Raw genomic sequence first — 288,358 nt, forward strand, 5'->3', positions numbered from 1 at the left:
TATATGTACATATATAATTGTACAAATATATATATATAGTCATGCAGAGAATAGTGTTCTATCATACGGTATTTGGGGGTACGTATTGTACAATCATTCAATATAAAGGAACACTTAACAGTAATGTCTATCACTGCTATCTTTAAAGGCACTTGGGATTATGCTATGTGAACACCAGAGGGATTAGATTTAATGTCTGTGCAGAAAGTGGTAAAATAAGAGGGAACTAAATTCTATAAATGCAATTTTCAGTTACACAAAAGCTTCTTTAAGATGGGCCTAATTGTATCTACATTTATGTCTGCTTCAATGTCCTTGTATTTTATCTGAGTGATATAAAGGGGCATAATGTGGCTATGTCTGTCTTTGTAGTTAGTATTATTGCACTTACTTATGTTAAAGGTTTTTATTGTTTTGAATTTGGTTTGGAGGGAGATTTTTATATAATTATTTATTACTTGTTTGGTTAACAGTTATAGCATAAATACAATGCATTAAATAACCCTACAGGCTGCTGAAACTAGATATAGCTCAGACCACTTCAGTTTTCAGACCAATTCAGTATTTTTTTAGCATTATTGTATGAATCGTTCTCAGTTATGATTTGTGGTGTTTAAGAATGTTATTCTTATTGACCAAAATTTCTTCAACCACTGCATTTTACTTTTTTTCATAAAAAAATAAAGGACAACGTAGTGGAATGCTTTCTTTTTACAGTCTACATTACTTTTTATTTATTGATTTGATTTCTGCAGCACCAATTTGATTTCTTAGTGTATAAGGATATGTTAATGTCTCTTTAAATCACTTGTGAACCTTTTAATAGCACCCTCTGTGTTTATAGAAGCTGCCAGAAACCAGTCAGAGCAGCGGCATGCCCCTAGCTATATCTTGCATATTTGTGTATTACTTAGTAAGTGCGGTTATTTGGGACTCAATTATACCGCACGGTTTCTTCATACTGTTTTTGTTGTGGAACAGGCAAAAGACATGTATAATGACCCACAGCTCTAAGTACCTTTCAGCATTCAGCATGCTGAAAGCCTGCAAGGTTTCGGTACATACTTCAGTTCATCAGAATTTCCAACTGTGAATGCTCCTATTTACATATTCTCCCACAAAAAATAAAGACACTCTAGGGATCAATGTTATGAAACCCCAGCTACGTTGTTCTCCATATTTCCAGCCGTTCCATCTCTCAGGCCTCATCCTCTTTGAACGCCTGCAAGATAAGAGGGACTATGTAGCATGCCTGGAATGTTTCTAAATCCAGGAACTAGTAGACCAAAGAGGGAATCGGATTCCAGAGCCTAGGGCCTCCCATGGGGAGTACTCTGTTATTCCTGAATTCCCAAATAGTTTGGAAAGCATCAGATTTGGGGCTCTGCTTTTGGGCCACAGCTATCTAACACATATGTAGTGATAACGTACAAAGAAGAAAATAAGGAATATGTAGTTCCTTTGCCTAAATATTGGTTAGCAGCTGTGATTCTGAAGGCTAGAAGATTTTTCTCTTCAAACATAACTACATCTTCATAGAGAATGTATATTTAATATGACAATGTTTTCTGCTTATTAAATACAGCTAATTAAACGCAGTGTTTAGCTATTTAAAGAGGAGAATTCCAAACGAAATAGGAGTCAGTGTAAAAACGTGAAGTGTCCATCTCAGGGAGACTGTGACATTTTCTATTATTCGCCTCAGATTTACTCTTTCTAGAACACGTAATGCAGTGGTAGGAGCCAAGTGTTTGCCCTGTACTTTGGTCCGATACTGCAGATGTGTGCAGAGACTGTGGAAGATACAGGCTTCTTTGTGGACTTGATTGTAGTATCACATTTCTTACACCTGTTCCCCCTTTCCTAAGAGATATAGTTAGAACATAGAATTTCCATTTTTTCATAAAAGTTTTACAAAACAAACAATTATATGGGTTCAGGGCAACTACATGGGTTCAGGGCAAATACACTTTGCATAAAGCAGGAATTGAGAGGAGTATGGTTTCCGACAGTTTTTATTTAGGTCAATTTTAAGAAAGTACACTGAATTTTATTTTTCATCTTTCTATTAGCTGTGCATCCTTCCATATGAAAGACCATGTACCACTACTACCAGTGAGTCAAAGTATTTTTATTTGTAAAACCCTTAGCGGAAGCTAAAAGACCACCTTTCCTAGATTAGATTGCCACCAGATTTTTACCAACAAAACAGCTGAATACTTGGAACTCGTCTGTTTGTGACCGTCAGTGTAAAATAAAGTGGGATAAGTATTACACAATAAGTCCGTTTGTGGACACTCATATTGTGTAAACAGGTTTTTCTGTTTACATTATCTACTTCCAAAGTGAATTAAAGGCAAAAAAGCTCAATTTTGCCTTGGATGCTAAGAAATTTGGAGCTGCCATGGCTACTCAGTCCTTTGACAAATGGTTGTCAAATGAACTGCTAATTTTTATGCCAGGTTAGCTCTCTAGTGCATTGCACTGCTATGTAGACAAATGCCAGCCCAGGTGAAGGGGTGGGACCTATGTGCTAGCATTCCCCCATGCACACACCACTGCTTCTCTTTCCTTGAGTCAGAGAAGTTCCTCTGACACACACCTTTCCACCTGCCAGGGCATGAAGAAAGAGCAGTGGGGGGAAAGAATTGCCAGTGTTGGTAGCAGCTGGCTTTTGAATTTGTTTGGCTGTAATGTCAAACTACATCATCAGTAACCCCATCATGGAATTCATCTGCCATACAACAGAATCACATCAGGTCTTCTGTATCCATGTCCTTTTGGGGATGAGATAGGATATGATTCTCTTAGGTAGCAAGAATAATACAGAGCAATTGTACTGTAAAGCAAGATTTTCAAGTGGTGGTTCGTGGGCCATCTCTAGACTTCAGGGCACATCAACAAGATCTGACTTCAGCAGTTGCCAAACCTTAGGATAGACCTAGGTTGTAGTGTCACCCACCAAGCCTTTCACGTAACCCAGAGTGAAAAGCTTCTAGAAGCTCCCATTTGAATTGGCTCTGCTAAGCATCACGGTATCTGCCACCTGCATTTTCAGCTCTTCCAAGCAAATGGATAGTGCTATCAGCAATATTGTGGAGGACAGAGAAGTCTGCTGAAGCAGGAGACCACAACATCTTTTTCTTCTTCTGTACGGCATATAGACTGAGGAAGAATCACTTGCATTTTGGTGCTATGCTGGGAAACAGCTGTACACTGGGAGATCCAACTCCATTCACTCATTTACACTGTGCACAGTGTTAAGCATTTTGTCTGCATGGACTTCTTTCTCAAGCTGCTGGCACTGTGTCCCTCCAGCTAAAAATGTGTCCCCTTCCAGAAACAGAGAACTGTTCTGTCCCTAGTGCTCTCCCATCCCATCCCCCTCCTGAATCAGATCCCATTTCTGGATGGTTTTACACATGCCTCTTCCTCTTTTTCATGCATTGGATTTTTTCTTCTCTGCTTCTAATTCAGCTGTGTCTCTAACAAGTATTGGTGGAAGGATTCATCTTGCCTACCTGTTACAGATGAGCCCTAATACCTCATTACAGCTGCTAGAAAGAAGTGCCAATTTAAGGGTGAAATTTATCTGACCAAACTCATTCAGTTTGGGATAAGATGGACTGTAACCCTGGAAATGCGTAGTTGTTTCTGTAGTAATGTTAAAGGGACTTCATGTGAGTAGATCATCCATAAACATCTACTTACAGTTCAGTTAATCCCCAATGTATGTGCTGCTCCTCTCCTCCTTCTTCTCCTGCTGTATCATAACAGCCCTCCCATCCAGAAATTACGTGACTCCTCCTCATCACTCCAGAAGCATATGTGGGTGCTTCAGACGCACACACTCTTCAAACTGGACACCCTGAAAATCTAGTAGGGCAGCCTCACAGCAAAGAGAATGGCATTCAGAAGACATTTTTCCTCCAATATAAAATGAATTTGCACTGTATAGCTTTCATGACTAGACTAGGCTTGCTTTTCACACTACATAAATGTTTAGTAAAGAAGATTCTCTCCCTGCCTTCAGAAATAAACAGTTTTATGTTTCTTTGTTTTGTGTTTCAGTATAGATTTTGATATTTTCTTTGCCTGCCACTTTCCAGAATGACACAGTGCTTATTGGATTGTATCATGAACTACTTTGTATTGCCTAAACAGCTTTGAAAGCAATTTATAAACCGGAAAGTAACATCCAGGAGAGCCTTTATAAATACACAAGAGGATCTTTTCATTACATCTGGAAATTAAAAGCGTTTGTATTGAGATCATATGGCAGAAACTAGGGAAGAAATTTTTAACATGCATACTTGGTTAACCTGTTTGTCTATAGAAAAAAATACCAATAAGGAAAGAAAAAATTATGATATAAAAATAAACATCTTGGTTATCTTCTAATAAAAACAGTTTTATTAATAGCAACATTGTGTGTATACACATCTATATGAATTTGAGTTATTGCACATCACATAAAGGAGAATAGTCTGGTCTTTCAAGTCAGTGCTGTCCCACATAACAATAAAATTAGGTAGAGAATGCTGCAGCATCCCAGCAACAGAATCTCCTTGGAGTCATATGATGAGGAGGTGGGATTTTGTGCTGTCGTGCATATCTATGAAGCAAAGCACATGGAAGGACCTTTACCAGCTAAAGGAACATCAGGGTGCCTGTCAAATTGCTTTTCTTACTATTCTTTCTCTAGCAGTACAACTCCTTCCTGAGTCCCACTCCCATTATTCAGGCCGCTCACAGGCCTCCCTGCACAGTGCGGGGTACGTGTGCTCTCGTGACCTACGGAAGAGAACTGCAGAAGTGCCGAATGACCCATAGCGGCAAACTGGGATGCAGAGGGCCATCTTGCTTTGGCTTGCTCTCACTCTTCCCTTATTTATTTCACAGAAAGTGTGTGTGCATCATTTGTGAAATTCTTTGTGTTAGCTGAAGTCAAAAGACACAAATTAATAGATAAGCTGGCAATGTTTTTGAGAATCTCTCTGAGAATTTCCTATCTTCTACCTTCTCACTCAGTCTCTTGTCCAGAAGCAGGGAAGGACATAGGTCCAGAGCCTGTGCATGGGAGCTGCTATGCCCCACATGAAGGAAGTATTTCTGTACACAGGGTAATGCTTTTTAAGTATTTCTGCAGGTGCTTAAGTCATCTTCTTTTTGGAAGTCAGCAGCTTGCCTCAGAATTACCTTGAGGTAGCCCAAGGAGACGTTGCTATTCTTGTTCCCGGTATGTATAACTCTTATAAAACAAAATCACACATTTCCTTTAGGCTTTGAAAATAACTGTTTTCATTTTCACTTTGGTTGGTGCTTGCGTGGATAAATGTCTAAAAAGTTGTGGACGGCCCCTGGGGATGGATATACTTGGATTGCATGGGATAGCTCTCACCTTTGGTAGTAAACCGTGACCAATTTTTTTTTCTGTTGTGCCATGTATTTATCTGTTCATAAGAAAAAAAGAAACTGACTTTTTTTCTGTTGTCCTACACCGGACTAAAATTAGTTCTTTGTTGTATCCATTAAACTTGATTGCAGTCCTCTTACCTAACATGGAAATGAAAAGTTAAGAGGTAAGCATATGAGAACCTGACAAAACTCTTATCTTTATGCATGCAAAAACTTTTCTGTTTTAGCTATTTTTGGACATGCAAAATGTTTACTTTAAAAAACCTAATGCCTATTTTCTGTTGAGCATGAGTAAAGATTTGTAAAGAGAACTCCACTTTAGTGATTAAAATACGAGCATATGTTTTTATAAGAAGAAACTACCCATCTATATGTGGTTTTAAAATCATGCAGTGGTGACTAACCACATGATTCAGTGCACTTAGAAGTCAGTGGACGAACTTCTATTAATTTCAGTGGGTACTGGATGAATTGGTGCTGTGGACCTCCATTTTGGGACTTAGTCTCGTTTAAGCTCGGGTATATTAATGGAAATAGATGTATACCTGTGTTCACAAGTGTAGTACTTCAGCATTTTAAAGAAAATAAAACAATGCAAATGGACATTCTCTCCTGCATTAAATGAAGTTCTGTTAATATTTACTTTGAATGGCTGTTTGCTTAGTGCAGATAATGTGGAGCATAGTCTACTTTGTCTACAGAATGACATTTCCAAGTGCTGAGTACATGGCTAAGGAATTATCAAATTAGTTGTTCGAAATTTAGCCAAAGGGATGATGCCAGTTTCTACAGAACTGTGTGTATATTCCAGGTATTAAGTAGTTTCTGTTTCACTGCTGAAGTGTAACAAACCAGTTGCAAACAGGTTCCCCCCCCCCTATTTTTAAGAGAAGTATTCCATTATGCCTTTTTTCTGTAGCTTTTTTTTGAAGTCATATTGAACAGGAAGCACTAAAAAATACCTTGCTGAGATTGTTTATATTTTTTATACAGTACTTTCCATGCACAAAAATATAATTGTGAATCCAGCAGTGAGCACACAAAGAAAACAACCTGTTAGGGTTTTTTTCTTTTTTTCTCCATGTTTATTTTATAACATACTGCACTTCTATTTATAGGATAATGTTTCACAGCATAAGCCACCCTGTTTTTGTGCAGCTTCCTCACCTATAGAAAGCTGGTTCTCCTGTGCCCACAGTCCTACTACTTTATTAATTTAATTTCTCAGCTTTCTTTTGGATGAGGAATAATTCTAGATATGTGTGACTGATGCAGGCCACTTACTTTCAGGTGATGAAGGTCATTCTTACTGAATGCACTGTACTCAGTACATAAATAATTGCTGTGATTTCAGCTAGATGGTCCTAATGATGCCCTAATGTGGTTGTACATCACATTATCCATCTTCAGAATAATATTTAAATACTAATCTTTAATAATAGCCATGTATCATCAGTTATATATAAAGCATGAGTTTGGGGATGTTGGTATATATTTGGGAGTAGGGCCCATATTTTGTCCATATTATCAGGTTATAGGAAGGTTATGGGAGTATAACCACATAGCACTGGCTTTTAATTATTGGCTGTAGTTTGTGTTTCCATCAATAAATCTGCTTATAAAATAGTTGTTGTATTAAGAAGCAAAATTAATACAACTGAATTGGTTATTGCTATTGCTGTTATCACTGAGCTGCATAATGAGGCTACCTGCTCATGTGGAAGGTAAAAGCTAAGTTCATGTGGATTTTTTTATAATTAGTTGCTGACAAATGTAGCTTGGTGCTTCTTGCGCTCTTCTCCAGGTAGTCTTCCAGTCTGAAATGTATGGCAAAAAAAATCCACCATACATTTTAGCACCTGTTAGCTCTAAATATAGTTTCATGTTTAACATCTACCCTCCTTTTCCCACAGCCATGCTAACTGACATACCTATCTTTGGGGGGGCTGTCATGGTGAAATACTGGGTGGTCTATAACTAGAACAACTCCTGAGCTAACTCAGGAGCAGGGAATAATCTTTTATGGGTGAGCCTGAAAATCCCGAGCCTCAGTGTGCTGCAACTGCATCCAGACAATGGGTGAAATCTTGGCTTCACTACATGCAAGTGGCAAAGATCCCACTGCCTTCTTCAGTATAGCCAGGATTTCACTAATTGAGTATTTGAAGTAGTAATCCCTCTCAAAGGCTGACTATTGTGGAGTGGCATTGGCAGAGCAGCGGCCATCCTACTGCAAGCCTTTTCCTCCCAGCTGATGAATTGGAAGCAGCACCTCCTGTCAGGCTCTGATAAGAGGCACTGATTGAGGAGTGTTGTTTCAGGGTACAAGAAGCGGCAGCACAGCTGGAGTGAAACTAAAAGTGATAGGCCTGGTTTCAACATACAGGCCTGATTAAAAGTACTATACAGTGGGCGTATTTCAATTAAATTTGAATTGAAACAAATACATGTGTCAATAGCACTAATAAGGACAGAGGTGAGAACGACGAGAAAGGAATACAGTGGGCAGGGTTGTGGAAAAAACATGAGGATAAGAACATTTTAGTTAAGGTTTGTATGTATATGGAGTTGCTCTTCGTCTTTGTACTTCTTCATTCTTATTCCCGTTAGTGTAGTCTTACAATAACCTGTCCCCATCTGTATTTTACAAATGGTGAGACTGAAACAAATGACGGTGAGGGTAAGATACATGGGTTCAAAATTAGCCTTGAAATGTGGCTGCCTCAGAGGGAATCCTCACTCCTCCTTGCTGCCTGCATGCTCCCCTGCACCCCTCTGGTGCTTGTGAGGCCACAAAGGAGGATGACTCAAGGTGCTAATCCAGAAGATACGTAAGCCCCCACAAGTGAGTATTTCTGCCAGTTTAGCCCCTGGCTCTGTGAGGCCAGACCTATCCCAAGAAAAGCAAAAAAGCAGCTCGTGGGAGAATCAGGTGGGAGCAGAGCAGCTCTTTTACCAGCAGTTAGCCGGCTGATCAGTTTTGCCATAACATGAAACCTCACTCTTAGCTATTCAGAACTTGGTTTCAGGTATTTATGACTTCATCCAGAGAATATCCCATCTGACTGCAAAGAGAGCTGCAGGTGTCCAGCACTTTTGAAAAGGCAGACTCAGTGTCTAAGGCAAAGCATCTGGAATTAGAAGCTACTTTTGAATATTTGAATCTTTGTGATTCACTGAGTTAAGAAACAAGCCAGTGGCACGGTCTGAAATAGACCTGCTGCCTCCTGCCTCTCAGCCACGCTCCCTGTGCAGTAATGCTCATGCTAGACCCTGCCATCTCCCACATACTTTGTGACTCGTTCTGTCCCTAAAATTATTTGCACCTGGTGTTTTATTAAGAGTGTAATGGTTGAAAATATGGCCTTCAGGAGCGTTTAATTAAACCACAATAATTTTCTTATCATAAAGCCCCAAGCTTTTATCTTTTGTATGTTCCCAAGTACCTGTATTCTTCCATGACATTTTGCCCTTGACTCCATTGAGCAGCAGTTAGGTTCAGATGCACATATATGGGGAGGATGTAACACCCATCTCCCTTACCTCCGGTTCCTACTTGGTATGCCCAGCGTATTCTTCTTTACTGCCATTAAATCCATCTTTCAAATTCCTTCCTTCCATGAAGCTCTCCTCTTGTGCTCCTCAGCAAAGACAGATCATGGGTTTTTTTCATTTCTGTACTGTTCTGTGTTGCTAAGTCAGAGCATAATATCTTTAAAGCTGGCACATTGTCTGTGTGCTTTACTAGAACAACAAAGGCACCTGCAGCCCTCATTAATATTACTACTGCCACTGCTCCCCTGGAATCCTTAAACTCTTACTCCCTTTTACAGCATAATCAATTCGCTGTGTATGGGTTTTGTATACCTTCTGGCATGAAATTAGGCAGAGCTGAGTTTGTGAATGTGACATGCGTATCCCAGAAACTAAGAGATGGAAGTAAGCTGACTAGCTAGCCAGCTAGAAATTTCTCTGATGGACTAGCCATTTAGGATTGCTTTGGTGATAAAGGCATAATACTTACAAAGAAGCATGCCTGCATGGTGAAAATATTGTGAGTATTGTGGGCCTTAAAATGAACACTGTGCTTATATTTGTTTCACTCCTTCCTCTACAAAAGTGTTTGGAGATTGTTGTTGGAGAAGAAGCACAAGGTCAATTCTGACTTTTCCCCCAGGAGAAGGCCTGAGAGCCACTAAGCACTGCAGAATCCTGCCCTTTGCTTGCTATTCTGATGTCCAGTAAATCTTGCTTCTTTGCTTACATTGGCTTCATAGCCTGTATCCTGGGTGTTTGGATTGTCTTCTGTGAAGGGAGACTTGTGGACTTGAACTCACTGTGGCCGAAGAAGGATCTGAACTTGGATTTCCCACTTCAGATAAGTGCTCTAGGCTTTGGGCTGGATAGATAGTTACCTGTGCCACCAGGAACGGGGTCTGAAAAGGATAACAAATGCAATTGCATTTTGTGAAGGATCTCATTCTGTCAGCTTCAGTTAGATGTGCTTGGAGAACATTTACTGAGCAGGACTTACATGTCACTTTCCAAGTTTCTAGGTCTTGTGGTGATTGTGTAGTGCATGCCTGGTCTGGTGGGAGCAGTCACAAATCAGATAGTGCTTATGGGACTTTGAAGCCCGAAGGCTGTGAGCCTAATTTATAAAATGCCCACTGTGTGGATGAAGGGTGGCATCACAGATAGCGACTTAAAACACCTCAAGCATGCCTAAATCTGATTTTGATTGCTCAAATCCATTGCTAAATCTGACATAGGCTGCAAGAGGTAGCAGGCAGAAGAGATGGGAGCAGAATCCAGGGTATTCTCTGGACCAAACTCTTCTGCTCAAAGCCCCACTTCAGCAAAACTCATGTATGTAGGTTTGAGTGCTCAAGTTCTCTCAGTGACTTCAGCAACTTGTTTGGCTAATATAGGGCTTTTCTGCATTATATTAGTCTCAGATTAGATTCATTGTTCTAAGACATCTGCCATTTCTGATTTTCGTTCCCAAGGACATTTACAGAAAAATAAATGCATCAGTAGGTCCAGGCTGTCCTCTGAGCTGATCCAATGAGGCATAAACTCTGGGTACCACCCAAATGGGATACAACTTATTCCCAGTATTTCAACCTTTAGCGCTTCAAAGAGAGGAGTGGAAAGAAATTTTTAGAAGGAAATATTTGCCTTTCCTGCAAATTCTCAGTTATAAAGTATGACATTATATGATTTCATTAAAAATAACTGATTTGTTATCAGCTGGAGTACATGAATAACCAGCCTCAGGTGGAAAGTTTTTGAAGTGACATTTCACATACTGCAGTGCCATACTTTTACTAATATGCTAATAAGCCTTTGTTAGGTGATCTAAAAATAGCTTTGGGGATAAGGATTGGGTTTTAAATGAGGTTTCAGAGACAAAGTATGTATATCTGTGATTAAATTATACATTATAGAATAACAGATTTTTTAAAGTGAAATAAAATTTGGTGCTCTTGTATCTTCTGTAGCTGAGGCCAGTGAATTCAGATCCTTTCTGTCAATCATAAGTGATGGGGGTTTCATTCTGTTCACGAGATGTGGACCAAAACTAGTGTATTCACAGCTGTGGAGCCCTTGACTCCTACCACCAAGAAATAGTTCCTTTCTGTGAAAGTGCCTGATCTAAACCCTGCAGAAGCAGCTGCAAATGGAGATGAAATCAGCTTTGCCGATGACAGCTGAGCTGGCAGCCCATCTTTATTCTAAGAGTTGTAGTTCCCTCCCAGTTTTACTGTGTTTTTGTGTTTTGTTTTATTTTTAGTTTTGTGGAAAATACACCATACACTGTAATGATGAGCAAAGAATGGCAAATGTTGTTCTGGATTCCTAGACAATTACATGAGTCCTGGTAATGGCAAACATCAGAACTTCCAAGGAATGCCAAAACAGGAGAGCCATCACACATTCTTTCCCTTGTATTTCTTGGGCTACTAGCTGTGTGTCCATTTCACTAGGACAAAGGCATTCTTTATTTTATAGGTTTAAAATGAATGATTATAATATGTATTGCGTGATTTTACCGGTCTTGGCGCAATGATTAACATGTGATAAGCTCCCCCGAGAGCAAAAACGTTAAGTTGTTAGCAAGTTGCAAAGTGTGTGCATGTAGAGTTTACAGTAAGATATTGGATGTATGCCATGAAGTGTTTAAGAGTGGCTGAGCAAAATCTTGCCAATTAAAGTCAGTGTAGCTTTGCCACTAACTGCAGTAGATCAGGATTTCATGCATTGGGGAGGGCTACTGGAAAGAATTTTGAGCAAAATTCAGTATTAGCAACCTGTTTTTCTCTCATTCAGGAGCTTAACCTAAAACGCAACTTAGTAATGTCTTCATGCTAAGTGTTTACAAATGTTGTGACAAGACCTAGGGGGGCATTTAAACTTGATGAAAAATCTTGATTAAAAAAGTAGCAAGGTGAGAAGAGTTTATTGCTCATCATCTCCTCTCTGAGGGACGAGACTGGCCATCATCCTGCATTCCAGTCAAGTTACTTGTTTTGGAGAATGTAATTCCTCTGACTTTTCCCCCTGCATGGAAAGTATCTAATAAAAAAAAGACTTCAATAGAAAGCATCTAAGATACTACGTTTTCACTAGCCAACCAGTAGCCAACCAGATGTGTCCAACCAGTATGCTATGGAGTGCATGGGACACAGACGCCAGGCAGCAGAACTGTCTATTTGGCTTTGATTTCCTTAATTTTCAGCCTTCAGAATTATTCTTTATTCTCATTTTAGTCTTAGTGATTTTATATTTTAAATGCCTTTCGGCATTTAAATCCATTTGGGTCAGAGTTTTCTCTAAAATAGCAGTTTTCTGTATCAATAGAAAAAGAAATACCTACAGCAGGAGCTGACAAATGCTCTCCTTTACGTAGCAGCCACTGCCTATGAAATGAAAGAGCTCTTGTCTAGTCCAGTTCCTAATACACTTGTATCTCTGTATCAGAAGCTGCTGTCACTTGTTGAACAGCTATACAGAACGGCTCCTGAGAATGACTGGATGTTGAGACAGGCCAATGTTCTCACCTTTACATACAGCCCCTTCAGTAGCTCATGGTAGACCCCTGTGCTATGAAAATGCTTTTGAAATTGAGAAATAAAGTGCATTCTGAAAGCTGCAGCAGGAGGCTTTGCATTCAGGTTAGCCAGGCCCAGAAAAAATGCCCAAATGATCCTGTCATACAGATGTGTTCTGGTGAAAGGATGGAAATCTTATTTGTGGAAGCACATCTGTTCTCATGGCATGCACGACTCAAAGCTAAATTGTCGGGACTTTCCCCTCTGAATCAGAAAACCTGGGAAAGTGCTGGTAGAACAGTGCAGCTCTAAAGAAATCAGTATTTCTGTAATTTCAATGAATTGTCAGAGAGAAATTCACTTTGATGATCAGATAGTTTTGCAGGTGGCAATTAGAGATCATGCAGTACTTTTCTGTAGGGGCAGATCCTTGATGTTTTACACAGCTTTCTCTGTCCCAGTGAACAGAGGGGATGAGGGGGAATCTTACCAGTGTGCCTACATACCTGATGGGAGGGAATGAAGAAGAGGGAACTGGACTCTTCTCAGTGGGCCCACTGACAGGACAAGAGGCAGTGGGCACAAACTGAAACAAATGAAATTCCATCTGAACACAAGAAAACGCTTTTTACTATCAAACACTGGAACAGGTTGCCCAGAAAGGTTGTGGAGTTTCCATCTGTGAAGACAGTCAAAACCCAACTGGACATGGTCCTGGGCAACCTGCTGTAGCAGACCCTGCTTGAACAGGGGGCATGGATGAGTTGATCTCGAGAGGTCCCTTCCTGCCTTTAAAGATTCTAACAGTGGCAGAGACTCAGGGTAGACTCTTTTCAAGTGCACCATTTCAAAAAAAGCCAAAAGAAATAGCAGGGTTCATTTTATTTTACCAGCACTGGTGAAATAAAATACAAATACTGGCCACTGTAAAATTCAGGATGTTTTCTTTATCCACAATTGAGTTCCATGTTATTGTGAATTCTGTACCTTGCTGCCAATGTTACTCTGGATTCATGGTAACATAGCTTGAGGGGTTTTTTGTTTGGCTGGGTTTTAGTAAGCAAGATCTTAAATTATTTCTCATGTTAACAAAACTAGGAAAATACATCACTTTTCATCCTTTAAGTTGGGTGAATGACCATTACTATGCCACCAAAACAATGCCACTAAAAGCAGGTTATAAGAAATAGGGCAAATTTCTAGAAGGGAATCACATCCTAAAATTAAAATGAAGGAATATTCTTCCTTGAAGAGGGAAATTCCATACAAGTGCAAAATCATATTGAAAAAGCTACACTGAAGACACGTTGTCAAGGCAAGTAACATAGTTGTTTGATGTTTACCGAAAGCGCAGCAGGAAAGAGGGATCTGCTTTCACGCTGCAAATGGCTGTTAGTGAAGAAAATACTGACTAGTGTTTAATACTTAAGAGACACAGGTACATAATACTGAAGTTTTCATGTAAGCAGAAGTATGAAACATCTGGTATAAGCTGACACCATGTAATTCAGAGAGACTTAAGGACAAAATGATAGTCTCCCCCCTTAAGCTAGTATTTTTTCCTTCATTTTTCCTGTACTTTCAGTGGTTTTAGATACCCGTGGAGGCTAGATAGAAATGTTACTATCCTTTTAAGTCTCATGCTAACGTTTACGTTGTGTATCATTTATCTAATAGACACAAATGATTTTAGGGGACATTCCAGTGTATTATTTCAATGAAAAATTCCATATCTGACTAGCCAATCTGATGGTTTAGAAAATGACTACTCTGATAAATGCACTGCAGTGTTTACAAAAACCTGGTTTTTTTTCTCTCTCACACACATTTAATCAGTATATTAGATTGTAATGGTACAAAGTCCAATAAGACTTTAATGGCAAGAATTTGGAGCAAGCATGCTTTGGCATACATTTCTTATGCAGATAATCTAAATTCTTCAGCAGTTAAACCTTCGTGGTACCTGTAAGCATTACTGTTTTGCTTACAGAACTTACTTTATATTTAGTTTTTTCCTCCTCCTCCCTCTCTTGTGTTTTGCTCTTGGAGGTACACTGTTTTCCAGAGAAACAATGTTGCTGTTGCCCTAGAGATTCATCTATGCATTGTAAACCAGTTTTAATGACATTTAAAATGTTCACAGTGGTTTTTGATAAATCAAAGTTTCTGATAATTCTTTTGATGGCATGTGGTCAAAGTATGCTTATTGTCACCAATAACAAACTAATTCCTCCCCATTGTATTAATATAAATTTCTGGTGTCTATATTGCATACCTATCAAGTTTAGATAAATTAGAAAATATAGTCATTGTGTCTGTGCAGCTTTGATGTTAAGGAGATGCTGGTAAATAGTTTGTGGAGTGTTTCTGAGACTGTTTTGCTGCATGAGATGGCCTTTTATTTCTAGTTTACTTTTTAATCCATTGGTGGTTTGTAAAAAAAATGTTCCATGCTAATGTGGCTCTATTCAGCATGCTTGCTTTGCTGTTACAAAGCCAGCCAATCAGTAAATGGAGCACAGGCTAATAAATCAGTATTAATCCCCAAATTATGTTGGAATCATACATGTCTAAGATACCAAAATGAGTAAAGCAGTATCTCTTTATATCATACCCCTTAAAAAGGGTTGTTGCAATATTTGCCGAAACAAAGCTGGCAAACAAATGCAATTTCAATTTTTCTGGTATTACAGTCAAAAAGGAATTAAAAATAAAAACTCTAATAATAAGACTCATGCTGTAATAATAATAAAAAGAAGAAAGGACCTAGGGCTAACAAATGCCAAATGCAATTTCAGCATTCGTGTCAAAGATGGTCCCCTTGCCATCTTTGCTTTTTTAAATCCAAGTTTATTTAGCTAATGGGACAACATATGGCCCAGATTTTGGCTCCGTTACAGCCTTGTCCATTTACACCACCAGTGGCCAGTATAAGAGCAATTCAGAAATATTGCAAGGACAGAGCTACTCTAGGCCGAGTCTTAAACATTTTCTGCTTCAGGGAGTAGTAGAAGCTGAAGTGGAGAAGGCAGAGCAGTCTCAGGAGCCTGGGCCATGAACAACCCATGGGCAGCTGTGCAAGGTGATCATGCAGAGGTTGGTCCCTGGTGTAAGCTACAAAGCTGTGGGGAGCATCTTAGCAGGGTAGTCCGTATGTCTGTCACAACTCACGTGGTGTTGGCCTTTCCTCAGGATGAGCTGAAATCTGTTGTACCTCCTCGGTGTAATACCTGATTTGTCAGGTATTACAGTTCTCTCCTTGGATGCAATGGAAAGATTCTCACTGACTTTGGTGGGCTTTGGGGCAGTCTATGATTAGCTGATGATCATCTTCAAAATTTCACCATGGACATATGTATCTAATTTTCTATTTTAGAACTGTGATCTTCCAGCTGTACTGCCATTACAAAGACCTATCAATTAAAAAACCAAAACCATTTCTTTATACAATAAACAGCAGCTGACACAAACTATCAAGTAGGGGTTTTTAATCACCATATAAATAGAAGTTCTTAGAACACGTAACACATGCCAAACTTCATCAAAGTCATTGGGAGTTTGGGACAGAAGGAATGCTGTCTTGTGACATGCCCTGTCTGATGTGCTTCAGATGCAACTCCCCCACTAGACACTGTTGCAATAACATGTCTGTAAGGAAAAGCAAAAAGGCACTCGCTTGCCTTTCAGGATTACTTTTATAAATTGGCCCTGAAAGGTGTTTCAGAAATTATAGCTGGACGACTCAACTGCATGACTAAAGCCTGTGCAGTTTGGGCCCGTAAGGGCATCGTATAAGACTAGTGACAGTTACAGTGTTAACACATGCTCCAACCACATGCACACATGCTGCATTGTTTAAATGTTAAGGCCATGACAACTTTTGATCTTTGCTGTACTTGTGAGTATGTTCAGGGCAATGGCACAGAACAACCTGAGCTATTAAAAATTGTGCTGCACACTGCCTTCTACTGGTGTGAGTGTGACTAACTACGAAATGGGACAGAAATCACACACAGGCTCACAGCTCAGTACTGTAAGACAGAAAAAAAGAATCTTTTGACGACTTGGGTCCTAGGAGTTTTTTTCATTAAGTCTCAGAGGGTTTTTTTAAGCATCTAAATATTAGGCCTGATCCTGCTGCTTACACCTCTTTGGAGTAAAATCCTGTTCATCCTGTATTTGTGAGTTTCCACACATTCCACCAGTTTCAGTAGCATTACATTTACCTAAATCTGCAGTAAGGAAGATCAGAATCAAAACATATAGAATACAGTAAAGTAGAATAGAATAGAATAGAATATTTCAGTTGGAAGAGACCTACAATGATCACCTAGTCCAACTGCCTGACCAATTCAGGGCTGACCAAGTTAAAGCATGTTATTAAGGGCAGCCTTGTCCAAATGCCTCTTAAACACTGACAGCCTTCGGGCTGCAACCACCTCTCTAGGAAGCCTGTTCCAGTGTTTGACCACCCTCTCGGTAAAAAAATGCTTCCTAAGGTCCAGTCTAAACCTCCCCTGGCTCAGCTTTGAACCATTCCCAAGCTTCCCATCACTGGATACCAGGGAGAAGAGCTCAGCACCTCCCTCTCCACGTCCCCTCCTCAGGAAGCTGTAGAGAGCAATGAGGTCGCCCCTCAGCCTCCTTCTCTCCAAACTAGACAAGCCCAGGGTCCTCAGCCGCTCCTCACAGGACATGCCTTCCAGCCCTTTCACCAGCTTTGTTGCCCTCCTCTGGACGCATTCAGGGACCTTCACATCCTTCTTAAATTGTGGGGCCCAGAACTGCACACAGTACTCAAGGTGAGGCCGCACCAACGCTGAATACAGCGGGAGAATCACCTCTTTTGACCGGCTGGTTATACTGTGTTTGGTGCGCCCCAGGATGCGGTTTGCCCTCTTGGCTGCCAGGGCACACTGCTGACCCATATTGAGCCTGCTGTCGACCAGCACCCCCAGATCCCTTTCTGCAGGGCTGCTCTCCAGCCACTCCTCTCCCAGTTTATGCTTGTGCCCGGCGTTACTCCGTCCCGGGTGCAGCATCTGGCATTTGTTCTTGTTACATGTCGTGCCATTAATCATTGCCCAGTGCTCCAATCTATCTAGATTCTTCTGCAAGTTCTCTCATCCCTCGAGAGAGTCAACAGCACCTCCCAGTTTGGTATCATCAGCAAACTTGCTACTGGTGCATTCAACTCCTGCATCCAGATTGTTGATAAATATATTGAACAGAACTGTCCCTAGAATTGAACCCTGAGGAACACTGCTGGTGACCGGTCGCCAGCCAGGTGTAGCCCCGTTCACTAGAACCCTTTGAGCCCTGCCATCCAGCCGGTTCTTCACCCAGCACACCGTGTACCTGCTCATCTCACAGTTGGACAACACGTCCAGAAGGATGCTGTGAGGGACGGTATCAAAAGCCTTACTAAAATCCAGAAACACTACATCCACCGCCTTCCCTTCATCCACTGGGTGGGTGACCTTATCATAGAAGGATATCAAATTAGTTAAACAGGACTTTCCCTGCTGATTGCATTATTCTTTAAATGTCTTTCAATAGCACCCAGTATAACCTTCTCCATAATTTTTCCAGGAACTGAGGTTAGACTAACAGGTCCGTAGTTTCCTGGGTCTTCACTCACGCCCTTCTTGTAGGTTGGAATAACATTGGCTAGCTTCCAGTCAGCGGGGACCTCCCCAGACTCCCAAGACCTTTGGTAGATGATCGAGAGGGGTCCTGCCATAACATCTGCTAGCTCCTTCAGTACTGTGGGGTGAATCCCATCAGGCCCCATGGACTTGTGAACATTCAGCTGATACATCTGGTCCCTTACGATTTCAGTGTCCACAAAGGGAAAGTCACTGTTCCTGCAATCGTGGTCCTCCAACTCAGAGGACCAGGCAGCCCAAGGTCTACCAGTATTATTAAAGGCTGAGGCAAAAAACACATTGAATGCCTCCACTTTTTCTTCATCACTATTAGTCAGATGACCATCTTCAACAAGCATCAGTCCAATGTTTTCTTTAGACCTCCTCTTGCTATTAACGTACTTAAAAAAGCCCTTCTTGTTGGCTGACGCAACACTGGCCAGTTTCAATTCTAACTTGCGTGTCTTCTCCCCGCGTATATGAATCACAGGTCTGTAATCTTCCTGTGAAGCCTGACCTCACTTCCAGAGATCATACCATTTTTTTCTCCTCTTGAGCTCCATGAGGAGTTCCCTGTTCAGCCAAGCTGGTCTTCTGCCCTGCTTGCTTGACTTATGACACAGTGGAATTGCCTGCTCCTGTGCTTCTAAAAAGTGGTTCTTAAAGACTGACCAGCACTCATGGACTCCTAAGCCCTCAAAAGCAGATTCCCAGGGTACTCTGCTAAATGGCTCCCTGAATAGCTTCAAGTTTGCTCTCCTGAAGTCCAGGGTAGCAACTCTGCTGTCCTTTTTTGTCATTACACTGAAAATTTTAAACTCACCCAATTCATGACCACTGTGGCCAAGACAGCCACCTATTGACACACCTCCCATGAGTCCTTCTCTATTCACAAATACCAGAATATAATTCCAGAATAATTGAAATGGCTCCATGTTGAAATATGTAGGAACAAAGTGTTGTCCTGGTAGATCAACAAAAGGTCCTGAGTTAGTTGCAATAGTATTAATAGTTGTTCTGATCACAAAATCTCATGCTATTGGACTGTACAGACAGCTATGGCTAAGAATAATGGCAGCAAATAGAGATGGGAAAGGTGCATGTGCTGAAGGGAACAGCAAGAAAAATCCCCTTCTAAAAATATCTTCCTTCATTTTATGGAAGAAGAACCACACATACCTACAAAATGCAGCCAAAGTTTAGGAAAATCATAACCAGCAGAGAGGATGGAGGTGAACACAGAAGAACATGGTGGAAGTAGGAACACGGGCTGTGAAGCACCTGTTGCTTTAGCACACCTTCTCTTTGATTTGGAGGCTTCTTATCAGCTGGATCTTCTTTGGAAGGTCACAGCTCACCTCCTGTGCCCTCTGCTTTCTGCGGTAAGGCTCAGGCTCAGTGGTTCCCCAGAAAGGCAGTTCGTGTATTCTCACCAGTGGAACTTTTTCACCTGAGTAGGCATAAACAAGAGCCCTAACATGGGCTCAGTTTAGTGACTGGACCCTCTAGGCACATAGCAAGTCATAGCATAGAAATTTGCTCCACATTGAGACTATGATTCTGCTTCTGGGTGTGTCACTGGGGTCGTGGGTAAGTTGGGACTAGTTATTTCATCTTTTTGTGCCTTCCTTTCCCAGTCTGTCAGAGCCGGGGGGGGGGGGAAAGACAGAGGTGAGCTCCAATGATAAAAAATACCAGGTTAAATGTGAAGCCCTGAAATTATTGTTATTTGAAGTTTTATTATTAATGTTACTCTTATTCAGCAAAATCATTGAATTCTGTCACTACTGATCATGGATTGATTGTATGCACACACATTTCATATAGAAATTTGTTCATAAACATCTAAAAATTACTTTTTGCAATCACCTTTACTTGCAAATTTGAGACTTGTTTCTTATGAACACTCATAGAAAGCACTTCCAAAATATCTAAAAGTATCTACAGTGAATTTGTTTATAAAAACAGAGTGTGTGTGCACATTTTCAAGGTACACACCCAAGTGTGATTGTTACTTCTAATCACTATAATTTGAAAAGGTTATTTCCTGGTTCAGTGCAATGTGCTATTTTCTTTCTTTTCTCCTTTAAATGAAACTTTTATCAACATTGCAATTTCCTATTGGTAAATAGCAGACAAAAACTAACTGCAGATATGCTTCTAATGTATATAAACAGAGATCTGATGTGCAGCATATATGACATCAGAAACAATACCTAATCAGCCAGCCTTTTTTTTTTTTTTTTGTTAAAGAAAACAAGGCAATGCCTTTCTTTGGTTTTCATCTCTACAGCAAACTTGTCATTGGATATTTTTTCCTGTGTGCTTCTGTGGTGCATGTGTGTGTGTGTATATATATATATATTTATGTATATTGATATATATGGTAGGTTAAAACTGACTCCCAAGCATGTCACCTGTTTAGAAATTTTTTTTGCCCATGGATAGTGAGGAATTCCCCTGGAGCATTCCAAAAGGAAATCTGATTTTTCAGCTTGCGAGAAATGGCTGCTAATTCTAAACTACCATTTTCATTTTTCTACAGCAGAAATGCACATTTTCCACAACCATAAAATTTTCTCATAATAGAAATGAGCCAGTCCCCTAGGGTGTGGTTATCAAAAGATAATCTCACCCCAATATGATTAGAGGCATAAGGCTCATGCCTCAAAATGCTCCAGGGTGTGATTATCTTATGATAACCATACCCTGTATCATGTCTTATTGATTAACTAATAAAGCTTCAGCATTATTATTCAGAGGAGGAACTAAGATATCAGCAAGAGATCTGATTCTGGAATGGGAAAGATTCTTTGAAGCTCTCCAAATAACCTCTCTTACTCTAATTACAACATCTCTGAAATTGTGGGGTCACCAGATGCCAGTTTTTGTTTCTTCTTGGTGATTATATCAATGGTATATTAAAACTGAACCATACCCAGATATATACTTATGTAAAGACACATTCACACTAAACTGTTCCCTTTGCATTTATATTGCAGATTTAGGTTACACAGCAGAATAGAATTACATTCTCTGGAGAGGATTTTGTAGTCCAGACGCTCACTGTGCACTTCACTCAGGGCAGCTCTAAGTTTTGTGCATGATTACGGTGCGGAGGGATCTCTGTTCCGCCAGGGGATCGCTCCCTCCATGCCCACACACTGTATACAAAAAGGGACAATGAAGGAGCCCTTAGGCTCCTGAGTCCCCCAGTCCGAGTCATCCAGAGCTACAGGCTTAATACTGCTGTTCATCCCTTAAATCTCCTAAACAGTAGCACAAAGTAGCCTTAAACCAGTGCTGGAGCTTTAACTGCAAAGCCACTTCCCCCCTCCGCAGTGTAGTTTGTTCTGTATAAAAAAACCTACTTAATGATGTGGGACTTGCTTGAACAGGCAATCTGAAGGCTAATGTCACAGCCAGCAGATTCTGATCTCCTCTGCATCAGTGAAAAGCTGGAATTATTTCACTGACTTCAGTGGAGCAAAACCAGGTTAATAGATACATCTAAGAAGAAAATATGGCTGGTGTATGCAAAAAGAACCTCACTAGGAGTTTCCTTGCAGTACAACTTCTACATACCAATGGCAAAGGAGGCAATATGCCCCCTCTGTCAAGAGTTAGATGCTTTTTTTGGAAACAAAAGGCAATATTTACATCTGTATTGTAATCTCATCTTTAGATGAAAATTTAGAACGATGAAACATTTGATCAAACCTCTCATGTAGGGATGTGCAGCTTACACCTAACAAAGGGATCGTTATGCAGCAGTGCAATCCACACCACAGTAATCCACTATAATGAATTCTTTGGTAAATTTGCTGTGTCTGTTGTGTTGCCATCCACTCCGTTAATGGAGAATGTTATTTTCTGTAGCTAGCTGGAGCTAGCTGGAGAATTGTCATCCTGCCCTTTCATGCTGTGTGGCAAAAATAGCTTGCTGTTCCTACTGCCAGCACAGCTCCCTTTTGGCTAGTCCCAGAGGGAATGTGGGTATAGATCAGGCTCTGGAAACCACTGGCATTTTCATTATCGTGTTACCTACAACATCCCGAAGCAGGTTCACATGACTAGTAGTCAAAGATGTTGTTTTCCTTCAGCATTCTCACAGATGCTTCCACCGCTGTGGCAGTGCTGCCATTTTTAATTGGGTTTTGCTAAAATCTCTGAAAGAGACAAGATGTTAAGACTGTAACCTGTCTCTATTCAAAATTTCTTTCAGAAGGTGAGTGATGTTATTGTAGCACATGCACCCATAAGAGGAAGGATAAATCACCCTCTGGAGTGTCTGTCTCTCACCCTTGAGAACAGGGAAAGAGTCAAGATCACTAGTTTGGATGGGATGCCTAGTTTTTATACAGCTAGGTGAGGTGAGGGGATTTCTGCCTTTATTATAACCAAGTCTTAACTGGAAGTTGGGTTATTAGTATACAGTCTTCACTGTGGCACCTCCTTTCCTGATCCCTGTAGTAAATGCTGCTTTGCCAGGCTGCATGCCATGGAGGTCTGTACAGCAGAGCTGCCTATCTTCTGCACTTAAGATTTAATGCCACATGCCAGGCTTGGTCTCAAGTCTCATCTTTCTCTGTACAATGGTTCTCCTGAATAGAAACGTACAGTTCCTGCTAAAGACACATCCCAGTGAGGAAATCTCCCCCTTCAATGGTACCTTTCTGTGCCATTGTTAATTAATATGAATAGAGTTCATCCTGAATCATAATCGATATTCTTCTTGTCTTGAATAGGTTACAGTCCAGGTGACAGAAGGGAAGAGGCAGGGCAGATTTAGAAGCCCAGAAAGCAAAATGCACCCACAAGTGGTCTTTTTTTAAATGTCAAGATAGTTTATCAGTGTCTTTCATCTCCCTATGACAATTGCTGCTTTGTTTTTCTATGGTGTCATAAAGTATTTTTGCAAAAGTGTTTCTGTTTTTGTCCATACTTTTTAGTGGAAAATGTCATGTTGTCTAAGTATAAGCCTATGTACCTAATCTTGTTCCAAGAATTCTTTTTTTTTTTCTTTTTCAGAGAGAAAAAACCCAAATGGTCATCTTTCCATTCCCTGAAACATCCTAGACTGAAAAGCACACCTTCAGGACAGGGCAAATGGGTGACTGCTAAAGCAAAGGACTCCCATGCTCCTCATTGTACCTCACGCTTTCTACTCATCTTAAGCAAAAGCCCACTGGCTGAAGTACATGTAGTGAGCAGTTCTGCTCCCTTCAATAAGATGGGCAAGGAGTTACTTGTACTTGACTTGTACTTGAAGAAGAGCTTTGTAATAGTCCCTGAAGAAGAGCTTTGTAATAGTTCCAAAGCCCTTTTGAAATTTAAGAACTGATCATGTTTTTCCAACATAATTACTTTACATGCAGAAAATTTTTAGTTGAATATAAAATTTCTACTCCTTAAAATCTGAGGCATGTCATTATGAATGAAAAAAGTCTTGGGGCACTCCTTCTTAAATCCAGGCTTACATTCAACAGCTGGGCTGTTTTTTTTTTCCAAGCTGGTCACAGATATACAAGCCAACAGCAGATGCTGTGAGAACGTCCTTTTACCTTCCTTTCTCTGCATATGACTTCTCTCCCCCTGCTCTTGTTGCTTAATTGCCCTGGCCCTCACTGTGGGTTCCTGTGTGGTATCTGCTGCAGTGAGGCCCTCCAGGTGTGAGCAGTGAGGAGTTCAGAAGCCTGCACAGCCTGCGGAGCGTTTCTAGTAGCTACGTAAGATTACTGATCTTCCAGCCCCCTTCGCTGCCAGCACAGATCAGCAACCAAAAATGTCATTTCAATGAGACAAGGATAATACATCTGAACCATGGTGATGCCCTAGAACAAGGCATTCTACATTATCATGAGCCTAAATGTGTGTGTGTACAATCTTCAGAAACTGGCAATACCTCATTTAAAACGTCAAATTTCCCTGACTTCTTGACCCATTTTCCCCAAATCTTAATAATATTTTAAGCGTCTCGGAAGAGCAAGGCATATAAACAGACTTTAATTTTCTGCATAATAATTTTTGAAAATTAAATTCTTAATTAAATCTTTGTATAAAATAGAGACACAAAAGATGTTATTTCTGGAAAATACTAACCCAAGAATTCATATATAGTTTGTTGCCCATTTAAATGTAAGAGCATGCAGTTAATCATGAGGAAGGATTTATTGTTTGTTTGCTAATTTGTTTAGATTTTTTGTTGGCATTATCCTAGGCAATGTATTGGGTTTTGTACATGGCTACAGTTACAGAGGCACTGCTGTAATGAAGAGTTAAATGTTAGTATCCTCACTATTCCCAAATGGTGCGCTATTCCACAGATAGTTTCACTGATTCAATAGGAAATCTTGCACAGTAAAATATTCTTCAATACCAGAAAAGGAATGAGATCCTGGTCCTGTGCCATTTGGGACACAGTTTTGTCCACTGGAAGTTGGAGAGTAGTTTTAAAAAATATGTATGTATTATTTTCATCCCTGCAACAAGAAATGCAGCTACCTAAATCAACACATAAAAAGGCAACCCATGGAGTTAAGTGTGATGCCTAAAAGTAGTAATGCAAGAGAAATGATACTTTAAATGCTGTACAGTGCTATTTTAAGCAGAGGTTTTCAGCAGATATTAATTTTTTGTAAAGACCACAAAAGTGTTGTTATTGTTGGATAAAAATAACAGCTGCAAGGGAGGCTGAAATTCTTTCTGAGATAACAAAGAACAAAGGAAAGACTTTGCATCAGGATTTGTGTCAGCTTTAACAGCTAAATTGTGCTCTCAGCTCAGTGGGCAGGATTGCCACTGAAGGCATTGTGTGACCACATTAGGCCATGCCCAAGGGGAGAACTTGGCCCAAATGGATGACCAAATCCAGGGCTGAGGGCCAGCAGCCAGTGAATGAATTGTCCTTTCATTGAAGCCCTCCAGAAAGTGAAGAGGCTCATCTCTAAGTCTGTGTGCTCTGACAGAAAAGGGAGCAAGAGGGATTTAAGCCATGTCAGTCCTCTACCATGGCTGATAGTGCAGCCCAGCAAACTCTGGTGCTAGCACAAATGAGGAGGGAGTACATTGCAGCACAAGACTGAGTACCTACACTTCTCCTGAAGAAGTGGAATACACCTGAATGCCATTTTTAGAGTGCAGATTATTTTTGCTACTGCTCAGAAAATGAGTAATATCCCTAATTGAAGTATTTTGTTGTCAGGTCTAGGACCAAACAAAACACAATACAGTCCCTAGTCCCCTAAGCCAGAAATGGGCCTTTGTGTATGATGTGTATCAGTCTGGAATGTTTATTCTGTGCAAACCAAAGAACAACAGGATAAAGCAGAGTTTGCTCATTCCTGAATAAGTTAGTACATGTGCCCTGAAGAGGTTCTCATCTTGCAGACTTTGGTCTACTGGCTCTTTGGTCTATGGCTTTGGAAAATTATATGCTTTTCTAAGTCTTTAACACCCCTTTTTAACAGATAGGGCTGGCTCTGCGCATTTTGGCAGTGCAATGTGGAATGAAAAATGCACATGTGAAAGCTCTAAGAATGTATTTTTTTAATTACTGGAATATGTGTTTCATTTCACTGCAAAGACAAAAGGCAGAAGGGACTAGCAATGTAGAAATCCCTCAGACACTGAGGCTAAGATACAATACATCATATACTGCCCTTGAGCCGTGGCCCTGGCTCACACTGCCACAAAGGCAGTGGCCGATCAAGCACCGCCTTTACGGGGTGATAGGCTGAGACAGAAGGATGCAAGTCCCATCAGACATAGTCAGTGCCAGCAGCCACTCACAGGTCACCAAAGTCCTCAATATCAAACTTATTCGGGACCTAGACTAATGCATGGGCCTGTTCATTACAGTTCTCTTGAAAACATGTTTTCTCATTCTAGAAACTGGTAATATAATTTGCTTCCAGTTACTGTGGATGTACAATGGGTTTCCTTGACTTAAAAGCTTTTCTCCAGTAGGGAATGAAGGCCAGAACAGAATAACTTCATGTCGGATCCTTTCCCACTCTGTGGGTGACTTACAAGTTATATTTTAAGCACAACCTCATGTTTTCCTGGCTTTTGCCTTGAACTGGGCAATATGGTCCCCTGCGAGATATAAATCCAAGCATATAAATAAATAAATAAATAAATAAATAAATAAATCACAGATAAATGTTTCTGCTGAGCAATACACACCTAAAGACAGGGTAAAGGGAATGAGGAGATGTTCAAATGTTTGTTTGACTATGAAAGAGATGTTTGTGCCCTTTTTGTTTGCTTCTTACAAATATTTCCATGCTCTCTGATTATTGCAAAGATTGAATATTAAGCTAGACCTGAAGCAAATAAACCCTTGCACTGTCTGTAAAAAGTATATGAGCCCCTCATGAGCCACTAGCACTTCGCTCCCACTCCTCCAGTCTGAGCCACCAATGCCACTAGACCATGGAGGACAGGAGGTGAGCAGGTAGGGCTAATGAGGTAGGGTAATGAGCTACAGTTTCTCCCCACCATGCTGCAAGTATGGGGTAATGGAAAGCAGCAGGCTAGTCCTAACACCTTTCCTCTCCAAACCTAAACTGCCCTGTTTCAGCGATGATCTCCTGCAAGGGAGTCCTCCAGGGTCCATTGCACTCAGCAGTATGGCTTGTTTGAGTTCTGTATAACTTTGGCCCTTGGTCTTAATGTAGCACCTGCCTATGGATCTTCTTGTAAAACTGGAGTCTTTTTTCTTTTCTTTAGAAAGGGGTGGACTGAGCATCCAGTGTGCTGCAGATTGGAAACTGGCAGAGCAAGATCTGAGGCAGCCTAGAAAGAGATGTCCTATTGCTAGCTAAAACGTATGTGAGCAGCCTCTCTATTTCTCTTTCTATGAGGCCCTTCAGTGTCTTTGGTCTATAGCCAAGAAGAGACTTGGACATTATAATGCTGAATGTCATAGTTCCTGAGTTGTAGGCACCCAATGGCATTTCTGACATCCAAATCTGATCCATGGGTATGCTGGAAATTTGGCACCTTGGAGTGGGATTTGTGGAAGGCAGCTGAGTGGGGAGCTGCCAAAGCTGGGCAATAGCACTGCCAAGGAGAGAAGGATATGTTTTAAATTCTGTCCTCTGCTGAGAATTGACAATCTTACTCTGAGCAACAAAAGATGCCATTTTCGAATCACTCTGCTGAACCTTCTGCTTTCTCTGAAGGAGTAGAGAAATTCATGTTTGGCTTTGAGAAAGCCCATGTTGCCCTGGTGCTCTGGAGCCCTCTGCAAGCCTCTGCAGAATGCCAGCTTGTCTCCATCAAACTCTTTTCTTCTATGATGTTTGCAGAGGCCTGAATAAGCCAGGCTGCAGATGTGCAATGTGTACTGCCTGACAAGCTGTCCATTACTGCCATTTTTCTTGTACTCCCCTCTGTGCCTGCCTATTGTGTCTTTTTTATATTAAGACTGTAAGGCATTTAGGGAAGGATATGTCATTTTGCTCTTTGTTTTGCTTCTTGGTCTTTGCATGACATTAGTTCATTGTGGTCCTAGACCAGGGAAGAAATGCAGATCTTACTCTGTGTGTGTTCTTGCATCTGTTCAGGGAATAGATGCAGTGTCACCTGAGGTGTAACCAAGAGAGCAGAAATTAGGACTATTGGTGGTGAGCTTTTTTTTGGTGGTAAGGAATTACTTGTTTACTATCATCACAGATAAGTTACCTGGAAATCTGGAGTGGTGGGTAAGTTCAAAGAGTCTATATACTATGCACTGTATATTTATATGTGGCCAGCCACCTTTACATCTGAGCAATTCTTTGTTGTCTGCTTAAACAGCAGGGAGTGGAAGAGGGAAAGAAACCTTTGAGAGTCTTCCCCTGCGATGTCATGGGCTCTACAAGATATGGGATAGACTTTGATTAAAAGGCTACCGTGGCAGAGGATGAGAATGGTGCATTAGTTGTCTTACGTGGTAACAAAACTGCTGCTAATCAACAGGCAGATCTATAATAGCTGGTTTGACCTGTTTCATTACTAAATAAATATTTGGCTTCAGATAACAGTTAATATTAAAAAAGAAAAAATCAACACTAACTTTGTAGAACAGCTGGGGGATGGTATCCAAAGGAAACTCTCATGCCCATGTTTATTTTTATCTGTATTGCATTGAACTCATCTCACCTAATTTTTGCCATCTGAAGGTGAGACACCCAGTCGTCTAGACTCCCTCTCTAGTCTGTGGAGAGAGTGCTAGATGGGATGAATCACCTGCCAGAGGTGCTGTCTTTAGATATCTGTCTCAGATGGCACGAATGTGTCCCTGGAAGTGCCTGTTTCTCTCCTTTGTCTACGGGTGGAGGCTTATGACTACCCCAGCTAAAAGCCTAACTTTTAAATACACACAGCTGAGTAAGACCAACCCCACCCTTCCATGTGCGCACTCCTCACCTTTCCATCTGCTCTCTTTCACTGGGAATGGAAAAGCTTTTTAAGTCAGGAATTGTCTTCTATGCTGAAGTGATGGGGTAGCACTATACTACCCCTCACTTGCCAGCTCATTGTAATCGCCAAGTCTGGGCAGGGAAGGGAAGTCCTAGGCTGATGAGACACCTCATCTCCCATGAGAATCAGTGGGAAGTGCCAGGACTCCAAGCTGTGCTGGGTGAACCAGCACCTCCTGGCCTCACAGAGCTTGAGGTGGGAGCAGCAGGGGTTCTGCAGCCTCTCCATATATACTGCCAAGTATATATGCATGTGCCACAAGAGCTGAATGAGCTAGAGGAACACGTCAGATTTGCCTAGGGAGTAGGAAATAGATTTCCACGTGTAAATAGTGAGACAGACATGGAATAGACATGTTTTTTCATAGGAAGGAGAGACTGGCAGAACTGCGGCTACATCCCCTCCCGGAGAGCTCCTCCTTTACCCCGAGTAATTCCATCTGCAGCGGACTCCTAACTTGGATCCCTTGTAGGAGGTGTGGAAAGAAATCAGACTGTGGCTGCCTCTTGCTTCTGCCAATAAAGCAAGAGCCATTCAAGTCATTCATTCTTGTGCTCCATGCAATAACAATCAGTTGTGGGCAAGCTGAGATGATTGCTAAATTTCAATTTTCTTAGAAAAAAATGTAATAAAAAGCATTGTGAAGCTCATGTAGAGCTAGCCAGCTTAACCAGCTGCCAAACCCAGCTCAGGAAAGAAAGCAGATAAAAAACAAATACATTATCACTCCACCTTAGCTAGCCCTTACCACAAACTTCGTTCTCTCCACTTGTCTGCCACTCAGACGTTTAGACAGGCTGTCATTATCAGCCACCCACTGCCCCAGCTTTGCCCCAATTTTTTTAAGCCCTACAGCACTGTCATTTGATGTGTCTGGTGAGAGAATTAAAGTAGATGAAGACTGAGGATACCACTCCCTTAGGTAATGATATATTCTGATTCCCTCCAGCTATCTTCCTGACAACCCAGTCCTCCTCATCCTGGCCCTACTCCCCTCTTCTACAGACAGAAGAATAATTAAAACTCCTCTACATAAGGCATGGCTTCATTCAACATTCAGCTTAGACTCTGTTAAAAAATGCTTGTGACAGATGGGGTATATTCTGTGCCATAGCAATAAGTTAGTTGGCATGCAATAGTCAGCAGGAAAAGCAGACAAAAATACCTGGCATGCAAAGGCCAGGAAGGAAAGGAGACAAAAACACTGAATGTACTTTTGAAACACAACCTTAAATAAGGCCTCATCAATTTAAACAACAAATGCTAGACCTTGAAATTATTATGCAGGTACTATCCTGAATGCATTCAGCAGAGATAAAACCACTGAAATATAGCTCTTGATCCATCAGGTATGCAAGAGACCTTAGGATGAGATGGGACGTACGGTTGTTTTGGAAATCCATCACTACTGCAAGTCAGGAGAGCTGCACCGTGGAGGTCAGCATGAGTGGGCCAAATTTGCTTGCTCCAAACTGTATTAGAAAGCAAATGGGAAATCTTTAATCAGGTGAAACACAGTCACTTCAAGTCGCCTAATAAGGGAACTTTGGGAAGAAAGTTTCTAGAATAAGCAGTTTAAATACCGTCAGGCTGTCAAAATGCACATGCTGGGGTGATCCTGGAAATGTTAATTCTTGGAACTTGTTCTTCCTATCAGCAGTAGCACTGCTTGTCTCTGGTGTAATTAGTCACATGTTTAGATGCAGCATTTAGCACTAGGAAGCTTCCTTCCTATCTTAAAAATGCAGGCAAGGGAATCAAAAGCTCTGTCCAAAAGACCCTACATAACTAATTTTTAACTGACACCCAGTCGTTCTGACAAAATGATACTAAAAGATCTCAAAAAAGCAAATCTCTCATGACTTTTGGTATTACCACAGCCTTGGAATGTGTGCATAGCCTTACTTGCCGAGTTACTTGTTTTTTTCTTAATTGTATTAAATAGTTGATGGATCACATGCTATCGTAACAAGAAAAACAGGTTTGATAAAACAAAACAAATATGCCACTGACTAGAATGTGTAGTCATAATTATTTTTTAAGAGATAAAATAGGCAAACATGAGCTGTAGGGCCAGAATAAGACTGAATGTGCCATGGTTTCTTTAATTATGTGGACACAGTTTCATGTTCCTCAAAGGTAGTACAAAGAATACACACTGGCCACCAGATGATTGTTCTCTGAGCAGTTTTTGTCTGCTGCATATTGGGCAAGGCAACACACATGGCTCTAACCCGGGCCGCAAAGGGAGCCCTGGCTGTGGCGAGCCAGGGAACCCTGCAATCTGCATTTATTCCATTCTACAAACTCCCCATCATTTTCAGTGCAACCTGAATTGTCCATTTTATGTCAGGAAAGGGAGACTGTCTGAGCAACAGAGATATTCCTTTAAGGGTACCAGCTGCAGACTACTAACAACTCTTGGTGAGCAAGTTTAAAAGAGGAAGGAGAATGGCAATACCCAGTAAAGGGGAAAAAGTTCTCACCATGACCAGGCTGGAAGAGTGAGCACAAATACGTGGGAACAGAAAGACTTGTACTGCCCAGATGTACTAAGGATCCCAAAAAAGACATTTATTATTTTTTTGCCCAGCTCTTAGCTCTCTTGTTTTTTTACCTATAGGTGAAATGGATGACTGTATGGTAAAAAGTCTGTTTGTGAAGACTGTAAATGCTCTACCTATCACGTAGTCCTCAGAGAGTTAAACCGGGAGCTGGAACAGCTATGTCATTGACTACGTAATCCCCAGAAAGGGCACCTGCACCTGAGGAAGGTCCATGAAGGCCTTCTAAGGAAGGCTTAGACACTCTGTTAGCGCAACTCCAGCTGAGCTGGCTTGAAAGCAAATAAGACCTAAAAGGTGGATCCAATACATCTGTCCTCTGACTACTCACAGAAAGGAACTCAACCAGGGCTGTAACAAGAGTTCCTGTGGGTAAGGGACTGTGGCTGAAGGTGTCAGATGGTCCCAGAGGTAAGCCAGTACAAGTTTTTTGGGTTTTCTTTTTGGTTTCATGGCCTTCATGGATTAAGTTTTCAGGAGGTGTGGTTTAGATATCAGAGGTCATACATCAGCAATTATACACTTGATTAAAGTTTATTTGCATGTAAAATCCTATTGCTGTTTCACCACATAATTTAATGAACTGTCAGACACTGTTTTTTTTCCTGTTTGGTTGGTGCTGGTAGCCATAACTTTGGGCTTAAATGGTGAAGGGACTGGAGGGATCCAGCAGGATGGTGGCTGGGTGGAAGTATTGTTATCACCATGTGTGAGGTATCCACTCTGCACACAGAGTTATATCTGTAACTAGCCAGTTACAGAAGAAAAAAAGAGAATAGACTGCTCCTGGTCAAGAGGTCTTGCTTTAGTGGCTAATTGGAGAGTCCTTCTGCCAAACTCATGAAGAGGAGGACTTATTTACCCTCCTACCTGGGGAAATGGAAGGTGGCTTCAGGAATGGGATCTGCTTAGGACTGGCTAAGGAAGAAGGTCCGAGCTTGTGGATATGCCTCCTAAAGACAGTCGTGCTGAGCTGGCTGGACCAGGAAACTGAATTTCTTTCATGTGTGGACTTTGCTTTGATGTTTCCTGGTCAACGGTTCACCTTCTTGCCTGAGACTCAGAGGAGGTTTTATGGGAACAGCTCTGCTGAAGGTATAGGCTTTAATATGGGAGACTCTGGGTTTCCTTGCTTGTATCTGTAAATAATAAAGGAAGAGGACTCACTTTGCAACCTATGCACTTCACACTCTGTTGCCTATTATTCATGGAGAAACCTGGGATAACAAATGACGCACTGAACAGAGCCAGCCTAACCATTTAGAAGAACATCCACAGCAGGAAAAGCAGGGGGACTGTGGGAGAGCATGGGATGAGAGCAGCCTCACTCCTCAGAACTGCTTTTGTAAAAAACCCTGTTAGACATGGGTGGCCCTCATCCTTTTCTTTTTTCTTAATGGAAATAAGGTACAGCAGAGCATACTGCCTACCAGTGATTGCTAACTATGCCAAGTGATGTGATAAAAGAAACACATTTAAGAGGATATTTTTAAAAAAGAAAAATTTTAAAAGATATCACGTTTCTTATTTTCATGTGAGCGCATCGATCTGAGGTTTGTCCTTTATAACAGGAATACCATATCTAATTAAGTCTGAATGCATTTTTAACACATCTCTAGTTTTCTAAGCAAGTCAAAGATTTAACATGGCACTCTGATGACAACCTGAGAATATGACTTTTCAGTAAGCTGTAGTAGTTTTGCTTAACTTTCCTTAGATGTATTTGAACATATAGCACATGAAGTAAAAGTAATGTTGGGATTGAGAGACTAACTACTAAAAGTCAAAAAATTCTCCAACTTCAGGGTGCAAATATTAATTTGTCAGTGCGCATCTTGTACGTTTTACAGGACTGAGCTGATAACGAACTGCCCTAGGCTTTCATTAGGACTGCGTGTACCATATGGTGAGAATACCTTGGGCGTTCCTAGGTGTATAGTTGGCCGTCTGAACCATTCTGCTTATCGTAGCGAGGGTGTCAGAGCACATTTGAGACCAAAAGGTTTCTAGATCTGCCTGCTTGGTGTTACCTCTCTTTCTGCCCTCCATTGTTCCCCACCCAGCTCCCTGGCTATGGTTTCCCTGCTGGAGTTTTTCTCATTGCTCCTTCCCTGGCCACTCCACCAGCTCCCACAGCTCTTCAGCCTCCCTCCCTCGCCCGCGTACCCTCTCTAGTCACTTTCCCAGTTTCTGTGACAACCTCACAGGTCCTGTGGGCTCCCCCATTCCCACCTTTAAGTTTCATTGCCTAATCCAACAAAAAAAATGTGAGAATTGAGAAATGAAATAAAACGCGAAACTCGGGGCAGAGTTGTGAATGCTTTGATGCTGATCGTGCAAAGGATCTCAGCGTGAGCCCAACTGCGTAAGCTGCCTTCTGCAGTGTGACTGGGAGTGTGTGCATCTGCTAATCCTGAGTCTGCCTGCACCCAAGGCTGTGTTTATTTTCACTACAGAGCTATTATTCCTCCCCTTAGTCTCTTTTTTATCTATCTCTACACAGTGAAGTAGCAGGCGCACTTTAAGCCTCATAACAGAACAGTGTCAAGAGGGTAAGAGAGATTAATGTCGGCTGGAGTGAGAGTGAACTAGTGGCAAGAGAGAACGTTAGAAGTTCACTATTTGTGATATATATTATGGTTTTTTCAATATCTGAGAGGCATTTGGAGAGGTAGAACATTAGGTCTTTATTGATGCAGCTCTAGAGAGATGTAAAACAGTGCACTCAAACAGGTAAAATGCTGTTGAAAATAATTTTGAAAACATTGTAAGGGGAAACATTGAATCTTCATTTAAAGCCTCTTTTCTGTGATATGAACATTGCTGCCATTATCGGTGACACTAAGTTAGTATTGGCCAACATGACTTACAGTGGCATAAACTTTGGGGTTAAAATTAGCTGGAAGTCTTTTTAGAGATGACACCCCAACTGCAGTTATTTTCTGGGAGTGTTACCCACCTTCAGCTGTAGCCCCAAACCTCTTGTTATTGCTACAAAACTCAGCAATGACCAAGTGGCAGTGGAAGAACTGAAGCATTCTGCATAGCTCCAATCTGTCTTCCCCAAACCTCTCTTCCCAACCCTTCTGCTCGTTGCCCAGTAACAGGGGTGATTTGAAGACCATCTTATTTTCAGGTAGGACATCTTTCCATCTCTGCTTAAGAAATTAGTAGTCCTAGTGACTTTTTTTACCTCTGTTGTCACAATTATAAGTGCTAGGAGGTGAAAGCTGTGAATTCAACCTGTGCAGACTGAGATGAATGCATAGGGTGGAAATGGAGAGAGCTGGTGCTTTCAGCCATGGATGTAGTCAGCTGCTTCTTGACTTCTAGTGCTCCCACATAGCCAGCGATGTGGGGACCTCAGCAAACTGATAGTGCCAAATAATTCACTGTCATGCTCTTGGGTCAGTGAGATCCATTCTAAGGTAAGCACAGGGATAAATGCATGTCACGCACGTAATGGAAAACTTTAATCCAGGTGAGGAGTCCTCTCCATTCCCCTTCTGCCTACTCATGCACTGTAATTTGCTTGGGCAATTACCGTGCAAATATAAACCAGTGCTGCAACATGTATGGCACATGATATTTGTATTTATGCAAAGAAACATGACACTAGGAAAAAATATAACTGTTTATTCTAATAGCATGGTATGCAGCTTGCAAGAACCTAAAAAGTGCAACAATACAGCTTAAATTCCTTGTAAGAAACAGGACAAGGACACCTAGTCTTGTTCTCCCCTGACTGATTACAGTGTGTGCTGGGATGCAGCCAGACACTGTGAACCCTGCAAGCCTTGGCAGACCACCAGAGCGGGTGAACTCAGGTCCTTGGTTTGCCACTGCAGATAGGTGCTTTCTGTTTCTCCAGAATGAACCGTTTGTGTACTTGGTCTTTAGGAGAAATCCACGGTCCCCGGACACCTCGCTCTGCATCCTTCTGTGTTTCTGGCAAAGCAGGACTCTAGACGGGTAACATCAAGTGATGGAGTAAGAAACGTAGTATTAAAATATTTCTGTTTGGGGCAATAGAGTACGTACTTGTTTCTCATATACATCAAACAGATCAATCTCACTTGTTAATTTACTGCTGTGATTGCACAGCTAGGTGGATGTCGGTGATCTTCTAAACTTGAAAGAAGGAGCATATAGCTGTTTCTTAAATGCATACACATATAGGCAAGAAAGACAAAAGACACTGAGACACTCTAGCACTGTAAGGTATGGAGCAAGCTACATGGCCTGATATCCATGTTGTTTCAATATCCAAAGGTGAAGTGGGCCTGCAATCTAGCGCAAAACAACCACCACCTGTTTATTAAATAGGAAACCTTTTTAATGACAATGGGTCATAGGAAGGATGCCAAAAGTTTTTCCAACGCTAGCTTGTGCACCAGTTCAACACTAGGTTTATGCACAATCAGCTTTTGCATCTTTTTTAGTTATTTTACTTTATTTTATTTATAAAATTCCAGTTTCCTTACCAACAAATCTGGTGTTCAGCAGAAAAAAAAGGAGAATTATTCTTTGCTCCTGTCAGGAGAAAAAAGAACAGTCAAAAGCCAAACCTTAGAAGTTCTTTGGATCTTCTCGCAGGACTCCCCATGGCCCATCCCAAGTCAAGAAGTTTTCTCTCTCAAAAAACTTCAAGAAGCTTTTCTGCGCATTAGGTATCGTTAAACTGATTGATGGTTCACAAATGGAAATTATTTGGTGATTTAGACCAGATCTTGCTGCTGAAAAGTTGGTAAGCTGATACACTAACACTGAATCTCTGTATGTTAATATGATTCAGACAAGAACACCTGTATTTAAACAATGTATTTATTAAAGGGGTATTTAGGCTGGGTCTCATATTTCAGTGATGCAGAGATGAGCAAACAATTTTTTTTCCTCTTAAAACAGAGTATATTAGCTTTTCTAATTAATTTGCAATGTTGTTAGAAGATGGTGCTTACGACACATAAGACAGGCATACCTGATCCTAAATGGGTGCTACTGCTTGGTAGCATCAGTGACTGCAGTGCAGGCAAAGCAGAAAGTACTGAAATTGGGAAGAATTTAAATTCTGGGATGATTTAACTTGTTTTTGTTGTTTTTAACTACCAAAGAAACACTTTTCTTAACTCTACAGCACTATTTTTATACTATATATATTTTTTTTTTTTTCCTGTGAGGGGTGTTCTTCTGAAAATCTCTAACCAAAAGGAGAAGGAAGATACTTTTATTGCATAAGGATGATTATCTTGCACCAGTTTGCACACCTTCTCATACCTAGAGACCTAAACAAAGGTGAGAAGGCCAGGCTGGGGCACTGGCTACAGCCTGCAGCCCTTACTCAAGCCAAACTCCAATCCACTATATCATTATAGTGTTTTGTGGTATAACGGAATCTGTGGGTCAAAATCAAATTTGAACATCAGACAGCACAAATAAATACCAAAATGCCAGCTCCTATCGTATCCTACAGATGTTCTACATTTATGTCACGGTGTAACAGTGAAAGGAGGATGAGGGGGGAAACCAAAGGGAAAACAATACGAGCAGGTTTTGCAGAGCAGACAGGAGCCTTCTCACCTGCTTAGTTGCTGTCAGCTGGCACAGTTATGTAGTATCTGTTACAACTTCAATCACTGTAGTTATAGGTTCAGTTATGATTTCTTTGCATTAATCACAATGTTCCAAACCCCCAGCTGGCCCTGCCAGAAGATGAATATTTTCAGCAAAATTTTCAGTATATATGTGCAACTTTTTTTGAGCTTTTAGCAAAGTTTGAATGAAGTAAGGCTGAAATTAAACTGTCCTGCACGCTTCTTTTAAAAAATCCTTAGGATGGCTATGATATGCATCAGACTTGCTTGTTCATTTTATTAATGCCTTGATACCAGTGTAGCTCTGGGACTCGCGCTGTGAGTGCTTCAGGTGCATGGGTGGTCGTTTGGTTGGTTGCACAGCACCCGATGTGCCGGGCAAGCATCGGTGCTGAGGGGCGTGTCTAACAGGCGACTGGAGAGGAGCAGTGTCGGTTCCATCTCAATCAGCTGGGGTGTGAGATCCAGACCAGACTGTCTTTGTGTTCACTGGATGGCTTGTGCAAAGTCACACTACCCTAAGTGTTTCTGCTCCTTCTCTTCTTTCCCGGCATGCTTGTTTCTCCTCGGTGCCCACCCTACTGCAGGACCAGGGGCGGGTTACACTGCAGTCGGCCCTTTTCCCCCTACGCTATGTTTAGCCTTTTTATATTGTTGGACAAAGCCCTTGACTAGTGCTTGCACTCTCCCCACTTCTTTCAGCTAAAACTGAACAGATTCTTTAAATACTAATGCTGTGCTTTGGTATTTCCCATGTTCTAAAAGGGACACTAAAATGATGTTAAACTTGCCTTGCTGCTGTTCCTAAATGTACTGGTCTGTCCCATCTCTGTTTGTCTGGCTTGACTAGCGAGAGCAGACCAGTTTCACTTGCAGGTTCTCACTGATGAGCACATCATTATTCTTCTTTCCAGAACAGCAGTATTTTTTTCATAATCACAATTGTTAGATTCACCTCCATCATCCTTCTTTCACCCTTTCTAAAACTAAAAATAACAATAAACCTGAAATGTGTCAATGAAGCACAGTCTGTTCCTCCATTGTTTCATCAGACAACTGGGACGCTGTTTAGTCCATGGTATCAAAAGGAAGGAAATACAGTAATTGATTTGATGCTTTTAATGATCTCCTGGTTTTATTAATTTTTTTTCTGTTTTTCATGTCTAAGTCACAGGTATCTCAGCATCATTTTCCATGCTTTTACATATTTACTGGGTCTTAAGACTATCATTTTATTAATATGACAGATACTGATGAAATAGAAATGTGGAACTTGTGCATGGTATAGAACCAGAAGTGGTACACAAAACTGGCATAGACTTATTGTATATTTATTTAATGAATTTTTGTTTTGATTCTGATAACATCTTGTAAAAATCAGGGCTAATGCAGTTCTCATGAAATTTTCCACAAATTATCTTGAGGCAAGTATGGAGTAATTGGGTGTTGAAAAAATGTACTGTAGAAACAGCTCTAGACAAGTACAGTCTGTATTACTCAGGAAGTTGTAACATGTAAATGCTTAAAGTGCATCTTTGAAATATAATGATACATAAATTCCTAGTCTAAGCATCATCAGCATAAGGACATTTATTGGTGTGGGTGGAAACATTTTGGAGATAGGGAGCTTGTTTCTTTTTCTTTTTGTTTTGTTGAAGTGAAATATAGCACTAAAAATGCAGTGGGGAGCCGGTCTCGGCTTAGAGAATTCCAGAAAGTCCTCAGCCTTGTCCATGGACTGTCAATGTTTTTGTCCTGTTGAGTCTGGCTGGAACACAACAACTTTTGTCTATGAAAAAATTAAAAATGTCTTTTATTTCTATATTGGCACCAGATAATTCCTTTCACATGTTAAAGAGAAAGTGTAAAATTGCACTTCCCAATAAAAGGAGAAAAGAGAAGCGAGATGATCCTGCAATGACTGGTTCTGCAGGAGCGCTGGTATTTCCAGGCACGGGGGGCGAAAGCAGACTGGCCTCGCTGCCCCGTGGGGGCTCTGGTCCCGGGAACCGGCCTGTGAGGACAGCATGGGCAGCCGGAGCTTCTCTCCTGCGGCCCAGCCCAGACGTGAAATATCTCTAGCAGGAAAGCAAGAAGGACAGAGCGTGGCTCTGTGGTCGGGACGTTGGCCGGGGAGGTGGGAAAACCCTTTTGTTCCTGATGAATCTGACCAGCACATGGGCATCCCCTTCTTTCTCGTTTTGCAAAATCCACCCTGGCCCGGGGACACTGTTCACATTTCTGTGTTGTTGTTGCTGTTGTCAAAACTGTGACATTCTTGGGAAACATTCAGTTTGACCAACTGTTATTTTTAGATGGAAAAAAGCTTTCCTCAAAAATGTTTCCACCTGCTGTGCTGAACATGTATCACTCCTGTGCACAACCCAGTCGTTTTGGAAGGACCGTTTGCAGCAGTCGTTATCTGAGAGACCCTCGCCTTGGCCTGGTACCCCGTTATTTTAATTGGGGAAGAGAGTAACACAAAACTGAGGGGGCTGTTATGAATTATTTAAGCCCTTCAAGCTGCCACTCACTTAAAAATCAGACCCTACAAACCCAAAGCTACTATAGCCATCAAGTTTGCCAGCTAATCAAAAAAAGCAGTTGTTAAAAAAAATTTGGCATTTTGTGTTCAAACTTCTCAGAATTACTAATGCTGACGACATGTCTGCCAGATTTACAGGAAGAGGAAACTTCTGACACTTGCCTATGGACATTTTTACAGAGATAAAAAATGTTTATTCGGTTTCTTTTTTTAAAATGAAATAGAAGCATACAACAAATGACTATCATAATTTAAAATATCGCTGGCTTTGTATCAACTTGGAGCAAAGCCTGCCAATACCTTGACTGATCTGACAGAAGCATATCCAGCTAGGAGAGGACTTCAAATGAAGAACAGAGGATAGGAGAGGTGTCCATTTCCATTAGACACAGCTTGTCAGGAATCCTTTCTCCCACCAGAGCAGCACGAGGGCTGAGTGGAGCACCGCCGCGTGCAAGCCAGCCCGAAGCTGGGGGCTTTGCACATGCAGGCTGACCTCCTACCTCCTCTGCCAAGCACAGCACTACTCCAGAAAGGCCCCCCTGGGGGGGGGGGCAAGGAGGGCTGACAGGGTAAGAGAGGCAATTCAGCCTACTTTAAGAGCCTTTTTACAGAATTGCTTGGTAATTACAGAAAATGTGTTCTGATTCAGTATTTACATTGTAATTGGATTTATCCAGGAAAATCTTTTTGGATTTGGTTTGACAAGGTTTGAATTGCAAAACAAGCTTTGCAATGATATTAATCAAGTCAGCTTGCTATGAGAATGACAGCCTGTTTTGCCACAGTGGGACTTTTTTGTTGGTAGACTCAAGTGCCAAAATAAGCAGAAATGATGTGCTTATTCTCTAGGGGCAAGTGTAGGCCAGTGTGTTTTCAATTCACCCTTTGAAGGCCTACCCACAAAATGATATAAGTGTAAGCCCTGTCAGAAGCTCCTTGCAGCTGAAAGGACAGCATGGGAACTCTCTGCGCGCGGGTCCGTGGAGCACATAGCCACTCTCTCCAGCTGCAGCTCACCTGCGTGGGAAAGCTCAGTTTAGACACGGCATCGGTAGGTTGGCAGTGTGGCTCCTTCATTTACTGCCTTTTCAGAGGCTGACCAACGAGCCTGAATTTCCACAACCCTGTAGCCTGCGATCCACGACCACAACTGAACTACGTCTAGTGGGGATGCTTGCTTAGGGCTCACTGGTGCTGCCCAGCCCCACAGAAGACCCCTGACTGCTGCACTCTGTTCCCCTTCCCAGCGCCCCGCGCCAGGGCCAGGGAATCGCTCTGGCAGCCGTTTCACCCCCGTCCTAAGGGCTCCGTGCGTCTTCCTCCACTACATGCTTGGGAGTGCACCCATCCGTGCCCATGATGTGACAGCTCTGTTCCTGTGGTAGGAGGGTATGCAATACTCTCTCTTCTGACCGCATTATAATGGAAAGCTGGGGAGCTGGAGCCTGTGAGTGCCCCAATAGGAGGTAATGGGGCCCACCTCCACTAAAAAAAATCAGATAACACTTTTAACATAATAATAAGCCCTTATGTAAGCACTTTTGATGTGAGTGTTCACGGACAAGAAAAGGTCTCTGCCAAGGTCCCATCCTGAACCCCTTAATTAAAGGAGTAGTCCTGTTAATTTCATAAGATTACTTGCCTAAATACGTACCACTCCTGTGAAGAAAGTGGTGTATTATTTAGCCCTAAACAAATTAGGCTATGCTAAGCAGATTGACAGGTGAGGAGACCATTAAAAGATGAAAAGGGATCACAGACTCTGTTTTGTTTTGAATGTTTGTTTGATTATTCTTTACAAGGGTACAGAGTGGAAGACATTTGCATTTTGTTTTTATCAAAAGTAATCCAACCCTCTCCTAACCTTCATTTTAGGAGACTAAATAAGCCAATTTATGGAAGTGTCTTTGATTTGCCACTACCTGTCTGAGAGCGGCTGCTGTACGTCCCCAGGACACTCTGCCTCTGGACGGCTTGTGTGCCCCAAGCATCCCAGCCTGCTTCGCTTTCCTGAGTTCCTCCTGCGGTGCAGATACATCTGAGATCATCTGGAAAGCTTCTCCCGCTGAACCCGACAGTCTTCTGGGAGACATCTGTGCCGCTTCAGGCTAAGCTGGATAAGCAGCAGCTAGAAAACAAAACCTCTTTCACAGGCATTAGGTGCATTGGTGGCAATGTAAAATAAAAATTGGAGAGGGAGCATGATCATTTCTATTTAAATCACGGTTGCAGTTCCTCATAACTTTCTGCTTAAAGGCACATTTTAAAAAAGTTCAGGCAATATTTTTTTCTGCAGAATCAGCTATAGGGCCTCAATGCTGGGGTAGAAATAGAGAAGTTAGTACTCAGCCCGATAGCAGAGTGACTCCACGTGTCCCTATGAATTTTGGGTGTACTTCAGCTGAATGCTAAGTCTTTGAAAACTGGATTTATGTATGGTCATGGATGATTGTTCATATCAGCATTTGCCAACAACAGCTAAAAGATCTGCACTCTGCTTTTTACCTTGTTTATCCGCACTCAGGTGTTTAGAGCTCTCAAGCCAGACGGGTCCTACATCCAGGTATCTTTACCACAAATCATGCCTTAGAGAAAAAATAGTGGGTTTTTTTTTTCCTCTTCCTGAAATTTTGTCTTTCAGTTCAGTAAAAAGCAGGGATGCTATTAGCTGGTGGTAGTACATTACCTTTCCTTTGCCATCGCTGACTGCTCACAGGTTGTCACCTTCTACCAGAGTCCCATGGTATCATACTTCGAAAGCTGAAGTGTTTTTTGATGAAAGGGGCTTTATAAATATATTTAATAGTTTATTCTAATTCAGTGAGAACCAATGTATCAGATCACTTGTTTCACTAAGGTATGAGCTCAGAACCAACTTAGTCAATGATACAGGATAAGAATATAAGCTTTGGTTTCTAAAGAAGCTGACAAATCAAGTCTAAATTAATGGGAACAAAAGAGATATTTATCTAATTTTCTTTCTGCACAATTACTTTCTGTAATTGCTGGGGCTTTATTTCATGCACTTTCTCTGGTAGTGAATACTGTCAAGGATGCGATGACAGAGAGTGAGGAATTCTTCCACAGCATACACTAGTCGTGCTTTTTTACATATACCAGGCATATCATTTACTGAATGTAGGTTTTTAGATTAAAATATAAATATAGGTATTTAAGGCAATATAAGTAAAAGGCCTTTCAAGGTAACTAAAAAACTCCTTTTTAATTATAGCATTATTATCACAGGTTTATTAAAATAATTCTCAGCAAAATTAATTTCCTTCCAAGGAACAGAACACTGAATTAAAAGAAAAGTAATTCTGAATCATGTGCTAAGATACCCAGTAGTGGTTAAATTTAATCAGTAAGCATTGCATCTAATGAGTCCAGTTGTGGAGCTACCCAATTAATGTATCCTTGTTACGGTGGAGTTAGTCTGAATTAAATGCATACTACCAAGAAGGAACTAGCTATTTAATCAGCTCTGTTAAGACACTAGGTTTTTTAACCTCTTACTACCTAAAGCTGCTACATGATGACGAAAATATATCTGTCAGTAAGGACAGGAACTTGGTATCAAAGACTAAGACATCTGTTTTACTACAAGTATCCAAACAGCAGGTAATTTCCCTTAAACATTTTCTTTGGTATTGGTTTATCCTAATTTTTTTAAAAAGTATGGAACAAACGCTTGAATGAGTGACTCTGACAAACTAACACTGAGGAATTCTTGTTAATTTAACATTGTTGAATGGATCGAGTGGCAAAGCAGCTTGGAAACCAGAGAGAAACAGAAAATTTAAAAATGCTGTAAGCTTTAAATAAAACATAAAAACATTTTGTCTGTATGTGCGTGTGTGGGGAGGACCATTACACATAAGTTGGTGTTTGATATGTGACATATAATTACAGGAAGTTTGTAGAAGGTGCCATGATACCTGTCAATTATCAGCAGGCAGAAAATGCAGATAACATACATAATTCATCAGCATACTGCCCTTTGTTGGTAAGCCGACTCATTTAGCTCCATAACATAACTGCTTATTCAAAACAAGACATTTAAATTCAAATGAAATACTGTTACCTCTTCAAAATGTGTTCAGTTATTATACTGATTCAGATGTATATATATGCATTGCTAAATGTTAGCAAGGAAGACTACAACTACACACATTTATATGTGGACACAAATCTGTTGTATTATGAGGAAGAAAAGAGGTGTTATCAATATCACTCAGCCCTTATCTTCTTGCATGAGAGAATCTGTTAGCCAATTCTGACTTTTAATAGAACATTTAACAATTAAAATTATTTTAATTTTCTTAATATATTTGTTATTTATTCTGCTAGTCCTACACAAATTATTTTAATAATTGCAAATATACTTTAAAATTGATTGAAAAAAAAATAGCGTAGAGGTCAATTCAGCCTGATTTCTCCTGCTATAGTCTTTAGTTGTGCCTACTTGAAGTCAGATGGATCTTAACAAAAAAGCCATCTATCCAGATAAGGGCTAGCAGTAAGTACTGATCAGATACCGTGTGGAGGATTTTCATGCTTTTTTCTGAGTAGGAGTGCCCTCAGTTAAAAAAAGTAAAAACCCAACATCTACCAAGATTAAAAAAGCCTAATAGAAATACGGATGTTCTGGAAATTATTAGTATCCATTGCTTGGGTATGAAGAGACAGAAAACAGTTTGATATTTGGAGGGAGACAGATCTGAGATACAAATAGAAATTTGTGTACCATATAAAAACCTTAAAGAGGAAAGAAACAAACTTTTATTTACTATTTCAGAATATGAGAAGGAGAATACACATTGTGAAATCAAAAGGATATCAAATAGAAAACTCATCAAGGGAAATGCCTTCTACATAAAAGAAAGGCTTTCGCAGTTGGCGTTCACTCCCACAAGGTAAGTGGGAGCAAAAAGCTCTTCTGCCTAAGTAGGATTTCCACAAAGTTTGAAGTTTTATGAGTGATGAGTGCATTCACACCTGTATATAAAGGAAGCTGTGAATGTTCTCATTGTGTATGAAGGTCCATGCTACTGTGCCAAAGCTGCTGCTACCTGACAGATGCATTCCCCTTATGAGGAGGTTGCCTGCGTTTGCCTGTGGTGGGTCTGAATCTGGATAGGTAGATGTACTGTGCACCTACAGTACACTACATCCTGTTATTACTAAATAAGCATAAAAAACTTTCACGAGGCAAATCCTTTTTATTCAGACAATTATTCTTCCTAGGAAGAATAACAAAATCTAGTAAATCGGATGACATGTAGAGATACATGACGTGGAAGTGATCTGAAAAGGAGAAGAAAGGTAGAAAAACGGGCAAGGGATCTGTCCTCTCCTCTTGGGCTGCAGTTAACCAAAGATCCTCAGTGGCAGCTTGGCCTTGGCCTGTGGCCCTTTCCAAGCTTCCATATTTCCATTACTGGCCTGAATGAGGCCTTGAAAAAGAATAAAATCTCTCACAGCTGAAGGGGAAATCCTACCAGTTCAGCTTAGTAAAAAGTTTTGGGTTTTCAAAAGACTATTGGTGGGAATAGGAAAACAAGAAGCAATTGATTACATCCCAGTTTATACAGTTTAAAAAAAGGCAGGACAGGCTGCAAAACTGGCTTTGTGGGAGGAGCTCAGGCCGACTCCCTTCCCCGCCTCTGAAGATTCCCCCGGAGCCCAAGTACTTTCCTCCCCAGCTGCCAAGGTGTTTATCTTTGCTGTGTGGGTTCTGGAGCCAACTGATAACTCAGCGGCTGGGGCATCCTTTGCTAGACCCAGGGAGAGGTTGCAGGTACTGCATCCCATTTTGTATTTTATCATCCAAACTCGTCTGGCATAACATGCTGTCTATTTGTTCTAGCAAATGCAAAATTGAGTACCCATAATTAAGATCAGGTTTTGGATATGGCACTTTGGTTGGCTGCAAGTAAATTAAAATAAATTTGTCAGCATGTAAAACAATACTAAGTGTTGCTATATTTGTCCCCAACACATAACATACACTATTTATCTATGCATAGTAGCATTGCAAAAAGTACGCAGCATATTTTGAAGCACATGCAGAATAAACAGTCATTTCTCATAAGTAGCTAAAGCTGTACTCCAACATATGTGCTGCATAAATAAAATATTTATTGTACTCCCAAACTATCTGTATACCCTAAATGTAAAAATGACTGTACTACTGATTATTTCCCCTGAGTACACATAAAACAGTGCCAAAGGGCAGAACATTACCAGACTAGTTCAACCACACCTCAGGCTTCCTGCAGGCTCACTGAGACGATGATCTCCATATGTTTATTTGTCTTTGGTGCCCTTTCTCTCACCCTTGGTGATGATTTCACACACATGGCCACTACGTGGGAACAAGATGGCAGGAAGATGAGGAATCCAAGAGCTGGAAAGCAGCTGCAGTTTGGGATGGGCAGAGAACGTTGTCCCTCTGTAGTAAGATGGAGTCATCCAAATATGTGGACAGTGGTCAAACAGCAGTGAGGGTAAAGACACTGGGAGGCCGAGAAAAGGAAGGAAAAGAGACGTTTGGGGAGGTCCTTGCTTAAGTTTTGCCACCAACCTATAGACAAGGACACTTTGGTTGTGCTTGATGGTGTTTTATTTACCTAGGGTAAGCTGGGTCATTTTTGTCATGCTTCTGTTAGCACCTCCAAAAGCCTTCTGAAGGGCGAATGTGTTCCTTTCGCATGTACTAGGCTCCGTTAGGTGAGGCAGCTACAGCTATTGTCCAAAGCAACTAATCCAGGATCCCCTTAACAAGTCCCATGACTGACACATACTGCCAAAATATCTCTCCCAATTTGGGATTGTAAACACCTAGTTTCTTTAGATTGGTGGTTCATAACTCATTCTTGTTTACACATTTCTAAGAAAATTTGACAATGGAGGAAAAAGCAAAAATACTTCCCCTGCCCTCCCCCTCAACACCAGCACCATAATTGGAGGGTTTAGGGCTTAGTACTAGGTAGAGATGAAGTATGTAGTAGGGCATTAAACAAAGGGGATGATGCAGAGGAAACACGGAACAACCAGCCCTAGAGATGTAAAAGATGACCTTTGGGTAGCAGAAAAAAAAGTTAATCTCCTAAAATCTGGCATTCTATCATTTATCAATGCTTCTACTCATGCATACCAGGAAAAGTTACTTTTAGGTCTAGATGAATGTAAAGTCTCTGCAAGATGTAGGAACAGTCAGACCAGTGATTTCTGAGGAACAAGCTGGAATAGAAGTTTATTCTTTCTCTTGCTGACCTATTAAGGATGGTTTTGAGCATGGACAGAAACTTCTGTCATTCACTAAAAGTGTCCCCACTGGGTAGCAGTTATGGAGTATGCCTGAGCCAGGACTGAATGTCATTTATTGAAAAGGTGGTGTTTATAGCTATGCCCTGTTGTTACTAAAAGAAACAGCACAATTGTATATAAATTTTAAAGTAATAGGGGAAATTTGATGCTTTATGGCACAAATACTCTAGTCATATAAATTGCATAACATACTCTAGTCATATAAAATGATGATTTGTTCTGTGTGGAGAGTTAAATCAGGAACTGTAAATAAAAAAGACACATTTTCTTCAAACATATAGTGATAGGCACTTTATTTTCAGTATCACATTCTGGAATAGGTCAGAGACCATGTTTTCTATGAAACACTTCAAAAATTCTTACCATATTCTTGATATAAATAGTTGATATCTGTGCAATCTCATATTCTTTACAAGTTCAAATTGATACCGAACATCAAGTAATGTTCATATGGCTTGAAGATGAATACAGAAACCAAAACTAAACACATTGAAGTGACAAACCTAAGTAACCGCTCTAAAATATTGCATACGTATAATATATGTAATGTTCATGGTCAGTATAAAGATACGACTAGCTTCTCGCAGAGCCAAACTCACAGGCTTTTGTCGAGGGAGTGTTGGCTTTCGGGTCTCCCAGCAAAGTTGCTGTCAAGGACTATGGCAGTCTCTGTTCAACTTTCATTTTTCATAAAATACAGGACACAATCCCACTTACTCAGATGCAGGACAAAGGACTTCAGTTCTCCAGTATGCAGTGGTCTGCTGGCAGCTGCGTAACAGGTATTCAGACACACACTAGGCACTTAGCATTTTTCAGATTAGTTAAAGTAGCAGCTGCTTTTTATTACAGAGTTTTCAGAAGCAGAACCTCAGATGGCATAAATTATCAAATCCATTGAAGTCGACTGGAACTATGATAATTTACACCAGATGAGAATCTAAGCTATCATTGGAGATACAGCCTCACGACAGGAATCTTAAATGAGAAATGCTGCCTAGTGGATATAGCAAAAAGTCTGGAAAATCATTTGATCTGATTGTGTCAGTCAGCCCATACATTAAAAGCAAGGTGTGACAGTCTGGAGAATGCCTGCCAGTTTGTGGATATGATTTCACTGTAATTTAAAGTGCAGATTAGACTCACCATTTTGTAGCAGAAACAAGATTATTTCTATGGAGATGAAACAGCCTACAAGAGTACCTCAGCCAGGAATACTTTCAGCCTGGAAGAGCAATTAGATTGCTGTTACAAACAACTGACGGTTATCACAGCACTTTGACATAAGCCTGGTGTCTATCCCAGGAAAATCTCATCAGAAGTCTAAAAGACTTGAGCTCTTTCAGAAGAGAAACCTCCTTCAATGCAAAGACAGAGAGCAAAACTGGGGAAAGGAGGATGGAGAAGAAGGATGGCCTCCTTTCCCACAGCCACAGATCAAAATTTGTTTCTTCAGGTGTCCATGAGAAAGGGGGAAATGATGGTCAAGTGTAGCTGTGCGTAGACCAGCAAATGCTGTGCTGCTTTGCAAGGTCTCTCCTTGTGACTTTGTTGCAACACAAACAACAGCATCTGAGACACAAGACTGCAATAGGAGAAGGCAAAAATCAACTGTGGAGGCGTGAGGTACTAAGCCATCATCTCATGACAGTTGTACTTTGGAGGTTGAAACCTCTGAGTCATACGCCCAAACCTCTTGGTGACGTAAGGCCTACTTAGAAATTTGATGCTTTGCTTACCTCAAGATTTCCAGAGTAGTTTAAGTATAATCAAACAGCTATCTGACGCAAAGATGGATGAGGAAGGAGTGACACATCATGTACTCCTCAACGAGTGGTGACCAGTAAAACTACAAAGAACATGCAAGGCAGTCTGATGAGAACGTAAAAGAGAAAAACTATCCCTAAAAGAGAATAAAGAATCTCCTCTGCAGTAAAATACTGTTTGGGAGCTTAGTGAGAAACTGGCTTCATCTGAATAGAGGCTAAGCCCTGGAGCTACTGATACGAAGAGCAGCAATTAGCGCAGCTCCCTCCTGGTCAGTGCTGCAATGACGTGGTGACCCATGCTACCTACTACTTCCGTGACACTACTGTGGCTCTTCCTTCTCTTGATTTCTTGAGATCATGCAATTTATTAGCTTCTTCAACATGGGACAGGAAAACACAGGGGCCTTTGTGATGCCTTTTTTTTTTTTTAAACACATCCCTTCCTTATCAGTATCAAAGTAATTGAAGAAGTTGGGAGACTTGTATAGGATACCAAGGCCAACTTTGCACCAAAAGGCTGTTAAGAAGGATTGCTATCAGGTATAAGGTTTCAGCTTGGAGGAGGCTTAACAGAAAAACTCAGTTGATCAGTCATAAAGAAAAACGAGTGGCAAACAGAGATAAAAATATCCAATTCTTGTTAGGGACTACTTGGAATGCTGATCTCATTCAAACATGCTCCCCAACTTATTTTAAATTTCTTATGTAATTATATTCTGTTTTCAAGTTCTTGTCACTGCACAGAGGTCCCTTTTGTATAAGTTCATATTCAGGTCGAGTTCAGAGAGGCTTCATAGCCACCAGAGACAAGACATTGTCCTTCTGCCAATGTGCTTTTGCCCCAAGCTGCAAGAAGGCTGAAGTAGCCATTGTAAGGGATATTTGCATTTTTTATTACTTGCAGAAAGGAACTTTTCAGCCAAGGAAAGATATAATTCTAGTTTTCTATGCACAAAGAGGGAATTGGTTTGCTGTAAATAATGGTAAGCTAATGTTGCTAATTACTTCTGCACTTTTTATTTGAAGGACTAAATAACACTTTACAAACAAGAGCCCAAACACAAGTTGCAAGTTTTGGACAAGCTAAAAAAATCAAGTGTCAATATGGACATACCCTTGGTGTGTTTAAAAACATACAGGCATACAAGAGTTAATACATGAGCTAAGACTGTTAATCCAAAACAGTATTCCACCTTCTGTATATGACCGCGAGCTTATATAGTAGCACAGAATCACCAGATACACTGTTAATTCATAAGACTGTTGCTCAGAAACTGGAATAAACAAGAAAAAGGAGTCCTAAAATTCCACGTGTGGCTGCCTATCCTCTGTGTACATCTTTAGAACAGGCTTTTATGCAGCCTGGATCCCTTGCCACACTATACCATTTACAGACGATTATGCCCTTTCTTAAACCGCTGCAGCTGCACTGGAGCTCCAGTACAAATGTTAGCATGCATAGGCAAAAAACTGGATCATGAAGTAAGCCCATAGCAGAGCTGAAGGAAGAACCAAAACCACATTGGTCCCCAACAGAGATAAGGCTAGAACATCCACTGTGTCCATCTGGGCTGATCTGTTTTGTCATAGAAGGCCCTGAGATTTCCTGAACTTCTGCTGAGTTCAGCTAGAATATGTCTTTTAAGAAAGACGTCTTGAGGTTAAAACTACTAGAGATGGAAAACCCATTATAATTTTCATTAAACTGTTCCAACGGTTAACTGCTCATTATTTAGGGAAAATTGTTACACTTGGTTCTAGTCTTATTTCTTCAGCTTCAACATCCAGCAATCAGATCCTGTTATGTCTCTGTCAGCTAGATGGAAAAGCCAGGTATTAAGTTTCTATTTCATTGCAGATACTTTTGGACTACAGTCAATACACTTTTCTGTTTGATAAACCGAACAGAAAAAACTTCCTCGTATCACACCACATGAATCAATGATCTTTCCAGCTCTTCTCTCAACCTTTTCTGTCTACCAACAGTCCTCCTGAATCCTAAACTGGACAAAGCAAATTCCGGCAAAAATTGTTTCAGTGCCAAACATAGAACTAGTATTGTCTTTGTAGTCCCTAGAAATTTCTCTTTGTATAGCCAAGAATTACATGAGGCGTTTTGACTAAAACACCATATTTAAGAGTTCATTCATTGTTACCTTCCTCGACAAATCTCTCTGCACCTCTTCATTCCTCCTCCAAATCCCCAAATAAAAGCTCATTAACAGAAGAAAAATTCCAACCAGCATTTTCAGTTCTTCTTAGGTCCCAGCAAAACACAAATTTCTGAAGATGAAAAGGGCAACAGCAGCATTAACTTTGCCATAATGTGACTGATGATTAGACTATGGGAATTATCTGCAGACATGGTTTTATTCCCTTATTTGTTACAGCTGTACCAATAGACTTGTTCAGAAATGATCTGGAGCAATTTTGTAGAGCTCTAACTCCTGATACTAGTGAAGCTGGGAGAGACAACGAAGAATGAGTACACAGAAAGAATAAGATACACTTTTTGTTGAGCCCCACTAGTTTTTAAGGCTGCCTTGCATAAGTTGGGCCAGTTAGAGAGCTAAAAGATGGTCTGTCTTGGGGATTGTCTTCATAGGGGAAAAACATGGTCTACAAACTTGCTGATGATTAGATGATAGTGTAGTCTTGAATGATAGCAAATATACATACATGCTAAAAGGTAGCAAATATACATACATGTTAAAGGGCTATGCAAAGCAGAGGAAGGGCAGCAGAAGCAGTGACACTTCCATGGTATAAGACATTTTTAAAAAGACTGGCTCAAGGTTCAAAAGTAGAGTACATCTACAGCGTGAAGATATTCTAGCATTACTCTGAGATGCCAAAATAAAGTTCTGTAAGCATGTAACATAATTGAACGCTTTAGAGATGATCAGAGCCATGATATACAAGGAAACCCAGGAAAACAAATTGGAAGCTTAGACTCCCCTAGAACAAAAGGCTGTGTTTGCTAGGGAATTTTATTTTGAGAACACCTTGCTCAACTGACCTTCAATGGCTCCAAATTTGGTTGACTTCTCTATTTTTGAGCTCTGGTACTTGGTGTACATTTGGTGCAGACCAAATGTGCACGTAAAAAGGACAGTCTGCTTTCACTGCTCACAGATGTATTACTTAATAGTTAGCTACAAAACACTTGTCTGCTTGCACCCAACTTATTTAGTAAAGTCATCTGGACTGCATCAATGACTTATCTTTGTTGCTTGTTACATCCCCAATCTTTTGGGTCATCTACGAGTATCGTTACTAATTTTGTACAATCTTTGATGTAATTTAAAACAAACATTAAATAACACATGGCTAAAAGCAATTCCTAAAATAACCCCAATATGAATGTACTTGCTCAGTTAGAATCCTCCATTTACTGTTTTGTTTTTGGCTGTCAGTTAACCAATATTCTATTAATTAACAGGTCATATTGATTAAATTAGCATGACATATAAAAAGTGTCATGCAGTAGGAAGTCAAAATGGTTGGAAGAAGTCTAAGTATTACATAAATACCATTGTTATGTAAACACTGTATTTTTTATCAAGTGCGTTATTTAATAAAACTGTGGTCAGATCTGTTTTTCATATACCCATCTTGACCAACATTAGTTCTATTGATTTCCTTTAATAGCTTACCTATCAGTTATACATTTTTTGCCTACATGGATGCTAGCCAATAATCATCTGGATTGTCCTCTTTACCCTTTTTACTTCCAGTACTTTAAACTTCGTCAAATCCTCTGGATTGTCTTTCCCAGTTTCAAATTTATTGAAGAAAAACAGTAGCAATACAGATAGCTGATTGGTCAGTTTGAATATAAACTGAATTAAATTTATCTGAACATGTTACTTTAAACCTATCTTTGATGGCTAACATGGTCCTGAGTTACTGCTGAAATAGGATGTGTTCTCTCACCTTGTGAAGTGATAGAAGTTTGGAGTTCACCTGTATGCTTCAAACATAGAAAAAATATTTAATTATACAGTCTTTTGTGTTTTACTAGCAACATTTCCATCATTTCTATAGATCCGTATCATTCTTAGGACTAACATAACCCTCCCTAAATATACCACTTCTAGCCATGAGGGCAGCAAGGGATGTGAATGATGCTGTGTTCTTTGCAGACGTAATTGCCATTTACAGCACTGACTCACAGGAAGTAGTAACTCTACATAAAATATTCCATCCGACTGGCTGATGTGTTATCCCAAGATGGTGTGTTGAGGCATTAAAGAGCCAACTTTCAAAAGTTGGTTCTGTATTTTCCTACACATCTCCTAAATGACTTGTGAAGCTTACTTACAGAAACATGTCTTTCCTGCTATATGTGACAGATGCACACAAAAGAAGAAACTGACTTAAACAAAAACAGTGAAGCTAACCACAGATAAAAGTGCAAGCAGAGTAACCGGGGAATTATTTTTACTCAGCATTACTTGCAACAGCTGGTATGACTCAATGAGAAAGGTGTAGTTACGTTGACTCTGCTGCTTTCAGAAAGAAGTGACCTGTGGAGAGACATGAAGCAGCAAGCTATTATTCAATCCACCTTCATTCTGTCAGACCATAACTTCTCATATAAAAGATTTCTGCTGAACATCACAACATGCAACAACAAAAAATGTTTATTAGACTTAAGTTTATCAACAGTTTATACCTGGGACAGCAGAGGACTAACTCTGATCTAGAATTTCCTTTTATATTCCCCTCCTTATTCCCATTCACCCCACACCTTTTTTCTTTATATGCAGACAGTAGAACCTTCATCTTGTCTAGGAATTTTCATTCTTTATTTTTTTCCCAAGTAAACTTGGAAAAAAGATTTTAACTATCTTTGTACTACAGTTGAGCACAAAAGCCTAGTAGTATTTGTATTTTTTAAGTGTCCTTCACACAGAATTATGGTTCTTATGGGGCTAGTCAGAATCACCACTGCCTACATAATTTATACCATTATGCTTTCACTCATCAAGGTAAGATCTATACAAATGATACCACAAATACTCTTGCTGAGATCAGCGTAAGCCAAAGTAGTAAATGTTGCATAATGTTCGCTCTGCAGATGCTGAAGTGTATTCTCATCCGGACTGTAGTCTGAAACATGATTTTTCAGTTCTCAGGCTACTTTCAAACAGTTGTCTTCTGCATGCCAATTTCAGTCTCGTGTTGGCAGATCCACACAGAGCATGTCATGAATGTCGCCATGGTTATACCCTCCATTTAGTAAACAGTATGAAATAAACTCACACTCCATGGCACTAGTGCAACTTAGACCAATCCCCAGCTACTCTTAAAGTGGTTCCTCTTCATTTACACTTCTTAAAATCTGAGTAAGCAGAGATCGCAGTTTCATTTCCAAGTTGCCGGTACAGGGGACGCAATCCATTCTAAGAAGTGCTCAAACTTAGCAAGCGATTTTTCACTCCTAGGACCACCACTGCAGGCAAGGCAAGAGATTCTGAGCAAAGGGAAAAAGTTGCCTTCTTCCCCTTAGCAGATGTGGTGACTGCGACTCATGAGTACCAGACGGAGGTTGTCACCACAGCACCAATTATTGGGAGAGGAAACTGCAACTTCTGCAAGGCCCAGAGCTATTTTAGGAGGATTTTCCCGATGCTCGAATCAGTCCAGGGTGATCCAATTTCCCTGGCAGTAAATGCCATTTAGAGGGTGGAGCTGGCAAGGGACTGGGTTTATACATTCATCCTTCAAATCTTACTCGCATTAGTTCTGCCCTTCTCTTCCTCAGTTCTTCCACTCCTAACTCACATCCTAGTGATTTCTTATTTTCTTTTTAAAGAAAAGATCTGTAGCTTTCCTAGTGAACTTCAAAAGCAGCCATTCAACTAGAGCCAGTAAACTTTTGTTTTAAAAAACAAAAATCAAAGCCTTTACGTTTGCAGAGGTGAATTGGAAGGTCAGAGTAGAGTGCAAACCAACTCAGCACTGGTTGTCCAAGTGTGCATATGGAGAGCTTTGGTGCCTGCGCTGCTGCCCTGAGCGCAGTGAAAACAGTGCTCAGGCTTTGCTGCTGCTGCTGCTCAGAACCACTGAAACCACAAGGTGAAGAACAAGGTGATTTTTGTGCTGTGTCTAACAAAGCTCTGAGAAGCACATATTAAAAGTACTAACTGGGAAGCAGTTCTGAGTTTAGGGTCCTGGAGAGATTCTTCCATCTGCTCAGATTGGGGGAGCAATAACATAGTGTTGGACCTTCACTAAAGCTGGACGAATTCAGAAGCTCCGTAGAGACCTCTCCCTGCCCAGAGGCTCCATTTTTTGGAACCGCTAAAAAATGTATTTTACATGAACACACCAGGACAGTTTTCCACCCCTCCTGCTCATGGATCACAACATCCGCAGGATGACTGATGTTGACATCTGCCTAAGCTCGCAGTCACAGCATCTGACACAGTATCTCCTGGAGCATTTGAACCACACCACACACAGTGCCTGTATCTATTCCTTCTGAAGGACCCCAGTACAGCCCAGCAGAGGACAGTGTCTAGCAATAAGACAGCTGTCCCATGAGTCCTGCCTAATTTATTGAAGCAAAGAAGCATGGATATGTATTAAGTATCAAGGGGTCCCTTCCTTTTCAGTAGTAAAACTGCCAAATCCTTGCAACTCCTAATACCCCCCGGAAGAGGCTCAAAGCACTAACTTTCCGGAAATATAAGAGTACATTGTGCCACTATTATTCCAAGTGGCGAAGTGCAGCAGAGGCATATCTCTCAGCTCATCTTAATCCCTGGAGCACAAAAGAGGAAAAAGAAGAGTGCTCTCCCTTTCTCTGCAGAGCAATTTCAAAAGTTAGATGTTGTTTAGTGACAGACCAGTAGGAAAAAAAAAAATTAAACCCCGGCTCCAAGAAAGGGATTCCAGTGAAACCTTTGAAGCTACTGAAGTAGAAGGAAGTACTGTTTTCTCTGACAAAATTTTACTGCAGAGCTCTAACCATAGCTTATCTCTATCTTCTGAATTTGATTACAAGGCTTAGCTTGAGATATTAGCTCTGGTACAATTTCCAAGACTGCAGGACAGGAAGAACAGGAAGAAGAAAGGTAAGCGGACGGAAAGTTTATGGGGCATTAGTCGGGACAGAGCAGCACAGGGTACAATGAACTGGCAGCACCAAAGTATGGTCAAAGGAAGATGGGAAAGAGAAAGAAGAGATAGAAACAGGCAAATAGACAATGAAAATACTTACAATTGGGGTATAAAATAAAGGTGAAAGTATATCAACATCACCCAAGATATACGTCGGTAAGCTGTGTTTAACTTTGAAAGTTGACTGCTCCAAAGGGATGCAGTATTCCACAGCTCAGTCACTCAGCGTTGCAGGGATAACTTGGTAAAACAAGTACACATCAGTCTAATGAGCACTTGGGCTACAAAATTTCAAATACTTTCTAAAGCTCTGGGACAAATGCCCAAGTTTTACTTAGTTAAACCCAACCCGCAAAAGTACTTAAATGGCACTTCGCTTAAGGATGGAGTTGACACCAAATACTGCCATACAAATACAAATAGAAGATTAAATTGGGGCGAGGGGAGAAGTGAAAACAGCTCCCCAGAATGTTATACCCTTGCATTGGGTCTTTATTAATTATTCCTCAGTGCATAGTCCTCTTTGACCAAATGAAGCTTAACCAAATGGCACAGCATAATTTTTCTGCCATACAGAACAATCTCAGTCTCTAATTTCATAGGGTGTCTGAGTTATACAGAAGCCCTTGTATTTAGAGCACTACCTTGTAAGTTTGTCCATGATACAACCCAAGAAAAGAGTCGTCTGTAAATCCTGACTGGATGTTTCAGTCCCAGCAGAGCTAGAGGCAGGTTTGCAATATTGTTCAAATACTTGTAAACTAAGAATTTAAGTACCAGTAGGAATCGAATTTTAAATAGACCATTAAGAAAAAAATCTGAAAGTCCAGCTCAGTTTCCCTAGCTTGCTAAATGCAATCACTGGTGACCAAGTTAGGGGAAGCAGACATTGAACCCAAGCTTTCTGAAAGAATGCCAGTTGTTCAAACCGGAACCATTTAAGCGTTGCTTAGCTATCTCTGCCTTTTCTCTGCCTCCATACTTTCTGCACATCCTCAGTTATAATTTATAAAGGCAGAGAAGTTCACAGAAGACTGGCAAATATCTGAAGCAATTGCTGGCCAGTTAGCTATACTTCCCTCTTCCTTGGACTGCTGTTTTGGCTGTGCTGGTGGAGACAAGGAGGCACCAGCACAGCAAGGGTCCTACTGATATGCGCCACGTCTCTATAGCGCATAGGCAGGAGCTTCAGTTCTTGGCATATTTAAGCTGTTCCCTTGTAAGTACAACTCTCTTGCCATCATGAATGAATCTCAACACAGACATCTTGAAACAGGAGAAAGAGTGTTTTGGGGCATTTTTTTGGTTGGGCTTCCCCCCCCCCCCCCTTTTTTTTTTTTCCTTTTTTCCTTTTTTGCTTTAAAGCCATTCTACCAGCACTTGGCATCCTGGAAAACACACTTCTGAGAATTTTAGTACATGCTGTTTCTCTTTCTTTGCCACAGGTGAAAATCTGGGTAAGCAATGCCTTTTGCTCCTGACATTAGCGGACTGAGGTTTGCATGCCCTTCTTCATGCCGAGTTTCTGCCCAAGAATTATTATGTTGCCTCCCACAGCAACACAGTTATTTGGTCTAATGCAAGGAAGTCTAAAGTAAAGTGCAGTTTAAAGGGAGGAAGCCTGAGAAGATAAAAAGGAGGTTTGTTAGTGTAGGATGCTTATCCACAAGAAGGCAGTCCAACAATACTTCCTTTTAGACCACCAGTCCACTTCACTTTCTGTACATTATATGTGCTGAGGTGTTTCTACACCTGCTGATAGACCGATTAGTGGCATTTTGCACCTGATTAACTTCTGAACTGGCCTATCACATTTTTGGTGGAGGATGTCTGACCAGAAGAGGATAAAGCTTTGAGGAATCTTTTTTTTTTTTTTAACCACTTTACCACAACTAAGTGTATGTATTTGCAGTAAAGAGAGAGAATACCTATAAGAAAGTTATTTTAAAACCTGAAGTTTTCATCAAATCTGCTTTTATTTTGATATTAGAAAAATATAATCCTTTAAAAATAAAGTTTACAAAAGCCTGTGAGAGGAATAACACTGTTTTTACTTTGAGTGTTCATGAATTCTGCAACTCAGATCTATAGAAGGTCACAACAAACCCAGAGGGATGTTAAATCTAGATTCCTCTCCGAGACAGGATTTTCTGCTTTTGACTTTTTGCAAATGGTATGTGAATAAGTTAAAACTCTGAAGAAAGGTGAGACACTCTTATTCCTCTATTCCAATACTTTGAAATTCTGAACCCTCTAAATCAGTCCAACATGTTTAATTTTAAGAAGCTACTTGCACATTATCATTTTACTTATAACAGTGATGCTTTTATCCCTAGTAACTTAGTAGTGAGCTAAACTGTCCCAACAGATATCCCAACACAAGGCTCCTTATAAGGAAGAAATAATTCATTCCCAGGGTCTATTCTCAATAAATGTAAACTGAATGTGCTCATTCCTCGAGGAAATACAGAGCAGCATTAATTCACACAGCTCTGGGACCATGGCACACACAATACCCTCCCCTTCAGTCCATCTCAGAATGACTTCATACATCAAGTATCAAGCCACAGAAAGGCAAAGGACACAGAAATGAATGTCAAGAGGATTTAGCTCAAATTAAGATGTTTGTCTCTTTTCATTATCCTAGAATACTGGTAAAGCATGCTTAGTATTTTAAGTACATTTTCCTAAATGCTTTTAGATTCTAGCCTCTGACTCCAGTTTTGGAATCATCATGGAATTTAATTAGAATAAAAAGCTGCACTTTGAAAGGGCTCATTCAGTGCTGCTGGTTTATTTTCACTTTAATAGAGAGACTCTAAAGAGCTGGCAATATTTATCCTAGAGTATTTGATTTAAAAGGCTAGTAGAAGGCAAATGTTCTTTTTTTAACTCCTTAAATTAAAAATAGTTTCTGAACATAATGAAGGAAACTATTTTAAGAAAACATTGTAAAACCAAAGATATTGACCAACTACACTATTTTCTTCATTGACCAATCTTAAGATGATAACTTCATTGACACTCATCACTACTGTCTGTTTTTTCTGTATTTGAATTACCACTGCCAAGTGCAGCGATATTCACTGCCTTTACCTACAACAGTGTTTTTCAAGCTTTCAAATGATAAATGTTAGAATACATTTGGTATCCGTAAAACCTATAGCTTTCTTATAAGAACTGAAGTGCCTAGTTATCTAAAAAGGCTTAAAGAAACAGGATAAAAGAGACTTGGTTTAGCATTGTAAATTCAGCTGTTTCAGTAGGCCCATCAGTCTTTCCTGTATTTGATTATTTTAGTGCTGTCACCTCAAGTAATTTTTCTTGTGGTTTTTTTTCTTAAAGCTCTAGCTCTGAGAACCCTTTAGCCTCCCTTCCCGAATTCCTGCCTCTTCACCTCTGACCCCCTACCCTCCCAGCATTCAGAAATATTTTATGCAGTGCATGAATCCAGATCCTTGTTCAGCTTCAATGCAGGAATGCTGAGTCTCATCTTTCCAGATAAGATTTAACCACCAGGGTGACTTGTGTTGTCCGGCATTAGGTTGTCTGCCATCCATTTTTCCACATTTAGACCATTATTTGCTTCATACAAAGACAACTGTGCAGCTGTATGCAATCTTCCTTTTGAATTAGCACAACTGGTAGAATGCTCAAGCCCTCTGTGTTTTAGTGGAATGAGCAAAAATGACTGCAAGTGGCCTAACACTTTGAAAGATTATTAAGAAGGAATTTCACTGAGTGGTGGCCGAGGGTATTTTTCCAAGCAGCTCACAGAATAGCCTTTGATTATGTTAAGTTAACCAAGTTAAGGTTGCCGTTTTGCAGCCATTCCGTCCTCTCTGCGTAGCTCTGGAATACAGACCTCCCAAAACCGTGAAGCAGAAAAAGAGGAAATGAACGCTCAGCTCAGCAAGGTCTTTCCCCAAGAAGAACATCCACTGAAAGAAAAACTAACTAGAAATTAAAGTACAGTTCAGATATAGCTTTAACATATTTTAATTTCTTCCCTGGAGTTAACAAATCTTCCCACTTGCTTTCAGAAAATTAAAGGAACTCGAGGGGCAAAACTGGCGGGACAAAGACACTTCAGCCTCAGATGATAATTTGCAAGCCCTTATGGTGCTACACCAGTGCAGAGGGAGCCCAAGGAGAAGCATTCCTGGTGCTCATGGCGGAACGTCAAGACCAACGATGCCATTCTCTCTTCATGGTCTCCCTAGCCCAGAAATAAAAAAGCTTCACCAGCATCCTGTGTAGCTATTAATGTTCATAGACTTAATGGGAAGTAGTTATTCCCACTGAGTGGTAGACAGATGAGAGAGGTGGATCTGTGGGCTTTTCCACCTGCTTCTCTCTGGGATTTCTTAAGCGAATTTAATAATTCTGCCCAGATCTGAAAAAACAGAAGAAGGACTAAGTTGAGATAACTGACACATGGGCTACTTCTGCTTATTATGGATGTTTTGTTGTTCATTGGCATTCCTCTCGCTCTTCTTATTTCTCAATTTCTACTGTAAAGTTTCTTTACTACGATGGGAAGAATTCTTCCAGTGGCATTAGTGTGTTATTTTTATTGCAGCAGGTGGCTAAGACTTGGTAAAGAACAGCCATTACCCAATTTAGAAGAGCATTTTTACTGACTTGCTAGACACTTGTTTAAAACAGAAATAGCGCTAGGACAACATAGAAGAAAAATTGCTACGAGATGTGAACAGTTATTAACAAAGAGTAAGTGGTGGGGCAAAAATTAAATATAATTTTCCTCTGCTGTCATACACATGCAACCATGAAGTTTTTATTTTTTTACCTTCTACGCATTCCTTTTCTCTGCTCTCAGAAATACTGAAATCAGTACCATATTAATAGTAAGTACTACATCCTCGTACCTGGCCTTTAGCATTCAGGTTCCCTAACACCTGCAAAATGTAGTTGGAGTTAAGTTTATAAATCCAGTAGATCACTTGTAAAATATGTGCCTAAAATGAGGAAGAAGCCAGTCAATATCCCAGCAAGGTATCTGTGCACTTCCGAAACCGGCACCTCAAGAGTAACTGTTTTGTGCGGCCTATACTCAGAAGCACAAGCACCAGTTTATACTCACTTCTTACCCAGAAGGTAGCTCTCGTGATCCCAAGGAAAAAACAACTTGCAGTGCATACAAAAAATAAACTATGCGGAACATAGTTTAGGTCCTGTCCATAGTCCGCAGTTTAAACTCCTTGGTTAAAAAACAGCAGTAATTTTCTTAGTATGAGCAACTGACAGCAGAAAAAGCAAAGCAAAGTTCTAGACCTAGGTGTAAAAAAACTCTCTACCTGTGAAAATTCTAATCAATCAGTGCTACGGCCTAAGAGCTTGCACGCATATAAAAAAGCCCATACTTGCACATTCTACACCATCTTCAGGTTTCTGCTGATCTTTCTCTGAAAACCAAAGTCGGCGAGCCCGATAAGGTTCATTCAGTTCCCCACCCATTTTTAATGGAAAATGCCGTTTCTGCAAAGCTCTTCAATCCCCTGTTCAGAAAATAAGCTACTGTTCCAGCCTGGGGTGTCGGTGGAAACAAAAAGCAGAGGTGAAGTTTCAAGGCAGCTTGACGTCACCTGCACTTCCGAGGCCCGGGCCCGCCTGACACCCGCCCGCCGCCCCCCCCGACGAAGCCGCCCCCCCCCCCCCCCCCCGCGCACCTCCCCGCTGAAGGCTGGCGTTGCATCACGGAAAATGTAGTCCGGGCAGAGCCCGTCACGGGCACACCGGCCGCGGGGAAGGAGGCCACCGGGCCACTCCAGTCACGGCTTCTGCCTCGCGTGCTAGCCGGCGCTGCCTCACTGTTCAATCCCAGCCGGGTGAAGGAGTATGGCTGTCAACTGTGAGTCGCCAAAAATGCCATTTCCAAGCCAAAGTCCCCAAATACTGAATGAATAAAAAATGTGGATTGCTCTAAAAGGATGCACCGACGTCTCTCCCCGTAGGACAGGCGGTATCGGCTTTATTTGCTAGCCCTGATCCGCGTTGTGCCGTATTTTCGTGACATTTCACATCAGCAGCGCGGCCGTAATCGGGGCCAGAACGCCCTGCCAGGAGCGGGGGTAGCGCTGGGTGTTCGTATCCTCAGCCTGCCGCCGCCGTTCATCTTCTCATTATTATTATTTTTTTTTTTCTCTCCAGGAAGGTCATTCAGTTTGAGGAGTCGGCACGATCCCGAACGGCACGGTTTTTTAACGGAACACAGGAAAATAAGGAGAATCCTTCCCGCTGTACGCTCCGCTGCAACCGCACCGCTCCGCTCCGCTCAAAATTAACCGGGGCGGCTCGGGCTCACGGAACCCTTCCGACACCGCGGCAAACACAACGCGTTAATTGCGTTCAGCGGACCCACCGCCCGTCTGCGGCGCCCAGCCCTTCACCTTGGCCTACCGGCGCCGTTCCGAGCCGGACCATCTGCGAAGCGAACCGGCCGCCGGCAGCAGCCACCGGGCTGCGAACCCGCCCGGCGGCCGCGGCTACCGTAGTGCCTCTAATAGAGGGGTAGGCGTTGGAGCGCGCCTCACCGAGGTACCTCGCGGGCTCGCCGCGGGCGCGCGTGGGGGCAACCACCCCGGCTCCCGCCCCAGAGGCGGGCTGAAACGGGCTTCGCCCGTTTCAGCCCGCCTCTGGGGCGGGAGCCCAGGCCTTTTCCCCCGCGTGGGCCCCTCCTGCCTGCCCTCCGAGACTCCCCCGCCGCAGCTATTAAGTCCCGCGGAGCCCCGCCCCCGCCTTTCCACGGGCGAGGGCGCCCGCCTCAGCCGTATTACCGTATTTTCCGGCTGCGAGGCGCAGCTCTCGCCGCCCGCCGGCTTTCCCTGCAGAGGTGACCGGGTTGAGGCCGCGGCGGCCCCGCCCCCGCATTCCATTCCCTATATGGTGGCAGAGAGGGGCGCCGCCGGCCACGCCCCCTTTTCCCACCACGCGCGCGAGGCGCGCCCGGGCTTGCGCGCGTGACATCAGCGGTAGGGGGCGGGGGGGGGGGGGGGGGCAGGAGCGCGCACCACCCCCACCCCCGCCCACCCCCCGCCCGCGCCCGGAACGAGCCTTCCTCGGGCCGTTCTATTTACGTTTGTGGCGCCGATTTGCATAACTCACCGCCCCCCGCCGTTGGCGAGGCGTCCGGCACCGCCCCCGCCGCCACATAAGGGCAGAGGGGGCGTGTCCCCAGCGGGGCTGGCGGCCGTTCGCTGCCTTCCTGGAGCCGTTTATAGGGTACAGCCACTTCCGCTGTCTGCTTAGAAGCGGCGCGATCATGGCGGAGCGCGGTCAGCTCCCTCCTCCCGCCAAGCGCCTCTGCTGCAGACCCGGCTATGGCTCGGGGTGCAGGCCGGGCCAGCGGGCGGGCGGCGCCGGACCCGGCAGCGGGGCGCTCTGCGCCGGACCCTCCTCCGCAGCTGCCGCCGCCGCCGCCCTGGGGCTGCTGCCGCTCGGCAAGACCCAGAGCCCCGAGTCCCTGCTGGACATCGCGGCTCGCAAGGTGGCGGAGAAGTGGCCCTTCCAGCGGGTGGAGGAGCGGTTCGAGCGGATTCCGGAGCCGGTGCAGCGCAGGATCGTCTACTGGTCCTTCCCCCGCAGCGAGAGGGAGATCTGCATGTACTCCTCCTTCAACACCGGCGCCGAGGACACCGCCGCCGCCCCCGGGGGGGCCGCCACGGCGCCCGGCGGGGCCGCGGACGCCGCCGCTGCCGCCGACGAGAACCGCCTGCCCTTCCGCAGGGGCATCGCTCTACTCGACGGCGGCTGCGTCGATAACGTCCTGCAAGTCGGTGAGTCACCGGCCGGGGCCGCGCTCCGGAGCCGGGCCGCCGCCCGGGCAGGGCGCCGCCGGCCTCCCCCGCCGCGGGTCTCCCCCTGCGTGTCACCCGCCTGCCATCCGGGGAGCCGCCTCCCGCCTGCCCTCCCTCCGCGGCCCCGGCGGCCGGAGCCCCTGAGGGGGGTCCGGCAGCGCGGGCGGGGAGCTGCCCGCCGCGGCCCGGCCCGTACGAGCCCTTCGCTCCCCGGCTGTAATGCGGGCCGGGCAACTTCCTCCGCCGGTCTCCTCCCCCTCGCACCCAGGACACGGAGTAACTCCCTCGCTCCGTGACACGGCCGCGGCCCCCGCCGCCGGGCGGGCCGCCCCCCGCCTGTCCCTTTAACTCACCCCCTCCCCCCCCCCGCGCCGTGCCTGCTCCCGGTAATCTAGCCCGTGTAATCCCGCTTGGCTCTGCCCCCTCCCAGCGCCCACCCCCGGTAATCCGGGTCATCGCCTTACCCCGAGCCACAATAGCGAGGAGATGCCGCCCCCCCCATCCCGGGGGGACCGCCGGTGGAAATGAATCAGCAGAAGGGCGGCCGGCGGGGGAAGGAGGAGGGGGGGGGCGGGATGCGCCGCCGTCCAAAATAAAGACATAAAAGCGGTGCGAGACCCCGGCAGCGGGTGTGCGGGGGGGCGGAATCCGCGAACAAAGGCATTTCTAGGGCAGCGGCGGCGAGCCGGAGGGAGGGGGCGCGATCCGCCCCGCCTGGGGGTGTGTGTGTGGGGGTTGCTTTGGGATGAGCCGCTTCGTGACAAGGGGGGGGGGGGAAGCGCTGCTCTTCCTCCTCCTGGAACAATACCCCCCCTCCTCTTCCTCCCTCCCCCCCCCCCCCGCCGCCTGCCGCTGCTCTTCACCCGCTGCGGGCGGCCCTGGTTAACTGCTCCCTGCCAGTGTTTAAAGGGCTGCAGAGGTGGGTATCCCCCCACTTTTGGGGGGGGTTGTCTGCCGGGGGCGGCTCCCCCCCCCTTCGGGGGTGGGGAGCCGCCCCCGGCAGACAGCCCCCCCCCCCGCTGGTGGGTGATGCTCTTTGTGCGACCCGGCTACTTTGTTCTCATTTTCATGTTTATTTGTGTCTCCCCCCCCCAGTTTTCTGTCGCTTCCACTCCTCCTCCCCCCGAAAAGGGGAAGCCAGACAAAAGAGGCTGCTGCTCGTCTTTTGTTAGCGGCGGCGGCTCGGGGTGGGGGGGACGCCGGGACTCCCCCCCGCCCCCCCCCCCCCCCCCCCCCTCGGTCCTGCCTGCTGTGGGTTTGACTTGGCGGGCAGCTTGCAAACGTGCCATCAATTTTTCTTCCCCGAAGGGAAGTCGTGTCCCTGCCCCTAGGATCAGCGCCCTTCCCTTCTGCCTAGGGGGAGTTCAATTTTTTTTTTTAATCTAATTAACTTTCTTATAAGGTTCATCTTTTGGCTTTCTCTTTCCAAAGGTCTGAGATGCATCTGTGGTTCGTCAGGAGTGGCAAAACCAGAAGTAGGGCTTTTTTAGTTTGGTTGGCAGTGCTGAGATTATTTTTTTTTTTCCCCTTTTGCTTGCACTCAATTCTGTTTGCAAGCAATGAGGAATGACAGGAGTGCACATAGGGAGGGTTTCTTGGCTGATTACATTTAAGCCAGGAATTCACTGTGAAAATAAAGCCAAGGGGCGATAAATAAAAGATGCAATCTTCTCTAGGAGACAGACACCCAGCGTGGGCTTTGCTTCACTTGCTTTCAGCAGTGGAGTAGGCCTCAGTGAGTAGTTGTGAAAGAAAAAAATCTAACTTTTTGTATGGCTTCAGAAGGGGGGGGCATTGAGTAATGTTGGCAAGGGTCAATGCGAAGAAAGAAAATATGCATAAATACAACTGAAGTGTTGACTGCTGCTTCTGGAGCCCTTAAACACATTCCAAACAAATGCTATACCTACTGCTGAAAATACATTTGCTTTGTGTATTGGGTTTTTTTTTTTCCCAACCTTATGTGAACCTCCTTTGGAAGGCTGTGCAAAAATAGTAGTGGAAACGGGTGATATGAAACATGTCAGTTGTTCTGACAGAGGCCTTTGGCTTGCCTGGTGAGGGAGTCGTGGAGCACTTGGGTAGGCTGGGTGCTGCTGTAGGAGAGTTCTTGTGTAATTTGGGTAGGTAGCTGTGTCATTAGGGCTGACTCTTGCTGGCAAGATACTCCTTGTGAAGCAGAAAGGTGCAACTGTTAAAGCCAATTCAACTGGAGTGGGTTATATTGGGCTGAGAATGGAATTGGTTCCATATAATATAGCTGAATATGTAGCATTGAGGAAAACTTAATGTTGAGTTTATGTAAGTGCATGTTTAGTGACCATACAAATGTGAACTTATGTTCTTTGCAGTATGAGTAATGGAAACTCTGTAAATGTTTACTATTGTACTATGGAAAAGTGCAGTTACTGGACAAAGTACATCTTATTACATATCAATTCTAACAGCCTTACTTGTAACACTAAGTATTACTATAAACAGGGAATGCAGGATTTGATTTCTGAGGGAGACACATAAATTTCAGTTCAGTGGTAGTTAAATGGAACCATTTGCTTCTGAATTTTATATTTTTTTTTCAGTCTAGCCCTGAATAAACATTCAGACAATTTTATCATGGAAACTCATTTCAAGCGGGAGAATTTCAAAAACCTTGTGTCTGTGCCTTGCTAAAAATCTTCATGTCATCCTGCTTCGTGCCCCCCCAACTTCATCTCGTGTGCGATTAAAAGAAAATCCTAAACAAAAGGAAGATGACATGTTAGTGATACACACAAATAATGTTCTTAATAATCAAGCAGTAAAGTTGTCTGCTAGCCTGTTTTGATGTTGAATGATACTGTCCTAGCATAATAATTAGCATCACTTAATTTTGAAAGATTTTTCTCCAAAGAAGCTGGCTTCAGAATTCCATTTGCATCTAATTTATTGATGTTTTTATAGCTTTTTGATATATTTCAATTAGACATGAAGGATTTTCTTTTTCAGTTTATTAAAAAAAAAAATACAGAATGTGGGCTCTTAAAGCAAACCTTTTCAACTGCATAAACCAGAACTTTTCTACCATACATGTTTTTCATTTATTTCAAACCAAGTATTTTTAGTAAAAATTACAGTCTAAACATGAAAGCACTTTGTGAGTAAATACAGCAATCTGGAAGGAAAATTAGAAATTGACTATGTTTCATTTGGCCAAATTTGTGAAGATGCCAGGAATGAGCAGACAGTTTTAGATGGCGAAGTGTATATTTGGTTTCTGAGGTTAGTCCTGAATTAGTATACAGTACTGCATTGTTGTCACAGCTGTGGCTGTCAAGGTTAGGAAGAGGTGTGATCCCTCAATAGCACAGTTGACCTGGCGAGAGCCCTTAATGCAGCTATTCTAGGAGAAGAAAAGAAACCCTGTGCCTCTGCTGGTATGACTCTTGTTGCTTGGGGAAAGACGGAGACTGCCTTCGCTGTAGTGCTGTAAAGCTTCGCTTTATTGCTGTAGCTGCATCCACATTAGAAGTACTTGAAGTGTTTTTTTGATATGTCATACAAGTACTCCTAGAGTATCCTTGTCTGTCTGCAATTTGAGGTCGGTTTGTCCTTGTTGCATAGACTGTGCTTGCTCATACAGGTCTTCCTTTAAGGCTTTACAGTCCTTTCCATGGCAGCATGAGGCTTTATAATCATGGTAGTCATGCCTCTTAGGTATGAATGGCAAAGGAGTGAGTTGGAGGGAAGAGACTCCCAGGGAAGGAAAATAATGTAAAGAATTAATTGACTGGCACTTACCACAGCTCTAGAATGTAATGTTGTTATTGTGAGCTAGAAAACTGCCTTGTCTGTGGAAGAGGGTTCAGCTGAACAGCATCATCAGTGTGGAGCTGCAGAATCGTTTTTCTGAAGCCCCTTGGTGATGTGTGATCAGGGGGACGTAACCAAAATACTTCTTAGAGAAAAACAAAGTAAAATTTCTCAAGTGTGAAGTAATGGTTGGAGCTTCCTGGATGTTTCTTTCGTTGATTCTTAAATGAAGTTAAAGACTTGCAATTTTTTTTTCCAATTTTCTTTTAATGAGAAGTATTTATCTTCTGACTCAGAGGTGCTTTTATCATCTATTGCTACAGGTGATTATTCCCCCCTTTTGTTTTCTTTTCCTTTTTAAATATGAGCTAAAAGTTGGTGTTTGCTTTCTTCCTGGTGGAAAAAATGGTTTCTCCTGGTTTTGAAGAGAAAGCTTTACAAGACCATGTCAGTAACTGCTACATGTAATTCTGGTGGAATGTGTATTGTAGCTGGTAAATTTCAGATCCTTTTAGTGGATGATGATTCTAGTTAATAATTTTTTGTTCTTTCTAGCCATCTTTACTCAAAATAATGTGAAATTCTGGAGCAAGTAAAACAAATGTAACTTTTCTTCTTTCAAGGTTTAGTTGTTTGAGTGCCAACAGTATAATGTGAAACACCTTTCTGAGAAAAGCACACCAAGTATTTTATTTGCAAAGCTGGCACAAACGTTTTTGTGCTGTGAGTTGAAATGCGCCTTTTAGCAGACATGATTATCTTCACTGATGCATGCAATATATATCTAATTGTTGATGAAACCTGTAGGACACATGGATTTAGTAAAAAAATTTTGTTTAATGCAAGTAACACGAAGTTGCATGACAAAACAAAGGCTGTCTTTTGTGGCGATGCAAGCACTGTGTTTTGCATTAACTTCTTTGTGTCCTGTGATACCAAATTGTCCTGGTACATGAGGTAGTGACTTTTTTCCAAGGGGAAAAGGTTGTGTTAAACTCTGCCTGTTTGAGGAGAAGTTTATCTGCTGACATGCTGAAGGAGCAAGCATCGTTTCTTCTGAAGTCAGCCTGATGTTGGGGTTTGGTTAGGAATGTATGACTAAAACAAGTAATCCAGAATTTGTTAATACAATATTGCGGTAGGGGAGTAAACAAATGATGTCTAACTCTTTGCTGGACTCTTTTTGACTTAGTTCCAAGACTACTACAGTCTTGTGAAAATATCTTCATTGATTCCAGTTTCAGTTTGCTTTAAGAAATAACTACCAATATTTCCAAGTTCTGGAACAGAAACAAGTAAACTCATTTTTAAATATTTCTTCCTGAAAGGGAGACATCTGAATACGTTCCAGTTTCCTTGTTAGATTTGGAATGCAATGCATTAATTAAGGAACGCACAAGCTATTTTCAGTGTGTGTGCTCTGATGTACTATCCTTGACCTTGAATAATTTCTTTGGAAACCGCCCAAAAAAAGAAAAAGGGGAAAAAGAAGGAAAAAAGCTTGCTTTCAAGACCAGATCACTAAATGTGGAAAACTTTGTAAATCATCTCCTGCCTTTCTTCAGTCTTTCTAAAAATATCTAATCTGGATTTCAAGAGAACGTAAGCATTTTAGAGTGATTCCAAGATACAAAAAAACCCCTTTATGCTATCTTTCTATGTAATTATGAATAGTAGGATAAATGTAATAGGACAGTGTCAGTACTGCTGTAGAATTTATTTAGTTTTTAAGGAGAAAATGAATTGTAAATCACTTCCCATCACAGTTTTTAAAACAAGGAATCTTCTTTTCTATAAAAGTTTTATATTGGGTTGACCTAACAAAAGGTTGTTAGGCCAGGTTTCATGTTTCTCATGTTTCATTTTTCCCCTAACTTCAAGGCTTTCCTCACTTCCAAGAAAACAATTTTCATTTTCAAAGCTTGCTTTCTCTTTTAGAAAGTGATTCCATCTCTGTCTATGATCAGATGTTTTGGTATGTAGCAATTCCTGAATTTGAGCCAGTTGTCATGCCAGCAACTGATGCCTGCGTGTGCTCTCTCCCTATACTCTAACTTTCAGAGATGAACAGTTAATTAAAAGCAAAATCTGTGTGTGAGGGTAGGCTGGAACTATTTAAGTCAGCATTGGACAAACTGGTTTCCTTAAAAATCAGTAGCTAGTTGCTGCGTTTTGCCGTATCATTTGCTTTTTTAAATGAACCTGTTAAAATTGAACCGTTACATAAGACTTTGGTAAAGTTCTAATTTAAAAAAAATAACCTACTTTGAGTGAAAAGAAGTACAGCAGTTTTTACTGGTGAAGGATAAAGTATATTAGATGGCACACTGTAAGATATGTCTGCATGGGTTCAATTTTAATGGCATCTGCTGTCTAGGTAGTCTAGTTATGTCAAGACAAACCATGAAGTTTTGTAGTAGCGTAACAAAATACAAGTGCAAAGTTTTAGTAGTACAGGAATGCAGCTGACATCCCTTAACTTGCTTTCTCTTTAGCTCGTTTTCTTTGGGGATTAGGTGGGAAAATTTACTGCATCTTTAAAAAAAAAGAAATAAAAAGGATGACACTCTTAACTGACAACAGCTATCCTAATTTACAAATATGCTGTCTGTGACAGGAACTGATTTGAAATTTTACAAAGCTTTCATGTGCAACAAGGGTACAGATTTAATGTGAATTCTGATTGCCTGGAATGCAGTCAGCCTGACAACATGTGAATACTTGAGTACTGTCCAACAACTGCACTTGTTGTTCTGGGATATCTGTCTCCTTGAACTTCCAGTTTTTCCTCTCGGTTTACTATCTAAGACTACCTATGCAAAATGCTTCTTTCAGCTGGATATATATGCAGCCCTTGACATGGCTTCATAACCTTCTGTGACCTGGATCAGTAGAGATGTTGGCTGGTACTATACACTGGTTTGCATTCTCCTTCTAGCTACATGCCAATTATCATGATATATGTGATGCCCTTAAGGTGTGTTACCCTGCTGTCCTCTGACAAAGTAGCAATACTCATCCAGTCTTTGTTGCCTTGTCCCCGCTATTGGAGACCTGGACATCTAGAAAACTTGTGATGTAAGTCACTATCTTAAAATAGTTTTTTCTGACTTAATTCTGCAGCTGTGCAAACAGGCCAGAGGAGTATAGCTTTCTAATAGTAACTACGGTGTAGAGAATTCTGGTGTGGTTGTCAGAACTGATAAAAGGCCTGCCGTAGGAGCTGAGCAGTCGTACAAAAGACTCTCTTTCTGGTTTGATACAATTCAGTATAGACTGAAGTGTCTCCTAATGTGGGCTTTTTACTAAAACTTTGTTAAACCCTTCTGAAAAATGAAAAACAAATTGTGAAAGAGGGGAATCTTTAACAGTGTTTAAAGTATATTTTAAGGTAATTGTGATGCGCACCATCACACACTTTTAAAAAGGAGAGCTTAATTTTTTTATTTTTTTTATTATTTTTTTACTCTAAATCCTTGTTACAAGTGAGTGCATTTGACAGTCTTGAAATATCTGGAAATTTTTGCTTTGGAAATGCATGGGCAATGGCTGAGAAGGTCTGACGTTAATTGGAAGGATGCAGTAAAACCTGTCAGTTTAAATTCACACTAGTAGAGCTAGCTGATCAGATAAATCGGAAGCTCATTTACTGAATTAATGTGCTAAAAATTCAGGTGACTTACCTTTTGTCCTGCTTTATTTAACAATCTGCCTGTTTACATAAGTCATCTTTCATTGTTAATTGGTGTCACACCTTTAACATGTTGTGGGATTGTTGGAAAAATAAGTGGGGGAAAATGGCATAATAGGAAGAAATTTCACAGAAGTAGGTGTTAATATATATCTTTATTGTGTCTATTTTTTTATGGCATTCAAATGATCATTTTAAAGGCTGGGAAAATCAAATGTTGCATAGCTGTATGACTTCTAAGAAATGAGACACTTTGTTGTACGTATGCCAAGTTAACTGCTAACTGGTTACTGACAGCTGGTAGTAATGCAAGTACAGTGCAGGAACTGTGCAGGAATTGTGCAGCTGACTACAATGTTTAATTTATACTGACTAATGAAATAAAGAACATTTGACCATTGAGGCACTTAGAATTGGATAAACTGTTTTATAAAGTGTGAGACAAACTTACAATCTCTAATAGAGTAGAGGATCAGGTTTGCATGTATTCTAATTATTTTCGTATTTTCAAACTTGTGTTAAAAGCGAGGTTTTGGCTTAAAGGCTTTTACCAGCACTGGCTCTCTTGGCTTTGTTTCTTTAAGCTTAAAGTTTGACTCTTTCTTATTTTATACTAGTGGCCTGCCTTCTCTCTGCACAGCAATATTCAGCTATGTGTGCAAGGCATGGTGGCAGCACAAACTCTCTTCAGCAAATCGGCTTCTAGCTTATCCTTGTCAAGAGCAGCTGGTGAGCTTTATTATTAGTATTTAATTTCTATATTCAGCTTTGATGTTTTGACTGGCCTAGAGTTCATAGAGCACCAATCCATATTCAGTGATTAGTGATGGGTTTGATAGTATCTTTGTGGAAAGTATAAATAAATGCAGGTAGTGTGGTGTTCAGGGTTTCATATGCTTGGTGGCTGGTCTTACCTGCACTTACCTGCAGCTTTGGCTATGAAAGGATGGCAGATAAAGTGTCTGTGTTAAGAATTCATTAACAAATACGTCTACAGATAATCTTTCTGGAGTCTTCTGGAAAATGTGAGCAAATCAACGAAGTTGAGCTGAGAATCTTACAGTAAGCTATTGATTACTTGCACAGCAGTTGCCTCAATGAAGCACTTACTTTGCTTCTCCTGTTTGTGGAATACAATGCACTGCTTTGGAAGGGTGAAAAGTAGTCTTAGTGAAACACTCATTTGCATATTTACAAAGCTGGCCTCAGTGACCACGTTAAGCATGGCTTGTGCTTCTTCAAGACAATGCTGCTGAGTCTGCTGATTTTAGAAGTCCAAGAACAGGGAAAAATCGATAGTCTAAATTAATTGCTTAATATATTAGCTAAAGGAAGGAAACCTGGAACACTTACTCTGAAATACTGTGTTACTACCCGTGACAACTGGGACAACTGGCTGTGCTGCTGCTGTTGTACGTGCAAAATGAGTCTCAGTTCCTCCATTGATTTAGGTTGTAAACTGAAACCTTGCAAACTGACTACAATTAGTGTCTTGGGGATAAAATATCAAGTCCATTACATTCTGTATCTGTGTCTGGATTTAGTGTAGCTGTATTACACAGAAGCATGAAACTTCAATTTTGCTTCTTCTAGAGCAGAGGGATGAGGATGACATAAAACATGTAGCTGTTTTCTAGCTTTTTGTTATTGCAAGCCATGATATGAGAGAGCCATCATGCAGCTTTCCCAGTCAAATCTAAATGCATGAATTAATAGAGGTGACTTCAGCTAAATGTGCTGCTAATGCATGAATGGTAGGCAGTGACTAGGAATGGGACTTGATGTAACAGATACAGTGACAGTCTGATGGGATAAGGAAGCTGAGAATAACTTGATTAGTGCTACTTAAAAATTTTGGAAGCAGCATACCACTTAATTTTACTGGCAGTTTTCAGTGATCAAACTTTACATTGTCATGTATGCTGGCAATAATTTACAGGCTTGATTTCTAGGTAGTTATGTTGGATGATAAATGTAAGTGGCTGTTTGGTGGCAGGAGTGAAGAAGTGTTTAGGAGTAAACAAGAGTTTGGCTCATTGAATAAGATGTACTTGAAGAGAAGAGAGGTGGTGAAATGCTGAGTCGACCTTTATAGATGAGAGCTAGGAAGAGAAGTAGGGAAGTGGTGATGCCTGAGATAAGGTAGAGGTCAAAGATCTCAGTAGATCCCTGAAGAGGTGTGTTTAAGGAGGATATAGTCTGAATGACTGCTCTCTTTATATGGTCTACTTTCAATGGGTATTAGCGAAGGCATGGAAACTGATAGATTCTTTCCTACAAAATGAAACAAAGCTTTCAAAATGGAAAGCAGGTTGGCAAACTAACTTAGCTGTCCTGTAGCTTTTGAAACTGTAAAAGATGTTTAAAGTTATGAAGTGGGTGTTCTCTCACTCTCTCTTTCTTCCAACCTTATGTCCCAATTTCAATTTTATAAATAAGATGTATCTGACACACAAAGGAAACGCTCTGTTTTTCAGAAAGTGCTGGGTTTCTGTTTATTTGAAGAGTGTTTGTTGGGTTGTACTTTATCAGAAGCAGAAGCTATTTCTGAGTCATGGTGGAGGCTCCACCGTTACAGTGGTGAAACAAAACCATTGACTTCATTTTGTACAACTGTTTGAAACAGATTTATTCATAGAATTAAATATGCATTGATAAGATCATAGAATATAACTGAATTTCTTTTATTATAAGCCATAGTCAAATTGTGGTTTAATTCTCCTCCACAGGCAATAAATGGCTTAATTTTAAAGCATTGTATATTGCAAAAAGAGGAGATGTGTTTTCTTATCTTTTTTCCCCCAGTAGTGAATATTTGTGGTACCCAGGCTTATGAACGAGAGAGAGAGAGAGAGATATTTTTTTTGCAGGGCTATATGTTGTGCTGACCTGGGAATAAGGATGGGGGGTGCAGTGAGGAAAGACAGGAATCTGATGAAGAGTGACGCACAGCTTTATTAGGCACTTCTTTAGACAAAGGTAGGAAGTAGGAAGGAGAAAGAGGAAGAGAACTGTCTGAGTTGCTGCAGTGGTGATCAGAAGGACTTGAAGTTTTTCCTGTGGTTAAGAGGCCACGTGGAAGATAAACCTGACATTGGTAGGGGTAGAAGATAAATGGTAAAGATTGGAAATGTAGTACAAATGCGAGCATTGCAATCTCAGTAGCTGAGATATCCAAAGTTTTGTTGGGTTTAAAAGGAAGGACTTGTATATGCATGGGGGGACAAGGAAGGGTGCTGATGTGGTCAGAAAACTGAATACTCCCAGCATGTACAGTAAGCTTGAAAGGAGCAAGATGGCAGTAAGATCAAAGCTGCTACTTCCCGATTAGTCAAGGTGTGAAATGATAGCTAGTGAAATGTTAGACTGGATGAATGGAAAGAGATGTGAATCATGGGCATGCACTTCAGTGAATCCTACCTGTTATGAGGTCCGTCTTCCCCTCCCTCCTTGAATAACAAAAGGAAGTTAAGAAGTAGAGATAATGTTGAGAAATGTCTGCTGAAAGGAGGAAGTGGAGGAGGATGACTGCGCAATGAGACACTAAGCTGTGATTTTTAGGAAGTAAAAGGAGAACCACAAAAAACAGTAAAGGTCAAAAGTTCTGGGAGAGGAATCATTGATTTATATAAGTGCTGAAAGGTAAAGGAATCCAAATCCTGAAACACATCTAAAAAAGATCTCCCTTGGGGACCTTGGTGAGAGCCATCCCAGTGTGATGCACTGCACTGGAACCAGCAAAGGCCCAATGGCAGAACCACATTCCAGGCCAGGGCCTTGGCGTACACAATGACTTAGCTGTGGGAGCGAGAAAATGGTGATGTGGGACAGGTGGTGTTGTGATACAACGCAAGCACCTCAGGCAAAAGTTAATGGGTGAAAGAGGTGGGGGAGTCAGCAGTGTAAGAGTGCAAAAAGAAGTCTGTATATTAGCCTAGCGTGCGTGTAGCTTGATTGGTAGGCAGGGGGTTATCTGAAGCTGTGTTTTGGGCCAGGCAGCCTGGGAGGGATAGCATTGTGTTCAACCTTCATGAGGAAATGAATGTCCTGAGTCTGGGGATGGGAGAGTGTGGTGTGAGTGAATAAGACAGTCAGAGAAGATCCACCTGTATTGCAGCTGATGCTGGTTTGAAGTGCCAGAAGTAGAGTGGGAAGGGTATGTTTGCAGGGTGGGCTGGAGGTGGGACTGCTGCGGAGGTAGCCTGCAATTTAATCTTCCATCAGTAGCTGGGTACAAGTGGTGTAAGTCGCCAGCAGCATGTTCAGCACAGGCTGGAGGGACCTTTGATGGGCTTGTCCCCCACAGAGCTCAGTGCCCTTGCACCCAGCTCTCAGCACCGAGCAGCTTCTCTTCCACAGGCAAAAGCACTGCTGGGCCTTTGGTCAGTTTGCTTTCCCGCAGGAATGAATATATTTGTGAGCACGGGGCTGTTGTGAGGTTTGTTAGCAATATGTGCTGTAGGTGTCTAATAGCAGTGTCCAGTGTGGTGGTTACAGCTTGTTAGCCCTGACATGGGCATGCTGGTGCAGTGATGTAGGACCTCCATTAGCTTGAGCTGTGCATGTCAGCTGTTCAGAGGCTCTTCTACTGGCCCACAAAACCTGGTCTGTGCTGTAAAGGTGGTGTGCTGATCAAAGGCTGAGACCAGTAGTCTACAGGCTTTGTAAATACGGATTTAAAGCTAAAATACAAGCCTGATGTCTATCTTCTTTCTAAGGCTGGTAACCTTAGGTTGCCTGGCAAAGATTATAAATGACAAAGGCCATAAACCTTTACTCTGAGAGAAGTTGAAACTATATTTCCAGTTACAATTTAGCAGTGTTATCACTCTTGCCCCTCCCTTTTTTTAGGGAGGGGCACATTCCTAGTTGACCAAGCCTGCTGCCCTAAGGAAGGCTGCTGATACAGCAGCACAGCATGGTTGTGAGTGCAGGAGTCCTTCTCCAAGAGCCCATTCCAGCAGACTTGTGCCCTCTTGTCACTCGGTGAACTCCTCCAAAGATGGGCTATGAAACAGGCCTATCGAAATAAATGTTTTCCATTGTGAAATATTCTAGTCATGAATATGGTAAATGAAATAACTGACTCATTTGCTGTGCCGTGACTCGTTTATTGCTCTGTCCTTCATTATGTAACTCTTAGTACAGAAAATGTGCATTGCTGTGCTTATAAACTTGTATTTTGGAAAGGTTTTTTGTGATTGTCACTTGCAAACTTCACCCACTGTGAAGACCACAGTGTGTTAATTCACCCTGAAGTTATATGGTCGCTTTAGGCTGGCTTAAATGCAGGCTGCTGTCAAAGGGACGCTGCAGTTCTCAAGTGTGCAGCTTGTGCCAGGGCTTGTGGAGCTGCGTGGTGAGCCAGAGAACTGGCCTGCTTATGAATTCAGATCTCACTGGGTGAGTTCTACCTGGTTTATTGGCCAAGAAAATGCTATTGTTGATTCAAGGGAGAGGAGATTGAAAGGGGGGGGGGGCAGGGCTCTGAGAAGGGCAGGGCTCCTTTCTGTGTCAGTCACACTTAGACTGGCTCAAAGTGATCATGAAGCCCTGACTGCTGCCTGGGGAAAGGAGATGGCTGCTGTGCTTGGGAATTCACCTGTGGCAAAAGGCAGCCTGTTTGTTCCAGAGGCAGCAACACAGGCCTTTCCTGAGCCCAGGTTGTGTGTTGGGCCTGTATGAGTGTGCTGTCTTCCACATATCTTCATCCACAGTGTTTTTCTGTGTTACAAAACCTTGGCCAAGAGATGAGTACCCCTCCCACACTCTGCCAGTGGTTAAAAAAAGCCAGACAAATGTTTACTTTAAGTGTACAGGAAAGGGGAAGGAAATACCTAACTATTTACTCCAACTGTACATGTTCACTTCTCTCTATATCTGCATAGCTGTTGCAAAAGGAGCTTTTTGCCTTCAAAGTTCATTTCTTTCCTCTTTTGAGATGGTGCTGAGCTTCAGCATACTTAGGAAGAACAGAGACTTCCGAGGCAATTTTGCTGCTTATTATGCAGTTGTTTGGTGACCAAATAATGTGTTCTATGTTTATTTTCATTCATAGCTGTTGACTTCAGTTGCTAAAGTAAGTGTTCACAGTTTTTTGTCTGGTTAGGCCTGCTGAGCCAACATAGCTAAGAATGAGCTGGAGTCTCCTATTTGCTTCTTGGACTTTGATCTGTTACCACTCAGCAGTCTCACTGGAGGGAGGGTCATGGGAGTATAGCAGAGACTTCAGTTGTCTTGTATGGTCTTTATTACTGGTAGTAATGCCTGAGAAGGAAGTGATGGAGCATGACTTGGAGATCTCAAACTGAGTTTGTAGGGCTGGCATGTAAGGGGAAAAAAACCCTTATTGCTTGTAGACTGAGTACTTTCGATATGGACCTCACTGGGAGTCTAAAATAGCTTTGTGGGATTCCGGTACCATTACTGCTTCCCCAAGTAGAGCACCAATTAAGCAGAATGTTGGTGCTTTTGTATAACTTGCTTAGTGTGGAAGCTAAATGACAGACAGCTGCTCCGGTAAGTGAGGCGTATTTACTGAAATGATCTGTTTTCAGGACTCAAATAAAGCCGATGTGTGATCTATTCCAGATGGACCTCAGTAATGCAGAACTAAGCTTGCCCATAACTGGTGGCAGGAAGAAGTGCATTGGAAGCCCTGTTGCACACTTCACAGTGCAGATGAGTCCATTTTCAGGGCAGAAATGGCTTCCCTTTACCGTAAAGAGAGATTTCCTGGGGCTTTATGGGGGCCTGTCTGGGAGAGGATGCTTTGGCTTTCTCAACTGCTTGCATTGGGGAGATTAAAGCTTATTACTGGCTTGCTTTCAACAGTAGCCCGCTTCGATGCGGAAGGATTGATCTGGGTTGCTCACTTCCTAGAGCCCTCCTACAGGTCTGCCTAGACGGTTGTGGCTGTCAGACTCTTTAAGGCATGCATGAGTGAGAGACTGGGTACTTAAGTTGTACAGAGCTTAAGCAGGGTACTTTACCTCTCTTAGTTGTCTCCTGCTGGAAGGGAGCCTGCATGACCTCCAACCCTAATTGAAGTGTCTAGTTCCTTCCTAACCTCTGCAGATGGTGTCTATTGTACATGTTTATCCAGGCTCTTAAACCAAATATGTCGTATTTGAGGAAGGTGAAGTTACTTAGTCTGGTATCTTTCCTGCTCCATTGCTGCACTGCTAACAGTCTTATAAAATTAGATGGCTCCTTTCTGTCAAATCGTGTTTTAGGCTGATCATAGGTGTTTAATGTGATACTTTTGTAAGCTGACCGTGATTTCTGCAAGACAGGTTTATTAAAGAAGTACCAGCTTGAACTCTTGTCTACTTAGGAGAATGAAGAGCAGTCAGGTATATCAGTCCTTCAATTTTTGTACCAATTAGTGTGGTTTCACAGCTTTCTTCCTTTTAACCCCTCCACCTCTACCCCTACTTCCTCTGCTATTTTGAAGACAAACACAATCAGGGGAAACGGGCTGTTCAGAACAGGGTATTGAGCTATACACAGTGCTGTTGCTCACACGAAGCTAACAAATAGGAAAAAGAACAATCCCCATGAGTAATGCAAGAGTTTCTTTAAACACAGTCAGATAGAACAAAAGTGTTCCATTTTGAAGCTTGGGTAGGTTATATTCAGCGTAAGTAGTACTATCCCAGGAAGGATGAAGGCTTACGGGACCTGAGTGGGGGAAGAGGAGAAGAGCAGTGCTTGTAGGCTTCCTTTATCTTGAAATTCTTAAGTTATTTCATCTGCTGTGGGTGGATGTGTGTACTTTAATTACTGTATTTGCACAAATCCAAGATTGTGACACAGGTTCAGGTTAGTCTAGAAAAAGTACTTTTAAGTCACATTTTATTCATAACTGAGTATGTTTCATCTTTAATCTGGGGAAAACTTTTTTGCCTCAGTGAAAAAGCATTTTTTTAATTGGAAAGGCGCTTAAAAGAGGGTTAAAAACCTGGGATTTTGTGCACTATAGTTGAGTGAGCCTCCTCAAACCTGCCTAACTTAAAAGTTACTGGGATTGATGTTTCTTAATGGAACAGAGAGCTCAGAGTGGATGTTCTCATCACAACTCTGGGGTTGAGTGAAAAACAGTCTACCACCAAAACCCAAAAGAACATGCCTAGCTCTTTGCATAAAGATTTGCTCACAAGTTCAGAATTTTGCAGAACTGGTTCAGGAATCCTGACTTGCACTTGCCATCCTTGCCAAAGCCCTCCAGAAGTATTATATAAATACCTTCACACCAGCTGGAGGTGAGAATACTGCCTGTGGGTGCATGGCCAGAAGCTGCTGCGCATCAGCTGCTTGCTGTAATTTCCTCTCTTCAGACCTTTATCTTGCACCTTCCTGAAAGACAGCTGACCGCTTTCCACCAAGGGGTAAAGTCCTGTGGATTACTTTCCAGTCACTGTTGGGAGACTGTCCACAGGGTAGTTTCTGTGGACCAATGAATGCGCTACCAGCTGTGCCTTTGCATAGTTTGTTTGACCTAGTAGAGGAGTCTTAGACAACTCTTGGATTTTAAATTTTGAAGCTATGAGGAAGAGGTCATACTGGTTCAGACAACTACTACTACTAAAATTGTTCATATAGTTTATCCACTTTGGTGCTATTTAAATTCAGGCCAGAGTTCCTGTCAGTTATGCTGTGCAGATGGCAGGTTTAGTTCATCTAGTAGTCTCTTTAAATGTATCCATCTTTAAAGATAAAATTGTGTGCAAGCTAGGAGCTGGGACTCATGGAATTACTTTTACCACGCAATTTCTGCTAAACGCATCTCAGAAGAACTTGGAGTGTGTACGGTGATTTGATAGGCTTCCATCAAGTTGAATCTGTTACAGATACAGGATGCAAGTACTGGACCTGTTTTAGCTCAGAATACTTTGGCAGAAACAACAGGCATAAAATTGACTAGTCTGAGTCTTTAAGAGGTGCCCTTTAATAGTATCTTCCCAAGAATAGCACTGCACCAGGTAATAAAGCAAATAGAAGATGTTTTGTGCATAATGGTTGAAACCTTGGCTATTGGGAGGCCTCAGAGCATTGTTTACTTGACTCGTGTATGAAACTTGCTTTTAGATAGGAGTGGCTGTTCTTGATTTAGACCATTGGCGTTCACAATGAACACTTAGCAAATCGAGAAATTAAAAGCAGTGTGTCAGTTTTGGAAACACTGGCATCCTTAAAAGAAGGAAAAATCTATACTGAATGATGAATTATGGTGAATATACAGCTCCAAACTGTGCTTCCCATTGAGCTTCATGTTGGTTTCAGGTCACTTCCTTCTCTTCCTCCCTGCCATGTAGTAGTGATGAGAAGAAAAGACAAAGGCAAACCTGAACGCCATGCTGTTTATTATGAATAGACAGTTGAGATTTAGACCACCTATTTGTAAGCAGAATGTGACATTGACCTCATTAGGTGCAATGGTTGTGAACCTGTTGAAATCCTTTTTACTCTTAATTGCTAAAAACTTGGAAGTACATTCCTGATGATTGCAAGCTTTTTAATATCTTTTTGCATTCTGGTTATTCTGAATACAATTTGGCACATCTTGATTAAGCCTGCTTTAATTTGATGCATATGGAGAGAGTGAACAGAATACAAAAACCTCAGCTGAAAGTTGGAATAGCTTCACTCAACCTGGTCACGTAGGAAAAAATGTATTTCCTCAGAAAACGGGATAAAGTATGCTTGTGCTGTATCTTGGTCATCATTTGAAGTTTATACCTGAAATAAAATATCAAACTGGGAACTGTACCATAATTGGCAGGTTATTTTAGAGAGAAAAACATAGCAGGTGAAGGGAATCTGTGGCTTTTAACCAGTTCACTGAAAGTTATGAAATTCTTGAGCATGCCTGGAAAGGTAGACTAACTTTTGTTTTCTGTTGACAAGAGTTGATATACATCTACCCTGTTAGATTTGTATCAGCCCACCTAGCATTTCACTTAAAGCAGGAACAGGACCTGTAGGAAAACCTTCATTAACCCTGTGTGCTGATGATGACTCTGGTCCTCTTACTAATGCTCTTGCATTTCACATTAGCACTTAGCAGGGGGATAGCCTATTTTTGACACTCTGAGGTTAATTATGTTTATCATGCTGTTTACACAGACTAATTTTGAAGGCTCATACAAAATAGATGTGAGAGGGAGGGGAAGAAAAATCTCTTGGAATATATTGAAATGCTTACATGTTTCAGACTTTCTTCCATTGTAAACACAGAAACTACTTGCCAGCTTTCATTTTCTGCCAGTGGTAATAGATTTTCCATACATCCACAGCTGTTTATTGCGTGAACAGCTGACAAAAGTGCAGGCTTTCAGGGGTAAGGTGAGCTGGCCTCTGGGTAGAACAAAGACCTTTAGTGGGGGGGAAAGGTTTTTTTCTCCAGAAGCACAAGTGTAAAGGCAGCTGGCAGCATGAGTGCAAATCGGAAATGTATCTGGAAACTTAATTCCCCCAATTGTGGTGTTACTGAAGTGCAAGGATTTATTTTTATCTTATTGTCTTTAAGGATGTTAATATTTAGCAAATAAAAGTATGCTTTTGTATGCTGCTTTTTGGATTGTAAAAAATGCTGTAACGCACAGAGAATAATTCTGTTAAAATAGAGGGAAGGAAGTGCTTGCACAAGTGGTGTGACTTGTCTTGTGGTGAGGAACGGGGGGTTTCTGGGGTTAAACTAGGTTAAATAAATAAACCCTGTAGGTCTTGGAGCTTTTGGGTTTTCCTGAATTCAGTATTATGTGGGAGTGTTATGGAAATACTAATTCAAAATAAACAACCCCTGATGTTTGTAAACCAGTATCTTGATGTACTTGCTTTTGTAATGCTCCGTCCACAGCCATAGTACCTCTCTTATTTTGCATATGTGTTATTACTTAGATAACCTTGAAGGAATGCTACTCATCTCCCCCTTATTTTTTCTTTGTATCTAAACCATTACCACAAACCCTTGATCTAGCTCTGTGACTGCTTTAATGCTCGAGTTATTTGTTTATTCTGCCATTTAACCCTGTAACTTGGCAGCAATGCTCGGAGAGAACTTTTGTAAGGAGAAATGCGTGTTCTGCTTTGAAGGGTAGCTGCTGCTAACATGTGTGACTGGGTTGGGGGAGGGCTGTGCTGGCAGAAATCAAATCAAGTTCTCCAGGCAGAAAGAGGAACTTGAGTGTAACAGCGTAACAAGAAAGCAGCCCAATTGCACTGTACAGGCTAAATGACGTATAGAAAGTAAGCTCTTGCACAAATGGAGTTAGGCGTTGTCGCACAATTCAGCTTGTTCGTTTTCTGAGAGTAAATTGCTTTGCCTTGAAGAGCAAAACAAAAGTTTTATTACAACCTTCATAATTGGCAAAGAGGTGTTTTTGTACTTTGGTTTATAAACTGCTATGAATCTACCAGTCTAAAATCAACAACAGAAACTACTTCTTTAATTTGGAGAGCATTTCTAATATGACATGCTACCTCTTTTAAAATGTGTGCTATTGAACACTTCAGGAGGCTTCCCAAAGAAAAGAGGTTTAAACCTAGCTGAGTTATGTGATATCCAACAAAATAACATTTCTGTGTTTGACATTTTGTTGGGAGCTTTAACTGATACTGAATATTGAAAATGAAGATATTTAAATCCAGTAATTAGAATAAGCTATTATATTAGTTGAAGTAAATTTTTTATCTTTTTCGGTTCTGTACCAGTCATAAGATCTTAAATATGGCAGTTTTAAGTTCCATGTCTTGCATGTAGTAGGCATTGAGTTTAGTTACAGCAGACTTGAGCACTTAGGCTGCTTTTACAGAGGATAAGACGCAATGTGTTCATTGAACAATAGAAAACAATTTAAAATTGGTTACAGCCACATTTTTTCTAAGCTCTTTACGCCCTTTTTAAATCACTCTGCTTTGCAATTATTCAACTATATGGTCTGTAAAGAGCAAGAGATTGTCAGATTTTAGGATTCTTTTCTTAAATGGCATAGTGCATATTTGAAAACTGAGTTAGAACAGTTCACTGATTTGTGTATAGGGTTATCAAAACACAGTGCGCTCAACACTAAACGATACAGTGAACTATACTATTCAAAATGTTCTTCTGTATTAGAGATGAAGCTGAGCTGGCTCTGACATAGAAAGATCATGGATGGCAATCACTGTTTGTCCCACCAAGCCAAAATCATAGAATCATAGAATCATAGAATCATGAAGGTTGGAAAAGACCTCTAAGATCATCGAGACCAACCGTCAACCCAACACCACCATGCCCACTAAACCATGTCCCTAAGCGCCTCATCTACACGTATTTTAAATACCTCCAGGGATGGGGACTCCACCACTTCCCTGGGCAGCCTGTTCCAATGTTTCACCACTCTTTCAGTAAAGAAATTTTTCCTTACATCCAATCTAAACCTCCCCTGGCGCAACTTGAGGCCATTTCCTCTCGTCCTATCACTTGTTACTTGGGAGAAGAGACTGACACCCACCTCGCTACAACCTCCTTTCGGGTAGTTGTAGAGAGCGATGAGGTCTCCCCTCAGCCTCCTTTTCTCCAGGCTAAACAGTCCCAGTTCCCTCAGCCGCTCCTCAGAGGACTTGTGCTCTAGACCCTTCGCCAGCTTCGTTGCCCTTCTTCGGACACACTCCAGCACCTCAACGTCCTTCTTGTAGTGAGGGGCCCAAAACTGAACACAGTATTCGAGGTGCGGCCTCACCAGTGCCAAGTCCAGGGGCACGATCACTTCCCTACTCCTGCTGGCCACACTAGTTCTGATACAGGCCAGGATGCCATTGGCCTTCTTGGCCGCCTGGGCACACTGCCGGCTCATGTTCAGCCGGCTGTCAACCAGCACCCCCAGGTCTCTTCTCTGCTGGGCAGCTTTCCAGCCACTAATGACCTATCTGTATTGCAGACTTGACACTTTATTCTTTTTTTTTTAATCTCGTTTGTGGCAAGCTTTTTGTCAGCTATTGAAGGCACCTTTTGGATTATGCAGAGCAGCAATACTGGAGCTCAAGAAGTCATTTTGGGTTCCCTTTGGCTAGATGCTGGTGTTGACATGTTCCCTTTCCTGCTCTTCTGGCCCCCGTCTCCAAATTTTTTTGTAATGTGTTCTTCATCTGTTGCAAACGGATAGTGGGATGAGTCCTTTGTCCATGATCCTCATGGCTATAGTTTTTTCTTATATCATTTGAAAGGTTGGTTGGGTGTTTTTGTAGTTTGATACTTAAATTGGTTCTTTTTCTTACTGTATTTATTATGGGTTGAGTTTTTGAAACTTTGTGAAAAGTCTTAAACCTTTTTCAAGGGGCATCTACAGTTCTTGAAACACTCTTCATCCTGTGAAGAGCTGTATGCAGTAAGGCTAACTAAAAGTTAGAGTTTACTTTTCCTTTGCTGTTTTAGAACTTGATTGCCTCTGTAGAAAGATGGAGCTCGGTTGTACTATGACATGTGTCTGCACAGTATGTCATTGGACGTTCCTGGTGCTAACATAGCTTTGGCTACATCTGCAGTTGAAGAACATGCACTCTTGCAGTGTTGATGGGCCTTAAATGGAGTTAACATGAATTACATGTGCTGTGAGGCATATACTGCTATGAGGAACCTACTGAAAACTGATTAAGTGATTGCAGAACTTAAACCTAATTTTCACCAAAACCAGAAATGGTTGGAGTTAGATTTTTAGAGTACTTTACACTTGTCCACAGACTTAGGTATATAGCTTAACAATAGTTATGCAGCTAGTCACTTGATGCATGTTTGTATTTGTTGGCACTAAAATGTCTTTTAAAAAAAAAGAAAAAAACAAACAAAAACAGGTCCTCACTGGTTTCTTTCAAGAAACAACTGCTCCATAAAGAATGAGCTTTAACAAGAGATTCTTAAACAAAAACAACACTGCCCCTTTTCTTTTGAGCTTTTCAAATCTTTCGGCAGGCATTAAACACTTTTGTGTGTTTGCTGGCAGCTGAATTTAAGCTTTAGAATTTTTGGACAGTTATCAATATAGCTTAGGCCTATTGTTTCCTTAGGTTGTGGTGGTGTGTTTTGGTGGTGTTTTTTTTTTTTTAAATTAAGTGACTAGCTGAGAATGGAAACTCTTTAGTCTGGATTTTTGGCAGAGCTAATCCAGGGAGAAAACTAATTCTGTTTCTGGGATTTCAACCTCTCAGTCAAGACTGAATAATATTGATGGGCATGCTTATCAAACTGACAGGGCAATACACAAGCTCTTTAGGAATCAACTATTTCATCCGACTCCTTCCCAAGATTTCTGTCTAGTTTAAAGCTGTGGCCTGGAAGACTGGTAAGGAAGTCGCTCTCACAGTAAAAAAGTGCTTCCTTATGTTTAGTAGGAACCTCCTGTGTTTTACTTTGTCCTGTCACAGGGCACCACTGGCAAGAGCCTGGCTCAATCTTCTTTACACTCTCCCTTCAAATATTTGTACAAATTGATGAGAACCCCCTGAACCTTCTCTTCTCCAGGCTGAACAGTCCCAGCTCTCTCAGCCTTTTCACCTATGTGAGGTGCTCCAGTCCCTGCATCACCTTTGGGGCCCTTTGCTGGACTCTCTCCAGTATGTCCATGTCTCTCTTGTACTGGGGAGCCCAGCACTGGACACAGGACTCCAGGTGTGGCCTCAGCAGTGCTGAGCAGAGGGCGAGGATCACCTCCCTCAACCTGCTGGCAACACTCCTCCTCCTGCAGCCCAGGATGCCACTAGCTGCCTTTGCTGCAAGGGCTCCTGTTGAACTTGGTGTCCACAAAACCCCCCAGGTCCTTTTCCGCAAAGCTGCTTTCCAGTTGGTTGGCCCACAGCACAATACATAGCACAATACAAATACCTGGCCACATAAACAAAATTTCTTTTATAGGCTGTTGATGGAAGAGAATGTTACATTTTCTGTGCAGCAGTACAGATACAGCTTGCATTACTGTAGAGCTGAAGGTCAGTGACCAGAGGCTTGCGTAGCAGTTAGTGCATCAGAACTTGATTTATTCTTGGGCACGAGAGGCTTCATGCAAAGAAGTTCTGACCAAGACAGTGGATTGTGGATCTGAGCCTGTGGTAGTTGCCTTTTCTGCTGCCCTGGGATGCACTGGCACATTAGGGTTTGGGTCTCGTTCAGTAAGCTCAGTGATATCGTGCAGGTGCATTTTAGCTTATAGCAAAAAAACTGCTGGGGCTGAGAAATCTTGCACTCAGTCCCAGCGTACGTTTAAGAAATACGTTGGGTTTTTATTTCAAGCACAGTATGTGTCACTTTGGTTAGTGTGTGTGGTGTTTAAAAAAAATTTCTTCAATCCCTTTACTCCTCAAACTTACTGAACTTTTGCTTGGGAAGAAGGATAACTGTTGGAGCAGGAAGAAAAGCTATGTAAAATGGCTAGCCGTGTTCTTAACCCAGGGTGCAGATACCATGGTGATAGCTGTAAACAGTGGTCATGTGCTGAAGGTTTAAAAAAAATTTCTGCTCTATTTAAAAGTGCAAGTCCTACTCACGTTCTTCAAACTAGTTCTTGGTGGAGTAGGACTCGGTGGAAATTTACTTTTTTCAGTCTGGAAGTTGAGTAGTTAATAGTGATTCTGGCTGAAAGTGGAATACAAATTACTTGCTTATGAGTATCCTTCCAAGCTTGTTAATGAATGAGCACTTGCATTTGTTTGTGAGGTTGGGATTTTCTTTGTTGTTGTATTGATTTTTTTTTTTCCCCTAATGTAAGTGAAGAGTTTAAGCATTTTGAAGCTTCTAATTATTTTTCAACTAATAATCAAAGGAGAACAACTTAACTTTTTTCTGGTTTCAGAGTTTCAGACTACCCTTAACCCCAAACAGCAGTGAAACAAAAACACTTGCTTAAAAAGCAATCACAACTCATTTGCCCTGCCTGTGTAATTAGGACAATTTAATTCTTAACTCTAAGAGGGAATAGTTTTCAAGCTTGAATTTGTGACACCAGCATTAATACCAATCTGTTAGTTGATGGGGATTCGAATTGGTGCTGCTTTTATTTGGGAGGTGCTACAGAATTACTTCATGAATTGTGTGTTTTCTTCTCTGTTAGCATATTGTTTGCTAACCAGTGTTAGTTTGTTATAGTTGTTTCTATGATTTGCTTGGATTTCGGCTTAATAGAACGTGGTTGCAGGTGACCAGCTGCTGCTTTGGTTCTCACAGACAGGTCTCTTGGGGCAGAGGGTACTAATGTAAGGTTTACCTGGATTGCTTTCCCCTTTTCCTATGCCCCCAGATTATCTTGAGTAGAGCAAAGCATGGGTAAAGAGGAATTGAGGCTGTCTCGTGGAGAAATTTTGGTTATTGTATCTTCTGTTCTGCATACAACAGAAAACTGCTGCAATTTTTAATAAGTGCTTTTAATAGGAGGTCATCAGAGAGCTCTACAGCAGTTTAACCTTCTGGCTTTATTACTAGCCTCAGCTGAAATGGAAACTGGTGTAGGTGGAGAAGGCTATCTGTCAGGATCTGTTCCTTGTCCTTTCTTTTCTCTCCTGGTCTCCCTTCCACCAGCAAATGTCAAGATAGCTCTTTCTGACTCTTCCAGAATGTAAATAAATCTTACGATGAATCTCCTACAACTAGATGATACTTCAAAACAAAAAATATAGTTGCAAAATACATCTGAGTGGCTACTTTCTGGTCAAATGGCAAAGAATGTTTTCATGTAGAGCAGAGAATGCTGTGAAAGCAAAGTAGTTTTCAAGACAATGATTATTTGTCCTTAATAACCATCATATTTTTATAGGTTCAGTTTATCACAGTTCAAGAACTTTTTCCCTTCCCTAAAGAAAAGTTGGGTTTTCTGTTTGCAATTCAACTCGGAAGCTAGCTTTCAAAGGGAGTGGTAGACAACTGATCCATGCTCCACTCTGCTCTCCCTTCCATGCTGTTTGAGAAGTCACTTGTATTTGCAGAAGATAAGTAGTGCAAGAGGGATTTAAAAAAAAAAAGAAAGAATTACCACATTAAGAGTTTTTTATTTCCTAAAGCTTACATATAGGGTCTGCTATTGTTTTTGTTGTCATTATAATAAACAACTTCAAATTCTCTGTTTTTTGTTTACAGTTGAGAAATACAGGTAGGCTGTGGTTTAGATAGAAGGCTGGATGCGTATGGATGGAAGACTGGAAAGTAGGTGATAAAATTGACTGCAAGGCGGTATCTGTATCTACATCTAAGTTTTAGCCCTCACTTGCAGAGGAAAATTTGAAGTACAGTAATGATACAGCTTGATAGATGTTTGCAGATAGCTCCTCCCAACTAAAATAAAAAGAAGGAAGCAAGAAAATGTTCTGGAAAGAAGTAAGCAATGCATCTTTGACTTTTAACTCCAGTTTATGTTCTTGACCCCGTCTCAGTAGAATTCTAATGCAGTTTCCTTTGCAAATTCTCATGTTCTAAAATGGTCTTCCTTTGGGAGAATTTAGGCAAAATTTCCTACTCCTTCCTTTCCCTCCCCTCCCCCAACAGTGAAGATCTGCTTATGTCTTTGAACACTTGGTGGAAAACCTCAAGCATTTTTAGCCATTACCTCTGGATGTGTAAGGATTAAGTCATAGCCACAACCTAATTGTCAAATACTTGTTTCTTGTTGGATGTATTCATTTAGGTGGACCTGAGCTGACTTGGAATCTGTAAAGCTGTAGCCTTCCTACATACTCTTGAGGACATCTTGCAGCAGGTGGAGATAAACATGCAGGAAAAAGTCATGGTAGAGATTATATGGCTGACTCAAAGTGTTTTGTTTAGAATATATTGCAGAAATACTCCTGTTGCTTTTAAGAGGATGTTAAAAAATTACATTCTAGAAGAAGACATGGAGTTGATCTTGAATGTAATACAGAAGATTTCATGGTAATTAAAGATAAGTTCCTATATTGTGTAATGGGTCACTGAAGATGTGTGACTAGGTAAAAATTTAAAATGTTTAGGAACATGCCAGCCACAAGAAAGTATCTCAAGTACAGCCAGAGAACTCATAATTATTACATTAGTGACAAGCAAACTTTGCTCATTCACGTTCCCTCCATGCCATGAACATGTTTAGCAAAGTATTCATTTTACCAATCCCATCCCCACTAAAATTTTGCCTTGCATCTTGTTGAAAATTATTTTAATCCAGTCATCGAAACTGGTAAGAAAATGTCTGTCTGAGTACAAGGGAGCTGGAGTAAATTAGATTCTTCCAAGTAAGACTTAAGGAGGGAGAATTCAGAGTTTTACAAGTCCACAGTGAAGTGACTTAGTAATGGGATTTAGGGACTGAAGAGCATGTTAATGGGTTTGAATTTAGATACCTAACCAAACGAGGCAAATGGATGATTTCAGTCCAAAAGGCAAAGTTCTTTGGGTCTAAGGAACTTGGCTTGGCAGGGCTGTTGGTGCAAATATGTGGGTAGGGTTTTTGTTTTGTTTTGGGTTTTGTTGTTTTTTCCTGACAGGGAAATTGCCAACTAATAAAGCTCATCTTGGCTTCTTCTGTTTGGGTCCTCTGCCTCTACAGTTTGCTGTCACTGGAGAGTAGTATGACTGAGATGACATTGATGTGTTTGGGATCTTCTTTAGAAAGTTCTGCACACTTTATTCAGTTTTCTGATCTGTTTTGTCAAGATGACAGTGACGGAAGAGTTCTTTCTCATCAGCAGAGGATGTAAGCAGGCGAACCACAGTCTGTTGGATCTGGCTGTTTGTGCTTTAGATCCTTTTCTCAGTAATGAGTGGCAGGCAGGTTGGGCTAACCTCTGTCTTTCCTAAAATTTTTGGAATGCAAAATAGAGGTCTCTGAGGTTCAGGCTTTGGTGAGCAGATTTTTTTGTTTTGCCAGAGCAGAGACCCTGCCTTTTCTTCAGCGCCTTTAGGTTAAGAAGTTTTGTCCAGAGATTAGACCATGTCTCAGGAGGCAGCTAGAATGAAGACATATTTCCTTCCCAGTTCTCTCATTCTGTGCAGGGCCAGTGAAGCAACAGGAGAAACTGGCTTGCAGGTACATCAGTAGATTCTACCTAGCCCATTTCATTTGACAGAAAGGGAAGTGACACTCTTGTTCTGGCCAGCACCATCTTGGAGGGACAAGATAATGTAACTTAGAGAAGTATTTTCTAGCAGATGTTGCTGCAACCAAATCTGACAGCAATTAGTTAAGTACTTCAGTTTCACCTGTAAACCATTCATGTCTTCACCTTCTACAGTAATTACAAAGGTTGTCCCTTCCATCAAAAGCCAGCTTCCTTGAACGAAACATGGAGTGAATTCTCAGTAGGAGTTTAGGCATAGCTTTGGCTTACATGTTATAATTTATGCCCTTGCATGGTGACTAAGTATAGTATCAGCTTTTCAGATAAAATCTGAGGTAACCACCACCACCTAATTAAAAGACTTGAAAGGCTGCTCTTTGTAAACATAATTTTTAGAAGTTGTGTTCCTGAAGTAACAGCAATGAAATAAAAGGGATTGAAGTAGAGAATTTTGATTATGACCTAGTCCTTGAGAACTACAGTAGTTTAGGAGCAATGAGAAGGGAATTCTGTGTAAATGTTGTTTGTATTTCATTGTTGCTAAGTTCTTCGTATTAAAACTTAGGAGACTTTTTTTTCTCCAACAAAGTTGGCCATTCTGAGGAAACAGGTACTCCCTGGGGACCATTTTCTTCCCTAAAGATATTTGGAGAAGATGACTTACACAGGGTTGGGTTGGTTTCTACATCTCAATTTTGCAAAGCCAGTTTCTGTTGTTTTGTGTGTTGGGAAGTTTCCAGGAGGCTACTAAGAGGTTAGGTGGCTGCTAATCTCCTTTGACCTTCACCCTCATCTTCACAGAGAGACTGCCCCTTTACAAAGGCAGCCTGGATCAAACTCCCTGGGACCTCAGTACTGTTGTCATTAGCTGACAGACCTTCCTGTTTTTTACATCCTTACATTTCCCCATTACTTGGGGGAAAAAATCTTTTAATGCATCAGGATACAAATGAACCCTGCCCACCTCCCCCCCAGCATTCTTTAAATAAAATTAGAGCCTGGAGGCTTTGTTACTAAGTGTGAACATTACCGCTGTAGGCAGTGGTGTTGCTATGATGTTTAAACATCCTGCAAGTTTGGCATTTTACTAGTGTCTCAATTTTTTTTTCTGTAATGGTAGCTTTTCTTGGATAGTAAATATGATATTACCCACTTTTTTGGCATTTGTTGGGGTAGCTTTGAGTCACTAATGCCTCTTAATTTTGCCCTGTAGCAGTTACACTGCAGTGTTTCAATACACTTGGCAATCCTGTTCGTTCATTTTATTTTGTGTTTTGTCTCAGCCATACCAGTTTTAACAACTGGCTTTTCTGTATTGGTACAAGGCAGGAATGTTTCCAATCTTTTCTGATCCATAAAAATGTCAGTAAGAAGGGGTGGTTCCTCAGAAGAGTCTGTTTTGAACAGATAATTGGCTAGTAGCTTATGAGCTATGTTTATTTTAAGTATCTGAAGTTCCTTCTTTGTATGATGATTTCTGTCTGATACACAATTGTAAGGACTGTACTGCTGGAGCATCCTAATATACTACCGCTGTATTTTTGTTTTGTTTGAACCCTGTGATGACACTCCTTCAGTTCCTAGAGTTGCAGTTCTAATTAGTTGATGATGCTTCCTTGCAGATGACTGCATTTTATTATGAATGCTATATTGCAGGCAGAAAATACAAGAAAGTTTGTAGTTTGAACTAGGAACAGCTCTCTGTAAGGGCTGGAATATATACCACAGTAAACTTCAACATGTTGTATAAGCAGGGTTCGTGCCTCTTCTTGTAGGGGCTTGACATTTCAAGAAAACAGGTTTAACCCCTGCTAGAGGTTTGCAAAACTGTTCTGAAAGAGAGTAGCTAGCAATACATACTCTGAACCATGTCATAATGAAACACAGAGGCTGGAACTTAGTGTCTTTTACTTGAAATTGCATGGGGTACAGTTTTGTGTATTCAGGGTGCTTGTGAAAGTTTCAGACTGCTTCATGAGTGTTTATGTTGTGGTGGCTTGTTAGCTAAAGTAGTGGTGAGAATAAAAAAAGTTCAGGGACAGATGTTTTTGTGTCAAGTCAGCAACTTAACTGATGTGTAGGTTCTGGGTTTTTTACAATTTGAAAGTGCAATGGGGAGAGAACAAATGTTACTAGTGTATGTTTTTTTTAGCTACTCTTTGTGGAAGCTGTTGCAATTTTTGTTTAGCCAGTTTTACTTTGAAATTTACATTTTAAACTAGTAAAAACCTATTAAAATAATTCCTAAGATGGGTTAAATGTTTGCAAGTACATTTTACCATGTGCTGTGGCCAATGGGGGAACTCAATGCATATTTAAGTTATGATTTAGGCTGTGGTTTCACATACATTTCTTACAATGTCAGTATGAGCTGGAGTCACTCTCAGCTGCTTCTTTCTGTCTTTGCCCTACTACTCCTTTACTTGTGCCAGCAGAAATGGGGTTTTTGTTTTGTGTGTGGTCTGGTGTGGTAATGTGGGTCAGGGAACTTACCCAGTGAAAGATGTTTTGTTGTTTTTTTTTTCCTCCTAGTTGGGTCCATTCCTTGATTCAGTTCAGGATGTAAGACCACAGAAAGGAGTTTTGGTGAAACTTGAGAACACAGTAGGGAGCAAAAACGAGTGTCAGGTGGCTGGTGCAGTCTTCTGCTGCTTCTCTAATGCTGAAAGTAAAACAGATGAGGACATTCCTGTAGGTATGTTAGCCTGAGGTGCTATGGATTTCCCAATCCTAATCATAAACCATTAATGGAATACTTTACCTTCTTTCTTCTAATCTGTTCTTATGCTAAGGCAGCAAATCTTTGTCCAAGGAGTGGGGAGTCCTCTCTGTATCTGGCTTAGCTAGTTTCTCCTAGCCAGCTCTTAAATTACATGAGGCCTGGCTGCTGAAGAAATTTTTCCAAAAAACAAGATGGAAGGAGGAAACAATAACCATCCTGTGCCACCCAAAACTAAGAGGAGGAAGAAAAATATCTGACAGCAAAGTGTCCCTCTCGCCCAGGTGGCTCTTTCAAGGATTTGGTTTATCTGATGTAGTTCTGCATGTAAAAAAGACCATGTAACAGCCTCAGTGGGCAAGCTTCTTCCTACTCCTGTCTTTGCTGGTTGAAAAAAAGGAATGTATGCTGCCCTGCTTCCTGAAATAGATCCAGGTTGGCTGAGAAAATAGGAGTGTTGTTCCCTCTGCAGCATCTGTCATTCCTTAGGTCTTTGCTGTAGAGTTCATGAAATAGCCTGATGCTCAAATCTTCATTGATACACCACAATGCAAGGTAGTAACAACTTCTTGAAATGGCTCAGTATCTGTGCACTTAACTATCCATTGCAGTACAAACTGTAAAGGGGCAAGTTAAGGTTATTTGAATCTCCCTTTTTTTAGGCCTCTTACCAATGAAATACAGGTTTGTAGAGATGACCAAGAACGAGATCTTTTGAAAGTGCAGAGCTCGCAGGAGAAAACCATGTCTTAGTCTGCATAAATGAAATGTAAGAGTTCAGTTTGTTCTTAAATAGAACTTGTGAAGAGTTGCCAACTTTAAAAAGGGTGCAGTTTAGCACTGGAGTTTGTCTTTAAAAATAGTTGCAAAAATAGTAATTCATATTTAACTGCAATAAAAATAAAGATGCCTATTGGTTGTAAGAGCCATCATAGCTTTTCTCTTGAAATGGAAATTTTAACTATATGATCTTCATGCTGAATTGTCCTTTTGCTTCACTTCCTTGTTCATGTGTTAGAGAAGTTTTTCCTCTCTGGATTTTCTCTTTTGTACTATTAATGTTTAGAAGCTTTTTATAATCACACTTATCCACCTTACAAAGAATGATTTGTTTAGAGTTTATAAAGTCATCACCTTTGGTTGATTTGGTAGAGATGTCTGTAGATGACTGAAGAATTTCTTCAGAGCTTGTGTACACTGCCACTCCAGTACTTCCCCGTCACCTCTGCCCTTACCCACCTGTACTCTACTGCATGGTGTTTATTATTTTGTCCTGTTTGTGCTAGATCCTGTGTAAACTTGTGTAACCAGTCAGTCCTAGCTCTGAAAAGTTTATTCTTAAATTATGATGTAAAAGGGTATAGCAAAAAAAGGGAAGGGAAAGAGTGAATGAGAACAAAGATGTGGACATGTGGTTTCACAGGCTAAATAGGTACATAATTACATAGTGTTGTGTAATTGTCAAATGAAGTGTTCAAAAATCATGATGAACTTCTGAAATCAAAAGGCTTAAATAGTAATAAAAACCCTAGGAGACAATTTTGAAATTCTGTAGTTATTTGCCTCTTGCAATGCTCTAGGGGTTTGCAGTTTTCAAACTGTCCTCTGCAGCTAAAAAGAGAAGCTTAAAAACATTCCAAAGGCCAAAAAGCAGACACAAATAAATCTTCACTGTTTTAAGTGAGAAGCCCAATGGCAAGTGGAAAACCCTGAGAAATTTAAGAATGGGATTGTTCTAGGAAGACTTTTGAAGATAGCAGCAGCTGCCTGTGCTAGTATCTATATGTTCAGCTCTTTCAAATGGTAAGCTAGCAGTGAAACACAAACCTGGTGATGCTAAATGTTGCTAGGATCGTAACAGCCTGTAGACCATCAGTCACTTTCCTGGTTTCAAATCTGCAAGAGGATCCAGAAGGAGCACATGATGTAGTTGGCTTCTGTGCTGATGCCCTTTTTTCTTTTGAGGAGTACTGAGATAATTGCAATGGTGATATGGTAAAAACCACCCAAAGGACATAGCTCTCAATGAGAGAGCTACCTGGAATCACTCTGAGGAAGCGTGGTAAACATGGTGGAAAGTTTAAATCTAAATTTAAAATGTCTGTCCACTTTTACGTCTGAAAGTAATTGTTAATTTCAATTTTGTAACACACTGTAGTGTCTAAAAAGGAGATAGAACACAAGTTGAGAAACATTGTCTGTAAGCAGAGGTGATTTAGGGGCATTACTGGAACAGAAGAAACGGGAGGCTCATGGGGAGCTATTTTTAATAGTTCACGCAAGTACCACAAATGAAAACCTAAAAACTAGGAAGGTGGAAGCTCAATAACTGAAATCCCTTTAATGCTGCTGTCAGTTACCCAGTGGAACACTTTAGTCAGTTTGTGGAATTGGCATTGTTAGGAGTATTTCGGGAAGATTAATGTCTTTATAAATGTGTGGATCGTGCACTGCAATGATAGAATAGATCAGATATAGCAACAGATCCTTTCCAACTCAATTATCTATTAAATGTAAAAGAAATACAGAGCTCGCATGTTCAAAGCAGAGACCAAATTTGTAAACATCAAGAAAACTGAAAGTTATGGCCCCCACAGCAAGTATTAAGCCATCCCCTAGTGCACTTGAGGTTTTTTGTGTTGCTGTATATGCTGATAAAAATCTTGCCTTAAAATATGTATGTTGTGGTGGTTATAGTAGCTATGGGGAACTTTTATTCAAATAAGCGCCCTGGTGCTTTGAAGGCATTGAACGGATTCATTCCATGCATTTAAATACTGGTGTCAGTTATGCATTCAGATAAAATGCTTTTACTTGTTGTAGTTAACTCTTCAATTTGTCCAGCTTGCCACCACCATGAGTCTGTGCAAGATTTATAAAACTTAACGTAAAAGGAGTTGTAGAAATGTTAGGTATTTGTTAATATTTGAAATCTTTCATGCTATCAGTTAAAATTGTATGTGCCACATGTTGCAGTCTTATAACATTGTAAAGCTTCAGCTCTGGAGAGTCTTGACAGCTGGAGCTTCTACACTTCCTAACGGTGGTGGTTGCAGAAGACTGGAAAAGGGACTTGCCATGCTTTAGACTGCCTAAGTGGCATGGAGGGAGTGTAAGGGAAGAGACATCCTTTCTTTTCTCCCACCCTACCTGCTCATTCAATTCAGGAGCACAGGTTGATACTATGATCTCTTTCAAATTAAAACGTAGTGTGAAAAAAAAATTATAGTTCAGAAGTCAAAGCTTTTGCTTTGCTTTAACTGTCCCTGAGCAATGTCCTGTTCTGAGGAATGAAGATTGTAGATGAGATGGCTTTCTCTTTTGTTTTCTTTTTTTAAGTGGGGAACTTTAAAAATCAGAACTTGTTTTTATGATTAAAATCATGAGCATCCATTTTAGGAAACCTAATTTGTCATTTAAAAAAAAGGTAACAGTGAACTTATGAGTCCTTGCCAACACTGTACTTGCCCCTCTTCAGGAATATGTAGATGTTTTCTTTCTTTGGAGTTGGGTCATCTGACATGGTTCCAGAAACACGGTCACTTCTGTTGTAAATGGTAGTGGGGATCTGGAAACAGCTGATCAAAACTAAACGTCTGTAAAATGCTTTCCTACTTTTTGTAAAGAATTTTCTATGACAGAGTTGCACATTGCCAGCAATCTACTTGCTAGCTGAATTAGAAATTATTTCTAATTTTACTATGACATTTCTCAGATTATTCGATTCAGGTTTGCAATATCTGTAATGCTGTGGTACTGAGGTCATGCTGACAGTCAAAATCAAAGAATTTCATACGAATATTTCTTAGGGTGATCACCATTTTAAAATGAGTGCCCCTTGCTGGGTGAGGCAGCATGTACTGAGTAGATGTTCACCTAAAAGGGCAAAATCTTTTTACGTTCTAGAAAAGTATTTTTGCATGGCATGTGCTCAGAAAACCAGAGCTAAACTTGATGGTGTAGAAGAAAGATCTGTGATGAGAGAACATTACAAAATGGCAGACTGTGAGTATGCTTTACCTGGGAATTTGTTGCATGCTGGTGGTGACACTTGCACTTGACAGTGTTAAACTAGTTTGAGCTCTTGTGTTTAACTTCACTCTTAAACTTCTTTTGAAAAAGAAGTTCAGGGATAGTGAAGCTTTCTTTGATGCTTGTCTTTATTCTAGATATTAGTTGCAAAACAACTGGTGTGTGTTTGGAAGGGGAGAGTTTGAGCAGTGACAGTTCCATGGCTGTAATGGAGCTACAATCTGGGTGCAGAAGTCCAAAAATGGGTTGTCTTCAGAGAGCCACAAAACAGTGTGGGTGGGGTGGTGGGAAGGAATTTACTACACTGTGCTGTCTTCACAGCTTTAGAATAGGAACCTTGTGGTCTCAAAAGTAGCAGGGCTATGTGAATGAAATGTGGAAACTAAGGTTACGTGACCTTCAGAAAGCTTCCTTCGTTTTCTTCAGATTTGTAGAGATTATTGGAAATCATTTGCATAGCAGATGTAGCAGGCTGTTACCACAGCTATTCTTAGCCTCCTCCCCACCTCTGGTTTTAGATCTGCTTGTTTTGAGTCCTTTCTTAACTCGGACGGCTGGCTCAGTGTAACAAGGGCTGCATCTTCCCGTGTCCACCCTGGGCCCTGAACCGAGCCCCAGTGCAGTACCAATGGCAGTCTGCCCATTTCGCTGCTTGTATGGATTAATCTGTCTGACCAGTGGCACTTTCAGGATTCATGTTTAAGTACTATGTATAAAAATCTGATTAAAATCAGAGCTGCTGTAAATACGATCTCTGTGTCTGACTGTCAATGCACTGACTTGGGTAGAACCAGAGGAAATTAAGGTGATCTTCTGGCCGTGAATGCTGCTGCCCAATTTGCATCTGCTTGATGGTACTTGGGGGTGAGTTCCTCTTTCTCTGACACAGTTTTGAGGTGAAAACATGACAGTAACTCCCTGGTCGCTGCAGCCTCCCCGTTTGTTTTCCGGTGTTTCTGATGGAGAGTTGCCAGCTGGTGAGAAGGCGCCGCAGCTGTAAATCCAATTTCGGGGTGTGGGTGAATAAGGGGTTAAAGGTGGAAGGGGCCGAGGCATTATGCAAGTGGTTAAGTAAAAAGGAAGTGCATTACAAAATGCTGAGCTCAGTAGTCTGGCTCCCGGCCAAGCCTTTTCTTTCTTCACTACAGCTGAGGGCTTTCTAAGCTTCCCACCAGTGGGTTTGTCTGAACTGTTGAGGAATGCTGCCGCCGCCGCCAGCTGACGTCAGGGCGGGTGGTTCAGCTGAGGGCCAGGCGGGCTGGCGGCGGCAGCGGGCGGGGGGGGACGGACGCAGGCCTCCTCTGCCCGCTGGGCCTCCAAATGCCCTCTTCTCCCTGAAGCTGCCTCTTCATCTCCCCAAAATGCCCGCTTCTCCCTGCGCCCTCTGCCCCGCTGGGGTCCTGTGGCCTGCCCACCACTTCCATCCCCTTCTTCGTCTTGCTCCGTCAGGCCAGGGCCTACAGTATAAAGGCGAAGTTGCTGTTTGGCTGAAAAAAAATAAGTGTGTCCCCCCAACGGCCCAAGTTCTGCTTTTGTATTTCATTTTCAGTGCTGCAGATGAGTCTGTGAAGAGGGCGCAAGAAATAACCTTTAGCTTTCAAGGTTTCAGGGTTGGAGGATTTTGAGAGGTGGCGTGTGTCTTCCTCCACTGGAGCTCCTTCCACTGCTGTCCTGTCAGGTAACAAGCGCCGTAGCAGTAAAGACACCATGGTGCCATTACAGCCCCTTTTTTCTTAAGTTAGGGGAAAAATTCTGTAGAAAAGTATTTTGAAAGTGGCAAGGTGTTAAGCTTTCAGTTAAAAATGAATAAAACTAGCCTGGTTCTGGATTTGATTGCCTTCTCTTCAGCTCTATAATCAGACTCGATGTGGATATATGGTTCTGGATTATTATGAAACAAATACAAAACATGATTGTATTTGGAAAATATGCAGGCTATGGAAGAGTGACAGAAAGCATGTTTTGCTGTCAGCCTTATTGGCAATATAGGTAAACAGAGCATTACTTAAATGTTTCTTTTTTTTAAAGGATTTTGGGAGAACTGTTGATTGATTGCAGAGGCTTCTGGGCTGCCTGGGTACTTGCTAAGCAGGTCCAGGCAGCTTATTTGAAGCTGCTCCCTTGGCTTTCTTAATTCATTTTTTTGGGGGCTACCTTTCCTCCTATAACCAGTCTTGTTGCTTCTAGTCTTCACTATAGTAAATCTGCAAAACTTCTGGGACAGTGTTTCTCATCACAGGTCTCTGGTCAGCGTGCACTTGTTACCAAGTCTCGTATAAAACAGTCTAATTGCGTTGTAAATTAGAGATACAGGTTGCAGGACTCCATTCAGAGTTTAAATATAAATACATGATGGAACCGATTTACTAATACTTCTGTGAAGGAGAAAGGAGATAGAAGAAAACCTCAAGAGAAGCCCATTTCTCTCTGCTCTCCCACTTGCTATCCCGTGAATGATACTGCAGATGTAGGTGGCATCAGTATAGTTACCTCTTCCTAGTAATAAAGGAGACAAATGAGAGAACAGTCAGCAGGCTGGAAATAACAAATTTTGAAACTGTTAAAAAGAAACTTGTTTGTGCAAGGCAGAACTAGTTCATGAAATTCATTGTCAGATGGTATTGGGGCCAAGTCTTAAGCGGAGCCAGAAAAGACCAGATGTACTAGTATGGAAAACACCTTTTAAAATTTGTTTGAGACATAACCTAGTCAGCGGTTGGGGCTTTAGGAGTCAGAAGTGAATTTCTTCTGTACTACTGAGGTGCTGCATGACTCTGGATGAGTCACTCTGCTTGTGTGTGTTGCTTTCTCCACTGTCCTTTTCCTGTCTTGTCTGTTGGAGATTATTATTAAATTTCATGACTGCTGCTGGACAGTGCATACCACAGTGGTGCCTCAAGTTCTGTCTGGGGCATCCGGGCAGTAGTAATACAGTAGTGTGACTACGAGGAAGCCTCTGGGTTGCTTCTGTGAATCAGACTAGTTTTACACCTCTCATTCCAGTGAGCACAATCTGGGATTTCCTCTTGAGCTATAAAATGACTAAGTCTAGTTAAATGCAGCATAGACAATATAAAACAGGAGTTTGGAGCTTTCAAGCTTCCTAAATATTGCTGTGTATTGAATAGAAATTGCGTATACTGGGTTTGAGCTATGAGAGACTCATTGAAGTTCTGTATTTCCGCAAAGAATAGGCACCACGTAAAGCTTAACATATTGCTTGCTTCTGAAATTCACTGTCAAGAGATTTAATTTCATGTGTGGAGATGGAATAAACTTCAAGGTTGTGGATTTTACTAAAATGTCCACATAAGCATGCATTTTTTCTTCTTTTTTGATTAAATCTATGAATTAACATTGCAGAAGCAATCTTGGTTGAGTAGTTGGTTTTCATTGGTATTATGGTAGATAGTGTTCCTCGTATTTGCTGTTTCACTTCTCTTTTCTTGGAGCCTGGTTTTTCAAGGTGCAGTGCTCCTTGCTTTTGTACCTCGAAGTCCCTCATCGTCGTGACTCATAATGAAAGAAACCTAGAAGCAGTTCAGAGAGAGAGAGATGCTCTTCCCTTGTTAACTGAAGGGAAATGTATCCAGTAATGTATCCACTAAGAAATCCTATGCAGCATAGCATTTACTGTAATTTTGAAAAGAAAAGAAGTATAGAGCAGAGCTGTGGTACCGGTACCCAAATGGCATGTTTTACCTTTGTGCTCTACCAGCTGATGGTCCTATCTTGCACAGGTCTTGTCTGTCTGTAGTGATGCAGTATTAGCAATTCAGTACAATGTAAGTGTGGAGAAACAAAACACCAAAATGCTTCTAAAAAAAGCTAGAACAATGTAGTAGCAACACCTTTGCAATTATAGGTGTTGTATCCCTCTGTTAATGGGCAGAGAGTAATAGTCAGAGATCAAGCTCCTAATAAAAGCCGTGTGTGTACTAGCTGCTTTCCCTGGGTGATCCTCCTTTCCCTGACAGGATATTAACTGCCATGTTTTTTTCTGTATCACCTATTTGGGCAAAGGGGTACTTGGGCTAAATTTGCATCCCTGTCTTGAGTTTTAATAACTAAAGAAACTTGAAACACAACGTGTCCTTGCCTCACTTCTCTTCTAGAGGCATTAACTAAAAGGCAACTTCACATACAGCTACGGAAACTACTTTAGCAAGGACTGTGATTAAGACACCACTTTTTCTTCCTTTCCTTTCCTCCCACTAGGTCTATCTTTGGGGACTGCCCATCTGGTGAACTCCAGCAGCCAGAGAGCTGAGCACTCACAGCTGGTGGATAAATTAGGAATAATAAATTAGGCAGCTATTTGATTAGGTAAGAAAATAACACTCAACAGAACTAGTTTCCTGAGTATTACGAGTAGTCAAAAATAATTTGTTTTTAAGTGCAGCAAAAGGCATTTCCAGTGATTCTAAGTACAACCCTTTGCAGAAGGTGAATGTGAAAGCTTTACAAGTGTCTCCCCCCACCCTTTTTTTAATGTGCCATGGCACAAAAAATGGCTTTGTCTTGCAGCTGTTTCTTAATTTTCATGGGGTGGGGATGGAAATGCCCCTCTAGCTTTAGAAAGGCAGTGGGTTTTTTGTTGTTGGTTTGTTGGTTTTTTTGCTCTCTCCCCTCTGGTTTGGTGAATCAGGAGAATGAAAATATCTCTTGCTTGACGCTTGCCTTGATGGGATTTGGATGTGGTAGGGGTGACAAATAAACAACCTTTCTGTCCCATCCCATTTGCTGCATATTGCTTCCTTTTCCATCTCTCCGTCCCCAGACACTTGGCAGCTTTCACTTCAAGTCTGTCTGCCCAGCATCCCATATTGTCCCTACACCAGGATGTGAGCTATAGTGACAGTATAATTGGTGCCCTTTGCCAGGAGATCCTGGGGAGCTGCAGGAGTCTCAGCTGAGCAGCAGCGAGGAGGAACTGAATGTTAATGTCTCTGGGAACCCCACACCAAATGCAGTGCATGGCTCAGAGCTCTTCTGCACAGTGTAGACTTGACTGTGGGTGGCTGGCTTGACTGTTGTAAGTTATTTAAATTTTTCTCATAATGCTTCTAATAACAGTAAAATAACTGTATCCACAGGGGACTGTAGCTGAATGAGTGAATGGAGCCTTTTCTTAAACTTCTGTTAAAATGTCTTTTCAGTCCCTGTAGAAAGTTTTTTGTTAACTTTGAACTCTTGTATCTTTTTGATTTGAACCTTGATTTTGATTTGACTGTATTCCACTCTTTTACCTTATTCTGCAAAATATAAACTGCATTTTATTAACTCTAGGGTGTAGATGGAACAGCTCATTGTGCTGAGTGTATCTTTTGTCTGCATACTGGAAGCAAGACACCAGTTGGTGTGGTTTGGATGTGGCTGGCCTGTGCTAGTAGGAGGCCCAGAGTTAGGAGAAGCTGGATCCTGCTCAGTTAGAATTTGGTTAAAGAGATTTTGTGTCCTCTTTGTTGTTAACTGCTCAAGTATGGATGATTGTTTTCCATGAAGCATGGTGTAACCTTGTTCTAGCCTTGAAATGTATTACAGAGCTCTTTTGTACTAGCTGACAAATTCTTGTAACACAGTATGGTACTTAGGTTGCAGAGATACTGTAATAGTACATTGAGATACAGCATCGTCTGCATTTTTCCAGTGCTTTGAGATTTGTTGTATCTGTAGGAGCAGACTGGAAGAGTACAGGCTTGGTTTTGGCAGTCTTAATGAAATTTTGGAAACTTTCTCTTGAGGCTGTTTTCAAAGTATGTTCTTTGAAGTGTCAGTTGCTGCACAGATCCTTATAATCGGCGTGTTGTAAAGCTAACTGAAATTAAAAATAATAAGCAAAAGGATTCACAGGTTTTGACATAGGTGCTCCTGCCTGTCTGGAGTTCCATGGTGGTTTTAGTAAGAGTTTATTAGAAATTTATTAGCTGCAAAATTGATAATGCAAAAGTACAGTATCTGGCTTTTATGCTGATAACAGCACACTAACAATTCCTCTGTGTTTGGAAGTAACTTCTGTGGGTAACTCTGTATTAATACTCTTTTCTGTGCATTGATGTTTCAACAAATAACACAAATAACAATTACAGGAAAGTGACAAAGCAGCATTTTTATAAGCAGATTTATGCAGGTTGGGTTTTTTCTTTGCTCACTGCTCTTTTCCCTGTTTTGGCATAAAGCAGTGAGATACTTTTCACATCGACAGGTGGAAACATGAAGAAAATTTTGACTTCACTTGCCTGTATAAGGATCTGTTGTCTGAAATTTTTTGCTGCTTTCAAAACAACAGCTGTCTTTGTACTAGCAATTTACAACTGTATTTACTATGAACTAGTGCCTAGCAACATCTAGGCAGTGCTTTTGCTGCTACAGACTACTCTGTCACAGTGTATACTATCTAGTTGATTTTTTTTTTTTAGGTGAGCAGTGTCTGTTTAAGATACCATGAAGTGTCTGAGTTTCTGAGTCTTGCCCTGGCTGGAAGTGAATTGTTATATTTGGTAATAGATATTTGAGCTGTTGTGGATGCTGAGTCTGAAAAGGTTCTGATGGTGAAAGAGCAGAGAGGAGGTTCTTTTTGGCTGAAAGGTTTGGACAATTAAAAATTTTTATTGTGAATGTGGCTTGTTCTCCGTAAATACAGATTTCCCATTGAATGGAACATTAAAAACCAACCCCCGGTGAATTCTGGATGATTCTTTTTGACAAGTGGGGACGTTTCCCAGGGAGGTTGCCAATGTAAACATCTTGTGTGTGTGCTACCTTGGGCTCCTCCCGCTGCCCCACCTCTTTGAAACAACTTAGTTGGCACTGGCTTTGTCAGCCACTGTTGCGCAGGCTGCTGGAGTTGAGCTGGTGGTGCTATTGTTTGGGAATTACTGCCTAAAACTAGAATCTCTTTAGCCAGCAAGACCTCCGTGTGGCAGGGAACATTATCTGCAGTTTGTCTTCCTGCTTCCATCTACTGGGAGGGGGAAACGGATGCAACACAGCTGCACATATTTCAGAGAGCTGGAGAAAGCAAATGACCAGGTATGAATTTTTGCTCAAACCGTACCTGTTTGGAATAATTTGAGTTCAGCTTGATTGTTTTTGAAGAATATTTGTGGGTTTGTGAATGTTTTGTAAGCTTGTAAGGTTTTCACAGAAATGCAATTCCTGTGAAATAGCTTAACCTGGTCCCAAATACTTAGTTATCTAGTTTAAAAGCACATAGGCTTTGTTTATTTCTTTTAAAACCCCCAACACTTATAAATAATTGTGTTACGAGTAGAGATGTAGTTTATTAAAATCGGGACTAGCAAGATGAGTATATTGTGTTAATGATTGCAAGTTGGTGCAAAGTGTGCTTGGAAGCTGTTGCTGTTAGTGGGGATTTCACATTATGAGTATTGGACCTTGTCTATGTGGAGGGGAGGGAGAAAGTTGTATATGATATGCCAAAAAGTGTTTCTTCAGTAATTAAACAATATTTTTGTTTGACACCATTTCAACTACCTGCTTAATTTGTGAGGTTTAATTAAGATATAGTCAGCTTGTGCTGATATGGACATAAAATCAATGCCTATTTTGCCTGAGGAAAAGGCTCTTTTTCCTTTTGGAGTCTGGCTACGTCTTTTTCTTTTTTCTTTTTTTAAAGAAAAGATGATTAGCAATTCAGAGAGCAGAAGCAAATAGCCATTTTTAAAATTCATGTCCTCAAATGTTAATTTGATGCTTTGAGGCATAAATGACCTTTCTAACCAGCCCAAACTTGTCAAAGGAACGATAGAAACAAGCTGCTTTGTTCTAATACAACAGGCTGCTTTTCAGGGAGAATTTCAAAACAATTCTGCCTCCCTCTTCTCAACAACATTAAATTAAACTTTGGCCTGTGCTACATTTGAATTTAGATGTGTATGCATCATTAGAGAGATGGTGATGGAATCTAGACAACCTGTGCAAATTGAACCATAGACTTCAGCTCCTGAAGCCCAGGGCAAGTGAATCATGCATTCATCCATAGCTACCCCAGCTGGTATTAGTTAGCACTGGAAAAGCAGTTAGGTGTGGGTCAGAAGCTGAGGGGAGGATTAAAAGGGGATTTCTGCTTGTCACAAAACTGAAGAATGGGGCGGGAGGAAGAGGAGAGGATAGAAATAAAACCACCACTTTTTGAAACCTTTCACTGAAGTGCTTAGATTGCTGTATACACCTTGGAGGTCAGATTTAAAAACTAAATATAAATCTTCTAGCTCCTAGGGATTTCATTGAGACTAGAACTGTGTTTAAGTATATGCTGTACAAACAGGAAGAACACTTAGTGCATCAGTGCCAACTCTCTGTCATTATCAGATTTACCAGATAAAAGAAACACATAAAAGGTCAGGGTGGAAGATATTAGGCAATATCACAAATGAATGTCTTTATAAAAGGTAATGCATTCTTTTTTCTACCTCTTTCCAAAAAGAAGTTAAACTAAATTTGGTACTTGAATACCATTCTTTCCTGCCAGCTGTGCTCGTAGCATCTGAAATTAATCTCTTGTAAGACTGACATGTTTCTGAAGCAAGCACCACAGTAGTAAATTTTTTCTGAGATGAGTTAGAGTACTAATCTAGTGTTGCAGTTCTTGTATCTTGTCTATTTTTCTTATCTATATTTTTTTGTCTTCGCTCACTCATTGATCTGCATCCAAAAAAGGAATATCTAATGCTTGAATTTGTTCAAACTTTAGAAATTGAAAGATGTCCTTTAGTTGTTTGCTATTTTTCCCATTATTTACCTGTTCAGGGATTTGCCTGGCATGTTCCGCTGTATAACCCATATTGGCTTTGTTTATCCAAAGCACAATCCTGCCATAAGTTTCCCAGCTAGATGGGAGGAGGCAGCACTGGTCACTTTCAAATACGCAGCAGCTGAGCTGTATCATAAAATCTCAGGATCATGTTATTACCGTTCAGTAATATTTGGTTACTTGAATCTTTTATGATAGAGCTTATTTTATCTTCGGGATGAAAAACGCAGTATGTTATGAAAATATGAGGAAAGCTGAGGTGTTTCCTTCAGCTTTGCTTTTTAGATGATCTTCTTAAAGCTGTTTTGTATAAAATGGGAAGAAGAGAAAATACTTATCTTCTTGGTTTCTCTCTTTGGCCAAGTAGATGGTTCATATATAACTCCTAATGGTAACTTTTCTGACACTTCAGGATCCTTTCATGAAGGTTTTTTACTTCGATAGACTCCCTGGTTTCCATGTGTATTGCATGAATTTCTCACATAATGTGTGGTGTTGGGTTTTTTGATTGCTTATGGATCAAATGTATATACATCTTGTTTTTTAAAATTTTCTTTTTGTTTTGATCCCTAGCAAGAGGAAGCTGGTCTTATGGCCTGAAATTTGTATAAAGCACTCAAGTCAGCTCAGGCTAAAACTTGGCCAGATGCTATACCTGTGTCAGTCATGGTGGACCAGAACATATCACTTCTTACAGAGACTGGGGTTATCTGACGCCAGAGAGAGGAGAAATAAAAGTAAAAGCTGAATTATTGCTTCCAAGAATAGTGAGTTCTTCCTAAAACATCAACACATGAACAAACTGTAGGACACAAAATTCTGCTCTCTGGATGAGAACAGAGAGACGCTTCTTTTCTACTACAGTGTCTGCAAAATCAGCCTGCAAAGCCGTTCTGGACCATAAGGCACTTTATCAGTCTGCAGTCTTCATTCAGATCTAGGAACGAGCTGTGACTGCCACGAGGAATGCATATGCATGTGCAGCGTTGCTGGTGGAAAGCTTGGGCCAACAGCACATAGCTCAACACATTGACATAAGTACGAAAAATGCTTGTTAATTATCCCATAGCTTATTAAGTTTGCCGTTGATTCTGGTGGTTGATCCAAATTGCTGTCAGACTGTATTTTCTTGCATACACACACATGTGCTTTTGCTTTAAATTGGTACAGCTATCTCAATTCTAGTTGTACGTATTTTAAGCAACAGCTGGATTCTTTTATATTTGGTTATTTGACACAAGTAAGTATCTGGATGGAGCTTTAGGTGAGGTTTTAAGCACAGCGGAACTTTAAAAAAAACTCTGCTGTAATTACACTATCACTGGCTTTTATCCAGCCAAGGTTTATCTACTCTGAGGCCGCAGCCTTTTTTAAAGATTGGAATTCCTCTATATGCCATACACCTATAAGATATCAGCACAGTAAGCTGCTGAAAATGCTTCTTCATCTGTTTGGCCTTGAGTGTGTTCTGTGCTGCCATGACAACTTGGTCACAAAGAGCTTTGGCTTTGTGGTTTCCAGGCCTGATTAGTACAATGTACTGTAATTAGGAATAGGAAAAACCCCCACAGGCTCTTTTCCAATTTAAATATTCCCACTGCTCCCAAGACTTCCCCAGCTTTCATTGTGCATTGTTTCAGATTAGTCATAATTGAAATATTTATTTTGTTTAGTGCTGCCCAGACACTGGGAAGAGTCCCTGGAATTTATCAGAACTTTCAGCCTCTGAACAGCTTGGGTTTGGGGTCTCTTTGAGAGGGTTCTATGATTTGATATGCACCCTAAGAACAATCTGAGGTACTAGTATAACAGCATTTCCACATCGTACTTTTATAGTACCAGTGCTTATCCAGAAGAGAATTATAGATAATACAAACAAGACTACTTATTTTGCTCTTGACACATTCTTCAGTCGCTGTTACTTCTTTCCTGTGCCAGTGTAGATGGGAAATGAGTTGAACATTAAAGCACTGAAATGGGAAAGAAAGCAAAACACAAAGCTACATGTGTTTAATTTTTCTAGGTACAATGGTAACTGGTCTGACAAAATAGTCTTAGTTTTTTCCATTTTTTTAATGTGAATTGTAACTTAAACAAATGGCATGACTTTAAATTTTTTTACTACAGCTGCTGTAGAAATGTGTGCACAGCTACTGTTTTGGTAAACAAAGCCTAGTAGCCAGATGGCAGTAATATTTAAAAAGTTGAGTGATATGGTTTGGGAAGCATCCAACTGGAATATGCTGTGCTTTGCCTAGGTACCTTAGATTACACAGTGGAAGACTTTAAATGTGTTATCACTGCAGTGTCTTGAAAGAACAAATACACTATTATGTAGAATACAAATAATGCTTATTAAACTTGCAGTTGATTTTTTTCTGATAGATCATCCAAATTGCTGTCAGACTGTATTTACTTACACATAAACAGATGTGCTCATGCTCAGAATCGGGATAACTATTCCAAACCTAGTTATGCATATTTTAAACAACTGTTAAATACTGTGTTTCAAATAATTTCTGGTTTCATGAAGGCTTAATTTTTCTAATAGGTCCTTTCCTCACCCTTACTCCATTCCATCCTCCTACTTGAAAGGTTCAAACTTGGTACATTTGGCTAGCTGCTGTATGACTGGAAAACTGCCTTTGAAGGAAGAAGGAAAATAGTTTTCTTCCAGGGTATGGATGCCCAGAGTACTCTGGTGGTCTTTTTATATTTTTAATCTGTTGGGTAATTGTTTACCATGGTGCGTTAAAACAGTCAGCTTAGTGGCTTTGCCTAGTTTCTAAAAGTAGGCTATGGACTAGACTGGAAGATTCTTAGCATCAACTTAGCCACTGTCAGATTTACTGGGAGATAATGAATCGGATCCAGCTCTTGGTGACAAAGCTATGGGAAAGTATGATCCTTGAGCTATTAAGCGGCACTTTTCTAAGACATGAAGTAAGTATTCTCAATAAATGGTGACAGACTTCTTTCTTTATTAAAAACTGGGGAGGCCTTCCTGTAGGGTTGCCTGCCTCTTCCCCTCTCCCCCTGCTTTTGATGTGGGAAAGGTGCATTGTGAAACCGTTGAAGCAAACAAGCGGGACACCCCCCCATCCTGTCTAGACTACCTGTTTCTCATGCACTGCTCTTCCTTGGAGCAGATGTTACATGTTGTGCTGCTCGCTCCTCCGTGAGCAGCAGCATGGGCTCTCTTCCTCCTTTCGTATGGAGTTCTCTGCTGGTGTTAGACATCCTTTTCATCTGAGGGGGTCGGTTTACCCTGCAAGCTTTTTACATACAAACTGTTGCTTTTCAGAGTGCTGCAAATAGGGAGCAGTTTTTGGCAACTGCATGCTGACTTTCCTCTGGAGCTGGGAGAGGCCAGGTGTTGTGCAGGCACTCCTCCAGGATAGCCATCAGTCTTGCTGTGGCTTAGCCCACTCTGCCATCGTGCTGTGCCTTCACTGCCTTTCCTCAACATGACTCTGTGCAATCCGTAATAAAGGGAGAAATGGATCCCCCCCACCTACCCCCACACACACCAGTGCAGATGACTTTTTGTGGATCATGAATGTAAATAATACTCTAGTGCTGCAAACATTAGCAAACTGCCTCTGGTGTGTTGGAAGCTTTTTCTCTGCCCTTTGAAATGGTGGTGGAGTGGGTCAATGGCGTGCAGCATCCAAGTACTCGAGCAAGCAGCTTCCTTATAGCAGGGCCCTTAGAGTCCTGGGGAAAACAAAGCAAAACAAACTTCATTAGGTCGTTGGAGGCACAGGTACTTAGATTACGGTCATTTTCTGTCTCTTCGTTACCCTTAAAGAACAGTTAAGAAGGAAAGTTTCCTCTGCTTTCAGGAAAGGGGTTTTCTTACTGGAGAACTCCAGGCCAGGAGCACTGAATCCAAACAAATGTTACTCTCTTTTTATTAAGGCTTTTTTTCTTGCTTAACAGGTAATTAAGCAATAAAAAAATAAGGTTAAGGAGTTTGTTTTCAGTCAGTATTAACTCTGAAAGAATAACTACAAGTAGTATTTGTTTTGGGCTGGTCAGATTGTAGAACATCTTTAAAATAATTATTCATTCTCTTACTAAACCACCATTTCATTACAGCAATAGATCCTACAAATGTCTTCAGAAACATTTCGTTTGATTATAAAAATGAATTAATGTAAAAATTCTCTGTCCAAATGTGGTAAACAATAAGGTTGCAGGGACAGCTAGATTAAAAACAAATCGCTGAAACTCACCTGGAATTGGAAAAGCCACAAGCATTATTTCTGTGTTTGTTTGGAAGATGGACTGAAGAGAAAATACAAGGGTTACTTCTCTTAATATCCTGGACAATTTATTTTTTTCTGTTTAGCTTTTTCCAGAAATGAAGTATTATCTTGCTTTAAAAGGTGGTTTCTTCAGCTGTCTTTTGTTTTTCATGGTCTAGAAGGTTTGGAATTTGCATTGCCCTCTCATGCAAAAAGCAAACATCACCTTTCAAAACAAAATGTGTGGACTGTGACATATTTTCTTTTTAAAAGTAAGTTCTGTTTTTTTCTGACCAGTTTTATCTCTGGCAGGAATATTTTAAAAGCATATTAAATTTGCAAAACCAGAATATAACAGTTCCATTTTCTACTTCATGAATTTTATGTAGATGAATAAAAAAATAAAAACATATTAGACTTTTTTAGAAGAGTCTCAGTTCTGCTTCATGGTTTTGGTATTCAGATTGTTTCTCTTCATGTGGACTACAAGGGGGTTGTCTTTGTTAAATAAGCCTATGGAAGAAATAGATTTTTTTTTCTGTTGTTGTTTGTTCTGAATCTGGCATTATTCATTTGAGAAATGACTCTGCCCTCATATGCTTCATAGATGTCAATAGTTGTGATGGTCCTTCCTCACTGATAGGGTCACCATTGCCTCATCTTGAGAGGTATTGATATGTTGTTTGAACAGCTTACTGCTTTAAAGAGAGACACTTCTTATATTCCTGTAACAGCACAAAAAAAGATTAAAATACTCTTCTTGCTGCTTTATAGTGTCTTAAGCAGATCCCAACCAGAGAAGATTAACTGACAGTTTTCCTGTTCTGATTGCACACAAACTCTGTGTGTGTGCATATGTGTGTAAGGGGTGGGAGGGGGGGATGTTGGTCTTTCCTTCTGCAGTTCTTCCCTGGTACAGTCTTCTCAGCATCTGCAGTCCATGCTCTGATCAGCGATGCACAGCAGGCAGCCACCTACTTCAGCCTGCTGATTTCTCTAAGCTGTCAGGCAATGCAGTGATGCTCTGCTTTACAAAATTCTGAGGGCAGTGTTTGGGTTGCACATCAGAGCAGCCTACATGTGTGTGTTGGGTGAGCAGAAAGACCCAGTCCACTGGAGTCCTTTGGTCCTCAGGAATGAGGATTGTCTACTGTGTAAATAAAGAAAGGAGGGATAGGAAAACCTTGGGCGTCCTTTCATATCCAAACAATGGGCTATTTGACTATGTCAAATATGCTACATGCTCGTAGCAGGTAAGAGAAGACTAGATTGAGGCTCTGTCTGGCCAACAGGGGCTGTCTCTGCCACTTTTCTCATCTGTAGATCTATTTGTAGCTTGGAACAAGGAGAACGGACCAGCTGGGGGTTTTGTTCCTAACATCCTGTGGGGGTACTTCAGTGTTGTCATAGCCCCCAAATCTTCCTAACATCAAAATGATCTGAAAACTAATTCTAGAGCAAATGTCTGCCTGCACAATCCTGAGCGTCTAGTTGAGATAAAGCTTGTTTTAGCTAAGTATACTGGAATTTCCTTTGCCTTGCATTACATTCGCCCTCCAACAGAGCAGATTATCGCTTGCTCCAAAGCAGGTTTAAAGTAGTGTTTCCCAGAGGGCATCACTTCAGTAATACAGAGTACATTCGTTACCCTTACTTGGGCTGCTTTGGAAATATGTAATTCAAGTCAAAATCTGAGCTGAGAACCATACATGCTAGTGCTCACTGCCTTCTAGACTAGATGGCCAATCATTTTGTCATCTGAAATAACCATGTTCCTAATCAGTTTTCCCTGAGTTAAGTTGTAGGGAGGATTGGTGACACTGTCCTGATGACATTTGGCATAGGAGCATACTGAAGTCTTTCCTGAAGGACGTGAAACATATTGTGTGTGTGGGTCCAACACTTGACTCCAAAACCCTTGTTTCTCTAGTTTAAAACTTCAATTTCTTTCCTCTGAGGTAGTTTGCTATTGGGAACAAAATGATTAATAGCTGTATGTAATAGAGCTTAATATTACTGCTTCGAGTGTCCTCTAGTAGAAAGAATAAAATCTGTTGCAAAGGCCACTGCTCTAATACAAGTATTCACATTTCCTGTGGCAAGAGCAGCCTGGAGCAGGTTTCCCACCAGTTGTCGAGGTATGATTCCCTTTCCACTTCCCTTTGTATCAAAACAATGTAAAACTATAGACTGGGGAGTGAGACCCAGGAAACAAACAATTATATTAGTAGTTGCAGGCCAGAAGCTTGTCATGTTCGGTTATCTTGCCCTGAGTCCTGAGTTTTTTCGGTCTAGAATAGTCTGAGCTGCTCATCTGGGGCTCTGTGGCAAAGAACACCAGGGAGAAGGCCTAATAAGAAGTACAATGTTTTTCAAAGGGAATAATGCTACTTAAGAGTACATAATAATCTGAACAAACAGGCAATGAACAGCATATAATTCTGCACGTTATGCAGTGGCATTAAATATACATATTAGTAAGGTAGCAGACGCTGTAGTTGTGAAATTGCCTTGTAAAGTAGCAGTCTTTAGCAGCAGGGTGCTGCTCTATGTGAGACTCCTTCACATGTAATGAATAGCTAATTTCAGCTCTATAGTCCATGAGAGACCGGAGGGTATCACGGAGGGGTAGAGCATTCCGGCAACCAAAACCAGTAGGATGTGCTGAGATGTGCTTTTAATGGAGCAACATTTCTGAGCTCTTGGGGGCAAATTCATAAAGAGGGATGCTCATCTGTTACTTTGTATTCAAACTGAGGAATTACTGCTGCAAACGGACAAGCAGGCATGTGAAGCGCAGGTTGCAGGGATGAGATGGTGATAGGTGTCGGTTCTTCTTCTGAGGTGGTGGATGTCTTGTTTTTTTACTTTTTTTTTGCAACCAACAGATGAAATAAAAGCAAGCAAAAGCATATATGAGAATTGGCACTGAAAAGGTGAGCAACGTCTTCCTTCTTTCAGAGCATGTGAGGATGCTTGTTGAGCCAATTAATATGTCACATTGGAAGATTCAGCTAGCAACTGAATCTGGCACTCACATCTCATGAGCATTGTCTTGTGAGAGGTGAGAACTAGGAGTTTTCTTGCTGAGAAACAGGGTTTTGCTGAGTAAGCAGGGGCCAACAAGCTTTGTGTATTTCAGGTTCATTACTGATATTCTGTGTTTGTGAAGTATTTTGAAAATAGTTGCTCTGATGTTCAAATGTTTATGTAGGAAAGTGACCCCATTTAACCTTAAACTGTCATCGTTGCTTGTTAGGACCAAGCTAGGTCTGTGAATCTGAACTTCTAAGACTTGCTTAGAGAATTTAAGAAGGGCAGGAGGTATCATATGGACATCTGTCACGCTCTCATCCAGAGATTCAGACTGCAGAGAGGAAAGGCAGATTTCTAAGGAAACAGCTGATTATGTTTGCAGCTCCTGATATCTGTCTCACTCCTTATCAGAGGAGGAAGCCTCCTGTTTGACTAAGTAAACAGGAAAAACCAGATGTAGGGAATAGTAATCCTTGCTACATAGTCTAATCTACCATGGTATAGTGAATGATCTATGTAAACCATTTCTCAATAGATAAAAATAACCTAAATCATAGTTAACCTTCTGGAAGCATGTTGCTAGTTAAACAGTTCTTTTCCTTCCCATTTGACTGAAGAGGGTATGGATGGATTTTTTTGGGGTGTCATTTTAATTTTAAAAAGTGGACAACTTTGGCATAGTGCCTAGCTGCTTCCTTCAAATTACTCAGAGCAGGGTAGATTTGCGGAAATGGATGGGGATGTTGTTGCAGGGGAAAAGACTGAAAGCATTCTTTCTAGATACTTTAAATTTCTTTTGAACTATTTAAAGTATAAAGAAAATAAATCAATAGCCTTCTATGTAAGGGGCCTGAATTGGAAGTATTTCAGTTTATTTTGATGAGACCTGGCATATTGACAGTGTTAAAAGTTAAAGGCCCAGTTTTCAGTTTATGGTTCTTCATCATTGTAACAGAGGCTAGATACAGAATTTAACTGTTTTGTTTCTGCCTTTCTTATTGTGATACAAAGAATTAGTTCAAATACTAGCAAGTCTCTCGATCTGAGTATCTTGGGCAACACTGAAAACTAATTCATATATTGTCTTGTCTCTGTCTTGCTATTTAAGTGCACTGTGACAACACAACCTTAGGCAGGTGACAATGGTATGATGTAATAGTCCAGTATGTTGCTGAATTTAATCTAAGCGAGAAAACAATCTTTAACCATTAGTAATAATGTCAACAACTGATGTTATAGGCATGATTCCTGTTCAGCTTTTCTACCAGGAAAGGGCACCCTCTGTCTTTACCTGCATCTGTTTCAGAGTTCGTATAAACATCTGTTTTTTCTTCAAGAATTTGGAATGGTCTTCTGGGATTTTTTTTGTCCCAATTATGTTTATGTAGATTATGATAAAAGTTAAGAGCATAGACAGAGAACCTTTTCTTATCACAAAAGGTAGACCTGTAGGCATGAGACCTGCATCGAAAGGTAGGTTTAATACCACTACAAGACCAATGTCTACTTTGAGATAAGTAAAATTGACAAACAACTTGAGCCACAAAATTAGTCAGCAGTGTACTTAACCTTGTGGGTTGGGTTTCATGTTGATCAGTGAAGCCTAACCCTTGACTATTTTAGTAGGCAACCAAAGCTAACAAAATGAGGCATTAACCACATTTCCACAAGTACACCCACCACCTACCAGCTTATCACAAATGCTAATAGTTGTAGTATAGATAGGTTATCAGAAGCTGAAGCCCAAAAATAAATGGCAAGAGAATTCAGGGATCTGGAAGGGAGAGAGTTACTTCATCGTTGCATGAAAGCAGCTTGTTGCTTGGCTCTCTGGTAGATAGAGAGATTTGCCATCCTTGAGGTTTTTGTCTTGTCTCCTTGGTTTTTCTGTCTCCCTGCAGTGCATTGTAAAAGTGAAATAAATGATGGTGGTCTTGTAATTGTTTCCTTTTCCTCTGTGAAAAGGTAGTTGTAAGGTGTTCCTTGTCAGTGAAAGTTAGAAATGTTGTATGTTACCAGATGTGTTTTTTGTTGGGGTCCTCAGTCTAATAGCTTATGTACTATAAAACCTGGTCTGGAGGCCAAACCACAGCATGCTGACTTCCAGTAACTTGCTTAATAAATCTAAATGACAAATTAGATTGTGTTTAGCTGTATAACTTGTCCTCCTTCCTTAGACTGTTTGTTTTCTTCAATTTATCCTGGAAGTTTTGCTTCCTTGATTGTGCAGTTCTGTCTTTTCCTTCTTCCCCCTGCCTTTCCAAACTTTTCACGATCTCTGTATGTGGTGCTGTCTGGAAAGTTTTGATTTTGTGGGTGTGAAGCATGAATTTAAAAAAAGAAAAATCTCACGTTATTGTTCAACCCTATGAATATTAATAGAGGCTTGGATAACATGTTATGTACTAACATACTATCTAGAATCTGATTAACAGTCAGAATAACAGTAGCTTGTTAAACTTCTGGGTGCCACAGGTTAGAGGTAAATATTCCTAAGAATTTCTTGGCTCTGGCAAGGAAGAATGGCATGCCTTGCTTATTCAAGGAGAATTAGTGTGTGGCTTTAGAGGAAGGGGTAGGCTTCTAAATTACCTCTTTAACAAAATTGTGTATTAATCTTACCTGCATTGTTTGAGGAGCAGTCGTGTGCTCTGAATGTGCTAGCATTGGCTTAGTCAGTAGGATAACATACATCAGGCTCCCCCACCCGCACACACCTACCCTTACTTATTCCAAGTGCTTGCTGTTCATGCAGCTCCCAGAAATCAGAGATGCCAAGAAATTAGGGCCTGGGAACATACATATCTGTTACTTCAAACAAAAAAATTATTTGTATTCTGTAAATATAAAAAGATACGTGAACAACTTACACTCAAAATTGTTTGTGCCTTTGGAAATCCATTTTTCTTACATGAAGCCTGTTCATTCTGCATTCCATGTCTGGAAAGAGGTGGTGCACGTCTATATGGAGGAGTACTAGTATGGCAAGTCTTATCAGCCTGTTTTGACAATGGGGTGCACTAGCCATGACTACTGTATACTGATTTGATTTCATTGAGTAATAATTGGAACAGTGAGAAGTGAATTAGGATCTAGCCTATCAACAGTATGGAAAAACTGTGAACCACAAGAAACTGATTTCATACAGTATGTCCACTTGTTCTGTGGGTTTAGGCTGTGTGCCAGTGTTATCAAGGATATTCTGATGTGTAATATAAGTGATCTTTGCATGACTTTTTTTAACACTTATTGTTATTACAATAATTCCTTGAGATTCCAGTCTGCATTTGGAGGTCCACTGCAGTTGGGTCTGGACAGCTAGAAAAAAGATGCTTCCCCCAACGTTGGCTTCAACCATGCAAGGGTGACTCACTTGGGATGTTGGTGGTTTTTTAGACTTTCATCTTGGAACTCTTTCAACACTATGGTTTTAGTGGCTTTTTCTCTGCTGCTTTGTCAGGAAATACTACATAGTACTTTGTTATTTTTGCTGGAATCCCTTGTAATGCTCTGGTGACCAGAGGAAGTTGCTGAAAACATTTATCTTGTAAAATTTACTGTCCAAAATGAACTGAGCCCCTCCCAAAGTCCTGCGTAGTGACTTAAAAGGCTCTTCTCTTTACTTCCACTTTAATTATGAATAAAACAGGAGTTCAGTGAATATCCTGACTCTTGCAGTAATACACAAACATTTGTTAAAAAATTAAAGCAATAAAAACATTTTGTAAAGGCTAAGAATTAAGTCTTTGAATATTCAGTATACAAGTGGAAGAATAGAATCATGGCCATAAAGAAGGGGTCTCCCTTACTTTCTGGGAGTTTTAATGCCATTTTTCATTTGGCACAAGTGCAACATTGATCTCTTCCTTTTTTCTCTCCCCTTTTTAAACAAAAGAAAATGACTTATTCCACAACTAGTAATGGAAATGGGAGTGGCAGTTTCCTCTTTTAGGCCAAGTATAACATTGCCTGATGGAAGGTCAGTTTAGTTTCAGAATTACATTGGCTTGCGCTTTTGCGTAGTTTAAACTTGAACTGTTTGAGTGCAGTCTTAAATTACTCAACCAGTTAAATGTTTTGTGTTGTTGGAATGACCTAAATATGTTTTACTGCAGGATGCCTGTGTTTCAGACATTCTGTGCTGGGTTTCCCAAACTAAGTATGGCTGTAGAAATCCAGACATACTCTTTTCAGGAAGTAGTCATTTTCTAATCTTTTTAAAATCTCTTCCCAAGTTTATATCAGTGATTGCTGTTGTCTTCCTTTTCAGGATTTTATCCACTTCCCATTAAAAAATACAGCGGGAGTTTGATCAAGCCCTTATCAAGAGGATGAGAAAGCAGTTTTTCCTGATGATAAAGCAGTGTTATGAGTCAAGCAGGATATAATTTTTAAAGGTTTTTCCTTCTTGCTTTCACTCATCTTCTGATGAAACTCTGTGCTGTTCTGTGGCCTATGTTAATTGAATTCAGTTTGTCTTTGAAAAGCCATGTAGACAACTGCTGCTAATCATGCTTTATTTGTAAAAGCCGAGCACTGTTGGAGCCTTACAGAGGCACTGTACAAATTAAGTCGAAGATGAACCCTAACTTAAAGATAAAGTGAAGCTGATACAGCCTCTGTGACATAAGCAAAGGATATGTGGTAGCAACAATAAAGAGCGTGAAAAGAGCAGAGATGTGGTTGGACGGGTGGAGGGAAATTTTGAAACAAAAAAAATTGGGTTAGGCTGGGTTCTTCCTCTCTTTCCCTACCTTAAAAATGAGCAGGTCTTGCTGGATGTTTTCTTCAGTCTCAGATGATTTAATTTCTGTTACTTTTGGTGGAGACAGATGTTTCTTAGTTGAAGGTAAGCCTTTAACTGTAGACATGTAATACAGAAAATTTCTCCTCTTAGCAATAAGCATGTAAATAGTATCTTTAAAAAATGACTGTACTGTATCTGTTTGACAGGCAAGGCATCTTCTAAGTTGCTTAAAACAACTGCTAGTCTCTAAATATTTACTTTCATGAATGTAAGAGCAGCTTATTTCTTGTTGTATTGCTTTAAAGATATTTTAATGAAAGCAGGAGGTTTAATCTGAGTTTGTTTGGTTTTGTTGCTCTTCCTCGTTTGCAATCACTTTCCCATTTGTGATATTTATGCTTGTGCTGTAGCAAGTAAGCGTAATTTCTCCCCGCAAATGGGATGCAAAAACTAAGTAGTGGTAAAAGCTGAAATGACATCACTTTGGGAGATGGGTACCCTGGGCTATGAGATGAACCTCTGCTGCCTGCTTCTGCTCACCATAGTAGAACAAATTCCTCCTCAAAAGCTAGCAACAAATGTCTTTGCACTGATCCTCTGCAGACTGGTCATAATTAGTCCTTGTTCTTGGGCACCCTCAGCGTGTTCCCCGGGATGCAGATCCTTGCAGACTGTTTGCACATCCTGCTGTCTCAAACTGTTCCCTTTGCAAAAAAACAAGGGCCTGTTGAAGTTCACCAGCAGAATGAGGGTTGGTTTATCAAAATTTAAATGTGGATTAGTAATCTGTCTTAACCTCTTGTTTCCAGCCTTTGTTATGTCTGAATGTAAACTTGAGCCTGATGCTGGCCTACATTTATGTTCTATTACAATTCACCTATAAACATTTTAGTGTACATTAGCTGGACGGTCTGGGCAGTGTGGTTAGTTGAAAGCTCAATTATTTTGGACTAGCTCTACTTCTAGCAACTTTCTTGATTATTAATTACCCTTTTATTCCTTACCCTTCGTTTTGAATTTTCTTCCAGTTTCTCTTCAGCACCAGTGTAGTTTTGATGACTCCCACTTTTGCTGCAGCAAGCTGCTGTATGATGGATCCAGCCAGTTTCCCTCACCTCAGCCAGTCTCCCTCAAAAGTTTGAGGCTTACTATATTCCATGTCATCAATCATAAAATGTTAATTTGCCCACGTTCTGCAAAGCTTATGATTTCTTCAGCATTCTTGATTTTTTTAGTAGCTGTCACATGATCTCTGTGTGGTATATTATTGGAAAATAGTAATATATGAAAATAAATCTCCTGTCTGCTCGTGTCTCACAGTGAACTGTACTTTTCTACCCATCAGCTTCAGGATTTCCAGACTCACATTAAGATTTCTCTTTTATTTTGTTTACTGGTGCTCTTATGATACATTGTACTGAGAGAGAAGCTGTTAAACTATTAGGACAGAGCAGCAAAGTTTGTTTTAAAATGATGCCCTTTTTTAAAAAACAAGGCAAACGCAAAACCAACAAAAAGTCTTGGGTGTTTTATACCTGATAGAGGGTGGCCTGCAGCCATGGATTGCTAGCCTTCTTGACCTGACAGGCGTCAGTCAGCACTCACGCTTCTAGCGAATGCTTGGCACTATGTTAAACCTTTAATTGAAGGGACTTGTGTGCTTCTGCTCTGCTTCTGCTTTGTGAGGCATAAGCATCGTTTGCCATAGCATCCTAGATCACAATTTGAGTATCACTGTGCTAGAGGTAGAGTTCTATGTTACTGCTGTCCGGAAGACATTTTTTTAACATATCTCTTATTTACACCAAGATTTTGCTGCTTTTGCTTTGCCCAGAAAGCTAATGCTACAAACACCTAAAATGGGGTTGTTATCCATATTAAATGAGTTGGAGTGCAGACAACTTTCAGGTTTTGCAGAGATGTGATCTGAGGCTGTGAGCAGTGCTGGTGAGAATGTCATTCTGTAGTTCGGATGGGGTTTCTCTTGGGTGGGTTGCAAGTTGTTTAGCCACAGGGACAGCAGTGAAACCTTGAGGGACCCTTGAGGCCATGTTTATGGGATGCATGTTTTGTTCAATGCCTCCACCTCCAGACAGCATGAGCTGCTGCAGTCTGTGTCTGTCCTAAAACAGTCCAGATCTTATATGGCTGTTGGGCAGGGGAAGGCATTTTGCTGTGTTATTTGCTGTTTGAACAGCCTTTCCTTTACTTTCGTGAAGAGTAGTCTGGATGGATGTATCCCATTTACAGTCATCCATGACCCCTGCTTGGACCATAGTGGTAAGCAGCTGCTTTTGAGCAGCAGAGATGTGATCAAGCTTGGCTTTGAGGGGTTAGTGGAGGCCTTTGTCTAATGAATGTAATTAGTTGAACGGTTCTCAGACTTGAAGGTTTGGGCTGCTGAAGGAAGTCCTGGAAAATTTTTTTCTTCAAATGTGTTGTGGTTTAACCTCAGTCAGCAACTAAGTACCACACAGCTGCTCACTCACTCCCCCTTCCCCCCCCTGCCAGGATGGGGGAGAGAATGGGAAGAGTAAAAGTGAGAAAACTTGTGGGTTAAGAACAGTTTAATAATTGAAATAAAATAAAATCCTAATAATAATAATAGTAATAACATACAAAGCAAGTGATGCACAATGCAATTGCTCACCATCCGCTGAACGATGCCCAGCCAGTCCCCAAGCAGCGGCCCCCCCCAGCCAGCTTTCCCCCAGTTGATGTACTGAGCATGACATCACATGGTATGGAATGTCCCTGTGGCCAGTTGGGGTCAGCTGTCCTGGCTGTGCCCCCTCCCAGCTTCTTGTGCCCCTCCAGCCTTCTCAGTTGGTAGAGCATGGGAAGCTGGAAAGTCCTTGGCTAGTGTAAGCACTACTGAGCAACAACAAAAACATCGGTGTGTTATCAACATTGTTCTCATCCTAAATCCAAAACACTGCACTGTACCAGTTACTAGGAAGAAAATTAACTCTATCCCTGCCGAAACCGGGACAAAATACAACTGTTGAATTCAGTGTTGGGTCAAATACATCTTGCTATTCAAGTCACTAGTGCTGTCACCGTTACAGCATGCATGTTCTTGGATGTGTGCCAGCAGTAATGAACTTTCAAGTTGTTAGTGGAGTGTGTGTGTGTGGAGTTATTTAATGCTACTTCTACTCTCTCTTGCTTGCAAAAGTCCCGAAATATCAAATCCTGACTATTGTCTTTATGAAGGGGGGTTGTGGAATTTGGGTGGTTCTTTGATGGGTCCTCTGTTAGTGTTTTGGTGCCGTGGTAATGGCAGTTTTATTCTAGGTGGCAGTGCTCTCAAAACATAAGCTCTTCTCTACCCTGTGCATTCCTTACATACAGTAAACATCTTATGTGCTGCTCTTGTTAATTAATCTTTTTTTTTTCCACTCCTCGTTACCTTTGTACTGCCATGTTTAAGGTACTATGGGTAAGTATTTTCCATTTTAAATCAGTGTTTTCTCTGGTTTATAAATAGGCTGTTAACATTAGCTTCAGGCTGAGTGGTGGCATGCAAAGTTTTGACTGCATAATAATTTCAGTGTGGTGTTGATCTGTTTTTGGAGTGTTCCAAAGTTCAGACAGAATTGAATGTAGGATACTACTTTGCCATCTTAAAGGAAAACCACTTCTTAAAAGACAAAATTTGAATGAGGTAAACATGGTTTAGACTCTTGCTTGTCTTGGGGAAAAAAAAAATGTAACCACTGATCTAAATTATGAAGAAATAGCTAATGGCATAGTTGGAAACTACTTTCCATAAGCATTTCTTCTTTTGTTGGGTAGGCACGATGAAGCAGAGGTGTTTTTCACTTTACACAGTGATTATGTGTTGCCAAGTAATATAGTAGTCTGAATAAATATTAGCTGGTAGGCCTGCAAGTTAATTTAAATGACTGTTAAAGATAGAGGGTATGATTCTTATTACCAACGTAAAGTTATGTAGGGGGAGGTTACCTGCATAGGTCTTGCATGCTGAAGACTCCCCAGCTCCTAGAACAAGCTCTTCCTTTTCTTTTCCCTCTAAGTAACCTCATCTGCTGGTCTCTTCTTCCATGAATGTAAAATAGCTCATGTGTTTTCCTGACTAGGAGTGTATAAATGGTTCTTGTAAAGTACTTGGAAAAAGGGTCAGTAGATCAATATTAAGGAACACATCCATTTTCCAAATACAGTTGGTAGCATATTTCCTAATTTTAGGATAGTGTGTGCATAGTAGATGAGGTGTGCATGGTGTTCTCAAAAGGTACATGGCAGAAAGCTATTCAAAAGTGCCGTTTTTTAAGCTTTAGGGTATTTCTGTAACCCAGTTCTGACACTTTTAAATTTTCTGTAAAGGATAAACAATACCCTGTGGTGATGTATGGTTGCATTTCAATCAAAGCTTTCAATTGTAAGTGTGAACTTAAAGTAAATTTTTTTTAACCACTGGAATTCTTGACAGCACAGATATATTTTTAATATATGCAATGCAGGTTTGCATTTTTTAATACATTTTGTAAAAGTGTTATTATTGTATGTTCGTAAGAATAGCCTGCTATTTTTTAAGCTGGCGATATGTTTGTTTTGATGTCATGTTATTGGTATTTTTGAATAGTCAGCTAAAAAGTTTATTTAGAGAGAATTATTTTTTTCAGATAAAGTTCACTCCATAATAGCTTGCTGTGTTGTTGACTGAATCACAAATGAATGTCTCTCCTTGAATAAGTTTTTTCTTTAATTTCTTTTTTTTTCCTGTGTCTGCAGGAACATCTTAGGATTTTGAATTCTAAATTACTGACAGAAAAGAAAGCAAGGGTCTAAAATATTAGATTGAATTACTATTTATAGTTAATTTCGAAGTTGTATTGTACTCTTGTTTTATTTCCTTGAACCACAACACCGTATAATCTCAGCATAATTTCCACCTGCAGCCCCACCCCAGCGTTTTACATGGCTTCTTGTTCTGACAGTTTTTGTTCATTTTGGCCTGTATCTTTTTAAAATGCATCTTTGGACTTGCGTATATTGAGGAAGATGCTTTGTAACACTGGGTGATAGTAGAAATGAATTAAGCTTGTGAGATGTCATTGATGATGCTTATCTAGTGCAGTAATTTTGCTGCTTATCCCATTGGATTAGTGGAACTCACTATTGCAAAATTTACTTTTGACTTGAGTAACTAAAAGCTGACCTACTGCTGCTTCTCTGCATGCCGCTGTCATTTCTCCTCTTTAGTGCCTTATAGTTTGAAGTTTCCTTTGTTTTATTCTAAAGTATTTATTTTTTGAGAAGCGTATGTACTTGTGCTGGCAAATACTACATTGTAGTGATGTGAATTTTCATTTATCAGGCAGCTTTATAGTCCCAGAATGTTTTTAGTTAATGGATTGGATGCTGTCAGACAGATTTTGGCAAAAATTGCTTTGTAAAATTCACTGACTTCTTAATGCTTTCCTCCTGATGGCACTTTGGCACAGTCCTCTTCCAAAAGTACGGCAGCTGAAAATGCTATTTTTTTGGCTGTTAAATAATTTTTGTGGTGTGTTTGAGGTGAGTGTTCAACAGAAGCAAAATCACTTTGTAAAAGAGCTTCATTTGATACATTGTCTTAATGCTCCAACTGCTTTTCTAAACGCATTTTTGCAGAATGCAAAGCCTGTGCGCATTGAAAATGTCAGCAGAGCTTGAATTACTGGTCACGTGCTGGTTTGAAAACAGTAAAACATTTCAAACTGCAGCAGCTGAAGGGAAAAGGTGAAACATGCCTGCTCCATAAATAGCTTTGTAGGGAACACACGCTTTTCTGCCTGCAACTCTTTTGTTGTCTTTAGATAATAATGAACTAGCTTTTTAGTTTAAAGTGAAACATTAGTGTTCTTGGGGTTTTTTGGAATGGATAATTATTTCCAGCAAAGGTTTGTAACAGAGTAAAAGAGGAATTTTTCCCTTTGAAGGGAAATACCTACTTGGGAGTGAGGGCGTGCAGCTTTTAGCTGAAGAGATTTTTTCTGCTCCTTTTTGAATCTGTTAGTGAAATGTTGTCATCTTTGAGTCCCTGCGTAGGTGATTGCTTTTGCCTTCTTCCAGGAGCATGTAACATCTCTCTTCTCCGCAGGCTATAACTTACTGCTGGTGAAAGCTTTCTAGCAAAGCATAGTGTGTCAATCTTTTACCTGCTACTAACTTTTCATACTTCATTTGGAGAGTATTAGATGGCTAGGTTAAAAAAGATTAAGGCTATGTCTGCGGGAGGGGAACAGCCCTCCCCGTTGAGTACTCTGCAGTACTGGGGGCAGTGGAGAAGGTGGCATTTGATGTCTGGTAGGTTAAATTATAACAGCCCTACCAGGGCTTCTGAGCTGGTATTTCCTGAATTGTTTTCTCTGGTGTGTTGAAACCTTTTTAAAGGTCATATTTACTAACAACAATTTTTTTTTTTTTTTAAAACACAAACAGAAAAAGAGGAGGAAAATAGCGTTTCGTAACTACCAGGCATAGTACATCACTGCAGCACAGTTAATACAGACCTGCTACATTTTAGCCTGCAAGGGCAGCTGATGTTTTCGTTTAAACCTGCTGTAATTTAAGAAGGGTAGGTTAGGTAACCTGACTGTATTAGTGCTGTCATTGTTTAGACCAGGATAAGTGTTTATCAATGTTGCTGCTTCTAACATGAATTCTCAAAAAATCTCAGTGGAGAGGGAGGGTGAGCTGTGTTTGTGTCTGAACAGTGTAGGGACTTAAAGGCAGGCCTACTGTTAACTCTAAATATTTCTGGAGACATTCATCTTTCCAGGAGGATTTTTTTTACTTTTTTGAGTGTTTGAATTATGTACTGACAAATTAAAATGTTGGAGTAGCTGGTTGGGTGCTTTTTTTTTAAATTGGTTTAATAGAAAATGTTTCATTGGGCCTTTTTCTATTGGAATTAATAGGAGTTCGGGTATTTACTGAGACCAGGAAGGAATGGGACCAGGCCCTTTCAGTGCTCATTCAGGTGTTAGGCTTGTCCTTGGCTCATAGATGAGAGACAGTTTTAGTATGCTTCATAGAAAAGTGATATTAAAAAGAAAAATCTCTCGTGCAGTTTTTTTGGGACCACCAATCCAATTTTCACTTACTGGGAATTAACCTGAAATAGAGCTGGCTAAGTTTTAACAAAGCCTCTCTATTTGAGAGCATGCTGTGGATGCTTAAAAACCAAAGGGAAAGGCAGAGGAAGGAGCTCATGATGCAAGGGGTAGTTCTACTCCCCTTCTCCGTGTTAAGTGTTCAGTGGAGACGAGCAAGAATACCGCGTATGCCTGGGCTTGTTCGTCCACCCCCCTTCCTCTCTGTGCACTTTACAGCTTACTGCCTCTCCAGCCTTGACTCTTAACTACTTTACTGGTAAACATCCTCTTGCAAAGTTGAGGTTACTGTGTGCATGTGACCTTCTTCAGGGTAGGGTATCAGAGTACTGCAGTTGAATGTAGTCCAAACAGTGATGCTGACTGCACAACCTGCTCTGAAATGGACAGTGTAAACAAATGGAAAAAATGAGATTTTCCTGTTTCCTGTAACTTGAAGAGCTTTTTTAAAACAATTGGAGATACAACATTTTGGACTAGAGCTATATATATATATATATATAGCTATATACTATGTATATATTTCTTTTCCCATGTAATTTTCATGTGATACTGCTTCCTGCAATACATGTTTCTGGTATTTCAAGAACACTAAATCAATTTTGGACTTTGAGGGAGTGTGGGTTTATATTATTTCCATTATAAATTGTTAATATATAACACCTTACTTGTAGTGTCCATCCCAGATTTTTATATGCACTGTCTGACAAGTTTAATACTGGTACGGCATACGAAATGTAGTTGTATTGCCCTGTATCTATGCCTCTGCCTGAATGCTTGAGCCAAAAATCAATGTCATGCTTACGTAAAATCCAAAAGAAACCCCCAAATTCTGCTATTCAGTGATAAAGTATTGAGAGCCAAACCTGGGCCTTCACGTTGGGCAGACAGAGGTGGGTTTAGGTCTGATCTTCAGAGTTTGAGACCTTGATTCAACAGGGTGCTATGTCAACTAGTGGCATCTATGCTGAAGCGAACGTCTTTCTTACGGTATACCGTACCTTCTTAGAATACAAGAAAACCTAGCTCTTTTGCCTTGTGCTTTATTATGCTGAGTGGAAAGTAGGACCATGTTGCAGACTTCTGAAATAGTGCACACGTGTGTCATTCAGTATTATAAATCTGATATCCTGTGTATTGGTAACTGCAGTAGTTTCCATGTCCAAAGAGCTACAGAAACATAGCCGTCGTACTGGATCGCTTGGGTGAAGGTGAGCTTTTAACATGAGCTCACTGGTGGGAGAGGTGAAAGCAAAGAGGTTAAGTGACTTGTGTCAGTGAGTCAGTGGCAGAGTTGAGATGAGGACCTGGGTTCATGCCACTAGAGTGCACTACTTCCCTCTTACTTATTGAGAGAATGGTTAAATTTGCTGGTAGGTGCTGCAGGCTCCCTGGTGGGGGGTCTTGAAAATTGCTGCCAATTTGCCGAGGTGCTGGGAATTTCACATCGATCGTAATTGGATGCAGCTCTGCTTCTGCAGCTATCATTTACCAAATAAATGTTTTTCTTACTATCAAACTTTTATGAATGTTGTGATGGAACGGCAAAGAGGGCTTGTAAACTAGCTTTTTACCCCCCTTCTGATTTTATTAGTGATGAAAAGGGTACGTACGAAAGAAAGGGTTAATCATATTTGTAATTAAAGCAAGTTCTTTAAGATATATCACTTCTCAGAAATAGATGATGACTTTTACTTTATCAAGAACCTTTCGTTAATAATGAGATACAGTATTTTATTTCTATTAAGTTCTCTTTTTTTCCCCCGCACAGGTTTCCACTTGAGTGGCACAGTGACAGAGCCTGCAATGCAATCGGAGCCAGAAACTGTTTGCAATGTAGCTATCAGCTTTGATCGTTGCAAGATTACCTCAGTGACCTGTAGCTGTGGAAACAAGGACATATTTTACTGTGCCCACGTTGTGGCACTCTCTTTATACCGGATCCGCAAGCCAGATCAGGTCAAACTGCATCTTCCCATTTCAGAGACACTCTTTCAAATGAACAGAGACCAACTACAAAAATTTGTACAGTATTTGATCACAGTGCACCACACAGAAGTTTTGCCAACTGCTCAAAAATTAGCAGATGAAATTCTTTCTCAGAATTCAGAAATCAATCAAGTCCATGGTGAGTTTGATACTTGTTCTTCCTTTTGCTTCATTTCCTCTTCGGTTTTGAGCTTTTTTGTGGCATTCAGGAGTGTGACCTGCTGAAGTCCTTTCCAACCTGAATTATTCTGTCATTCTGCAGTGTTTACTAAAGAGGATTCTGTTATTGAACCTTCGCTTTAAGGTGCCTAGAAAGCAGTACTTTTTGGAAAAGAGAAGAGAGTTCATAAGCAATGAGCTTGATGTCTCCAGCACTGTTAATATGTGGCCTGATATGCTTCATGCTTGTATTTTCTAGCTATGAAAAACTGAGTAGTGGTGGTCTTTGTATAGCCACATTGCTTAAAGGAACTATCTTACCAACTTACCAATGGCATCTTTTTGTTATTCTGTTCTTTTGAACTAATCTGACATTTTGATTGTGTAACTTTGTTTCAATGGTAAAGCATAAAAGCAAGTAGGTGTTACTGTTTTTTTTTTTCATTCATTAAATATACTGATATCATTCTTTACGAATTGGTTTCTGTATGAAGTCAGGAGAAATACAAACCCTGTATTTCAATGCCTTTTTCCTGTTAGTGCTGCAGCAGCCTACAGCATCAGCAAAGACCTTGATCTTTCCTGCTCTTTCTGCTGCACATGGTTTTAATGGCTCTCAGTTTCTTGTACTGAACATCTTGCGTTTGTTAAAGGGTGCTGGGTGTGACTTGAGGCTTCTGAGGTGGCTTTTCTATGGACCCTGCTGAACTGAAAGCGAGTAATCGTGGGTTTGAGATGACCCAGCTAGTTTATTAGAATCCTGTGTTCCTGTAAGATCACCTGATAGAAATGTCCTCTAAGGTGACCAGAGGTGTATGCGTAAGGGCAGCTTAGAGAGGAAGAATAAGTTATCTAAATACCTAAAATTGTCTTTTTTGTTTGTTCATTGACGGGAACAGTTCTTGTGTGTTAGATATTTGAGAGATGACCATTATTCCAAAGAATTTGCAATACAAACACAGCCAAGCTGCTTAATATTAGAGAAAGAAAAACACGTGTGTTAGATACAGTATAGGCAGAACAAAAGAAGGGAGTCTTTCCAATAACAGGACTCATCTGCAGCCTAGCCCCTCTCCTTAGGGTCTTGTGACGCTGGCAGGCCCAGACAGGTGATGTTGCAAGAAGGTGAATTTTGGGAGCAGTGCTCTTTTTTGGCTTTGGGGGCTAAGGGGATGTGGCCAGAGGCAAGGAGGTTGCTCTAGTTGTTATGGAACATAATAAGAAGGTGATTGGCAGAGCTGCCTGGTGACGGTGGAAAGAAAGGGAAGCTAAAGCAGATGCAGGACATCAAGCAACAGAGGAAGATGCTCAGATGTTGTAAGCTGAAGGCGTGTATCACATGGGAGTTGGTAATAGCCTGAACATAAGGAATTAAGGGGAAGGAAGAATTATGGTCAGTATGAGTGGCACAGAAGATTCAAACAGTCAAGGGTGATTAGAAAAGGGGAAGGCAGAGGTGGGAAAGGAAGGACAGATGATGGCTATATATGGCTGTATTAGCTATACTATGGCTAATGTAAGAGAAGTGACAAGCTGTTGCAGAGTGCTTAAACTTGATCAACGTTAAGTCTGTAATTATACTAATCATAAGCATGTTAGTCTTTGTCAGCTATTTTCTTATTGTCAAAATATCTCATTACTCATTAGTATTTAAAGTATTTTTCGTGAGATATTTGTTTCTATCACAGCCCAAATAACAAAAAGAAAACGAAACAAAAAACTAAGTTGATCATCAATTATGAAATTTCACAATGAATTTGAGTAGGGTAGTTTAAAATTATCCACAAAACTAAAATGTTTTTTACACATGTTGCTGTTTTCCTGGTAAATGAGATTGTAGTACGTCTTTATTGATTGTTGGTATTTCTTAATAAAATACCAAAAACTGAAGTAGAAAATCCAGGCAGCATAAGAAAATAAACTGCTATTGCTAAAGAAAGCTGCGTTACAAAAGAGGATCTATAGTCTCCTGCTTTTCCTCTCAGACTCCCATAAAAACATGGTTGGTGTTTTTTTTGATGTTTACAATGTTAAATTACAGGATTCTTTGAAGGAAAAAGTAAGTTCCTCTAATTATATAGCAAATAAGCGTTCTTCTGGGATCATACTGTAATTCTGTTATTTTGATCTTTAATCAAATTCCTTAAATTAAAAATAATGAAGTTAACCAAAAGAAATCTATGAAAAATAACCAAAAGAAATCTATCTCTGGTTCTAGTAACATAGGCTGGTGAACATAAGATCACCATTCACTCTGACATATCTCCTGTGCTGTAGATGTTCAGTTTGTAATACAAAACTGTCTTGTAGACCTGTCTTACTTTGAACAGTTTAACCTCACTAAACTAGTGTTTGAAGAGGAATTATATTGAACACTGCTTGAAGGCACAGGTAAGGAAGAAGAAAAACTTATGAAAATATGCTTATAAAAGTAAGAGGAGACCTGGCACAGAAACACCAGAAACAGCTTTGATCAAAGGGAATTCCTGAATCTGGAGTTGGAGGAGGGAATTATTTTTGATGTTACATAGAGGTGTGTTAATTTCAGGGTTGTTTTGTATAAAACTCCACACTTTCTTTTCCCTCTCATGGTAGCTGTACTAGTTATAGTTTTCATATATTTCCAGTGACAGGCAAAAGAAATTGGTTCTTGAATACTATTTATTCGTACATAAGAATGATCCAGGACTTTGAAGAGCTCTGACCACAGTGGTCTTGTTGACTTGCTTATGAGGTGGCTAGGGAGAAGGAAAAACTCTGCAGTACTTTCCTTTCACAAAAGGTGAATTGTGTAATTGTTCATTTGCTCAAAATTCTGTCTTACGCAGCATTTGATGACTGGCTTTGGCCACCTTCCTTGTGAAGGAGGTTACTGAGGGAACTAGTGAAGTGACTTACACTGACACAGGTTTTTAAATGGCAAATCCCTTTGAGTTCCTCAGTGGATACAGATGATGCAATATCCTTTCTTCATGACTGAGCCTCGCTGCAGGAAAAAATAAGGGGATGCTGTTAGCACAGGAATGTGTTGTCTCTTCACTGACTTCTTCGGGAGAGCCAAATGGTTTATTGGGAATCCTCTTCTGTATTTGCCATGCTAATTTTCACTTGGTTGTAATTCCATTACAAGAAGGTTTTGCATGTTTTTAGAGCGCAAAAGCACCTCTTATGTTTGAGATGATTTGTTGTGTTCTGATTTTCTCATGTGACACTGCTACAGCTGTACATGTTCCTGGTGATTTCAAAACTGGAGATGTGTGGTGTCTAATCTGTACTGAAGACAACTGTAGGTATTTATACTGATACCCTGATGTCTGTGCTGCATAACTGTTGGCTTCACATTGGGTTTCAAACTGGGGATGCTGACTCAGGAAGCTGGATGTAGATTTGGATCCTGTTTAGCTGGGGCTTTTTTCCTCCCTGTTAATTTTTGTACCATTGTAGCAGAGGAAGCTGGCAGGTGTGCAAGGCTAGGAAGAGAACAGTCAGGTTGACTGATTATCACCCGTTTTGTCATCTTGGATCTCTCTTTTCTTAGGTATGAAACTTTCACTTAAATAAATTGGTTGGAAGGTCAAACTACATTCCTGAGAATTTGAGTGGAAATAGGAAAATAACTGCAAGATGGGGGGAAGGTCTGTTTGCGTATTAATCTCATATTAGCAGTGTTTTGTTATGTGCATAGTGAAAAAGGGTCTGCCTCTTATTGGTATAAGGACAGCCTAGCAAACCAATTTCATTTTTACCTTTTAAGCTGTACTGTTTCTTTCCTGAGTGTTTAGTGCTGCTGTTGTAATCTCTGCTCTTAAAAGAACTATATCGATTTCTCCACTTTCTCCCATTCTCTGATTATCCAACTCACAATACGAGTCACTTGCCAGTACAAAACCACATGCAGATGAACTCAAATTTTAGAGGGGAGGACCTAGGAGAAAGCAGTTTAAGTACATTTGTCTTCTCAGAAGCAGAGGTGCCTGGGTAGTTGTTTCTGTATTTGTCGAGGCAGATCTAGGTATGTCCTCTGCAAACAATCTGTAACGTATATTAGGAGTGTCGGTGGAGGCATTCAAGAAGGAAACATCTATCCAAAAAAATGTCTGTAAAAGAAAATTTCAGAGTATCTAGTGCTGTTCTTATATATTGTAAGTTCCAAAGGGCAATCAGGAGGTACTGAATTTAATTTAACTGAAATAATGGGGATTTTAGTAGAAAACTGTAGGGTAGGATAGGGCCGAACAACAGAATACAATGTGTTGCTGATCTACTAGAAAAGGGAACGTTTGATGTTAAAGAAGATACATTATTTAAAAAAATGGAATCTTTCATATGGCCCTGCTTAAACTGGCAAAATTGATTGAGAAACTAGTTGCAAAAGAAGAATGTAGGAAGTGGCAGGTGAGATTCCTTTCAAGAAAGATGGAAGTGAAATGCTTCAATGCTTAGTATGAGAATTGTTTACTGGATCAGATTTGGGAATGAAGCAACAACAAGACTAGCCAAAACTAGAGAAATTTCAGAAACCCAAGTAGAAGGAAATGAGTAGTACAATGTAAAATAAAATGAAAGATTGATAGCTGCACAATAACATGAAAAAATAATTTATGAAATTCGTATTTTTAGGAAAGTTTTTTCCAGATACATTAAACATTAAAATAAAACTTGTTATACAGAAAATAAATAGTGATATTTTGTTTTGAGACATGAAAGGTAAAAATAAATTAAAAAAATGCATGCTAGGTCTGTACTGATAAGGAAGTTCTTTTGTCTGCCACAGACAAGTAGACTTTGAAACTTATTGCTATATAATGTTTGAGACCTGGATTTTGGCAGGAGAGTTTAGATACTGTCAGCAGATAAGTTTATGCATTTTGCTGTATGTGCAGATGGAAGGGAAAGAATTTTTTGGAAGTTAAAAACTTGTTAGGGGTTTATTAACTTTCCTCAGCAACTTAGTGTAGTCTGTCCTGTCTTCGTATTTTCTATTGTTAGGACTGGCTGCTTCACAGCAGTTGCTGTTTTTCTTTGATGCTGTGCACTGCTGAACAGGTGTTATATTCCATCCAAGAGTTCTGAAATTAAATACAAGATGAAGTGACTTATGTCTAAACTTTGAATCGTTTGGGGAATCAAAGGCACAATAATATTTTTTAATTATTAATTTTATGATCTTTTGTTTTATGTAATTATTGTTTGGAATAATTCTGAGCACACTAAGTTTATAAAATCAATTACTATTCTGTTGTGAATCAGTGTACAGCAGTATTGGTTTCTAGCTGGGACCATTCAGTCTTTGCATAGTAAAGTAATGATTCAGTAAGTCATGCTTTTTATTTGTAATAATTTTTCCATATCTTCTCCTTAATGCTGCTGTGGAATGACATGTAATAAAATTTAACTGATCTACAGTTCATTTGTATACTTAAATTAGTAAGATTTTTATAAAATGAAGTTCAAAAAAGTTTCAGTATGGCTATGAGTGAGTAATTTGGCATGGGTTCATTTGACGACAATTCTTGTGATACTTCAGAAATAAGAATCAGGGAAACAGTTTGCCTTAAAGACTACTTCCTGCTGTTTTAACCAAATTTCACTGTTGATCTGCACCTGAGTAGTTTGTAATATAGGCAATTTTTAGCCTGTTTTAGTCAATGTTCCTTGCTTTGCTTCTATTTACCTTTCAGAGGTTAAGTGCTCCATATACACCACCAGTTCTTGAATGTGGTTGCTCATTTTGAAAGCAGTTGCTTTTAAAATTGCTATGGAAATGATCAAAGTGGTTTTTTTAATGCTTCTGCTTCTTAAAACTTGGGAGTCGATTATATTTAACATGTAACCTGCTATGACCGTAAATATAAAAGACTGATACCCTGTTTTCAAATTTTATTTGGGTGTTCAGTGTTACAAACAGTTGTGCACAATATTCCTGCTTTGATTGCTAAGATTGCAATTTAGTAATTTTAGTAAAAGAGCATGAGTAAGTACATATGGCTGTATCTATATACTGAGTATAAATACTTTATTGTATTTAACTGTAAGTACATGACAAAACCTATTTCAAAGACCAGTCACGACAGACATTAAAGCCAGAGGTTGGAGGGAGGGAGATTAATATGTTAGTGTCTATAAACTGACACAGTTTAATTACAGGTTTTAATATTTAGTATAATTATACAGTTCTTTTCACTTTCATAGTTCAAATGTGAACTGATTTATCCTCATGACACCCCTCTAAAGCACGTAAGTAATACTTATCTCCAGTTTACAAGTAGGAACGGGATTTGGTCTCGGTACCAAACTGCACTGCAGAGATTAAATTCAGGGCTGCCCATGTTCCTCTCCACAGCCAAACTGTCCATCTGCTGAAGCCTCGCAGTGCTTGTTTGGGGCTGTGCTGCACCCAGAGCGAAGCCACCACCTTTGGGTTCAACCTTCAGCTCTGCCTGGTTTTGAGCCTTCCTGCTGGCTATTGCTAGGGCTTCATCTCACAGCTCCTAAGGCAGCTCCCTCGTAGTGCTTGTTCAGGTAGTTTGTCTACTCACCTGGTCCCACATCTTCAGAAGAAAAGTGGCAGTGTAGAAATCCTGTCCATTGCCCAAGAGTGATCTGTGTTTGAGTGGGAGAGGAAACAGGCTAGATCAATCAATGTTCACCTAAGTGAACATAGTGATCTTGAAAAGTGCCTGGTTGAGAGACGTGGAGATTGTGTCTCGACCCTAAAACAAGAGTGATGTGGGCAGTGGAAGCTGAGACTTCCCCAGCGGCATCCACTAGGATGCCTGGCTGCTGCTGTGGTGGACGGTGGTTGGGACTCATGCCTGATCGGACGTACCATCTCCATGCCTTGTTGGTCCATGGCTATTGCTGAAGACTGCCAGCGGTGTTGAAAGATCAGTGAATTACAACTATAGCTGGTGCTGGTTATGTGTGTATTGAAATTTCTTTATACATCCCAATTAAAAAAAAAAATTGATCATATTGAGTGTAGCCTATGTAAGATCTTGTACGGAAAAATCGCTCTGAGTCAGATATATCTGTAGTACTGTGCTGAACAGCATGGTAGAGCTCAGACCCTCAGCTTGGTGTCTTCAGCTTTTACAGTCTTCCAGCCTACTGGCATGAAAATAACACTCGTGTAAGTACAGTGATGCTGAGCCCCTGGGGAAGGTATATTTGGGATCCTGCTGGGAGAAGAGGCTTTGTTGGGGGCAGTGCTGCTGGCCTGGGGCAGCGGGTGCCCTTGTTCCTGTAAAGGAACCCCGTTAAAGAATCTGCGGTAGCTGTGTTGAAATTTAACCTTCTAGCACAAACTGACCGATGAGCTTTTGATAAAATGTAAACAGTTAGGGAAAGGATTTTGGTTTTTTTCCCTAAATAGGGAAGCTTAGCCGAGGAATCTTGGGCTATTTTTAATTCAATTTAAAAGTAGCTGTGCCAAGATTATTTAAAGATAAATCTCCATTGAAGTGAGGGATAAATATAAGTGTATTTTGTATATTGGTGCTTTTATATAGCTCCTTTTCACAGGTCTCTTCTGTGTTTTAGAGCAATGAAATATTTAAACTATTTGCAAGGTGATACTGCAAACCTGGGTCTGTGCAACAGCTGCACTGCTTGTTCTCATGTGGCTTGATTTCCCTTTTTATCTGGTTCTTTGCAACTGAAGACTTAGCAGTATGTGTTTTGTGTAGCTGACTGATTGAAAGCCCCTTAAAGCTAACATACTAAAGATGGAAGCACTCATGGAAGAGGTTATTCATTCCTTAGTTTTTGTACTGTCTTGGGCTTGATTCCTGTTTTCGAAGAGACACTGTTATGGTTCCTGTGGAAGGCAGGAGAGTTCATTCACATCTTCAAAGACACAGTTTCTTATTAATCTAAATATATGTGTGTGTATATATACAGCAGTGCAGCATTCCCAGCTGTAGGCTCTGAAGTTGGAGGCAGTTTAGGAAGTTGAGCTGGAAGACTTTTTTTTTTACTCTCTCAGTAACTAGTAGACAAGACATCCCTCTGACCCTTTAAATCTTCTGGTTGTATTTTCATTTAATAAACATTCCAGCATTTCCTGTGACTGCTTAAAAGCTTTACCTATATAACAGAGCTGCAATTGTGAAATGAAGGCTTGCATCAACAGAATCAATGTTTAATTCCTATACATCTGAAGAGTTGTATATATCTTTGCTTTTCAAGTTCTCAGGACTTCTTTGAAAAAGCAAGGTTTTACAAATCTGACTATGTAATTTTCCTTCCCTGCCAGTATCCTTTTTTTGGCTACAGAGGTAACATGGACTCAGATTTAAAAGTGATAGATTGTGTAATGTGATTCAATTTCTAACATTTTCTCAAAAACTAACTGAGATAGAGATTATGCAGTTGTGACAAGCCCAAAATCAAAATGTCAAGTTAACTGGAGTCTTGGGCATGCTTAAAATACCTTACATCTGGTATGGTGATGCACTGCCTTGAGTTGTTTCCGTGACAGTCTAGATAAGTGCTTTTCAGCCTTTTCAGTTTGAATACCTTTTAAAAAAAATACCCAGTGGAGGTGTGGGCTTCTTCAGAAAAATACAGATTGCTAGATGGTGCAAGAACTTGTTTTAGTTAATTTTGTCAGCCTTTAGGAGAGGCCACTGGCAGAAAAATCACTGCTCTCAACTGCAAAATTTGAGTTAGAGCAGCCTGTGGCCAAAGCACTGCCTGATGTAAATCTAGTCACTTCAGTTCACACTAGGCTAGTTCAGGTAGAGTTGCTCTGAATTGACTCTGTGCTGATGACATTGCCTATGTAAAAATGCTCTTTTGGAAGCACCTCGGTCTTACACAGCTATAACTCTTATTTATGATGGAAATGCCTTTAGTGCTTTAAGACTTTGGATTTGTTTGGGGATTTTTTTACTCTTTGTTTAGCTTTGCAGAGCCATCACAGCTCAGAGGCACCGAGGTGATGATTTTCCTCATGTTCATCAATAGCAGCGCTCACTAGCAGTCACTTAAACCTGAGCAAGATTGCTGAAGGTACAGGAATTACACAGGTGTTTTGGGGAGAGTGGTTTTAACATCACAGTTGTAGAAGTACTATGCAAAGTCTAATTTTCCTTGTAAAAGCATTCTAGTATAGCTGCTGAGATGGGAGGAAAAAACCTCACATTGATTTTAATGTTTTGTTATAAAAGATTATTTATTTAAATACCTTTTCATAGGCTGTAATTTCTAAGTGCTTAAGACTACCGAGGACTAATTTAAGTCTATTTTAAAGAATGTTTAGATTAAAGCCAAGACATCCAAACCAGGACAAAATACAAATCCAAAAACCTCTGCAGTAGTCCTCTCCCCTGGACCCATGAACCTTCCTTCTTTATATAGAACATAATGATTTCTTGTCTTGCTGTTTGCAGGTGCTCCTGACCCAACAGCGGGTGCTAGCATAGATGATGAAAACTGCTGGCATTTGGATGAGGAACAGGTCCAAGAACAGGTTAAACTCTTCCTCTCCCAGGGCGGATACCATGGATCAGGGAAGCAGCTCAATTTGCTTTTTGCAAAGGTGTGTTGAGTACTCTAAACCTTCCCTTTTGTTGCTCCCCATTCCCCAAGCCAGTCTGTACTTGTTCCCATCTTACTCAAAGTCCTGTTGTTCTAAAACAAGACAAAGCCTTGGGAACATGATGGCAGCTTAATAATGAGTTGTACAGCAATGGACTGCAATCCAATGTGTCTTGATCAGTTTCAGGCCATGAAGTAACATTTCAACCATCTGCAGCTTTGCTGTTCTCTTCCTTCCCACCCCCAAAATGATGGAGAAACCTGTAGAAATTAGTCTTGCAGCAGTTTGCATAATATACCTGTGGATTACTTGTGGAAGAAGTATCTTTGAAGAATTGCAATGGGATACTGAAACCAAAAATCTTTAACATTGGGAAGGCAGACTATTTTTTCTACTTAAAAATTTCACATCACATATATAAATTACATTTCTTATTTAACAGAGGTGGAATATTTAACACTGCAGCATATTGTCTGTACTATGATTTCTTTGTTTTTTCAAGCTTGTATTAAAAGACTCGTTTCCTAGGTGCGAGAGATGCTAAAGATGAGAGATTCAAATGGAGCTCGCATGTTGACGTTGATAACAGAACAGTTCATGGCTGACCCTCGTCTGTCGCTTTGGAGACAACAAGGAACTGCAATGACTGACAAGTATAGGCAGCTCTGGGATGAACTGGGTAAATGCACAGACTTCAAAATCATTTAGGTGTTCATATGTATAACGAAGAAACAATTACATCTTTGGGGTGGAGAGAAACTTTATTGTGGTACTAGGTAAAGCAGGTTAGAGTTTTCTGCAGTTTTGCTTGTTCAGTTAAGGTTGGGTGAAATGGAATTTCTGATCTACAGTGTCAGACAATTGCAGTTCGAGGAGAGGAAGCATGGTATGAAACAAGTACAACTGCAACAGGTTGTAAGTACCTGAGGATCTAAAGGGAATAAAGCAAAAAGTGGAAACGTAGCTACACAACTGAGGGTAAGTATATAAGCCACTAGTGCTAAACTGGAAAGGTTAAGGAAGAAATCGATTCACAACTAGAGAGAAAAAGAAGGCAAAAAGAGAAGATTCATTAAGAGTATGAGAAGATAGCAACAAAGGAAAGTAGAAATCCATTACTGAGCAGGAAAAGAGATCAAATAATAGAGGGATAAAACAATTAACACTGCTTTACAGGAAAGGTCAGTTGTGACCAGATACATGACTTAGTTGTACAACGGAGAGAGGAACACAGGCTGAAATGGGAAAGGAATATTTAAACTGGTAAGGTCTGAGGACATTTACTCTAAAGTGTTCCAGAAACTCGCTAATACAGTTGGAAATACTGCTTCAGAAGTTCTCAAAATCTGTAGGAAATTGTGGTGGTGGGAATTCAAAACAACTTGAACGTAAATGTCACCAATATTTTAAAGGTGGGTAGGTGAGTGGAAAGAATATTAAGTAACCACAAGCAATGCTTTCCTAGGTATAAAGTACTAGAACAAACAACTAACCAGTTGGTGTGTAAGTGTGTAGAAGATAAAAGCAATAAAAGACAACCTGAATTATTTAAAATACAGTGGTAAATGATTTGTTTCTCCAAAAGATAATTCACTGAGTGTATGAGTGAAGGGATTAATGTGTATATCTTAGCTGTAATAAGGTTTCGGATGCTGTCTTGGAGGCTTTCTCAAAGCAAGCTGAAGGCAAACAGCCTAAATGGAATCGCCTTGTGGCTCACGGAACTTGGAGTAGTAACCTGTGCTCTCACTCAATCTGGAAAGGCACTTCAAGTCTAGATTTAAAGGAGTCTGTCTTGAGATGTGTTATGGTCAATATTGCTATGCCTGACTTATGTGGCATGGACCATAGAAATAAACAAATATTAAAGAACAAACAAACAAAAAACCTTACAGATGATGCCCTATGGGATGTTATGTAAACACTGCAGAGAAGAGAGTCAAAGACCATAATGCTCTTGATATATTTTAAAGGTCCAAAATTAAACTAATTGAAACTAAATCCAAGCAAGAATAACGTGCTTCATTTAGAAAGGAAGTGTCAAAAGCAAAACTTAAGTTTTCCACTGTTAAAGGTTAAAGATGACCATGGATTGATTGCATGTTTACTGGTGGGGCTAAGACTGGATATAACCTGTTTAGCATAAATTGTGTTCACTCTAAATGAAGCATTAGGCTAATTAATCTCTACTAGTTAGCTAGTGCTTTTAGACTTCTGTGGTGGAAAGCCTTAATATCAGAGCAGGCAAAGCTCTGTCAGAGAGAGTGTAGGTATAACTACTTGTCTTCGAGTGTAACAACCCTTTTAGTATGTCATTTTTATGATGCCTTGGCTTGTTGGTGAATAACAGTTTTTTTTGCCAAGCAGGGCACGTGCTTAGCTGGATGTGTACACAGTAAAATTGTATCCCACCATACTGAAAACTGGAGGGTCTCATGCTTCATTGCTTATGTGGGTTGAGCTGGTAGGTGGTGGGAGAGGCAGAAATGTGTTCTCCATCTGTTACCTGTAGCAGTCTTACCACATGCTGCCAATAAACATAAAAGGTTTTGTTAAAATTTCTTAGTGGCTCCTCTTCTTGTTTCATCAGTTTCATATTAACGTCACTTTCTTGACAGCACCTGTCTGAAGGTAGAGGAGGTGGAATCTCTCTGCCTGTAGCATTGAATAAGCAATATTTTAGATTAATTGAATTGATTAGTTTACCTCTGTCTAATCAGAATTATAGGTGCCACTCCCAAAAAGCCACAGTGCAACCTCTAGCCTCACCACTACCTCAGCTGCTGTATTTGCAATCTGAGGCAGACCCTGTTGTTTCAGTCCTGAACTGCTCTGCTGCCTCTAACAGTATCAAAATGTTGATTGTGTACCATGGTTTCAACTGCAAATACATTTCAATCACTTTAGGTGTGCAGTAGGCTAAGGGTAGAACTTAACTTGGTTCTTGCACCTCCAGCTTGTGTTTATGTTGCTAAGCTGTCCATTTCTTCCCCGCACAGTAGGATTCCTTCTACTGGTGCTTAGCAAGTTCCCTCAAAATTGCTGTTAATTGGATGAATCTCTCCAGCTTGACTCCTACCTTGTGTGAAAGTTACAAGCTGCTGCCATGTTTTCGCTAGGATTTCACCTTGAGTTTCACTCAAACTAAACACATCCCTTTTTCCAGGTGAAACATGCATCTCTAAAAAAATAAAGTGAATGTGCAAAAGTTGAAGGGTATTTTAATGGAGACCAGAGTTACAATAGCAAGCTGCAGAAGGAAGAGTGGGATGGCCCTGGCAACATATGATCTGTGCCAGCAGTGGCAGAGAACTCAGACATTGGGTTTAAGGGGGTGATGTTATCATTATGTTCTAAAATAATGTTGGCTTCCTGTCTTGTCATTTTCTAGGATGTTAGAGAACTAAAATAGCAATAAAGGGAGTGAGATAGGCCTTTGCATACTTAATTTTTTGTATTATCTGTTCAGAGTAATCTGGGAGTGGCATATATATGTCTTTAAAAAAATTTTTTATCTATGATCTCATTTATTTCACAGGTAGGTAGCAATTAAACATTATAGTTATGGAGAATTTTAGGACATAAAGTATGTAAATATAGACTCTGCTTAATAAAGGCTTGCTGGCTTGCCCTGGTATGCTGTCTGCCAACTGCTAGGCATATGGCCACTTTGTCAGTTCCATCTTGGCATAGGTTTTTAAGTATACTTAAATAACTTCAGCTTTGCTCCTTGACTGGGTCACTTGAGCCTTTCATTAGAACTTAACTGATGCTTCCTGCCTGGCATTGGCAAAGGTACTGGAAGGACACACTGGGCTCTGATCAGGGTCCCTGCTGAAGTTTCTGGTAAATTGTTGACTTCAGTTGAAGTCAGATTGGGTTTGAATGTTGGAAGGTGCTGATTTAAAAAAAAAAAAAAAAACAAACAAACCAACCCAAAACAACAAACCAAGAACACCCCACCCAAACCCCACAAATACTTCACATCTAACTATGAAGCTGGTGATTTTCTAATACAAATTCCTAATTCTGTAAGCAATTTAAGATTCAAAAGCCTCAAGTTAACAAAAAGGCCTTACACATAACTAGCTAGTTGTTTTTTAAAGTCTTTAGATCGGGAGGAAGAATATAGTAATTATGCTCAGCGGATTCCCTTGTTGTACATCAAAGAATGGGTTGAGCTAAATGCTACTTATGGAACTCCAAAGGTGTAGTATTGGGAAGATCAGTATTACAGGTCAAAGCTATAAGGCCTTGCTCATATATTTCTCATACTGGAAGCATTTAGAAGCAACTTCAGTGATGCACCGGTGAACACTTCCAACTTGTCACAGTAATACATGAAGGCACTTTCCAGAGTTTAGAGGGGAGTTGGAATTCTACACATTGTTGCTGTTTAAATGGTGTCTCAGTAGGTGAATTTCATTTGCTGATCTTTAGGTGTTTAACTCTTGGTGACCCCATGGTCACCAGGTTGAAGACTTAATTAATCATTCTGATACATTGATCTGAAGCCCCTTGTTTTGCCTTTTTAATTAAATTGCATTGGTAAAATGGGGGGTTATGGAAATGCATGGTAAATATCTGCTGATGCCTGTTGAGCTGAGATCTCTGAAGAAAAGGTCAGTTAGCCTTCTTTGTAGTCTAGAGGGGAAAAAAATGGACCATGCAATCTTACTACGGCAGTAATTCATTAATATTCATCCATGAAAAATTAAGTAGAAGTTGCTTGTTCTCTACAAAAGTGAAAAGATTTCCTTAAAGGGGGGAAATTTGACTTTGTGCCCCAGCCTAGTGATCATGATGGCTGCAAGGCTCTGCTTTGGAATTAAATGTTGAGCACTGCCAGATGCCAGACATCGGGAAGAGGCCGAGTTTTGTCGGCAAATGGGATCTGCAAGTTAATTGGTGTTTTCTGCAGGCTTCTGGCTGTGAAATGAAATTGGAAGCCCTTTAGCCGCATGGATAATACAGGACTTGAATACAAATGTCACATGTCACCATCAGGGCCCACTGTGAAACAATAGTGTTCCCACTCGAACACTGTGCCATTACAGATCATTTAAATATGGGGATTACATTTAAACTAAAAGCCCCATTTGCCTTTTACTGCAATTTAAATGTCCTCTTAGCAAAAGCTAAGTGACAAATTAAATGAAAAAAGTGCCCACATTTTTAAAGCTGTAATGCAAAACAACCTTTTATTGCTTCTCATGTGCCATGAATGAATCATTATACTTGTCAACCCTAAACCAAGCCATAATTGGAGCAGCTACTGTTATCAAAGCGGGGCTGCTCTTGTGACAGCTTAATAAAGCTGAAACTGTTAAATTAAATCCCAGATGCTTAATCTGATGAAAGCAGTCAAGTAGAAGAATCTAAGACAAGTATCTACTGCTTGGTGGAGTGATGGAGCCCAACAGCTTGTCAACACGTAGACTACAGGATCAGATGATTTTATTTTTTGTGAACTACCATTTTCAGTATCTTTATATCCTCTTGCTTGCCTTCATGGTGAAGAAATTTCACATAATTTGCATGTTTCAAAACAAACATTTCTAGTCTATTTCCTCCATTTTGATATTTAAGAACTGTTTAAGGGGGAGGAGAGCTGTGTTTTTTTAAGTCAAGGATTAGTTTCTTGTGGAACAAAAATATCATAGCGGTGTCATGGGGAAGAGGGTGTGTCCAAAGAGCTCTTGCAAAGCAGGGCAGTGGATAAAACTGGCAAATGTGTTCTGGGTTTGTGTCATGCTGATCCTGGTCTCTATTGGTCCTCTTATTTTATGATGTGGAGGAGAACATAAAAGGTATTCTGTAATTGCAGTTGAGTAGTCTCCACATTTTAATGCATAAGCTTCTCTTATCTACCTCAACCACTTCTTGGTACCTGAAGTTTTTAAGTGTAGGAACCTCTCACAATATTGCCATGAGTCTCATTCATGCGATAAAGCTTTCCTGGGTGACAGAATCCTTTCTGTTATGCGTACTAAATGGGTTGTTGTCATAAAGGTATTTCCTGAGCGGAGTAACATGTCTGTGCCTTAGTAGTTCTAGTAGTCTTAGTCTTAGTAGTTTTTCATGAGCACTTTGCCCTGTTGTGGGCCGCTTTTTAAATGTTGGAACAGCCTGATGGTCTACTTTGAGTTCACATTTGCTGATATTTTGGCCACTTTCTGGATCACTGATACATTTTTCTGTTAAAATTTAAAACTGAAATATCATTTTACAAGGTCATGTTATGTAGAGAAATAGTACGATGTATTTCCTGAAGGATCATGCCTAAATTTTTATTAGTAATATTTTGCTCCTCATGTAAAACTTAATTCTAAATGTTGAGTTTAGGCAAGGAATCATTATGGATTAATTATGAGAGATTTAATTACCATTTTGCCATGAGCAAACTAATGATTGAGTGTTAAATAATGCTTTTTTTTAATTTGGAAACCACTGAGTTTTTCTGATAAAAGTTTGTATTAATCTCAAGAAAATACCAAGTTAGATTCTTTTAATCTTAACTAAATGAAGCTATTCTCCATCTATATTTCTATCTCAGGCATTCCTTCCCTTTGCAATTAGAGCGACAAACTTGTATGAATGGGATGTGCCAGCTGTTCTAAACAGATTATCTCTGCTTAGTACTTAAGTGGAGGGGAAAAAAAAGGACAAAAGCAGCCAGGGTTGTTGCCAATATGCCCCTAGAGAAATTCCTTCCTGATGCCAGATTTGATGACTACTTCAGGGCTGCCATGAAAAAGAATCACTAAAGTTAAGCATTCATTACAGTTTTTGTGCTCTAATACCATTTTTCTGGAGCTGCAAACTTCGTGCAATCCCTTTTTAGGATCAGCTATGCAGTAGAAACATTCATATTTTTCCCCATATTTTATGGTATTTCAAAAATGGTACAGCAAGGCTCTAAGTTTCAAATTTGAGTGCCAAGCTTATATCCATATGTTCATGATTTCTTTGAGTATCCCAGGTTCTAATTGCATCATGTTCTGCCTTAAAGCGAAGGATAGTACCAATGCCCTGTACCTATAGAAAATAAAGTTAACTTCAATTTTCTAAGTTTAGATTAATCAGTTGCACATAGCACATTTCTGGCCTTGAAAGCTATAGGAAGACCTATGTTTCAAAGGAGGTAGGATGCACCATACTTTGCACCATTTCCCTTGGTCTTTCACTGTGGGACTTCTAGGTAGAGTGATACCTTACACATACTTGTCTTCAACTGTATTGTATCCAGGAGGCTGTCTTTGCTTAATTGATAATCCTTCTCTTACTTTCCTTTTGTTTACTCTTAGGTGCCGTGGTGTGGTTGCCATACAGTTACAAAACACGTGTGCCTTCAGTTCATGCACTTAAGGTTACATCTGCTCTTTCACAGAATAAGCTCTTAATATATGTCAGTGTATTTGAATGATTTGTGCTATTGGAGGCACTAAATTAACAGTATTTCTGAGTTAGCATCACAAGACAGTTTTGCTGCTCTAAGGCCTGAGTTATGGATGACAACTTAAAGAAATTGCTGTCATGGCCCTGGAGTGTCTTGGTTGTTGCTGTCACCTTTATTTCCCCAGTGAATGAAGCCAGGCCGCAGTTCTGCGAAGATGGGTTCTGTCCATCTTCTCTGAGGATGGTTTCCTTCCTCCTTCATTATTGGCATGTGCCATAATGGTATTTGAAATGAGGATATATGAGGCCAGAGCATGATAGTAAGGGGGAGCTATTTTCAAAGAGGGTATTCTTTCCTGTGGCACTTACCAGGTTTGAGGAATAATGGTGAAAGCAATTAACTTTAGTCTATAAGCATAGCTTGGAGGGTTTATTTTTAATGCCATACAGAAAGTTTGGGTTTCCATTTAGTTCAGCTGGATGGAAAGTACTTTTACAACAGGAGCCAAATTTCATGAAGTACCTGCATTAAAACAATTTTTGAAGTTTTTATTCCTAACCTGTTGAACTGATTTACTTATAAATGTCCTAAAAAATTGTTCTGTATTGGAGCTGGTACAAAACTCATTGCGGCCCTAACTGTGGAATCATGACTGCCAAGATTAAGGGCAGAGTCTTACTATGAGCCCAAGCTGGTACTTAACGTTATTTTTTTTTTCTTCCTCTGTTTATTTTTAAAACTTCAGTAACATTAAGCTACCATTTAATTTTCTAATACTGCTTCTAGTAAATTCCAGAGCTAGAGAGAAGTAATAGATTTATGGAGAGGAACTGCTGAATCTTCACTGATTTCTCTGAGCTTTACTGTGGTCCAGTAATCTAGCCTTGTGATATTTTCCAGTTTTCTGTCTTGAGTGGATACTGGAAAAATAACTGAAAAATTGGAAGAGTAATTTAAAGTGAGAGGTGCAAGAATCTCAGTCTGCTCGGGTCTGTCAAAGCAAGACAAAGGAAATCCTTCATAATTTAAGATACCTATGTAGACTAAAAAATGGATAGGGAAGACACTTCTGCCAAGCAAACAAAAGGTAGCTGAAAATTGTAATTGGAGCTGGATAACTTTAACTAGAAAACTAGAAATAAGCTTAGAATTTGGAATTGTAGTAGCCAGGCAGTGGATCAGCTAACCAGGAGCTGTGCTAGATTCTTGTATTAGAAATCTTAATTGAAGCATGCTGTTTTTGTAAAAACTTGCAATCACTTTTGGACTCGAAGACAAAAGTAACTCAGGAAATCTTAGGGTAGGAAGGAATTCAGACTAGACAATCAGAATTTGTTCTTCTGGCCAGTTACAGTGAGTTATTTACATTCTGTGAGCATAGTTGTGGCAATCATACTTTTTTCTGAACTTCCCACTATGCAAGGGAGTGTTTACACTCGCTCCACTTCTTTTAAAGAGAGGTATTTTCATCCCTTTCTTTTATGAATATCTTGTTTTGTTTGATGAACTTATCAAACTTTCCAGTTTTGCATCTTCCTAAAAAAATTAGCTGTGAGAGGAATTCATTCATCTCAATGATAAATTTAAATAGGGGTAGGTTAGTGTATTTATAGTTAGTAGTCATATTAACTTTGTTCTGAAAATTGTCAAAGTATCTGAAAATAGACTGTGATTGTGTGTATTACTAGTCAAAATATTTGATAAAATATCTGATCTCTGCGTTGGGCAGGAGCACACTCTGTGTTCACCACCTAGCTGTAAATACTGACAACTATTTAAAATTGTGAAGAATCATATTAAGATACTCATAAAGGAGTATTTTTGTACTATTTGTGCTAGTATTAGCAGTACTTTAACCTTCAGTTGACTGTGAACAAATGAATGGCTTTGTGACTATTAGGGAAGTTAATAATTCAGATTCATTTGCAGGTGCTTTATACTTTCCTCTAGCTTTGTAGACTAATAGCCCACGCTTTGCTACAGTGGTTAGGTTAGAGGGTACTATAGGTGCCTAGAAGGGCTTCCAATGGACATGTGACAGATACTAAGTGCTCTCTTAGGGAGACTGTCGTCTTAGGCTATGATACTGTAAACTGCACCTTGCAAGCAAATTTCTGCTCTTACATGAAACCCTTTGGTCAAATGGCAGAGTGTCTGCAAAGATGCAGCAGTTTTTAAAACAAACTCAGAAAGGCATAACCCAGAACAATGGGCTCATGCAAAACGGCGGAAGTGCTTGGTTAGTTCCGTTTTCCATTGTGCTAAAAGTTGAAAACATAGGAAGACGAGAGCAGGAGTTTTTTGTTACTTGAAACACAGAAATCAGAGCATTTAGGTGATGATAGCTTAGAATAGCATCTCAGTATGTAAATGCCCCTTTCAGCCAAATACATGTGTGCCTTCAACTCTTGGAGCAGCAGTATGTGGCGAGAGAGAAAGGGAAACTTAAGGAATTAGGCATTTTTTTTTTTGTCCCTGGGTTACACCTCCACTCCTCTAATGCACATTTGGAGTTTAGTGTGCAGAGGGCAATGATTCCCTCTTGCCATCAGTACTGCAGGTAATCTATTGCATTAATCAGCCAGCTAGTGTGAAATGCATGGGGAGTGATTATACTATCATACACAATACAATCAGCATGGAGCACTTGTCAAGACCAATACATCAAAGTTTAATTCAGTAATAGAATGAATTAGAGCAAAATGAAACATTCTGTTCTCCAAGAAACACAGCACCCATAGAAAGCCTTTTTTTCTGAAGGCTGCCCAGAGAAACCAGAACGCATTAAGGAATTGTTTTTATGAATAAAATTGCAACTTGGATCCAACTGAATGCTGAGAGTACTTTTCCTTGGGGTTCTTATCGAGGAGAGAACAGCACTGAAGTGCTTTGCCTATCTTCACTATTCCATAAAAGCAACTGTTTAATTGGAGCATTCTCCAGTGGGACTTCTGATTATGCTTTGTTCTAATGAAGATCTCTCTGTGCCTGGAGGAGGGAGGTGGCTTTCTCAGTCATTCCAAACACACTTGTCCTTCTTGTTGAGAAGCAATAAATACCATACACTACTTTCTTTGAGGTTTCCAAGTGGCTGTCCCAGTGAAAGTGCGTATGTGTTTAAAAACCAGATGTAAACCACTTTAAAATACTTTGCTGATGGTTCTACTTTAAAGGGGTCATAGGTTCTGTCTCCCAGTATTGTTTCTATTCTGGCACTTCCAATTCTGTAAAATGATGCTTTTGTGATAGAATTGATTTGGCTCAAATGGGGCACAGTGGCAAGTGTGTAGCAAGTGTCAAAGGTGATGTCTGTTGCACAAAGGGAATGGTCTTGATTACCTGGCTACATTTTCTTTGAAATTATCAAATGCTACTAACCTGGTAGCTTATGGGGTTTTATCTTTTAAGAAAGAAATGTGCATTTATGGGAAGGACAAAGAAATGTAACAGTAGATGTGCATCTGTTTCTTGTGTATTTTAATTTTGCAAATGAATGGATTGATCTTAAGTATATTAAATGTAAAATTCCAAAGCAAAGGCCAAGTCTCAGCCATTGATTACACAGGTATTGTAAATGAGGAAATGCTGACCCAGCTTAGCTGCGCAGCAGCCCTGACAAGCTAGCATAATATTTCTAGGAAAAGCAGATTTCTTGGGAAGACTGTAATCAGTCAAACAGTATTGTATGCTGGATCTTCAATCACAGTCAGTGTCCTAGCCCCCCACTAAAACTGTTCCCATCACCACCTTCCCATTTACTGGGGCAGGAGTAAAATATAATGGGATTTATGAAAACTGAGCAATGCCTAATCTCTCACGAAAGTCTGTATACATTCCTTGCACTTCCTTTGGCTTCATGAATACATGCATACATAGGATGTGTAATTATTACAACATCTACTTTTACAGTGACTGAATACTTCTTAATGTTGTTCAGTTTGCATATTTAAATCCTAATCAGTGTAAAGGCATGCTGTCCCTTTCTCCCCTATAAATTCAAAGGTATGGATATCTACTGAGAAACACAAGTACTGATGTTCCCTTGTATGTACAAGGAAGGCATGCATTGTGTGAAGTGGTAATGTAACCTATTTTTTTTTTGTGGTGTGAAGCACACTAAAGATGAATGACAACTGTGCATTTTCAAAAGGATGGCTGTCTGAACCAAAGGTCTGTTTTGGCAAAGCTGGCTTTTTCAAGAGGAATAGTGTTGAACCAAAATAAGCAATTCCTCACTGCAATATGACAGTTCTAATATTCATTCCCTTGTGAAATTACTATCAAATTGCAGTTGCAGCATGTCTTTATTTTTCCAATTATCTTTTGGGTGAAAATTTTTTGTATATTGGGTTGTGATCATTGGGTTGTGATCATTTTGCCACTGTGCTGTGAGGAGTTTTGTACTAGAAAGACGTAGGTCACAGTCAAGGGATCCAAATCAGAACTTTACTTTTGGTTTAGTAGCGTGTAGGTGGGGGCGGAAGATGTATCAGCCTGCTGAGAACCAGTACGAAAAGATAACTGGTCCCTGGGGAAAGGGAGACAGGAAGAAGAGAGCGAGCTGTGTTAGGGAGAAAAACAGAGTATGTAAACACAAACGCATTCTCTGTGGTTCGTTTTTTTTTTTATTTAATGAGACATTCGTTCATATTGCAGGTGGCATTGGTGACATGATTAAAGCTAGTCAAACAGGTAAACTTGAGAATGCCAGGAATGTATTTTGGGAAACTTCTTTTGAGTATAGACTGTAGCCTGGAAACTGCTGTCGGCAGAAGTCACTGGAAATGGATTTAGATACCTTCCCCACAAATCACAAGTAGCTGCCCTTCATTTTTCCATAAGCCTTATCTGTAGTAAGAGGGTAAGTGTGATCAGCAGTTTCCCTGTATGGGAGCTATTAGGCAGAAAATAGAGAGTCTCTTGTCTGAGGCCAGTGTAAACCTTCAGGTTCATGGTGACATTTAAGGGCCGGCTCAGGGAGACTTCCACTGAGTAGCATCAAAGTGAAATAGGAAGAATATCCTCCAGGCTCCTACCAGTTGGCATGTGGTGAAAATCTGGGCACAAGTGAACATTTTCCTCAGAATTTTCAGTGCTAGGAGCAGTACAGGAACCAGTGAATTGAAAGAGACAGAATGGAGCAGATGTCAGGGGAGGGGGAAAGCGCTTAGGGAGCAGGAGGAGGAAGAAATATGAATACAGGCAAACACACACACACACTAGGGAAAAAAAAGAAAAAAAAAATCACACAAAAAAACCCCAACCAAAAAACCTAGAAACCCAAATAGGCTGAAGAGTGTGGGGTCATTGGCATTATGCATCCTTCTCCCAGATGGTGGCCTTTGTAGCACTACAGGAGCTGAGCCTGAGGCTCTTTCTGTTCCCTTCTCTTCTCGTGGGGGAGTTTTGTCTTGCACTCTTCTTCCTGCAGGGAATCGGACAGCCATGAAAGCTGGGCGAGATCTCAGATGTGCACACAGCTCGCCCTGAAGTCACTGGGAGCAGGGTGCAGTTGGACTTTATGGAAATGTTAAGTGGTTTATGTGGGGTTTATTAGAAATACACTTGTCCCCGTGCTGTATTTGCATAAGAATAGCCTGGGTTTCTGAGACAATCACTGCTAACAATGTAGTTATGCTTGACATAGTTTCCCTCTTTAAACCAAAGAAGTTTTTAAAGGATTTTGGTGCTTATCTCTTCCCTCTCCTGTCTCTTGGATGTACCGCATGCATAGTGGAGCTTCTGAAGAAGGCGAGTGAATTCCTTTGCCTCTGGTGGTGTTTCTGAGATGTGGAAAAAGAAAAGGCCACTCATTTTGTACAGGCATGGTGTAATCAGTACTGTGTGTTCCACCTTGCTGGATGGTTGAAATACTTAGCAAATGCGGTTAAGTTATTCCACTTTGCTTTTGCTTCAGTCTGGAAACATTGGGAATCTGGTTACAAAGTAGTAAATTAGGTTTTTTGTTAGATGCTGAGAGGTACAGTGTCTCCTTAGTGCCCTCAAGTGATACTTGGGCTTTATTTAGTTTCAAAATCAAGTTAACTATTCTCCAAGGTTTTCCAATATGCCGCATCGTCTGTTTTGTTTTGCAGATTGCAAGAAATATAGTCATTCTGTCTTGGGCAGTGCTGAATGCAGTGATGTTTAATAATAAGAACCAGTTGTCATTTGACTCTGGAGAGTGAAGTGTGTTGATGAGTGTGTCTAAAAGTCATATGATTTGACTTTAAAAGAAGTTTTTAAATATAGTGTTGGCCTTACTCACTCCCATGGCAAGTTTCAGACACTTAAAAAAAATCAACAAAAACCAAAACATTTGCTGTACTGTATTTAACTACTGTGCAGTAATAATCTGCAGTAGTGTAGTGTCTTTCTGGTGTTCTGCACAGTACCATTTCATATTTTGCTGTGGTTTTCAGATTTGTTTGATATTACTTCCCCATTCCATGTTGGTCTGAATAGCAGGGGACTTGAAACCTTAAGGATCAAGCTGTGTTTCCACTGGCTCCTGTGCTGTGGCATACCGACATGCCGAGTTACTTTAGGAATGAATGTAATGTGATGGCCTGTGCTCTGGATATCCATTTTGCATTCTTAGTTAGCAAAAGAATACTTGAATGTGAGAATTTTATTATCCTAGAAGAACCAGCTGCATTTTTATTCTTTTTTTCTCAGCCTGTCATGAAGATTGCATAGTTTAAGCATATTCTCTAAATCTCTTGTAGTGTATAAGGCACATTCTTAATGAGCAAATGAACTGTTGCTAAACAGTACTTTCAGATGTCTTCACGCGTCTGTCAAAGTTCACGCTGATGAAGAGACAGCTGATTTAGAGAAAAATCTTTCCATTTGAAAATTGTTGCTAGAGACCCTGATGTATTTATGCCTGCCCTGCTATATAGTCTCAGGGAGCACGTTCCAAAGTGATGGTATGTGTGAAATGTCAGTGCAAATTAGCTTTCTCTTTGAGCTCCGTAAACAGAAAATGTAAAACAAATTTTCTAGTGTAACCAAATTACTGAAGTAATTGCAGTAAAAATACCTTATTCCTATTAGTCTGCACAAAACCAGTGTTTACTGGATCTCTGAGACCCAGATGTGTTTGGGAATGAGTTATATGATCAGCAGTACTTCTGCTGTGTTCTGAGTGTGGAAGTTATGTTTACAAAATACATGTCTTACTAATGCACTTCCTTGGTTCCTGTAATGTGAAGCTGGAAAATACATAGTTCTTTTTCGTAGAAAACAGCATTCGCTTCTGGTACAAAAATTAGAAGGAAAACTTGGGTAACTTCCTGCTGTAACTCTATGTGAATTCTTGTTTGCTTTTGACTGATGTTCCTGTCTGAGCCATACATTGTGAACTCTGGATTTTCTAACACAAAAGACCTCTTAATGCCTTTTAATTGAGAAGGTTGGCTTGGTACCGTCTTTCAGCTGCTTCAGATGGGCCATGCCAGCGCCAAAATCCTTCATCGGGAATTCAGTCTGCCTGGTGTTAGGTGTAGCTGGGAAGCAAGCAGTGTAGCCTTTGAGGGGAGAAAAAGTGTTAGAGTATAGAAGTTTGCAATTAGTCATTGGCTGCTGCATTTTTAATAGAAAACATAATTTAGCAATCTTTTTAAAATCAGGTGCTCTGTGGATGTGTATAGTCTTAAATCCCCACTGCAAGTTGGAGCAGAAGGCCAGTTGGCTAAAACAGCTGAAAAAATGGAACAGTGTGGATGTTTGTCCCTGGGAAGATGGAAACCATGGAAACGAGCTGCCCAATTTAACCAATGCTTTGCCTCAGGGTGCAAATGCTAACCAAGGTGAGCCTAAACATATGCACTGACTGCAACATATAATATAACCTCTATCTTATATACTCTAGCCTTGCAGAATTCAGCACTCTTTCCTGGGACAAGTAACTTTCTTGTTGAGGATTGACCAGCCAAAATTATTTTCACTAATACTGTCCTTGCAGAAAGGATAAATAGGTGGTTTTTTTGTGCTGGGGCTGCAATGTTTTCAAAGCAAGTATTTGTGTTTAGTTAGGTCTTCTAACTTTTCACTTGGTGCTTCTAAATACACGTTGCATGAAAATTCGATGTCCTTGAAGTATGTCATGTAAAGCCTGTTTCTTTGCTTGACTGTAATCTTGTATTCCTTCTGGTGTTGGGGTTTTTTCTTTGTTTGCAGTTACAAAGCCTTTGATACCTATTTAAAGAGAGATCTGTTGCAACTGCATTAAACTTGAGTATGTGAGAAACTAAAGTAGCTATCTGTGGGATGTGCTCTGTATGTGCAGTCTGCATTGCCAGGTGTGGGGGGGGTGCAGAGGCAACACTGCTGTCTTGGAGTAGGTGTCTCTTCTTACTCAATATCATGCTTTCTAATCTAAAATGTAATCATCAAATCTGACAGAAGCCTTGTCCAGTCCTCTTCAAGCAAAGATGGCTACTTTGCTAATAACTGGGGAAGATGCAGGATATTTACCTGGGAACAAACCCTCATAATCCTCCAAACCCTCAGTATTTTAATATGTATTTCATATAATTATGATGAAGTTAAAATTAAATGCTTGGGAGGTGGCAGATTTGGACTTAGATGGGTTTTTCCTTGTTTTTTTCTTGGAAGATTACCTCTGAAGGAAATAGACTTGGTTCATTTTAAAATGTCGCAGCTAGCCGGGGACAGAAGTTCATTCAGCATGTAACTTCCTACAGAGGTGTTTTGCTTTCTGTATCTCGTGATGTTCAGCCCAACCTGGGCAGGCTAGTGGTAACTCTGACACGGCATCTCAACGTTCACAGACATAGTGCCATGTCAACAGAGCGATCTTTCCATAGGAAGATATCCAGTAAGGATTATGTCAGTCCCGTGGCCTCAGTACCTCACTTTCTTTACAGTGTTTGTATATGTTTATGACAAAAGATCATACAAGTGCTCAAAGTTAATGTCACTTCTCAAAGAGAACAACTAAAAATCTTTCATGCGATGTTTATCCATCCCTCATCCTGGCAGCTCTGGGTCTGAGGAGGAAACTGGGGATGCTTGAGTAGCTGTTTGCCGTATACTTTCTAGTTTGTTTTTAGGGGAGTTCTGTACGTGCTGTTGAATGTCCTTCATCTCTAGCTGTTCCCTCTGCAAAGTCCTGTTTAGCATCAGCCATGCTGGTTTGTCGATCTCTCTCTGAATGCAAAGTGAATGGCACACACTTCGTCTGAGCTGTTGGGTAATAATAGGATGTGAAATGTCATCTGTGGGCTGCCCGGTGCAGAGGGGGGCAAGGCAGGCCGCCTTTGGTTGGGGGTTGGTGAATAGGCAGAAGACAAGAATACTGTGAATGACTGATTCACATATGAATGAGTAAAAGCTGATGCAGCTTTCTGAACTTGTGAAAATGACAGATTCATCGAGCAGGCCACATCGGACGGTGTTCACTCGAGCCATTGAGGCGTGCGATCTGCACTGGCAGGACAGCCACTTACAGCACATTATCAGCAGTGACCTATACACCAACTACTGTTACCATGACGACACTGAAAACTCCCTCTTTGACTCTCACGGGTGGCCCCTCTGGCATGGTAAGTGGCTAAACCGGAAAGACGTTTCCATGACTTGCTGCTTTGTTCATTTTCTATGGCATTATTTTGGGGGGGATGGTGGGGAGATGAATGAAAAGCCTGGCAAAAGGAACAGAGGCTCCCTTGAAATGCTGGCTCAGAAGTAGTCCTTTAAGTCTCTCTTGCATAGTTTTAAAAACAAAAAAAAAAAAAACAACCCAACAAAAAAGCCCCTTTGAGTAACCTAGCAAAACAGGCCATTGCAGACATGGAAGCATTGCTATTCCTCAATTATTTTCTCCATTTTAGAACATGTTCCTACAGCCTGTGCGAGGGTGGACGCATTACGATCTCATGGATACCCACGAGAAGCACTGAGGCTAGCAATAGCTATTGTTAATACACTAAGAAGGCAGCAGCAAAAACAGCTGGAAATGTTCCGGGCTCAGAAGAAAGGTAAATGTGGGGAAGAGAGAAGGGCAAAGGACTTGCTGAGGTGACAATAACACCGGACTGGAACTTTGCATGAGAAAACCGGTTTTGAAACTAAAGCAAAAGGGGTGACTTTAACTCTTCGGTCCAAAGGATCATCGTGGTAATGTCACATTCTGGATGTCAGAGGTTTACTGTAAGCTGGGTTGAGCTGTGCAGGGCAAGGGCTCTGTTCTGCCTTCTGCAATATGTCTGGCATGATGGGGCCTTTATCCCAATCAGGGTTTTTGGTTACACAGTGAAAATATTCACCCTGTGTAATTCACAGGCTTTTAAACAGAGCTTTGCATTTGGCATGTCAGGTGTTTAAAATAATTTTTTTCTCTGATATATAATTTAGCTGAACTATATATTTCTGAGGTGTAGGCCTAAAGTTGACATTGAGGGTAACAATGAGGCAGCCTGCACTACAGAAATTTATCAAACTTGGCAGTTTGTTCCAAAAGAGTCTCTTATAACGCTTACATTTTAGTGTTTCTGAATAAAGGTGGATTGTGCGGGTGGGGTGGTGGGGGGGGTGGGGCGTTTGAAACACTGTTTTTCATAAAATGTTCTGTGGTATTCCTCTGGTGAGCACTACCCCTGGTTTTTTTGAAGGATGTTCTCCTTCAGATACAGTTTCTATGCCATGTGATCCTTGCTACGCAAAATAATCCCACAGTGAACTTTGTTAGTTTGAAGAGGCAGTGGTAGAAGGGGATGGCTTTGTGTTTAAAGAATGCACGTGGAAAAACTGGAATTACTTTCTCAGCTGCTACAAGAATCCCTTAATTCAAATTTTATTTTAGATTTTTGTTGCTACTCTTAACTATGTGTATCCTCATGCATTGTAGGCAAAAATACCAGTGTGAAGTCATATGTGTAAATTTTTCAAGTGTGTGTACAGATATTTCCCCAGAAATGAGCATTTAGAAGACAAGGTAGACACCTGACTGAAAAAAAATTACCGGGCAGTTCCTGTGTGCCTCCATTTTTATTTTTTTTCCTCCCCCACTGTACCCAAAGAAGAAGGGTTTTTTCGAGCACAATTGTGGATCCTAGATTTGAACAAAACTTAAAAGCACTTTGTATTATTACTTAGGAGAATTTGCTAAGTCTTTTTATCATGTAAAGTATCTTTCCTGAACAGGTGTTCCCTTAAAAGCTTCGCAGCTTTTCTAGCTTCTCAGACTGGGGGGGTAAGAAGGGAGGGGCCTGTGTCAGTGTGTATGTGTGTACGTACCACTGGCAGGTGTGAAGGGTCTGCTGCAAGTGTGCTGGTTGTAGTACTGCTCCTTTTCATTACCAGTTGCTAATGCAGTATCTAGACATTCAATATGTCTGTTAAGTTCTTTTCCCTATGAGCAGTTCCTATAGCTGTCAACTAATATTATGCTATTATAAATAAAAAATGGAGTGTATGAAATGCGATCCATCCTACCCTGAAACCAAAAAGTTTGTCATTTCTATGTTGTCACTCACTGCTTTTTTATTTTTTTCCTCTTATGTGTGGAATTTTTAAAAACCACTCTTTTAATACCGGAAAATGTGCTGGTCTTCTCTATGAGCAGATGAATTCTGCAGCTACAGCCCAGCTTTAGGTTTTAGTTCGGCAAACACCACATGCTTCTACTTAGCTTTTATTCATGTGACTGATCTGACGTCCATGGAACCACTTGCGTGATTTAAAGTTAAATGTGTATATGACTGGAGGACTGAAGCCTTTGTTTGGCATGACACAAGTGAAGCTCATAAGTAGGCACAATAGAATAAATAGAACATAAATGAGTCAGTAAGAAGTCACTGTGATTAATCCTTTTTGGTAATATTACTTGCTTCTGCCTGTTGTCTTTAGTACATGCTATTTGTTAGTAAGACAATGATTTACTTGTTTGTTTTTCATATTACATATCAATGGATTCTTTAAAAAAAAAAAAAAACAAAAACCACCCTCCTGACAGTGTGGCTGTGTTTCATTTTGTAGCCCCACACATTTAAATAGGCGAGAAGCAGGATTTAAAAGCTCCGTGATAATACATATGGTGACTCAAAGATGGCGCTTGTGAACAAGAGAGAATGGAGGCAGGTACAAGTTAGTGTGTAACAGGCAGAGAAACAAAGCATCCATAATGGCTTGTATACAGTTATTAAATGGTCACCCGTAATGCATCTGATCTCTCATAGTTCAGTTGTGTGTATGTGTCTAGGAGGAAAAAAGTTGGGAGTTGGAGTCAAAGGGGAGCTGTTGCCATAAGACTCTTAGTGAAAAAGGGATTTGGGGAATCTCTAACATCTGTTACCATAACCACACTTCCTTCAATTCACTGTGCTAAACAATTTTTCCATGTTCTAACCGAATGATGGGTGAGGGCTACAAAACAAAGTATCTGTGAAGGTATTTGTTAACTGAAATTTTAGAATGTCAAAAAATGCACTTGATGCACTTAAAGGACAATTTTTTCTTGTATACCTCATTTAAACATTTTATTTTTTTTTAAAGGAGCTGTCATCCTGAGTTTATTACTTCAATAAATATTTAGATGCAGGATAAGCTTATATTTTATTTATGAAATTGGAACGTATTTTAGAATATTTTCATTTATTTCAGTGCCATCAGATTAACTTAAAATGTAAAAATGGTACTGTGTCTTTTTGAGTAAGGAAACTTGTGAATATTTTACAAAAAAGTCTTTGCTGTAATTTTTCAGCAGACATTTTCAGAAGAGTTTACTGGTAAAGAGTAAGAGATTCCAAAAGACACTGTAGTTGCAATTTTTGACCCATAATACACTTTGCTAATGCTCAAAATGTTTGGCCTTTGTTCTTTTTCTTTTTTTCCTCTTCTAACATATTCACAAAGGGCAGTGAATTCACCCTGAAAGATACTATTTTCTCCTAAGCAGAAACTACTGGAAATACTTCGACTTCTGTACTGAGAGCATTTTAATCAGTTTTACTTTTATAATTGTTTTGAGGGGCTAACATATGCTCTCTTTCCCTCCCTTCTCCCTCCATCTTTTCTGTCACAGAACTTCTCCACAGAGGAGTAACCTCAATAACAAATCTTGAAGGTTGGGTGGGACACCCTTTGGATCCCATTGGCACCCTCTTCAGTAGCCTGATGGAAGCTTGCAGGGTGGATGATGAGAGCTTCCATGGATTCTCAGACTTCACGGGTAAGGCCAAGCAAAGGGAGCAATCTTCTATACATCTTCATTTACTGGAGGCATTTTTCTATCTTGCCTTTCTGAAAGTGCTACAAAGCCAGTGTTTTTATAGCATAAGAACTCACATTTGCATTCCTTAAGAAAACACAAGGGAGAGAAAAACGTTTAAAGTAAAATACGAAAGCACTTAAAAAATTGCCAGTTACTCATTCTTGAAGACAATTCCGTATTTCACACTTGAAATAAAACCAAATAAGACTTTATAGCAGCAGCCCTCTTCCACATACATTTGCACTGTCCTCTTTCTGAGAAATTGCAGAAAATCACAGGATCACAGAATTGCTGAGGTTGGAAGGCACCTCTGGAGATCATCTAGTCCACCTGCTCTCCTCAGAGCACGGTCATCTAGAGCAGGTTGCCCATGACTCTGTCCAGTTGGGTTTTGAATAACTCCAGGAATGAACACTGTACAACCTCTCTGGGCAACCTCTTGCAGTGTTCAACCACGCTCACAGTAAAAAAGTGTTTTCTTATGCTCGGATGGAATTTCCTGTATTTCAGTTTGTGCCCATTACCTCTTGTCCTGTCACAGGATACCACTGAGAAGAGTCTGGCACTGTTGTCTTTACATTCTTCCATCAGATATGTATATGTTTTGGCAAGATCCTCCTGAGCCTTCTTTTTTCCAGACTAAATAGTCCCTACCTGTCTCACTCTCACTACATGAGAGATGCTGCAGTCCTTTAATCATCTTTGTGGCCCCGCACTGGATCTGCTCCAGTATGTCCGTGTACTGGGGAGCCCACAACTGGACACGGCACTCCAGGTGTGGGCTCACCAGTGCTGCGCAGAGGGAAAGGATCACCTCCCTTGACCTGCTGGCAACACTCCTCCTAACGCAGCCCAGGATGTTATTGGACTTCTTAGCTACAAGTGTACATAATACTTCAAATTGATGACAAAACACTTAAAATTGATAACATACATGGTCTATAAATGATATGAATTGGAAAGTAGTACTGCAGTATCGATACATGATTTAGGATAGGATGTGTACACCCATTTTAATTTCAGTATTTGCTTCCCAGGAGCTTAACTGATAATTCCTTAGTCTCTTTCCACCTCTGCGGAAGCTTCTTATCACCACCTGTGTGGTCAGAAACTGGATTCATCCCTCTACCTGCAGCTCTTTTATATGCACATCTGCAATCTTCTTGGGGCTTTGCTTCAAAACTTTTATTCAATTACATTGTCTTCAATAAATTTCTAATCCCATATCCACCAATTCTGGAAGAACTTTTAATTAAAAGAAATCGGAAATCAGATTCTTTGCAATTATAAAAAAAACCAAAACAACCCCATGAAGTAAAAACAGCATGTATTGAAAAGTAGCTTCCTCCTACACAGATGCAATCTACCAAATGCATTCAGCCTTCCCATTTCCTGCAGTTGTCCATCTCCTTACATCTGTCCATTATAACTTTTTGTTCCCAAATTAAACTGTAAACTGCTACAGGTTGGAATAGCTTTTGTCATATGGTGTGTCTGAAGTGCCAAATGAATCAGTAGTACTCTTTAAAGCAATATATGGCTTTGTCTGTGTGGAATTTACATGTAATCTTTACTGAAAGTAGGACTTCTAGTGTTAATAATATACATTTTTATCATAAATAAAACTGTAACAAATAAAAAAGCCTGAAAAGAGCGCTAGCCAAGAGAGGGTGCTTTAAAGTTGTGCCTATTGTATTTGCACAATCCTAATAGCTTCAACTGAAGTCTGTGCAGGTGTACAAGCACCTTTCCCTTCCTCTTACACATCAAGGCTTTAAGGAGATACAGAAATGGGTGGGGGAAAAAAATTGAAATGGATCTTCCAGTTTTGGCCTCATTAACACAAAGGTGGAGAAACTGCCTTTCTCTAAATCGTGCAGCTTAAAAATTAAAAGCTTGTTTTTAGTTGAGTTATTTAAAACCTAATTGTTTTGTGTATTTCTGCCATGTGGAATTGGATAGGATATTTTAGATTGGATCATTGGATTTTGAGATTGCACTAGTAATTTAAATTTTAAAAAATTAATACTAACAGAGGAAGCATTTGTATATGTGACATTATAGGCAGATTATGGGTTAGAATCATTTGCTGATGTGTTTTTCTTTGTGTCACCCCTTACAGAGAACATGGGGCAATGCAAATCTCTGGAGTACCAGCACCTGCCTGCACACAAGTTCTTAGAAGAAGGGGAATCTTATTTAACGCTGGCTGTGGAAGTAGCATTGATAGGTCTGGGACAGCAACGAATAATGCCAGATGGCTTGTATGCACAAGAGAAGGTTTGTCGAAATGAGGAGCAGCTCATTTCTAAGCTACAGGAAATTGAATTGGATGATACTCTGGTGAAGATTTTTCGAAAACAAGCAGTCTTCCTATTAGAAGGTAGCTCAATATAGATGCTAACTGCTTCTTTAAACTGTCTTCACTTACACAAGCACACAGAACTAGTATTCTTGTAGAAACTGCCTTACATACTTCAGATGTTTTTTTGACATAGAACTCCAACAAAATTTTGTTTCCAATCTCTTATGAAAATCAAACATACTTCAGATATCACATGACTGTAGAGATAAGGCATCTATTGACCTATAAGCCTTTTGTTTTAATTTTGATTACATTTTGTTCTTTAGATTCATTGCTTGTCATAATCTCAGTATCCTGATTATACAACCCAGGCTCACAAGTAAATAATACAGACATCAGTTATCATCAACAGTTCTTAGGTAGCAAAATTCTATGTGTTCCCTGTATCCTGAAAAAGGGACTGGCAGCTTTGTAAATGTATGAAGATTTTTACCTCTGTTCCCAAGTGAAGAGCTCAGAAAATTCACTTAGAATTGCTGGGACAGAAATATAACATTCTATTTGTAGCAATTAGGAAAATGGCTTGCCTCTGAAGTTTGTATCATATATGAAGATGGAAATATGTGGTCAAATATTGAGGCTTAAGACGTGGTCTTGTGACAAAATTTTGACTAAGACAAACAATTTGTGTTTCGGAATTAGCTGGTGTGTTGCAATAAAATCTGTGCATACTTTTGCTGTAGCATTTAAAAAGGCTTAACATGTAGCACTTAAGTCTCATGTTCAGAGAGTAGTCTCGCTTTCTGAGGTTGTCTTTCTGGTTTTTGGTTTTTTAAATGGAAGAAAAAAACTTCAGAGGAACCAATTAGCCAAAGGCATGGTCCAGGTTTTGAGTGCTTGCTCAAGGGATGGTGGGGAGTGTGGTACTGCTCTAGGTAAGTTGTGAAGACTGTTACACAGCAGTAAGGTTTTGCTTTCTTTCTGTAAGACATTTGTCTTTTAAAACTTCCTTTTTAATGGAGGAGGTGCAGTATGTTGTTTAGGGCTCTCAGCTTTGAGTCACTATTTTTGCCCAGATCCTTAAAGACTTTGGTACCTACTGATGGTGCCATTTGAAACTGCAGAGAAGCCGCACCATGGGGAGAGTTTCCATTATGGTGTGGCTGTACTACTGCTTTATGGCCTTTGGACAAGAACAGCTGCTCGCTGGATCCAGCTGTTAACCACCATACAGGGATCCTATGGATGATAAGATCAATTTGCTGTATCTATTTACTGGTAAGGACACTTTATGAGGAAAAGGAGGATTTCTCTGAAGTGTTCTCTGATAATTCTATTTTACTACTTTGATCACTGAAATTCTTTTAATATTTTCTTAGAGTAGTAAACAAGCAATCATAGCAGGAAATCTGCTAATATAACTACCTACACAATTGCTGTGGTGAGCACTGTGCAACGATGGTCTTGCATTACTGTGTGCTGAGAAGTCTGGCTTTCCTGCCATAGCCTCAGTTTACTCCAGGTTAGGCAGAAACTGCCGGCTCACATGGAGGAAAAACTGTGCAATGATTTAAGATGCTAATCATATCAATTGTGTTTTTATAGTTAAAGTCCTGTAGATATAATAAAGCTTAATCCAATATTAGGCTGATTTATATGCTGTTAATGCATGCTGTATGTAGCTACCATTTGAGTGGGTGGGAAAGCAGAATGTAAGACTGTTTTGCAAGAACTGTACTAATTATTTGCTTGACTGCTAAGTTAATGGCAGAATATGTTTTCATATAAATGCTTTGTCATGTATTCTTAAGTGTCCTAACTGAGTTTCTGACTGGACCACCAAGTGGCAAACATACCTGAAATGGCTTCTTTCATTGAAGCAATGCCAGCTACTTTTGAATGGCTTTCAACTTCATTTAAAATGATTGAGACACACTGTCACCTACTAAATCTTCATTGACGTTTCCTTTGTAATCAGTCCCAGTCTTCAGAAATGCTCATCTGTGGAGCTCAGAATTTTTTCATGCCTAGTGATTTTTATCTTTGCATGTTGTGCTAAGGCACCAGTCAGAAACATTGCTGAAACAGCTTGGCTGTTTATCCTCGTCTGCTCTCCTCGTCTGCTTCAGTGTAGAGTTGGCCATGTTAGTTTGAACCACTGCTGGAGGCAGTTTAAATGACACATGTGACTGCAGCAAAGAAATGTGCTCACATGGTCATCCATCCACGCACCCACCCAAGTGTGGTGGGTTGGAGTCTCTAGTAGAAGAAGCAGTAGTAACTTGCAGGACTGCTGGCTGCTGTCTGTGCAATAATAGTCCAATAAAGCTTAACGTAAGATTCATATTCTGTATCTTGCAACATTTAATGCCTGAACCTCTCTAGTAACTGAAGTCAAAAACTATTTGACACAGTTTTCCTGTTAACAGGAATAACAATCTTAAGGTTGCAGGCAAAATGTAAAAATGGGATTTATATGCACTGTGAACATTCAGAACTCAGCAAGGAAGTAGTTGCATTTAACTTTTTTGTTGTTGTCAATCCTGATGCTGCTGTTATGAAGTTGAAATACTACAGTGGCTGCACTGAGTGTGAGCAAAATCCATTGCCCCAACAATGGGCATAGTTTTCCCACAACAAATACAGTTTTTAAGATCATGTGGCTATAATGGACTAACAAAACCAGCTTTGGTGCAAAATCTGACCTAGTCTTCTCTGGAGACCCAAGTCCAGACCAAAGAGTTATTTAAATGCCTAATATCAGGTGAGACTTTAATAAGGATCAGGTGCTGCTGTGGTGATTGGTTATGTAACTTCAATTAAAGATACACATTTTTCCACTGTAACCACTCTTCTTTTTTTTTTCCTGCTGGATCTGTGATAAAGCAGTCACGCACCAACAGGTTGCATGAGGATTCATGTGCACAATGTAACCACATGGAGGCAAAGCTAGGATTATCACTTTCTCCTTTTGCATACCGTAGGCTTGCTGAATGAGTTCCAGGGAGCACTGGAACCATTCTGTCATTTGTATGCACACTGGTAGTGTGCTTAGTACTATACAATTTGCAGTCCGTCTTCTTGTCTCAAAGAATATATGGTATTTAGTATACTTGTAATACATTGTATATATGTGATACATGTGTAATATATTTCACAGAAAATAGCAATATAACTTTACCTTTTGTACAGCAAACTCTGTCTCTGAATATCAATTCTAACTGAAGGTATAGTGAATGTTTTTAAAGGTCCAGAAGTTGGGTTTTAGCAGTATGTAAAGACTGACATTCTCTCTCTTTTCCCGCAGCTGGACCATATAGTGGTTTAGGTGAAGTCATCCATCGAGAGAGCGTTCCAATGCACACATTTGCCAAGTATCTCTTCACCTCTCTCCTACCTCATGATGCTGAATTGGCATACAAAACTGCACTGAGAGCCATGCGGTACGTATTCACAAGTAGTCTAGAAAGAGCACAAGTAGTGGTTAGGAAAAGGGGAAAAAGCTTGGTAATCAAGACCTACTCTTTTTTTCTAAAAGAAGCATTCTTTCCATTAAGGAGAAATTATTTTGGTTCTGTCATCTGTAAAAGCAATTGGTGTCTGGAGTAATTACAATATAATCATTTATAAATATACAATTAGCGTTTACCTACAACTGTAAAACAGCATTCTCTGTCACAAATCCTTCTAGAATCCCACTCTTGGGGCATGTGGTTTTGTGTTAAACAGAAACAGCTTTATCATGTGCGTTCTCTCACCCACGTGGTTGTGTGTGTGTGATGGTATTGGCGAGAAAATGAGGAAAGAGGCATCTCACCAGCAGTCTCAGGATCATCTGCTGCTTAGCCTGTTTGGTAGGACTATTTGTTCCACTAGCCTTCTTTATAAATTAACTCTGTGATAGATTTGAAACCATATGGTGTGGTCTGAGACAGTACTTTTTTCTTGTGCTTCATAACGAAGCAGTTTTGCCCACTTCTGTGTGAACGTTGGGATTTAAATGGAGTATGTCATACGACAACAAAATGTCTGACTTGCATCCCATTTGTCTTCAGTAATCAGGAAAAAGATGTTTCTCAGGGGGTGCTCGGTGTCTGCTGGTTTTATGTCAAGGCAGGCCAGATTGCTAATGGTGGCTAAGAAAAGCCTTCTGAAGGAAGTTTCAAGGGCCTAAATGATCAGTGATAAAGCTGTTTTCCACATACAATGCAGGGAAGAAACTGGTTCCATCTGGATTGGTTGCTGTCAAGAGCATTGTAGTTGATGGTTGACAAAGAGTAGCCACAACTGAATACTAGGAGCAATCAAGTCCCAGATTTAAAAAAAAAGTGTTGGGTTTTCCTGGTTATTATCGAGAATGATTGCACAGTGATTGAAGGACACACTGTCCACATAAGTAGCATTTAGCTTCATCAGACAGGTTGTGTCTTAGTGGTTTGGAGGTGTGTATTCTGGAGCTAGTTTCTCCAAAAAGCTAAATGGGGAGAAAATAATCCTGTGTTCAAAGGACTAAATGGGAGGGCATGCATAAGAACAAAACATAACTACTATCAGGTCAGGCCAAAGGTCTGCTTAGCCTGGGGGGTTTTTTTGCCTCCAAGAATGTCTAGTAATGGATGTTAAGGAAAAGTCTAAGAAATATGGAGAGTGACCTTGCATACTTGCTGCTTACTAGCAGCATTTTAGGAAATAGATTGAGAAGACAAAAGTGCATTGCTGATGAACTATTGAGAACATTTAAACATATGATCAGAAAGCTGTCTGGGCCATCTAAGTACACCCCTCTTCTTTTATTGCAAGTTAAGTGCTTTGATAACCCTGGGCATATCAGATCAGCAAGATAGTACAAAATGTGGTGGGTGGGTTTTTTGTTTGTCTGGGGGTTTTGGTTTTTTTTTGTTTCGGGGTTTTTTTTTTTAGAAAAAAGGTTTAATTTTATAAAGTAGACCTGTGTCCTTGTATTTATTTTCAGTTACTACCTTAAAGTCTTTCTCAGAGATTGGGTGGAGTTTTCCTCCTTAAACTGAACTACTGAAACCATGCTGAAATGCTGGAATAGACATCCATCAGCAGCTTTGCACAGTGCACTGAACGCTTCAGTGAATGTGACGGCAGCATGCCGTTCCTTTTGAACAAGGATTTGGGCTTTCCCCAGAAACCAATCATAACTGAAAACTTATTTTCTGGAAGTTTCCTTTCTCAACTGGAAAAACAAGCAAGACACTGAAAGATCCAAATGATGAAATCTACAGTTAGTCATGGGTAGCTCCAGCCATCTTTTGGTATGAAGCTGTCATCTCAGCCAAAGCAGTTACTTTTCAAACAGACCAGTATAAGAAAGAGTTATCTGTTCATTTCCATCTGGTAAAATCACAGGAGACATCAGTGTAATTGGGGCTGTTCTTCATAGCCCTTTTGTCATCGCTTTATAAGGCAGATGAGAGTTCAGCCCTAGACAATAATCAGTCTTTCTGTATTTTGGTATTTGGCACTCTTCAGAAGTGTGGACTGCTATCCTGAACTGTGGTGATGGCAGATTTAGACACTTTCCACGTCTGTCTGCATTCCTCAGCACTTCTAAAATCCTCCTGAAGAAGGTTGGTTACTCTTTCCATTTGCACCAAAGCGATAGTTCAGTGTATAAAGGACTCCCGATACAAACCAAATTAAAAAGTAACTTAATACTGCCTTGAGGAGGAGAGAAGAAAGCAAATATGAAGATTGAATACCTGTCTCATGGTTGTGAGATTGAGTGGATCAGAAGATGAAAACTTGAACATCTTTTCTTCCATGGCAGGGAGGTAATGGCTGTGGCAAGGACAAAAATCTCATGTGGAAATTAGTAAAGGTGCTGCATAAAAATCTGTGCGGTTGCTCGTGCTTTTAGAAGTGGACCATATTTCTTTTTTCACTTCAACATTTATTAAAGAAGTTAACTTCCCAAGACCCCAGATAGTTGCTGTCCAGACATAAGTGTGTAGTGTCAGTCTACACACAAGTCTATACGGGTCAATGACCCATGATGGCAGCTCTGGAGTATTTACCTCTCTGTGTTCAAAATCATATGTTGCTGTTTCATTTTTTGAATCCTATTTTAGTGTGTGGAACACTTGGTATGAAATCAATGGAAGCTGAGACCATAAAGCCTTTCATGCAGGTCTGCAAGGACAGGGTTGTGCTATCCTTGATGGTCACTTCTGTCTACAGTTCTCTGCTTGCAGCACTGAAACATATGGAGCAGAGCCTTGGAGAGTGTGGATCTGCAGTGACCTAGTTGACTGCTCACTTGGAATCTGAACTTGAATGTTTGGCTTAGTTTGGATGATCCCTTGTTAAATCTGAATTTCATCCAGGCTTTGGGAGCCAGACTTTAATGGTGATATTTAATCACAAGGTAGCTTTGCTAAAACCTGGCTAAATAATTGATGTTTGAAAGGGGGAAAAAAAAAGTCAAGAATGCTAAATCTGCTTGTGCTTGTTCTGATGTTCCCTAATCTTGCCAAAATTGCATGAAAGCCACCAATTCACAACAGCATTTCTTTTCACAGCAAAAGAACATAGAAGCTGGCAATGAAATTCAAAGTGACAAAAGATTTCCCCAAAACAGCCTCTTTCTTTCATGCTCTCTGTCTATTTACTGTTACTCATAACCTAATAATCCCTTTTTGCATTAGGTAGTTGGGATTTTTACTGTTTATTGAAACCATCTAATAATGCTTCTCTCCCCCCAGCCTCTCTGTATGCTTGAAAAAAATCAGCTGAAGAGTTTATATGAGTTTTTTTAAGTGTATATAAAGAGGTGTCTCAGTGGTACTAGGGAAGAGATTTGACTCTTGATATAAATCAAAAGGGAAGTCTTTTTTGTATTAGCATGCACATACATGTATCTGAAAATGTTACTATAAACTGCTGATAGTTATTTACGTGGTGTGTTGTATTTATATGTGCCTGCTAGATACCCTCCTGTATATTCAAAACTACCCTTCTCGGCGAATTCTTAAAGATACTCTCATATGCTTCAGGAACCTACAGAGAACTGATGAAACTTAAAACTATCTTACTGCAGAAAAAAGACATGCACTCCAGTTACTTAAAGAACTTAGGTATTTAGTTAAGTACAAGAAATTGTAACATGTTTAAATAAGCTTATTCCATAACAAATATTCTATCACAGAAAATCACAATGCATTGGATTTTCAGTATTCAGTAGTTGCAATTTTATTGACAAAAGAGATCCAATTTCCTTTGTCCTCCTGGTTGACTTCCTGCTAGAAAATCACTTGCATATGAAAGCTGGTAGAAACAGAACTCAGATGTTAACCCTGATCAAGAAGCTAAGTACCGGAAAGGCTTTTCTTCTGGACATTGTCTTTCTACTGTCATTTGATGTCTCATTAGCCATTCATGTCCTGAAACTATGCTTAATTGTATTGAATAAAAATGCCTATTTTTGTTCACTCCTACTTTTTGCATTGGCATTTACATAGTATCTAGTGTATTGGTTGTATCTAGTGTATTGTAAGGTCCATCAGGTGGGTGTCTGTTGTGCTGTCAGTTGTGTTGTAGTAGTTAACAACAAACACATTAATTTGAATTTTCTAAGTATGAATTCTCCTTGGTGGATAAGACTGTTGTAGATTGACACATACTCAAAGAAATTTTTGCTTCAGGATTAGAAAATGAAGTCTGAAAAGTAACTTTAAAGGAAGCTTCCTCTGTCACTGCTGTTTGGGACCCTAACATCAGGTTATGGTACATCATAAAATGTTGGTAGGCTAAAGTTTAAGGACTTTAAAAAGTAGTTGTAGTTGAACAGTAAAATGTCCTTTTTTGGATATAAATTCATGTCTGAATTTATTGCAAGGTCAAAATCTGAATGACTTGTTGAATATCACTCTCCCTTTGAGCATTTGTAAATGAAGAAAGTGTCTTCGAAATATTGAAAAAGATTTGTGTTCTGAGTACAGTGGAGAACTACTGCACTTTCCTTCCTGAGGACTGTGGTTCAAAGACTGAAACAAGGCAGGGAGAAAAGCATCAGCTCTATGCACGATGCAGGAAGTCTCTGCTGCCTTGGCTAATGGGTGGCTTAATTGTTCTGTGAATTCCTGCAGATGCCCACTCATGTAGGCAAGTTTGGCAAATGGACTTCCCAAGAAGAGAAGTGGTTTTCCAGTCTTTTTTTAATAACCAAAAAGGCACATTTCATAAACAAGGTCAAGTTTCTTGCAGCTTTAGTTTTGCTCATGAGTAACCTAATGTAATAATGATTTAATGAAAGAAGATTTCTTCCTTATTTCAGGTTGCTGGTATTGGAATCTACAGCTCCTTCGGGAGACATGTCCCGCCCGCACCACATTGCATCAGTTGTTCCAAACCGGTATCCCCGCTGGTTCACCCTAAGTCACATCGAATCCCAGCAGTGTGAGCTGGCATCAACCATGCTAACAGCAGCCAAAGGTACATTGCTGTCAGTTATGTACTCAACTAAATGTATGCTTTTAATATTGCATGGAGTAAACAGATTATAAACCTTGTGTTTAGGAATCCAAATTGCAGTCTGACAGGATCTTGAAATGGGTACAACAAACTGAACTGGCTTAAACCTGTCACTTAATTTTCTAGCAAAGTAGTTAAGCTAGCTAAATGGTAGCCATATGAGCTTGATTTGAGGCTGATGAGACACTTTTTTTGTTCTTCTGACACACGACATAAACTGTGAGACCCAGGAGTAGACAAATCACTTCTAAAATTCACAAATCAGGATGACTTTTGGCCATGCACTGCACTAATACCATCAGGCACTAGAGGAGTGTGTACTGTCTTGTATCTTTCATTCATATGTGATTTAGTTATGGAAGGTTTGTAAAAACAAAGTGTTTATAACTGAAACATCATAGTATTGCATAGCAACGGCAGGCTCAACTATAATGTATCTCTGGATGTTTTGGGAGCTTGTTCTGTTTTGATGATTCTGTTTACACCTTGCAGGTGATGTTCGGAGACTGGAAACAGTGTTAGAATCCATCCAGAAAAATATCCACTCCTCGTCACACATCTTCAAACTTGCCCAGGATGCATTTAAAATAGCAACACTCATGGACAGCTTGCCAGACATCACTCTTTCGAAAGTTTCTCTGGAGTTGGGCCTTCAGGTATTTCCCTCGTTCATTATTATTACAGTAGAAGAAAGGAATTTGACCCAGTGTTGGTGGGTATAGCTTTTAAGCACTGAGGACCATACCCTCTTTGGGCTTTGTTTGGAGTTTTTAGATTCTTGTTTTCTGATACAAAGCTCAATGGACTGGTAAACACAGACCAAGGGTCTGCATGGCCCCTTTGTGCTATTTGGGTGGAAGAGAGAGCTGGGGAGCAGCTGGCTGCAGGGCACTCTTCTATTCAGGAGTGAGAGAGGACCAGTGCAATGGGTTCAGGAGTATATGTAGGAGTTGCTAGAAAGCAAAATTATTCTGCTCGCCAAAAATGCACTGTATTTTCTGCATGGCCTTAAGGGGTTTCTTACCATTCCTTCCCTTCCTTTCCCCTAAATGAGATTTTGGTAGGTGCTTGTTGAATTACTAGAGAAAGCCAACGTCGACCATAATGACCTGTTTAAGGCAGACTGTGCTAACAGCAGCCCTCTCACTTCCTTCATCAAAATCCTGTACGCCACAAGCTGTGGAACAGTCAGATGCATCAGACTTGGCTTGAGGTGTACAAGAACATCAGATCAGTTTTCAGGTTCTTAGGAGAGACTTTGCAAGCTAAAAAGAGACAGCTAAGTTTTTTAGGTATCTGGAGTAATATTGCCTGACACTGATGAATCTTGGAGTTTACACAGGTCATTTCAACAAAAATAAATCTCTTCATCCCTCTTCAGGGAGTTCTTCAAAAAAACCATGCAAAGATCAGAAAATCATTTATTACTTTGCTTCAGTAAACAAAGCTCCAAAGACTTCTGGGGAAAGGATATTATCCCAGTTGCTTCTCATGCCAAAGAAAGGTACTATTTGCCTATTCTAGATGTTTAGAAGCTGAAGTCTTTAATCAGAAAGCTGAGATTCTGTATGCTTTGTTAGCCTTTCATATTCCCAAGGTTGCTGTGGAAATCTGCTTCTTTTTTCACATCTTGGTATGTTTCTGCCTTAAATGTTTGCTTGAGGGAGAGAGAAAGATCCTTATGATTGACCTGTGTGTCACCTCAAGCATTCACCAAGTATCATTCAGTGGTAGCAGCACACTTTGGATATCACTGTATTCATGGGTACCCCTTTGTGGTTGATGGTGTCATCAGAATGTCTTCAGTGAGATCTAGTGAAAGAAATATCATGAACGCATATTTCCTCTTCAGTTCCGGGGTTTGGAACAAACTGGTGTAGAACTTGTCCACTGTTCTGTCCCAAGCTTATGAAGGTGTTTTAAGAATCTTAAAGGTTGTTTGCTTTCCAGAAGGAAGATGCATAGTAGTTTTCTGGTAGTATCTCACAGCTCTGTAGATTTCTACATTAACGGTTTTCCTGCAAAAACCTTAGTGTCAGCACTGTCTCCAGTGGCCTACAGATGCTTCCCCCTTCCCTGCCTTCCCCTCCCCCCCCCCCCCCGACTTAATGACAGTTAGATTGTCTGTATTCACTATCTATTATCTATTATCTGACTACTTACGACATTTAGGTGCCCGAGAAAACTCTTCTCCCCTCACGTGGTAAACTAAACAGCAGTGTCCTCACAGGTATACTGTTCTGCCTCAGCTACAGCAATGACAAGTTCGTCTGGTTGGGCTGAAGAGATGATACCAACAATTTCACAATTCTGTCACTGTGATCTGTGTGACAGAAAAGTCTCTTATATTGTTCTAGATTTGGGAGTGATGTGTAGGCTCCTGGGTTCCTTCTCCCTATTTCCAGTGGCAGCATGTGTTACGTGACTCAGCAGAGGGAAGGCTTTCAAACTGGCTGTGGAAAGAGGTCATCAGCTTGGCCAAATGTGCATGGAGCATCTCAGGTGTATTCTGTCCTTCAGAACCTTACTGGCACAGACACTGTAATATCTGCAGGTACAGGAGGGGCTCGTATTCCTCTATTTGCCTGTTGTATGCTACATCAGTGCAAGTTAAGTATTACCGCACACATGCAGACAGGTATTGCTGGCAGAACTGCTGAGCCAAGTTAGTGCAGGTGATCATAGAATCATAGAATAGTTTGGGTTGGAAGGGACCTCCAAAGGTCATCTAGTCCAACCCCCCTGCCGTGGGCAGGGACACCTTCCACTAGATCAGGTTGCTCAGAGCCCCGTCCAACCTGACCTGGAATGTTTCCAGGGATGGGGCATCCACCACCTCTCTGGGCAACCTCTGCCAGTGTTTCACCACCCTCAGCGGAAAAAATGTCCTCCTTATATCTAGTCTCAATCTACCCCCCTTTAGTTGAAAGCCATTCCCCCTTGTCCTGTCACAACAGACCCTGCTAAAAAGTTTGCCGCCATCTTTTTTATAAGCCCCCTTTAAGTACTGATAGGCTGCAGTAAGGTCTCCCCGAAGCCTTCTCTTCTGCAGGCTGAGCAACCCCAACTCTCTCAGCCTTTCTTCACAGGAGAGGTGTTCCATCCCCATGATCATTTTCGTGGCCCTCTTCTGGACACACTCCAACAGGTCTGTGTCTTTCTTATGCTGAGGGCTCCAGAGCTGGACACAGTACTCCGAGGTGGGGTCTCAGCAGAGCAGAGGGGCAGAATCCCCTCCCTCGACCTGCTGGCCACGCTTCTTTGGATGCAGCCCAGGACACGATTGGCCTTCTGGGCTGCGAGCGCACGTTGCTGGCTCATGTCCAGCTTTTCCTCCACCAGTACCCCCAAGTCCTTCTCGGCAGGGCTGCTCTCAATCCCTTCATCCCCCAGCCTGTATTGATACCAGGGGTTGCCCCGACCCAGGTGCAGGACCTTGCCCTTGGCCTTGTTGAACCTCGTGAGGTTCACACAGGCCCACTTCTCGAGCTTGTCCAGGTCCCTCTGGATGGCATCCCATCCCTCAGGCGTGTCGACCGCACCACTCAGCTTGGTGTCATCTGCAAACTTGCTGAGGGTGCCCTTGATCCTACTGTCTATGTCATTGAGGAAGATATTCAACAGTACCAGTCCCCGTACGGACCCCTGTGGGATGCCACTCGTCACCAATCTCCATCTGGACATTGAGCCATTGACCACTACCCTCTGGATGCGACCATCTAACCAATTCCTCACCCACCGGACAGTCCACCCATCAAATCCATACCTCTCCAGTTGAGAGAGAAGGATGTTGTGGGGGACCGTGTCAAAGGCCTGACAGATGTCCAGATAGATGACATCTGTAGCCCCTCCCATGTCCACTGATGTAGTCACTCCATCATAGAAGGCCACTAGGTTGGTCAGGCAGGACTTGCCCTTGGTGAAGCCATGCTGGCTGTCTCGAATCACCTCCCTGTCCTCCATGTGCCTTAGCATAGCTTCCAGGAGGATCTGTTCCATGACCTTCCCAGGCATAGACGTGAGACTGACTGGCCTGTAGTTCCCCGGGTCTTCCTTTTTTCCCTTTTCAAAAATGGGGGTGATGTTTCCCCTTTTCCAGTCAGTGGGAACTTCACCAGACTGCCACAACTTCTCCAATACGATGGATAGTGGCTTAGGAACTTCATCCACCAATTCCTTTAGGACCCGCGGATGGATCTCATCGGATCCCATGGACTTGTGCACCTTCAGGTGCCTTAGATGGTCCCAAACCTGATGTTCTCCCACAGTGGGCGGTTCTCATCCTCCCAGTCCCAGCCTTTGCCTTCTGCGGCTTGGGTGGTGAGGCTCGAGCACTTGCTGGTGAAGGCCGAGGCAAAAAAGTCATTGAGTACCTCGGCCTTCTCTGTGTCCTGGGTAACCAGGTCTCCCGTTTCATTCCAGAGAGGGCCCACATTTTCCCTCGTCTTCCTTTTATTCCCAGCGTACCTATAGAATCTTTTCTTGTTGCCCTTGGTGCCCCTGGCCAGATCTAATTCTATCAGGGCTTTAGCTTTCCTAACCTGATGCCTGGCTTCTCGGACAATTCCTTCAATATATATTCCACATCACTCAGTGTGTGTTTGGCAAGTGGTGTCCTTTCCTCCCAAACCTGTGAATGAATGAATTAATAAATAAATAAACCTCCTTCCAACATGCATGATGAAGAGGTTTTGCACTGGTGCGGGAGCTAATGGTTGGTCGGCCATTTCTTCTATCTCTTATGGGTGGCGAGATCTTCTGTTTCTCTATAAGAAATTTTTATAAAGATCCACCAAGACAAAGTCAAGGTTATTCTGTGTGGAAGAGAGCTTGGCTTTCATATAAGCTATGTAATTCCCAGGGGCCTCTTTTCATTTTCAGACTTCCTGACTTGTTGAGAAGAGCTCTTCAATTGATAGCACAGATCTTGGATAGATCTTGGACAGATGTGGAACTCCCTTTTAGGAAGAGGTAGCTCAAGAATGTATTGAGCAGAAGTGCAATAGTTCTTTGGCTACATGTGCTACAGTATAAATTAAATTCAGCTCCTCCTTGGTCAGGACATCAATACATGCTTTATTTTAAATCCTTGGGTTTTTTATTATCAGTAGAGGGCCCCTCTCTTGCTGCTCTCAGCTTGTCAGTTTAATCAAATGAAAGGAACCTAATTCCAGAATAGTTCGTCAAGAAACTTTTCCATGTCAAGAAACTAGATATGGTACTGTTTTTTGCTCTCGAGTTAGGACTGTCTACACTGGAACTATTATTATGCCCACTACACGTGCTGAAGGCTCTTGTGACTACTGATCCTTTTACAGACCACCACAGTGAGGGAAGTCATCAGAGAAGACTTTCAGAGAAGTTGTCATTCACACCGTTCTGGGTTTTCTTACCTCCTTCCCTCCCGCACCAGTAGCAGAATTCACTCCATAACCCTGTATTTTCTCTTGGATTCACTCTGCTTGGGGGAAGCTGAAAATTCATCATGGATATTGGAAGGGTGTTAGCCTTCAATTTGTGTGTGCATCAATACAGGAAGTCACCTAGACTCCTTCCCTTTGATGGACAGAATGGGACAGGTAACTGCACTCCAAAGCATTTTGACTTGGCGCTGCCTGTTTTTCTTCCAGAAAGACTTTAAGCAAAGGCTGGTTCCATGATCTACCTTAGCCATATTTTCATGTTTTAAAATATGTTGGGTTGGTCCTTAAAGATCAGTTTGCTTTCTTTCAAAATGCTGTTCTCCAATCTAGCACTTAGATTACTGTTTAGTTAAAATGATACCACAATGTCTGACGCCAACAAAGCTGGCCTTATCCTGTAACTTTGGGTGATGTACGACCAGTCACCAGGGTCTCAAGGTGGGAATGTTTGGAGGCTAGCTTGGAACCGTTCATGGTTGCTTATAACCAGACTTCTTAAAGATCATCTGTGCATTTGTGCTCCTCAGCAATCTTTACATATTCTTAATTATCCTGTCTGCAGCATAGGACTACAGGAGGTAACAGGAGTAACAAATACGGCAGAGGGCTACATGCCACTTTGAAGTCACTTTAGGATTGGGAGGGGATATGGGTTGAGAACCTTCTTACAAATGCTGCTGACTCCAAGCTGTTTTGTGAGTTCATTTGTTGAATTTAATATGTAAAGAACATCGCTGAAAGCTCTGTGATTGACCTATTATGTTCTTTTTTTAATTGCTACAAAATAGTAATACCATGGTATGATCACTGATATTGTAAGGGGAAAACTACTTGCTTCCTTCATCTAAATATCTGTGGGGTCTGTCCAGGTAGCTGCAGCAAGCTTTACATGCAATTTTCATGCACTATTTGTTTTACTGAATAAACATCGTTGCCCGTGTTTTGAGAAACAACATAGGCAATAACCGCAAGTGATGTAAAATATGGGCACTACAATCAAATCTTAAAGTCCTTTTTCTAGGATTCTAATGGTTTTATGGTGGAACTTCTTTGCAGGGACATCTTGTTCAGAGAGAGGAATAATCGCTGTGGACTTTTTAATAATACCTGGATATATCTGGAATTGTATATATATCTTTGCAGAATAAGCAGGCAGTCAAATCACAGTACACTAACTCCTGTCTGTATTGTTGAAGTCAATGAAAAGAAATGCAGATGAAGGAAAAATTAAAGGGGTTAGTTTGCCTAACAAGAGTTGACATGTTTCCACTTTAAAGACCACTGTGCATAGAGGGAGGAGACATGATATAATTTAATATGAATAATTGGTAATTGATTGGGCTTTTTTTGTTGTTTGGGGGGGGCTTTTTTGTGGGGTGGGTTTTTTTTTTCTTCCCCACGGATAAAACAGTCTCTCTCATCTAGCCCTGAAGGATATGCAGTTGTGGAATTAGTCTCTGCATGCTACTCTAAGATAGCTGAGCAATACTTTTCAAATCTTTTGACATATCAGCTAAAAAAGAGGTAACAGAGTGAAGAGAGCAAGAGGCTGCTGTTTTGAACCTTAGTGTACTTGAGTAACTTAAAATCCCTAATTGTTGGTATATTGCCTTGGTTTGCAATAGGATTAATTTGTATTTTGTTTGTGTTGTTTCAATAGGTGATGCGGATGACGCTGTCAACTCTGAATTGGCGACGGCGGGAAATGGTGAGGTGGTTGGTAACATGTGCAACAGAAGTAGGTATGTTCTGAGATGCTTCTCTTATCAGCTAATCTTAGAGGGCTTCATCCTGCTTGTCAACACCAGGTTCTGCCAATGTCTCCCACTTCCTGTTCATCTATAAAATTCCTTTGGTGAGAAGACATTGTGGCAATGATAAGTGTGGGTTTTTTTTTAGGCACAGACCAAGTGAGACAATAGTTGAGTAATGCAGTGTGACTTCTTTCCCCCGCAAGGTGGGGGTGTGCATAACTTTCGGGAAATACCCCAGATTTCCCCTTGTCCCCTCCATGATGGGTTTGGGTTTGAGGCTGTTGTAGAGAAAAGGCTCATGGTTATGGGCTGTTGCACTGTGCTACAACTTTACTTGCTCTGAAAGGCCAAGTGAGGCTCTGAAAGGCAGGTGAGACAGCTATCTGGTCAGCTTTGGGAGGAAGAACTAGAAAAAAGGTGAATGAAATGCTGAGGATGCCTGATACTGTGTGGCAGACCAGATCTCATGAAGGGGTTCTCATTATTAGGGTTTTTTAAGCCCCTGGGTAAATCCAAGCTTAGAGTGTAATGCTTCTTTGTTATGTGGCTATGACTTTGTACAGGCCTCTCATCTGCACTGGAAAGCAAACCAAATACCAATGCACCCATCGTTAACTGTGTAAGGTGAAAATAAGGTGGGAGCGGAATGAGGCTTATACTTAGAGGACAACAGTGGGAGAATAGTGCACTCAGCAGGACATTCTGTTCATTTCTGGGCTTTGCCATAGATTTCCTATGTGTATTGATGAGGTGTCCCTTAGCTTCTGTATTCCAGTTTACCGTCTGCAAGATGAGGATACAGAATCTGAAAGTGAAGATGAGTGCATTAAAAACTGTGTAGCTGTAAAGAAAAAAAAAAATCAGTAGCTGTGTTAGTGGGGACAATATAAATACTTATGATAAGGGAGCAGTTTTAATTGTCACTAAAGGTATTTCTGGAAAGCATGTTTCACTACTGTATTTATTCCTTTTTCATACATCTGAGTTGGATTGTATGGCATAGATGCTTCTTGAGTTTCAGAATTTCAGAGGATTGCTGCTGCTTGTTCTCTGGATTAGTTTATTCTTTGCTTTATGCTTAACTGGGAAATTAATGTTTTCAGTAGCATGGGAAAATACAGCTTGCCTTTGTATGCCCTCAGCCAGAAAGTGGTTTGTGTCTGCAAATTTTCATGCCGTGCTCTTGTTTTATTGCTTTTATATCTGTGCTAAGATAATTATTGCTGAGGCTATCTTACAGATATTAGTGCCTGGGTATTATTTTGTGCAGTTGCATATCGGCAAATAAAATGCTGGTTTTAATACTGCTTTAAATTAGTTTACATATTCTAATAGAAGTATCCCATAAAGAACCTAGAATGTCATGCAAAGTACTCTTGAGACTTAATCAGGTTGGTAAAGCAAGGAAACTGTTTATTTAAATGAAGGTCTGGTATTCTCTGGCTATGCTGAATTGTTGCACATGAGTGAAGGGGTGCACGGAAAGCATCAGAGTCCTACAGAGAAAATGAGGACCTCTGGGTGTGGTTTAGGTGGGCTCACAGATGTGTGTAAACTGCCTCTAGCAATAATAAGGCACTCTAGTTGGCTATAAGGTTCAATTTATGGAACCCATTAGTCCCTGTTTCCCCATTCCTCCCCCTGCCAAACACACACACAAACACACACGCCAGGAATAAAGTGATACTAAGGAAAATACCTATTTCAGATAATATCCAGTAGTTCGTATTGCTCAGAGTATTTCCCTTATAAGGGTCTTGATGTTCAGACACATATGAACTTGATACAAGATGTATCTGAAAAGCCTGTTGTGAGGAGGTGGGGTTAGGATATTTTCTTTTTTTTTTTAAGGTGTGCTTAGTGTGTTCTGTTAAGGTGTGCCATGGTGTTCTATTAAGAAAGCCATTTAGCATACACTTTCATATTCTTCTGTGCATGTGCCGTACCTTGAGATGTACAGTGAGAAAAGAAGTTAAAATTGCTTTTTAAAAGTGTTCAGTGTGAGGGCTGCTTTTGAGTGATGTGATGAGACCAAAAGAGCTAGAACTTGTTATCCAAATTGTCTTAAATAACAATAAAACAGTTCAGTTGTCACACCAGGAGATTAAAGCTTTAATCTTGCAGGCTTTTTTTTGTTATTCTCTGCATTTCGGTGATTGCTACAGAGTAGCCTTTGTTTTAATCCTTTTCCAGCCATGCTATCTGGTTTAGCCCTTCTTGCTGAAGCACATCCCCTTGGATGTACTGGCAACCTCTTAGACTTTGCTGCAAATGTAATCTCTTGCTGAACATCTGTATCTGCTAGGTTTTATCAGTTGTGGCTAATCCTTTCTTTCTCTCCCCAGGTGTTTATGCACTGGATAGTATCATGCAAAACTGGTTTACACTTTTTACTCCAACAGAAGCCACTAGTATTGTTGCTACAACAGTGATGTCCAACAGCACCATTGTCCGTCTGCATCTGGACTGCCATCAGCAGGAGAAGTTGGCCAGCAGTGCTAGGACGCTTGCTCTACAGTGTGCCATGAAGGATCCTCAAAACTGTGCCCTCTCTGCACTGACCTTATGTGAAAAGGATCACATAGCTTTTGAGACCGCTTACCAAATCGTTCTAGATGCTGCTACAACCGGCATGAGCTACTCACAGCTTTTTACTATAGCACGATACATGGAGCACCGTGGTTACCCCATGCGGGCCTACAAGCTGGCCACTTTGGCCATGACACATCTCAACCTGAGTTACAATCAGGACACACACCCTGCCATTAATGACGTTCTGTGGGCATGTGCGCTCAGCCACTCCCTTGGGAAAAATGAGCTAGCAGCTATAATACCTCTGGTGGTCAAAAGTGTCAAATGTGCAACAGTACTGTCAGACATTTTGCGTAGGTGTACTTTGACCACTCCTGGCATGGTGGGACTTCATGGAAGGAGGAACTCTGGTAAGCTCATGTCACTGGACAAAGCCCCTTTACGGCAACTCTTGGATGCCACGATCGGAGCCTACATTAATACAACTCATTCACGTCTCACTCACATCAGCCCACGACACTATAGTGAGTTTATAGAGTTCCTCAGCAAGGCCCGAGAGACCTTCTTAATGGCTCATGATGGTCACATCCAGTTTACACAGTTTATTGACAACCTAAAGCAAATCTACAAAGGCAAAAAGAAACTGATGATGCTGGTTCGTGAGCGGTTTGGTTGACAAAAACGTGTGAATGGGGGGGATTGGGGGGTGGGAGGGGTGGTTTGTTTTTACTTGAGCCTGCCTTTGTATCCTTTTTAACTTAAAGAAACAGAGCCACACCGGTATTATATGTGTATAGTTATATTGAGTTTGCAAACTAAACTGTCATGTTGTGAAAGTTTGTGTGTTTAATTTTTTTTTTCCTTTTTTCTGTTTTGTATGAGAGAGAGGTTAAAAAAGGTTTGGTTTACACTGAGTATATGTTGTCAAGTGGCAAAAGCCCACATCGCTCTCCTGTTCTTTCTGTATACGTTCACAGCCTCAAAAACAAACATATATTGCAATGGCTTTAAAAACCAAACAAAACACCTCCATCCTGTGATAAGTACCTCGAATGGATTCAGCTTTACTCCTTTGTAACTCATCCTTACATTTCAGCATATTTAAACAAACCAACAAATGAAATACTAATAGTTAAAAGGCTGACCACGTGGCTTTGCAGTGCTGTTCATCCAGAAGCATGGCACACAATGCTTGTGCATGTGGAAACTTAGCGACTGTCAACATACATTCTCAGGGATTTATCAAAAAAATTAAAAAAAGAATGAGAGCATTTATTGTACTGTATATATATTATAGTATATGTCTGAATATTGAAAAATATAACATTAACTAATTTATAAAAAAAAATCTATGTAATGCAAAATACTTGAAGCTGCAGTAGCTTGGTTTTAAACAAAAAAAAACCTATCAGAAGGACTAAAGTGCGCCTTGCTTCAGGGTTGGCTCAGGTGGTGAACTATATGCTGGGCATCTATGCAGAGCCACCTTTTGGATTGCATGGTTGGACTGATACCTATTGGGGAAATTTTATATATATATATTTATACAACCTGTGTATACATATATATGTATACACACATACACACATGCTTGTAACAGGCACTATAGTAAAGAGGGACAACAAAAAATACACAGCCAGAGCAGCAAGCCTTAGCATTAAGAATACAGTATGCCAGAATTGGGGTTTGTGCCTCCTAGCCTAGAAGACTTAAAGAAATATCCTTTTTGACACAAAACGCAAAATGTTTTCCAAAATGATTGACATGATACATTACGCCTTTGCAGTGAGCTAATAATAAGCTAACCTTTGTGCACAAATAACATATATATATATTATATATATATATTCTGCATAGGTATTTTGACTTTGTGCAGGACAGAAAGTTGTGTAGGTATGACTGTTCTACTTTTCGGTTTGTTTTTTTAATATATTTTATTTTCTCTAGAATTACTCAAACAAAAGCAGCCTTCTATCTTGCCTTGTCTTAATGCTTTAAAATAACCAAACTGGAGATCTAACTACCAAACTGTTCATTATATTATTAAATACCAACTTTGGTTACAGTATAGTGTCTTTACTTTAGCTGATGGTTCTGTATCCTTGTGCTTTTTAAAGCAGTTTTTATGTTTTGGTGCAAAAGTTGTCCAGTGTCTCTTGTTCCCTTCATTAGAGAACATGCTAGAGGTATGTTTGTAGGTATTTTTGTTTAGAAAAACTATTTCATGCTCTCCATTTTATTTATTATAATAGGTAAAAAGGTTGTATTTCATCACCCATGTAAACATGCTCATGAAGTTGAAAGTAATTAAGATTTGATACACTGATATCAATTTATTTATGTAACTAAATCACTGTTTTATAAACTTGTTAATGATCAACAATTTTTTTGTTTTGATTAAAATTAGTTTTTTGAAAGTTGATTCTGCCTCCTTTATGGTGTCTGTTACTGTAGTTGAATTGTGTACGGATAGTTCATAGATTTTAAATGCACAGCTTGCAACTTTGGTGTGTTATGGTAGTAATCTATATGACCACCAAGCCCAGGAAAGAAATGTTTTGTTCCTCAAAAATCTGCTGAGGGATGGCAGTGTTCACAGTTGCTGGTGGAAGATGGCCTGGTGCATCAGAGGAGGGACCAAATGCTGCCTGCGACTGAAGGTATGTGGTCTATACAGTAAACAGTAAGCCTTGACATACTGCCCTGGTAGGATGGTAGAGTGTGTTGAGGGTATGTTCACACGCAGTGGATTATTTGGATGACCATGAGAGTTGAGATATTCTGCAAATATATACAAGGACAGTTCTTGTTGTTCTTGGATTGGCTTTTCTGAAGTATTTTGTGTATTTTGAGCCATGTAGCTCATTCCACCCAGCATGGAGTTCTTGCTTACCAGCTGACAGCCAACACTTCTGCTTTTTTGGAGCCCTTGCTCTGTAGGAGTTCTGTGAGTTTTCCAGTTCTCAGTGAAGAATGGGATATGGCATGATTGAAAATTGAAGAGGATCCTTCTGCTTTACCAACATCTTTATCGTCTTAGGAGTGTTACACGATGTCATACTTGACTACGTGATCTGAACGCCTTCACTTTCTTTTTTTTTTTTAGCATCTTCAGCTGAAAAGAGAATTAGCGTGCAGCAAGCAACTATCAGAGATGCCAGTGTACCCATGAATTCTGACAATGAGGTTTGTGTCCCTGGAAGGTCAAGGAGGAAAAGGTCTGAATCTTTGTACAACTTGTCATGCAAAATATGAGTCTTTACCAAGCCTTGCTAACAGCTGAGTTGTCCTGACCTAATAGTACTAACCTTCTGTAGCTTCTGCGACTTCTCTCCCTTCCAACTATTGAATCCTCATTACATTTTTGCTTTGTTACTTTGTCCTAGATGAATTTTCTGCTACAGACAGTAAGGAACAAGAGGGATACTCCATTCTGTAATAGGGTTTGTGTGCTTCAGGGCTTTTTTTGCCTCTTAGAAGTAATTCAGTATTAAGGATATTGTGGATTATGTAGATGCAAAACTGAAGCCTATTTGAAGACCAGGCTTTAGAATTAAATGCAGTCCTGATGGTTGCCACCTGCTTTTGATGAGCACAATGGCTTATTCTTCTTTCAGAACTGATGGCAGTTTATTTGGCTTGTTTTCATTACTGAGTAAAATCTCTTCTGTCAGCAGTGGTGCTGCGCAGTGCAGTTCACACCATGTTAAAAGCCCTCAAGGACCAACAGAGGCTTGGCCAATCTCTCTAGCAAACTTGTCTAGATATGTGCTGCTCTTGTTTTGCGGAGGTAGGAAGAATCCAGGAATGGGATTCCACAAAAAAAAGCCTGAGGGCTCTTTTGGTGAAAACCAATCAAATATTGCAATAATTTCTAAAAGTACATATTGCAATTAATTCTGACGCATAAGGAAGCCTAGTCAAAATACAAGGTCTCAAATTCCTTATCTTCTGTTCAGTGCCATATATTTGAGATCTATGACTGAACACTGCTATCATTGTCTCCAAGTGTTGGAGTGCTTTCCAACACTCCTTTAAATAAGAACTTTTTTTAAATCCAGGATTGCTGTTCAGTAGTAAAGGGAACTGAGCATGATTCTTCTGTATCATAGGCTACCATTGAATCTTCATTCTTTTGGTGAGTTGAGTGAGATCCTGAAAGATGTGATCTTCTGTATTATGAGGCTGTCTTGCAGCCCAAAAAACTGACTTTTGCTGATAAGTTTGTTTTCAGATTTCCTTTATTGACTCTGCCAGAACAGAAGCTAGAGAGATTTTTCTTACCCGAATTACATTACCTTCATTTAGATTTTTAGCGTTTCAGCACTTACTTCATTTCCACATCCAGTTTTCCCATTAGAGAAAACTGCACAACTTTTCAGCGTGAAAAAGAGAAAGAAAGGCATATATGGGAGATTCAGTTTAAGGTGCAACTGAAATCCAAGATCACTTCTCTCGGAGTACTTCATGTCTTATTCTCAAAAACTTTTGTTTTTAATGCTGTGGTAGCGAAGCTAAATCTGGATTGCATGTACATGACAAGGGATTTATTAGATTGTTTGAGAGAATTTGCAGGTAATATTCTGAGGCTAGAGCTGCAACGAGAAGACTGGGACTGTATTTCACCGTGGTTGTCTAGTAGAACAGATGGAGTTCTTTCAAGACCGTGCATCTGTTAATAGGTGCAATCAGTGCTTTGGATGACCAATTGACAGTTCTTGCAGTACGGATGAAATTCTGGAGGACTTTTTTTTTTTTACTGTCAAAAACTAAAATTGGCTTCCTAATATTTTTAAAGGTAGAAGATATTCTGAGTGTTTTAGTAAATTTCTCTTCCATAGAAAACCCATATTCCATCATTTTCTTTGTATATCCATACAAAGTTTCCTGCTGCAAGCTTTCAAAAGTCTCTGTGAAAGTCACTTTTCAATAGTGCTTCAGTGTTCTGTCAAATTAGTTAGAGCTACAATTTTCTTTCAGGTTTGTCTATTAGCGATTAAGTTTTTCATATAAGTGGGTATAAGTAACAAGTGCATCAAAACTGGGGTGCTGCTTACATGGAGGGTACATTTTGCTTTAGGTTGTCCCAATTTAGATTTCTAGTTCCACAGAGTGGATTTGCACTAGAAGTAAATTTATTTCACTGAGATGCCTTCAACTTGATTAAAGTATGGATTTTTACTGAAAAATCATCCAGCCTTCCATTTCTGCTTTAAAAACAAAAGTCCTGGTAATGCATCTACTTTTAATGCAGGATATAATTTGGAAAAATAGCAATATAGCTGATACCTTTTCAGAATTGGGAAGTATGATACCCTCAGGTACTTTCTCTTGCTCTGCGGTTCTGGCTAGAGATAAAGTGTTCATAGACAAACATTTTCCATCCTTTTACATGCTTGTCCCCTTGAAAGTACACTTTTTGCAAGGGTAAGTGGGGAAGCAAGGAGCACAAATCATGAAGTGTTATGTCCAACCCTTGCCTTGTGGTAATGCAATGGGTGGTAGAAATTTAGGGGTATTACAGCATGTTACAAACTACACTGAGTATGAGATGAAAAGCTTTGTATGATTCTTAATTGGAGAGACAACAAAGTGTCAGGGATAGCTTTACTTGAGAGAAGAGGTTGCTAGGATTTGCCTCCCCTGTAGAAGTGTACACTCCATACTGCACATGGGAAGACAAGAGTCTTACCTCCGCTAACACCCTGGGCTGTCAGCATCAAGTAGCACCTATCTGTCATCTGAAATGTTTGTAATCCATCCTTACAGGTAGTATCAGTATCCCTAAAGTTAGTAAAAGTAGAGCGTTGTACACTCTGAGGAAAAAGAACCTGCCTTAAAACAAAAATTACGTCAGCTGCTATATTTGCAGCCATCTGCAAGGTCATAGGATCAAAGATTTCTAGTAACATGTATTGGCTACAAAGCCTAAGTTATTTCTAAAACTAGCCTTGACAGATTTCTATAGCTCTTGTTGCAGAGAGTGATTATGACTAGAAAGTACCACAATAATGAACTGCCCCAGGAGCCAGCCAGTGTGTAGTCTTTTGCCAAGTTTTGTACCAACTGCATTTCATTGTTCTAACTTTCCTTTTCTTCCTCTTTAGCCTTTGTCTTTTTGTATATGTAATTTCAAGAGCTTTGTATCTGAAAAAATGCTTACCTGGAAGACGATGTGCTTGTCGTCTGATGATGTAAAACGAGCAATGGAGCTATTGCTTGGTAACTATGGTCCATGGTGTTGGAAGTATCTGTGGAGCAGTGAATGAGAAGGGTGAGCTGTTCGGTTACGCTTACTGTATGGGCCGGTGAGCTGAGACCTAAGACAGCAGCCACAGGTGGCATGCAGAACCAACACTATCTGCCTTCCCACCACTCTGACCTTGGAATTGCTTGTTCAACCATAGAGGAGTCGTGGTTTGGCGTCCCAGGAATCAAAGGCAAATCACTCTTCATAGAAAGATTCTGGAAAGTCGAAAAATGGACGAGGGTGATTAAGGACAGAGCTAAATATTCTTCTGGTGAAGTTGCTGGAATTACATCAAGGCTAATCTTGGCAGACAGTTTTGGAAAGCCTGTTAGTTATAGGAACAACAGTGGTGAGAGAAGTAGTGCCAAATTCTGCCTGGTCAGTGGGCAGGAAAAATCATCTGGGGTTTGTGGCCTCCGATTCCAGATGACCTGAATCTCATTAAACAGTACAATGACTATTTGTAATGCTTTATCGCCTAGCTTTTCCAATGTGCAGGGAAGAGAGTCAGGCAGACTGCAACTCATCTCTTATCAGATGTGTTACAAATGGTATCACTGAAGCCCTCTGTCCCCTCTGAAAACGAGGGGTCTGGGACAAAGGTTGGCCTTGCTTGGGCCATCTTGCCTACATGTTAAGGAACCCTTAGCAGCACAACCAAGCAATTCAGGAGGCTAAAGTTGCAACAGGGCAAATGGCATGAAAAGCTTTCCCAGCAAGATCCTATTTGTATAATGCTTAACAGCAGTTGTTCACTTAAGTGAGTGGAAATTATGGTTTCTGAAGAAAACATAATTTCTTTTCTGCCTCTAATTGACACTTTAAACATGTTTAGTAGATCAGTATGGTAACTAAAAATATCCCAAAATAACCACCAAAGTGGAAGACATGATTGTCCTGCTAACTTGTTGCTGAGAGGAACAAATGTACTTGAAGAGGAATTTCTTCACAGTCATGCTCTGCCTGCCTCACCGTGAAGACAGAGCTGTGAAAGGCAGCTTTTACTGACAGCACTGTGACAACCATAGAATCATAGAATCATAGAATCATTGAGGTTGGAAAAGACCTCTAAGATCATCGAGTCCAACCGTCAACCCAACACCACCATCACCCCTTTCCGACTGGTTTTGGTGGGGGAGAGGGTAAGGAGGTATTTTTGGAAGGTGTTTTGTTTCCTGAGTTTAAAAGCCTTTTTTTCTCTAACCAGGTGATGGCTGATTTCCGGGTATGGTGTGGATGCAGCAGTAACCACAGGAAGACTGCCCGGTTACGCAGGATCTTTGCTCCACCACCTCTCTGTGTCAACACAAATGTCTGACCCAACACATACTTTGTTCTCCAGCACACTGCAATTTTTACATCCTTGGGGTGGCTGTCTCCACTCCTGTCTGCTGCGAGGTCTGGGGACTTTCGGTTTTGAAAGCTGAGCTTCTCCAACCATTCTCAAGAATCCAGGGTCTAAATTAAAAACACTAAGCGCTACAAGACTTTTGATAGTCTGTTGTAAGCAGTATTGCTTGGTTGCTACTTAGTTGTTTAGGAGGTCTTTCATATACTATGTCTAAATCATATAATGGGCAATTGAGAAGCCTAATAGGCATGTTGGGAAATCTTAGTGTGAGATAATACCTAAATACCGAAAAAGAAACTTCAGCGTTGCCTTACGGAGCGGTGATCATAGAGGGAGACTGTACTAGAGGGAGGCTGCTCTGAACCTCTCAGTCTTCCAAGGGAAGGTTATTCCATATGAGAATGATTAACTATTGCACTAGCACAATGACTTTGGTTTCGCAGCCTGCGTTTTCCCAACTGTCACTGTACTCTCCGTCTGGAATGATCCAGGACTTTTTCCAGACCTCAGCAATTCTCTTTTTCCATTTCACCACTCGCAGGGTGTATACAGTGTTATACTATGTTCCTTATGCTGGGCTGTATTATAATATAGCAATAGAGTTTGGCCAGGTTTGGTTTGGTTTTCTCTGGAAACCTGGAGCCTTTCACTGGTCAGTGCCTGCCTCTCAGAGACAATTAGGGACTATATATGTAGTTTTCAGTTGAGGAAGAAGTGGCCATGGCTCATGAGGAAGTGATACAATGCTATTCAGAGTTTGATGTCATTCATTTTGTGAGCATATTGACTTTCTTACACAGGAAATGCAGGCTGTAAAAGCCAGAAGCTAGCAAGAAGCAATTTTTTTGTAAAAGGCAAAGATTTTCCAACATTTGGTCCTTCATCAGAAAGAATCAAGTCAGGAAAACAGTAATTACTGATGAGTTTGGAGCGCATCATTAAGCGTGTACACTGCCAAGGCACAAGTTCTCCATGTCTAAAAAAGTCCAGACAAACCAGGCAGGATGATTTGGTCTTTTAGTTGCCTGTTGTTTAGTACCCAGATGGTCTGTTTAGTTTGGGGGTGTGTGGGTGAGATCTAATTGGATGCACTAAAATGCCACTGACTATTTAACCCAGTGTGAAAATGCTAGTTTATGCACCTGTTTGTCCTGCTGAACTGGAGAATAACGTGTATTTCTGGCATGCTTGCCACATTGGCAATCTCCCGGTGCTATCTCGTTGCTCACTCCACTTTACTTACAATACATCTAGGTTATCTGTTACTAGCAGCAATCCTGAGTCTCTGTTTTCTACTGATGGGAAATAAAATGAAAGACACTTCTAGCATTTGGACTGGTGCTTGAGAAGTGCAGCTGCACTGACAGCTCTGAGCAGAAGCCTGAGCTTTAGCAACTGCTAAGTTCAGGGCCTGAATTTGCCAGTAATTTCCCAGGGGTTTTGTCTTTGCTGCTATTCAAGTGTGTGCTTAGAGGTGACCGTTTAGCGGGGACAAATGTAGACTGACCTTGTGGTGTGGGGACAAGGGGGGTGTCCAAGCCCAAACATGACTACTAACCACGGGCCTAAGCTTTTCTTCAGGTGTTGCAGTTGGGAGAAACATTTGTGGACCGATGCACAGAACAGGCTGGCTTGCTAGCTGATATCCATAGCTTTGGTCTTTCCAAGCAGCATGTACATCCTGCAAGGACATGCTATGGCTGGGCCAGAGGACAGCAAGGGGGACAAAACAACCGGGCAACATGTTTTGTTTCTGGTCACAACTACACGGCTTGATAAACCATAGGCATAGGTAGCCCTGGAGAAACTGCTTGTTTCCTCTTTCCCTCGTACTAAATGCTTCTCTACTGGACAAATGCTGGTAAGGATTAAGGCAGCAGGGTGAGCCCTGTGCAGGGCATGTGACTGAGAGAGATCACAGATCTTCCTTAGAGCCACCCTGTGTTGGGTCATCCCATCCCGTTCCATCCATGAGCCTGAGTGACTGCTGCCTCTGTGCCTTTGTTTGAAGTGAACACTCTTTTGTGCAGCTCTTGGCTTTCTGCAGATGTTTCAACCTGCCAGCAATTCTGGTGATTTTCTGTATGTAAGAATTGTGAGGATTTAAACTGCTTATTGAACTGCCACACTGTGGATTTGTGATTAAATTTGGAAATGATAGAGTTTTGGAATTCTGCTATAAAGAATATTCCTTGGCTTGTTCAGTGGGTCCTTGATGTCTTGCTTTTCCAAACAGTGGTGGGTTTCAGCCTGCTGCATTTATTTCACAATCGGCAGCACAACTGCAGAGCCCTCTCAACACTACAGGAAGTACATACAAGACACAGGTCTCTGGAAGCTGTAATTCCAAAACACTAGATATATCTGGCTTCTGTTTTTTTTCCACAAATTCTTATGCTATGTACTGGGTGAGTAGCAGTTCCCATGGCAGACCTCAGGGATCGCTAACATGAAGACCAGATGTAAGTCTGGAACAGTCTTATTAATTCAGGTTTCTGGATTAACGAGATAACGGGAGCAGATGGCTGAGTTTCTGAGTGTGAATAGTCCCTGTGAGGTCAAATGGTGCTTCTCACTCCTGTAAAGTACTCTGCTAAAAAGAGGACTTAGAAGCACAGTGGAGAGCACAGCCTGCTCTTTCAGCAGCTGGTGGGAGCCGTGCCGTCTGCGCAAAGTACATCATCCTGGGGGCATCTGCCCAGAGCTGCTGGGTGTGACTCCCCGCTTGCACCCCTCGCTGCAAAGCTCCACTGACAGGTCCCGGGAGAAGCCTGTCCTCTGCCTGGAGAGACCTGTGGGAGACATAGTGCTCCTTGGAGATTCAAAAATGGACATGAGGGAGTACACTAGGGAGGCTGGGTAGGGAACAGTCAGGTTTTCTTGAATGGAGAAGCTTTTCATTTAATTTCCTTTGTTTTCTTTTTAACAGCTTAAAATAAAAAGCTGAACAGGATTGAAAATTAACACTTAAATTGCTTCTTGGCTGTTCTGTTTCACTCACTGATGTCTTGCAAATGTATCAAAGCTCTGCAGCCTAGTGTTTAAAAAAATTCTTCTATTTAAAGGTAGCCTTTGTAAGTGTATGCTAAAGGAGGTTTTCAGACTGCTGCTTGTTTAGCAAATAGCTCATTATAGGCCTACTGCAGAAATGTGCAAGGGGAGGATGAGGGAGGCTCCCTCCCTAGGTGAAACTCCCGTGGCAGTAACATTATAACCCTCAGGAGAAGTGGGTATGGTATAAGAGCAGTTACTTTTAAGGTTTGAAAAACAAATTACAACTGGCTACAACAGGAGAGCAGTGAAAGAGCTGTCAGAGGCTGAAGGCAAATTATTCTTTTCATTTAGATAATTTTGGACTACAGACTAAGATCCCGCAATTGCTTGTATATGTGTGTGTCTGCATGCACACTTTTTAAAGTCCTGGTATAGAAACAGATGAATTGTCTGTCTCTGCCAAGTGCCATATGTTTACAGTTGACTTAAACACTTTAAAATAGGGGTTTATAATGGAAACACTGACACATCCTTAAATATGTTGATGCTAATAGGCACCACCATAATAAATCCCATAGAGGTTTTAAAAGATGTATCTGTTGTTCTGGAAAAGGATATACTGGCTTCTGCCTGAAGTGAAGCTTGTCATTTCTGTTCTTCAAACCATTTGAATCTTCAATGGCATCTAAGAAACCCTCGATTATATCTAACACTCAGATGTTGCCAGTATGTAGCAAAATAATGTGTTTGATATCTAAAAGTTTTTCCAATTGCAATATGGAAACCACAGCCCTTTCCAGAACATGTAATTTTTACCTGTGTGTGATACAGTGCATAAAGGCATTCCAGCTTCTTCCCTATATTTTATTTCCTGAAATAAAACCCAATATGGAGCAACTGTTCTACTTTTTCTATACTGGCTGCAATCACCAGACTCCTACTTTTGTTAATATTCCCCCCAGGAGAAACCTACCTTCTTGGGGTTAACTTTTATTCTCGATTATTTTCTTACAGATTTTAGTCGGCTTCTGACTTTCCTGTAGACAACAGCAGACAGAAGCACACTGCAGCATTTAGCATTAGCTGTAGCTAAAACCTTTCACCCAAGCTCTTGAGAGTGCTTTTGGAGGGGATCCTTCCCTGCTGCTAGTGAGAGACAGCCAGCTTGGGGCTGGAGCAGGGCAGCTGTGCAGCACAGCTGTGCAGCATTGTGTGGTAGCTCAGGGGCATGAAGCTTGCCTGCCGTGTTTGGTACAGCAAAGTGGATTGGTAAGCCTGAGTGCAGTGATAACAGTTTGGACTTGAGCTGTGGTCCTGGGGATAACGTCCTCATTGTGGAAAGCAGTGCAAGCAGGGAATGGGGATGTTAAACACAGGAGTGCTGCTATTCTGTTGGACATTGCTGGAGCCTTTCCTGGGGCTTGCTACCATGGTCTTCCCTTTCTCTTGCATGAGGTTTAGCGACAGCACATTTTTTCTGTGGTTGTGTTTCGTTGATGTTGCATTTCCTTGTTGTTCCCCATGGAACAAAATGTCCTCTGGCGTGGGGTCTCCCGGTGCCTGCCAGCATCCTGCTGCAGCTGGAGAAAAGCCTCCTGCCCGGAGTGAACCACGTGGGATGAAACTATGTTGACTGGAGGGCGAAAAATTGTGCAGTATGTCTGAGGAGGCTCAAAGACAAGGCAGGGAGTGTTGCATGGTCAGATTCCAGGGCTGCACTTTCACAGGGAAGTGAAAAGGGGGCCAGGTTGCTTTGGGGTGAAATGCTCAACTGGGTGCTGACGGGAAGATGCTGAAAAATCCCCATGACAGAGAAAACAAGGTGACTCACACTGTTTGTGAGGGTGATGTCCTTGCTGTCTTCTGAGCTGTGGTGTAACCGGTGGTTATTACAACCAGGGCAGCAGAAAACAAGCAGTCTGGTAGAAGTAGCCTATTGACCGCTTTTCCTCTCTGCTGGAGGTCTGCAGTTCCTTTTGTATCTTGAGCAAATTCCTCCTGCAAACCTCTCAGAAGCCCAGTGTGCACCAGAAGGCTCAGGGGAGGCAGGTGCCATGTCAGTCAACAGGCAGAGTGGGGAGCAAAGCAACATTCTTCAAAATCTCGGGCCAGAGAGGTGAGCTGCAGGCTGGTACAGTACAGCACAGGGTGGGACGAACACAGGTGCCCTCACCTTATGACAGTGGCAGCTCTGTCCTTTCAACAAGCCAGGCAGGGGCTCAGCTGCAATATTTCCAATTACGATTTCACATCTATGTGCATGAGAAATTCTTTGGTGCATACGTTAGATGAGAGCATGCAGTCTGCAAAGTGACCTACACAGCCACCACAAAGGCACCAGCTTCCTGAAAGTCTGTGGTTCATGCATGTGCATCTAATGTGATTTCTTCTGCAGAAGAAATGTGGTTTCTTCTGCTCACCAGAACATTTAATTCAATATCCTGAAGCTCTGTGGGCTTATTTATCAGGTTTTCCTTCCGAAGACTCAGTTTTGCCTCTAACCTGCCTTCCTTCTGTATCAGTCCCAGAAAGAGATGGCTCTCTCAGGTTAGGGTCCTATTCTTAAGTAAAATGTTACCCCAGGGGGGGACCCACAGCATGTGACTGAGGTGGCAACAATAAGCAAAAGCTGTGCAACAAATTCAGTCTTTAAACAAGGCTGTACTTCTGTGAATGGTGGGAGTTTACTTCAGTAAACTTCAGAACTGCGAATAATTACAAGAAACCTACTGTTTGTATTAGACTAATCACAAATACAGCAGTGGCTATGTTACCTGAATAAATCGCTCATTGCAAGCTGCTTTGTGGCTTCCTATGATAATTAATAATTCCTGAATTGAAGTCGTCAGAAAAGGGTAAACGTTTATATTATGCTAGTATCTGAAGACCCCAGCGTGGACCCAAGTCTCCTTGACTCGCCTGTGCCCCCAGCGTAGGCACAGGAATTGGCACAGACAGAATCCTTCCATTCAAAACTATATGGCGTTACCCTGCTGACTCCTTCCCTTCCCAGACCTGGTACCTTTCCAAGAAAGGAGAATGACTGCTGCTGTGCAGTTTATTATGGCTAATCAATCTATGGCTCCACTGCTCAGGTAGTGTCAGTGTGGTGGCATATGAATCTCAGATATAAATTGCAATAAAATAATTTATGTAGTAATTGGAAGGAAAATTAAGCTGTAAGTTAGTAATACCTGTGGGATTGTTTACTACCTTCCACAGAACAGAACAAAATTGGAGGGATCAGGAGCAGTAGGCTGTTTAGCTTTCTGACACAGCTGGATAAAAACAGCTTTATCTGAATAGCATTGCCTTTAGCACTAGATTTCTCATCCGTGCATTTTGGTTCCCCAACAGTGGGACAGTGGATGAGTTGGATCCTATTATTAACTTGTCTCAAAGTACCATGTAAAATTAATAAGCATAGAGAAAGAGTGCTTTCAGATCTTGAGAGAATTAAAGAGTGTCAGAGACAACATGGACTTAAATATGTAATGGGAAGTAAGCTGCATTCAGGGATTTCTATAATAAAGATAATGGAATCCTTAAATGCAAGAGGGTCAATGAGCTTTTGTTTTGATCTTAATTGCTCTGTAGAAACTACTCGTAATGATGGATATAGTTACAAAACATTGGTATCCCATCATGTTTACAGCATGACTTGGGTAATATCGATAGGAACCACCTGTGCTGTAACTACATTCCCAGACTGTGCCCCTCTGAGGTCCATTGTTAAAATACAGTTTGGAAATTCAGCTTAAACACAGTCTGGGCTCAACAAAACTAAGTGATGCTTTAGACGAAGCCATACAGTGTGACTAGCTGGTCTTCTAAACAGGTCCTGATGGGATCACATTAAAAACAATTGCCTCAAATATGGCTTACTTAGCTGAGGCAATTTCTTCAGCTGATCTTGAACCAGACATTCCTCTCTTATGTACCTTTCCAGAAAGACCAAGTTTAATCTCTTGTTCCTAAACTATGGCAAGTTGCATGCTTCTGTCCAGCTCATACTAGAACTGACTGTGGGAATTAGCTGCTATTGAGCAGCCTCTTCTGAAAATGATGGAAATCAAATGCCATGGTTTTCTTGGTAGGGACTTTTTAATTAGCAAAAAGTAATCAGGTGTCTTGTTTTGTTTTTTCCAGAGTAGCCCTCTGTAATCTACAGGACATGGCAGAAGGCCAGGGCAGTGACCTGTTCAGGTTTGAGCTTTGGGAATTTCCCAGGCTTGAGTGCCTACAGTTACCTTCCAGGTAGCAAGAAGTTTGCGACATAGGGGAAAAGTACCTCAGCATGGCTCCTAAAGAGAATGGCTGGAAAGGAAATTTTCCTTCATCATAGGCTCTATTGGCAGATTTCTTATAGGTAAAGCTGCTTATATTCAGTACTAAATATGACATTGTAAACAAGAAACCTAAGAGGAGCTGAGGAACCTTGTCTGTTGGTTAAAAATGTTTTAAAGTCTATTGTCCTGAAACATGTATCGTCATTCCCTATTCAAAACTTTTCTGGTTAAAGTCATGTGCAGAAGAGACTGTTCCCAACTGTTATCCTCACCTCTACTCCTCTCCAAAGAGTACTGTGAGGGTAGTGCTACAAGTGTCTCCTCAGCAAACAGAGGTGGGCTTTAATGATACCTACTGAAACAGGTAGTGACAGATTGGAGGATGCCTGTGGGTTATTTCATGCCTTTTTTTCTGAAGCATGTTCAATTCTTAGGTTGTATTTTAGAGGTACCTATTTTAAAATAGAGAACCATCAGCATGACATTCAGCTTATAACAGTTTCCAGGATGGGACAGAGGGGTGTGTCTGTCGCTCACAGGTGTTATGCCCACTCCATACATGACACAAGACCCAAGGGTCTTGCAGGGGAAGGAGGTTGATTTCACCCAAGAGATTTCTCCCACAGCAAGAAGTTGACGAAGTCAGCTCCCAAGGCACCCAGGGCTGTGTGGCTGGAAGAACATGTAGGTGTGCTTTGTTGAACTAATTCACAAATGGTGTAAACTGTGCCCAGAAAGACTAAAGCCAGCACAGGCTGCTGAAACTTGTGTTAGGACTGGGGCAGTCTAATTGGCTTCATAACTCATTATTGCATCATAGCCACTGCTGAGTGCAAGAGAATGAGTAACTCCTCTCTTTGACTCTGTTCACGTACGTGCCTCCTGTTATTCCAACCAGTACTCCCCAAAATGCAAGCACCTCCTCCACTGATGTTCTTTTAATATGGAGAGTGAGCAAAAATGTTTCATTTATAGCTACCAACCAAACACAGGTCGTAACTTTTTGGAATGTGTGACTGCAGTTTTTAAAAGCATTATCTGCACTAACTTTAGTTAGCTTGGATAGCAAAAGTGAAGTCATAGTCTTCAGCACAGACTACATAAAGTAGGCTTGTTACATGCTTACTTGGATGATTACTTTGGTGTCTAAGTTCAACAGAACAATGAATAATTATTTCCATATAAAACTTCCATTATTTCCACATATTTCTGTATGTTCAAGTGGGAAGGAAGAACACTTACAGTAAATGAACTCAATGCAATACATATATATGTATAGCACTGAAAGAGAATGATCTTCACACATGAAATCTGAGAGATTCACAGCCGTTGTGCAGGACACATTTGCAAGAATAGACCAAATGCAACAGTTGGAGTCACTGGAGAGCTAGATAGGAATTTGGGGTGGGAAAAAAAAGTCAGCAATGTGTATTATTCATCATTTGTCCTTTGCAGTTGAGGAAATGGAATGCCCTCTGACACATCTGAAAAAGTTCATGATTTATTGGAAGTAGTGAAAGAAGTATAAAGCCAAATAGTAATATAAACCCCTGGGGATGTCTCACTACAGTCTTTTACATAGCATTACTGCCACTGTAAATAGTGGAACTAAGATAAAAATCCTGGCAAACATTTGGCATTAAATGCTTGAGATATGAAACCATTCTTTGTAGTCAAGAGATTTTAGTCTTGTCCAGCATCATAATACTAAGATCTGCTACCTTTATTTAAAAATCATAGAATCACAGAATAGTTTGGGTTCGAAGGGACCTCTAAAGGTCATCTAGTCCAAGCCCCCTGCCGTGGGCAGGGACACCTTCCACTAGCTCAGGTTGCTCAGAGCCCCGTCCAGCCTGACCTGGAATGTTTCCAGGGATGGGGCATCCACCACCTCTCTGGGCAACCTGTGCCAGTGCTTCACCACCCTCAGCGGAAAAAATGTCCTCCTTATATCTAGTCTGAATCTACCCCCCTTTAGTTGAAAGCCATTCCCCCTTGTCCTGTCACAACAGACCCTGCTAAAAAGTTTGCCGCCATCTTTTTTTTATAAGCCCCCTTTAAGTACTGATAGGCTGCAGTAAGGTCTCCCCAAAGCCTTCTCTTCTCCAGGCTGAACAACCCCAACTCCCTCAGCCTTTCTTCACAGGAGAGGTGTTCCATCCCCATGATCATTTTCGTGGCCCTCTTCTGGACACACTCCAACAGGTCTGTGTCTTTCTTATGCTGAGGGCTCCAGAGCTGGACACAGTACTCCGAGGTGGGGTCTCAGCAGAGCAGAGGGGCAGAATCCCCTCCCTCGACCTGCTGGCCACGCTTCTTTGGATGCAGCCCAGGACACGATTGGCCTTCTGGGCTGCGAGCGCACGTTGCTGGCTCATGTCCAGCTTTTCCTCCACCAGTACCCCCAAGTCCTTCTCGGCAGGGCTGCTCTCAATCCCTTCATCCCCCAGCCTCTATTGATACCAGGGGTTGCCCCGACCCAGGTGCAGGACCTTGCCCTTGGCCTTGTTGAACCTCATGAGGTTCACACAGGCCCACTTCTCGAGCTTGTCCAGGTCCCTCTGGATGGCATCCCATCCCTCAGGCGTGTCGACCGCACCACTCAGCTTGGTGTCATCTGCAAACTTGCTGAGGGTGCACTCGATCCCACTGTCTATGTCATTGAGGAAGATATTCAACAGTACCAGTTCCCATACGGACCCCTGTGGGATGCCACTCATCACCAACCTCCATCTGGACATTGAGCCATTGACCACTACCCTCTGGATGCGACCATCTAACCAATTCCTCACCCACCGGACAGTCCACCCATCAAATCCATACCTCTCCAGTTGAGAGAGAAGGATGTTGTGGGGGACCGTGTCAAAGGCCTGACAGATGTCCAGATAGATGACATCTGTAGCCCCTCCCATGTCCACTGATGGAGTGACTACATCATAGAAGGCCACTAGGTTGGTCAGGCAGGACTTGCCCTTGGTGAAGCCATGCTGGCTGTCTCGAATCACCTCCCTGTCCTCCATGTGCCTTAGCATAGCTTCCAGGAGGATCTGTTCCATGACCTTCCCAGGCATAGACGTGAGACTGACTGGCCTGTAGTTCCCTAGGTCTTCCTTTTTTCCCTTTTCAAAAATGGGGGTGATGTTTCCCCTTTTCCAGTCAGTGGGAACTTCGCCGGACTGCCACAACTTCTCCAATACAATGGATAGTGGCTTAGCAACTTCATCCGCCAGTTCCTTCATTTGAAAAATCATTCAAACTCACAAAAACCAAAGACATTTTGATGAGACTTCTACTCTCTTTCACTCTACACCCACTGCCTTTTTACTGGAGATGCCCCGGATGATGAATGGCATTACGTACAGCACCTCAGCTTTGTGGACCTGTTGTCGTAGCAGGAAGAACAATTCACAGTGATCATAGTGGGCATTGTATAAGGTTTGCTTTTGACCTGGGAGAATATTGCAATAATTTACTTTCAGTAGACAGTACAAACAGAACCATTTCATAGAAAGTGGCCAGATGGAACAAAATAGTCAATGGTTTAAAAAATAGTTATTACATGTATGCAGTAGTCATTATGGAAATGTGGTGAGCCAATTTGAGTAACTGTTTTCCAAATATTACCTATAATCTTCATTTCTGCATGCAAGTCTAAATGAGCAGCAGTGCAACTTTCTACACTGGAAATCAGCAAATACTCCTGAGAGGCAGCATCACTTCAACAAATGACACATATGCAGCCATTCGTGCCCCGACTTGATCCTACACAACCTGACATTTGTGGCATGAACGCTCACTGGTTTCTTCCTGCTGCTGCATTGCAGGTTACTTGCTTTGCTTTGTAGACCAGGAATTCCATGCATTGGAGCATGGATGGAAACAAGAGGAAGAGGATATAGAGAAAACTAAATCAAGAATTCACCTGTCACGGGTCCAAACACCAGAAAACACATGCTCTCTAAGTATGCTTGCTATGATCTTTTAAATAGCACTCAAGCCACTGTAAATAGTTGGGCTCAGACAAAAGTAAGTGGTGCTGGAGAGGTAATCTGTAGCTGTATGTTATGTAACAACTCCAAAACTCATCTAAATTCTTGTGTTTTGTCCTTGGACAGTACTTTTCCTCTAACGATCACAAACGTGAATTTGTCTTGGAAATAAGCAGCAATTCACACACAAAAAGCAGCAGATCAGACTTTGTGCATGGCAAGCAGGGGAAAAATCCAAAGCTGGTAAGCTACCAGCGCAAGCGCAAGTTAGTTCAGTGATTCAAACTTCAGGAAAGTGTACACAGCAAATACTATGGAATAGTGCTGTAAGTGATACCCTAAGGCAGGAGAACAGGAACCACATGTCAGTGTCAAGTAGCTCCATGAAGTTATAAAATGGCTGCGTCAAACAGGCCGGGGTTAAACTCAGCTTTTGTGTGTTGAAGTGGCATACAATATTGTTGCATTTTAAACACCAAGTTCCTTTCTTTTTTTTAATTGTCTCATTTTTGCATGTGCTAGAACATATCATTAATAATATTAGACCTCACCATCACACGCCTGTCATTATTTTTGGTTTTTTCACCTATACCAGATAATTTTAGCAGCCAGCTTCAAGCATGGAAATGCACACTTCAGCTGATGTTGGACACAATGGTTCCAAATTCCTACATAGTGCATGGCACTGAGTTCACACTCTGGCAGTTTGGCCGTAGAAATCATCAGCCATTTAAGCAGAGTTCAAACACAGCTTGGCAATGCTGTTTATACCCAGAGTAGATACAGCTGAAGATGAGGAATGCCTAGTGAGATTTTCCTAAGTGTGCTGCAGGGCAGACACATCTGTGTTTTGCAATGTGTGCCGCTAACTAGCCCAAATGATTGATAAAATGTTCCTCTTTTGTCCGTGGCCATTTAAGTCTCTGGCACCCTTCATGAGCACCTCAGCACATACTGACATCTCTTTTCTGCAAGAATAGTATAATGATTTGGCCTGTCTTGTCCAGGCTCATTTTCTTCTTTGATTTTTTTTTTTCCTCCCCAAATGATAGGTACTTGTAGCACAGTGTGATGACTTCCCAGCTGCGCGTCTCCTTTGGACAGTCTCTCACATGATCTACGTGAAGCTATGTTGCCATTATATTCTCCACCGTCTCTCAACAGTGAAGGCACCTTTCATTATGCGTTGCTGTCAGCTAGGCCAGTGCTTAGCCTTCCTGCTAAAGGAGTTAATGTTCCTGAATGAGCCTGAGCTTCCTCTTTCTTGCCCAGCTGGTTTTTCTACAGATGAGCTGACTGAGTTAGCAATTGCAATGTAGTTGCCTGCAGATTCCACTACCCTGGTCCCTCACAGGGCTATATGCCACGTACATTGCCATCCAGTGCGTGTATGCTGAAGACTCCCTAGGACAGAAAAGCACTAGAAGGGTTCTGCAGAGACTGTAAGTAAATACATAGATGGAAGTGTAAAAGCAGGATTGAAAACAGTGGTTTAATCTCATTGAAATAAACATTTACAGCTTTTCTGACCTTTTCCTGTAGATCATGTCAAGCCCTTCATCAAGTTCAGTGTAATTTAAAATTTAGAGCAACATTCCCTTTAGGCTGTTACATTAAAGTCCAGACGCAAGTGAACGTTCAGGCTCAATCTGAAATTCTCCACCAACTTCCAAGTTCATAACCTGCAGGCAATTGCAAGAAGGTTGGCTGCACATGCCTATTCATTGATCCCAAACAAGGACTCTTTGTACGCAATGGCAGAGGGATGATGTTGTTTCCCCCTTACTACTTTGAAATAAAGATAATTTACTAACATGGCAATTTTTTGAGAACCTGCTTTTGGCACGTTTTATTCTAATCTTTAGTCTGCAGACTATTTTCTTATTAACTCTACTGAAACATTGACAACATCTAGGATAAAGAAATATTTCTTATTACCTTGAATTTATACTTCCTCTGCAACATCAAATATTCTGCAGCTGCTCTAGTCTTCACTTAAGGCCATAGATTTTTATCATGTTAAGAACGTGATGACGTGAACAGAATCTCTTAATGAGGGTGATGCAAATAGGACTTTGGGAAACCAGCTTTGACTTTCGTCAAGGAGGTAGGACAGAATTTGGGAATACTTTTTGGAGGAACAGCTCATATCGCTGCAGGCCCAGGGACAGGAGTGAACATGTTTCAGCCACATACCTGCCGTACTCCTGGTTTGTGCTGGCAGGGAAGGAGTCTCCCCCAGCCTGAATTGCAATCTCCCAGCCCTGGACACCTCTCACTAGCAGTATTGTGTTGCAATTCATTTGTAGCCCCAGCTCCAACTCCATCCTCCATTTCTGCCTGTAATTTGCTTGAGGTCCTACACAAGGCCAGATCCTTACTCCAGGCTCAAAGGATATTTCTTGCCTAGTCACAAGTGGCCTTTTCCCACTGTGTTATGCTGCTAAAGCAGCTTTTGAGGGAGTGGAAGATAGAAACACTCTTTAGATGGATGCAGCTATTCAGCCTCATGCTGAAATTTTGCCTGAGTGCTCACATTTCTAACACCCCAATGGTGTAATTCTTGTGTCTACAGTGTCATTTATGGTCTAAACAGACATGGTGCACATTCCCCGGTGACCAGCCAGCCTCAGGCCTGTCTCGGGCACCTTGGTTGTTTTGGCTAAGCCTGTGAAACCTAGTCCTGCTCTTAGGACATGTCCAGGAGTGAGGCAAGCAGGGGTACATCCTATACTAATTCCTTGCTTGTATGCGTGCCATTAAAAGGAATGCAATAATGTAGTGTGTTTATTATTGTTAATCATTTGCTATAACAGGTTTAGGGTTTTTTTTTTTAGTCTAATCACATCTTTTTATTAGGTGTAGAAACACATATGGTCAAGCATCTCTCCTTAAAAGGGAAGAAATGAGGATGCTTGAGACAGCAAGGCAGGAAAAGGGCTCATGGATTCTTCAAATGGCCATGCTGCTTGGAGGTGAATAACTCAACCCCAAATCTGTGACCCAAGTCCCACCACCGGTCCCCAGCCTGAAGGTTTCAGGAGTTCGGAGTTTGTGTGTGGGTGTTGTCCCTTGGCCCCCCCTGTAACTTCATGGTTACTGGAAAATCACACTGATTCATTATGCTGGTGTGTCTTGCACATCCTGTGTTTCTTCAGACTTCCCCATTCTCTTTCCTTCTCTTTCCACCTCCTCACCCCCACCCAGCACTGCGTGTGCTGTTCTGAGGTTGCAAACCATGCTGTGCCAGTATTTCTCTCCTTGCCCATGGTCAGAAGTCTTTGCTGGAACTGGGCTTTCTTACTGAACACCTTGCCCGAGCTATGAAGATAGGTAGCAACATAGGAAACTTACCAAAATCTGGCATAGTTTTAAGCCCTATCAATTTCATGTGAGAATAAATCATAGAAAGAGTAATTTTCTTCTCATGCTGAATAGGGAACTGCATTAAAATTTGGACACAAAATGATTAATAAAGCAACTTTGTTCCATGTTAAGACATCCATCCTAAGCTTTCTCAACTCCCCCTCTGCCTTTTTTCTTAATTTTGAGAAAAAGAGACAGTTCTCCTCCCCCATCCAAAGAATGAAATGAAACATCTTGTTTCGGGGTCAAATTAAGAATTTTAATCCACAATGAATCCTCCCCTGCCAAAAAGCAGATAAAATCCTTTAGGTTGGCTCATAACAAAAAACTTGTTCTTTGTGTCCCCAGCAAACCGAATGAATCCATTATTCACATAGATTGAGGGAAAGGCCTGCTTTGAGTCAAGGGCTGGAAAATGAACTTGATGTTGCATTTGACTTTGCCGTTCCTCAGGAAGAGAGGACGCTTGAGTCAGCTACAGATCGGTGACATCCTCAAGTGCCCAGCCTCACGTGGCAGGGACACGAAGTGTGACAAGATGGCCTTAAGCAGAGACCTGGTATGGACAACAGTACCGGAGCACCTTTTTACACCTCTACCAAAAAGGTCCACCTCAGCAACCTCCATTTTCTTTGCCCGGGTGCAGGGGAGCCATGAGCCCACTGCTTTTCCCCGGAGGTGATGATCATTACCTCGGTGATGCTCCCAGTCCCACTAATTCTCAGAGCAAATGACCCAAGGTAGCTCGTCTGAACCAAGCCTGCCATTCAACAGCGCGTCGCATTCAGTGATTAGGCTGGAGCCTGCTGCTTTACTTTCCAAGTTTTATTAATTTCAGTGTATATTGCTGTTGGCTGTGCTTCTCAATAGCTGGTGTTTTTTGTGCTACAGATGGAAAATAGGCACATACAAGGAGCTGTCTTCAAATGCAAGCCTTGAGGGGCCTGAACTTGAGAACATTAGTGTGCGCTTGTAGTGTGCCACCAAGTGCAGGCGGCAATTCAAAAGCATCTGCACCTCTGTTTACAGGGGTTGTGTTCAAAGACTTTCCTAAGTGATGTGAAACAAAGTAGACGTGGCAGGAAACTGCACTGCTCAAGTAGCTCCTCGGCACTGACGTCCCCCACCGTGCAGGAGAGCATCTAGGCCATCTAATTGCCTTGATGAGTGCTCATGTCTTCGTGCTGACACATGAGAGGTTTCGCTGCCAGCAAAGCAAAGCAGGAGGATCATGCTCAAGCTAATGCATTTGAGCATCCTAGGAGGGCAGGAGATGGCTGGCTGGGACTCCTCCAGCTACAAGGGGACCCGGGCTGTGTGCTATCAAAAAGAGATTGAAATGCGTTGTAAAGTCACTGTAGCTTCACCAGCAGAAGTTGTGACTGTCCTACTGTTCCCAGCCCCTGGAGAAGGGACTTCTTCCCCTGTCCCCATGGCAGGATGAGGAGCATTTGAAGATGGACCTTTTGCCCTTCGCTCCCTGGATTTTCTGGGGCACTTGCCTGGGCTGGGGCCTCAGCCATGCCAGCTGCTCCCTCCTGTGGCTCCTCACTCAGCAGCACCCCTCGAGAAGAGGATCAGTTATTACCATGCTCAACTTACACAGCACTTTTAGGGTCTGTACAAATATCAGTTAACCCTTGCAGCATCTGAATGATATTATTAAGTGTGTATTTAACCAAGGAAACCCAACTTATTCCCCTGGCTCCTGGGAGATAAGGGAGGATCCAGTGCTGGAGGGCAGCATGGTCAAGGGGTGATTCATCCCATCACCTCTGAGGAGGAAATGGGCCTTTCTCTACACAAGACTTCCCTTTCTTCTGAAGAACAATAGGAGAAGAGAAACCTAAAGTGCAGAAGGAAGGATGTAAACCAAGAGGAAGCAGGAAAAAAGGATGGAGTAAGACAGAGTGGCAGAAAGAAGGATTAACTGCCACAAAGCAAAGAACGTGACTGTGAAAACAAACCCACCAAATGACAGCGGGAGATATACTGAAACATCTCTGGGGAGATGGATTTGCTGCAAGGGTGGTTCACTATGTAGCTCCACTCCTCTGACACCATGTCCTGCTGCACAGTGTTGTCCTCACAGTCAATATTTCTTGTTCAATGGACACCACAGGTGAAGGCAGATAATGGCAAATGGGTGTGAGTTCAGCTATTCAAGACACAAAAGTCTTACACCACGTTATACCTTAGTTCAAATGAGCCAAGCACACCAGGTGAAAATATGCAAACTGTTTTTTCAGTCTCTCTCTCTCTCTCTCTCTCTGTTACCATCTCTTACAGTTGGGTGCTTTGGGTAACAAAGCACAGGATATAGTGCAGAAACCACCATCATCTTTTGAGGCTAAAACTCTGGCACCTACAAAATCAGTAACATGTATCAGAAACACAGTGTCTTGCACAGGGCTTGTTTTTTGACCCATTTCACGGGTTTGTTGCTTTTATATTAAAAATGTACCCATCAAATATTGTTTATACTCCTTCCTCCCTATAAAACTTCTACCTTCACAGCTTCTCCCTGGCCTTTCCTCACCTCTGGCATTTTTGTTTCTCCGGCAGCTCTGGAAGACCTTCCCCGTCCTTTTATGTTAAAAAGTTAACTTTTTCATTGGAAATGTAAAGGACCATCCCATGCCTTTCTTTGGGCCTGGCCTTGGAGGTCCTCCCCTCTCCCCTGACCTGTCCCTGTGCCTTCGGCAAAAGCAAAGGGAAGCAAAGTTTCTGTCAGCTCTTCTGGAGGCCCTGCAGTGTACTGCACCTCTCCTCTGGCAATGAGGAGTGACATGTGAGAATAATTTCCAGGGTTAGTGGGAGAGAAATAATTGAAAATAGGAACAAGGGGCCAGATTCAGAGCATCTGCTCAGGGCTTCCCTTGTAGACCTTGCACTGTCTAAAAATTCAGGTGTCCCAACACCAGCAGGGTGGTTCAGAGGTCAAAACAGGATCTCTGCAATCGATGGGAAGAGTAACACCACTCCAAAGGGTAATCCCCAAATCCCCATACCAGGTAGGCAGCAACCTGGAGCCAGTCAGCAGAAGACATGAAGCCAGATGTCCTCCTCTGTTCCTGCCCCTCCCTGGTGCCTGAATCAGGGCTGTACCCTGGGTGCTCTCCATCCCCTCAGGATCCAGAGGGTAGCGACTGCCTTGGTGCTGGGTGAGCAGGCTTTGCTGCTTGGAAGATGTTTTTCACCATGCCAGTGCTACCCTCTGCCATTGCCTGTGCTGCGGTTCAGAGGGTTTCTCCAGAAAGGGGCCTTGGGTCAGGGCTACCTTGTCCCACCAGCTGCCAGGCTACGAGGTTACAAAATCAGGTTTTCTTGATTTTTTTGGTTTTGTTGTTGTTGCTGTTGTTGTTTCCTCTGGCTTCAGGACACTCATAATTTTGACTGGTGAAAGGGAAAATTTCAAAATGAAGGGTGAGATGTGTCCCTACCTGGAGGACTCAGCTGGGGAAGGATGGCCCCGCAGGAGCTGTGGGGACCTGACCGCATGCCTTCAGGCTGAGAAGGAAGCTGAACACAGATTTCCCATTTCCTAGGTAAGTATTCTGCCCACTAGGCTAAGAGCTGGCTTTATTTATCCATTTACATTTGCAGCTTTGTTTCACATTTTATTGACTGCACACTTGAACACACAAAATTTATTCTCTTAGGAATGTGCAAAGGAATTGGAAATGTTATAGGTATTGGTGAAAAAGTGCATATGACTGATTATTCTCATTTTTAAAACATGCAACTTACAAATGCTTCTTGGTCTGGGGAGGGGGGGCTACAGGGAGAGCAGAAAAAATAGTTTGGCTTCGGTGACCAATCACACAGTCCAACTAGTGAGCAAGCAATAACTGTGGCACAGCGTTCACAAGTAAGTACACAGTCTGCAAGATGTTCCCATGCATTATTCAGTGAATAATTCTAAATAATGAAAACACTGAAATCTGTGTGTAGATGTAATACAAGGGACCAAATTAAATGCATTGTTCAATAGGAAAAGCTGACCCAGCTCTAGTGAAGAACAGCAGCAGCTGTTCAGAAAACCTGTGAGTCTATGTAACGTGAATTTACTGGGTGCTAGCAACAGTAATCCAAGTCCAGGAATCGGTAGTGGCTGGTAGGTATCATTCAAAGTGACAAAGCAGTTGCCAGACTACGTAAGCTTCACCCAGAGGCTGTATCTTCACTATAAAGTCACCTTTGAGTAATTTTCATTTTCCACATTGACTCCTCTGGAGCTGACTGTGGTCAGCTGAGAAACAGCTGTGGTGCTGGGCACCACCCGCGTGGCACCAGTCTGGGGTTTGAAGCACATGGTGATCCCAGCCGTGGTTTATGAGCTGTGGGTACTCTGACTGTAGCCTATTCCCTCACTTAACATTACATATGCATTGAGACCTTTGTGTGTAGCTTAGCCTTCAATTAATGGCAACACACAAGTTATAATCTGAATCAATTCTTGCAGGCAAGATAGATACTTATTTATATCAATTTGGTGATGTAACAGCTTTGCATGCATTTGGTTGTTTTATTCTGAGCTGTAGCACATATTCAAATAGAAGTATTTGAATATTCTTCCCTTAAGGTACCCAACAAAGTAATTATATGGGTAAAAACCCCTGAATCATAGAGGTAAAAATAGCTCATGTCCAACACCTTCATGAAATTTTATTTCCCACGTTATGATCTAGAGGAGAGGGGCTAAAGCTCATAGCTGTTGTAGCAAATTTCCCTGTTGTTTTTGAAATGTTCCTATTTGATGCAAGGCAAAACCTTAGGAAAGTTACTGAAGGGCAGTAGGCAATAACAGTGGATTTATATTTAAACGAGAAAACTAGATCATGGTAAGATGTTTTGCCAGGTCATAACTTGTCATAAAGCCAAACACAGGTGAGTAATATAGTAAAAAGTTGCACATGCTTTTATTGATTTTTGATTGCATTTTTAATGTGTCAATTTGTTGCTGGCTTGCAATTAAGACCTGACAGTGGGAGAAAGAACAGTAACAAGAAATCGAATCAGTCATTTGTTTGAAGGTAAGCCAAAACCAACAGTAGGGGAGAAAGGAAGGAACTTCTGAAAGATCTGCTTACTGCTCTATTTCCAACATTCAACTCCTTAGCTTTAATAGCGCTTAAAATACCAGTCGCAGTTTGTGGCTGTGAAGGAAAATACGCAATGTTTTGTGATGATTGAGTGGTTTATTCTGAAGGCACCACAGGAGAAGAATGTCTTGGGGCTTCAGCAGGTTTTAAATGTTGTACAAGAAGTCAGAAAGAAATTGATCTAAAAGATGCAGTAGATAGGTTTACAAGTCTTATTGACTATCCTACTGAGTTACTGCTTCCAAAAAGCTCTGACCAGGTCTGTATGAAAGGCTTTCCTTTCAGATATTCAGCCTGCACAATCTGCTGGCATTCAGCATTGTTACACGCTTTTATTTTTATTGGAAAAATACAAGAGGCAGGTTGATAAAAACCTGTTTTTTCTCAGGTTTTGGTGATCTGAAATCACAAGTGTTTTGGAGTATCTGGGTTCTCCTTGTGCAAACCCCCAAGGTTATGGGATGTTGTGATGGAACATGAACCACTCATAATTTTACTTTAATCTTTACAGAGAGCCAAAGTACTGTGGCTGTATAGCCATTAGCAACATAGGTTTTATTCAAAACACTTCATAAATCTGGATCAGGTTGTGTTTTTACTAGAACCACAAAGTTGGATAGGAACGGCTGGATGATTTTGCCTCCCCCCCTCAAATCTCTGACTTCTTACCACTGTGAGAGAGCACAGCTGTTATCTGAATGCATGTTGCCACAGGCTGCAGTGCCATCATGCCTTCTTTTACATCCATGCCTGTATGAGGCATGTCAAAATGAAGAACTGGCCAGAAAGTGGCTTGCTGAAGAAGCTGTGTCTGTAAACTGTATTCTGATTTGGCATTATAGTGTAGGTATGACCTCCACCTTTGGGGTTTGGGAGTGAAACAGTTCTGGCCAGTATTATCTCATTTGAGGAGCTATACCTGTGGGAAGGGAGTTTGGATTATTATGGAGGGAGAAAGGGGTCTGAAGGGAGCAGCTTGGGATTTTGGAAAAACATATACTTCTGCCTTTAAACGTAGGGTTCTAAGGCTATTGTTGTCCCAGGAATTTGGGCCAGAGCTCCCATGGCCAGTTCTGGAGAGCTCCCATCTGCTGTGTCACTAAGGACAGCAGGTCCTCTTGGAAAACGTGGTATCCTCAGCAGCTCTTGCAGTTGCCCTTGCTTGGAACAGCTCAGGCTGGGACTGAACAGAGCTACAACAGCACTCTTCAAGAAAGCCACAGAAAACCAGAAAAGACCCATGAGTCCTCTAGAAAGGCACAGGAAAATATCTCACCCCTCTACACCTGAAGTTTGTTTCCTAACCAAAAGTGTTCTTTCACAACTTCTCAGCATTAGATTTTTTTTTGCAGGAGATGAATAATTTTAAGCTTGAGGGAAAAAAAAAGTAATTTTAAAGTTATTCCAGTTTATTTAAGGAAAACTGCGAAGGTATGGTCTATCCTTTCTTTGTACCTTCAACTTGGAGAGAGACTGGCGGAGTTCAAGCTAAGCAGGATTTTACCTGCCTTTTAGCTTGTTGAAGGACAATGAAGGACAAGTTAATGAAACTTTGAAGGTCATTCTGTCAGGGTTAACAACCATGGAATTGTTAGACCAGGCAGGGAATCCTTAATATCAACCCTCCAAAAGTCTACTTTCATTTTCAAAAGCATTTTTTTAATCAACTACACATCAAAAGAAGGTGTCTAAAGAACAGAGAAATATTTTGTTTTCTAAAAGGCAAAAGTTGCAAAGAAAATTTTTCTCCCATTTGTAACTGCATTCTATCTTCTAGTTCAAAACAGCTGTGATATATTGGAAAGGAGGGAAAACAAGAGTGAAACTTCAAAACAATGCAACATTTCATTGGTTTTTTAAAACTGAAACAATCAAAACTTTTTTCTCTATTTTTCTCAACACCATCCTTTTTCTCACCAGAAAAATATCAGTCAAATTTGGAACAGGCTCTCCTCGTTCCTAAGCGCATTTCTTCACTGCGTCTTTAGCTTTGAATATATCTTTGCTGGCTTTGACCGATTTAAATCAGATTGGATGAAACAAGCAGAGTGGTGGCAGCAACCGGGGGCTCTAACCAGGTTAGCTGTGAGCCTCACCATGCAAACCATTTACCCACACTCTTGGTCAAGCTTTCTGCCTGCGTTGAGCTTCATGTTGCTGTGACATCCTGCTGGCTATACCCAAGTCAAACTACTGTCAAACTGTCTTGCCCATGTATGTCTGCACAAGCAGCTTGTCTCAGCACTGACTGCGACAGTAGCGTGCCCACAGTGCTGGCACGCCTCGGAGGCAGGATCTCTCCATCACCACAATCCAGGTCTGCAGTTTGGAGGGGGTAATCTGCAAAGCAGTTATTGCAGAGTACTAGTTTCCAAAGATTTGTTATCAGCAGTGTGGGAACAGCAGCTTGAGTAAATTTAGATGAAGATTAGAAAAATATTTCCGGCTTGTGAAAGTAGAACAATATGCCAAGAATGTGTGTGAAGCCCATAATTTGGTGCTTTTCAGCTCCAGACTGTAAGGAACAGCCCTGCAATGTCAGGTAAGGATGTGAGTGCTCTAAGTGATTTATCTTCATCTCTGCTTTTAAAAATCTATATTGGGTATATTAAATTCCTATTGATACACTGGAGTTAATGTAACTTTGTATGTGAATAGATTGTGAAGGCGTGTGGGTTGATGCGAGTACACCTTGGTTTGAACGATACACTAGGGGTGCCCTTGCGTGATGGATCATGGTGGGGGGAAAGGCTGGTGGCACACATCTTCAGCCAGGAAGAGGTGTTAGTACCTTCACTGTCCACCTCTCCTTTCCCTGCACAGGCCTCATATATCGCCAGTATGCACTCACCTTCCATGTGTGTCTGAAAGTGGGGAATTAGAAGATACAGTCTCGTACTGGAAACACCAGCACACTGATGAGGAGGAGGGAAAAAGGGGTAGTAGACAGGGAACAAAAGGAGAAATTAAATCCCCCGAGGCGCCAGGGTAAATCTCTGCCTGGACTATGGTTCCAGTATGAAGTTCTTGTGAAGTTACTTTGGGCATGTAGATAGACCACATCAGCTGTTTCTTGATTACAGACTGTGAGTATGCTCTTGCCCATGGAGTATGTGGAGCAACTCTTTCCCTGAGGGGGGAGAGAGACGCTGGTGTACATCTGCCCTGGAGTAAAAGCATCCCCATGGGTGGCTACCCGAGCAGCCAGCAGCATCCTGTTTGTTCACATCTCAGCTTAGCCTGTGGTAAGCTGTTTGTGTACCATATGCTAAGATCTTAGGAAGAAAACAGCTTGTTTAAGACTTAAATATCAGCTTTCTTTTTCTAAAAGAGAGAGGGTTTCCTGGCATATTTTAATCTGGAATTTATTTATAGTATTTACATTTGAATTCAGTAAAAAGTTATCAACACTGACAATGAAAAGCTCGGTAGCTCTACAGAAGTGTCACAGATGATGCCACCAGGGCCTTTGGCATCACGTGATATGATTAATATGAAATTCTCTGCTGCTGCAGTATATCACTAGTGTTTAACATCTTTTTCTCAATGGATGCTGAGGGTGAGCATAGGTTTTTTATGCTAGGAGACAACTCATTATTCCAGGCACAAAATCCTCTGCTAAGAACCACAATACACCATCATTCAAATGAGCCATGCACAATAGGAGAAAAATATCCAGGCAGATTTTTTTCCTCTTTCCTTCTGCAAGGTTTTTTTGGGTTTTTTTTCCCAAGCACTGTAATTATAAGCAGGCAGATAGTTTGAATATTGGAGCATATGGGATACAGGGGTGCCCTCTCTATTTCATTTTGTACATAACTAGTCTGCAATTACGATAGCAACAGAGGCTCTAGTCAGTCTTGCTACACAACAACCTTTTTTTATGGTGCATTTTTTTCAGGTTTTCATGCTAAAAATATAACAATGGGGTAAAATTTGTCTAAATTTTTCTGTAAGTTTTTACTTTCAGAATTTTGTTTTGGCCAGTATCGGTCCCTTACTTTTTGTGTTTTAACATAGCTCATAGTACCATGGAAATACATTTTCCTGTAGTATTTTCAGTGGCACATGTAATGGAAAACACAGTGTGCTTCATGTCCTTTTTGTCAAGCCATTTGTTGTGTCTGTGTACATGTGGATATGGAGATAATATATACATTTTAGTGGTTAATTATAGACTAAGCCATTTTTGTCTGATAGAAATCTAATCTATTTTATGAAGATAACAATTGTGTAACAGAAGAAAATAATACAAGCACTGGACAAAGAATGCTGAACAATTAAACCTTGAATGCACAAATCTCATTACTGGATTCCTTTTGTGCCCGGCCTGCTATATTCCGCTCTGCTGTCGATGACTGGGGTTCCCACTGACCCAGCTATCACATAATTATGAAAAACAGGACATGCACAACAATAACTACAAGGGCCCAGAAAGGAAATTACAGCATCATGACCATTTGCCACATATACAAAGACTTGCTCAAAGACAACAGATGTATGGCTCAGGAATGGCTGGTGCTGCCGTGGGACTCGGAGAAGCTCGTCCAGTGCCTGGGAAGATCAGTCTGTCTCACAAGCTCAGGTTCACGCGGTCACAAGAGCTGGGATTCAAGTGCAGAGGAAAGACTTGATCGGCAGTAGCAGCTGGAGAGCGTGGCCTTTCTGCAGGGGGCCACTCAGCTGATCGGTCCCCGGCCATAGGGCACTGCGGACGCTGGGAACCCCTTGTTCTTGGTACCTGGTGTGCAGGCACCCTGCGCTTGGATGTATCGGTCCAGACTCCAGACTTGAAACAACATCTGGAGGAAACATAACAGTCTGTGTTATTCAGAGGAGGAGACTACACAGCCCAAAAGACCTCCTGCTCTTACAGTGTATGACAATTTGCTCTTTGATTTTTTTCCATGTTAGGCTTCGAGACACATCAAAGAAGAAAGAAGTAATGAAACTGTGCTGGGGAGAGCGCTGATGCTGACATGTTTTGCAACAACAATCCCCTGTAAACTAATGAAGGCCCCGCTTGGCACCTCAAGGTACATGGCAGCAGGCATGCTGCCGCACGCAGTCATACAGCTATACTTAATGACACCAAGCCCCTGACTTGGGTGTCCACCTACCCTGTGACAGCAAGCGTGCAGCAGGTGGGTGCCTGGGGAGATATGCTTCTTGCCTGGAGCCCACTGTTGGCTTGTTCAGCAAAGAGACAGATAGCACACACCCACCGCCATCATCTGGGAGAGAGAAACTGATCCTGGAGGGTAGCCCTGACTCTCAGCAGCCTGAAGTACAGCTAGTATGGATGTGCCTGTCTGGGTGGATACAGGTGCCAAAAGAGCTCTGGCTCTTTCCAGCCTGGTTTTCACGCATGATGAAGGTGTGTGTGCAGTGTCACTGAAGGAGTGGCCGTGGGTCCCAGCAGGCATCAGGGAACGTCTGTGCCTCTGGGGCACTCTGGCTGAACATCAGTCCGTGTCTGCAAAGGCCTTGTAGACCAACAAGTGTGAGCCTCTGTAGTCGATTTGATTCCTGCGCACCCATGTTGCCCAAAGCCTCTGTGGCAGGTGCCACGGTGTGACATTGACATGAGGCCCTTTCCTGTGAGCGCACAAAGGGAGAGGCCAACAGCTCAGGTACTCTTGCCTTGGGTATAGCCACCACTAGAGATGTGGCTGATGGCAAACCCTGAGGCAGCTCCAGGCCTGAGGGTCCTCGCAGCAAGAGACACTGCCAGGGTTTGCTGGCAGGTAACAAGAGCCCAGGTGCTGCAAATAGGGCTGATATGACATGGTGCAGTCGGTGCAGATGGGACTTTGCTGAGAGTGCACTGTCCTCCCAGCACCTCAGGGCTCTGTCTTGTCCCTCACAGGCTTCTGTTTGAAGGATAAAGCAATACTGTCAAGAAAAAGATATGCACAGAAGAAAGCCCTAAGCAGGCTGATCCTGGACTCATTTTTATAGTGTCTGTAAAAGTTTCCAGACATTGATCTTCCTTACCATCACCTTTGCTTTAGCACTGCAAGGAGCTCTATCCCTCCCTCCTCACGCTCTGCTCTGAGCAGGCAGGATTACTCCACTGACCCAGCACTGATGAGAAATGCCGATCTTGGTGAGATTCTAACCTCGCCTTTTCCAGGGGTACTTCATTCCTAGTGGGCTCATAACTTTTTGGGAGCTTAACTTCCCACATGAATGTGGCTTAATGTCTTCAGTGGCAGACATTCTCCAGTTGTTTTTTTAAAATACATATTTGAAATATAAATCTGAGGGAGCAGAGAGGTTGGGTATAGATTTTTGGCATTTTTCTTCCCATTGCATAGGGGAAAGATGTTTTTCCCTAGATCTGGTATATGCTAAGTGGTTTCTGTGAGATTGCTTATGGACTTTGATTACACAGTAAAAATACAAATTCCAAGCTGTGATAATAGCCATCAATTTGGTGACAAAAGTCTGCTCGGGTGGGGGATGTGGGCAGGAATGGAATGCATGTTAATGTGGCAGAGGAGGAGGTAGGAGAGCTGTGTGCTGGTGGAAAGGCTGCAAACGGGAATGAAAAGGAGTGTAAAAATGCAGTCAGCCATCTAGGCTTCCTCATGCTATTTTTGTGAAGACATTCTTTGTCCAAATGAGGAATCAGAAAGTACAATGGGCTGGATGGTGGCTGCTGGAGGTGTAGGAAGCATTGCTGGCACTAAAGGGGGTTAGAGGATCTCAGAGGAAGGAACAGATTAAATTGTGGATGGGACTAACAGATGTGGTATGGGATTTGCTGTTGTGTACACAGGGTCACTCACTCACTGGGGAACAAACATTTCTGCTATAAGGTTGTTGACTGGCAACAGAAAAAAGTCCTGAGACCCTCTGCTGAGTGTAAAGTAGCTATAAATATAATGGACCCATGAAAAAAATGCAACCCTAGGTGGCATCATCAGAGTCAGGGAAATATCCTGTACATGCCCGAGGGTGCAGTACTGAGGAGATCCCGTCTGGAAATGTGTATATAGGTCTGGTTTCCTGTGTTTACTGAAGGCACTCAGACAGGAGTTGGGCAGGGGGAGGCTCCAAGGACTGCCATGGCAATGGTAGCCTGCCCTAGGGGACAGGCTTCTTGCCTTCACTGGCAGAGAAAGGGACATGGCCACTATCTGTAAATAGTTTGGGAAGCATAGTGGTTTAATACCAAGAGGGAAAAGAGACAGTTACAGCTAACAGAAAATATCATCTTAAAAACAGCTGAATAACCATCCCTTAAAAAAATTGAGCGAGGAATTAGCAGCAAATTTCTTTTGACCATAGGAGAGTTTTCACATCTCCTACTCATACTGTCGGGGACATAAACCTGTTTTTACATTTTGTTTAATCTGTTTATGAAACAGTATGTCTTGATGCCGTTGCCTGGGGCAGCAGGGTCTGTCCTCCATGTCCCTTCCAGCCTTGTCTTCCATGGGAGCTGGATTCAGAGGAGACTTTAGTTTAAGTAATGCTTAGAGCAGATCGGGCACGGGGACAGCTTCTATAAAGATGTAAGCCAGAACCTTAAAAAATGTTCCTAGAAAGAGTGGAATGTGTGCTCATCTCATACTGTAAGAGACAATCCCTTACTCAATGCCAGACTGTCAATCATCAATCATATTTGCTAAGAGTCTACCAAGAACTATTTTATCAAAGAGGAAAAGGTATATTATTATCAACATTTGCAGCAAAAACAACTCTGAAAACTCATAGGATTGTGCAACTATGAGTTGACATGCGGCTCCCCCCAGCACTGCCAGACCCCAGCTGCAGTGGGCTGGGTACCATGGGTAACTTCATGGTAACCTATTTCGTCTGAGTTGTATCTAGAGAGGTGGCAGTTACTGGTTTGGCCATGGCACCACTTGTCAGGGTGAATCACTCATTCACGACAGTGAGAGAGGGTTACAGCAGGGATGGCAAAGGGACAAGGCTGAGCCTGCAGAGGAGAGAGTGGTGTACATTGCCTGGCTAGGTAAAGATCATGTGTGCAAGCACACAGCCGTGAATCAGAAGAGAGATTAATTATTTGGGAATCCTCTGTGAAGCCCACCTGCAACTCAGCTAGGCTTAGTGGCCAAGACAGCTTACACCTCCAAAGCATGCTTCCCAAAGCATAGGAGTTTTCCCTTTGTGTACTTCAGCTTTCCAGGGTCCAAATCTGGCCCAGACCTTAGTACGGTGACCTGGCAACATCAGCTCTCTTGAATACTTATAAGAGAAATGGACTGATGTCTCAACTACTTATCTTGTCCATATCGATAAAATTCTGCCAGAGCATTCAAAGCCTTGGTGATGGTCTCAGGAAAAGTGTCAATATGCTGAAAGACCCCCTGCATTTTCCTAAATGGTAAAGTCACTCCTCTCACCAGCACAAAACATTTTGAGAAAGAATGTTCTTCTGTTGTGCCTGCATGGCCTCCTTCTCAATCGACCTGTATGGTATTTAAATGAAATACCAGCCAGTACATGCAGTCCTGCAAGAAGCAGTGATTTCTCCTGAAAATTTAGAAATGGCTTGCCCTGAGGCTGTTGTAAATGGTTATAAGCTTTGTCTTATTGCACTCATTCCTCTGAAAGAGAGGGGTGGTAGCTGTGGTATGATGTTCCATACCACACATGAAAGAGAAATCTTTCTCATCATGTGAATTGGGGTAAGCTCAGTGTCCCAGAGTGCTGGCAAATAAAACAGAGTTCAGAGTTGAGCTGAACCTCAAAAGGTTCAGAATTGCTCCAGGAAAAGTTCAAATTGTTAAGGAAAGCCCTCCAACGCTTCTCTGGGATTTCTAAGCCCATCCCTCCTGCTGCCCAGGGAGGACACAGGGAGGTCCCTCCTCCCCCCCAAGCCTGCAGGCACCCACCACGCAGAGCAGGTTTGGGGTGCTCCTGCCTCTCCCGTGCAGGGGGCACAAGACCCTCTCGCACAGGTGAGGCACTGCGGGTTGTGTATGTCCCTTGAAAAGGCACCATCTCCAACATGCTCGGGCTCTGATTTGGGGAAGAAAAAATATTCTTCTATGAAAAAGCCTTATTAATTAATTCAGGGAACTCCTATGACCTTTGTTACAAAAGTGGTCAGGTCAGATGATCACAGTTTCCCTTATCTGCCCTTGCATGATGTATTTAATTTATATATATGGTGGGATTTAGCTCACTTAAGATAATTAACTATAACCAGAGGTAAATACCTCGCTGTACTGTCAATTCTTAATGACCCTCAACAACCAATTCAGTGCCACCACTTGCCAGAATTGTCATCCACAAGGAGAAAAAGACAGAAAGGAGGCAGGCAAGCCTTGTGACTAACATCGGGTGTTCACACCAATGTGAACACACAAAATCAAATTGAATTAGTATATAGACAGAGTCCCTAATTCAGTACAGCCAAATTGTCATTTTTCTGAACCAATTCTCATATCCCATGTCCAGCATAAAAACTATTACTTTTTGGTGCTAGTCTGATGAGTGCGTTTGGCAAAGCACTCTGGAATTGCAGAGAAAATTATAACCTACCCACCCAGTTTTTTCTAACCACCATGTAGAATACGTTAGAAATATACAGTGTTACTGCAGAATTTCATAGGATTGTTAAAATACATAGAAAGAAGATTATCTTTTATGAAAGCTATTGGGTTTTGGAATTATTTCTTTGGGTCCCTACTGATCTCAGCCATATTACTTACATGCAACTTTTCCATACAGAGGCAGATATAAGATCTTCCAGAAGCCCAAAGGTGAGATGTGCTGTAACCCTGCTGAACTAAACACAGAGGACCCGACTTACTCTAGGATGAGCTCTATTTGTCCACCTCTGGGTAGCTCTGGTGGAAAAAAAGAAGCACTTTTCACAGCCTAATAATGGGACAGGATTAAATTTAATGTAATAAGACCTTGCACTGTATAGCTAAATACATGCACAGTCATCCATTAATGAGCCCTAGTAGGTTGTGAAGAAAATAATATTCCCATTTTATAGATGAAGAAACTTAAGAAATGGAGTTCAGAATAATATTTAGAAAAGGAGGAGGTTCCTAGCTCTTCTTTGATAGATTATCCTTCACAATGAAGGGGAGTGTCTGGGCCTCAGACCACCTATTGGGAGAGAGGGGTGCAGAGCAAGACACCTTGGAAGTTTACACAAAATTAGAAAGTGCAGTGTTGCTCAAGCGCATCTCCATTTGATGTGGTTTAGAAAAGCTTTATTTGTCTTCAAAGGAATAATGGTTTGCTCTCTCATTTCTCTCTAATGAGCCCTTCAGAAATGTAAATAGTTCCATCGGGAATCTACTTCAGGATATCTCTCTTCTTCCCAGGCTGGCTGCTCACACCAATGGAGGCAGAAATCATTTATGGCACTGAGGGCACAGGTTTTGCTACTGGTGACTCCACCATGGACATACCCTGAAACAGTTGTTGACCATGCATCATTGCAGTGATTTGAAATGTATGCAGTATCAAACTCCCCTGCTGCAGCGGTAGGCAGGGGAAGGACTGGAGTCAGGCAGGGCTCCTGGCTCACCCCCAGCACGTGTTGCTCCCTGCAATGTGCCAGAGCCCCCTTCCCATGCACACATGGTTGGTGGAGGTCACTGGGCTCCTGGGTGGAGACCTTTGCTCCCTCCCTGCAGTTCTCTGAGTTTCTGGCCAGCCACTGGAGGCAGACTTGCCATACTCACTGTTTCTTATCCTCAAAACATACTTGTTTTTCTCCAAACTGCTGATGGCCTCTTGAATAGCTCCCCTGTCTCCAGAAAAGGCAATCTGGGGTAATTCTTGGAACCTGCCTCCCCTCCCAATTTTCCCCTGTTTTTTTCCCCTGATGTTTTTCTGTATCAATGCAGGTGTTTTCACCCAGGGTGTCACCACTCACTTGCAGTGTTTTCCTCTATGTTTCATCCTGTCCGGCAGTACATCAAGCTGCACGCTGCAGAATGCAGTGATACGGAAAGGAGCAGGAGTCTGAAATTCATTTTAGTGAGTTGATGCAAACTCCCCCTCCCATCTCTGTGCATGTTCAGGGAGTGGGGAGCAAATTCAAGAACACATATAGAAAAGAATCATGTAAAAAGAAAACTGAAAAGATGTAAGGAAAATTGTATATATAAAAAGCTCAGCATGTCTTCTAACATGATAGTGGGAAGACATTTAACATCAGCAAACTATCAAAGCAAGCTGAGGTTTGGGACTCTGTGGTTGTGCTACTTCTCTCTGTGCTCTTGTCCAACCTTTAAACACTGTTCACTGTGTTCACAGCACAAGTAATGATCAGACCAGGCAAAATCAATGGACACGCACAGTAGCTCAGTGTAGTGACTGGTGTTACATCACTTCAGCCCATGACTATATACACAATCGGTAGGGGAGAGATAAGGGCTGACTTTTCTAAGCTGTGACGTAGATACACGTATGTGGGTGTGTAATGGAGTAAGGAGGCATGTAACTGGGCACACAGAGCCTCTGGATCTGACGAAGTCCTGCCACCTCCATGCCTGCTGTCTACATCTCCCCCCTCCATGGAGCCACGTGTGCAGACTTTGCCTTCTGCCTATTCCTAAGAAGTGCTATGAGAATTCACCAGTTAAAACCTGGAAAATGCAAAACCTTTAATGAGAGGAACAGAAACAGTCCATTTTGAGTATTTCAACTTCCCCAACATCAATGTGCAGAGGGATGCCCGTGTTGAAATGCTCCTCAGGTCAGCTCCTGACGTAAACCGCCCATGTTCCAGCTACAGCGTGAGGGCTGTGCTCATGGATGTTTCCGCTTTCCTTGGAAAGGCCTGGAGATCACTGTATCAGATCTTCCGCCTGGTGAAGTTAATGAGCCCTGGTTAACTTAAACTTCGGAGCAGCTGCGGAAAAGCAGGTTTGGCTTGGTTTTGTATCCAGATGTGGTTCCATCACTTGCCTGAACAAAAGTACAGGACTTGAGAGGCTACCTTGGTTCTTGCTTTAGCTTTTTTTGGATCATTCCAGATTTTGCTTTCATCCTCCCATGCCCATGAAAATCAAACTTAAACACATCAAAGCAGGCACTAACAAATGAAAAAGAAGAGCATGCACTTTCATATGCAATTACATGCTGTGTACATGAGGTGTTCGCTCCCCAATACAATTTTAAAACCATGGAAGCTCGCCAAATTCCATTGTATACTGAAATGTTTTCTGGAACTAGGGAGGTAATTAGAATTTTTTGACTAGCCATCAGTGTGGATACATAAAGCTCAGAAAAGGTATAATTTATTTGTCTGTATAAATTTTTATAGTATTATAATTAGAGCTCTTCCTATAACATAGATTCATAAGCACATAGAGTTGGGAGGTACTTGCTGTGCCATCACATCCAGTTCTCTACTTTTGAAGGCAACTGTATCATATAATGCCTGCTGCAAACTTCCCAAGTAGTAGCCTAAAGGTAGCTTAGTGCTCTGTTTTCATTTTTCTTCATTTCCCTGTGTTGTTGGAAAGACATAGCCTGTGGATTCACAGTTTGATAATGAATGTTTCACAAAAAATGAAATAGGGCTAGATTTGTTAAGCACCTAACTCTTGCAGCTAATTTGAGAAAACCTGGTAATGATGCAATGAGATGCTACCTGGGCAATCATTGTACTTTTTAAGAAAAGAGCAGCCCTGAGGATCTGCTACTCAGAAATACAGACCCCTCAAAAGTGTGGTGTTTATGCACAGATCCTAAATCATGGAGCCTCTCTAACTGAGAGCATTATAAAAATAGTGTACAGAGCAGGTCCTTGCATATGTGATTTGATAAAATTTTTAAGTATTGCATTGTGTTTATGTGGTGTGTTCTGTGTAATCCTCAAAGCTTATGCTCCTCTACAGGAAAGCTTAGCTGCATTATTATCAAGACAAATCGTACAACTGCATTTTTCCAATATATTTGGCTCTGCTAATATGACATAAAAAATCCTTCAGATGGTGCTTGCAATAGTTAATGCTTATCACCTGCATAGATATAATCTTTATCCTAATTATTAAGTTTTCCACCAAACACTATTGACTGGGTGCTATTTGCAAGGGCTGGCCTGAGTTCTTGAGGTTTCCTTCCTTCATCAACAGAGAGAAATGGGTTTCTCCAGATGTTGTTCAGAGTAGTGCAGTTGTGCTCCCTGTTGGTATAACCCCCCACAGGAGCCTTTCCATGTCCAAACACAGTCACACTGGCTTTTGTGACTACCCACCAGCAGTGGTGACCATGATCAACGTGCTTCCTCCTGCAGGCTGCATGGTCTGGTGTTTGGTGTGATGGAAAGACCCAAACTGAGCCCAGGAGACAGAAATTTTCTTCCTACCTACAGAGCTGCAGGACCAAGCCCTGCATCCTGCTATTGATTACTCACATCATACAAGTCCTTTCATTAACTGAGCAAGAACATGATAGAGGTTAAATCCTTGTCCACTGAGAAGCACACAGAAGAACGTATCTTTTCGAGGAAGCACCCTCACTGAGCATGCAAGCTTACAAAAAAAGTCATAAAAGAGTGAGGGAAATTTCTAAAATACCATGTCTGCAAAGAACCCCTACCACCAAAGCACACCTGCTCCTGTTGGTTGCAGCCCAACACCCTCAGGGGCGTTTGGAGCTCAGTAAAGTGCACCAAAATCCTCATTTGACCTCATTTCTGCTGCCCACACTGTATTAACCTGTATTTGGCCACACTGCAGATAAACCAGTGTTTTGATAAGAATGTGTGGAGGGGTGCCAAGGCTAGGCAGCCCAGCTTTTTTCCTACTCCCCTCCTGTTTTTTTCTCCTCCAGAGCACTCTGGACTCTGTACTCGCTCACGGGGGAAGGTGGGAACTGAAGCAGATGAGAGTCATGGCAGGCTCTTGCAGATCTACAAGCTCTGTGGACTTGCTGCCCAGCAGGGACCGGCCAGGGCTGCAAGACCCCAAGCGGACCAGCACCTGGGAAAAAAAAAGTTAGTACTGAACGTGTTATCCTCTTTACTGGGTTCAACAGAAATTAGTAGTATTTTTTAAATACTAATATTACCACAGAACCAGCCAACACACAGCTCATAGTCTACACAGCAGGCTTGGCCTCCTACTTTTGGTCTTGTACTGGGAATAGAGGGTAATAAATCTGGTTTTGTGGGTCATTCAATATGTTAAATAGGGGGTAGCTGGGAAATGAGAGACAGAGGTAAAAAAGCCTTTTCTGACTACTGAAATATGTGGATCTGTCTCCACCCATGGAAAAAAAAAAAGATAGATGTTTACATGCAACTCCAGGAGCTTAGTAATTAGGGAATGGAGGAAGGGAAATATGTAAAAGTTTGGTATCTTAATGCTTGAAGGTACCAAAATTTCTCTTGAGTCTTTAGTGACTACTGCTTAGCTCTTTATCTTCTGGAAGTTCCGTAAAATAACTTATTAAATTCCAGACCTGATATGTTTTGCAGTTCGGAAGCAGCTGGTAATTTTGAAGGAATATTTGTGTTAACTGCTGTGTTCTGTGGAGACTTAATATAAAGAAATATATTCAGGAACTCAGTTCACTATATTGGCAATGGGAATTGGGAGCGTCACTGAAAGGAGCTGCCTCTTATTCATTTCTCAGGTTGAATTTTATTAACAGATGCTAATGATCTGTTAAACAAATATAAAACAAAAGGAAAAAGAGAATGAACTCGGTGTCATCACTGGGCTCTTCAGTCTAAACATCCCATTAAAAATAACCAAAAAACCCTGGGTACCAGCTGCATTTTATCTTGGGTTTGCACTATACTCTTAATGAAGGGCCTTGAAAGGAAATGGCTAAAGAAACCACCTTAAAACTTCAGCATTTTTTTGTCAGTCACACATTTCCTTGAAGGCCAGGTCCTTGTTTAAGGTCTAATGTGTTTGGAGAGCAAAAAGAGCTGTGTGTTATTATGCAGAATCCCTTTTATACACAGGGAATTGGATCAATTTGACTCTGATTGTCTCTCTCCACTTTATTGTCCCACTACTTCAAACAGCCGGCCCTTGGCATTATCTTAAGGAAGGGACTGACTGAACTGTAGGTCTGGCACTTGTCAGTTGTGGATAATGTTGGCTTCAGTCAGTCATGTTCACACATAAATGAGCCATGACAGAGATAGACTGGTGGATAGAAAAAGCAGTTTTACCACAGGTAAAATTCTTGTCTAAATGCAACAAATAATAAAGTCTCCTCCTCAGGAAAACAGCCTGAAATACGTAACAGAGTGATATATTATCTCTTTTGATAGCAGGAATTGCCCATTTCGAAATGGGCACCTTGTGGGGAGAATCGGTAAACAGGCTATAATTATAGACTGCTTCTGTTCTGTAACGTGAGATAGCGAATGAACGGGGCTCCCGCTCCCCTCACACTCGTGAACAGAAGAGGTTGCTGTGTACAGAGAATTGCAGCGGCATCGTTATGACATCAATTCTTCCTTAGAGAAAGGTGATACACATCTCAAGTAAAACAGCAGAAATAGAAATCCCTTCCCTTTTCTCCTTTCAGGTTTTTCTTTCTGCTTGCCTAGAAATCCAAAATCTCAAAAAAACTTCCATTCGAGCCAGAGAGTGAAAGGCACGATTCAAGTGCAGAGCCCTCTAATTGGAAAACATTAAACCCAATATAAGCTCATTTCTATCCATGTGATGTCACTGCAACTCTGCTATGTACAGTGTGGAAAGAAGTTAAAAAGCGAAAGGAAGGAAGGATGGAAGGAAGGAAGGTTTTTTCCCTAAAGCAAATACAACTCCACCACACTTTCAAAGCAATTTGCATAAATGTCTCTCCCATGATTTTTTTATTTATGGCCCCTAAGTTTCTAATTAAATACTAATTAATACTATCACCAGAATTGTCTCCCATCCTCAGCTCTTCATATCTTTGTCACTTTGATTAATGCATAGTCATCTATTAACTTATTTAACAAGCTGAGGTGCCTCATGACAAACCAGATTAAATTATCCCCATAACAGTCTCATTACTGCAAAAAGGGAGTTTTAAACTTAATAAAAATTATCCTCAATAATGTTAAAGCTTTTTCATTGCAACCTTAGAAGATGGAAATAGGTTTTTTGTTTGATTTATAATATATGGAGTTGTATAAAGCATCCATTAATAAAATTTATATGTTCATTTAAGCTTGATCATTGCAGCAGTTCTGTAGCCCTGGGTGTTTATTATTTAACTTTTGCTGTGTTTATGAAAATAATTAATGTTCTGACCAGACAGGGACTAAAATACCCACCAGAATGAGACAATTAGGTGCATAAATAATGTTTAGGTCTTATGTTTTGCTTTTTTAATTAATTGTTTTGTTTTCCAGCTAAACCTGATAAAGAGGAAATCAGAGTTTACCTGGGGATGATGATGACTTTGCACGAAGCAACTTAACAGTGCCAGAGCCAGCTGGGAGGAAGGCTGTGCTGGGGACTGCTGGGCTCTGCCTGGCAGAGAGGGGTGCAGTGCCATGGGACCCCACTGCCCCCATGCCAGCAGGGCCAGTCTCTCCCAGGGCAGCCCAAATCCTACCCTCTTCCCTCCCATCCCCGCCGAGATGGGAGTGGAGACGAGGTCTTGCATCCCACAAGAAAGCCCCCCCTGCCATGGAGGCGAGGAGGGTGGAAACACCAAGTTTGTGGGTAATGAGGATATTCAAAATGAAGCTGTGCTGAGAGCCGCAGCCCGCTGTCAGGCTGCGAGGGATGGGGAGCCGCCGCCAGCCGCAGGAGCCCCTCTGACACTCAGGCTGCTGGGTTCCCAGAGGACATAGGGTTTTTTGAGCTGCAGCCCTTCTCCTGTTTGATTTCCACAGGCAGGAAGGGTTGAAACAGGCTGGTAGGCAGCTCCTAGAGCTTCCTTCTTCCCCTGGGTTATTTTCATAAAGTTGTATTTATTATTTATTCCAATTTCCTTTAACGAGGAACTCCCTGTCATTCTACCTACGTGTGCCTTGAACAACATGTATAAATCATATAAAAATAACAGGAATGTAGTAATTTGATTGGGAAAGCAAAGCCACCCCTCCTTAGCACCCAGTTTCTCTTTATTCCTGTGCATTTCCCAACAGGGAGCAGATATGACGGGAGCAGTCTCAGGCAGTAGCGAGCACATCGGGATGAAAGGGAAAGTATGCTCCTGAGCTGAGAAGATGTGGAGAAGACACTCACTGTTCGTTGTTGTTCCTGAGAAATAAGTCAAGTGACACTTCAGGGAGCAAAAACCACCATGGCCTGATAATCTGAAGTACATTGTCACAAGTTCCCAGTGACTACATGCAAAGAGCTGTTGCACACCTAAATAGGTTTTGAGATTGGATATTAAACACTAATTTTATCATCTATGACGTTAGTCCCTTATTCAGGTAAATAAAGGTCACCTCTCAGGGTTTTTTGTCCCCAGTAACCTGGGTTTCACTATGTAACATGACCCGGTAAAGCTAATTAGTACGATAGTCTTTTCACCAACCTCTGATGAATATTTGCAGCAAAATGACACTTTCTAGCTGCAGAGCCTCAGGACATAAAAAGCAAAAGTATGCGGCAGGTTAAAATTAAAAGCCAATGACAGCAGTCTCTGTAGAAACTACAGCCTGTACTATTCCTGCATTTCTTCTGAGGTAAGTCAGCTTTACCATATTTTCATTTAGGGCCTCCTCTTTCTTTTTCTCTTCCCCCTTCTTACTACCCCCTACTGGGTTTTTATTTTGTGAAAACTGAAGATGGGTGATGGCAGGTTGCTGAGCAGGTAGAGGTCAAGCTTGACAGGACACAGCACCCAAAAGCCTTCGCCCAGGTTAGTTTAAGAGTTTGGTAATAATTGCAGAGTCTGGGCTAAGCCTAGGTTAAATAAGCATGTCTTCTTGATTCCTGCTATTCAATACATTAAAACAAATGACTCCTCAGAGAAGAAAGAAGCACGGAAAAACACAGCAGTAAGGAAGAATCAGGCAGTGCTTTGCAGGATCATTATGCCATAATGAATGCTTGCCAACCTCCCTGACTGCACGAGAGGGCACATTGGTGGCTATGCAAATCAGACAGTGGGCTCAGCTTCTCCTTCTGCATGTGAGAGTGGAAGATTTCCATCCTGTTACCTCTTCATCCTGCTCATGGGGACTCTGCAGAGACCTTTCGCACCGCATTTGGTGCCTCTATAAAGTTTGTGGGTTGCTGTAACAGCAAGGGTAGCTTGAAGGACCTTCGCCAATCTGGAGTCCCTTTCAAAACCTTGAATTTCAAGGCCAAAAATATGGCTATGGAAGAGTTCAAGGATTTTGAACCCGTGTTGAATTAAATAGCCTGAGGCAAGGGATTGCTACAAGTAACAAGGAAGTTATGCTAGATCCAAAAGAAAAGAGATGAGAGAAGAAAGGACAAAATGTGTCTGAGGCAGGACATACAAAGTCATGGAATCAGTTCCTAACAGTGAAGGAATATCTATATTAGATATATCTATATATCTATATATTAGATATACTAATAGGAAAAATGGAGGAGTAAAACTAATGTGATCTGTTTTTAATATCTGATACATACAATATGAAAAGCTACTTACAGGTTGGTCTTAAAAATAATAATTAAAAATAATACAGCTTAGATGCCTATTTCCAGTTCTTAGCTCTCCTGCTCCATCTGGACAGAAGACTGACTGGAAGCTAGAGAAGTAAAACATTGCTATTAATAAAACAACCAGCCCCTAAAAGACACCAATATATATAGAGGATGCTCAATAGAAGAGGATCTAACAATGAGAAAGACCCAACTATCTTTTTCTAATTAAAACTCAAGATTAAACCTCTAGGTAACCTTCCTTAAGTTAGAACAATAAACAATCTTATTATTTTACTCACAGGTCTTCACGGCTTCTTTCCTGATGTACAACACCTTTACTATACCAGTCTCAGATTGCTTTTGAATAGCAGTTGTCAATGTTGCATAATTTTGCTGAATTGTACCGTGGTTGATCTTTCTGTGTAATAAATAGCTCCATCTTGTAATATTTCGTTTCTTGCCCCCATTATTCTTATGAGAAGGTTGTTTAACCACCTCACTCCCCTGGGGAAGACTCCTTCTTATTTCCATCTTACATCTATTCCTGTCAATCTTAAATACATATAAGTACATATATATGTTCTTGCCCAAGCATTGTCCCTTTGCTTAAATAGCATTTCCCTATCATTCTGTATGTAAACATGGGTGACAATCTCCCTTAGCCTTCATTTGCTCTGCTAAAGACATTGAGCTCCTTTCGCCCGCATTTCACAGAGACATGCACCTTGCTGGTGGTTCAAATTCAACCCCTGATTTTCTGATATGAAAAGGACCTTTTTTTTTCTCTGGTGTTTTGTTCCCAGCCAACAATACCTTATGTTTTCTGGCCAAAGTTCCTGCCTTTGGTCTCTCAGCAGATGACCTTCATTCTGACTATAAATTTAATCCTTATTGTATTGCAGTCATCCCCAACATTGTCCACTGCTTCCGAGATGACGTTGTGATCCTCATCTGTATTGATCACACCTTCCATCTGAGTGATGCTAGTGGATTTAATTAACACAATAATGAATTCTATGTCATGTGTGTCCATGTGTGTGCATGCATGTGAGTGTGTATATATGCTCTCTTGTATAGATAGAGAAAAATAATTAAACTTTTTTTTTTTTTTAATACAAGAATTTCCAGCAAACAAGTCAAGAATGGGATTTTTCAGTGGTGTTCATAAATTAGAGAGCTTGGTCCTATGGAATTTCATACTGAGGTGTCTGACTCCCTTACACTCTTAAAAATCTTAATGTTAAAGAAAAGAAAATGACTGGAGCAATTTCTAAGTGCAAGCCATTATTTGTGAGGACAAAATTTCTCTGGACCAATTTGTCTGGACCAATTTAACTAAAGGTGAGTTTGGATCATTAAATGAGATACTGCATCCTTAATAATTTTCTCATATTTTCTTGATAAGAGTAACCTGTGAAAATTCACAGCGTGAGAAAACGTACAAGTCTATCTGCTGAAAGAATTGCATTTCCACCAGCAAAACCAGTGCACGGTTACCTTGGAGAGTAGGGAACTGTTGTCACTTCTCGCTCGGTTGATGGATAAGATGTAAAGTTAAATTTCAAGGCGGAGAAGCACCCAAGAGGTTGCTCAGACTCCCTTAATACATGAGATGTCTTTGACACCACTGCATAGGTTCTTCTATACTTTTTATACAGCAGAGTTGATAAATGCATTAAATGCATAAAATATTTATTGGTTCTGGGACAGGATACAACACAACAAGAAATGAAATCTTTCCCTACAATGCTACAACATATGAAAATTGAAACTGTATTTTTCCATCACTCAGAAATGTTATGCAAGTGACAATTTTTTCTTTGAAGAATTAAAGTACAGAAATGGTTTGGCAATTGAAAGTTGCAGATTTGCAGAATCAGTTAATATTTATTCTGTTTCTAAATAAATCATTGTGCAAATCGAGGAAACAATATTGCTAGCCATTATCTCTTTAGGACATTCTAATTTAATGTCAGTCGCTAGGAAAGATTTAACAAGATACGTCAATTTAACTACATCAAACTAGATAACAAGAGACTTCCATGTCAGGAAAGGAATGAAAGTTTTGTGTATGTGGAAAGGGGGTGGTGGAGTCGTTCTCACTGCATGCTGTGTGCACTAACACGGTGTTTAATTATTTAAGTGAATTGAGGAAATGCGCTGAACATATAGCTGTAGATACCTCTGTTTAGCAGGAGAGTAGGCGCAAGGCGACCTCTGCAAGTGCAGCTCCAGTGCACTTGCTCCAGTGGTGCACACTCCTGGTGATGGGTGGTCCATCCTCCACATCTGCTTAATCCTCCACCTCTGCTAACATGTCACTGAAGGTGAGACAATTGATGCTTCTCATCAGTGCACAAGGACCATCATGTTTGTCATCATTGTGTGCAGGCATCACATCCAACCCTAGCTGTGCTTCAACTGTGAAAGGGACATTACCCGTCTCCCGAGCCATCACCCTCCCCATCCTGGGCTGGAAGGAACACACAGCCTCGTGCCAGGGCTGTACAGCAGAGTCCCAGCACAGCGGCGGGGGAGCCATGCTGGCTGACAGAAGGTGAATACATTAGAGGTGAGGGCCAGGTCAGGATGCCCTGGGCTTTAAACAGGAAAGGATCAAGAGCCCAGTATCAACTGCTGTAAAGTTTGCATCCACACCAAGTGGTAATTTAGTTGAAGCAGTTTCATTTTTCCAGTGCAGAAAATTATAGTGTTTGTGTGTTTGCATGCATGGATTTGTAAACACAATCACAAAGGATTGTCAGGGACTCTGGGAAGTTATAAATCAGAAAATGTATTACTGGCAATCAGCCTTTGTAATATGCTCTGTAACTCCACTAAGAAATTAACTCTGACTGGAAAATGGAAATTCCTTGTATTAATGCGTTGTACTCTGTAGGTTGGAAGTTGCCTTCTGCTGACTGTGGGTGCATCAGTTCATGGGGAGCTAACAGCACATGGCAGGACCTTGCTCTGCACTCTGCTTCTCCATCTCCTTCACAATGGAAGATGCGAAGATTCATGGCACATCCTAGGACTCTGAATTTAGTCCTGTGGCCTCACAAACGTATCTGCTACCACCTCTTTCACAAATTTATCCTGATCCACCCTAGAGCCGGTTAGATTTCTTGCTCCCAGTATTTCTGTTGGAAGTTTGTTGTAAAAGGTCACTTCTCAGATGGCTAGAAACCTCCTCCTGATTTTCAGCCTGTGGGTATTTATGGCCATTTGATGTCCTTTGCTCTCTTTCTAACACATCATTTAGCTTAAATAGCACCTCTCCTTCCCCAGTACTTATAAGTGGCAGCTCTAGTCCATTTCAACCTTTATTTGCTAGACTAGACAAGTTGTATTTGCCTCCACTCCCCAAAGGGTCTCCTGTCCCCTGGCGCTGCCAGTTGTCTTTCCTCATATCTGTTTCTGTTTTAACTCTTGTTCCTTGAAACACAGCAGCCAGAACTGTGTGTGGATGTTGTCTCCCCAAGGCCTCATCTCGTGGCATTGCTGCTCCTTATACATCCTTGGTTTGTATTTGCTTTTCTTCTGTGGCCACAAAGTAGTAGTAGCAGCATGCTGTCATAGAATCATAGAATCATAGAATCATTGAGGTTGGAAAAGACCTCTAAGATCATCGAGTCCAACCGTCAACCCAACACCACCATGCCCACTAAACCATGTCCCTAAGCGCCTCATCTACACGTCTTTTAAAAACCTCCAGGGATGGGGACTCCACCACTTCCCTGGGCAGCCTGGTCCAATGTTTCACCACTCTTTCAGTAAAGAAATTTTTCCTTACATCCAATCTAAACCTCCCCTGCCGCAACTTGAGGCCATTTCCTCTCGTCCTATCGCTAGTTACTTGGGAGAAGAGACCAACACCCACCTCGCTACAACCTCCTTTCAGGTAGTTGTAGAGAGCGATGAGGTCTCCCCTCAGCCTCCTTTTCTCCAGGCTAAACAACCCCAGTTCCCTCAGCTGCTCCTCATAAGACTTGTTCTCCAGACCCCTCACCAGCCTTGTTGCCCTTCTCTGGACACGCTCCAGCACCTCAACGTCCTTCTTGTAGTGAGGGGCCCAAAACTGAACACAGTATTCGAGGTGCGGCCTCACCAGGGCCGAGTACAGGGGCACGATCACTTCCCTACTCCTCCTGGCCACACTATTTCTGATACAGGCCAGGATGCCATTGGCCTTCTTGGCCGCCTGGGCACACTGCCGGCTCATGTTCAGCCGGCTGTCGACCAACACCCCCAGGTCCTTCTCTGCTGGGCAGCTTTCCAGCCACTCTTCCCCAAGCCTGTAGCGCTGCATGGGGTTGTTGTGGCCGAAGTGCAGGACCCGGCACTTGGCCTTGTTGAACCTCATACAGTTGGCCTCAGCCCATCGATCCAGCCTGTCCAGGTCCCTCTGCAGAGCCTTCCTACCCTCGAGCAGATCAACACTCCCACCCAACTTGGTGTCGTCTGCAAACTTACTGAGGGTGCACTCAATCCCCTCATCCAGATCATCAATAAAGATATTAAACAAGACCGGCCCCAGTACTGAGCCCTGGGGAACACCGCTCGTGACCGGCCGCCAACTGGATTTAACTCCATTCACCACAACTCTCTGGGCCCGGCCATCCAGCCAGTTTTTGACCCAGCGCAGAGTCCACCTGTCTAAGCCGTGAGCCGCCAGCTTCTCTAGGAGAATGCTGTGGGAGACAGTGTCAAAGGCCTTGCTGAAGTCCAGGTAGACCACATCCACAGCGAGATCAGGGTATCTGAATCTTTCCTCTGTTACACCATTTCCAGCTGATGAGCTCCCTGTTTTTAGCAGAAATATGTATAATTTCAAAGTTCCTGATCTTGCATTTGGATGGTTAAATGTAATCCTGTTTTGTAGTCTCAATCTCAGTTTCTTTCAGATTTTTTCCTCTATGATAGTCTGATTGACATTCATTCCACAGCCCTGTTTTCTGTGCCACTGTAAGGGAATGAATTAATATCTGCTCTGAAATGTATTGATAAGAGGCTGCATTGGTAAATCTCTGCTCCTGTAGTTTTCTTTCATAGGTATGTTGTTTTATCTCTCTTTTGGCTAGTTTAATGCATATCTTAAAATTTGACTCACTCCTATTTTCACCATTCTAACTAATAGTTTCTCATGTGGCACAATATTAAATAATAGGTAAATAATATGTTCTGCTGAGATACAGTTTAGATTTAATCAAGCTTCTTTTCAGAAAAATCTAATATTTTAGTAAAACAGGGTAATGAGTTGCCCTGTTGTGATTTGCCTTTCTAAAGTTTCTGTTGCACAGTCTTCTGTCTAAAGCCTTTCATAATACTGAAGTGAAGTCTAACAGTCTTCTCACTCAAGTCCTTTTTCTTCTATCCTCAAATACAGAGTCTATATATGCTATTCTGCAGTCATCCAGCATTACTTTAACTTGAAAGATTTATAGAAAAATCCTTGCTCCTGGACCTGCAATTTCACATCCCAGGTCTTTTACTGCTCTGGATGAGGACAGCCTGCCCCTCACCCACCCACCTTGGGTTGAATACATTATGTTATTTAAGTTTTATTTCGGTCCCAGCTGCAGTGAGCTCTGTTCCCAAATCTTCGTTTCCTTCATTTCCATTAGCCATCCTGTTCTTACCTCCCTGCTTAACATTTTCTTTCTATTTAAACTACAGCAAACTATTTAAATTTGAAGTCATACTTCTCTAGTCTCTCCCTTCTCTAACTGCAAAGCAAACCCACTGTCCCACTCTTTTGTCCTTGTTATTTATATGACTAATTCAGTTTTTCATAGTTTGCTTCTAATTTTCTTTGTAAGGTGTAGCTAAACCTGAATTTTGAGCTCCAAGAGGTGCTTTTCCTAGTAGGTTTTTTCCTATTTTGGGTGTTCTTTTCTCACTCCTAATAGCTTTTTGAAAATGGCAGCTTATTCAGCCATTTCTAAAGTCTTTCTGTAATTTTTTTTCCCCCCGTCTCTCAGTTCCAGTAGTTTTTGTATCTTTTACTTGGGAGTATTCCTGGATTCCACACATTCAATTTCTTCAGCACTTGAGACTTTATCAACAACTTCTTTAGTTCATTTTGCAGTTTTCCTTTTTAAATAGAAAATGTTCTAGACCTATTTTTGTTTAGCCCTCCATTTTATTTAAACTCTCATGTCAAGTCAATCCAAGTTTGTTTTCTATGTTTGATTGTTCTATACTTATGTTTGATTGCTCTATACTTTTCTGAGTACCTAATAATCCATGTCTGACATAGTATTATCTCTAGCAGGTTTGGTGGTTATTTGGCAGGACATTTGTCAGCTATCATGTCCAAGAATAAGTAAGATGCACCATTAGTTGTTGTATTTGCTTCTTAATCTATATCTGAGAGGTCAATGACACAACAGTGATGCATCCCTGGTAGTGTTTATCTCTATAAGAACTTCATAGAGATATTAATCCATTTCTAAATCTGACCCTGTAGCTGACAACGAGTACTATTCTAGGAGAAGTTTGGAATTTGATGCTTTGATATAAATCAAAGTTGCACAAGCTGCTCAGTGGTTTCTCAACGACTTCATCCAACAGTTCAAATTCAGTCTTTTCACAGACGATAATGTCTCTCTGACCAATGTTCACACTCTTCTTCATGTATTTCCTTTCTCCATACTATCCACCCATTGAGGAGTCTTGGCCTATTGCCACATCGTTTCTTTTTTTTTTTTTTTCTTTAAACCTGATTTTCTGATCCTTGTATGTCAAAGCCCAAAGAGGAGATTGTCTCTCTCCTGCCTTTCTTCCATTCCAAGTCTTTTAAAACAGGTGTGTATGTCCAGCCAAATTTCAGCTATCTTACAGATGAGAAGATGAGCTATCCAACAGAGCATCCAATAGGTTCTTCAGGGAGCTGCTGTATAAATAAATAAATAAATAAATATTTAGCATAATAATTGCTCCTGATGTCACATCATAGATGTCATTGGGTGCTCAATAAGGTAAGAACTGCTCAACTTAATCTTACAGTCTTTTTCCTTGCTTAAGTGTGACACAATGACACTACTAATGCAAAAAGAGATGTCAGAAGTGGTTATAATTAGATAACATTAGGCAGATTATAATATTTCCATCTAAAATGCAGAATGCCGGCTCCAATTCACCCCAGAATAGGCTGTTTTTCTATGCTACATGGCAGATTATATGAAATATACAGTCATCATTATACCATGCCACATTCAAAAAATATTGTCATCAAAATGGCAAATAAATGATAATTTTACTATTTTATTGTACCAATTGTGCAAATAAAATATAACCTTTTCAGTTTTCTGGTGATCTCTTTGACTTTTGAAATCACATAATCTTGACATAAATAATGGTTCATTATCCTCTAACAAAGGCACCTAGGAAATTAATCTACAGCATTAAGACTCCGAAAGACAAGCTCTGGAAAATATTGCTGCAGAGGTCTAGGAAGTTACTACCACAGTTCTCTTTTTGGCTTTCTTGCTGGAAGTTAGCTTCTCAGTAGCAGAGTGGGTAGGAAGAGCGTGTCCTCCTACCTTGGCTGCTCCAGGGCACATACCCATGTGTTTGCTTAACCTGCTGAAAGAAGTGCATTAAGTGACAGGTTTCTTTCTGCCAGCCCTGCTATGCAAGGTGTGTTGCTCAGAAGGGGATGACAGCAAACAGCCGATGAACTCATAACATCATTAGCTGCTGCAGTTGTCAGCTGAGTGCCCGTATCGGATCCCCAACACCCACAGGGGCTAGACAAGGACTTGCATTTAAAGCATGGAAGTCTGGAAATATTTGCAACTTGCAGACCTGCTAGATATATTTTTGATTTTGAAGACAGCTTGTATTTTGTTTATTTATGTGAGTGGTTTAATTTCAGTTCTGATCCCATTAAGATGAAAACTCTTTCCATGTATTATTGGTACTGTCCTCATAGAGTTTGTTTAATGATGACAGAGGTCTGAGCAGACAATGCTATTCTTTGCCCCATAGGATCTAAGAGATAGAAACAGAAAATGGACAGTGCCTTGGGAAAGACAGAGACAGCTCTTAAATATCCCCCCCATCTTTCTAGAAAATATTACTATGGAAAGAAATGCCTGCATACCTGCCAAATTTAAGACGACTGCCTTTTTTTCATATTACGTATTTTCTAACATTGAGTCCTAAAAATTCACAATTGTCATCTTCTGAATACATCCTGTTCATATCCCTTTCTGTATCTAGTCCTGTTTAAATCCTGTACCAAGGACAAGTACTATTCATCACCAACCACACTGTTTTGGCACGTATGCTCGTATCAAAGAAGGGTAGAGCAGCTTCTGTATAGCTTCTGACAGAGAATATTAACTCAGAAAGGGAACAGCTACTGCACCATTATTTCTGAATGGGTACTTTTCTTTCCTATCAGTCTTTGGGGTTGAAGCATTCATATACTTCTCAACATGGGTGCATTTATCAGGCTATTTTAATTAATTTGCTGGCAGCTACCAGCTTATCATTATGTCGCAGGTATTGCACATAACGATTCTAAGTTGTTGCTGAGAACATCTCTGTATGTTATGCCTGTTCCTTAAAAAAAAAAATCCATGGCTGAGGCAATCTCCAAGAGCATCCCTGGGACTGGAGTTGCTCTGGGCATTGGGGGTGCATAAAACCCTCCGGAAGGTGAAAGTGGGAGAACAGCCTGTTCCCCTCCTCTCGGTCTGTGTTCCCAGCTCTTCTTTCACTGTTGCAGCTGCAGTGGAAGAACAGCTGGGATCACAGCCCAAGAGGAGGGGAGTGGGCTGCTCTCCCACTTTGCATACCTCCAGGTATGGAGGATGAAATAGTATTTCAGGGTTGCAGCTTGAGTTTGGATCAAGTTGTTTTATTTGTAATGCTGGTGTATAATTGTAGGTCAGCCACTTTCAGCCTTTTTTAATTTCTGTGCAGGGAAACATGGGCAATGAAGGCAGAGGTGTCTGGTGGCCAAGGTGTGGTCAGTTGGGGATGTGGGAGACAACCTCCAGATGGTTGACTGGTGATTCCTCCATGCCTGCAGGTCAGATACCCTGAATGCACCCCTGTTGTATCCCTCTTGGTGGGGCCCAGCAGGTGAGGGCGGAAAACTTACCAGATGGTCTGTAATGAAACCTCTAATTACTCTCTCTATAGCCATGCTGATGCCCTGGCTCCCATGCAAATTTGGTGCTACCTCTTTGCTGCAGTGAAGTTTTCTTCTCCCACAGACCCACAAGTCAGAGTTGTGTATATGGAGAAGTACAGCCTTTTACAGGTGTTGAGCCTAAGTGACTCCAGAATTGATGGAGAACAGCTTTAAATTAGGTGTATTAATTTGGGACACTTAACTACTGAAGTTCACACAAACCACTACTCATCTCACAGTAGGTAATGCATGGCACCAGGACGTACAGATTACCTGGTAGGAGAAAAAATGACAGTTACAGAAAAGAGTGCCCTACAATGGTATATACAAAAGACAAAGAGCTGGGTTCACTCTCCACATTTCCAGAAAGGTTTTGACAGCAATCGGTTTTCTAGATCCTGGTGGGTGTCAGCTTCCCAGGCTCTCTCCTCAGTCTCTGCTTGCTCTAAATGAGAATAGAAGTGAAATACTTCCTGAAATAAAACACTAAGAAGAGCCATGGCTTGAGCAGCTAGCATTTTAAAATGTGATATACTTACTAGCCCCTTCTGCAAGATCTGTACTCCTTGCATCTTCTGTAAAGAGAAACATTGCCACCCATCCCTTAGGGCTTGTATGCAGCACCACACAGAATCTGCTTTTAGTTAAAGTGATGCAACTCCTGTATGTTTATTTTTTTTAGGAAAGTCTTCGAACGTGTTATATGCATTTAACTTGTACCTGTAAATTCACCAGTGCAAGATGGACCAAGATAAGCAAGGTTTCAACTGATAATGGGTGTCTACATATTCATGAATGATGAATTGTGCAACTTTATATCAGCTGAATTAAGCTAATGCAGCTTTATGCAAGATAAAATTATACCTTTAGTCACAATAGCACAACTTTTTGTAAGGATGAGATCAGATATAGAACTGGTAAGTGAAATGTATTTAGGTTTCCAAAAAGCTTGCTACCATCCATTGCAAGAGCCTACTAGGAAGTCTAAGTAATTGCAGAGGAAAAGACAACATTCTGTCATGGTTTAGAAACTGGCAGAGCTGAGACAGAGATGAATGGAGATTAAGTCATTTCCCAACATGAAAGCAGCAAAAGATGAGGATACTATGACTAGGATCATGACATGACTTGTCTCATTTTCTTCTATGTACTGTAGGGATCATTTCAAACCCTGCTTTGGCAGAGATAACCTGTGTTGATCAAAAAGTGCTAAGATATTTTTGCAGAAAATTACTGCCTTAATTTCCATTTTGCAAGTTTGGAAGGGTTTCTTGAGTCAATCCATTGTTTGGTGCAGGTCTATCAAAAATCTTTGCAAGAACCTGGGCTGTTTTAAAGGTGGAAGGAGGAACTTCAATGTCAGATTTGGTCTCTTCCAGTATCTCTCTCCCTTCCACAGTTCTCTCTTTTTTCATTTTACCACTGATGAAAAAATAAAATGGATGAAGAAAAAAAGGGTGCATTTCCAACCAAAGGTTCTTTAAAAAAATCTGGCAGGTTCTGTGTGTAGTAATCATGGATAATAACTAAGTGGGAGAAGGAACAGACCTGACTACCCCCTCCACTGCTGTGAGCAGGGCTGGGGCCCCGCCAGTCCAGCCTGTATCAGCACCAGTCAAACACCAGCTTGCCAGGGGAGCCTGACCCTGCAAACTGGCCGAAACCTCCAAGTCACTCGTTTCACCTCATGCTGCTAACCTGGGTGCAGGCTGGGGCTGCTTTCTGTCTGTGGAGGAGGAGGGGAGGGCGAGGAAGGGAGTTACTCTTATATTCCCTCCCCACTCCTTTCACTGTGCTATTGCCCCACACTTCCCCGGCTCCCAAACCCTGCTCAGCCCTGGGAGAGCAGATCTGCAGAGGGTGCAGCCAGTGCCACAGCATCGCCTGTGCAGCAGGGAAGGGTGAGGGGCAGCTGCGCCAGGAAGGCTCCACAGCTCTGTCGCACACCAGGACCTCGGGTGAGCCATGGGGGCCCTGGGCTCCCGCAGGTCCACAGCGCTGTGTGACACGACATTGGGGAGGGCTGCGGAGAGAAGCTGTAAACGTGAGTAAACAGCTCAGATAACCTGATACTGGAAATGAACAAATAATTTCTAATGAGTAATGTATTGATGATTTTCATCTCTTTCTGATTACAAATTGTCCATGAACATGTCACAGTTTATCAAATAATCACTTTTCAAAACACCAAATTACCGTGAATAATTCATGAGGCGCAAATTCTTCCTGTGTTACTTATTTTAAATACTTAATACTCAAAATATATGTTGTTTTGATTGAACACGTATGCCATGTGGTGCAGCTCTGTTACGCCCGTGCACGATCCCACGCCCGTGAGTCAGGTGTGTGGCAGGGATGCTGACCATGGCGCACACAGGGAGCTTTCCGGAGGATTGCCTCTTCGGCATGTGGGAGCCGGTGTAGTGGCTCTCCTGCGTGTACCCAACGAAAAACACAGAGAGGATGGAAACAAACCCAGGCAGCCATGACCAAGTCACGGCAGGATTATTAGAGACTTTCCTCGATGTACAAGTTGGTGACCCATTTAGCTTTTTGCTGTCAGGGTCTGTTCTGGTCTTTATGAGAACATTAAAAAACTTCTCCAGTGCAAGGTAAAAACAGCTTGAATCACACACACACACACACACACACACACACACAAACCCCTTTATAAACCTTGCATTGCAGTGTTTTTCACGGATGCTGAAATCAAGCAGAGCTGTCTCCCTTCCCCTTATCCTCCTGTTCAAGAGTCACATAATTTTGGGCCTTCTGGTTCCTCGGCCATCATTCAGGGAATCCCCAGGGTTAATGCTAATGACTCAGCCCCTCCCCTGAGCACCTTAAGCTGGAGTTCATCATGCCACATGATTTGAAGACATTTAACTTTTCCTTGTACTCTCTAAGCTTAAACAAGGCAGATATTTTGCTCCTTTTCTTGCTAGTGTCATTTGTGCTATTTGCTTGCTCACAACTACTATTTTTGTAAAACTTTCCTAGATCTCTGAAGCTGTATCACAAATACTGTTCTCTCAGTTTCTCATGCTGGAGCTGTTTCACTCCTATAAATAATACAAAGCTTACTGGAGCAGGACCTTGAACAAGGACCTGCCAAACTGCTAGAGACCACGTACGTCAGCAGATCATGAGGTGTCTCCTGGATTCTGATGAAAATACTTTTTGTTGGAGCATTCCTGATCTATCTTTCATACTAGGTACTTCACTTTCTACAGCCTGGCTTCTGGAGAACACCATGTCTCCTTTTCTGTTATTCTGCCTAAAGCAGGGAAAAATTACTGCCCTCTGCACATGTTGCATTAAAACAGAGTGGAAAAAAGGCATGGGACAGGCTAATTCTACAAAAGCTAAGCTAAATATGTGTTTGCATATGTCTGTAATAGCAAATCATATGGCAGGTAAGTGAGGCTTTTCAGAAACCCTTGCTGTAACTGCAGGGTGAATCAGTCCTAAGGAGATCTTTTTCTTCCCTAGATTTTGCAGAATTTTGCTACATCTCGTGGGTTATAGTACCATGTCCTCCATATGCTTCAGTGGAGCATGTGAAATAGAATACGTTCATCTGGGTTCCATATATGTGCCCATCTTGATTCATTGTGCCATGCGAGGATGAGGACTTGTCCAAACCAGAGGATGCAGGAGCGCAGGATTTTATGGTGAGCATCATCAGACTGTTCAGACTGGTTAAAGTATGCAGGGTTGGGAAAGACTCCCAGGCCAGCAAGTCCAGTTATTTCAGGCAACAATATTATGTAGCTTGTTCGTAGCCTCATAGAAGGATTAGGTAGGGTATTCGCTTTTACGGCGTGTGCTGCACAGCAGTGGTTATTTTGTACGTTCTCCCTGTTTTGCAGACAGGAAGATAGAGGTATGCACTTCCACACCAGTGAGTGTAAGCTCATTGAATAAATCTGTACTCAAACTTCTGAATAAATGATCTAATGTTCACAGGTACTCTGTTTCTCGGAAGCCACAGGTTTAATATCACTTAAAATTAAATGCATACCTGTTGGCCCCTGTGTTTAAAAATGTTGGTCCTACCCACCCTTCCCTTCAGATGAAACTTCTGATGTGAAGAACTTGCCAAAAGCTGCGAGGCCAGTTATGGGCAGAGCTGAGAATAGAAAAGAGCCTCCCGGCTCAGTGCCTGATTCAGCCAGTTTCGTTTGGCGTTATGTAAGGAAGCCAAGTGAGTTGTTGGTGTCTTATTTAGTGTTCTGCATCTCCAGGATGCACTGATCTCATCTAAGGTAGCACAGAAACTCCAGTATTTTTGGCCTCAACTTATGGATTTGCAAAAATGAGCTAGAGCTGTCTTCTGGAGAAAAAAAAGGCAATTCTTTTTTATTTTAGCATCTTCTTTGCTTTCATGTCTCTTTTTTGCTGGCTCCTAAGAGCTAGAAATTCACCAACTTTTTGTTATGAAATGAAACCACCAACGACAGTCTGCTATGAACTAAAACTGCTGATGACTACACAGTTTGAGTGAGAACCAAATGGTTTGAGTTCTATATTTTTTAGGATTTTAATTTATTTTCCACACAATCTGATTTTAAAAAGTTGCTGTCACAGTCTCACATATTGGTTTCACCCCATTATTATCATTCTCTCCAGTGTACCTTTGTCTTGAAACTTCTGTACATAAGTTTGCTGGCATATACAATAAAGTAGGTACACAATTTAACAACGCTTTCCCATGTGCTATCGATCTGCTTCAAATAAATTGTTTTTGTTTCAGGGGACACTGCTGCTCACCTTCCAGGAGAAACTAATTTTAACCTAATCACTAAAATTTGCATGTAAAGTACTTATTGCAATTAGAGTACCCAATATTGCTAAAGGGAGAAGACTTTTGGGTCTGGGGTTTTGGGATACTTCAAAGAAGGCAGAAAGAAATGTCTTAATCCTGATTTCCTCAGGGAAGAGACTGGGGGAAGGGAAGGGAAAGGAGAAAGAGATTCTCATATAAAATGAGGGGAGTAAGAGAGGGCGGCTGCAGTGTGTCTTCAGTGAGGGGTATTTCGTAAGGCAGATGTCATACGTGAAAAATTCTCACAGTAACATTTTTTATGTTGGAAAATCAGACCTGGCAGACTTGCCTCACTTCAATCTGTTTACTGATAAGATGGCAAAAAAATTCATCACACTTGTGCCCAGGGTATTGCCACCCCGCAGTTCCTGAGCATCTCTGCACATCAGCTGCCACTCAAGGAGTAGCCAGAACTTCCTTCTCCACTGCCAAAGAGGCAGGAACACCGTAACAGAGCTGCAACCAGGGAAAAAAGCTGGGATTTCAATTATTTTTGTTTGACGTGGCTTCAAAAATCAAATTTAAGAAAAATGGAAAGAACACTTTATTTCAACTTCATTCTATATAATTTAATTTCGATATGACCAAAATTGTTTCATTTCGAAGAAGTGAGAGTTTTCTCTTTGGGTTTGACTTTTCCCTTGCATTGTCTTTTGGGTGGCACATGCACTTATAGTCTTACTGAGGGCTTGGGTTCTAACCGCGCTGTTTTTTCCAATAAAAACCAATTGTATGGGAACTTTTTGGACAAACTTTGCTAGACAGGAAAGGTATGTCCAAGTTTAAATTCATGATTGAATGAAGAAGGAAGAAGTTATCTGTACCAGTTTCTATTTGTAGTAGGAAAGCCTCAGTTTGCATGAGTGATTTTAACCTTTAACCTTGCCAGGAGACTGTTAGAAGCAAAACAAATGGCATGAAAAGCAATGGAAAAGGTACTGTTGGTGTGGCTCCTACCCGTGGAGCTAAGAGCGGTGAAATTATTTGTTGGGGAATATTCAGTACAGCTTGCAACTTGTCTCCTAACCAGCAGCAAAGAGGACATTAAACTGTTGAAGCTGCCACTTTGGGGGAGATCAACGGTAGAGAAGTTGGCAGTAAGTGGGCATGAGGCTTTGAGATAACAGAAAAATATTACTGCAGATGACAGGGTAAAACAAGCCGTGCCCGGGAGTGTTCCCAGGAGCTGGGACAGGATCATCCGCATGGCGAGGTCCTAACGATGGCCCCAGCCCAGGGTGGCTGACAGGGACCCAGACCCCAAGCACTGTTCAGGGACCATTCCCTGCAGGTGCTTCGCAGGCAGCCACACAGTTTTGGTGGGTCAGAGCATTTGTTCAGGTAGAAGTGGGCTGTTGCAAGCGTGTTGGCCTCCATGCCAAGTTTGGCCTCCGACATGAGCCCTTTCAAGAAATGCCTGGGGAGCGGTAGAGCTGTGAACCCTTTCTGGAGTTCTGGAGGGAGCAGTGAGATACCCATGGGTCTCCCTTCTTGCAACAGATGGGGTTTCTGGCCACGCACTCTTTTATATCTTGCAGATTATTGAGTTACTGTTACCCTGGAAATTAAAGTTAAAATACCCTGGAAAAGGCAGATCAGTACTCAGAGAGATCCTCCTGGGAGACCAACATAAGGCGCTCTGTCTGGAAGATGGTCATCTTGGGAGCACCTTCATCAGAGATGGGTTTCATCTCAGAAGTTTTCAGTTCATCAACTGTGCATCTGCTTTAGGATACACGCACTCCCACATTGGCAGTGCTGATTTCTCTCCTTTCTCTGCTAAGGGTTCTTAGGGTGGGTAATCCATCTGCAGATATCTGTGTTTGGTCAGATTAATATCATCGCGCACCTCTGACCTCACAGCAAGCTGTGCTGTGTTCTATGCTCACTTCTATAAGTTAATAGAAAAGAGGAAAGAAAATAACTACAGAAATATTCATTTATAAGTACAGGAGAAAGCAGTGTGTGCAAGCTGTTGCAGAGGACTTCTTTAAGTAGAGCAGTCCTCAGCACCCTAAAAATACTTAACAGAGAACTGATTCAAAGTCTGTTTAAGTTAGTGGGAGATTTCCATTTTGAAATGGTCTGGATTGAGGTCACAGGTGGGAATTACTGAGTAACTGGACCAGAAAGAAAGATTAGGATGGAAAGGGATATGCTCCTGATGAGAGAGGAGAGAGATGCATGGAAGGCTGCTCCAGAGCACCAGAGCATCCAGGGCAGGAGGCTCATGTTTGAAGCGTGAGAAAGCAACAGATCAGAGGGAACCGAGTGCGGAAGCTGCAGGAGCAAAGCTCAGTCACGGTGCTTCAACAGAGATGTGAAGGTCTTGATGTGGCCAGCCTGGGAGCTGGCAGGATCATTCACCACCTCCTTCCCCAAAAAAGGCCATTGAAAGTCTGGAGGGCTGTGATTAGCAATCATTTTCCTTCAGATTCCCCCCATCCCCTCTAAACTCACTGAGTGGTGCAGGTGAGCTGGACCCAGGGGAAGTGGGGAAAGCAGAACTCCTGACAGCCTGTTTTTGCTGAATCTGTGCTGTTTTTCATGGGATGAACAGGTGCTCCATGCTCACTCAACCTTCACCTGAACATCACTGCCCAACTGCAGATCTCATGGCTTACAGGATTTTAAGGGATTGGGATTGCTCCATGAGAGGCAATAAGGCATGACCTCCATGCCCCAAATGGCTGAACGAGGTGGCTTGTCTGCAAGTCAGTCCTTCAGGTGTGTTCTCCTGCTTGTCTCATTGCCTTGAGTTGTACTTTAGGTAGGATGAAACAAACCTGGTCAGGAAATCTTACAGTTTGTGCCCTGTGCACTGATGGCAGATGATGCTTTTTAATGGATTCAGTCTTCCTTCACAGCAGGGTCAGTAGTAAAAAATTCACCTGTATCATGAATTATATATAAACCTTTAGTTTATACCAGTTTGTTTAGAGCAGGATGCTGGACAGAGAATTGCAAATTTGCCAAGCCTGAAGAAGGCGCGTTTGTAACTATTAGGACAGCTGTCCCTAGAGCCTGCTTCTGCATGCATGAGGGGAAATGACTGTCTCATTTTAAGGAAAAGGGCATGAGGAAGAAGGAGGATTTAATAATTTTGTGTCAAGTCTTAAGGCAGGAGTGAGACAGCAAGAGGCTGATAGTGATGTTTTCATTTCACGGGGAGATGGAAGCTTCCTTGGTCTCCTAACCCAAAATATTGAGGTTTCATGCAGTTAAGGTGGTATCTACCTCTTTAATAGGACTGTGACTCAGAAAGCAGGTGACGGCTGCTTCTTTCTGTGTATAGAACTATAATCCTTCTCAATTATCAAAGACATAAATTACTATTATTTCCTTACCAGATCGAGCATCTTCCTTAAATATGTGAAAGAAAAATTGTAGGTTGTCTAGTGAATTTTCCTCTTGGAAAAACTGCCTATTCTTAATATACAAGTTCAATGAAAGTTCAAAAGTTTATCAGTGCAAAGACTGTATTCTAATAATTTATCTGCCAGCTTCTCAGCTCATATTTTGATACTTTGAATTAAGAGATATTTTGGTACTGCCTTCATGTCAAAGTAATCAAACAGCACTTTTCACAGGCCTATCACAATACCTATTGATCATAATCAAACTACAGATAGTGTTAGTATTAGAGGGCTCCCGTGCAGGACAATTTGTCAATCACCAGAGCAAACCGATGCTGACTGTCACAGGACGCTGTTTTCCTCAGCCAATATAACTCTACCAGGTTTCACCCTATGAAGAACTGCCATGAGGCAATGCTCGAGGAGTTTGCAGGTAAATCAGATACTTTTGCAGGTATATCAGATGTTTTCACACTTCCTGGGCTCAGTGACCTTCATTCACAGGGTAATACATGGACCATTGGATGTAGTCTCAACGTTATTAGTAGTATCATTAACAGCCTGCTCTGGAAAAGTGAGATGTCAGAGAGTAGGAAAGAACAAAGTGCCTACCTCTACGAAGTGGGGTAAAATAAAGAGTAGTTCAGAATTATGGAGCTCCCAGGTTACTCTTAGTTCCTGGAAAACTTAACACAAACCATTTTTAAACATCTGAGAGAAAACAAGGTGAGTAGAAGGAAGCATAGATCTGCCAAGAATAAACAATGCCAGTCAGTCTAACAACACTTGGTAAACAGTTTTCAGACAAAGTAACAGGAGTGATCGAACATTTTGATTTTAGGGAGATTTTCACGCTATTTCATATGACTTTTTCCTAACCTGACTTAGTAAGAATAGCCTGGATGGGGCAGCCTCTAAGATGGGGGCAATATTATCTGGGTGACAAGAAACAGCCAGGATGTACTACTAAAACAAGTTGTAGGTGATGAGGTTCTGTAGGAGTCAGTCCTTGGCCCAGTTCTCTTCAATATTTTCAATATCAAGGTATATGGGGGAAAATAAAGTATGCTTATTAAATTTTCAAAAGGCACCTCACTGGGATGGACCACAGATAATTTGGAAGACAAAGCTAAATTTAAAAATTATCCTGGCAGCTGGGGAAGATGCTCTGAAAATGTAGAGTGTCAATAACATAAAATGCAAGGTACTATTCTTGGGAAGGCTTCATCAAATAAATATCGGATAGAGACCAGCTGGCAAAATACAGGTTCTTCATGAAACCATTGGAGGACCATTGTGAATCATGAGCTGAGGAAGAGGAAATACTTGCAAAACCAGCAAAAGTTATAGTAGTATAAACAGAAACATAAGATGTGTGAGAAATCCTTCCACTCTGTTCAGCCCCAGTGAGCCCAAACTGCCTGCACAGCTGCAGGGCTGAGTCCCGTGTTGCGTGATGTCTTTTGAAAAACATTTGGATCAACAGTAGAAAGTCCAGAGGAGACCACTAAAACTGACCAGGAGTCTAGAAAGGAAGTGAACAAACCATCTGGGGTTATTTTAGCCTACGTTGCAGAGGACAGAGGGAGGAATCAACCCTAACAAACATAACAACACAAAATTGCAGAAGGGGATTTGTTTTCCACATCCATGGTGACCAAGACAAGTCTTAGGCTTAAGCTGGAGCAATTTAAATTCAGGTGAGACACTAGGAAAAGCCTGCTGCTGGGAAAGATAATGAGGGACTGGAACAGAAAGACTGAGCTGTAAGGAAGTTGTCGTTTAACCTCAGCTGGCAACTGAGCACCACACAGCCGCTTGCTCACTCCCCCCCCCGCAGTGGGATGGGGGAAGGAATCGGAAGAGTAAAAATGAGAAAACTCATGGGTTGAGATAAGAACAGTTTAATAATTGAAATAAAGTAAAATAGTAATAATAGTAACAGTAGTAATAATAATAGTAATAATAGAATATACAAAGCAAGTGATGCACAGTGCATTTGCTCACCACTCACTGACCGATGCCCAGCCAGTCTCCGAGCAGCGGGCCCCCCCACCCCAGCCAGCTTTCCCCCAGTTTATGTACTGAGCATGACGTCACATGGTATGGAATATCCCTTTGGCCAGTTTGGGTCAGCTGTCCTGGCTGTGCCCCCTCCCAGCTTCTTGTGCACCTCCAGCCTTCTCCGTCGGTAGAGCATGGGAAGCTGAAAAGTCCTTGACTAGTGTAAGCACTACTTAGCAACAACTGAAACATCGGTGTGTTACCAACATTATTCTCATCCTAAATTCAAAACACCGCACTGTACCAGCTACTAGGAAGGAAATTAACTCTATCCCAACTGAAACCAGGACAGAAGGTCATCCAAGAAAAGGATGCATGGCTGTGTGTCCTGCGCACTCCCTATGGGCTGCTGGCTGGTGGACTTGTGCATTTAGAGAGAGGAGAAAGATGTCACATAGTGCCAGCAGCTACTTCATAAACAAAAAACCAGCAGTATTTCCATTTTAAGTCTAATTATATTCCTTCCTCCCCTGGCCTTACTGATCTCAACCTTGACAGGTTTTCCTAACACCAGGTCTAGCCTATCTACAAAATCTGTGAAAAATCAGACACAACATCCAGAAATGGAATTTAAAAAAAAAAAAAAACCTGATTAAAAACCATACCTAGAGAAGAGGTAAAAATTTTATTGGATGAAACATTCATTGGACTTCTTGAGCTGTGACTTAATATCTCAAACCAAAACTTATTTGCTTACACAAGTTTTTTTTTTGCCAAGAAAGACATTGACATGAGGATAAAAATTACAGCATGATGGATGGCTGAAGGAAACCTAAACTTTGGGATGTTGTTGGGGAGGGATTGGTCGTGTTTGGTTGTTTTCGAAGTAAACTTCTAGGGTTCTATCCTGCAAAAACAAATCTCAGAGTACAAATTTTTCAGTCTGGAGGGACATCTGTAGTCCTAGGAGGAGTCTTTCTAAACTCTCTCAAGATACTCTTTCACAGCTCATCTATAACCAACACCTTTTCTCAGGACAGACATCTTGGAGTGAACTCAGCAGAGTCATGCTGCTGTAGACTTTGGGTAAGTGAGAGACGTGTGACTTGCATTTCTTTCTCTGACTCATAAGTCAACGGAAAAGATTTTAATGTGCTTGCAGTATATTGCTCCCCCAAATGGAGTGTGAATTATGCTACTTTCTATATGGCCACCCAACTGTGGAACACACTTCAAAGTGACAATTACAAATTAAAAAGAAATACATTATTAAATAGGTTTCTTAGTTTGAAGCATGGTAACTTGTCTTGCCTTCCAGACTAGTACTAGAAATGTGAACAAAATAGGCACTGTTCCCTGGTTCAGTGTTGGTATACGGTGTAATAAATACTGCCATTTACTGTGGAAAAAAGTCCGTTCATTTTTATCATATGCAGTAATATGGAACAACATTATGTAGCAAGTTCATTGCCTCTGACCTCATGCTTGCTAAATGGCATCCATAAATACTGAACATGTCTGTGACATATTTTTGGTATCTCAGATTACACATTTCTAGAGTTTAGGGAATGCCTGACCAGGGGTGAACTTTTCTGGCACATCATCTTTTTTCCAGAACATATCGTTCTTGGATCTATCCCAAAACACACACAAGGATGGTCCAATGTTTCTGTGGACAGTCATTTTCTTTTCCTTGGGCAGTTCAACTTTTTTTTGGATGCAAACTAATCCTTAATGATATTGTCATCTAAGCCTGTTTATTGTTTGGTGTTCATCCCTCAAGAAAAATAAAGAATGCTCTAGAAAAATCCAAGCAATTCTAGTAGAATCAGCCAATGTTCAACCAACACATTTATTTTGGATACTTCTTAGTCCTTTTGTTCATTGTTATTCAGATTTTTCATGAAATGCCAAAACACACCTTAAGAACACTCCTTTTCTGTGTCCCTTACTGTCCTGTCATCCTTGAAGATCATTAAAAACTCCCCTTGACTTCAATATCAGCCAAAAATTACCCTAAGTGAGCATTTTTGTCAGTTGGAAATTATTTATTTCTTAAAGGGCTTAGTTCTGTGAGTTACTGAATGTCTGCTAGCAAGGCCTGACGACATTCAGCTTCCACTGATGTCCGTGGAGGCTGGAAGCACTCACTAACTTGCAGTACTCCATCAAAATTAACAGAGAGAAGTGATTTCAAGTAAAGTATAAACCACAAAGTAACATCTTTTCTTGCATCTGTATTTTTTTATCACAGTATATAACCTAAATGTTGTGTGGAAATTATACCTTTTCAGCTATAACAACTTTTTCCAAAGTTTAGACGTATTCTTACACTGACAAATGTTTGCCACATTCTGTTCATGCTCATAAGGTCGTGACTAAGATAAATAGATTTTAGAGAAACATTAGAGTGGGAGTATGTGGGAGGAATTTCATATTACTAGCTCATTTTTTAGGAGATAGAATTTTAAAAGCTTGGTGAATTTTGTGCTTGATTCCATTGGAAGGGAATATGACAATGCTTCCTATAGAATATGCATCCTTATAGAACAGCACAATTTAATTTGGTTTAAAATGGAATATATCATGGAAAGCTACTGAATAACATCTGAGGAAAACAACTTTAAATCCTGACATTTAGAAGCATGGCAAATGGATGTCGATGGCGACAAGACTTTAAATAACTTTAAAAGGGTGTAAGACTTGGCCCAGTTTCTCTCTGAGCTAGTGACAGGACTCCTAGTGCGTGTTAATGAGAACTGGATGAGGCATCAAATCCCGAAGTCTTTCTTTGGCATACCATAAATCCCCACTCTGGCACAACTCCTCCTGGGCTGTCTGTGCCTCTGCCGAGTCTCTGCCACTCCCACTGGCCTCCACCAGGTTGCTTCAGAGACTTGTGGCTGAGCCAAAGCAAGACTATTTTATGGGTATGTCAGCTGCAATAGTAGATTTCTTCCAGGGAAGGTGAAGATCATATTTGGAAGCCACGAATAAGACCTCGCCCAGTAAGATTTTCACAGGAGGGAGGGTGGGGAGGGACTATAAATGAGAATGGACCAGGAGGAAACAGGGCATCCAGCTGATGAGTTTAGGCCTTTTCTCCAAGTTTCATCAGTCATACAGGTATAATCTGATCCATAGACAAGCATATCTCTTGGTAACGGAGGAATAACTGCAAGCATAGGAACAAACAGTCCAAAGTGTGGGCTCTTGAGGGACAGCAGGAGATGAACTTCAGAAAATGACAGAGAGAGAAACAGGACAGCATTAGTGTGGGAGCCGAGGGGAGGAGTCAAGGAGAAATCCCAGGCTGAGGAAGGCTGAAGGTGTTATCAACAGCCATGGAAAGGAAAAGATAAGAAAGGGCTTAACAGAAAAGATTAAGAGGTTTTATGGGTCACCACCCTCAGTTGGTTTCATCCCATCATCCCCTCTCACTGCATCCTGTTGTGAAAGAGTAAAGCTGAATTTGTGACTATCACATCACTATCCTATATCACAGGATAATGACTTTACTGGAGAATGAACTCATGAAGAAAGGTGTTATTTGAGACCAAGTATCTATCTAAATCAGAAAAGCAATAGAAACAGATCTACAAATAAATAATTTTTTTTTTAACATATGATCAGTTTTGTCAGGACAAGACCTTTTCTAACCCTTTAAATTGTATGAACTGGTTTCCTTAGGAGCCCTTGGAACAAAAAATCCAGTGCTAGGCCGACTCAAAACATGTACTTTTTCCATGGCTGCTGGTAGGGTCCTTTGCAAACCAAACCCCATGGGCAATGTATTGCACATTTGTCTTTATTTCTCAGTTGGGCTGTCTCATTAACCTTGCTCTTCCCTCCCATGTGCTTGATAACACCTCCAGCCTTCCTCAGCCTGGGACTTCTCTGTGACAGCAGCAGTTGCAAAGGAGGCACTTGAGATGCTCCTTTGCAGCCATCTGGAGAGGCTGGGGGTGCTCTGAGGTTGAAGGCCCATTGCGCTATGCCCAGGGACTAGTTGTGCAGAGCAGCCCATCCGCCGGGCCCCCACGATGGCTAACGTGGCTTGGGCACTGCTGTTTGTACTGGGAAGCTGAAAAGAGGGAGGATTTCCAGAGGTACCATGACACTGAGGTGACTCTTCCAAGCATGGTACCTAGTCCCTCTCTTCCCTCGAGCATGAGCAGGGCAAGCAGGGTTGTAATGTTGGTTTATAGACCCAATGAATAAATTTAACAAGGAAAAAATGGTTTGCTGTCTAGTGCTAGTTACGTGCCACTGCCAAGTACTACTCACTAGCTGTGTTTAAAGGTTTGTCCATGCAATCTGGAGATGCACCCAACCTGTGTTTGCTGCAACACTTGAGGGTGTTGAACCCACCCATGCTGTTTCTGCTTTCAACCTCCTGTGCCTTTAACTGGGATGCTTGCATTCACTCTAAGATCACTAAGTGAGAATACCTGTCAAGAAGTAATGAATATTTGCCAAGCAACCATGTTAATCACCTCATTTCAGTCTGCTTGTATACTTACAGCAACGTGACTACATGATGTGCCTCACTTGGTATTCATATGAAAAGTCACACAAGCCACAGGGAGAATGGAAAAGCTGCCCAGGAAGACCTAGGAAGCGCTGCAGCATGGGAAGGACAGCACGCCGTCACCCCCTGGAGCGGGCAGCAGGGGCTGCTGGGAAGTAAATTTCCTCTCTGGAGGTGTTATGTTGGTGAGTGTTGGCTTTGTTTGGTTAATTAGACTGATACCACATCTTCATGCTCATAGACGGTGGTGACTCGCTTTAAAGGAAGGGCTGAGAAGTTAGGAAAGGGACAGAATAAAAAAAATCCACAACAGGATGTTTCCTATGCTCCGGCTCCTCTGCATTTAGCCAAAGTTTTTTTATCCTCATGTTGAGCTTTTCCATCACACATTCCTTTCAAATTCAGGCTCAGTGTTTTGAAGGGCACTTTGTAATGGTTTTATCCAGATTCAGATTATTTGCAATCCAGAGGGAAAGCATGCATTCTTTGCAGAGCAAGTAGAAAACATATCTGAACACAAGTCAAAAGAATGATTACAGCATGCATGCTCTGTACCCATTACTGAATCCCCAAGGCTCTTTCTGTTTGTTTAGGCGCTTTTTCTTCTGCTGCTTCTGGTTGGACTGAGTGTAAACTCGGCAATGAATAAGAATGGTTAAAATGGATAACACAAAAAGATGTGACATTCTTGAAAGATCCCATGTTTCAAACTTAGATTCAAGTGAAAGCTACTAAAGGAACACCTCCCAGTGGTCTCAAGTAGATCTTTCTTCAGTGTGTCAGAGGTTTGCATATCCATCTGTCATAGGGTGCTCTTCTGATCTCATTTCAATCCCAGGCAAGCTGTGTAATCCCAGAGATTCACTGTGTAATGAAAAATGGCATTTGCACAAAGTGAGAGAAAAAGCATTGTTTCTACAGCACATTATGTTTTACACTGCTCATGAGACAGCGTTTCATATCCCATAAAAAAACATTATCTGTAACTTACTGTGCATGCTAGAAAAAGCGACATTGTTCCTTTAAAAGACGTCTTGTTTCTGAAAACACTTTATCTCTCACATTTCCCTAGCCACAAAGTAACCTGTGTTTATAAGCAAATCCACTCAACCCCCTAATAATGACTTAGAGTAAACATCTGACATGCACTGCTTTCAAGCTCCTCTTTGTTTAGGCATGAATTGTTCATTTTTATGTCTTTGGTATACTGCCTAAAGGAAAGACAAATGATACAAGGGATGTTTTACATTATCAGTTGTGGCAGAGGTTATGCCTGTGTTTATCTGATCCTCTTTTATTGCATTACAAATGGTAAGATAAACTGCCAGGCATACAATGGTCATTAATTTCAGGGCACATTTTCACATTGGATTTTTAATTTAAAATGTATTAGATGCAAGATAGCCAGTTGTCAAGGTTCCTAGTCATTTGTAAAACCTGTGGCAATCTCATGTAATAAAAAGTTTCTTCCTAATACCAGTGCTCAACTCATTTTAAAATAGGAGCGCTGGGAACAGGACGGGCAAACAGGGCGTGGCACATCAGCCAAGGCGTGGCGTGGTGGTTCATGGCAGTTAGTGCGGAAGGGCGCGCAGGGAGGGCGCCTCTTCGGAGGAGAGGCATTCCACGGGCCGAGCGGGGGACTCGGCGTACACATAACCCAGCAGCTGGGCACAGGTCAAGGGCACTCATCCCACCTGACCCGCAAGGCAGAATGGTGGGCACTCGTCTGAGAACAAAGGCCGCGGCTCCGGCTGGGGGCTCTGCACCATCTACCCCAGCGGTGGCCGATGGCTCCACCCAGACGGAGCTGCTGAGGGGAGAGGCTGCAGTGCAGACCTCAGGCTGCAGGAAGTGCCTAGACCTCTCTCCTGGGGTAGGGACAGGCAGCAGACCTGCCTGCAAAAGGTGTGCCCAGGCTGAGGACCTCCTGCAGCCAGCGGCTGAGCTGCAGGAGGCGGTGAGAAGGCTGCGTGACATCAGGGAGGTGGAGAAGGAGCTAGATAGCTGGTTCCAAGAGCAGCCTGCAGTGGACCTGCAGCCCACGGCCAAACAGCCAAAAACTCCCCCACCGGCACACACAGAAGGGAGCGGCGGGGCCAATAATGCAGAAGAATGGACAGTTGCAAAGGCAAGGACCAGCAGGAGGAAGAGACTTCCCCCGAAGCCTGAGGTGCCCTTGCAGAACCGCTTCACCACTCTGCAGGCCAAAGAGGAAAGTCCTGTCACACCAGGAGAAGTGATGGAGCTGAGTAATGCAGCCCGATCTGCCCCCCGTGTAACAACGAACGCCACTAAGAAAAGGCGACGGGTGATAGCAGTAGGCGACTCTCTTCCGAGAGGTACGGAGGCACCCATGTGCCAACCAGACGCGCTCTCTAGAGAGGTGTGCTGCTTACTGGGGGTTCGCATCAGGGATGTCACCGAGAGGCTACCAAGCCTCGTACAGTCCACTGACTATTACCTGCTGCTGCTGTTCCACGTGGGCACCAGTGACACAACCAGGAGCAGTCTGAGGACTATCAAGAAGGACTACAGAGCCCTGGGAGCGGCGGTAAGGGACTCTGGAGCGCAGGTAGTTTTTTCATCAATCCTGCCGGTCAAAGGGAAGGGGTTTGAAAGGGCCAGTCGAATCTGGCGAGTCAACAAATGGTTATGGGACTGGTGCCACAGCCAGGGGTTCGGCTACTTAGACCATGGGACTCGCTTTGAGAAACCTGGTCTACTGGGGGCTGACGGGGCCCATCTGTCAGAGAAGGGGAAGAGCATCTTTGGTCATAGGCTTGCCAAGCTGGTGAAGAGGGCTTTAAACTAGAGATGCCGGGGGAGGGGAACCTCAATCCATCCCACTCCTACCAGTTTGATGCCAGGGCCAGCAATAGATGCTCAGAGCCTGGCGAAGGATCACAGGTCAGCAGGAGAGCGCCTGAAGAGCAGCACAAAGGAACTCCAGCCAGTAAGACAGCTTCATCGGGGGCCCAACTTAAATGCCTCTATGCAAATGCATGTAGCATGGGGAATAAACAAGAGGAGTTAGAGATGTGCACACGCTTGCAGGGCTACGACCTTATTGGCATCACAGAGATGTAGTGGGATGGCTCCTATGATTGGAGTGCTGGGATGGAGGGATACAGGCTCTTTAGGAAGGACAGGCAGGGGAGATGAAGAGGGGTGTCGCCCTCTATGTCAATGACCAGCTGGAGTGCATGGAGCTCTGCCTGGGGATGGATGAGGAGCCGACCGAGAGCTTCTGGGTCAGGATTAAAGGGAAGGCAGGGACAGGTGACATTACGATGGGGGTCTGCTACAGGCCACCTGACCAGGAAGAATGAGCAGATGAGGCCCTCTATAGACAGATAGGAGCAGCCTCATGCTCACAAGCCCTGGTCCTCATGGGGGACTTCAACCACCCCGACATCTGTTGGGGGGACAACAAAGCAGGGCATAAGCAATCCGGGAGGTTCCTGGAATGCATCGATGATAACTTTCTTCTCCGAGTGATAGAGAGGACAATGAGGAGAGGTGCTATGCTGGACCTTGTTCTGAGCAGCAAGGAGGGGCTGGTGGGGAATGTGAAGCTCAAGGGCAGCCTGGGCTGCAGTGACCACAAAATGGTGGAGTTCAAGATCCTGAGGGCACCAAGGAGGGCGCACAGCAAGCTCACTACTTCAGGAGAGCAGACTTTGGCCTCTTCAGGGATCTGCTTGGTAGAGTGCCATGGGACAAAGCCCTGGAGGGAAGAGGGCCCCAAGAAAGCTGGGTAATATTCAAGGATCACCTCCTCCAAGCTCAGGAGCAATGCATGCCAACAAAGAGGAAGTCAGGCAAAAATGCCAGGAGGCCTGCATGGATGAACAAGGAGCTCCTGGACAAACTCCAACACGAAAAGGAAGCCTACAGAGGGTGGAAGCAAGGACAGGTAGCCTGGGAGGAATACAGAGAAATTGTCTGAGCAGCCAGGGATCAGGTTAGGAAAGCTAAAACCCTGATAGAATTAAATCTGGCCAGGGACATCAAGGGTAACAAGAAAAGCTTCTATAGGTACGTTGGGGATAAAAGGAAGACGAGGGAAAATGTGGGCCCTCTCCGGAAGGAAATGGGAGACCTGGTTACCAGAGATATGGAGAAGGAGGAGATACTCAATGACTTTTTTGCCTCGGTCTTCACTGGCAAGTGCTCAGGCCTCACCACCCAAGCTGCAGAAGGCAAAGGCTGGGACTGGGAGAATGAAGACCCACCCACTGTAGGAGAAGATCAGGTTCGAGACCATTGAAGGAACCCAAAGGTGCACAAGTCCATGGGACCTGATGAGATCCATCCACGGGTCCGAGGGAACTGGTGGATGAAATTGCTAAGCCACTATCCATCATACTTGAGAAGTCATGGCGGTCCAGTGAAATTCCCACTGACTTGAAAAGTGGAAACATAACCCCCATTGTTAAAAAGCAAAAAAAGGAAGACCCAGGGAACTACAGACCAGTCAGTCTCACCTCTGTGCCCAGCAAGATCATGGAGCAGATCCTCCTGGAAGCTATGCTAAGGCACATGGAAAATAAGGAGGTAATTGGTGACAGCCAGCATGGCTTCACTAAGGGCAAATTGTACCTGACAAATTTGGTGGCCTTCTATGATGGGGTTACAGCATTGGTGGATAAGGGAAGAGCTATGGATGTCATCTACCTGGACTTGTGCAAAGCATTTGACACTGTCCCACATAACATCCTTGTCTCTACATTGGAGAGGCATGGATTTGATGGATGGACCACTTGGTGGATAAGGAATTGGCTGGATGGTTGCACTCAAAGAGTGGTGGTCAACAGCTCGATGTCCCAGTGGAGACCAGTGATGAGTGGCGTTCCCAGGGGTCGGTATTGGGACTGGTGCTGTTTAACATCTTTGTCAGTGACATGGACAGTGGGATCGAGTGCACCCTCAGCAAGTTTGCTGATGACACCAAGATGCATGGTGTGGTCAACATGCTGGAGGGAAGGGATGCCATCCAGAGGGACCTTGACAGGCTTGAGAGGTGGGCCCGTGTGAACCTCATGAAGTTCAATAAGGCCAAGTGCAAGGACCTGCACCTGGGTCAGGGCAATCCCAAGCATAAATACAGGCTGGGCGGAGATTGATTGATTGAGATCAGCCCTGAGGAGGACTTGGGGTCATTGATTGATGAGAAACTCAACATGACCCAGCAATATGCGCTCGCAGCCCACAAAGCCAACCATGTCCTGGGCTGCATCAAAAGAAGCGTGGCCAGCAGGTCGAGGGAGGCGATTCTTCCCCTCTACTCTGCTCTCATGAGACCCCACCTGGAATACTGCGTTCAGATCTGGGGTCCCCAACATAAGAAGGATATGGATCTGTTGGAGCGAGACCAGAGGAGGGCCACAAAAATGATCAGAGGTCTGGAACACCTCTCCTATGAGGACTGGACGAGAGAGTTGGAGCCTTCTCTCAGCCTGGAGAAGAGAAGGCTCTGGGAAGACCTTATAGCAGCCTTCCAGTACCTGAAGGGGGCCTACAAGAAAGCTGGAGAGGGACTTTTTACAAGGGCCTGTTGCAACAGGATAAGGGGTAATGGTTTTAAACTGAAAGAGGGTAGGTTTAGGTCAGATATAAGGAAGAAATTCTTCACTATGAGGGTGGTGAGGCACTGGCACAGGTTGCCCAGAGAAGTCGTGGGTGCCCCATCCCTGGAAGTGTTCAAGGCCAGGTTGTACTTTGAGCAACCTGGTGTAGTGGAAGGTGTCCCTTCCAATGGCAGGGGGTTTTGGCCAGATGATCTTTAAGGTCCCTTCCAACCCCAACCATTCTGTGATTCTATGATGATTCTATGGGTGCCTACTCTGTTTGCATTAGGAAACACCTATTTTTCTGCTTGCCCAGTTTCATAGTTCAATCAGCTGTGGCAGTTTTGGAGTGTCCCATCTCACCGAGCACACCCTCTGCTGCCATCCACCAGTGCCAAACAAAACAGCAACACCGAAACCTGTTAAATGTGAGACTACAGAGGGTGAGAGAGAGGGGGGGGTGAAAAAAGAAAAGAGCATGGTGGATACGTTCCTGTAAGATACAGGTGTGTCTGAGTGCACCCTCTGTCCTTGCCGCAATTTTCTGTCTTGGGAGAGCTTAATAAAATCAATACAGAACTTTGAAGGGGAAAAAGATAACACAGAGGGTATGTGCTTTTTTTGTTCTGGGCTTAAGATTTCTTTGCTACTTGATAGGACTTGCTGTCATATACACTACTGCCTTATCTGAAAGTAGTTGAAGCTCCAAACATAAATCTATCAATGAAGCAACTTGCTGCCTTGCTTTTCAGCTCTGGATCTTGCAAACAACAGCCGGTTTTCAGAGTTTTCTGAGAAAAAACACTAGAAAAATATTTACAGCAGAGGCTGTGCCTCAGCCTAGTACCACCCCGAGAGCTGAAGCATCAGCACAGCTGAGGGTGCCTAACGTTTCCTAGCAAAGGTACCAGTTTTCAGCCTCTTACGGCTTTGACATGGCTTGCTCTGTGTCGTGGTTTAACCTCAGCTGGCAACTGAGCACCATGCGGCCACTCGCTCACTCTCCCCCCCCCCAGTGGGATGGGGGAGAGAATCGGAAGAGTAAAAGTGAGAAAACTCATGGGTTGAGTTAAAAACAGTTTAATAATTGAAATAAAATAATAAAATAAAATATTACTACTACTAGTAATAACAACAACAACAACAACAACAACAATAATAATAATAATACAAGTATACAAAGCAAGTGATGCACGATGCAATTGCTCACCACTCACTGACCGATGCCCAGCCAGTCTCCGAGCAGCGGCCCCCCCCGGCCAGCTTTCCCCCACCTGATGTACTGAGCATGACGTCACATGGTAGGGAATGTCCCTGTGGCCAGTTGGGGTCAGCTGTCCTGGCTGTGCCCCCTCCCAGCTTCTTGTGCACCTCCAGCCTTCTCCATCGGTAGAGCATGGGAAGCTGAAAAGTCCTTGACTAGTGTAAGCACTGCTCAGCAACAACTGAAACATCGGTGTGTTATCAACATTGTTCTTATCCTAAATCCAAAACACCGCACTGTACCAGCTACTAGGAAGGAAATTAACTCTATCCCTGCTGAAACCAGAACAGTCTGGCATTTCTGTTCTTCCTCCTCCAGGAAGAAAAGAAGTACTTTTTTAACTTTCAGCAAAAAGCATTCAGTGAGCTCTGAGAATGAGTCTAACAATCAAGAGGCAGTTTTGTTAACAGTCCTGGATTTTGTTTATTTTGTATCTTTAATGGCCTCTAGTAGTCTGAAAATTGGCAAAGGAGTCATCCAGTGACTAAGCAGGTGTCTTTTGCTGTCGTCATGGAGGACCACTAGGAAGTGGCTAAATTATAAGACCAGAGGCTGATCTGCTGCATGCTGAAAGAATTAAGTGAGTTCTGGTCCAAAATTTTCCCCTTGCAGTCTTTGTTTTTTGAGAGCTGTTTTATATGTAACTAGGAGGATGATACTTCAGGTAAATACTGTCCTCCTGAACTAACACAGAGAGGTGAGGAAAGGCTTTGTGGGATGCCTTCACGTGCTCAGTTGCTGGCAGGTGAAGAACAACCTTTGAAGATGCTGCCTTTTTCCAACCAGGTCTTTGCAATAATCTAAATTTCAAACCTGGCAAAAGCCTCAACTATGCGGTATCTCCAGGGGACCGCTTCCAAAGTGCAGGAGTGATTTTTCCCCTCCTCTGTGGGATCACCTCACTTCTCCCCACCAAAAGAGGAGGAGGGATTACCTCATTTTTGACACTACAGAAGCAGATCGGTATTTTCTTTTCCACAGAAACTGTGTTTTCATTGCAAATGCTCTGGGCATCTCTCCTCCTGCTCCTCCGATGGGCTCTTCATCTGGTCCCCAGGGAGTCAAAGGGCGGGTGGTGGCAGAGACCCCGGGGACCCAGGGCTCAGTGTTGCACAGCCACGCTCTGTGCAGTCTGCGTGGGGGAGAGAACGTAGCCGAGGTCAGCTAGGGGAGCTGTGGGGTGGGGTTGAATGACTTCACTGGTTATTTTTTTGCTCCTTATAACTTGTGCGGTGCAGCTGGGCTGCTTCACAATAGATGTAAGGTCTGCTGGTTCCAGCCTGAGAGCACAGCAGGACCCTGGAGTTAAATGGGGTGCAGGACACTGGAGTTACATGAGGTGTAGACTCCAGGACACTACAAGACATTGTGCATTTAGCTTTTTTGGCTCTTTCTGTGGCTGCACTGATCCTTGCCAGCCCAGCTGCACAGCTCTGTAGGAAGGGAAATTACAACAGGCTATTTGCAGGACTGTATAGTCTTATCCTCAACTCCACTTCAGAATTACACTTCCCTGAGGGTTATATCCCACTATTGACTGACTCTAAATAGCAGTAGCCAAGCTCGTGGTCTTAGATAAAATAAATCTTACTTAGGGGCTAATAGAAACAGAAAAGAAACCACATCCCTGCATACAGGCACAAAAGAGTTAGCAGGTGGGGTGGGGGAAAGAAGATTGAAGTAATTTTATTTAGTATTGCCAAAAGTGCAAGCAGGTGAAAGCAAAGTCAGTTATACTGTTTTACTTGCTGTTATTTGCCTGCTCCCAGTGAGCTGCATGGGCAGGATGCTGTGTAGAAAGAGGAGTGACTGTGGGTAGGCAAGAAACCATGCAGGGGCTCAGGGCTATCTGCAGAGGAGAAAGGGGGATGATGTGAAGGAGTTGGAAGGGCAGAATTCTCATTTCCAAGTCCCTCTCTCCCTTTTATCACATCCCTGTTCCCTGTCGGCAGCAGTGTGTCAGCAACTTGCTGCTACGTGGCACCTACATTACAACATAGTATTGCTGTACCCCAGCTGTGTGTCTGGGGCTAATGAAGGCCATGACAGCAGTCTAATCACAGCAGCATGAAGCACAGTGCCTACTAACTGCCCAGATATTTGACCTGCCTGGACCAGTTTGGCATCCCACAAGGAACTTTGTACTGTCCCATCTTGACTTTCCCAGTACCTGGCTGGGCTTGCTGGGAGCCAGCTTGGGTATGCCTGAGCCACACAACAGGCCCAGCACCTGGTGTAGCCACAGCACACCATGCTTGCCTTTAGAGAAAAATCTGGGGCAAAACCAAACAAAATAAATGTCTAAAATAAATTTACTACTGTAGACATTTCCTTCCAGCCCTTAACCACCTTACCGTCCCCCAGGCTCCAAGGGTTTCCTCATGAACTGAAGAATCCCTGTGACTATAACCCCCTCCCCAAAAAGTGCTCTGGCTGGGAGAGGGGTTCTGCTAAATTCAGTTACCAGCATTACCTCCCTGTGCTCCCGCAACTGACTTTCAGGCAGTGCAGTGTCAGCTGGGCTGGTATTATCTCCATCAGGCATCTAGAAATTTGCAATTTCCCATCTGGAAAAACCCACTCCTTCCCTGAACATTAAGGTGAAACTTCTTCAGTTTTGGATGCCAGATCACACTAAATAACTGCTCTTCTTTCCAAATCAAAGCTGAGCAAATATTTGATGGTGAATAATTTATTTGATCATTGTTACTTCCTTCCCTTCCCTCCCCTCCCTCTAGAAACTTAGAGTCCTGTTGTTGCTAGTGATGTACCCCAGACAAACGCAGTGTCCTGTGGTGGGAGGCACAGAGACAAGTCGTTACGTTGTGGAAGCAGATCCCCTTTCCCCTTCCAGAGGTGAGTCACACCATATTTATTTGCAGAGTAATGCTGGTTCATGTGAGACTGAACCTGGGTCCTCTTGGCAGCAAGAAGTAATCATCTTCGCCACACCCACCTTCCCCATCTCCTGCCCCCCCAGCTGCTGTTTCTAGCTGAACCAGGCAGGCTGTGTTTTCTGTCCTAGAGGACTGGGTTGTAGTGTTTTGCATCACTGCTGCATTCATCTCAAAGGTGACTGCACTTTAATAAGAAAGGAAGCCGTCCCTGTGTAGGGTTGGTGTGTCAGTGTGGGTTTATAAAGAAACCTGAGGTCCTTTGGGAGGAGAAGCACCACGGAAATGGGAGATCATAATCATTATCACCATTAAACACACAAAGCAAGAAAATTAATATTTTCCCCCATATAATAAAATCACTCTTTTGTGGTGGAGTGTTGCAGCACATCTCACAAGGAACATCGCACTAATCAGTTTATTAGACAGTTGCAGGAGCAAGTGGTTAACGTAGGGGCAGAGAGAGAGACTTTCTTTTGTCTCTTGCTTTGTTGGGAGGAGGGAAAGGCGGGGGGGGGGGGGGAAAGGGAGATAAGAAAGAGCTGTCCTCTTACGCCAGTAGCTCTCCATTTATTAAAAAGGAAAATGCCTGGAATATGTCGTGAAAAGGTGCCTCGCCTGTGTCCATATTCATCCTAAAGTACAGAGGGGCTGTAGCTGTCTTCTGTGTTTTCCCAGGGCAATAGAAGACAGCAAGTTTCCTCCAAGCTGCCTGCATGACTGGCAAAGCACAGGAAAGGTGGGAGCACAGAGGAGAGGAGCGATGGCTTCGCCAGCTGGTACCTCCCCAGCCCTGCACACAGCGACGTGGGAGCTGAGGGAATTGGACTCTTTCTGCCAGCTTCAGCAGGCTTTGTGGCGGGCCCTACAAAAACACCTCAGAACATCAGATTCTAATTGTCTTGGGGCTTATTAGGCAAATGTATAGCTGAAAGAAGAAAAAAAAAAGAAAAAAGAAAAAAGAAAAAAAAGAAAAAATGTTTCTCTTTTCCCTACTGTTTCTCTTCCCACTCAAATTTCTGAACTTGGGATATTTTTCTTTTACCTTATATTGTAAATTATGGCTGACAACACTATGTAAGAACATGAGGAAAATAAATTAGAAAGAAAAGATCACCCTAACATCAAAACTCACTAATAAAATAGCATTTTAAAAATAACTTTTTTCATGTATATGGATTAGCACACCAAGGAAACGGCAGATATTAGCTGATGATAAATGTGTATGAACATACAAATGTCTGTGACTGGGTAGCTGTTGAGTCACATCTGAAGGGATTGTTCACTGCTAACATGGAAAAAAGACTGGAAATTGTTCTGGTGATCTCTCACATAAATAAAAGCTATATAACTGAAAGCTGTCCATGGCTGGTTTGAATGTAGATTCCTTAATTTTTCCATTTTATATTTTCTTTAACAGTAATCAGCACCCAGAAGGGTTTTAAGTTGGGCAAGTTATTCTCTAGATAAAGGGTGCTTCAGTAATTCTTGTTACACTGAAATAGATTCTAAACATTCCCTGTGAAGACAAGAGAAATAGGCTTGATGCCCTGAATTACCAAGGAGTGGTTTCACCAGTGGCTGTGTAAAAGTGGATTTGGTCTGCACAATGGGCAGGTATAACCTCAGATACATGTAATTTGTACACATTCCTTTAATATTGTGAAGTGTTGCTATTTACAGTCTTTCCTGCTAAGCTTGTTTAGATTGTTCATTTATGAAGTGATTGTCATGATACGAGGGATGCAAATCTGCAGTCACTCTTCTCCTTTCAGGGTCCTCTCAGTCTGTGGTTCAGATGCAGAAACAAATCCTCAAGGTGAGAGTGTGCAGACCACAGGCTCTGCCAGCTTCCTTGATATTGCATCTATTCTTTCACCGAAGGAATTACCCTGTGATGTGGCCAGTGCCCAGACAAACCTCCCTGCCAGAAATACTAAAAGACCTATCACAAAAATGAATGAGACTCAGGTACGTCGTTCCTTTAATTCAATAGTTTCAGCATTTGTAACCCCCAACAAAGCAGCGTAGATGGAGAACAGGACAAGGGCAAAAAGGCTTTTTTGGAAGAAAGCAAAGGAGCAATAAGTCAGAGTGACAGTGGATGCCATTTCTCTGCTCCCGTGGGGACAGGACTGCTCTCCAATCTTCTGCTCCTCACCAGCCAATGGTAGACTTCGTTGGTACGAGATTGCCAAAACTCAATCCCGGCATTCCTCATATGCACCTGGATGGGGTGGCAATTAGCATGGGTCTGCTCCTGCCCTTGTTATGTACCATCTTATTTACTGTAAAAGCTGTGTAATTGGTTTCCACCCATTACCCAAGACATTGGGATCTTAACTGGTGGGTCATCTTATCTCTGAATCCCTTGTAAGGGTTGCAGCAATATGGGTACTAGACATTTCAAAGTGATGCCTTTTCCTTCTTACCTACATACTCTTCTCTGAGATACCCACTTTCAGAGTTTAAGTCCTTCCCTCTCATGGGATCACAGCTTTGTCTGCCATGTTTTGCTGCAAATGTTCAATTTATGCAAATTCTTTTTAACTCAGTTGCTGCTGAAGGGAGAGCTAGTTGGCTCATGCAGTCCTGCAAAATCTAGGACTTGGGGCCATGCCCTTTATTTTAAACACTCAGTGGTTCAGAAGGAGGCTGGGTGCACACGGAGTCCTGAATTTTGTGTGAGGCTTGCTTGTTTTCCAGGCTGCAAGCACTATGGGATTACAAAACTGGATCAGTCCTTGAAATAAAGTTGATTCAAGCCACCTTTGATTCTGTCTACATAACAAAAAGTCAAGAAGATCAATAGATCAAAGCAGTTGGTGCCCAAAATCTGCATGACAGGCATTTCAGAGATTTTACTTTGAACTGGGGACAGCCTGGGTGTTATGCACCTCTCAAGCATGTTGCTGCTCCAAACCAACCATGCAAACATAGATGGACCCCATCCCGACCCCATGTCATATAGGGACAGATACAAGTGGTCTGTGCTGTCTTTATACCCAGTGCCCAGTGCCGAATTTGTTCCTGGGATATAATGGGTATAGAGGTGATGCTCTTCATCCAGGTGTTGCCTTCATCCAGGTGTTCCTATCTGCTGTCAGCTCCCTCCTTGAGCTAACCTAATGGGCCTCTGCTTCTCATCAAAGGACACTTCTTCCCATGAAGCTCAGTTCTGCTCTCAAAGGAATGTTAACAAATAGGTAGGAATGTGCATATTTTTAAAATTATAAAATAATGAAATTAATAAAAATGACATCTGGAGTGTACATACAATTGCTTCTGCCACCTTCCTGTGTGATCCCTGTGTGCTTGCCCAGGTACTTAGGCAGGCACAAAGTAAGACACACTGTCAGCTTACTGCACTAGTTTTGGAAGTGACTGGACTAGATGATTTCCCATCTTAGCTAATTATAATTCTACGCTATTCATCCCATTTGCTGGTTAATATAATTTTTTAATGCCAGGTTTCCCATGACACTTTGAGGAAGCTCCCTGTAAACTTCTGTAAGACACTATCATTATTATCCTTACATCTCACTTACCTCCCCTTTTCCATAGTGTCCATAAAAGCCCAGCAAAGCTCAGGCTGCTGATTTGCTACGAGTGTTCCTACCCTGCTGAAAATCAGTACTGGACAAGATGACAGCAGAGCTCAGTCTTTGTATGTATGAAAGCTGGTGGTATCTGAAATCTGGATAGGTAAAATTGATCTATCAAATTTTCTTTATTCCAGCTTCCACAAAAATAATAAAAAAAACCCCATGGTTTTCTTGCTCAGAAAACATATTTGATTTTAAGAATGAGGTGCTCTTGGAGGTAGAAGTGTCCCAGAAAACTTGATACTGAAGCAAAATGATAAATTGTAAAGGAGTAAGCCACCTGGTTCAGTGGAAGGCACCCAGCAGTGCCGGAAGGCTTGAAGATGAAATGGCTGAGCTGAAGCAAACACAACCTCACTGAAAATGGAAAATTTATCTGAAGATTTATGCATGGAAAATGTTTTATTTACCTTCAAAAGTGAATGAGCTGGAAAATCTGGCATGCCAGTTTTTGAATTGTTGGAATTATAATTAAAGTAATAAAAAAGCATTAAATATCACAATGAATGCACTAGTAAATGAATAGGGGATAAAAATTATTTGGACTTTCGATAGCTTTTAGTGTAGTCCACCAAGAGAAGCTACAAAAGAAACAAAGAGCCCAAGTACACAGAGGAAAAACTCTCCTACTTCGGAAACTGTCTAAGGGACACAAAAGAAGAAGAATAGGCTGCAAATTGCTGAAATGGCAAAGGTTAACAGTGGGGACTTTTGAATGCATTTTTAATAGAACAGGTTTCTGCTTAAAAAGAGGCAAATTTATTTAAATCACATTGTCTCATAGGAATGTGTTAATTTCAATGAAATTTGCTATGGAAAAGGTCAAAATGAGTCATCTGAACTTTATAGTTTTAATTATGTTGCAACATTTCATTATAACTAGAATTTCATTTCATGACATGAACATTTAGGGTTACTATTTTACTTATATTTACAATTTACTATAAAAGTCAAAATGCTAAAGCAAAAATAGTTGGGCAAATTAGAAATTCAACATATCAAAATTACAGCAGAAAAAAAATCTCAATTGTCTTAGATCCTTTTTTCCCCCAGAGCTTTTGTTCTGCATTAAATTGAAATTTTGTTTCTGGACAAGAATTAAAAAAAAAAAAGAAGCAAGCTTTCAAACTACTGACATTTTCTTTAGGATGGTTCTCTGTTTCAGTTCATAATAAAAAAGACGGACCAAGTCCCCTTATAGAATTCGCATTCCTTAACCTATTTGTTAAAATCAAAAGAAGAAGCTGGGAAGTTGAGTTAGAGCTCTTGCAATAACCCTCACATTAATGTTAATCAAATACTGAAAAGATTTAGAGGAAATTGCCATGCTGAGACAAGCAAGATGAACTTTGGGCAGCAGTTTGACAGGTGAGGCTCAGTGTTGCTATCTGAGCTGTAAGGGGGGAATGGTCTGTCCTACGCGTACATTATTTTTCAGATGGTAAGGACATGTCTACAGGGCACATCTGCAATGAGTTTGCTGATTCAGTACCCAACAGAGCTCATTCATTGTGCTCACGAATAGTGCTGTGTGGCGATATCAGTAATTAAGTGCAGATATTCAGAAAATAGACCCAGAGTATAATTTTCCAAAGCGTGTAGAAGTCACCTGAGAGTCATTGTTGTGGACAAATGGATGAAGACCTTAGCTCAGCAACAGCAACAGTCAGCAACCCTAGCAGGGCATAAGGATCCATCATGAATAGCTTCAAGAATAACACACGAGAGACCACAATGAAATTATATAAATCAAGTGTATGCTCTCACCTGGAGGGCTGTGTTCAGTTCTCACCACTCCTTCCCACAGATGTGACAGAAACGGTAAAAACTCATGGACAACTTCAGACACAAGGAAGGTTGAAAGTGCTGAAAAAGCTCTTGTGCCTCGAGGTGTGGAAAAGACCAGCAGCACTCATGTATGTGTATTGCTGTGCAAGAAGCATCCCAAGGTCGATAGGATGCCGAGCTCTGTGCCCTGAGTGAGCACTGGTGTTGAGGTACGTGTGAACGTGAGCCTGTGCAAAGAGCGTGCGTGGCTCCAGCCTCGGGAAACAGCTTCACTGGAGCTTCCCAGCACAGGCTGACCCTGCAGGCAAAGCACAAAAGAGAAAGGGACACAATGAAAGTACGTCAAATAATAAACAGTACAGAAAAGGTGCACGAAGGATTAATAAAGCTGTATTTAATTAAGATAAAGGTGTCATGTTAAAAATCAAATAATTTCTTTTTCACACAGCACATAAACCAGATTACAGAACTTGCCACCATGCAGAACTGAACCAGATTTAGCAGAATTCAGAAGAGAATTAGGAGCAGAGGTAGAGTGCAGGAACATCCAGTGGTAAGTGGTAAATAGTTTTCAGCAGTGCCCTGTAATCATAAATGGTCTTGCATTTGGGTATAGTCTTTCTGTAATGGGGGTTGGACAGAAAAAATAAGTCAATTATCTTTCAGACAGATTTTTGGTTTTTTATATAGTACTGGAAGTCTTTGGACTTTGTGGAATTCTGGAAATGGTGGCAAACACCTAATTTATGGAGAATATTATACCCAATGTATAACTGTTAAATCAATTTAGGGAATGCCCTTGAGAGAACTATACCATCTAAACAATTCTGTAAACAGACTTTAAATTATATAATAAAGTTGTGGGGTTTTTTTATCTGAGCCCAGTAGGTGTTTTCTGTACAGGTAAGAATAAAGATTTATAGTTTCTCTCTGAAACCAGTTCAACTGATACAAACACTCCATAGAGAGGGCTTTATCCCATCCACAGGTTCTGCGGGTGAGTTCCTTGTCCTGGCTGTAGTTCTCCCACATTATAGCAGGAAGGACTCCCAAAACCTTGGGGTTTTGCCAAGGGCATTTTCCCTGCAGAAGCGCGAGGGAACTGCATTCGCGCAAAGCTGCAGAGGTCAGGAGTGGGAGGCAGCCCTCGGAGGCATGGGCCTCTCTGGGTGACTCGGGGGTGAGAGAAGAGGTGATGCCCCAGCCCAGCCCATGCCTGGCAGGCTGCGAGGCTGCCCCCCTCCTGCTGGCTAAGGTCTGTGCCATGAAACCTCATCGTCTAGCTTTTTGGGGTGACTTCTGGACAAGCTTTGTGGTTCCACCCGTTAAGCACATCTTATTGCTTTTCTCTATGAGCACGTTTTTAAAAAAATCTTTTGCATGACTTGAAACAGCCACCAAAACCACAGTGATTTTCTGCAACTAAACCAACCAACTCAAAGCCAAGTTGAAAGGAGCTGTGGCAAAATAATACCCATGGGCAGCTGGGAGGCTCCTTGCACGGTTCTGTGACGTTGCTTTTAGATTCACCTTTGATCTAATGCCTGGGCAGCTCTATCTGTTTCTAAAAAAACCCTTCTGCTTCATGAATATCTTTTTAGTTTGTGGAAAGTGTTCCCATGTTTGTTTAGGTGAAATCAGCTGGTCTGCAAATGACTGTGTATGCCTTGTGCAAATTTAGACTCTGCTTTCTGGTCTACAAATGTCCCAAACCACTGCTTAACCATTTCAGTTTTTCCTCATGGATTAGAAAAACTCCACCGCCTCTTCCTATGACAAAAAAAAAAAAATTACATAATTTCTTCTGCACTGCTGTATACGGAGGCTTTTTGAGCATATAGTAGATATCCATATGATTTAAGTGAAGCTGCCTTTTTTTAACACAATATGTAATCTATCTGAATATAAATACATTCCATGTGGCACTTTGTGGTAGTGTCTTGAAAATATTGTAATAATTAGTGGGGAGCCACAACAGAAAACCTCTTAATTCTGTGCTGTTATCCTCCCATTCCTCGGTACCACAGATGAAACAGAACAGGTCACATCTGCAGTATTATGTAGGGGTTTGTTTGATATACAGTACTGCATTATACACATATTCAAAACTGTAATAACACTAAAGCATGAAATAGCTTACTCCTGAAAATATTCATGGCAGGATGTAGATGCAGCCTCTTGCTCCTGAGCCAGCATATACGTCTGGATCAATGACCAGAACTGGCAGGGGTCTGCTGGAAGGAATCCATTACCAGGGTCTGCCACGCTGCAGTTTTGTGCAGAGAAGCTGAACAGTAGGATAGGAGCAATCAAAATACATATACAATAAATCACCGGCAAAATTTTGCGATGTTCAGTTTCCATAACATTTTCCCTCTGTCGTCACCTTCTATTACAACTGACTTTTTTTTATATCACAGAACAACGATAAGGAAAATGTTTTGCTGGAGCCTAGGCCTTTTCCATCGTGCCGCTGCCCTTGGAATCAATTTCTTTATTCTTAGCCTGACCTTGGTATCCATTTTCCTCAGTATTCAATTCAGCTGTAAAATCTTGAACTTCTTTAGACCTTCCCCCATCCCCCAGATACCCAGTGCAAGGGACATTTGTACAAGGAAACTGGAGACTGAAAGGCTCTTGCAAAGAAAAATTGTAACTAGATAAACAGAAACTGAATGCACTCAATCTAACATGTGCCTCATTTACACAAAACACTATTAGCCCGATCCTGTTTGTTCAGAGTACAGCAGAGGCAACTTAGCTTGCATGTCTGAATAGGGTGCTTTAGATAATACCGCATGTCTTCAGACATGCAAGAACTATTTCCATAATATATAAGGAAAAAATCTTGTATTTAATCCATCACCAGTGGGTTCACGGAGCATAAGGATTGGATTTCTTTTTTCACATTCTTACATCGCTGCCTGCATTAATATTAGGCTCAGATTGAAGTGAAAATGAAGTGCCAATTTCAACATACAAGCTAGGGAAGACAAGCAACAAATAAAACAGAAAAGAAACCATCTTACCAGCCAAAGAAATAAAAACACATTTAAAATGAATAATCTGCATTACAGAAGCTCTCGCTATCTCTCTGTGCTCCACGTGAGCCCCGCTGGGAAGCCATCAGTGAGGAGCAGCCTGCTGCACCTCAGGGCACTGGTCATTGGCAGAGAGGGGGGTGAGGAGGGCCAGGGTAGGCTGCTGCAGGGTGGCCAATGCGCCCCATCGGAGGGTTGCACAGCAAACATACAGCAGCCAGCAGAGCAGCCACAGCACATAAACCTGACACTGCAAGTCCTTCATCAGAGGGTCTTCACCCTGTAAATGGTGTGGCTCCCAGAATAGCCATGCATGCCAGGAGCTGAGCAAAATGAGAAAAAAGCAATTAGTCATGGAAGAAGTCCAGGGAAGGTGCTGGTTGTCCCTTGTCGGCTCTGCTGTGTCACCACAGAGACCCTGGCTGCCAGTTTGCCAGCAAATGCCTCAAGCAGTCCATTCCTCACAGAAGCCATCTAAGAAGGGCTGTGAGACTGTGTTCAGGGCACTTGTTAGTTTACTGAGGATGCAGCACGATGTACCAGCATGGGATGCTCTGCCACCGTGCTAGCCTTCAGCCTTCTTCCTGGACAGGTTTCTGTTGGGGTGCGTCCCATGAGTGAGAGGCAGGTGCAGAAGGCGCCTGGGACCCCTGTCTGGAAAGATGTGTAAGTGTAAGATGTGTAAGACCCCTGTCTGGAAAGATGATGTAGGCTAAGATGAGCATGTCTAGTTGTAGGACTGGAAAGTTTCTTACACATGTGTTTGGGTCTCAGCAACAATAGCACCCGTTCTTGTCCCGGGATGCCTCCTTCTCTCCACAGCTCCAAGTCAGGGCTGGCTGGCCTCCACCAACATGGAGATGGCTTCCCTGACTCCAGAGCAACTGTGGGGGGAAAAAATAAGGAGGAATCCTGTAGAATTGATATCAACTGTATTAGCATGAGACTTTGAAATAAAAGAAATGTCCCTGATGTGACAGGGAGCGCAGATGTATCAGTGATTTAGAGAAGCCCCATGCCTGGCCAGGGCTTGTGGACATCAGGACTGCAGGTTGTTTCACTCTTGTTACCACAGCTGAGTAAGCTGTTAACAAACTCATTGTGCTTTAGCTAATGACTAAGACAAACTTTGCAGAGGGAATACTTTCACTTACAAGCTGCTCTTGTCCGAGCTGTGTGGCACTGAGGGTGCTGCTGAGGCAGCCCTGGCCCCTCAGAGGATGCTCTGTGCCCCAGGGATGGGGTTGCTTTCCTTAGGGGGACAGTGGTTTTGGGGGCTGGGGGTGGAGCGTGGTCACCTCAGGGCTGCCAGGCTGCCCTCTGCCCACCACAGCTGCCCACATCCCACTGCTGCCTTGGTCCGAAGAGTGAATTAATAACCAGGAAATGAGACAGAAATGGGGTCTGGGGGGGTCTTGGCATTTGAATGTCACCACGCGCACGTGGTGCGGGACAGTAAAGGTTTCTTTCCGTCCCTGTGTTTACCGCTGTCTGCACATTGACTTGTTTCCTGACACATGAGCCATGACTTGAAAGGAATTCAGGCTCCAGCAAATTTTGCATCACGCTTCAGTTTGGCCTCTGGGATTGAATAAGGGCAAATCTATTACACTGTTGCCATGGCGACCCTGGCACAGCCGCGATGAGGAGTGCTGATGCCGGCGGCCCCGCACAGGGCGGTGGCACAGGCGGCGCAGCCGGATGTGGGGACACCCCGAGGGGCGCAGCGCCTGCGCACCCCGCCTCGCCCGCACCCAGCGAGGACGTCCGTCGGAACTGGCCGCGCCAGGCGGATGGGGCAGCAGAAGACACCGAGTCCTCTCCCAGGGTCTGGCAAAATTAGTCCTTAATTTATTAATGGGGGAATCAGGCTCCTGCAGTAAAAGGGAGAAGGGTGTCCTTTGCCTCGGTTGGTACAGGCGGTGTGAATCCTGGTGTCTGGCTGTTTAGGGATTAATGGCGAGCCTGTAAGGACAGCCTGCACTTACTAAGGAAGGCGATCACAGTGATGGATTTTAATCATTAAAATGATTTTATAACAAAGAAACAAAGGAAGCTGATCTTTCTTTTCTTCTCCTCCTTCTCGCGAGCAGTCTCAGCTTTGCAGATATTGATTCCTCTTGCTTGGATGGACTTTATTTTCTATCATGGACATGAATGTTTAGTTTTGGTAAATTCTGTTTTAGCATTTTTGCCTTCATCTTTTTCCCTTTTGAATGGTCAGTGATGGAAGTTCATATTTCCCCTTTTTGCTCAAGCAATGACGGTACAGTTTGTCATGAGCTGCAATCATGACAATAGTTTGATTCAAACCATCTCAGCTTCAGCATGCGGTAACTAAGCCCAGGATTGAAAAGCACTAACAATGGGAGACTAAAACCTGCCTCTGACACTTGATAAGATTATTATTATAGAGCGCAAAAAGCTTTTGCTTTCTTTTCTGCTGCTTTGCAGACCTCATAAGGCCCCGCTCAGATTTCTGCATAGTTAATTTGTCAGTTTATAAATTACCACATTAGGTTAACACTGAATGCTTCAAAACACAAATATATGCACAGAGGGCTTGAATATTTGAAGTGTTTTAGTACTATAGGGAAATAATTTTGTTGTCAAGCTGTGGCAGATATAGAAGTGCTAGGGGATACATGACCATTTCATCAGGACGGTGTCGATGATGGCCTATGAACATCCAAGGGGGGAAATCATCTTTTATCACTATTGTGTACCATGCAGGTCCAGATGGAGGATAAAACATGCATGAGTTGCCCGCAGCTCTGAAAATAATTATACTCATTTGCCAGAAATGTAGAAAGTGCATCCAACCAAGTTACCACCCATCATAGTGACACTCCGTTTGCATACTGATGAAGTTTAAAGCCAGAGACAATGGTGCTGGTATCAATAGCAGAGGGGGCTGGGAATCACCAGTGCTATAGGATTAATAGTGCCATCATTTTATATTATGCAGCATTTCACTTATGCTGCATATCAAAAAACTCCTCGTGCTGATTCTCACCTAGCTGTTTGCAAGATTGGTTTGATTTAAGACTCCAAACATTAGAAGAGATTCTGGGGAGTGGGGAACGAAGACTATTATATCAACCCGTGCGAAGGGCTTCTCAGCAATTACGTGCAATGTGGTATGGATGTATACACAGATCTATGGGTGCGTGTGTGTATGGCAGGGGAGTCACACATGCTATGCACACCCGCAGCCTCTCTCTTCCTCTCCAGAAGACTGCACTGGAATATGAGTGAAAGATAATATGCACATGCCAGGCTCTGGTGCCACTGCAGAGTAATTGATGAATGGGTTTTTAAAGTGTAGAATGAGAATGAATACAAGTAGGACCCAGGAGAATAATTCTTTATATTGCAATCAGCACTGCTTATATGTAGTTGGTTTAATAGTAGGAATCAGCAATAAAGAATACAGACTTTGTTATTTAATCCTTACCAACTGAAAAAGAAAATGATTTTGGGATACTTCTTCCACGATTAGCTATATTATTTTAAAATTGAATTATTTTGGGGCATTATTCAGTTTTAAATGACCATCAAGTAAAATAACCAATCTATGGTTATCAATGCTATCATAAAGTGAGATGATTTCTGCAATTTCTTTAAATAATTAATTCAAGTTATATATATATCTATAGACACTATGATGTATGCATAATATGCATATATGTCATTTTGGCTATTCCAGTACTCCTTGCATTCCTTAAAATATTCATGGTAAAGTACTGTATCAATATGCTTTCGCATATGTGCTTGTTATCACATTGCTAGTTAAAGTATGCCTTCAAAAATAAAATAAAATAAACCCTGAAGTAGTTATTTTATTCACTGATTTATATAGGACCTTTTCCTATTCTAATGAAAAACCTTAGGTACAGCTCCAAATACATTGGCAAATATTAAGAAAAGAATGTTAACATAGTACGTATCCAAGTGTAGGCAGAACATTTTGCTTATCTATAAAATGACTGCTCTATAGTATACTGCAAGCTAAAGGACACATCTAATAAAAATGGGTAAAGCAATTGTGTTTTATAAAAACATAGTTTAGGCTTCCAATTTTATTTTAGTTCTGGTAAAACTGGTATGTAATCACCATAATGACATAAGGACCCGAGATGATCTCTGATGTAATTCCATAGATCATTTACGTGACACCAGCAATGAATCAGGCCCATGTGTTTTATCGTTTGATAGAATCTCAACAGTTTGATACTTTATGCTTTCAAGGCTTTAAAAAATATCTTTGGAAGAAAAATGGGTGGTAGAGTGATGAAAGTGTGCTTGCTCAACACTGTAGCAGATAGATCTGGATCTAAGTATACCACTAGGCAAAATTAATTCTTGTCTTGTGTAAACAAAAAAGAGCAGAGGAACTACGGCCTTTGCAGTCTCTCTGCTTGTGGGCCCATTTCCTTTTCTTGGTGACACATTTCACTAAGTGGTAATGCAGTTTTTATAAAGTCCGGCTGTCATCAGAGGCTGCAGGACAGCATACACTAATGCTGCCATTAGTGTACACTGTCTTATTAACATGCACTGTATGCTAGTTATAGAGACGCCCCTGGCATTCAGCTGAGTAATGAATCAGAAGAAATATCTCACAGTTATTTGGCCAGCAAAAAGCAAAGATGGTCATTTGAATAAGGAAAAATCTATGCACCAAGATCAGACCTGTAGAGTAAATTCCAGGGCCAAAAAGATTCAAAAATACTTGATTGAACTAAGGATAGCATAAAGCAATTAAAACTTTCTTACGAAGAGACATTTCTACCAGAAAAGCCAAACAAGGTCACAAGATTATTTTCAGACCTAATTTGACAACATAATCCAACATCTAAATGGAAAAAACCCCAAACCCTGCAGCAAAAAAAAAAAAAAAATTAAATCACCTAAAACATAAAACATGACTTTACACAGTATTTCTGCAGCCATAATAAGGGAGGTACTCGGATGAGTAACCAAGCATCAGGGCAAGGCAGAGGTGGTTGAAGCCAGGTTTCATAAGGGGACCTTTGGAAGCATAGGGGGTGCACAAGTCTCATCGCTGCTAGTTTCCTTCTTGCCTCAGGAGCCTGGCTGCCAGGGGACCTTGCCAGTCGTCAGCTTGTTCCTAACCTCCTTTACTTGACAAAAGCCATTGCGGAGTTGGCAAAAGGGCAAGCTCAGCTACCGTCTGACCGGCCGGGGTATGTCCCCATGGGATGCAGTACCTACAAGGGGCTCTGAAATGCACTGGTGGGACCAGCTACTGCATCATGCACTGAGCCAAATGAAGCAGAAGTCTGTAGATGCCTTGATTCTGGCCAGTTGCTGAACAATACCTGCCACCACCTGTAGAGCGAACCTCAGAAAAATTCCCAAGTGTCAGAAGGGATCAGTTAAATACTGCATCATGAAATTACTGGATGTGGCAAAGACAACTGGAGATGGTTAAATAGGACTTTCCCTGTCTCTGCAAGCTGTAACCACGAACAAGGGGGCAGAGCATCAGAAAGCAGCTTTATTTCTGGCAATCAGTCATTCTCAGACTCTTGATGCTCTTAATAGTTTTCAGTTAACTCATGCAGAGAGGGCTAACTATGAAACCGTCATACATAACTTTGAGAAATCCTGCCTTCTGTATAAATGTACTGACTTTCATAAGACTCTTCAGCATACGGTTTATATGTTTTTAAATAGAGACAAGAGGAAGAAAGGGAGAAAACAGAAGTCATCTGAATGATCAAACCCTGAGGGGGCAATCTTGCTGTCGGGTTGAAGGGGTTAACAGCGCACCTGGTTAGGGATGAGGTCCTTATGTCAGACGCTCTGGGGAACAACCAGAGGACCCAGAAATAACTTTTGACAAGACAATCAGACTTTGTCAGGCAAATGTAGTCGGCTGCTTCCGCCTGAAGCTGAGGGAAAGCAGAGAGTGCTGTACACTGTGAGCGCTGGGGGATCCAAAACATCATGAAACTAGACAAGTGGCAGAAAGAGTCACCAGGATCAAAGCTGGAATAGATAAAAACTAGCCCTGGGCTGAATACACTATGGCAAAATACACAAGTCAAGACAGTGCCCAGCATTTAAAAAAGGAGGTGTTACAATAGATTATACAGCTTCAAAAAAATTCCAAGGATTTGCATAGTACTCAACTTAGATAGAGAGGATGACAACAACACCATTAGCTCACAGAAAACCCTCTGCAAAGCATTCACCAGTATCATGGATAGGGTGAATGGACCATTAACTTATCCTAGACATAGAGAAATGCTGGCTGGGAGGAGATGTCTAGTCCAGCCTTCTGCTCAGAGCGGGACTTTCACCAGCACCAGATCAGGTCTGCCATGGCTTTGTCTGCTCCAGTCTTGAAAACCTGCAAGGGTGGAGATTCACCAGTATCTTTCAGTAACCTGCTCCAGGGCTGCACTGCCTGCCTTGTCAAGCTGATCTCAGATGGATCATTCAGTAATAACAGGATGGGAACACGTGTCCACAGTGCTAGAAACTGTGATGTGAGTGTGGCAAGGAAAGCACAGACACCAAAGGTGACTAATAGAACTGAAAACTTATAGAGTAGTCTCTTTTTTTGAACGAGGATTTTTTGGTCAAGGATATCAAAGAGGCATGAAGGCAAACTTAAGAAGTGTTTTGCAACACTGAGATAATTACTGATGTCCCATTCTGAGCTAAAGTCTGTCTTCTTCACAGGTGCTTCCAAAGAGCACACTGGTACTGTGCTCATACCTCTGTCAGGTCATATCTGGAGAGTTTTAACGTATATGCCATAGATATCAGTAAAAACTGGAAGTCAGTACACTTACATAGGCAAGGATGCTTAGTCCTTACATGTAAAAGGTTTCAGAACTTTATTTCTGAGAGGCCAATGTCAGTGGAGAGTGATCGTATAACATTCATCATGATGACCAAAATGAGCTTCACAAATGTTATCCAAGACTAAAGGGATTTCATTTTCTCTGAATATTTATGATTCGCTGTTTGAATGCAATACTGGGAGAGATCTGGCTATTGCAAAAGCACTTGGTAGAGCATTTGACAATAGCAGTAGAACAAAATCCAGGAAAAGATTTCATATATGTATCAATCAGCATAAAAAAATATCTCAAATGAAATATGGATACTGACTGCCAGAGATACAGCTGGAAATGAGACCAGACTGGTGGTGGGACATGAAAAGTGGAGTCGCTGTAGATGTGTTTATGTCTCTTGGAAAAAGCTAAATAGCATAGGCATGTCACAGATGATTGTTTCCACCATAAAAGGGAATATAACTAAAGATGTGATCATGCATATCACAGTTATTATTACTAGACATAGAAACCTTGACATTGTAATGTCTGACAAAGGCTGCTGAAAAAAGGAAAGGAAAGGAAAGGAAAGGAAAGGAAAGGAAAGGAAAGGAAAGGAAAGGAAAGGAAAGGAAAGGAAAGGAAAGGAAAGGAAAGGAAAGGAAAGGAAAGGAAAGGAAAGGAAAGGAAAGGAAAGGAAAGGAAAGGAAAGGAAAGGAAAGGAAAGGAAAGGAAAGGAAAGGAAAGGAAAGGAAAGGAAAGGAAAGGAAAGGAAAGGAAAGGAAAGGAAAGGAAAGGAAAGGAAAGGAAAGGAAAGGAAAGGAAAGGAAAGGAAAGGAAAGGAAAGGAAAGGAAAGGAAAGGAAAGGAAAGGAAAGGAAAGGAAAGGAAAGGAAAGGAAAGGAAAGGAAAGGAAAGGAGAAAAGAAAAGAGAGAAGAGAAGAGAAGAGAAGAGAAGAGAAGAGAAGAGAAGAGAAGAGAAGAGAAGAGAAGAGAAGAAAAGAGAAAAGAGAAAAGAGAAGAGAAGAGAAGAGAAGAGAAGAGAAGAGAAGAGAAGAAGAAGAAAAGAAAAGAAAAGAAAAGAAAAGAAAAGAAAAGAAAAGAAAAGAAAAGAAAAGAAAAGAAAAGAAAAGAAAAGAAAAGAAAAGAAAAGAAAAGAAAAGAAAAGAAAGGAAAAGAAAAGAAAAGAAAGGAAAAGAAAGGAAAAGAAAGGAAAAGAAAGGAAAAGAAAGGAAAAGAAAGGAAAAGAAAAGAAAAGAAAAGAAAAGAAAAGAAAAGAAAAGAAAAGAAAAGAAAAGAAAAGAAAAGAAAAGAAAAGAAAAGAAAAGAAAAGAAAAGAAAAGAAAAGAAAAGAAAAGAAAAGAAAAGAAAAGAAAAGAAAAGAAAAAGAAAAGAAAAGAAAAGAGAAAAGAAAAGAAAAGAAAAGAAAAGAAAAGAAAAGAAAAGAAAAGAAAAGAAAAGAAAAGAAAAGAAAAGAAAAGAAAAGAAAAGAAAAGAAAAGAAAAGAACGATGATTTGGGATCCAAGAAACTATGTGCATTTGAGAAAAACAATAGTATTTGAAACTCTGGCTGCAAACAGTATCAGGGCCAGAAAAGGAAGAGCTGCTGTTGTGTGAGGGTGTCTCCTAAAGTGGACACAAACTACTGACTGTAGCTGAGCCATTCTCCCAATCCCAGAAGCCACATAGAGATGGGATATAGAATTAAATGTTTTGTCAAGGAAAGGTGTCACACAAGCTTCAACCATTCTTGCTCAAGACAGCTGACAACAGGAGAATGGTTTGGACATGAGCGGAGGGTTACCACTATGCGGTGGTTAGCATCTCTAGTTATTTTAGTTAATAGGGTTAATAGTAGTTAAGTGGGTTATAAGAATTTGAAATGTTGTATCAGAATGATTGTTAACTGTTATTGATTATGTGTTTAAGTGGAAGGGGTAAGTGTGGGGACTTGAATCTTGAAAGGCTCCAATAGCACCTGGCTGAGACAGGGGATGGAGACATTTGTGTTGCACAGATTTGACAAGCTAGGGCTGAGACAGTGAGCGGGCAAGCTTAGTCAGGCTCTCGATCCTGAGCAATTAATGAATAATGCAGCCATCTAAATACTGCATAGATAAAAGCTGAGTTTCCTAGCAGATCTGGTACTTCCGACTAAGGGATAACATGGCTAATATCTCCCCAGAGGTTAAAATCGGCAACAAGGACTGGTGTCAGTCAGTGTATCTAAAGAGCCCTGGTGATACCAAGTCCCACATCTCTATCCAAAAGCATATGCTAGCTCTGGTTCTCAAAACTAATCAAAGAGATCATGTTTTTGTAATGACCCATTTCTTCCCACTCAGAAATAAGAGTGAAACCCTGGGAATGTGACACCTAAATATAATTTAATTGGAGAAACAAACAAACAGAAAAGACTCAATGAAATATATGTCTTATATCATAAAATCATAAAAGAAAGCATACATCAGTGAAGAGCAGAGTGTCGGCTTGCTTTTGGAGGAGTAAAATATTATAACCTCCCAGTCTAAAGAAAACATACATGAGTTACAATATAATTTAAAATTATTACTAAATGTGGTAAAATATATACCAGTGTTGCAAGTTACTCATTGCTAGAATTGATGAGAAAAGTGTTGAGAGATGAAGGTGACTATAAAGAGGGAGGTGTCTTTAGGTGTGATTGCAGGAATGGGGTTCCTTTTGTCTTTATCCCTCAGTAATAGTGGGGTGGGTGGGTGTTGTAATAATGAGGATATGAGGTATCAGTGTATTTCAGTTTTCATGATTCCAATTCTGGGCAAATAAATCAATACATAATTGATAAGCCAAAATGTCCAGACCATTGGTTTTTTAGACATACATTTTTCCATATGCATGCAATGAATGATAAACCAAAGAAATCAGAAGCCATTTGGCAGAAAATTCTCACAAGACACTACAAAGTAGACTATGTCTAGACCTTAATCCAGATTTTGTGCACAGTTCTGTGCATGCAGATGAACTGCTCACTTGAAAAATGTTCATCCAAATAGGGCACATAGTGAGAAAATGAGACCCAAATTTTAAAGCAATGCATCCAAGCCTATGTCAGCCCAATTTACTTCAAGGAGTCTCCAAACAAGTCCACACACATAAAAAAAAAAGTCCACCTGTGCAAACCTCATTTGTCTCAACAACTTGATCATTCATTTCAACCACTTACAAACAGTTTTCAAACAGCATTCAAAATCCCCTACACACTCAACAGCCAGACAAATGGGGCCCCATTTGAAAGCTGGAAGAGCATGAGGAGAAGGGATATGCCACCCCCACCACTGGTCCCATCAGTGACCACGGGTGCATGCCTGGGGAGCCATGTCTTCCAGTGACCCTGGTGTGGCTGAATGACCAGGGAGTAATTTCAACAGATGCAAATCAATATCGCTGCCAGGCATCAATATATCTTGTAGCAATCCTTTCCCCGGATGAGACATAAATAATTGTGGCTGTTTCTACACTGACAGATCAGCCCACACTCAGATACTGGGAAGTGTCTTAACAAACCTTCTGTCCACACCTTTAGGTTCCTGGTTTAATTTCACAACTTGAGCTTTAGTTGTCTGGGTGCAAGGAGCAAGTGGTCAAGAGCAGACACCCTGGCAGTCCACATTGTGCCAGAAGGGTGCAAAAGGTAGCCGGGACTCAAGTCTTGCACAGAAGAAACTCCTAAACATGCAAAGCTCATGTGAACACCTACTCCAGAAGACAGATCATTCACTTGCTCCACCAGTCCCCCTTCACCTTGCTACCTTGCCCAGCTTTAGAGATGAATCAGAATTCCAGATCAAACCAAAGCGCTCTTTGTTCTGCCTACCTCTAGCTTCACCTCTACTGAGAAGTGTTTTCTTCACAGCAACCTACTTAAAGCAGAACCTAAAAATGCAAAAGGATGCATCAAAACTTTGACAGCAAACAGCAGCTCCTCATGCAGTCTCAGTGCACTGGCATGTGAGAAGGAGCCGGGAAACCTTCCTTCCTGGGGAGCCTGCCGAGGCATATATGCTTGCAGTATCTCTGAGCTGTAATAGGAGAAACATATAATAAGAAGTCAGGTGGAAGGATTCCTTCATGTTGATTTAGTCCAAAGGTCTTCTGAATTAATTGTTTGAAGCAGTTAGGAAAGCTGATTGAGTATAATAGTTGGAGAGTCACTTTCATTTGTCCTGGTGGAGACTGTTGATTAGGTTTTAGTATAGCACTGCACATGTCAACAATCTACAACATTTCTCTTAGCATTAGACATGTCTCTTGCTACGTGGTTGGGCTTAACATGGAAAGAGCCATATGGTCTGGACACAAATTTAGCATGTCTGAAAACAAAAAAAAAAACCACTCAGGAGCTATACACCATATCTACATAGACATACCCGGCATCTCTGCTGTGAAACAAAAACTTAAAAGTCACCCTAGCAATAAGGTATTTCTGACAAAAACATCTTCAAAAAGCAAAGGATCTCTGGGCCTTGGAAACTCCACTCTCATAGCTCTACTACCCCCTCAAAATCCTCACCTTGTCCTGGCCAGCAGTCTATAAAAAATTTGGGGAAGAGAAAAAAATATACATAGTTACTTATTTCTGAGTAGACAGTAAAAAGAACCCTGTGGAACTGAGAAATCTTTGTGATCTGGAGTATTATGGAAAAGCAGACAAAACTGCAATTCTGTTTTTTTCTAGGTGCTCAGCAGAAACAAGTTGGAGCAAAGTAAAGCCTCTAGTAGTTGCCTTGCATGGAGTGAAGCAGCAAGGCAGCACAGAGTCGCAGGGGGACAAGGCTGCAGGAAGGACCATTATTCACATCAGGTGTGATTATGTTATACTGTGTTGTTGAGACCACGTTGAAAGGATTGCTTCTCTATTGTTTTCCTGCCCCCTGTTTTTATGAGGTCAAGCTGTTAGGAGCCCCTTGGTTTACATTTAGCTAAAGAAATATGAATTTTAAACTGCTTAACTGTGCCCAGGACTGTCCTCTCAGATTGCTGAGCTCAGTGTTTTGTTATAGTGTTTTGCTTTTCTTTCTTTCCTTTTTTTTTCCTTTTGTTTTAATATACTTCTGGCATATAGACAGTTTGTATAAAAATGCTGTAATGTCACACATTCCTAGTCTTGTACTATTTGCTTTTCATACTGTGGCTGGTAGATCAGTATGCATTTGATCTGTGGTATTTCTGTTTAATGTTTTTGGTCTTTTAGTTGCAAATTGAGATCTTCCTGGGTTTTGTTTCCCTCAAAATAAAAGAATAAAAAGATTGATAGGCCCATCCTTTCCCTCACCTGGGGCCATCCTGTGCCAGTGCACTGGAGAGCATTTGTGGCTCCAGCAGCAGGTCCTGTTTCCTCCAGGGTGATGGTGTACCCTGGCAGGGACACCCTGGGTGCTGTGTCCTGCTGACAGGCCCCCTAGCCCGCTGGCCACCCTGCCCAGCTGCCCTGGATCTTATACTCATTTGATCCCTGTTTAACTCCTTGGTAGGCATGGCTGTCTCTTATTTTTTCAAGTCATACCACCTTTTCAAATCACAAATCAAAAGAATCATGAAAAGGTCCATCAAAAGGACCATCAGACAGCACAGAATTGGGCGCCCTATAGCTTTGGGGGTTCTTTTTAATCTGGGCAGTTGTTGCCTGTTGTGTGTAGTGCTGTACGGTTGTAAGAATGAATCCTTGCCTGGAGGAGTTTACAGTCTAAACATGGAGACCAGATAAAGGTGTAAGGGGAAAAAGAGATCGGAGGTGTTGCCCAAAGTGACATGTTTTGATAGTGGCTGATCTACGATAAGAGCCCAGATTTCCTGCTGCTCAGTCTCACTAAGTCTTTTGTATTCATACAGCACTGCTTAAGTCAGACCCAGGGAGCTACTGAGGAGACCTCCCCCTCATGCTGGTTAGACTCTGCATCATGTTTGTTCCTAGTGTGATTGCAGTTCAAGTACAACAGAGCAGCTAGGAACTCGGCTGGTTGTTTCATGGATGGTGTTTTATTTGTCATAAGGTTTTGTTTGCATCATGCCTTTTTTCCGTTTCTAGCTGTGGCAGTCTTAGTCCAGACAGGCTTAGAGCTGACCTCAGATGCTGAGCCCACTTGTTCTTAGATCTGCATAAGCACAGAATGGAAAGGCACTCCTCATACCCATCGAAGCCAAGCATATAACCAGATACAGATTGTGGATGAGGACAGGCAGGTAAGGGAATATGAAGGAACCACTACCGAGGGCAGACCAAACCCTGATCTGGACTAGAGAGACCAGGGGACTATGGAGCATCACGGCCCCAGCTGCCTCACAGGAGATGGGTATGCACGGAGCCAAGGGCAGCATCAGTGGGAAGGTTTCATCTCCGGGCTCTCCCCCATACCTTTACACCTGGCTGGCTGGCATGGCTCTTCACAGACATTCACAGTGTGACCTTTAGTAAGTATGAGTCATGGCAAAGGAGAGGAGGGATGTGAGACTCCAAGGAGAAAAATGGATATTTAAGGGGAGTTTCTTCCCAGCAGCACCAGAGGCAGAATGACAGGAAATGCTTGGCTGTTTTCTTTAAAATAAAAAGAGAGATGATTGCAGCAGGCAGGTCTGGCAGAGACAAGGTCAACACCACTGCCTTTGTAGAGGGGACAGGGAAAGAGAGGAAGGTCTGATATGATGGAGAAAGGTCAGGCAGTGGATGCACACGAAGTGTCCCTGCAAGGTATTACCTTGATTGTACAATACGTGCCAGCATAAACCTCAGTGGCATCTCTGCTGTCTGCACTGAGGCTGGGATTTCAGCGGGACCTAAACAAACTGGATTTTTGAGGGGTGTTTTTTTTGGGGTTTAAATCACAGCTTATGGGCAGAGGACCGTAGATGACTGGAGATCAACAACTGCAATGAAATCTTTAGATTGCCATTTTGGAGTTATGTCCATTAGTAGGCCAGAGCAATTAAACCAATTTTAAAGAATGACAAGTCTGTCGAGGTATATATTATTTACATTTGCAGACACAGTATATGAGGTTGGATTGAATATAATAATTTTCTCTCAACAGTATACATAGATACACACTTCCTATATTCGTTTGTGAAGATGTCTTTGAAATGTATTCATTGAAGCTAATTATAGAGGTCTAACACTTCTCTTCATTTAATGCTATAAAATTAATGGCCCTTCATTTTTACCTCCAATGCAAATGATCATGTCATCTCCAACTGCATGCAGCTCTTTTTCTCATAAGCTGAACATGATTAGTTTTCCTTAAGCAGAATTAGAGCATGTGATTCTCTGAGGTTAGGCAAGAGCAATGTATCCTGGTGCTATTTGTTAGCTTTTGTTATAATGTAGCATTCCTAACAAACAGGATTTTAGAAATGCACACTGCAAAAATGTTAGACAAGTGAGCTCTAGAAGCTGTGGCCTTCGGAGACCACAGACAAAAACAACAATGGCAACTCATAAATCTCCAGCATCTTCATATGAGATTAGCCAGACATTACAACAAACACTTGCAAGAAAAGAGGGATACAGCTACTTCTGAAAGAATATGCCCTGTGGTTTGAAAATACTTCCATAGAGCTCCATCCAGCTCCAACTGAAATGAATGGCTTGAATGATTTTAATGGGAGCCAGATAAAGCCTGTAACAGTCGTCTTTTTTTTTTAACTAGTATTCTATATTTGCCTAAGAGAGAATTTCTCAGAAACCAGACAGGCATCACCTAATTTTGTAGAAGTTAGACATCTAAGCTCAAAGCACAAAGATGTGCATGCTCACAGCATATATTCATTTTCCTCCATTTTGGTTGTCAGTCAACTGCTTGTGCACGAGAGTGACAGAACAGACATCTACCATTCAAGACTGAAAACCAGATATAATTTTTAACGTGTTTCTAGCTGTCAGATCTTCTGATTGCAAACATGGCAGACAAATGCTGCAGTCATAAAAAATAATTTGTGATTGAATGATTTTAAGATATATCCTCTGTAGGAGTGAACTCAGAGTAACTATCTGCCTCCTTTAGTTAGAAGGGATATTGATGGAAGGGGTGTTGTTCCAAAGGGACCCAAAGTGAGGAAAGGTAGAGTTAAAATAATAAAAAGGATATATTCTAATCTTAAAAAATATTATTTTGTTGTTGTTTTCATGCTCATTATTCTATCATGGACCTTTTACTAGACAATGGCTACGATAACCTGGGAAAGGCAGCATGCAAGCAAGGAGGAGCTTGTCCCACAGCCTGGAGCTGCACCCAGGTCCAGCCAAGAACGTGAGTCTCAGGTGAGCAGGAGAGGACCTGGTGTTAGTGCAGTGGTGGGGGTGGTCAGGGCGTTTGGCTGGCAGGGGAGAACTGGGACACCATCTCCAGCTCTCTGGAACAGGAATAAAATGTAAGTTAGTCTTTCACTGAGATTTCACCAAACAACTTCTGACCATCTCAATAGGAGTATAAAAATGTGAGCAAAATACCCTGGGGAAGTATCCCAACTTTTCTGCCATGCTGTGGCTAAATAGATTTAATAGCTACTGTCAACAGTGTTTTCACTGAGTTAAAAATACAATGAGGCAAACCAGGACTGCAAAATAATTTGTGATCAACTGGGTGTGTGCCAGCTGCCCTAGCAAGGTTTGTATTCAACTGCCATCCTCAGAAATTCACTGTACCTTCCTAATGCAGAGTGAAAGCAAAGGTCTTTGGTTGTGCTCAGTGAAAGAGTCTGAGCAATGAAAGAGTCTGAGCAATTATGGGAGAAATACAAGCGCAGCAAGTTCCCACAAACAAGTGTTTTGTATAAGCAATGACAATCACAAAGCTTATTCTCTCCTTATTGTCCTGGTTTCGTCAGGGATAGAGTTAATTTCCTTCCTAGTAGCTGGTACAGTGTTTTGGATTTAGGATGAGAACATTGTTGATAACACACCGATGTTTCAGTTGTTGCTGAGCAGTGCTTACACTAGTCAAGGACTTTTCAGCTTCCCATGCTCTACCGACTGAGAAGGCTGGAGGTGCACAAGAAGCTGGGAGGGGGCACAGCCAAACTTGCCAAAGGGACATTCCATACCATGTGGCATCATGCTCAGCATATAAAGCTGGGGGAAGAAGAAGGAAGGGGGGGACGTTCGGAGTGATGGCGTTTGTCTTCCCAAGTAACCGTTAGCGTGATGGAGCCCTGCTTTCCTGGAGATGGCTGAACACCTGCCTGCCGATGGGAAGGAGTGAATGAATTCCTTGTTTTGTTTAGCTTGTGTATGCGGCTTTTGCTTTCCCTATTAAACTGTCTTTATCTCAACCCATGAGTTTTCTCACTTTTACCCTTCCGATTCTCTCCCCCATCCCACTTGGGGGGAGTGAGCAAGCAGCTGTGTGGTGCTTAGTTGCCGGCTGAGGTTAAACCACGACACTTATTCAAGCAAGACAGGGGAACTTGAGAGCACCCATTTAAAACATAATAAAATTAGAGAAACAACAAAACTTCTAAATTGTGCCTTGAAGGTATCACCTAACAATTTTTGGCTTCTTTATCAAGCCGGGATGTGGAAAACAAGTAGTTTGGGAACAAGGTACGCCCATTTGCTAGTGATGGAGCAGTGGTTTGTGTCTGAAGCATTATGCAAGGGAAGCTGATTTTCTGTGCTTATTCCCTAGCATACCTGAAGTGTCCTGTTGCTGTCGAGACCAGCTCTGAGCCGGGCACTGGTGACTGTCCACACACCTGATGCATTTAAAATTCTGAGGAAAAGCTCCCATCATGGCTCCGTAGATAGGTATATTTCTTGTGGAGGGTAGGCATCTGGCTGGAAGTGCCAGGCAGCTGCACATCAATGAGTGCAGAGGACATCCTCCGTGAGTAAAAAGGAGATTTTAAATTTCAGCCCTCCACGTTACCTCTGTGGCACGGTCCACAGGCAATCAAATTCACTTTGTTTATTTCCTTATCTTCAGGAAGAGATGCTACAACTTCCACTTGCACCCAGTCATTTCAGACACTGCTGCAGTGCCCATGTCTGAGATTTCTGGTGAATGTGCAGGGAATATTCCTGCCACTTCAAAATAAGTGTTGGTGCTCACAGTGTGTTCCATGGAAAGCTGGACATGAGGTCTAAGATCTCGTCCCCAGGACAGTTGCAATTTTGGCAGTTCCAGTGGTCAAAGTACACCACCTATACTGTGCCCCTGTGTGAACAAACTACAATTCTTCTCCTAATAGGTCAACTCCTGTCTTAAACATTGCCAACTATTTGTGTCTTATCCCCAGTAATGTTTTGTTGATGGTTACTTAAAAGAACATCTGTAGCAGCTGATGACTTTTCCCAATTGTTTGAATCGTTGCTGAGACGGCTTCACTGATGACCCTTTCTTTAAACGTTCAAAACTCAAAGTTTTAGAGTCACTCATTTTTCAGCTCCACAAGCAGTAGGCAATGGGAAGTGTTTTGCTCTAAATCTCTACGCCATGTTCCCTGAGTAGTTTTTAATTGCCTTTTTGAGAAAATTAAAGGTACATTGTCAAGCATCAACATCAACTTTTGCGTTCCTGGCTCTATACAAGTCGTCTTTGCCACAAATCCTTTACCTGCTTTCTCAGTTCTCTCAGGAACATTGCAGTCTCTCATGCATTAGATCCAGACTTCTAGAAATTGAGTTAGGTCATTCTAACTAGCTCTTGTTTGGATAAAGGACACAATTCTCCCCTTGTCTTTTCCTTTCTGCTTCTTACATGTGTTTTGAAATACATATATACATGTATATATATATGGCAATTCTGCTAGCAATTATTATGCTCCTACAGCATCAATTTGATACAGTAAATACCATACAGGGAGAAACAGAAGTCAGTTCTCAATGATTTATGATAGGAGTGAAAAAGCCTACTAAATCAGAAGTCCACCAGGGCTGAGAGGTAATCCAAGGCTAGATACCTGCTTTGCATGTGGCTTTAATTATTATAAAGAAACAAACCTTTGAATCTCAGCACCTCTGTACTTTTGGGAAGATCCAGATCTGTTCGTTGTAAAGCCCTCTGCAATGCCACATCATTGGCAAGGAATATGTATTTTTCTAAGGTACTCACTGTTTGTACTAACTACCTCTGCATTTTCAGTCTGTGTGGTGTGTACTCAGAGGGCTGAGCTTCACTTTAAGTTGCAGATTTAAAGAAGAGGAAAAGCTAAAAGCTGAACCAAAACTATCGAGGCCAGCTGATTTCATATCAGCCATGTGAAGCTGAGAATTTTGCCTGGTTTTCACAGAGAATCACAGATCTGCCCGTGCTCACTTGGAAAGGCTGCAGACCATCAGTGAATTAGAGAACAACTCTGTGAAGTGTGTCCTTAGTTGCCAGCTCAAGTTAAACCATGACAGTCCTTTTTGGCACCCAACATGGATATCTAAGGGTTCGAGATAATGACAGGTTTGATTGGAATGTGCTAGATCAATTTATAGCTGTTATTGCTGTTTAGCTATTAATTGACAGGCTCCTGTGCTTGCTGTGGGGCTTGCTTGCCTTACTGTATATTAGAGCCTAGTGCTCATTAGTGGCTGCTTTTTGCTTTCGCTGCTTGCTGTACTGCTGTACTGCTTATCACCTTACTCTGCTGTGCCTGGGAATACTTTGATAACAGCAATGGCGACGCGCCTGGACTGGCAGATGGCCAGGGCATCGCTGCTGTTTCTGTGCTGCTGCACTGGACAGGCTGAACTCCAGTGTAAACTTGAGTTGAAGGGACTGTGACCTGTGGATGAGTCCATGTGGCAGCAGGATACCCCAAAGGGTCCGTGACCGTGAATAAGTCCACACCAGAGCAGGTACCTCTTGATGAGTCTGTGGCCGTGGCTATGTGTGTGCCACAGCAGGTATACCTCTGAAGGGATTGTGGCCCAAGGATAAGTCCACGCTGGAACAGGTGCACCTCAAAGCGACTGTGGCTGTGAATAAATCTATGTCACAACAAGTATACCCCTAAAGAGACTGTGGCTCATAGAGAAGACTCCACTTGGAGCAGGTACACCCCTAAGGGACTGCAGTCTGTGGATAAGTCCAAGCCAGAGCAGGGGCAAGGGGAGGAGTCCATTGCAATGTTAAACCTGATGGTCTCGTCCAAAGGGACCAAGGGTGGAGATTGTAATGGAAACACCTTTAAATTGTTGTAACCCATGATTTGAGTTGCATGTTATAGGAATTACGACAGCAGGAACCACCTGAACCAATGGAGGACAAGCCTTGTTGTAAGAAGCAGTGCAAGTGCAGCAGTGACCTGACCTGAGCTGGCTTTGGTGCCCAATGACTCCACACAACACACCACCTTTCCTGGCCTGAGTGACCACCATAAGAGGTGGAGACCAAAGTCATGCACTAAATGAACTTAATTGACATTTTGTGGACATTTATGGACATTTTACAGACATTTCACAGGGGTGGTCCATAGGCTAAGGGAATGGTATCTGTCTATTGTATCATAGGATGGGACGGGTGGTGGTGGTTAATGGGGATGTACTGGTTAGTGTGGGACCTGAGCATCATGTAAATGGCATGAAATAAGAGGTGGAGAATGTGCTGGTTTTGGCTGGGGTAGAGTTAATTTTCTTCATAGTAGCTAGCATGGGGCTATGTTTTGGATTTGTGCTGGAAAGAGTGTTGATAGTACAGGGATGTTTTCGTTATTGCTGAGCAGTGCTGACACAGAGTCAAGGCCTTTTCTGCTCCTCACCCCACCCCACCAGTGAGCAGCCTGGGGGTGCACAAGAAGTTGGGAGGGGACACAGCCGGGACAGCTGACCCCAACTGACCAAAGGGATATTCCACACCATATGGCATCATGCTCAGCATATAAAGCTGGGGGAAGAAGAAGGAAGGGGGGGACGTTTGGAGTGATGGTATTTGTCTTCCCAAGTCACCGTTATGCGTGACGGAGCCCTGTTTTCCTGGAGATGGCTGAACACCTGCCTGCCGATGGGAAGGAGTGAATGAATTCCTTGTTTTGCTTTGCTTGTGTGCATGGCTTTTGATTTATCTATTAAACTGTTTTTATCTCAACCCATGAGTTTTCTCACTTTTACCCTTCCGATTCTCTCCCCTATCCCACCTGGGGGGAGTGAGCGAGCAGCTGCGTGGTGCTTAGCTGCCAGCTGGGGTTAAACCATGACAGTGTACCAAAACTTGAGCTCAGGAGAGCAGGAGAATGGAGATGGAAATGCTGCGGCACATGTGCCATGCTCCTTGTTAGACAGGACTCAGGGGAATGTAGCAGGTGCTGTACAAGGGTGCTCATCTTAACTGGAAAGGAGATCTCACAAAAAGCATGATCCTGAGAATGACATTAACATCCTGTGTAGGATGGCTCCAGGTCTAAAGCTCAGGGTCACAGATCTGTTCAGGATGCACTGTAAGGAAAGCAGTGGGGATCATTTCTGGATCTCTTTGTAGAGCCTGGAACTGGAGAAGAGATGCTCAAATAAAAAGAAAGGGACAAAAAAAGGTGGTGGTGGAAGAACAAGGGGAAAAAAGCAATGAACCCTTTCCAGCTTAATTTAAAAATCAGCTGTGAGCTGCCATTTTGTATTAACATTAGGCAAACCCGTCCCTCTGATGCCTTTGTCCTTTATGCTCCCTCCTGAACAGTCTCTAGTAAATTGCTAAGATTTGGGTCCCAGATGATCCCATTCTTATTTCTATTCTTATTTGACTATACTGATGGTTATCTAGAAAAAGACACAGATTTTGAATCCTCTGTGACTGTCTCAGTCCTCTTGCAGCCTGTCTGCTGCTTGATTGTTGCTACACTCTCTACTAGAGACAAACAGGGATTCCCACGGGCTTACAAACATTTCAGCAGTAACAACAGTAAGGTGCTACCCTGAGTAAATCTCTGTGCAGCAGCCTGTAACGCTGCACGTTGTGCCCTTTGGAAGAGGAAAGATAGCCCCCAGAATATGGAGTGGCAATGTCATTTTTGTTATTGCTGGTGGATGCTATCTTTGGAACTGCATCCATCCAACAACATGGTTGATTATTTGACATGACACAGATAATTTTATTTTATCTTGTTCCCTAATAATTCCAGAGAAAGCTGTGATGGAGGACACTCAGTCTGTGGAGCATGTCCCTATACAGACTTGCAACTGTATTGTGAGAGGAACTCCAGCCCCGCTCTGCACCACAGTGCTGCTCTCTGGGCAGCTGTAGTGAAGCCCGGGAGACTCACACTACCACAGGACGAGCCTCGAGTCAGGGTGGTGATGGGCTTACATCTTCCCTTTCCTCCTTGAGGCTTCGGTGGAGAATTTGACGAAAGCAAGGGGGTTACAGATGAGGTTACTTTGTGTAGCTGTTTTTGCTCATCATGCATTTTGGGGGTCAACATGTTGGAATCTGTAATAAAAAAAATCCTCTGCCTACCAGCTCACATGTTCGGTGTCCCAAAGGGCTACCACCATCCACCGTCAGCAAGCTCCAGGAGGCAAAGTGGGGCAGCAGAGCCCTGTTGGGTGATGCACCAGCAGCCTTAGACAGGTTCATAAGTGAAACCCAGTGTTTGGCTCTGTGTAAGACTGACCCCTGGGAGCATCCCTTTGCTGTTTGCAGCTGTGCCTCCCAGGGGTCCTTATTGAATTTATGGGATAGTTGTGGTGATTTTAACAACAGCTTATAGAGCTATTGAGATGGGCTAGCTAAGAGTAAATGAAACAGGAATCTTTAAAACCATTTAAAAAAAAAGTCACTCTTCTCTCTGAGACAAGTTCTAGCAAAGACCTGTTTCCACTGAAAACAGGGATAATTATCTGCCACTAAATCAAAGGAGAGTTAGTTTAACAAGAAGATGTCTATGTCAGTCCATGTTCTCTTGCTGCCTGTCAGACATCCCAATGGTGCCAAGGGACCTATCTGACCCCGGGTAATATCTGATCTCTTGTAAGGTCCCTGCACAACAATGCAGATGGTAAGGCAGGAGTGGGAAGTCTCTTCTGAGCAGACCTGCCCAACTCTACTAACAGGAAAGGTTTTGAGCAAATCTTCATTCATTTACATACCGTCCAGCAGCAGTAACCATCATCTCCTTCTACAGTTATGCAGTAAACAAACTCCAAATAGGGAGTTTAAATGGAGTTAATTTCTGAGGTAAAAATTTTATTTGTAAAATCAGAATATCTCCAGTATCATTTTGGTGGTCATAAATTCCTTGGAGGGGGTGAGGCATGCCTACTGCCATTTACTACTTGCTGCTTCCCAGACTATCAAAGGTAATTGGAAAGGCAAATTGTTTTCAACATTATCTCTTGTAATGCCGGTGTTCTTTTCCTTACTTTTTTCTGAAAAAGCTGAAATGCTGACCTCAGTTCCCAGATGCCTCACAGCTACTTGAACATCTGTGCTGGCCCAATGCTGGTCAGAAGACGTGACCCTTAATCGTGAATGCTACTGAACTATCTGACTTGATCCAGGAAAATATTTAACAGAATCACTTAATTGTTTGAGCACATATGGATACATTGCATAACTAAATCTTTCCAGAAAGACTTTTTTATTAAAATAAAGGTTTGGGTTTACTGAAACTGTTCACTTGAACTCAGGACCAAAAAATACACCTTGAAAAGTGAAAAAGTCTTGCTTCTTTTCTAACTTGAAAAAATAACCATATGTTGACCATTTAAGAAAAATCATGTGCTGAGGAGATTGACATATTCTTTATATTACACTGCAAAAAAATTTAACACTACCTGTCTTGCTTTGATCAACTTTTATCTCTTCTCTCTAGAAACATTTCAGCCAATAAAAATAAGAAGGTGATACAAGAAGATGTGTTACAATGTAAAGTAAAAGAAAGGGAAGAGCCTTACAACTATTAGATTTGTGAATTTTATTTATTCATAGTGGTAAATGTTATAGTATTTCTGTATAGCATTAGTATAGTTATTAGTATTTCTGTTATAGTGTTACTGTTTCCTTGAGGACAAATTGCAGATTATTTTCCTGGGTTGAATTTTATTACTTCATGCTGCTACCCAAATAGTGGATGGCTGCCTGTTTCTTCATGTATGTTGTTTTGGGCCTGGTTACTAGTTGGGGTCTTTCTAGAAAGGCTTTTATTTTCCTTAAATAGCTGTTTTAAAAGTTTGATTATTGTTAGCACTTTTAAATGTAAGCATACCATAGTAAGCATAGAGGTATATATCTATGTAATGTGATCTATATTTTTCTCTTA

General features: G+C 41.6%; 1 protein-coding gene and 1 long non-coding RNA gene across 4 annotated transcripts; both read left to right on the forward strand.

Annotated features, from left to right (window-relative positions):
- The first annotated feature begins 62,808 nt into the window (after positions 1–62,808).
- ZSWIM6 (zinc finger SWIM-type containing 6) lies at positions 62,809–179,823 on the forward strand. Of its 3 annotated transcripts, none has more exons than XM_076362042.1 (14): positions 62,809–63,322; positions 126,329–126,685; positions 136,101–136,249; positions 136,778–136,928; positions 151,283–151,462; positions 153,044–153,220; positions 153,509–153,655; positions 156,700–156,846; positions 159,011–159,271; positions 162,501–162,636; positions 167,496–167,653; positions 168,185–168,348; positions 174,776–174,857; positions 177,215–179,823. In XM_076362042.1, the coding sequence occupies exons 1-14, from the start codon at positions 62,809–62,811 to the stop codon at positions 178,075–178,077; spliced, it is 3,486 nt and encodes a 1,161-aa protein (XP_076218157.1). In that variant the 3' UTR covers positions 178,078–179,823. The 3 variants fall into 3 exon arrangements, with proteins under 3 accessions (XP_076218157.1, XP_076218158.1, XP_076218160.1); XM_076362043.1 differs by lacking the exon at positions 62,809–63,322 and adding an exon at positions 96,559–96,597; XM_076362045.1 differs by lacking the exons at positions 62,809–63,322; positions 151,283–151,462 and adding an exon at positions 96,559–96,597.
- A 67,374-nt stretch (positions 179,824–247,197) lies between these two features.
- On the forward strand, positions 247,198–258,197 carry LOC143173029 (uncharacterized). Its single transcript, XR_012997444.1, has 3 exons — positions 247,198–247,351; positions 256,742–256,859; positions 257,576–258,197. It is a non-coding gene; the product is annotated as an uncharacterized LOC143173029 (long non-coding RNA).
- The last annotated feature ends 30,161 nt before the right edge of the window (positions 258,198–288,358 follow it).

Source organism: Aptenodytes patagonicus, chromosome Z (assembly GCF_965638725.1).
Source record: "Aptenodytes patagonicus chromosome Z, bAptPat1.pri.cur, whole genome shotgun sequence".
Lineage (NCBI taxonomy): Eukaryota > Metazoa > Chordata > Aves > Sphenisciformes > Spheniscidae > Aptenodytes > Aptenodytes patagonicus.

Bases quoted from the DNA above. Each gene is read 5' to 3' on its own strand.
- ZSWIM6 (XM_076362042.1), top strand. From the start codon at position 62,809: ATGGCGGAGCGCGGTCAGCTCCCTCCTCCCGCCAAGCGCCTCTGCTGC. The intron at 126,686-136,100 runs GTGAGTTTGATA...TGCTGTTTGCAG, and splicing joins AGAAATCAATCAAGTCCATG to GTGCTCCTGACCCAACAGCG. The intron at 136,929-151,282 runs GTAAATGCACAG...TTTTAAAATCAG, and splicing joins GCAGCTCTGGGATGAACTGG to GTGCTCTGTGGATGTGTATA.